General features: G+C 47.8%; 4 protein-coding genes across 7 annotated transcripts; all 4 read left to right on the top strand.

The window, feature by feature from the left end:
- The first annotated feature begins 22,017 nt into the window (after positions 1-22,017).
- On the top strand, positions 22,018-66,204 carry SYT17 (synaptotagmin 17). Of its 2 annotated transcripts, none has more exons than XM_040973921.1 (8): positions 22,018-22,034; positions 25,639-25,656; positions 26,292-26,440; positions 32,529-32,677; positions 34,479-35,098; positions 49,365-49,485; positions 51,089-51,244; positions 65,983-66,204. In XM_040973921.1, exons 1-8 carry the CDS (start codon positions 22,020-22,022, stop codon positions 66,177-66,179), a joined length of 1,425 nt encoding a protein of 474 aa, XP_040829855.1. In that variant the 5' UTR covers positions 22,018-22,019; the 3' UTR covers positions 66,180-66,204. The 2 variants fall into 2 exon arrangements, with proteins under 2 accessions (XP_040829855.1, XP_040829856.1); XM_040973922.1 differs by lacking the exon at positions 22,018-22,034 and adding an exon at positions 25,259-25,489.
- Positions 66,205-128,302: 62,098 nt separating this feature from the next.
- SMG1 (SMG1 nonsense mediated mRNA decay associated PI3K related kinase) lies at positions 128,303-213,396 on the top strand. 2 transcript variants are annotated; one of them, XM_040973273.1, is made up of 64 exons: positions 128,692-128,766; positions 142,550-142,607; positions 146,850-147,013; positions 147,470-147,625; positions 149,085-149,221; positions 150,696-150,754; positions 151,629-151,842; positions 153,532-153,657; positions 154,571-154,643; positions 155,356-155,453; positions 156,048-156,221; positions 157,810-158,034; positions 159,066-159,167; positions 159,672-159,941; positions 161,202-161,332; positions 161,498-161,659; positions 162,075-162,193; positions 162,751-162,838; positions 162,926-163,027; positions 163,429-163,569; positions 164,086-164,285; positions 164,580-164,776; positions 164,962-165,126; positions 166,244-166,398; positions 166,712-166,854; positions 167,002-167,203; positions 169,461-169,570; positions 170,203-170,350; positions 170,951-171,110; positions 172,150-172,270; positions 176,218-176,466; positions 176,792-177,076; positions 178,595-178,739; positions 178,850-178,988; positions 180,031-180,261; positions 180,357-180,534; positions 181,012-181,173; positions 181,698-181,915; positions 182,265-182,419; positions 184,888-185,110; positions 187,563-187,809; positions 188,117-188,346; positions 190,121-190,369; positions 190,741-190,879; positions 190,973-191,082; positions 191,194-191,412; positions 191,883-192,073; positions 192,612-192,784; positions 192,930-193,209; positions 193,615-193,887; positions 194,071-194,305; positions 194,504-194,730; positions 197,111-197,261; positions 197,377-197,566; positions 197,723-198,192; positions 199,876-200,013; positions 202,380-202,532; positions 204,142-204,321; positions 204,929-205,156; positions 206,019-206,230; positions 206,381-206,487; positions 207,917-208,096; positions 208,179-208,285; positions 208,995-213,396. In XM_040973273.1, exons 2-64 carry the CDS (start codon positions 142,594-142,596, stop codon positions 209,070-209,072), a joined length of 10,908 nt encoding a protein of 3,635 aa, XP_040829207.1. In that variant the 5' UTR covers positions 128,692-128,766; positions 142,550-142,593; the 3' UTR covers positions 209,073-213,396. The 2 variants fall into 2 exon arrangements, with proteins under 2 accessions (XP_040829206.1, XP_040829207.1); XM_040973272.1 differs by lacking the exon at positions 142,550-142,607 and having other exon boundaries at positions 128,303-128,766.
- Positions 213,397-216,355: 2,959 nt separating this feature from the next.
- On the top strand, positions 216,356-224,892 carry ARL6IP1 (ADP ribosylation factor like GTPase 6 interacting protein 1). The gene is made up of 6 exons (XM_040973271.1): positions 216,356-216,473; positions 217,967-218,100; positions 218,456-218,575; positions 222,285-222,402; positions 222,993-223,077; positions 223,426-224,892. The coding sequence occupies exons 1-6, from the start codon at positions 216,438-216,440 to the stop codon at positions 223,542-223,544; spliced, it is 612 nt and encodes a 203-aa protein (XP_040829205.1). The 5' UTR covers positions 216,356-216,437; the 3' UTR covers positions 223,545-224,892.
- A 3,454-nt stretch (positions 224,893-228,346) lies between these two features.
- RPS15A (ribosomal protein S15a) lies at positions 228,347-231,965 on the top strand. 2 transcript variants are annotated; one of them, XM_040973267.1, is made up of 5 exons: positions 228,347-228,370; positions 229,196-229,333; positions 229,447-229,526; positions 231,249-231,334; positions 231,838-231,965. In XM_040973267.1, exons 2-5 carry the CDS (start codon positions 229,201-229,203, stop codon positions 231,929-231,931), a joined length of 393 nt encoding a protein of 130 aa, XP_040829201.1. In that variant the 5' UTR covers positions 228,347-228,370; positions 229,196-229,200; the 3' UTR covers positions 231,932-231,965. The 2 variants fall into 2 exon arrangements, with proteins under 2 accessions (XP_040829201.1, XP_040829202.1); XM_040973268.1 differs by lacking the exon at positions 228,347-228,370 and adding an exon at positions 228,403-228,433.
- The last annotated feature ends 14,565 nt before the right edge of the window (positions 231,966-246,530 follow it).

Genomic DNA, 246,530 nt, shown 5'->3' with positions numbered 1-246,530 from the left:
ACACCGGCCTCATGGCGCTTCTGGGAGCTCTTGGCGGAGTGCCCGTGGCCTTTGCAGCGTCTGTGTACAGCTGTCAGCTGGGGAGTGGGAGCTTGTGTGGCAGGGACAGACGGGTGAAGGGGCAATGGTGGCAGAGGGGAACAGAATCTCTGCGTGGGGCTCCTTGGGTGCGCAGCACTGGGGGGCGGGCTCGGGATTAGCTCCCTCCCCCCCCCCCGCAGTTCCTCTTTTCTGCGATTCCAGCAAAACGGGAACCCTAGTCATCCTGAAACCAAGCAAAGAAAAGCCTCTCTTTAGAGGAAAAATGCCCTCACTCTTCTTGGCTTCCGACCAAAGACAATGCATTAGGGAAATTCAAAAAGTTCATGAAATGCAGAACTAAAAGAGAAGTGTGTTTTTGTGGGAAAAAAAAAAGAAATGAATGCATTGACTTCTTTTACTAATACTATGTATTTTAGTTTAAAAAATTTTTCTAATTGCTAACTATTTGATGCGGAGGGGGAGGTTCCCATCTGGATTACTCTCCAAATGGTCCACATGACCAGGTGTCCCACAGGGGTAGCAGGGGCCTAGCACCTAAGTGGTCTCCCCAGGGCATCAGCAGCAGGAAGCTGAAGCAGCAGTGGGGTGGAACCCAGGCACTCCGACCTGGGACGCAAGCATAGCCAGCAGCGTTCACCACTAACCCTAACAGCTTCCCCTAAGATGCATTTTCCAAAGACCCCCTGCAATGCGTGAGTCCAGGTTTTTTGTTCTTTTTTTTTTTCCTACACCAAAACGGACATTTTAAAATTCTACTTTCAGTGGACTTCTGCAGTAGCTTGTCCATCAGATGCACACTCTCTGCAGGCCTACCTGGCAGTCTTGCCCACCTTGGATCACCACCTCCTCCCTCTGCTCTGTCTTCAGTGGACACTTAGATCAAAGTCCGTGGACACACCTCCTGGTGGAGCAAGAACATGGACCTGGGAGTCCCGCTGCCTGCCAGGCTCGGGCCAAAAGCTTTTAAGAACTTTATCCCTTTGGAGATTTTTATCTTAGTGGTTTATTGAATCATTGGTCTCCTCGGATTAGGAACTATGCCTCTGATGGGTGATGGTGGAATCTTATCAAAATGAAACCCTTAAAACAGTCCAACCATGGAGACAAATGGTGAGGGGAAGGCTTCAGGATCTTGCCTGGCAAGAAATTGCAGCTGAAAACACTGCTGTGTATTTTATGCAGAAAACGGACAAGGATTTTATTTTTCAAAAAAGAGTTATTGGGCTCGGTGTGATGGCCTAGCAGCTAAAGTCCTTGCCTTGAATGCACCGGGATCCCATATGGGCACCAGTTCTAATCCCAGCGACCCTGCTTCCCACCCAACTTCCTGCTTGTAGCCTGGAAAAGTGGTCAAGGACAGCCCAAAGCCTTGGGGCCCTGCACCTGCGTGGGAGACCCAGAAGTTCCTAGTTCCTGGCTTCGGATTGGCTCAGCTCTGGTTGTTGCGGTCACTTGGGAAATGAATCATCGGACAGAAGATCTTCCTCTCTGTCTCTCCTCCTCTCTGTATATCTGTCTTTCCAATAAAAATAAATAAATCTTTTTTTTTAGAAAAAAAAATGTATTTGGAAAGTAGAAAGTCATAGATACAGAGAAATCTTCCATTCGCTGGCTTTTTTCCTCAGTGCTGATGACAGCCAGGGCTGGACCAGGCCAGGCATCCCCATCCAGGTCTCCCCTGTGGGGGCAGGGTTCCAAGGATCTGATCCATCACCTACTGATTTGCAGGGAGCTCATTAACAGGAAGCAAAGCCGGAACTGGAACCTAGGAGCTCTGGTGTGGCTGTGGGCCTCCCAAGCAGCATCTTCCCTGCTGTGCCAGACGCAGGCTGAGACAGAGGCCGGTTTCTAGGACCCAGGAGATCAAAGGGAGCTGCCTGCAGCCTGCGAGGCTAGGGAAGGCTTGCCTGGTGCCAGGAAGCCCAGGCTCCAGTCCTCAGAGCTCAGAGCTGGGGGTCATCCTACAGAGCACTCCCTGGAGCTCTGTGCCAGATGCTGGCCCGTGAGTGCAGTCCTAAGGGGCGGTGCTCCCACCAGCCCCATTTCCCAGACAGGGAAACTGAGGTTCAGCCAAGAAAGCCCAAATGTCCCAAGGCCATTCAGCCAAGAACTGCTACCAGGAATCTGAGCATTTGAGTCCACATCTGCTGGTTTCCAGAGAACTCGGGTCACTCACACATTCCTGGCCCTCCTGCACCCAGCCAAGAGGTGAGTCATGCAGGAAGTGGCCGCCCGGATCCCAGAGCGCAAACTCGGAATGAGACCAGCACAAAGATGTTTACCAACGGCCTGGAAATGCCACCCGATCCCACCAACAATCCATCTTAAAAAAAACCTGCTGGAATCTTTTATTCGTTCATCTTTTTAAAAAAGATTTATTTTGTTTTTATTGGAAAGGCAGATATACAGAGGAGAGGCAGAGAGGAAGATCATCTGTCCAATGATTCACTCCCAAGTGGCCACAATGGTTGGACCTGAGCTGATCCGAAGCCAGGAGCCAGGAGCTTCTCCTGGGTCTCCCACACAGGTGCAGGGTCCCAAGACTTCGGCCTGTTTTAGACTGCCTTTCCAGGCCACAAGCAGGGAGCTAGATGGGAAGTGGGGCCACTGGCATACAGCCCAGCACTCATATGGGATCCTGGTGCATTCAAGGCAAGGGCTTTAGCTACTAGGTTACCACGCTGGCAACACTCCCCCACTTTTTAAAATTTAATTTATTTTTAAAGCATCCCTCCTCTACTTTCCTATTCTTTCCCCACAACACACACTCCCGGAAGTCTCACTTCATCCTTTGTTCAGCAGACAGGAAAGCATGAGCAGTGGCCCGGCAGTAGCTCTACTGAGCATGGCTTCCCTGAACACTTGGTCTACTGAGCATGGCTTCCCTGAACACTTGGTCCAGATGAAAATGACCAGGAGCCACCAGCGCCCCCTGGATGCAGCCACGGCTTCCCATCTCCCCAGAATAGGAAGAGCAGGGCCTGGCGTGGCCGTGTTAGTGTTTGCTGGGATGAGCTTGTGTCTTGCCTGGACCAAACAGCTCCACGCCTCGCTGTGTCAACACTCACCCAGACACGTGTGTCACTTGTTGGCACAGTAACGCATGCCCTTGAACTCATGCACACACCTTCATCCCCAACATCTGCCCAGTGCTTAGCTCCTGTGTAGTCAGCTCACACCATGGCCCAGGGGCCCCAGATGGCAGAAACAAGAGCTGGGAGCTTCCTCTGGGGTCCTCAGACATGGGGCATCCTTCTGCTGCTTTCCCAGCTACAATAGCAGGAAGCTGGATGGGAAGTGGAGCAGCGGGATGCTGGCAGTGCAGACAGTGGCTTAACTTCGCGCACCACAATGCACTCAGCAACTCGTGGTAAGAGATGGTTGAGTCGGTAGGGGCTGGAGGAAGGGAATCACGTTTGTGTCTTGTTAACTCTGTTGTCTCAGAGGCCCAGAGTCTCAGCGGAACTCTAGGCAGGAACAGGGAGGTGGCTGGCTAGTGGGACGCTGAGAAAGGCAGGTGGCACTGTGCACACGCGCATTCCAAACCCCACCCCTTCCAACAAAGTCTGCAGGCTCCGCACACCCAGTGCACCCCTTGCACCTGAGCTTTCCTTCCCAGCAACGCCCTGCACACCACGACCTAGTGGAGACACTGTGATGCTTCCGTGTTTCTCTAAAAAGGGAGATGAAAGGAGACCTGCCTTTTTTGAATATTCAATTAGGCTCTCCCCTGTGTGTGCGTCACTGCCTGCCCTATAAAAGGATGACAACTTTACTGGGGACAGCAGCCTTTCCTTCGAGGTGAAGAGAAGTTTCTCGGCGTATGCATGATCCCCTTCAATAAAAGTGGCTTTCCTGTTTGCTCACACACATCTCCTTCTTGGATTCTTTCCTCCCGTGGAAACCAAGAATTTGGAAGACACCCTGCCAGGGATAGTAGCCCCACAACCCACCGATAGGATGCGGCTCTGTGGTACTGGATGGAAGTGCTGGAGGTGTCCGATTTTGTTGTTACTTTTTTGAAACCAAGGCGCTGGTGGGAGAGCAGGTGTTCTCCAGCTAGCTGACGCAGGCAGATGCTAGAGTTCAGGATGTAAGGAGGGGCATTCACTTCCCTGCAATGGCCATGATTCCTTACAGCTATTTTCAATGCAAGGGGTTCACTTATCCTGGGAACCCCTTAGTCCTAGATAAATGGATTGTTGGTTTCCCTGCTTCAACCCTTCTTGCAAGAAACCTAAATCCATAGATAATAGTTAAAGAAAGAAAAATGTGTTTGCAACTATGGCAGCTCCAAGAACAAGCCTGGGAGCAATGCCCACCGCAGTTACTGGACCGCAGCATCCCTTCATGTTACTGTTTGGATGCGATGGTCTGGGAGGCAGCAAGGGCATCCTGAGCTGTCCAAGCCCTGCAGGTGACAAAAAGACAAAGTGCAAGCCAAAGAACTCTGAGTCAGGAGAGAGAACCAGCTGAAGGAAGGCTCGCCAGAGAAAGGACGGACAAGGGAGGCTGCCTGTCAGGGCGACACCCGGCTGCCTTCAGCTGGGGCAAAGATGGGACAGCCAGAAGATGCAAACCTTCAGAGAGGGGTCAGTTTCTTCCTGTGTGAAAATGGGAGTGATCCTAGGACCTCCCTCTTGAATAGCTGTGTGGACTCCCCAGAGGCGAGCCCTGGAGGTGTCTGGAGCAGATTAAAATGGAGACCAGTTAATATTACAGGTGGTATAATTGAAGACTTGTTACGAGCACGGCCCAGTGCTGCGTTCCCTGGTGGCTCTAGGTTGTTGGGTCAGTTAGTGTTATTGTTTCCATGTGCAGGTCCGATCAGCCTGCAGATAAAGGAGTTGCACGCAGTTCCAGGCTCCTGGCCTTGCTAGATCATGTTTGGAGAGCCAGGCCCGGGAGCCGGTGACCCAGAGAAATCAGAAAGTGCCTCTGGGCTATAGAAGGGCATGTGCCAGTCTGGGATTGACGCCTTCACCATGAAAGCAGCCTTCCTGGTAGCTGGAGATCACAAGAGTTAGGCACACGGACTGTAAACAGCTCAAGCAGTGCAGAGGAGTATGAGAAAGAAAGCTCTGTGGGCACCGTTAGAAGCCCAAGGCTCAGGCTCCTTTAACCAGTAGGAGTGGGAGAGAGGGGCTGGGCCTTCAGGATAAACACAGCAGTTCCTGTGAAGTCATCCCTCTGCCCCGAGGCTGTGGCACTGGGGACAATGGCAGGATGCTGACTTCTGATTTAGCAAGCTGACATCAGCCTGGTGGCAGAGGGCTCTGCGTGGAGCTGGGACTTACTGTTGATGAAGGTGTTCCACGGCCAGAGCCAGCCCAGGTGTAGCTGATAATGACATGGATGGAACATTAACGAAACCAGACCTTATTCAAAGGTGAATTAACTCATGAAATCCTTGTGACCATTCTAGGAGTCCGTCTCCATTATAGCCTTAGTCTGGGAGAGGAAGCCGGCTCAGGGAAGTCAAGTTACTTGTTCAAGGTCACACAGGTGTAAACAGCAGAGCCAGGACTGGAACCAGAGTGACTTGGAGCTAGAACTGTGTGTGCTTTGACGCAAGGCTGTTGTAATGCCCCCAAACAACCTCACCGGGATGCTGTGTTTAGAATCCTCTTGTTGGATCTGGTACAGTAGCCTTGCATGTGCAAGGATCTCATATGGTCGCCGGTTTGTATCCTGGCTGCTCCACTTCCCATCCAGCTCCCTGCTTGTGGCCTGGGAAAGCAGTAGAGGATGGCTCAAAGCCTTGGGACCCTGCACCCGCGTGGGAGACCCAGGAGAAGCTCCCGGCTTCTGTCTTTGGATCAGCTCAGTTCTGGCCATGTATAAACCAGCAGATGGAAGATTTCTCTGTTTCTCCTCTGCAAATCTGACTCTGCAATAAAGATAATAAATAAATAAATAAATAAATACATAAATACATAAATACCGCAATGTAATTTCAATGTTAATTTCCTTCATTCCCTTTATGGTTAACTTTGGACTGGAGTACAGAAATAGCTCTTGTCATCTTGGCTTCTGCCCCAGATTCACCTCGCGTGCATGGGGACACAAGATCTGCAAAGATAAACAGGAAATCCCTTCTGGTCTGGGAGAGTGGAGTGGGCCTCTTCTTCCAAGGAGCTGAGGCTCAAGAAAGCTAAGTGTCATGGTGGATGGGTCCAGGAGGCCCGGAGCTGAGCTCACCCTGCCTGCCCACAGCCCCATCTGGGAACGGACACAATTATGTTCTCTCCTAAATGCTTCCTGCAAATAGACTCCACTCTGAAATTCAGCTCTGACAACTTGGCACCTTTTATCTTTGACATTCAATTCCAGGTGATGCTGTATCTTTAAATGGTACTCCACAACACCAATGTGTAGCTTTTACTTTTGCCTCTTTAGTAAAAATGGCTGGATGAACAATTTCTTTTTAAGTTAGTGCTAAATGTCACTGGAACAAGCAGTTAAGAGTCAGACTCAGGAGAAGCACATTTAGCATTGGCTGAGAGAGTGGGAAAATAACAGAGAACCTGGCTTTTCTCCCGATGGGGCCACCACCCCTCATCTTGTCCCTCCAGTCCTGTGGTCCTCTGCGTGTCCTGTCCCACCTAGAAGTGGAGCACCTGCCTGGCTCCTTCGTTCTCTCACTGTAACAGATGGAATCGTCTTCTCCCCCACAATTCTCCTTGTGTGGAAGTCTTAACCTGGGGGGTTTCAGAATGTGACCGTTTTTGAAGATGGAGCCTTGTTACAGGTGGGCTGTAATCTAATCCGACTAAAATTCCCATGAGAAGAGAGCAGCTGTCCTTAAGCCAGGAACAGGGGCCACGTAAAGAAGCCTCCTGTGACAGCTGGTCCCTAGACTTCGGGCTTCCAGAACCATGAGAAACGCACCTCTGTGGCTGAAGCCGCCCACCCACATCCCCTCCCCTCAGGCCACGATATTTTGATACGCAGCTGGAGCACACTGGCGCCCTCAAGCGTTCATGCGCATTTTTTTGCACAACTAACCTCCTGCTAGTCTTTGCTGAACTCTGCTGGTTCATTACTCACGCACCTTCCCCACAATGGCTGGGGCTGGACCAGATCAAAGCGGCAAAAGGATGGATGATGACACTTTTCTGATGTGCATCCAGAGAGGCAGCAGTGATGACTCAAGCAGCTGGTTCACCTCTGTGGCTCCTGGCTTCAAACTGGCCCAGGTATTGCCTTTAGAGAGTGGACCACCACTTGTGAAATCTCTGCTTTCTACCTTTCAAATATATATATATATATATTTAAAAGATTTATTTATTCATGTTTAAAGAGTTACAGAGGAGAGACAGAGAGAGATCTTCTACTTGCTAGTTTCCTTCCCAGGTGGCTCCCACGGCCAGGGCTGAGCCCGACAACCACAGCCAAGTTTCAGGCCCTGCGTAGTAGCCTAGTGGCTAAAGTCCTGACCTTGCACCTGCTGGGATGCTGTATGGGTGCTGGTTCGTATCCTGGTTGCTCCACTTTCCATCTAGCTTCCTGCTTGTGGTCTGGAAAAACAGTAGAGGATAGCCCAAAGCCTTGGTACCCTGCACTCACGTGGGAGACCTGGAAGAGTCTCCTGGTTCCTAGCTTTGGATCAGCTCGGCTCTGGCTGTTGTGGTCGCATGGGGAGTGAACCAGCAGATAGAAGATCTTCACCTCTGTCTCTCCTTCTCTCTGTAAATCTGAGTTTCCGATAAAAATAAATAAATCTACAAAAATATATTTGCAGTCTTTTTGGTTGCAAAACATAAAACATCCTATCAACACTCCAGAACACTCTGTAACTTAATTTCACCAAGAGCCAGGGCCACCTCCATGGTGACATTCAATGTGTCCCCTCTTCTGCATCAGGGACCCTGAAGGACACTGTACTGTGTACCTGATCTGAGCTGGCCATGACCTTTTCGTCCGTATCTGTCTGGTCCCCAGAGGGAGGGGCCCTGTGATTGCATTTCCCCAGCCTGGAGTTTAGCTCCACAGCCAACCTTCTGTCATTCGTCTGTCTTGTGGGTATTATTTCTTCTAAGAATCTAATTAGGATCTTTTCAAAGAGTTCAGCCTGGGAGCAAGGGAATTAGATATGACTCAGAGAGTGTGCTGCCCAAAGCCGAGAGAAAAAGCGAGCTGAACACCCACTGATGTATTCAGGGATTTATTCCTGACAAGGGGCCTTTTTGGTGCCAGCTTCTGCTGCGAGCTGAGACAAGTGGATAGAAATGAAAGCCCTTTCTGACTCCCCACCGAACCCTCCTCCCTGAGGAATTTAGCACACACCACAGAGCAGTGCCACTTTCAGGGAAGCAAGGAAATGCATGGCACACGAGGCCATGTGCCCACCAAGTCCTCATCTTTCTTCTGAGTTTGGGGTGCTGGTTTGGGGGAGGGTAGAAGACTGTATTTCACAGCTGCCCAGAGGCTGGGAGAGGCTGTATAACCAGTTCTAATCAATGGGCTAGAGCTGTAGTGGCCCTTTTGCTTAGAGAGGGTACCATCTTGAGCCAGCTTTTCCCTGCTTTCGGGACTAAGAATGCGGAGGCTGCGGTGTTTGATATCTCAGACCGAGTGGCCACATGGAGCAGAAACGTCACTGTCACTCAGCCACCTTCATCTAGATTGCACGCGAGTGGGAAACTCACCCTTGTTCTCCACCGCTGCAGAGACTCGACGATCATCCAGTGTAACAGCCTCGCCCGACTAACATGAAATCAGCTTGAGCCTCTAATCTGAATGGCCCAAATGGTCTCTGGCGACATGAAGAGTGCCCACCGCCCTGCAGGGATGGGGTGGGTGGCAGGCTGAGAGCTCCAGGGGCAAGGCAACATCGAGACGGCAGGAATTACCCAGCTTCTGTGAAGCACTCCTGGGGCATTGAACTGAAATTGCTTCTTTTTTAAAAAGAGGTTTATGTATTTTATTCATTTATTTGAAAGAGCAACAGAAAGATGAGAGAGAGAGAGGAGGAGATGAAGAAGAAGAAAGAGACGAAGAGAATGTAATCACTGCCTCACTCCCCAGATGTCCACAACATCCAGGCCTGGACCAAGAAACCAGGAGCCAAGAACTGTGTCTGAGTCTCCCACGTGAGTGGCAAGGACTCCAGCCCTTGAGCCGTCACCTGCTGCTTCCAAGGTCCATGAGCTGAATCAGCGACATAGCGGCCAGAATTTGAACCAGCTCTCTGATATGGCTTCTGGGGGGTTGCAAATGGCAGCTTCACCCACTGCACCATGATGCCCATGCGAGCATGAATTTTAGGAGCCAGTGTTGTTCCTAGATTGGAGTGTGTGTGTGGGGGTGGGGGGAGAAGACAAGCTATGCCCAGGCTCAACTTGGCAGCTTGTTTTTTAGACCTTCCCTTCCTGCTCCACCCGACGCCCACAGCCCCCCAGGGAGCCCCACACAAAGAACAGCAGCTTGGCTGGAATCAAAACACTTCTCTATTAATAGCTGAACTTTAGCCTGAAAATCACCAAGATCAAAACTCCTCTTTAAAAGTTAAATCAGAGCACGTAGTGTAAATGCCAGACTAAAGCACACTACTCAACCCAGGTCAGCAGTATGGGATGTGCAAGAGCTGGGGGTCCTTAGATCAGGCCAAGGAGGTAGGGGTTGAGCAGAACGGCAGCTTCTGCTGCACAGTGACCCCTCCTGCCCATGACACTGGGCCCACAGCATGTCTAGAGTGCTGAGGGAACTGCTGAGCCCCTTCGCCAAGGAGAGACACTACTAGGTGGCAGGGCAGAGAGTGGCCAGGCATGCCATCTGGGGAGTCCTCCTTGCCCATAAAAACGAATACACGAATGACCACTCAGGCACCAGTGGTGATCAACCAAGTTCTATACTCTGATGTGGATCTATTCCTGCCTGGCCCAAATTCAGAATAAATATGCCAAGAAGTAGGGGAGGGCCCAGTGCGATAGCCCACTGCCTAAATCCTTGTCTTGCATGTGCCAGGATCCCATATGGGCACCAGTTTGTAGCCTGGCTGTTCCACTTTCCATCCAACTCCCTGCTTGTGGCCTGGAAAAGCAGCAGAGGATGGCCCAAAGCCTTGGAGAAACCAAGAAAATCTCCTGGCTTCAGATCGGCTCAGCTCCACTTGGGGAATGAACCAGCAGATGGAAGATCTTTCTCTCTGTCTTTCCTTCTCTCTGTATTTCTGCCTTTCCAATAAAAACAAGTAAATTGAAGAAGAAGAAGAGGAAGAGGAGGAGGACAAGGGGAAATAAGTCATTTGTAGATAACTTTGGTCAATTCAGGGATAACGCTATGTTCACATTACAGATTAAGAACCCAATATTAAGAGCTAAAGTGATTTTCCTAAAGTCACAGATAATTAGCGGTCAAATCACATTTGAGCTGATTCCGGAGCTTGAGCTTTTAGCTATAATGGAATATTGACGTGCAAGACGTGAGAACACGCAAGTCCTCAAAGAGGTGAGGACCGCCCTTTGCAAAGCTATGCTAATAGTTTCTAAATCAATTCAGTTGAACGGTACTTGAAATGTGTATACATTTTTCACTTGAAGCAGTGTGAGTCTTTTTTTTTTTTTTTAAGATATAGCACTGTATGATCATTTATTCTGGACAATTAAAGCATAAAGAGCATCAGGTTGTGCAACGGTACTTTAAAAAAACTCCTGGAGAATGGTGTATTATGAAAAATGTATTGGGGTTGGCCCGGTGGTATAGCAGTTAAAGCCATTGCCTGCAATGCCAGCGTCGTGTATGGGTGCTGGTTTGAGTCCTAGCTGTTCCACTTCCGATCTGGCTCCCTGCTAATGGCCTGGGAAATACAGAGGAGCATGCTCCAGTACTTGGGTCCTTGTTACCCATGCGGGAGACACAGAAGCGCTCCAGGCTCCTGGCTTCAGCCCAGCCTAACCCTGGCCATCGCGTCTAAGTAGGGGCAAACCAGACGCAGAAGATCTCTCTCGCTTTATCTCTCTTTGTAACCCTGACGTTCAAATAGATAAGTAACTGTTCAAAGCAAAACCTCTTCATGGTGCCCAAACTTCTCTGCACCAAAATAAATGTATCTTTCAATTCCATTTTTTCCACAGTTTAAAGTGCCCTGGGATAATTCTAAGAGCCTCTGTGTCTATAGTAGCCTGTGTGTATAGCGCCCCCTAGAGTTGTACAGGACACAAGCAGCTCTGCCACGGATCCCTAACAACACCAAGTTGAAGCTGCATGCACCTCAGTTCTCTCAGGCGCAAATAGAGCTAATGGTCTTCAGATGAGTCGGGGGTCCCTGTGAAAACTTACTTTGCTTTATAAGGTGCAGGAAAGGCGATGGTTCTGAAATATTCCCCCTTAATATTTATAGTCTTGGGCCAGGCGCGATAGCCTAGTGGCTAACATCCTTGCCTTGAATGCACCAGGATCTCTAACACTGGTTCATATCCTGGCTGCTCCACTTCCCTTCCAGCTTCCTCCTTATGGCCTGGGAAAGCAGTGGGGGATGTCCCAAAGTCTTGGGATCCTGCACCCGCGTGGGAGACCTGGAAGAAGCTCCTGGCTCCTGGCTTCTGATCGGCTCAGCTCTGGCCATTGTGGCCATTTGAGGAATGAACTAGCAGATGGAAGATCTTTCTCTCTGTCTCTCCTTTTCTCTGTAAAAATCTGTCTTCCTTCCCAATATAAAAATAAATCAATCTTTTTTAAAATGACGTCGGTTTGGCAGCTTTGTTTCTCCCCGCGGCATCATCTAGATCTGGACAGAATTTGACCATTGCCAAAGTCGCGCGGATGCAGCTTGGCTAATCTCTCCTGTGTGCAGTCCGCGGGGCTCCGTGGGGCTGGCCGTGGAAGCAAGAAGCAGCACACGGGGTGAGTTGGCTACCCTCTGTCACATGTGTCATCAGCAGCTTGCTCATCAGCTGTCTCACCTTGGACCACTCCCTGAGTGGCTTTGCCTCTGTTTTTCTCTGGAGAAGTGGGGCCAGGTGCTCTTGTGGCTCTGCAGGCTCATACCCCAGCCTTACAGTGTTGTGACATGACAGGCTCAGATGTGTGTCAAGTTGGAAAACAGGGCCTTGTCCAACAGGAGGGACTCGAGACACAGAGATAGTCACTAGCCAAGCCCCGGTATTCGCAAGTACTCTTGTTTAGAGCGAAGAAGGGTAGGGGGCTGACTTAAGAAGGAAGCTGAGGGGGACAGGGCTTGGGTGCACTGGTTAACACGTGGCTTGGGACGGCTGCATCCCTGGGTCAAGGCCCGGTTCCACCGCTTCGGATCCAGCTTCCTGTTCACATGCATGTTGGGAGGCTGCCAGGGATGGTTCGAGTCCTTGGGTCCTTGTCACTTACAGGGGAGACCTGAACTGAGTTCTAGGCTCTTGGCTTTGGTCTGGCCCAGCCCTAACTGTTGGTGGCACTTGGGGAAGCAAACAAGTTGATGGAAAATCTCTCTGTCTTTCAAATAATAACACAAAGATAGACAGTAATTAATAATACTAATAGATAATAGCAAATAAAGACAAGCAAACTTTAAAAAAATAAAGGGATCTGGATGCAACCACGTAGATGTTTCCCACAAGCACCTGTTAAGCTGTCCTTTATGACCTTGGTTGCCCTGGTCACAGAACATCTTAACCCACGATTATTCTGCGTGAGAGAATAATAGATGCTCCCTGGAATTCCTGTCTTCTCATCAGCTTACTTCTTTTGTGGGAACTGGCTTTCTCTTGTTCCATATGTTTCTGGTGGGGCTGCCAATCATGGCGCGCTGCCTCCAGCCACATGTGGGCATGTGATCCAGGCCGTGCCAATCATACTGCTCCCTCTCCTCCCCCACAGCTTTGATGAATCCAGCGTGAGGTTGGCGGAGGGGCCACCGAAGGTGAGGCTACCTCCAGCCTCTTTTGATTGCATTGAAATGAAAATTGCAGGGCACCCATTGACTAATCACACTGTTCCACTTTGCGCCCTTCCCCTGTGGTCACCAGGCAAGATTTGGCTGTTGCTGTTCTTGCTCCCCTCGGGTATGTGGCATTTGTCAAACGCTCTGATGGACAGCTATCCCTGGAGCTGGTGCACTTGATTCAACGACAAGGTCAGGCGACAAAAAACCCTTTGGAAAGGTCAGAACACCACGGTGCCTTTTATTGCTTCTCTCTGCAGAAATGCAGCCAATTTACTGTGTTAATCACCTCATGTGTAAACTTTATCTGATTTGGCACGCAGGTGCACGCTTTCATTAGTTTGTGCTAGGAACGTGTGTAAGAGGTGGGGAAGCGTAATTCTCAGAGAGAATTCCTCGGTGTTTCCCGAACATGCTCCAGTCCTGGCCAGCCCCCAAGGGGTTTATCCGTTCCTGCACTGGTGGGCACCGGGATGTTCTCTGCCTTGACAGTGACTGCTCATGGGTAAGTCTGAGCACAGCAATGGCTCTTCAGGTGTTGCTAAATCCTTCTTCCCCGTAAAGGAGATGGCTCCTGGAATGGCACCCCAGCCCTGTGAACCTGACTCGAGAACATCAAAGAAACACTTAAAACTCACCACCTCTAAGCAGGCCACATGGCTTTGGGTATCTCAGGCTCTGTATGAATTGCCCCACATTTCCCTTAACACAGGGAGGAACAAGACCCAAGTAAGGCCCATGGCCCCTTCCTGGGGCAGGCTTCTATGGGTGGCTGGAAAAAGCTTTCCTTGTTGGGGTTGTCGCACTGAGAAAATGTAAAGGTCGCACCCGCTAGCGGCACGGGTCCACGTGTATGGGGGGAGGCTGTGAGAGGAATTCATTCATTCACTCATTCAGCACTACCATAGCGTATCATCGATGGGCTGTGCACTGTCACAGGCAGCAGGGATAAGCTTGTGGAAGAAGCAGACAGCCTGCCCCACTTCCCTGTTCTTAGAACTTACTACTACTAGTTGGGGAGACAGACCACGAGACATGACACATACAAGATACAGTCTACAGTGCCATGTATCACAGAGACAGATTAAGCAAGGCAGGGAAGTAAGGATTTTCCCAGGATTCAAGAAGCATCTACTGAGTTCCTCCTAAGTGTAAAAGACAGGGGGACACTAGACAATGACAAAAACTGAAGTTGACAGCGAAGCTACGCTGGGCATGGTTTAAAAGGAAAGTGGGAACAGTTTAAAAGGGCTTTGCTGATTGGACACAGGGCACAAGCGAATATACATGTGGTGCATCTCAAAAGAATATTTCTGTTAACGGCAGGCCATGTGTATACAAGGGTGGTGTTGTAAGATTCTACCACCTGCCAACGTCGCCACAGACACTGTAGTCTGTGTAAATTACACCTTGATACTCTGTACAACGGAAGCAGCCAACACCGTGTTTCTTAGGGTGCAACCCTGCGTGAAGCGACATGTGGCTGTGTCTACACACATTGGTGAGGACTTCACGGCTTCTGACTTGAGCAACTTGAAGAGAGAAAGTAGTTTGAGAGGCAGGCTTAGCGGATATAGGAGGGCAGGCTGGGCATTTAGTTTCAGAATGCAAAATTTGTTAATGCTCCTTGCACAGGGCCAGGAAGACGTGACTGTTGTCGGCCCTGCAGGCTGTGCAATTGGTCTCACCCACACAATGCTGCCAGTACCTCATGAAGGCATCCATAGAAAACGCGTGTTCCCAAACAAGCGGATTTACTGAAACAGATGGGCCACCAATTTGGCCGACGGTAGCAAATCCCCTCCTGAAATGGCAGAAAAATGAAACTGCCTCCCACACAGGGTGTCCTGGCCTGGCAGTGGGGGTGCAGGGTAGATTTCTGTGGGTAAACTAAAGAGAAAACAGGGCAGGGGGAGAGAGAGCGAGCAGTAGGGTTTGAGGGCCTGAATCCAGCCCTGAGTTGCAGGCACAGCAGTTCCTGCTGTAGACTCAACCAGGGCAGCCAGGTGAGCAACCATGACTCCCCTTTGCATTTCCTGCTACATGGAAGTCTCTAGAAGGCAGACAGATGGTCAAGGGAGAGAGAGGGCCAGAGAACTTGTCATGCATGTCTGATGCATCCCGCCAAGCATCACAGGCTCTGGTAACCACCACAGTGGAGCTGATGACTGGGGGAAGAGAAAGGACTCAGCAGTGTGCCACCCAGCAGACATGATGCCAGGAGCTTCCAATTCCAACCAGCTGGCATACGCATGCCCACTCACTGACGGAGAGACCCTGGCTCACCAGGCTGGCCAGGCTGGCCGGTGGCTAAGCCCCTGTTGGGGCCAGGTCTCTGGGACTCACACTTCTGCTGAACCACACCTGATGCAGACAGGGTCTCTCCATCATCTGGTCCTTCCCTTATTTCTCATGGGAGGTGAGCTGATCTCTCAGGTGTGTGCACCTGTTCTAAGTCCCTGACAAGCAGCCATTGCAGCGTCACCTGGGACTTGTTGGAAATGCAGAGTAGTCTACGGCCATACCACCCTGAACGCGCCTGATCTCAGAAATGCAGAGCGGCAGATTCTTCTAACCTGGAAGTTTGCACAGAACAAGCTCTCCAGGTGAGGAAGACACCATCAAGGGGGATCATTCCACTTCAGTCAGCCTCGGAAAGATCTGGAAGCTTGGCTGAGGGACACCTGGGGTCTGAGTTCGCCGTGTGAGATGGGTCCTCAGTTTGTTTTTCTGGCGCAGTCAGCCAGGACCTGTGTTCTGAAAGACACTGGACTCCAGTGCCCCAGCTGCCAGGGATCAGGGGCTGAGGAAGACAAAATTTCTTTCTTTCTTTCTAGAAGTGGTTCACAACACCAGGTGCTCCTTTCCACCTCCAGGAAACACGGGGCCTCTCCCCTCGTAAATCCTGGGAAGGCAGGTTTCACGATGCTGTTGTCACTTGAAAGCACGCCAGAGCTGTCGTGTTTATTCCTACCCCAGTGCCCTTCAACTACTGCGGCTCAGTCTGATCTCCAGGCCTCCTGGCTGCGGCCAAGAGAGGGAACAGGTGGCCACTAGCTTTCTGCTAATAACCCCTCATATGTTTGCAGCCCGTTATTAAATCGCCCTCAGATTTTCCTTCTTGGAGACTAAATAATTAGCTACCCTTTTCTGAATCATGGGGTGGAAAGGATTTGGCTGACTGTAGCTACCAACCTCAGCTGGGAGCAGATGGAGTGGAAATGCTTGAACCAGTGTGGGGGCCTCAGGGAGCATGGGGGGTAGGGACTCAGGTCGGGGTTGGGGGAAGCTTTTAAAAGCCCAGCCTGTCTGACTCCTTCAGTTAAGCAAGCCCCTCGGGTGCAATGCCAGCAGATGGCAGGCAGCTTGAAGAGAAGTCAGGTAGCATGCAGGGACCAGCTGGAGGTCAAGCTGCGCCTACCCCCACCTCACGCAGCCTCCACCCCGACGCCTTATAGCTGATGGAGCGTTGTTCACGGGGTGGTCCAGCTTGGGGGTGCACATCCTCCTGGGTAGGAAGCACATGAATGGTCCCCAGGAGGTGTCCTAGCATGCTAAGGTCCAGGCCACCTGCATCAGCATCTTCCAGGACACTGGATAGGAACGGAGACCCCCAAACCCTGCTTGTATCCCTTTTAACCCAAGTCTGTTTCTCGGTCTCAGCCATGAACTACAACGGGAAAGGATTCAGGGTAAACAGGGCACCTGGTACACTTACTGGTAATAATAGCAATCTGTTTGTGTGATGTGTATATATCAATATATCTATAGAAGACTTGATTATTTACTTGAAAGGCAGAATGACAGAGAGGAAGAGTCGGAGACATCTCCCAGGTACTGGCTTACTGCCTCAGTGGCTGCAACGGCCAGTTCTGGGGCAGCTGAAGCTGGGAGCCATGCCAGTTGGAGCTCCCCCGTGGGTGTCAGGGGCCCGCACCCTGGGGCTTTGTCTTGCTGCTTTCTCAGCTGCATTAACAGGAGGCTGAATCAGAAGTGGAGTAGCTGAAATGCGAACCAGCACTATGCTGTGGGATGCTGGTGGTCTAACCTGTTATGTCACAATACTGCCCTCTGTATATATATAAAGTGGGGCATGTGGTTGGCCTTGCTTCAGACGCCTGCATCCTTTTATCAGACAGCGTGGCATGGATTCCCGGCTCTGGCTCTGAATTCCAGCCTGCTGCTAAGGCGGACACGGGAGACAGCAGGAGACGGTTCCAGGAGATGGGTCTCTGCCACCCATGTGGGAGACTTGGATTGAATCCCTGGCTCTTTAGTTTGACCCGACCCTGGCCCTTGCAGGTATTTAACAATAGGAACTCAGCTTTTGTCTTGTGCCTCTCTGTCTCTTGAGTAAAATTTTAAAAGTAGTAATAGCACTTGTCATGCACCTGTTTGGCATCAGGCATGATGTTGTGGTTGTGTTGAAGCCCCGTCATTCCAGAACAGTGACTGTCAGACTCCCATTCACTGAGGAGGAAATGGGGACCATGTTGCTGAGATTTGGTTGTGGTTCCAAACAGTCCCTGAGGGGTGAAGTGTTGCAAGCACAGTCCCCACAGCAGAGATGTTGGCAGGTGGTGGAACCTTTAAGAGGACTAGCAGGAGGTCCTTCTAACCCCTTGCCTCACTCTGGCTTCTTGACTTGCCCTGCGGTCCCTCCCTCTTTCCTGCAGCCCCTCTGTTGTGATGCCATCTGTCAGGAGGGCCTTGCCAGAATCCACCCAGGGCAGGCGCTGCACCCTTGAGCCTCCAGAACTAGAAACCCCATAAACCTCTTTTCTTGACAAAGTACCCGGCCTTGGGTATTTCACTATAGTATCAGAAGACAGACAATGTCACGTCCATTTTGCAGTCTAGAAAAACTGAGGCTTGCAGAAGTCAAGTAAGGTTATCCCATCCAGGTTGCATAGTTATGATGCGGGCAGGGTAGGGCTGCAAGGCTAGCTGTGCCCCTGACAAGGGTCCTACTCCCACACGGGGTGACTTGGTCATGTCATCCCTGATTTTTAGACTCGGTCATTACTGGTGGCTACCCTTCTGAGTTCACATGAGCTGTTTAATTAGCCCAGAGACTTCTTACTTTCCTTGGCATTCAGAACCACTGCCCACGGTTCCAGGGATAGCTGATGGGCTCTGAGTAGCATCTTCAGGAAGCTGTATAATTAAAGCTGACTTGGGAGACAAGTGCCAGTAGCCAGAAAAGCAGAAATAGAAAGTCACCTGCCCACAACCCGTGTTGTCCCTGTGGTGGCGGGCAGCCACTTGTGCATCATGGCACTGTTTAATTATAATTGGTGATCTGAGAGCCGGGATTTGGACCACCCCCTACCTACCCTGTTAAAGAAGGACACTGTTATTACATGCACGCATCTTCCACCCGGGACTGGGCATTCCGGAGAGGGAAGAGAAAGGGCCCATTGTTTTTAGAAGCTGGAGATGGACGATGATAGAGCAGGTGGTTGAAGCCTCGTGCCCTGACTCTGAATGTCCATGTGAGCAAAGCTGACTCCCAGAACCGTCTCATCCGCCTGGTGGCAGAGCCGGGTGCGTGACCCACCACATCTGTCGTGGGCCTGCTCTTGTCTCCCAGCCCCCTTTTCCTCAGAGCCCCAGTGCCCCCCGCCTTCCCCATGACCCGATGGCATCATAGCTCACATGTCTGCCTATCTCTGGTTGCTTGGTCCTGGCAGACCAGAACAGAGTGCTGGGTCCCCTGGACATGGCAGGCTTGTGTGTGTGTGACCTTAACAGGACCCACAGTTTTCTGTAAGATTTAATATTGTTTATATAAAATATATACAAATACATCAAGTTTCTCTGACCCTCATGCTAGGTACCCCCAAAGGCTCCTGGGTCTCTCTGTCACTGCCTGGGTCACATGTGACACCATACATATGCGTGCCTCCTGGATGTGAGGCTTCTGTACCGAGTTCTCTGGAGGCACTGGCTGCTGTGTCCCAACTGGCATAGCAGAGTAGTCGCTGGGTGAGGCCACGCACTGAGACAGACTGGGAGAGGATCCCAGAGCCCAGCGTCCTTGGAACCCGGCCTCCGAGAGACCTTGGACATTGTTCACTGATTTCCCATTCTCTCTTCATCCGACGGTGGTACGACTGAGACGCTTTTAAATATGTGCTTATTGATTTGAAAGGCACAGACACAGAGACAGATGAATCTCCTATCTGCCAGCTCACTCCCCACATGCCCCGTACCAGACAAGGCGAGGCAAGGCTGAAGTCAGGAACCCAAAACTCACTCAGGAGGCAGGGACCCACTACTTGAAACATTACCTGCTGCTTCCCAGGGTGTGTAGGGTGTGTGGGGTGTGAAGTGGGACGCAGGCATCCTCCTTGGTGTCTGCCGTGACAAGCTGGGCTCTTACGGGTGGGCAGGTCTGTCCTTTCATCTTGGCTCTGTCCCTCTCCGCCTGTGTGTATTGAGTGAACCCATTTGTCTCTGAACTTCTGCTACCACATCTGTCCAACTGGGGCGGGGGGAGGGGAGGACCGGTAAACAGGAGGGAAAGTGCAGGGCTCAGCCCGCAGTCAGAGCCACCTGACTGTAGAGTGGGAATGGTCACGGTGGCTGTCAATTCCACCCAGGGACTCCACTCAGCAAACACTTCTCAGGCACTCGGGTGGTAGGTGCTTCACACGCAATTAGAACATTTGATAATTGTTCTTCCCATCGAAGATAACCTCCCTCGGAGAAAGGCTGCTTTGACTTCCTCAGACAATTTCAGGTCTTATCAAGATGCCAAGCCCTCAGGGTTTACCCACCTTCCACCAGGATCAGGAATTACGCAGCAGCCTGGGAAGGGCTAAAGTTTAGCTGTCTGGCTTGGGACCCTGACCACTTTGGGGCCGTGTACACCTGGTCTGTTTCACTCCACTAGCTTATGTTTCACTTATCTCTTTAAAGAAAGGGAGAAAGATCCTATCTCATGCTGCTAGTAAATTTAAGTACTGAATGTATGCAAAGGACTGGAAAGAAAAAGGAGAGTAATGACTAGGGCACTCCATAAAGCTCATGGACAGGGGCCTGATACATTAGCCTAGTGGCTAAAGTCCTCACCCTGCACACACTGGATCCCATATGGGCGCTGGTTCTGATCTCAGCTTTTCTGTTTCCCATCCAGCTCCCTGCTTATAGCATGGGAAAGCAGTTGAGGATGGCTCAAAGCTTTGGGACTCTGTACCCGCGTGGGAAACCTGGTAGAAGCCCCTGGCTTCGGATTGGTGCAGTTGTAGCCGTTGTGGCCACTTGGGGAGTGAATGATCGAAAGGAAGATCTTCCTGTCTCTCCTCCTCTCTGTATATCTGACTTTGCAATAAAAAAAAAAATACATCTTTAGAAAAAATGCTCATGGACAATGGAACAAAACGTGGTTTTTTCATGATGTGTATTTTCACAAATGCCATTTTCCAGAAACTTTTGCAAAAAGATACTCCCCAAGGAGTACCCATCCCACGAGATCTCCTCTGGAAAACCCACTTGCCACCCCTTCTCATCAGGGCCTGGGCAAGAATGCATTGTCTCTCTGCAGTGCCAGCTGGGGATGGTGGCATCACACCCTCTCCTGAGGCAGTGAGAACTTAAAAGCTTCAGACACCTCTCCATGGCACCTGCTTCTCTCTGGCAGATACGCCATGCCCAGGACAGTCCATGGTCTATGAGGGTGGAATGAAATAAAAGTGGTCAGGACGAGCTGGGCATGTAACTGCTGCCTTAGAAAAGCTTTCCTCGCTGGGTGCTACGAATTACACACATCTGTCCCATGGTTACACACCATCTATTTGCCTACAGCTATGACACCTCACATACACCCCATCAAACAGTCCAGGGCATAAGCATATAAGCAGGGCCGAGCTTTTTTTTTTTCCTGATGAAAAGACAAGACAGGTTCTGGGAGGTTAAAAATGTAAAACTCCGATAAGCTGGTGACCAGCGGGGCGTTTGCAAAACAACCAGCGGAGGGCAATGTTCTCCCTCAAATCCCTCCGTGGCGAGCCAGTCCCAGCTCTTCGGCCTTGGGCAGGCAAGCCTTGTTCGTGGGAGGTCCCTGAGGATGCCTTTGGGTGCTGCTGGGCGTTTCCAGCCACGCGGGCAGTAGGGAGGGTGCGTGCTGGACACGCCCCAGGCCACAGGACTGCTGGTGGGCAGTACGAGCTGCCTGCGGGTAGAATTGCGCACGAGGTACAGCTAAGACGCTGGGTGGCGCTGCCGGGCCGCCCCGCGCAGGACCTGTTGCGTCCTGGGCGCAACTCCGGCAGGTGCAGGGGTGACACGCGCTCCGGCTCTGGGAGCGCTACCCCTGCAGCCCTGGCCGCAGAGCCCCTCTCTTGGGGCGCCCTATGCCCGCCTTAATTTGGGACTCGAGTTCTCAGTTTCAGCGCGGTTGTCCGCAACCCTTCTAGGCCCGACGGGTGGGGCAAGACTAAAGTTTTCCCAAACCCGGTTTGGGGAGAGGGCTGGATTGCCAGGGGGACCCTCCCAGCCCCAGGCTCCAGGACGGGTGACTGTACTTCCCCGCCGGCTTTGCATCCCTGCTTTACTACTCCCCTGTGCTCTGCTTTCTGGAGGCGCTAGTCCCCGCGCCCGGCCAGATGGGCTGACCCGTGCACCGTCCCCTCCCACCCCGGTCCCCAGCCCCGTTCCCTCCCCCGCCTCCCGCGCGCCAGGGCCCCTGCATCTCCGGCCCAGCCTGCGCCGGGGTCTCTGCAGTCCCCGCGGCCGCCCGGGGCTCACCGTTCACGCGCCCCCTCCTCTTCCCAGCCTCGTGAACACCCCGGGGCGGGGTTGTGGGGAGCCCGGGCCGGTGAGGGAGGCCACGGCGGGCACCCTGGGCGCTTTACATCTCGGAGCTGGGGAGGCAGCCCCGACTCCGGGAGCCGGAACGCAGGGAAAGGCAAGGACGGGGCGGCCGGCAGAGGGGCGGGCGCCGCTCATCAGCCACTCCAGTCACGTCTGGGGCCACCCGGCTGGCTCTTAATTCCTTTCCCCCCCTTTGCCTTCTTCCCCCTCCCACGTTGGCGAGGGCAAAGTGGCTGTGGCGGCGCCATGCCCGGGCTGGAGTGAGTGCGCGAGGGCGAAAATGGCGTACATCCAGGTAGGGCTGAGGCTGGGGGGCCAGGTCCGGGCTGTGGGCGGGGGATTTTGAGGGGGGAGTGTGGAGTGCCGCGCCCCCTCCGGCTGCTTGTGCGCGTGAGGGAGGGCACCCGACAGGGATTCCACAAACTTGCCAGGAGAAACCGAGTGTCGGGCGCAGGCAACCTGTGCAGCTGCGGCGGTGCGCCCCGGGAGGAAAAGCTGGGGACCCCCCCTTCACCCTCGGACCCCGGGCTAGTGGGCCCTAGGCGCATTGGGCGCCCTTGCCTCCTGGGGAAAGACTGGGGGTGGGGAGGACTTTTCTCCCCCACTCTGCCCCCTCCCCCCTGGCACCCCTCCCCCCTGGCACCCCTCCCCAGGGGAGGGGCCGCAGGGAGGGCGGCCCGGGGCGCGCCAGCTGCCGTTGCCTTGGTGACGGCTCCGGCTAATTGGCCGGCGCGGAGCGAGCTTGAGGCAGCTGTTCCGGCCAGGAGGGACAAGGACGTTGTCTCTCCCTGGCCTTGGGTGCTGAGGGCGGGGGTTGCGGGGGGAACCCATGGAGGCTGGAGGCGCCCTGGGTGAGGCAGAGGGCAAGCCGGCGGCCACTTCAGCCCATTGCCTCGGGGCATCTGGATGCTACTGGCCCTGTCACCTTGAGGAAACTGCCCCAGAATCCTGGAGTTAAAATCGTTTGGAGCAGCTGGTTATTTGGGGGAAGGGGGAGAGGTGGTTGCTGTATGCGGAGGGAAGTGGCGGCAGGTCAGCGCCAAGGTCACGGGAGCCGCTGGTGTCTGGGGCTGACTCCTTCCAGCCGGACAGGGAAGGCCCGCCAGCGCCCACGTCCAGGATTCCTTGGTGGCACCCCACCCTCTTTGTACCCTGGGCCTAGCACATTCCCTGCTTTTATTTTGTGGGTTGGCCGCCTGTGGACCTGGGTCTTTGTCACCTGATGGAGCCTGCAGTTCCTCCCTTGGCTTGAGTTCCACGGAGTGAAGGTCACCCTGGGCTGACCACGCACTGTGGGCTACGTGTTGTTGAGAGGCCTTTCAGCAGTCACTCAACACACAGGCAGGTGCCTCTTACCTGGCGCCCTGCTGAAGGCAGTGGAGTAGAAGGGCAGCATGAGCAGGGCATCGGGAGTTCTGAGTGACCACCTGCAACACAGAGAACTTGAACTTACTTGTCCAAGGGTGTGCGGCCAATGGGATCTCCAAGGCAGATACCTGAGGTCTCCTAGAAGTTCTGTCAAGTTCTACACAGTGAATACCCCTTTCTCCCAAGCCCATGTGGCCTCTGTCCCAACGAGTCCCTTCTAACTTTAAACAAGAAAGCGACCATGAAGGGCCAGTCAATGAAAGGATAGCTGCTGGTGCCTTATTTGTAGAGAACCATTTGAATGTTTAAAAATCAATCTCTCTTTTTGCACCAACCAACCAAGAATCTCTTTCTTTCATTCAACTACCAAAAAAAAAAAAATGTGCCAGTCATTCTTAGTTTGAGGGCTGCACGTACGGCGTACGAGATAGGCTGAGTTGTTTGTCCCGCTTGCTCTCTGGTTCACGTGAGTTCTGCTCAGCTGGTGTCAAACACGGGAACCCATGGGACCCAGGGGGAGGCAGGGCTTGGGGAACCCCAGGGCTTTGGTGTCTGTCCTCTTTTCCGTCCATATCCTCTGGGGTCTCTTTGTTCCCCAACACTTACCTTAAACCTGGGTATTTGGAAAGCTGGTAGGTAGTTGCTCGTGGGTGCTTGTGGTGGCGTTATCCATGTTCTTTGTGGCTTGGTCACGTTCGCACCCAGGACACACCTCCCCGAGCCAAGCTAGTGGGTACTGGTGGCAGTGGGCGTGCTCTTGCAGAGCCAAGCACATTCTTGTGGACGTGTCTGGGAGGGCTTAGCTTTGCGTTGCTTTGTGTGCAACTCTGCCTGCTAGGACGACACTGTGTGCCTGGCAGGTCCCCCCTTGTTCTCTTGGGGGCACAGGGAGGGCGTGTTTGGTCTTGTGTTGTTGGCTTCCAGCCTGATAGCACCTGTTTGGGTAGGGAGCCAATCTTCCCATAAAAAGTAACCGAGACTCTGAGAGGCTGCTGACTTGTCTCGGTCACGTCGATGACGGCTGGGATGGCTTCTCTGCGCTCAGGACTGCTACTTGTCTTGTACCTCGTTCAGGTCTTGTTTTGTGCATGGCTGGAGTTTTGCTTTTGCACAGAGTTGATGATCAGTGCCGTCAACGATTTGAAAGTTTTCATGTGCATCACCCTGTACCATATTGACATAATCATTTTCTAGAAGCAGATAATGAGGGGGGGTGCACTGTGGCATGGCACGTTAAACTTCCCTCTGCAGTGCTGACATCCCATGTGGGCACTGGTTCAAGTTCTGGCTGCTCCACTTCAGATTCAGCTCCCTGCTGATGCACCTGGGAAAGCAGCAGAGGATGGCCCAAGTACTTGGGCCTCTGTCACCCATGTGAGAGACCTAGAAGCTCCTGGCTTTGACCTGACCGAGACCCAGCAGTTGCAGCCAACTGGGGAGCAAACCAGCTGAAGGAAGATCTCTCTCTCTCTGTGTCACTCCTTCTCTCTCGCTAATTCTGCCTTTCAGATCAATAAATCAATCTTTCAAAAATCCTATTAAAAAGAAACTTTGTTGTATTACCATAATAGGAAACCAGGGTCACATGAGAGAAGCAGAAGGCAGCTGGAAAAATAAACACATTATTAAATTCTAGCTGGATGTGGTTTTCTCCCAGGCTCCGAGCTGGGGTCTGCTTTCTTTGTTTCAAAGGCTGGAAGCAAGGTTAGGAATCAGCGAGTGTTCAGAAAGACCTTAACACGCAAGGGGACCCAGTTAAAGCTTTCTCCCTCTTGAAAGAGAACTGAAACAGCCAGAAATTTTGTCTCTCCTGGTTCCAAGCTCTGAGTTTTAGTGGCACCTGACCAGGTGCTATCCTGGGACACTCAGTGAGGAGGATGAGAGGGGACCAGTGCCTCGGGGACCTATGAGAAGGAGATGGGGAAGGGGGGTGGGGCCAGGAGGAGAGGGGAGGTCCTCCCTTCCTCACTCAAGTTCTAGATCCTGGCTTTCTTTCTGCTTTCCCCCACCTGTGGGTGGACTTGTGAAACTCCCCATCGGCAGTCACCATTGGAGCACAGGCAGGCAGTGGGAAAGTAGGGTTTCTGGGACTGTGGGGGATCCAGGGGACGTGGGGTCCCCGAGCCTGTGTGTGATGCTGCGTCCCCCAGGGTCCTGTCGGACTGGCCCCAGGGCTATTTCCATCTAGGAAGGTTTGCTTTCCTCAAGTGTGACTGCATCGGCTAGCATGACTGTCTGTCTCCCCCACTCTGATTCACTACAGCATACGGTGCAAATTGCATCGAGATGCTCAAGTTTACTCGGTGCTGGTTAGCCGGGGAGCTACCAGCAGCCCTGGAAATAGCAACACCTTGTTAGCAAGTCAGCTCCCTTCCCAGGATGGTAAGTGGAAAAGATGCAGGGTGCTTTTTTTTTTTTCCTTCCTGTTGTGAGTTGCTGGAATATTGCTAAACTGGTCTTGTTTCTCTCTTTTTGTAATCCCTTCGCCCCGGAACGTCCCTTGGCCTCGTCGTGCATCTGTAAAAGGGCAGTTGGAACCATTAAACGAGGTGGGTTCCTTGAGAAGGCTGTTCCGGTCGGGTTTTTAATTAAGCCATGTTGGTCTCTGATCTGGTGGTGGTGGTGGTGGGCGGTGGTCTTCCATGGGAGCTGTGAAGCTGTGGAGCTAGATACTGGGGTCCCCTTGTTTCTACTGAATGGAGGCGCCCCCTCCCCTGGAAAGGATACCTGTTGACAACTTGGGGTATCCTCACCACTCCTACTTGTCTGATTGTCTCTGCCTTTATGTCAGGGAGATTACCTTTTTAAAAACTGTTTTCTTTGCTTTCAAGAAGATAAAGTTAATATTCATTGTGCTTGGAGAACATATTGTCTAGCCCTCCTGTTGTTGTCTAAACCACCCACGTGGCTAGAGAGAGGCTCGCATAAACTGTAAATTACCTGCAAATATTTTTGCTGGCTATGAAGGACTCCTGCAACTTGGTGTTTGCCATCTTGGTGCCTGCAGTGGCTAAACAGAAATGAAAAACATTTTATTCTGAGTGTTCGGCCGTGGAGGCACAACTCCTGCATGTCTCTCCCTCTCTCTCTTTTAAATTCTCTCCGCTCAGACTGCTTTGTAATTGGGGCTGTTGTCTTCTGCCCGGTCCCCTCCACCCCCCACCCCGCCCCGCCATGGCCTCAGGGTTTTCTTTCCAGAATCTCCAGTCTGCTGCTGTGCAGGTGGACTTGCCGGCACTGCTGCCAGAAGTGCTACGAGTCCAGCTGCTGCCAGTCGAACGAGGATGAAGTGGAGATTCTGGGACCTTTTCCTGCACAGACCCCGCCCTGGCTGTAAGTCAAACCAGCTCACCAGCCAGCTCCACGCCTCTCGGGGCTGTGTGCTTCCTGAATCCGGGGATCACTAGTGGTGGTAGTGGGGCCCACGGCAGGATTGAGGGGAGAGGTGGGGCAGGGATGAAGGCCAGGAAGATGCTGTAGGCACCTTTGCTACGGACGGAGCTGTGTTCTGTGGTCCTTGTTTCGCCTGGCAAGCCGGTGAGACCAGCTGGTGGAGTAGCTTTCAGTTCAGTTCGTTTCCTATTGAGCCTTTGGAGACTGTGAGCTGTGCAATGCCTGGCTAGGGGTACCTCTAATCAATGCTCATGTCATTCCAGTTAGAAAAAGAAATCTTTGCCCATCAGTTGTGCAAGGGATGTCCTAACACCCAGCCCGATGCCTGCACCTGTTCTAGATGCTCAGTCAATATTTGTGCCTGGAGGAGTGGCTGGCGTGAACAAACAAGGGCCGTTTTGCTGGTCTGCACAAGAACTCGATCTCGGCGGGAGCAGGCGCGCTCCCCCACCCCGCAGCTCCATCCTGTCCTCCAATGCTGTTTATGTTCTTCTCTCTGGCATCTTTCATTTTATTTCCAATTTGCTCTCCTCGCGCGCCCGCATACAATATCTCCATCTGCCAGTCGCTCAGATATTTTGGGAACACAGTTTTGAAGCTTCTAAGCCATGTGTCTGGTCCATCTCTCGGTGGCTGGGAAAAGGATGTGGGCAATCCACAGGGCCTGAGCCAGGAAGGGCCTGGAAAAAAAATGTTGGGTCCAATTGCTCTTGATATTGTGAGATTGGCTGGAGCGAGGGAGGGCCCTGGGCCGGCTCAGCGCAATCCTTGGGTTGTGTGGTTCCGGCAGCCTCTGGAGCCAGGGCTTTCCCTTCCAGTTGGAGGGCATACCTCTGTCTTCTCGTCTGCTCTTCGCAGAAGCAAGCTTTGGGTCTGTTCATAGCCAAGAGAATCAGGGTCAGGCTGTGTGAGTGCAAATCCTATTTCTGTCTGCTATCATTGACAAGGACTGTGACCATGAGCACGTTGTTTGATCTCTGGCCCTCACTTTTCCATCTGTAAAATGGGGTGATAGAAAGGATGGTATTTATCTCATAGGGTTGTCATTGAAGGGATCGAATGTATGTGGAAAAAGCATGAAGAATCCTCAAAGTTGATGGTCAAATGTGTATTGTGCCCAAAGTGTCTGTATTTCAAAAAATTTGGACCAAAATTATCTTTCAATTTCATTTTTCATAAATGTAAATGTACATATATATCAAGTGGTACTTGAAAGGCAGAAAGACATGGAGACAAATCTTTTACCTGCCTGTTCATTTCCCTGTCCCGTACCATCCCAAATGCCAACAAAAGCCAGGACTGGGTCAGTCTAAAGCCAGGAGCCTAGAACTCAGTCCTGTTCTCTCGGGTGGGCGGCAGGGACCCCAGTACTGGACCTGTCCCCTGTTGCCTCCTAGGGTGTGCATTTTCAGGAAGCCAGAATCAAGAGTGGAGCCAGAACTTGAACTCAAGCACTCTGCTATGTGAGGTGGGCATTCCAAACGCCCACCTCTTCACAAGAGTTGCAAGTACAGTGGGCCTTAGGCGTGTGCGGAGGACTAAGCTCAGGTTCCCTGTGGATACCCAAGTCTCTTCTATACCACAATGCTGAATCCCGCATCCCCCACGCACTTCCTCCTGCACATAATAAGTCACTTTTCCTTATTACTTAAAAATACTTCCTGCAATGCAGATGCTAGGTAAACAGCCACTTTGCTGTTTTGTCTAGGAAATAATGACAAGGAAAGTCTGTACTGTATGTGCCTGCTTTTCCTTCAAGCATTTTTGCCACGTGGTTGGTTCAGTTCACAGGTGCGAAGGGCCGACTGTGCAGAAGCGTGCTGGGCCATGGTCAGCGATCATGAGCGATGCCGTGCCCTCTGTGAAATGGGTTTAGGGAAAGGATTTCAAGAATTGTCACAAGAACTGACGAGGTGTATGCATAAGGCACTTAGCACGGTCGGAAGAGCTTTGTGCAAAGGCTTTATCTGAGAGTGATAGAGGTTCGCTCGGTGGACGAAGGACCATGGGAGGCCACCCCCTTGATGATTCTCAGCCGAAGCTTGAATTCTGTAGGTGCGTGGGGATTGGGGCTAGTCGGTAATATCAACTCATGAATCAAGAGCTTATCACTGGAGAGGGGGCTGGTGATGGGAGAGATGTGGGTTTGCTTTGTTGCCATGAACAGAGCTAGGTTTCTTGAGCGCATGGCCAGGAAACACGGGTCAGATAGCTGACCATGCACTAGGTTAAGCAGTAGCTTACAATGCCAGCCTCCTGGTGTCAGAGTACCCACTCTGGTCCTGGCTGACCTGCTTCCAGTCCAGCTCCCTTGCTAATGCACTGCGGAGGGCAGCCGATGGCCCAGGTACCAGGTTCCTGCCATGCACCTGGGAGACCAGGATGGAGTTCCTGGTTTCTGGCTTAGCCCTGGTTCAGCCCTGGCTGCTGTGGTTATTTGGGGAGGGAAGCAGTGAATGAAAGAGCTCTCTTTTTTTCCTGTCATTCTACCTTTCAAATACATACATACATACATACATACATCTTTTTAAAGAGAGCTAATTACCGTTTTTCTATACCTCCTTTGGCAGGTTGGCTCAGCCCCTCTGCTGTCTTTAAGATCATGCTGGCAAGCATGCCAGTTCCCTGAGGGCAGGACTTTTTGTGTGTCTTGTTCACTGTGACAAACAGCTGTCAATCAACTGACCAGCCTATGGGCAGAGACTGGATGCTCTAAGTGGTGATGGTGGAATTGCAGTTTCATTGCTGTTTGTTTTGGAGAGCAGAGCAGGTGCCAGTGGTATGCACCAGACCAGCCAGGGTCCTATCTCCTGGGCAGGCTTTAAGTCTTGTCTGGGAAGGAAGGCAAGTTCATTGTGCCTGGCATTGTAGGGTCTGGCATCAGCCTTGCTATGAGAGATGACAAGGATGATGACTTCAGGCATAGTTGGATATAGGGGTTCCAGTGAAATCTTTGCCTCTGCTCTCTCTTTTGTATTGACCTTATTTTTGCTGTTTCCATATGGTAGCACTAAACTCCCATCCCATCAGATTCATCGCAAAACAACCCCAGTGCCTGTGCTGGTAGCATGCTTTATTCATAAGATGAGGCAGTGAGTTGGCTCTGGAGCTTGCTGGCTCCTGTAGTAGACGGTTGGAGTGTTGGAACCCAATAGGGGGGAGAGGGCCCAAGAGGTATGACAACACAGGTGGACAGGCCAGTGAAAAACCCTCAGGGGTGTCTCAGAGCAAATGCTAGCATGAGGCCTGGGATTTTTCTCTGATAGCAGCGGAGACGTGTGCTGGATGCTGAGAAAGCCCAGGTTGGGTACCCGAGGCTGAGTGCTATGGCCGCTTGGCTGCTATTCCCACACCGCAGGCGAGGACCTTGTACTTTGTGCTGGCTGCTAATCTTTTGTGCAATGAAGGGACTCTCAGAAATCCAGGAGCTGGGACCTCCAAGAGGAAGTGGCCTAGAGCTTTCTCAGCAGGACCACAGGACTCCGAGTGGCGTCATTTGCGTGGTGGTCATGTTGAATCCCACCAGCCAGGTTGTGCACTGTACAACCCAAGTAGCTGTGTGTGACCTTTGTGTTTTCTGTGATGATCCAGGTCTCTCCGGGACCCTGGGAAGTTGGTTGCACTCCCTCTTGGCATTTAAGATTAAAAAAAAAGAAAAGAAAAGAAATGGTAAGAGGAAGCTGCCAAGCAGAGGCACATCAAGTGCATCAGAAAGCAAAGTTACAGCTTATGTTTCCCCCAGATTGGTTTACCAAGTGGGCAGCTGCGTGTTATCAAACAGACAGGCAGTAAAAATGTCACGGGCTCTGCAGCTTGGCTCCTGCTGTGCCAGCTAGGCCACGGCCCCGGGACTTGCCTCTGTGCACTGGCATGTGGCAGGTGTCTGGGCATGTACGTATGTACTCTGCGTTGTCCCCCAGGTATCACCTCTACTCCTGTCCTCTGGGTCCTGGCTTGCCATGGGGTGGGTCAGGGTCATGGCACCACCAGACTGGTTTCTTCTGGGGACAATGCCAGAAAGACCCTTAAAGAAATAAAATAAGACTTTGCTCTGTCCAACAAGCATTGTGTTGAATACCTACTGGTCAAACGGCATGCTGCTTGCTCTCTAGGATTGGGCTTGACAGTCACTAGAGGGGGCAGATAGATGACCCCGTCCTTCCCTGGGGCTGCCACTGACTGTCTGGGTGTGGACTAGGAGTGGCTAACAGCAGTGAACCCCTGGGGTGTGGCAAGGCACACAGCATGGAGCCGCGCCAGGCGGTTGCTCAACCCAGGGTACCTTTGATCCCAGCAAGTGCAGATGCTGCCACTGTGAAGTGTGTGCTGAGGAGGAAGAAAGGACAGGGCCTGCCCCCAGAGGACTGTGATGCCAAATAGATCAGTTAAGAACCAGGGAAATGGTGGTCCTGGGAGAAAGCAAGAACAAAGCTGGGGCACTTTAAAGTAAAGGACGGCACCTGGGTGGGGGATGGGGGCAGGTGGGTGGGTCCCAGGGAGTCAGCCTGCGGTGGTCCTGCCTCCCTTGGAGATGGGGTAGTGTTGGATTCCAGGAGAGGGGAGACAGGGATTGATTCAGTGTGCTGTCCATGTTGGTGGCTGTCAGTTCTCCTGCCCATCATGTTTCATCAGCCACCTTCTTCCGCCAGCAGACCAGGAGCAGGAAACTGGCCAAGATTCTGCCTTCCACCCTCCAACCCCCACCCTGCTGCTCTCCCCAGCACCGAGCAGCAAATCCCATCTTGTCCTGGCCATGGCACTGTGTGCTTGCCAGAGCATCCGCTCAGCATCCTTTGATACTCAGAATGTGCCTGCAGACCGACTACTCTGTGGATTCCACATCTTTCAAGACAGAGCCTCCCTGCAGCCTTCAATGCCAAGCTGAGGGCTATGGTTTGGGTCTGGGCAGTGCAATGTGCAAGCCTCGAGGGCGATGGGCAACGAGCTGTGCGGCGGTGACCTCTTGGCCACTTGCTGGTTTCTGCTCTTCCCTCCAGCCAGCACCCTTCCCTAGCTTTGTGAGCCCTGGAGGATCTTAAAGCCGCCTCCATCATAACCATCTTTGAGATCTAGAGCCTGCCCCAAGCAGGGCAGAATGTTCCTGAATGTTCACCTGTTCAGAGCACTGTGTAAGGTGTACAAATCCTTAGCGTTTCTCGTTCTCAATGGGAGTGCACCGAGTCGTGGCCGCCACTGATTCAACTCGGAACCTCAGCTGTAGCCCTGCCACTCAGAGAAACTTTGAGTGACAGTTGTTACAGGATGTTGTTGAAAGATGCGCAGTCTTTTTGAGACACGGTGATGACCGAGCTGGCAGGGCACTGTCACCAAAAGCCACTTGCCAAAGCTTAAATGTGCGTAAGCAATCACTTGGTCCAGTTTTCAGACTGAAGATGGGCTAGTCTCCCTCTTCACATACTTAATGTGGCGCCCCCACGTGGCAGTAGCCTAACATTACACAGCCTTCCTTCCCCCAGTGGCTTTGAAACAGCAAATCCTTGACAGATGGGTGAACATTCATGCATGATCCTGCGTGTTATTTCATGTTTTGTACAAAATGAAACATCCTGGAGAGTTCAAGGACTCCTACGCTATTCCTTTACTTTTAAAGGTTTATTTTTATTTATTTGAAAGGCAGAGTGCTGCTGGTTCACTCTCCGTATGGCTATAAGGAAGCCTAGTCAGGCAGAACCAGGAGGCAGGAGCTGCATCTGGAACTCCCATGAGGGTGGCAGGGACTCAAAGACTTGGGCTATCTTCCACTGTTTTCCCAGATGCATTTGCCAGGAGCTGGATTGGAAGTGGAGCAGCCAGGACTTGAACTGGCTGGTGTTCATATGGGAAGCCAGCATCATGGGTGCCCTGAAGTGCCGGCCTCCACGCTGTTTTAGAGCGACATTGTTGGAAGTTGCCCGATGCGGGTCTGACAACAGGTGTCATGCGGGTTTCCCCCTCCTAGGCAGAAAGAACCCCATCCGTGGGTTCCCTTCGACAGCCACTGAGGGCTCCCCTCCTCCTCCTCCCACAGGGTGGCCAGCCGGAGCAGTGACAAGGATGGTGACTCTGTCCACACAGCCAGTGAAGTCCCGCTCGCCTCACGGACCAGCTCCCCGGATGGGAGGCGCTCATCCTCAGACACATCCAAGTCCACGTACAGCCTGACCCGCAGGATCTCAAGTAAGCCTGTCTGCCGGGGCCACCAGGGGAACTTGGAGGGGGAGAGTGGGGAAGGACAGGCTATTGCTGGGGAGGAGGTAGTGTGGCAGAGCCATCGGTAGTCAGGGTGGCAAAGGAGTCTTTGGCTAACATCATTGGTCCCCAGCGCCACCCTCGAGCGTCGTTCAAAAAGTTTATGGAAAATGGAATTTGGTGTTTATTCTGGTTCTGGCTTATTTGCGGTCCATGTTTTGGCCTCGTTCACAGTTCCATGACCTTTCTGAAGCCCTCCTTAATCTGTCACTTCCACTTCTGAAAAGAGGACATTGCCTTGTGGTCCAGCAGGGTGTGCTGACCCAGGGCCCTGGTGGGTGGTGTCAGAAGTTGACTAGTTGCTTTGATGCATGGACAAATGGCAGCTGATGCTCTGGGGAGTGATACTAGGGCAGGGTGGAGTCGGGGGGATTGTGGCTAACTGGAAAGCTGATGCCCCAAGACAAGAATGGGTGGCTGGTACTCAGTCTAGCCCTGGGAGCCCAAGATTGCCCAGGCTTTCCCAAGGGGAATCGACAAGCTGGGTGTTTATATGAAATCCCCTTGCTTGTACACCTAAACCAAAGGCAATTATGGGTCAAATTTGAGTGGAAAGGAGAAGGAGCTTTCCCAACCTCCTTTCACTCCACCGAAGGACCTGTCCTGTCTCACTCAGTTGATGTCTGTGAGGTTCACTTAACAAGGGGAGAAAGCTTAGCATTCACACGACTATGTAGATGGAAATGATTAGTGTCTAACACTTCCTGGGATAAGAGACAGATAAGAGACAGGAAGTAGCAAAAATAGTATCCAGAGATCAATGAGTGCAAAAGAAGGTGTTGCCAACTTGTACGGACCTCAGTCTCTCTACCTGAAAAGTGAGGTGGCACAGTGCTCCCCAGTACTACGGCCATCAGCCCCTCAGAGCTGGGGAGCACTGGGGGAACCAGAGGTAGTTCACACCCAGGGGACTGCAAGAGTGAGCCACACCCTGGGCTTGGAAGACAGTGTAGGGGAGAAAAGAGAATTCAGGGTGTCTTGCTGAAATGTGCTTCTGTTGGTTACTAGCTATGATGCTCATCCTTTGGATCGGCAGCGAGCCTTCCAAAAGTTCCTGGAAAATGCAGCTCAAAGAGGAATTTCTTTTCATGCAAAACATTTAGCAAGCCATACATCGCTGGGTCAGAGCTCGCCCATCCCAGGAATCATTTGAAACTCTCTTGTCGTTCCCAGATCTGGGGATTGCACAGGTGAAATGACTTAGCATGTGCAGGATGGGAGCATGGGACCTGGCTCCTGGCCACTGTGGTATTGGGAATGGTGATGCCCGTGCCACCGTGCCACCTCTCACAAGATAAATTCTTCCTGGGAGTGCAGGCAGCCCCTTGGTAGCCCACAAGTTGTGCAGCCTCAGATGCAATCAGCTAGATGCAGGTGGAAGATGCTTCTGTAAGATTGCATCAGAGTTGCCCACATGCACTAAATGGGACAACTGTAGACATGGCCTTTCCCCGGCAGTAGGCACTGTGAGGGACCTAGAGGTGATGGAAAATCTCCAATGTGCCTGAGTTATCCAGAAATGCTACCCTGTTTGCTACCAGCCACGGGAGTATCGTGTATTGGTGGTGGGTTTGACATTCTTGAGTGGTCCCTGTGAATATCGAGGGGCAAGGGCATTTCAAAGCATGGCATGGCCCAGAGTCTTGTGAGACAGAGCTTCGCCTGTTCCCCACCCCTGGCGCCCAGGCCCACTTCCTCCAATTCATTGTTATCTGTGGCCATTGCTTAGGTCTGGAGACAAGACGGCCCAGCTCCCCGCTCATCGATATCAAACCCATTGAGTTTGGCGTGCTCAGCGCCAAGAAGGAGCCCATTCAACCCTCGGTGCTCAGACGGACCTATGTGCCCGACGACTACTTCCGTAAGTTCGAGCCCCGGCTGTATTCGCTGGACTCGAGCAGCGATGACATGGACTCGCTGACGGACGAGGAGATCTTATCCAAGTACCAGCTGGGCATGCTGCACTTCAGCACTCAGTATGACCTGCTGCACAACCACCTCACCGTGCGGGTGATCGAGGCCCGGGACTTGCCGCCCCCCATCTCCCACGATGGCTCACGCCAGGACATGGCACACTCCAACCCATACGTCAAGATCTGTCTGCTGCCCGATCAGAAGAACTCCAAACAGACCGGGGTCAAGCGCAAGACGCAGAGGCCCGTGTTTGAAGAGCGCTACACCTTCGAGATCCCCTTCCTAGAAGCCCAGAGGAGGACCCTGCTGCTCACGGTGGTGGATTTTGATAAGTTCTCGCGCCACTGTGTCATTGGCAAGGTGTCCGTGCCCTTGTGCGAAGTGGACCTGGTGAAGGGCGGGCACTGGTGGAAGGCTCTGATCCCTAGCTCCCAGGTAAGGGCTGAACTCCCAGAGTCTCCTCAAGAGCTTAAGGAGGGGCGGGGTGGAAAGAGTGATAAAAAAAAAAAAATCAACCGACATGATTATTTAGACGTTCGCTTATTTTTGAAACCACGTGGGGGCGTTTCACGGGTTTTGAATTTGAAAATAATTTCTGGCCTGCAAGAAGTCACACACACACACACACACACACACACAATATGGCAGAGATCCCTGTGTTGGCTGGTGGTAATACCTCACAGGACCAGAGGACACGAGCCATCCCTGGGATGCTGCAAGGTGTGATCACACATTACACAGGTATAACATTGGCCCTCCCTCGTAGGCAGGTTGTTTGTCTGTGCTGCTGGGTGATTTGACTGGGAGAATGACCGTCTTGATATAAAACTCAGTCATTTTTGGCTTTTGGATATTGATGTGATGGGTTAAAAAAAAAAAGAACGAAAATGATGCGGGCTAGAGAACAGGATGGTGTGTGGATGTTTTGCAAGCAGCTCGTTCCATTGGCTTCCTTCCCCTGTCCAGCCCAGGGAAATGTGGCTGCGTAGAAAACCACCCACGGACCAGCCTGCGTCTCCGGTAGCTGTCGGGCATTCCTGCGTGTTAGAGGAGAAGCGTGCATGCGCTGCGGGAGGAGGGGTGCGGAGAGCGCGAGTAGCCAGGCGCAGGTCTCTGTGGGCCATCTGCGCTGGGGATGAGAGTCAGGCGAGATGAAGGCAGGGTGATTTCTCAGAGCTGTGCATCCCCCTCCAGGGACTGGGGCAATCCAGCATCACTTTCGGGGGTACAGGTTTTTAAACATTACTGTCCCGCTGTCAGGGAGCAGCAACGGGATGAGGGGAGAGCGGTCTGCCTAAGGTCAGGAGACATATCCCTGCCCTGGTTTGCACTCCTCCGAAGAAGACTCTGAGATGAGAGAGTCCTTGATGAGGCAGGCAGCAGAACAGGCAGCCCCCAAATGTCATTGAACTGACCGTGTCCTTCTGCAGGGTGGGCAGGGGCAGACCCACCACCTACTGGGGAAGCAGGGAGCCCTCGCAAAGCTGCACCACACAGGGCTGGGAGCACTGGGACGTTTACACCCCAACTCCTTGTGGCCATTCATTGATTGAGGGCTGTCGGGAGTTGCCAGGGGTAATTTCCAGAACTTCCTGCCTATTCCACCAGCATCCACACGTGCAAAATAATGCAGCAGCTGGCAGCCGATGGACGTCAAGCTACTGTGTGTGCTGGGGTGATGAGGGTGAGGAGGTGGCAGACACGGCGCCCCTGAGATCCCCCTGGCACCCTGGGCAAGTCCTCATGCTAGGCCCTCTTCCTGCCACACCCTCAGAGTATGCTGGGTGCTTTCTGTGTGTTGTCCTGGGTATTTGATGGCGTAGGGTTTTATCCTGCTTCAACCATCTAGAAACTTCCAGTTTAAATAAGTGGACCCACTGGACAAAACCAATCTCATCTTGCCAAACTCCCTGCCTTCCCCTGTGTGGAAGGTGCTGGATACACCCAGGCATCCACACACCGCACCTGCTCTGCGTCCCTGCCCAAGGTCTGTTCCCACACAGCTGGCTAACCACGGCAATCTCACCCTCCCTCCTTGCCTTCCCGCATGATCCCAGGGGATGGCTTGGTGTGCGCGTGCACACACAGAAGTGGGAGATGGAACAATGTAGAGAGGGGGTGGGAGGTGGGGGGTAGGAACAAAATAAGACACCCCCCCCCATTCAGCTAAGAGTTGCCCTCCCATGGGGAGCCCTTGGGGTATCATGTGGAGAAAGTGGCCTTGGACCTACCTTCTCACCACTTCTTCATTCCATGGCTTTCCCTGAATGTAAAAGACCCCAAAGGAGCTTATGGAAAAGCGTCCATTTGGAGGTGACAGTTCAGGACCAGGTGACGCCATAAGGCACCTCTGTATGGAGGAGAGACCCACAGAGGGAGAAATGGAGGAAGGAAGGGAATGGGAGGGAGAGAGAATGAGAGCGAGCAAGCAAGTGAGAGAGAGAACAGTAGAGAACCCAAGTCACACTCCAGCTCCACGCTCTGGTGGGAGCCACCCTCTATGGGCCACCCGCAGTAACCTAAGCACCTGCCAACAGATGCCATCATTAGATCGAGTCTCCGGCCCTCACCCCTCATCCATGAGCAGGAAGATTTCAGTTTCTGCAGCTGGCTGGAGTCTGGGGGAGGCAAGTCCTACTCAATCCACACCTCAGGCTAACTGTGGGGATGAGAGGAGGCGCTCTGCTTCCGCACAGGCCTTGGGTGCCACCATCATCAGGGCGCTGTGGTTGGGTGGTAACATCTGAATAGCATTGGCCAGGACCAGAGAAAGCCTGTGCTGGGCTGCTTCAAGGATGAAGGAGGACTCCCAGGGGAGAGGCTACATGTGAGTAGGGACTTCTTGCCTGCCTGGAGGTGGTGCCGTCTGGAGGCCCAGCAGCTGGCCTTCTGGAGGTGAGCTCATCTCTCCCACTCTGATGTCCCAGGTGGTGGCAGGCTCATCCCCAGCAGGAGGTTCTGGCTTCTCCTCAAGCCTGTGACCTACAGGCACTTCCTGAGTCCCAGTGGACTTCTGAGCACCCAAAGGATGCACACCATTGAAATCTTTCTGCCAGGTGGACCCTGGGGGTCGTTCACGTGGGTGGTCCTGTCTGTTCCTCTGGGGCCTCTCACCTTGTCATCTCTGCAGGTTAGGGTCTGGTTCTTCTTGGTGGCTGTGCTCCTGGGCCTCACTCCTCATGCACACGGGTCTTTCCTTACAAGGGCTCATGATCGTTTACACAGGAGACGCTTGGGTACATCTGTCAGATACTTGTTCTGTCTCTTCATCCCTCTTTATTACTCTTTGTTTTTCTGGAATTTCTGTTATGTGCCCAGGTTTTCTGTGCAGATGAATCAGCTAGCTGACTGTCATGCCATTCTGTCTCGAGGCACAGACAGGACATTGGGGTGAGGGAAGAGACAAGGAGTGGAAAGTCTGGGGACCAGATAGCCAAGTAGCTGCTTTGTCTGCCATTCTCTGTGTGGACAAGGAGAGGCTGATCCTGCAGAAAGACTCTCACCAGGAAAGACAGGCCTGGGTGGGAGACAGCATCAGGTGCGGCCATTCACATAGAAGCTAGTGTCTTGCCTTCAACAATTGGCTTAGCCAGTTGAGGCCGAAGGGGAGCTGTGGAAGTGTGAAGACAGAGCTCTGCAGTGTCTGGGCTTTGGCCTGCCCCCCAGGTGAACAGAGTTGCTCCTGAGGTCTGTTTCTGCCTTCTGTGTCTTGGAGAACCCATGTGGAAGATGAGCAGGTGGCTTTGCAGGGCCAGCGTATGAGCATTCTCCAGCAGCATGTCCCATCTGTCCTGCGCCTTTGAACATGGCATCTTTGATCTTGGCATTCAGGAAACTGGCAGCTAATGGAGCTATGATGACATTTTTTTTGTCTTTTTGAAAAGATTTGGCTGGAAGATAATGAAAATAATGGCATAGAAATACAAAATGGGAGAAGTGATTGACATGGGCAGGAAATGATACTGCTTGCTGTGAGATGTTATGCCCATGCAAGTGGATGAGGGTCATTTAGAGGCCTGTGTGTGTGGGCCATATTCGTTTTGTAAAGTTTGGTCTTAACTGTAAAAACACACATGGAATTTACCACCTTGTCTTTTAAAAAATATATTTATTTTTATTGAAAAGGCAGATTTACAGATAGACGCAGAGACAGAGAAAGATCTATCTGCACCCCAAGTGGCCTCAGTGGTCAAGGCTGAGCTGATCTGAAGCCAGGAGCGTCTTCTGGGTCTCCCATGTGGGTGCGGGGTCCCAACACTTTGAGCCAGCGTCTGTTGCTTTCCCAGACCAGAAGCAGTGCCAGCACTTGTAGGCAGAGGATTAGCCATTGAACCATCGTGTTGTCCCCTGCCTTGATCATTTTTAAGCATGAAGTTTAGTTAGTTCATTTGTATTGTTTGGTGTATTCATCACCACCATCCACTTAAACTGTGTCCCCATTAAACAGTTAATTCCTCATTCCCCCTTCTCCTATCCTCTGGCAACCCCAACTCTACTCGCTGTCTGTATGCTTGGAGGTGGAATCCTACAGGGCTTGTTTGACTGGCTACTTTCGCTTAGCATCCCGTCCTTAGGGCTCATTCCTGCTGTAGGGTAAGTCAGAATCTCTTTCCTTTTTAAGGCTGAATCCTATCTCACTGAGTGTATGACGTATTTTTGTGTGTTTCCATCAGCAGACCCTTGAAATGGTTCCATCTATTTTGCAATTGTGAACCATGTATTATGAACATTGTCTCTTGAATCAAATTTTTTGAGTCGTAAAAATATCAGGGATGGAAGCAGTTTGTTTTCTCTGGAGATCACATGACTTTGGAAAGGAAGGTCAAGCTGGTGGCCAGATCCGAAGCCCCCTGTTCTGCCGGAGACTCACAGAACTTGGGAAGGATGTGTGCAGCCGTGTGTTTCATGATGCACCTGTTGAAGGGTTCAGCTGAGCTTTGGTCTGAACGATGTTGCCCCTCCAAATCAGTGGGTCGAAGTCCTCACCCCCAACGGGTGCTGCTAAGTATGAGGCCTTTTAGAATTCAGTCTAGAGGGCAGAGTCTCCTCTCCACATGTGGGAGTTAGTAACCTTGTTCTAGAAACCCTGAGAGCTGCCTTGAATGTTCCGCCAGATGGAAGCGAAGTGAGTAGGTGCCTCCTACGAGTATTCCAGCAGACACTGAATCTGCAGATGCCTTGATTTTGAACTTCTCAAAGTTCAGAGCTGTGAGACATACATGTTTGGTGTTTATAAGCCACATAGTTAGGGCAGTCTGCTTGGGAATATGCGGAAACAGTGCTATCGTCTGCAGCTTCAGTTTGAAACGCTTTCAGGGCAGCTAGAGTGAGGGCTGGATCAGGGTAAGGCAGCATTTTAGGAAGGGTTCTGGGATTATTGTTAATCCTATATTGCAGAAGTTGGGAGACATAACTGAAGGTGTTCACTGCCCAGCTTTTCTGTAGTTGGAAATGATCAGAAGAGAACCCCAGGGAAGCAAAGGCAGAGGAAGCATGGTGCCATTGCTGTGGTCTTAAGGACAAGAGAGGCGGTGATGGGTTAGGCTGTGGAGGTGCCGAGTGGCCAGCTCTGGGGCCCAGTTAGAAGACACAGTCTTTGGGACTGAGGACCATTGAAATCCAAGGGACTTCCGCAATCCTGGTCATTCTCATTAACAAGCATCTCAGTCACCCCGGAGCCCCCAGAGGGGAGACCCCAGGCCCCATCCTTACAAATTCTTGGGCGGAGGTGCCAGAACTTGCACTTGACCTTGGGTGCTAAAATTCTAAGACAGGCGAGTGCTGAGCCTCATTCTGAGAAACCTCTGGTGACGGGCGGGAGTGGGGAGGCTTGATGCTTCGAGCTGGGCAGACTTGGGTCTGAAATGAGCTCTGTGGTGCACTAGCTGGCTGGGTGACAAGTTAACGCAAGTTATGCCCCATGCACAGGTCCCACTGGGAATGTGTCTTCTGGAACCCTTCTGGAAGGAAGTTGCTCACACTGGAGTGTTTATTATTATTATTATTTACTTTTATTGCAAAGGCAGATCAGATTTACAAAGAGAAAGAGAGACAGAGGAAGATCTTCCATCTGCTGGTTCGCTCCCCAGATGGCTGCAATGGCCAGAGCTGAGCCAATCCGAAACCAGGAACCAGGAGCTTCTTCAGGGTCTTCCAGGCAGGTGCAGGGTCCCAAGGGTTTGGGCTGTCCTCAGCTGCTTTCCCAGGCCATAAACAGGGAGTTGGATAGAAAGAAAGAGGGGGGAAGAGGGGTAGTGGAAAATGGAGAAAGAGTGAACAAGGGATAAAGAGAGGATAGACACGTGATAGAGAAGGCGGGCAGGGGTGGGGAGAAGGAAAGAAAGACAGAAAGGGAGAGAGAGCGAGATGACCAGCATATGGAAGATGGAGATGGAGGAATGGGGGGAAAGGAGAAGAGGACATCATGCTGGGCTGATTAGCCTCTGTTCTTGTTTGGTCCTGCTGTTGGTAGCACTTAGGAGTGACTCAGTAGATTTTTTAATTAAATAAACACCCTTGTGTATAGAGCGTTAGCGTTAGTTTGAATGAGGCTGAACCTGACCATTTAGCAGCTATGTGAACTGGAGTCCAAATCCCTGCCTGTCCACCAGGAGTAACACTCACTGCCAGGGAACTGGCGGGGCTGGGATGTGAAGGCAGTGCTGGGTGCCTCTTACACAGCACTTGCTATGGGCCACATTCAGCCTGGGACTTTATTGTACTGAGTACAAACACTTTGTCCCCTTATGTATAGGAGGGAACTGAGGCTAAGTAACCTGCCTTCCCTTCTCCCAGCCACTTCCTTGGAAGCGCCCTGGGGTGCCCCTGCTGCTGCCTCTTCTACTTGGGAGAGAACTCATTCTATAATTCCACTTGCCATTGGTCCTACCTTGGGATTCGGGATAGTTGGAGGCAAAGCTACTTGTCTATAGAGCTTTCTTAATTAATTAATTAGATTGAAAAAGTTACAGCGAAGGAGAGAGAAATATATCTTCCAATGGCTGATTCACTCTCCAAATGACTGCAGTGGCCTGGGGCTGGGCCAGACAGAAATCAAAGGCCAGGAGGTTTTTCTAGGTTTCTCACATTGGTGACAAGGGTTCAGGGACTTGGGCCATCTTTTGCTGCTTTCTCAAGTGCATTAGCAGGAAACTAGATTGAAAGTGGAGCAGTCGGGTCTTGAACCAGCACCCCTAGTGCCAGCACTGCAAGTGGAGGCTTCACTGGTTATGTTGTGGTGCCGGCTACCGGCCATGCTTCCATGACAGGTTTCATTTTGTAGTTTAAGCCGACAACATGGCACATACTAGAGCTATCACTAGATTTGAGGGGAAATGCTGAGAATGTTACAATTACAGGTGGGTTTTCTCTTAAGAAACCTGTTCTAACTTTAAATGTTGGTGAAGCTAGATGGGAAGTGGAACTGTTGGGATTAGAACCAGTATCTGTATGGGATCCTGGTGCATGCAAAGCAAGGACTTTAACATCTATGCTATCATGCCAGGCCTGATTTTTTTTTTTATTGGAAAGCAGATTTACAGAGAAGGAGAGGCAGACAGCTCTTCTATCCACTGACTCACTCCTCATGGTCACAATGATCAGAGCTGAGCTGATCCAAAGCCAGGAGCCAGGAGTTTCTTCTAGGTCTCCCACATGGGCGCAGGAATCCCAAGGACTTGAGCCGTCTTCTGATGCTTTCCCAGACCCTAAGCAGGGAGCTGGATGAGAAGTGGAGTGGCTGTGGAACAAACTGGCACCCATCTGGGATGCTAGTGCGACACGTGGAGGATTAGCCTGTTGAACCACTGCTGCGGTGCCCTAGCTTCTCTTTTTATAAGCCTCAAGTTTTATACTAGATCACATCTGCTCTTGTACCGCAGCCCTGTCTGAGCACCTTTGTTCAGAGGAGATGCTGTCAAGTTGGAGGTCTTCCCCCAAATGGCAGGTGCGCTCTCTGTGATAGCTGAGCCCCCTTCCTGAGATGAGCTGTGTGTTGACAGGGTGCTTGGATGTCTGCCTGGCAGCCAAGAAGCAAGGCTCATGGAAGCAGCAGGAGAGAGAGAGTTAAGCTTGCGCTTCCACGGCTCTGGACTCTGGGAGGTGCTCTGACCTTTTCAGGTCTGGGTGAGATGTGTGAGCCGCCGGGTGAGGCCCTGGGATGCACTTGACCTCTTGGGGAACAGCTCAGCCTCCTCTTCCCAGGAACAATTTGTTCAGGCAGGGATCAGATGTAGGAGGAGAGGATGAGTCATGTCTGCATTCACAGGTTTCCTTCAGGACTTGCTGGCTCGGGCCTCATGGATGTTTAGGGCTGCGACCCCTTTGTTAGGGGAGAGGGAGGCTGTCCTACGTCTTGGCACCTTGCAGGAGGTTGGAGAGCACCTTTGGCCGCTGCCCTCTCGATGCCAGGAAAATCTTCCTCCCCCTTCAGCTGTGACAACCCAGACTATCTCCAGATACTGCCACACGTCTCTGGAGGCGTGGAGGGGGGGACAAAATTACTGCAAGTACAAGGTATCGGCGTTCCCCAGCCACCCATGAATTTTATGAACCTCCTGGGACAGGGGCACATTGAAGAGTTACTGGATGAGGTGGTGCTGCCCACTATGCCCACATTCCAAATGTTGTACCTTATAGCTTTTTTTTTTTAAAGATTTATTTTTATTATTTTTTATTGGAAAGGCGGATATACAGAGAGGAGAGACAGAGAGGAAGATCTTCCGTCCGATGATTCACTCCCCAAGTGAGCCGCAACGGGCCGATACTATGCCGATCCGAAGCCAGGAGCCTCTTCTGGGTCTCCCACGCGGGTGCAGGGTCCCAAAGCTTTGGGCCGTCCTCAACTGCTTTCCCAGGCCACAGGCAGGGAGCTGGAAGGGAAGCGGGGCTGCTGGGATTAGAACCGGCGCCCATATGGGATCCCGGGCGTGCAAGGCGAGGACTTAACCACTTGCGCCACCGCGCCGGGCCCAGCTTTTTTTTTTTTTAACGATTTATTTGTTTTTATTGGAAAGGCAGATTTACAGAGAGAAGGAGAGATGGAGATTCTCCATCTGCTGGTTCACCCCCTCCCCAAATGGCTGCAACAGCCAGAACTGAATCGATCTGAAGCCAGGAGCCTCCTTTGGACTTCCCACATGCGTGCAGGATCCCAAGGACTTGGGCCGTCTTGCACTGATCTCCCAGGCCCCAAGCAGGGAACTGGGAGCATGAACCGGTGCCCATATATGGTCCCAGCACTTGCAGGGAGAGGATTAGCCAATTGAGCCATCACTCTGTGCCACACTTACAGCTTCTAAAGTTAGCATCAGAGGGGTGGGGACCCAGCACGATGGCTCAATTGCCAAATCCTCACCTTGTAAACACTGGGATCCCATATGGGCACCAGTTTGTATCCCAGCTGCTACACTTCCCATCCATCTCCCTGCTGATGGCCTGGGAAAACAGCAAAGGATGGCCCAAAGCCATGGGACTTTGCACCCATGAGGGAGATCTGGAAGAGGCTCCTGGCTTTGGATTTGCTCAGCTCCAGCCATTGCAGCCATTTAGGCATTGAACCAGCAGACTGAAGATCTTTCTGTCTCTTCTCTCCATGAATCTGATCTACTTTTCCAATAAAAAAAATCTTTAAAGTTAGCACCAGGGACATATACTTGGTGTGGTGGTGGAGGCACCCACCTCTCCTATGAAGTACATGGGTTCAATTCCCAGCTCCTGCTCCTGTGTTCAGCTTCCTGGTAAAATACACCTTGGAAGGTGGCAGGCGGTGGCTCAAGGTGTTGGCTTCCCTGCCATTCATGTGGGAGACTTGGATTGCATTTGTAGCTTCCAGTTCTGGCCCCAGCCCAGCTCAGCTCCTGCCATTGTGAGCATTTGGGAAGTAAACCAGTGTATGGGTGCTTTCTCTGTTTCCAAAAGCAGTAAGTTAATGAATTTATTTAGCATCAGATGCTTCTAGAGATAAAGGACTGGAAAGATAACCAATTCCTTGGACCCTCTGGTGTCTGAGTGAAGGTCCATTCCCAGGTGCTGTGCCTGCTGGGGCAGAGACCCTAAGGGTAGAGGGGATTCTCCAAAACTGGGTCAAGGTGAGTTGCTGAGACCCCCAACCAAACCCTGAAAACATGGTGTCTCTCACCCTACGTCATTAAAGAGAGTATCCAACTTGAGCTGAAGATCCCAGCATTTGTTGAAATTTCTCAACAGTTACTTCAGTGTCCTTGCTGAAATGTCAAGTTCTTGCCAAAAATAGATTGCTCTCCTTTATTGAAGTGGAGGTGGAGAGGAGGGCTCACCAGCTTCTAGGGGGCCTGGAGCGTGCACCTGTGGGACCTGCGAGGGAAGCCAACATTTTCTCTCTCCACGTTAACAACTTCCAGAAGCGAGGAGGGCAGCCGAGTGTGGGTAGTGTCATTGGCAAGCAGAATCCTCACCAAGTTCATTTTAAAATCTGAATCATCCACCTTCTTTGACTATTATTAAAAACCAATACCTTGGGACTTTATTATGAGGTGGAGAATTTCAAAGTCGAGAGCCTCCATCGGGGCTACAGTGAAAGGTTCCGTCCACATGGAGTACCCCTCCTTGCGGCGTTTGCCAGACAAAATCTTACTAATCTGTGAAAGTTGACTCTGAGGCTGCTTTCTCCATGTAGCCTTCTCTGGCTTCATCTCTCCTAAGAATGGGAGAGTCTTGGTTTCAGTTCACATGGCTCCTTAGTCCCTAGACCTTTGAGTTCTTAAATTGGGGTGCAACTTACATCACATAAAGTTAATCAATGTAAAGCATACCATTCAGAGGTATTTATTGCACCCACAATGGCGTGCCACCATCACCTCTATTTAATTCCCAAAGGTTTCCATTACCCAAAGGGAACTCTGTGTCACTCTGCAATGCTCCCTCCTCCCAGATCCCGGCAACCACAAATTTACTTTTGACCTCTATTCTGTATGTCTCGTAAGTGTAATTATATACTCTATGATCTGCTGTGTCTAGTTTCTTTCATGTATCATGAGTTTTTATAATTTTTGTTGATATGTTTGAGAAACAGAGTTTTCATCCATGGTCATCCCAAATGACGATGATGATGGCTGCGGTTGGGCTGAGGCCAAAGCCGGGAGCTGAGAACTCAATCCAGATTTCCAACAGTGATGATAAGGACTCAAGTCTTCAGGCTTTCGCCTGCTGCCTTGCATGGTCCACGTTAACAGGATGCTAGAGTCGGGAGCCGGAGCTGGGATTCAGACATGGGATTTAGATGTCTTAACCACTAGACCAAATGCCGTCCCTAACTTAGCGTGTTTCGTAGGTTTCTTTGTGTTGTAGTTTCTTTCCTTCACCAATCTCGTTCTGTTGTATAGATAGACCATATTGTTTAACCTTTGTATGGACTGCCATGCTGTTTACTGCTTTGGCTGGACCATTTGGCATTCCCACCAGCAGTGAGTGTGTAAAGATTTTGATTTTCTCTCTTCCTCTCCAAGCACTTATTATTTTCTCTCCATGTGTGTATATTTTATTTTTGTTACTGTCATTCTAGTAGATGCACAGCTCTTGAAATTTTGAATTTTTTTTTTTTTGGTGTCTTCTGTCCCCTTAAAGACTGAATCTCCTGGTGTCTTTAATTGTGTCTTCTTTCCAGCTACGTGGTATAAGAACACATGGGGGCACTGAATTTAAATCCTCTGTGGGAGTCATGATCTTCAGCCATTCACATGCTGTCTTTAAACCTTAGTTCACTCCTCTGGAGTGGGTGAAGGGATGAATCCCTTGCTTGGCACTGGGCCTGGCCTAGGGTGATCTCTCAGCCTAGGTTTGCTTTGAGGGTCGTAATGTCCCCTGTACCTAGGATCCAACAAGAACCCATATCTGTTTTAGCACCTAACTCATCAATATTGCTCAATTAGCCCTCTTTATTTTCTGCCATTTGTTCCCTGACTCCAGACTTGCAAATTGATCACCCTTCAGATGAGGCAGAGAGAGTGGCCGGATCAATGGGCAGGCCTTGCTGGAAAAATACAACAGGGGCGCCGTAGGGCTGGGGTGGGCGGGCAGTGAGCATGGCAAGCTTCCAGCCTACAAAGGGGGAGCAGGAAGAAAAGAGCTTCAGCTTTTTAAAGATGAAAATCGCTCTGCCTGCTCAGACATGCTGCAGGGGGCAGGAATAGTGGCTCTGCTTTGTCCACTCTTGAGGGCTACAGGAAGGACATGGAGACCCCATGGGGGTTAAGGGCCCAGGATATACGTTTATTTTCTATAAATTGATTTAATTTTATTTAATAATTTATTGATTTTTATTGGAAAGGCTGATTTATAAAGAGAAGGAAAGATCCTTCATCTACTGGTTTACTCCCCAAATGTCCACAATGGCTGGAGCTGAGCTGATCCAAAGCCAGGAGCCAGGAGCATCTTCCAGGTCTCCCATGCAGGTGTGAGCTTGAAAGTATTGGTCTTCTGCTGCTTTCCCAGACCACAAGCTGGAGGGGTGGATGGAACTGTAGCAGTCTGAACTTGAACCTATGTGGAATACTGGTGTTGTAGGCAGAGACTTAGCTTGCTTTTCCCCAACTTGCCTGTGTTTTATGATGCTAATGAGAGACTGGGTTGGGGCAGACTCTCCCAGGGGCACCCACTGAGCAGCTTCCTTTGATTCCCATGGATGTGTCTAGAAACTCTTGCTGCTCTCAAGCCAGGCTGGCCTTGCCTCTGGTGTTTGCTCACCTCCGGCTGGTTCCTCCCTGCTCGCTCTCTTCCTTGAACTGGCTGCTCCCTCTGCCTGCTCTATCTCATCCCCCATTTCCCAGAATTTATCCTTCCCTCCATTCAGGATCCCCTCAGACACCCACCACCATCTCGGAGCGTCCTTGCCTGCCCTAGGGCTGTCCTCCACTGGTCACCATTTTCACCCTGCCTAATACATCTTGTCCTCCTCTTTAATGTGTGTTTTAAGTGTCAGACACAGTCATCCCCAAGCACCCTCAAGGGGTTGGTCCAGGGAATGTTCCCCCAACTGCACCCTACCTCCATCAAGGACACCAAAATCAAGGATCTCTAGTCCTTTAAATGGGCTGGTATTTGCATAGACTACATACATATTCTTCTGTAGACTTTGTTTTTTCTTTCTAGAACAGGATTAGGTGTGGAAATGAATATGCCAGTGGTTCTCTGTCTGAGACAGACCAGTCTGGGAGCTCCAGTTCTGATTATTTCTAGAAAAGCCTGGGTGAATCGTTTCACTGCTCATAAGCCCATTTCCAGTGCCAACGGGAGTGATAAGCAGAATCACGTTTCTTGCGAGTAAACTCTGTCTTGTTTACTGTCCTCTGAACATGAAGTGGGGCCTCGAGCGCTCTGGGGAATGACAGAGGCAACCTTGACTATTGTCTCACTTAGAAGAAGCATTTCCACATGGGCAGGACCTTCTGTAGACTTTAATGTAATGTACACTACTCTGTAATGGCCATGTAAGTTGTTGTTGCACTGTATTGTTTAGGGAGGGACCAGACGCCAGTCTGTGTACAGTGCAGTTTTTAAACAGCTTTGCATGTGATGCTTTGAGTCCATGGACGTAGAACATGAGGCGAGGAGGGGCTGACTCTAGGCTCAGTGTAAACTATTTTTAGGAGATTTATTTATTTACTTGAAAGTAGTAGTGAAGAAAGAGATTTTCCCACTTGCTGATTCACTACCCAAATGGCCACGGTAGCTAGGCCATGTGGAAGACAGGAGCCAGGAGCCCCATCTGAATCTCCCATGTAGGTGCCAAGGACCCAGATCATTAGCCGCTGCCTTTTCCCAGGCACGTGAACAGGGAGCTGAATTGCAAGTGGAGCAGGTGGGACTCCCACTACATTACCATCATGATTAGAGCTTTTAAAAATATATATTGCCAGCTAATCATTTTATAAATAAATAGGTGAAAAGTCATTGGGCAGGCTGGCAGGAATTCTTACAGCTAAGTGATGAACCTAGGGGAGATGTTATGATGGAATGTATGTTTGAACATGGCTGAGATTTTCTGTAATGATTATTTAAAAGAAGCTGAGGGCAGCTGCTGCTGCTTTCTGTGACATGGTAGTGCCCAGGCGTGCACTGTGCTGATATGACTTGTCTACAAGTGTGGCCGTGTGGACATCAAGGGCATGGGGTCAGGACTCTTCAACAAGTGACAGCACTGTGTCAGGCACTGCCACAAGTAGGCTTGTGTTGTGGCTACATGTTAAGAACTTTTTTTTTTTTTCCACCTAGAGACTGACTTGGTAGGGTCTTGGGTCAGAGTTCCTGCCATCAGCCTTGTTGGGTCTGATTGCCAGTTCTGCTTCTTCCCCAATGTGTGGCTCTGGGCAAGTTATTTAAAGCACTCTGAGCTTAGTTTTCTCTTCTACTAAACTGTGCGGATGCTAATACTCTACAGCGTCAATAGATAGATTGAATTAGCTAATCACTTATCAGGTACTTAGTATAGAGCATGGCATGGTATATTTAGTTTTGATTTTTTAGTGCTTTTGCTAGACACTGTAAAATCAGAAATTTCCAATAATCATTGGAGACAAAGACTAAGAGAAATAAGAGAGACACCCACCATCAGGTGATCCACACACCAGCAATTCAGGTGGAAGCGACGGGAATTGATTTCCTGTAGAGGGGTACAGATGCAACAAAAGGGAACGCACATCTTCCTGACACTCTCCTCTGCCCACAGAATGAGGTGGAGCTGGGGGAGCTGCTGCTCTCGCTGAATTACCTCCCCAGTGCCGGGAGACTGAATGTGGACGTCATCCGAGCCAAGCAGCTTCTTCAGACAGATGTGAGCCAAGGTTCAGGTACGACACAGGTCTTTCCTTCCTCCACAGCTTTAAAGGGGCAGGTGGGTTTGGTCAGGAGACTCAATTATCCTTTTCTGAAACCTGGGTGCCACAGAAGATTCTCTGTGGAACTCAGCCTCTGGAATCAGGATGCTGGTTTAAGAGGGAAAATAAAATATCAGATGATTCTTAGGGTGCAGCAGGAACACTCTTTAAATGGGAGGAGGAGGGTTGACTGAGTCTGGATGAGCTACTGAAAATCTAGGACCTTCTGTATAACATCCCTACTAACCTGGATAAGGTTATTGCCTTTCCAAACACTGTGCCTGCAATACAGACTCTGTGCTCTAGGTGGCAGTAGTGTACAGAGACCATGATTCCTCCTCCACGATGTAGGCGGACCACCCACACGCCCCGAGGTTTTCGCAGCTCATTTTGTGTGTGCTGTGAATCTTTATAAATCCTAGCCCTGAAATGACTGTTGTAGTTAGTGTCTGCTGTGTGGAAAAACCAATTCCAACATGACTTTTAATGAAGCAGAACAGATTCCATCCCATATGGATGCAGCTTCTCGGGTGACAGCGGAGGATATTATTGTGATCTGTGCTCCCTGGATCTCCTCAGCTCAGTGGTGGAAATAACTGCCTTTTCTAAGTGCAGTAACAAAAATAAATTACTTTTCTGTAACATGACAGCTGAAGCTAGAAGATATCTCACATTGTCCAAAGCCACATTATAAAAACAGGGGTATCAAGGGGAGCCAGTGGAAGGACTGTATCAAAGTCGTATCAATAGGACAGTCAGTTTGATAAAAACGATTAAGGCTTCTGATGTCAAATCCCAGTTTCACGGTTTGCAAATGGAAATTACTTCACCTCTGTATGCCTCAGTCGGCCTTGATTTCTCCATCTCTGAAGTTGGATACAATAATAATATTCGTCTCATGGGGTTGTTTAAACAGATACTACATAATGTACATGAATCCCATTGTCAGATGACCCAAGAGTGCTGGTGTGGCTGTGCCATCCCTGCTCTCCCGTGCTTGGCTGCTCACTCAGCTACCTGCTGATGTGGCCATGGGTCTCTACCGGCAGAAAACCAGGACAGACCCTGAGTCTGCTACTTCATCCACTAAACAGATCTTAAGCAAATCATCCCTCACACCGAGTCTTCAGTTCTCTCATATGTAGGATGAACATGATGCCTGAAATAATTATTACACGGCTGAAGGAAGAGAGGAGGGAGTGAACGGATGAGCAGACAGAAGGGAAAATGATGCATGAGTCACAGATGGATAGATGGGAGGATGAAGAAATAAAAGGCAGGTGGATGTGTGGACTGACGGAGAGATGGATCAGTGGACCAATGGATGGATTCATGGGTGGAAAAGATGAATGGGTGATTGGGATGAATGGAGCAAAAATAATGAAAGGATTGGTAGTGACCTCGAAGATGGGTGTTTGGATATTTAGGTCAGTGGACGGATGGAGAGACAGAAATAGGAAAAGTTGAATAGGGTAGATGATGGAGGAACAGATTAATGAGTAGATACATGGAAATTGAACAAATGAAGTGGGTCTGATGATCTCTTACAGTCTATGCTGCTTTTTCCAATTTCCAGACCCCTTTGTGAAAATCCAGCTGGTGCACGGACTCAAACTTGTGAAAACCAAGAAGACATCCTTCTTAAGAGGCACCATCGATCCCTTCTACAATGAATCCTTCAGCTTCAAAGTGCCCCAGGAAGAACTGGAAAATGCCAGCCTCGTGTTTACAGGTGGGTGGCAGACCCGACCCAGAGGAGCCCTGGCTGAGCCATGTCTTAGAGACCAGTCTTCGCGAAGAGCGTTATGTCCAGTGTTCAACCACTGGAATTGCATCCATTTGCCATCTGTTGAGTTTGGGTGTATTGTAACAAACGTGGACTCTGGAGCCAGGTTTCCTGGCGCTGCTGTGTCATGAGTGGGGCTGTTGGCAAGTTCACAACTCCTTGGAGCCTCAGTTTGCCCCTCTGTAAAGTATGGAGAATGATACTGCGTGTGTTCTGGGTGTGTTGGGAAGAGCAGGCCGTTTAGGACTTTGGAGTGGTACCTGGTGCCTACTCAGTACTCGCTCTGTCAGGTTTGGTGATGATGATGATGATGACCCAAATTGTTTGCAGTTTAATGAAGCAGCATTTGAGAAGGCAGGGCCACCTAGCTCAGGAGGAAGGATGTTGAAAAGCTCTCCAGAGCAGGTAGAACTTACATAGAGGATTCAGGTATCACTGTCTAGTAGAATTTAATCCATTTTCCCAGGAAGTCATTGAACCTGCTATTTATAAGGTATATTAGTTATCTGTTGCTGCCTAACCCATTACCTCAATATTTAAGAATGCTGCAGAACCCTCCCCAGAAACATTTGCACCTAGTTTCAGAGGGCTTTTTGAACCCCTATATCCTCTGTAGTCACCCCATGAGACTGACACCTCAGACTGACACCCTCACGCACCTCTCAGCTGAGCTCCAGCGCTTTGGGTAGACATCACCAGCTAGGGATGCTGGCACCTGCTCCCATAGAGAAGGTCTGGGATCCTCAGCTTAGGAACTCACGCAAGGTCAAAACCCATTGGAAATATCCCTCCTGGAGAAGGAACCCTAACCATCCACTTCGGTTAGCGAGCTGGAACCCTGGCTGTATTTTAGAACCCCCTAGGGACCTTAAATGCCTCCCATGGCCACAAGCCACACCCAAGGCACTCATCCGCCTGGATGCTCCAGGCATCTCCTGCCATTCCCACCCCCTTAGCAGAGGTTTTGCTTTCTGTGGCTTCACTGGTTCCCAGTCACCTGTAGTCTAAAAATAGTAAATGGAAAATTCCAGTAACAGGAACCACATGACTTGTGTTATACATTATATTGTCATAAATGTGTATTAAGAGATATTATTAAACACTTGCTCTGCCTAACTTATCGATTAAGCTTTATCATAGGCAGGTGAGTAGAGAAAAAAAACATATCTAGGACTTAGTACCTTCTGTGGTTTTAGGCATCCTCTGGGGGTCTTGAAATGTATGCCCATAGCAAGGGGGGCATGCCACTGTGCATATACAGGGCGATTTGTTTATGTTAAGGTGCAGTGACTGCCGCTGGACCAGGCAGAATCCACAACCCCATCAGTCTCCCACATGGGTGTCAGGGATCTAATACTTGGGCCATGACCTGCTGTGCCATGATGCCAGCCCCAGTACATGCATACTCTTTTCTTTTAAAAAAAGGATTTATTTACTTTTATTTGAAGGGCAGATTTACAGAGAGAGAGAGAGAGATCTTTGTCCTCTGGTTCACTCCCCAAATGGCCACAACAGCCAGAGCTGAGCCGATCTGAAGCCAGGAGTCAGGAGCTTGTTCCTGATCTCCCCGTGGGTGCAGGGTCCCAAGGCTTTGGGCTGTCCTCTTCTGCTTTCCAAGGCCACAAGCAGAGAGCTGAGTCAGGAGTGGAACAGCCAGGACACGATGATGACAGCGCTAGCAGGTGGAGGATTAGTCTGCGGAGCCAGAGTACAAGTCCCTGTCTATGTATATTCTTAAAGCTGGTCAGAGGGTTCTGGTGCTCAGTCAAGATACAGAACCAGAAATGCACACTGAGCCACTGTGTGCAGTCGGAGCCACGGTCCTCCTGATTGCGGCCTGTGAGGTTCTAACGTGCTTTGTTTGTCAGCAGAAGGAGAGCGCTGTCACCTCCGGGCTGAGGCTGTGTAACCAGCCCATTAGCATGTTTCCAAACACTCCGTATCAACAGTGGGATGGAGCTGCAGCTTCAGCGTTTGCTGAGAAGCTCCAAAAACCCATAATTAGCCGGTGGGCGGGGCCTTCTGCCACCGCTCCCTTCCTGTGTGGGAGGAGGAGTCTCCTGCAGTTTGCAGTCAGGTGATTTCTGCGGCTGAAGTTTACCCAAGATGAAAGGTGGGAGCTTGCCAATCGGCTCCCACGATGGCAAGGCACTGTCCAGAAGCATTCTGGGAAATGCAGGAAGGTTTTACTGAATCAGGGTCAGGCAGAGCTGGCCGCCGAGGTGACTGGGCTGACCCTGGAAGCAGGGAAAAGTCGGAAAGGAAGGCAGGAAGGAAATGCAGCTTGGTGGCGATCAGTGTGTTTTGATGCATCCAATGGCCTCTTCGTGTAAAAAGCAGGGGCTTCTGGCACATTCTATAGCATAAATCAGCCTTGAAGACATCATGCCAAGTGCCAGAAAAGGGTAAGTCGTGTATTGGTGTGGGGACTCCAGGGAGTCAAGACGGGAGAGCCAGGCAGGTGGTATTTGGCACGGTGGTTAGGGTGTCTCGGGAGGTGACGGTGGATGACTTGATTTGCTGGATCTCTGCTACCCATAAGGGGACCTGGACTGAGCTGCTGGTTTCGGGACATTTTAAAAAAAAAGCTAAAAGAATGCAACAGGAGCTCCCCAGGACCTAAGCCTGGCAGGCACAGGAGCCTGGCACTGAATGGGGTTCCTGGTTGTTTACTTGTGGTGTTATCTTGGCACCTTCTTCATTTTTGCCTCAGTTTCCTCATCTGTAACCTGGGCACAATGGTACTTGTTCCAGGAAGTTGTGTCTGAGCCCACATGGTTGGCATTCTGCACAATATGCTTTATGGCTTAGGGCCATGCTGCTTCAGTATCAGCTGTTAGCTGTTCGGAAGACACCAGGTTCCTGCAGTCTGCTGTCTCCGTGAGGTTTCTCTGAAGGAAGGAGGGATCATCTTCCGGTCCCCAGCTCTCCCAGGGCTCACTTCCGTGAAACCTGTCATGTCAGAAGTTTCCAGGCCTCCTTCACCACACCTCCAGGTCCTCTGAGAGGCATCAGGCATTCTTCCTTCCTATGGCCCACTTCGTGAAGGAGCAGTGCCTGGTGGGAGGAGGGGTCAGGTGGCAGGGTGGGAGGGAAGTAGGCTCCAGGTCCCTGCAGGAGTTGCTGACAGGTGTCAGTCGCTGCTGGGTGAATTTGCTCGAGTGCCTGCCTAGTCCCTGACACTGTGTTGGATGCTAAGGACCTATGAGACCTGTGTTCTCATACAGCTGAGTTCTAGTGAGAGCACAGCTGGCAGTCATGTGTGCCACGCCAGGAACTGCTGAGTTAGGGATGGGTTTAGGGTGTCTGGGGAGGTGACTCATGAAAGATGAAGGGTACCATGCAGCTGGGAGGGGTGCAGGAAGAGGAGAGAGATCAGACAGGGCTCTACCCCAGGAGAGAAGCTGAGGCCACCTTTGTATTTCAACCTGGGAGCTAATGGGTGGCATGGTGGACCATACCCCACTGGCATGGGCATTGGCTTTACAGGGGCCTGTTGGTAGTAACCAGAGCCAGGCAGCCACAGAAGCCTGAAGAAGGGGACCCAAGCCAGGGCCGATGTTCTAACCTTTTCAGCCAACCCATGGCATCTCTAGGGGTGTATTTGTCCAATTTTCATTACTATAACAAAATGCCTGAGATAGGCTACTTGGTAAAGAAAGGTGGCTCATTTGGGTTCATGGTTCTGGAGGTCAAGGTTTAGGGGCTTCGTGTGACCATGGCTTTCTCACCCAGGGGATACAGAGCATCCCCAGGGAGATAAGCAGTGTGTGTATGTGTGTATGAGCATGCGTGGCTTCCCCTAATACATCTGTGAAATCCTGATCATCCCCAAGTCCTCACAGCCAGTCTCCGCCCTCTCATTACCACCCTATGTGGATTCAGTTGCAACACACAATTCCTAAGGGGCAGTCATTGCATGTCCAGGCCCAACGACTGTGGCATCTGCAACTCCCACGTGCATAGGAGTCTTCCAGGAATTTGTTAAAATGCAGATTCCACCACAGGAGGCTGGTGAGGGGAGCCTGATGGGGCAGCAGGTGCAAGCAGCACTGAACAGGTGCGTTGAAGTTGAGTGACAGCCGTGTCACATGTGTGAGTTACAAGGAATCAAATTCTCCAGTACTCCCTGCTCCAACCATGTCTGCATGTTGGTATTATCTGAAGGATTTTTTTGTTTTTAATCTTGATGCCAGACCACCCAGCCTGGAGTAACTGAACCAGCCCCAGCATTGACTTTTAGGGTTTGCCAGAGGGACGGTTGTCATTTTTCAAAGCTCCTCAGGTAGCTTCTGGAGCGGGCTGGGCTGGTCAGCCTTTGCCTATGCTGTCTGCTTGGAGGCTGCCCAGGCCCGCCGTGAGAGCGAGTTCCCAGGCACCTGCTCTGTTGTCTGTAATTGCCAGGCTTTCTGCAGCTGTAGCGTCAAATTGGTTCATCAAATGTGCAGGGAAGATGAGATGGCGAGGGGGGAGATGCCGTGGGAGGGCGGGGCCAGGGGATTTGGAGGACAGTCACCTCAGCCCTCTTGCCTAAAAAGACCCTGAGGAGCTTGGGGGCTAGTGGGGAAGGTGAGGATTTCCCACAGGGAAAAGGGGTGAGGAGGCCATTCCAAGAGCAAGTGATGCTGGGATACGAGGAAGAGGAGGGTGAAGTGGGGAAGAGGAGGGCAGAGTGGGGTTAGGGGTGGAAGGTGGACAGGCCTGACCATGTAGGAGCACACCCTTGGGTTTGCATCTGGGCGCCCATCATTCACCAGCTGCGTAACCTCAAGCAAATGCCCACCCCCACCGCAGGCCACCCCACAGGGCTTCCTCTCACGTGAGATGTATCCAGTCATCCCCGTCATGCGCACTGAAGACCCGCCAGCACGCGGAGCTTTCCAGCCCAGAAGTGACCACTTGAAAAACTCATGTCGGCCACCTTGGTCCTCGCAGGGTGTGTGTGAGGGGTTGAATGCTTGAACATTGATGGCTCTGCTCGGCTGTCTCATCAGCGTCTCTCTCCTCATCACCATCACCCCCAGAGCCGCCAGCCAGCGCGGGTGTCGGGGAGCCAGGACCTGACAGCAGGAGAGTTGGGTCAGAGCCAGAGCTGGCAGTGGGCACTCGGCTCCAGTCCCAGAACCAGCCCCAAGCAGAGTGCAGCAGCAGCAGCAGCACAGGCAGACCAGAACCCACGACCCAGAGTGGAGGAGGGTAGCCCTGGCAGCCAGAACGGAGCTTGTCCGCCAGCTACACCTAGTATGCCAACGAGGGCGTGGAGACCCCAAGAGCAGGCTATGCCCCTCCCTGCATCCTGACCCATAGGGTCACCTCTGAGGGGCAGGCTCTGCAAAAGCTTTGGAACATGGGCTGACACTGGCCTAATAACACACAAACCAGAGCTTGCACTCTGAGCCTTACCTGCTCAGTTGCCTGCCAAGACGGAACGCTCAGCAGCTTCAGGAACTCCCCACAGATCCAGAGTGTCACGGTGTTGTGTGGGCGTGCCTCGCTGGGCCATGCCTGATGTGGATCACATTTCCCATATCCTGAGAGTCTGTGGCAACTTTGCATCAGCCGTTCAGGTTATCCTAGACATATTTAGCAATAAAATATTTCTGTTTTTAAAGATTAATTTATTTTTGGGCCTGGCATGATGGCTTAGTGACTAAATCCTTGCCTTGCACACGCCGGGATCCTGTATGGGCACTGGTTCCTGTCCCAGCTGCTCCACTTCCCATCCAGCTCCCTGCTTGTGGCCTGGGAAAGCAGTCGAGGATGGCCCAAAGCCTTGGGACCCTGTGCCCATGTGGGAGACCTGGAAGAAGCTCCTGGCCTTAGAGTGGTTCAACTCTGGCCAGTGTGGGGCATTTGGGGGGTGAACCAGCAGAAAGAAGATCTTTCTATGTCTCTCCTTCTCTCTGTAAATCTGCCTTTCCAATAAAAGTAAATAAATATTTTTTTAAAAAGAGAGAGATTTATTTATTTTTATTGGAAAGGCAGATAAGATTTACAAAGAGAAGGAGAGACAGAGAAAAAGATCTTCCATCCACTTGTTCACACCCCAAATGACCTCAGTGGCTGGGGCTGAGCCGATCCAAAGCCAGGAGCCCAGGACTTCTTCCTGTATCCCACATGAGCTTAGGATCCCAAGTACTTGGACCATCCTGCACTGCTTTCCCAGGCCAAAAATCAGGGAGCTGGATGGGAAGTGGAGCAGGTGGACACAAACCGGTGCCCACATGGGATGCTGCGCTTGAAGGTGGCCTGACATCGGGTTAAATAATTTTATTCAATCATTAAATCATTGCTGCAGACCTGATAAAATATTTTTAGTGAAGGTATGTTCATTGTTCTTATAAACATGCTATGGTACATGTCAGACACAGTGGTGTAGTATAAGTATTTTGTTCTTTTAGTGATTAATTTGAGAGAAAGTGTGAGAGAGAGAGAGAAAGCTCTGTCCACTGGTTCACTCCCCGGTGTTTACAGTGGCGGGGGGTAAGGCGGGGCGGTGATGGGCAGGAGTAAAGCTCGGAACTCAGCATCAATCCAGGGTCCCCTGGATGGCAAGGACCCCACTGTAGGAGCTTTTACTTGCTGCCTTCCAGGATACATATTAGTAGGGAGCTGGAGCCAGGCAGCGTCATACGGGATGCAGGCACCTCCAACCAGTATTTGAACTGCCAGCCCAGATGCCAAGCCAGAACACAGCCTCTCTACCTCTGCCTCTGTGTCTGTCGTTATCTCTATCTCTGAGATAAATTCAGGGACACCCTAGCCCAGTGCCCAAGAGGTGGTCCACAGCCACGGTGCTGACAGTGATGAGGTACTGGGGCTCCAGCTGTGATCTGGGTGTCCCTACACTCCGTCAGGCTCAGAGATGTGTGGGGCCAGGGTTCTGTGACAGCTGGGGACCCAGGTGAGCATCCATCATTTCCTGGGGAAGCAGCTAAATGAGGAGCAGGAGCGTCTGTTCCCTCCCATTGGCAAAAACCAGGATTTTTTTTTTCTTTTAATTTGCAGTGTTTATCACACCCACATTCTAAGTCATCCAGCTTCCCTTCCAGAACCGTCTGCCTTGGCAAACTAAATTAGCAACTGAAAGAGTTGGGCTGCTACAGCACAGAACAAATTTCTTTTTCCTTTTTTTTTTTTTTTGAACAGCAGATATCCACTTTCCCCTGACTCATGCATAGCACCTCAATTTTGACGGGGGCTGGGAATGATCTCCTTTTACCTCTGTGGACCTCAGCCTTGCCAGCTGTAGAATGGGTCAGTGATGGTGTGATGGGGACTGCCTTAGAGCCGTGGTGGTAGTGGCAGGAGATGTGTAGGGTTGTCACACTGGGCATATGTGTGTGGCCTTCAGTGGAGCCCAGAACTGAGCTCAGCATCCTGCCATGTTCAGAGCAACCCCCTCCTGAGATGGGAGGCCTGAGTGGGGGGTGGAGCCGTGGCTCAACAGGCTAATCCTCTGCCTGCTCTCTGTAACGCCAGCATCCCATGTGGGCTCCAGTTCTAGTCCTGGCTGCTTCGCTTCCAATCCAACCCCTTGCTTATATCCTGGGAGAACAGCATAGGACGGCCCAAAGCCTTGAGAGCCTGCACCCATGTAGGAGACACAGAAGAAGTTCCTGGCTCCTGGCTTTGGATTGGATTAGCTCTGGCTGTTGCAGCCTTTTGGGGAGCAAATCAGCAGATGGGAAATCTTTATCCCTGCTTTATCCCTGTCTCTCCTCTGTGCAAAGCTGGCTTTTCAATAAAAATAAGTAAATCTTAAAAAATTTATAAAAGAGGGCCAAGAGTGCCAAGAGGCCCTGCTCTGGGTGGGGGGGGGTGCGGGGGGAGCGGGGAGTGATGTAAAGATTTAACCAGTTCGTTCATGGGACCTACCTAGCCATTGGCCAGACACACAGCAGGTGCTTAAGCAAGCAGTGGCACTGCCCAGGCTCCCTGAGAGCAGGGTCGGGGGTGCCTCTCCCCAACCTGAGTCACCATGGTGGTTGGCATCTCATAAGTAGACTGGACAGAGCAGGTGGCTGTGTGTGTGTGTGCAGCTGTCTGAAGAAGGTAAACTGCCCACAGAAGGTGATTTCTCTGGGAGATGTCTGTCTGCAGACCATGGAAGATGCACTGGGGTTAGGGAGAGCTCCTGGCCTAGCCAGCCTTGGGGCATGCTGCTGCAGAAGGCACCTATAGATTTCACGATCACCTTCCCCTTCAATTATAAACAACCTGAAAAGTTGAAGCAAAAAGTTTAAAACTTTTTGTGTTTCCTTTGACCCATTACTCAGAACACAGAGGTTTTTACGTCTTTGGCTTTTTAGTGAATCAATTTGCGTTAGAGACAAAGAGAGATGTGCAGACACACAGGACAAGATCTGTTGGCTGAATGCCCGCCCAGCAAGTGCTGCGCTGGGGAGAAGCAAGGAGCAGGGCCACAGCGCAGGATTCCCGGCAAGATGGCAAGAACCCGGTTCCTTGGAGCCATCACTACTGCAAGGGACTGGAGCTATCACATCAGCAAGGGGCTGGAGTTGGATCTAGAGCTGGGAATCGAACATTGCTGCTTGGGATGCGGACCTCGTAACAGGCTTCCTGATTGCCATGCCAAGTGCCTGCCCTGACACTGAGCTTTCTGAGCTAGGAGTCATGATGATAAAAATAAACAGTCTCACAGCTCTGTGAGTATAAAGGGTGTCTGCCCCTTCACCAGTGTCTGCTGGGATCCTTGTGTGTGTGGCAGTCAGCATCCGTCCATCCGTTTAAGGTACAACAGATGGGGACACCAGATGACCAGGTTTATTGGAATTGTGTCTAAATCCATGAAGAGAAAATAGGCTGCCAGGGACAGCCACAGAGTCCTCTTCATGGATTTTGTGCCTAACTCTAGGGTGTCTACTTTGATGTTTAGATGCTTTTTTGCATATTCTGGATTATAGGGGTTTGGAGGAAGCTGCTTTCGGATGAGAGCATTGTAGCCCCTATCTGAGGGTGCTGCAAGAACGTCTATGGAAATGTGTAGCATGGAAAATCCAGGCAGGGGTTTCAACAGGTTTTATATCGTAACTTTTAATGTTATTTTTCTCGGAACTTTCTGGAATACCCTCACATGTGATCCAGGATATATTACTAACTACATTCAGAAGTGTTCCTATGATAAGTAGGGATGTGTGGAGAGGTGTTTTACAATGGAACTTTTAGTTGTGTTAGAGAAAGAACTTAAGGATCTGGTTATAAAGCTTAACTTCCTTCCTGTACTGCGAGTTTTCATCACCAGCTAGCTATGTGTCTTGGTTTCTTTACCTATTAAATGAAAGGGTCAGGGACATTCAGTCCCATCTCCAATCCCCTTTCTCAATTCTGCATGGCTACACTGAATTCTCTCTCCTCTCTCCAACAGGGATGACAGGTCTTGATATTCTCCCAAGCAGCTTTGGTAACAGCAGTCATTCGTGTTAGTCAGCTTTGGCTTTTTATCATTTAAGTTTTGGCTTTTTTTTTTTTTTGAAAGAGTGGAAAGATTGCCATGACTTCCCTCCAAGTGATTAGCAGGTGCCAAAAGCTGATGCCTGCCAGTGAGCTCAGATGGCCACAGCAGCAAGATGCTGAATCACTCCCAATCCCCCATCTTGCCACAGCCAGATGATTCACCAGCCAAGTTACTTTGCAAACTGGAAAAGGAGCGTAGGCTATCAGGCTTCCTTTGCATTTTCTTCCCTTCTGGCAGTTTCGATGTGGATTCTCTAATAGCGACTAATTTTGCCTTGTATTCTTTCCAAAGTCATCTGTACTTGTTATGAGAGGGTTCAGACTATCCAGATTATGCAACGAGAGAGAGAGAGAGAGAGGGAGAGAGAGAGAGAGAGAGACTTTTGAACAGTTTGGTTGAGCATTCCTTTCAACCCAGAGATGGCATGCACGGGGACCATTTCTTACCATGTGCTTTTGTTTCCTAACAATAAGTGTTAGAGGTTTCTCTGTCCACAGGAGTAGATCTGTTTTGCGTTTAACAGTGACCTGGACGTCTACAGTGTTATTGCATCAGAATGATGTGGGGGTAGGCATTTGACCTGTTGGTTAAGATGGCATTTGGGACACCCATGTCCACCACTGGAGTGCCCAGCACCCCTTCTGATTCAGGTTTCCAATAAGGAGACTGCAGAGGATGGCTCAGGGCATTGAGTCCCTGCCACCTCTGTGGGAGATGGATTGAGCTCAGTGCGCTTAGCATTGGCCCAACCCAGACCTGGCTGGTTTGCTGGCATTTGGGGAGTGAAACAGTAGATGGGTGCTTACTCATACTGTCTCTTGCTGCCTTTGAACTAAATTTAATTTTTAAAAAAATCATGATTTACCAGATTGAAAGCTGAGGCCTAAATAAGGTAAAATATACTCTCTGTTTCAATGCCTCCAGTCAATAACTTAATTTTTTAAAAGCAATTCTCGTCTTTTCATGTTTTGGTTGAAAGGCAGAGAGAGGCACAGAGAGTTTTTACATCTGCTGATTCAGTTTTTGTAGCAGATGCCTGCAATAACTAGAGCTGGACCAGACTAAAGCCAGGAGCCTGGAATTCCATGCAGCTCTCCCATGTGGGTGGCCCAGACCCGACTACCTGAGTCACCAGCTGCTCTTTGGCAGCCTGCACACCAGCAGGAAGCTGGTCAGAAACAGGTAGGTAGGACTTGAAGCAGGTGGCACTGCAAGGGATGTGAGCATCCCAACCTGCACCAGACACCTGCTTCCAGAAGCTGTTTAATTGGTCCTGTGCAGTCTTAGTGCCAGTGCCTCCTAAGGGGATGACTTGGATACAGTCTGAGTACTAGGAAGGTGTCCTCTGGCAGCACCGGCAGTCGGAGAGTGGGAAATGGGATGAGAGCAGCTAGGCACATCAGGCAAGGACGTGCTGGTGAGTGCACATCTGCCGTGTGGAGGTCCTCAGAGCCATGCTCAGCCTCGTGTTTCACCAGGAGGACTCCCAGGATGCAGGAAGGCGAGCAACAGTCACAATTACAGTTGGTGATTGTACCAGCAGGTAGACTGAAGTGGGACCTAGCCAAGTGAGAGGCTGTGGCCCGCAACCTTTATAGATTGCATACTATTGCATATTATTCTCTGATGGGTTGGTGGTCAGAGCTGAGTCACTGGATAAAGATGGACAGTGAGGATGGAGCCTTCAGAAATAGGATTAGCACCCCCTGGAAGAGAGGCTGCGAGGGCAGCCCCTCCTTCCCATCTGGGAGGGCGTGCAGAGGCTGGGAAGTCCAAGGCATGGGCAAGCCAGGTCCTGGTGGGAACCCACCCCTCGTGAACAGTTTCTTCTCATTGGCTCCTCGGGAGGCCAGGGCACTGATTGGTATTCACCTGCTGAAGGCCCCACCTGCCAATACCATCCATTTGGGGGGTGAGAATTTCAGTTTAGGATTTTGGTATGAGGGTTGTATTCAGACCCCATACTAATCTCAGGAGATCCTGAGGCCCTCCTGGCCTCCAATAGCCTCTGTCTCCCCTACAGCAAAGTGGGTGATTCCTGAGCTAAGTCATTGCTTTTAAGAATAAAAAAATTGAAAATGCCAGAAAAGCACAAATGACTCCATGGGATATGTAGCTAGAGCTGTTTGGTGCCAGCCCAGCCCCTCAACTCACCTTGGAGGCCCCACACAGCTTCTGTGGAGGGTTTCTACCTCAAGCACCTGCAGCTGTCTACCTGGCTGACGCCAAATGGTCCAGACCATTGATGGGATTGATGGTGCGCCCCTTGGGTCACTCAAGCCCAGCCTGACCACACGGCTCATGGCCTGTAGTTACATAAACTGGGACACTCAGAAGACCTTGCACCACCACAGCAACGTTTATTTCAAGAGTATCGGGACAACAAAAATGGGTCTGTGTTCCAATCAAACTTTGTTTACCAAAAGCAGACAATAAGCCAGGTTTGGCTGGATGCTCTGGTTTGCTATGCCCTGCTATCAAAAAGTGTCTTCATATTGTGACTTTGTGTAGTTATATGAGATAAGTTCCTAGAGGCTGATTTGCTAGGCCACATACTGACTCCTTTTTGTTTTGAAAAGCTACTATGAACCATTCCAAAAGTAGAACCAACTTGCTCTTCCACTGAAAGTACATGAGAGTGCTTGAGATGTATTTTTAAAAATGTTTTTGCTTTTTGATTGACAAGCTGCAATTGTACACAATTATGGAGTACAAAGGGATGTTTCTATCATCCCCTTTCTCAAGGAACCTATGCCAATTTGGGAATGATGTTTCTGCATTGTCATTTTTTAAAAAAAATTTTAAACTTAACTTTCATTTTATTTAAAAGGCAGAGAGAGATCTTCCATCTGCTGGTTCTCTCCTCAGATGATCAGGACTACGCCAGTCAGGGCCAGGAGCTTGGAACTCAGTCCATGTCTCCCACGTGGGTAGCAAGGACCCAAACACTTGAGCCATTATCTACTGTCTTGCAGGGTGCACACTAGCAGGAAGCCGGATCAGAAGCAGAATAGCCAGGACTCAAACTAAGCACCTCAACACCCCAAACAATAAGATATTCAGCACACCGTCTTCACTGCTGTTCTTGAACTTTGTAGAGACAAAGGAAGTTAGAGTCGTTTTCTCCTAAGAAAGAAGCCCTAATAAGACCTGAAATGGTTGTGTAATAGAATCTTGTTTTAGATGGAAAGTCTATAGAGAATGGGAGTAGTAACTTATTGTTTGGAGAAAGCAGACCTCCCATTTTCCACTCTATACAGAAAAAGCATTCTGAGTGTTACCTATTAAAACACACATGACACACGGGCACACACACACTTTTTCTCCAAATGCATCAGAGATCATAAGCAATTTACTAAAGATCCCATTCCTAATATAACCTTTTTCTTGTAAGATGTTTTCATGTCAGCGAGGCCCACTGTACCAAAAGTACAAAAAATATACATGGTCCAATTTTTCTCTGTCACACTGGCAAGCACCAGACACTCTGGGTAGAACTGATGGAGTATTTTACTTACCTTGCTTTGCACTTGATCTTCTCGTTTTCTAGGCAGGGCCGGGTAGGATTTTGTTTTGTGACCACCTCCCTCCCGTTTTTAGCATTTGGGATTCTTGATGTGAGCCCCACAGGGAAGAACAGAGTTTTGTTAGTATTCCAGTTCTGCTTTAGACTGCATATTTTAGCTGGTTTATTTGATCATCAGCATCCCTCCCGGGGTCCAGCCTGCCTTTGCTCCACTCATGCTGAGTGAATCTGTGATATTTCCCCTTCTGTAGCCCTTCATTATAACACAGACACCGTCTGCTTCCACATTAGTGAGATGGCACGCTTGGACTACCCACACACAGATCAAAAATTAAGCAGAACTTGGCCAGGAAGATAAATCAAGCTAACCATCTCATTAGGCTTGAAAGACACAAGTTAAGCTTGCGTCGGAATTGACACAGAAGCCTTTCAAGGAGGCGTGCAGCACCTCAAGGGGGTGGGAGAAGGTGCCATAGTCGTTTCTTCCAGCAAACTCGCCCCCGCTGTGTCCCACAGAGGAAACAGAAGGTCTCTTTTATAAATGCTCAACAATCAGGAACACAGGCTCAAAATGCAGCATAGGGGTGGGCATTGGGTCTAGCAGTGAAGACACCAGTTAGGATGCCCTTATCCCACGTCGAGTGTAGGAGTCTGACTCCCCGCCTTTGCTCCCAATGCCAGCTTCCTCCTAAGGCAGTAAGTGACGGCCAGTAAGCTGGGTCGCTGCCACTTACATAGGAGACACAGAGTAGGTTTCCAGTTCTCTTGCGTCAGGTCTGCAAGCATTCTGGGGATAAATTAGTGCATGGGTTCATTTTCCATCCTCAATCTCTCTCAATAACAGTTTTTTTTTTAAGAAGTGCCATGTTTATCTAAGCACTTACTACATGCTAGGCACAGCTTGTTAAGCTTTAGCCACATGATTTTTCACTGAAACCTTACATGAACTTGTGAAATATACCAAGGTTCCTGTTAGCTCCTAGAGAAGCTGTGGCTCAGAAAAATGATCTCATTCACTGTGAAGTCATTGAACACCCAAATGACAGAGCCAGGATTTATCCAAGGGTGGCTGGCCCCATGCTTAGGCTTCTGGTATCATCCGGATGAACTGGCCTTCCAGGAGCCGTTCATTTGGCCATTAGATGGATCCACTTTTGAGTTAGCACAGGTGGGGACAAAGAGCAGCTAGGGATACTGCTTAATAACCTCCTAGGCACAGATTGGCCTCTGACTGCAAAGGATTATCCCATCCTAACATCAGCAGTGGCATAATTGAGATCTCCATTTTACTGCTTCACTAAATTAGATGGACTGCTCACTTACTAAAGTCATCGATCATTGCAACTTTGTAGGCAGCGTGGTGAAGCAATGGGACCTAAGTTTCAAGTTTCTGTTGCAACTTGCTGCAGTTCTCTAACAGAAGGAACAGCCAATGCCAAGAGGAAGCGGTGGGACTGTGGCTGCCAGGGGCAGGGGCAGCCAGAATCCTGGCATGGCTACTGGGGAGAAGCTCGTGGGAGATGAGCTGAGGTCATTGGGGACATTGTCAGCAAAGGAAGAGACAGTAGCTTCTACACAGTGGGCTCTCGTGCTGCTGAGGAGTATCTAGACTTAACCACTGCTTTCCTGTCCCTGCCCCTCTCTCGGCTCCCTCCCCGCCTCACCCTCACCTCTCCACAGTGTTCGGTCACAACATGAAGAGCAGCAACGACTTCATCGGAAGGATCGTCATTGGCCAGTACTCCTCAGGCCCCTCCGAGTCCAACCACTGGCGGCGGATGCTCAACACCCACCGCACGGCCGTGGAGCAGTGGCACAGTCTGCGGTCCCGGGCCGAGTGTGACCGCGTGTCTCCAGCCTCCTTGGAGGTGACCTGATGTGACCCGCAGGGCTTTCACGTGTGAGGAAAAAGGGGGAAAAAAAAAAAAAGAAAGAAGAAGAAAAAAATTCACATCCTCTTACATCTACACCTGCCAACTCTCACACTCACGCTGGAACTCTTCTCAGAAGTGAGAGGATGCCAACTGTAGTTCATAAAATGACCACCTTCAGTGAGCAAGGCCTGAGAACTTTCCAGAAGCCCCATCCCTCTATCGTGAGCTGATGGAGGCTCTGCCATGGGACTTATTGGCAGTGCCTCTCGTGTTGCTCCCTGCCCCCCCCCCGACACCTTTTACACTTTGAACCCTCGGGCTGGCGAAGAGGTCTCCCAAAGGGTGCCAAGCTCCATCGAGACTCAATGTGTGGAGTTTGGCCAGTGTGTAGGAGTCTTTCTTCCCCACTCCCAAAACACACACCCCCTGGGAAGCTTCTGTAACTTGAGGCTCCTCAGACTCACTCCCTCTTTCCAAAGGTGTAAGTATCTTTGTCTTCTCCTTAGTAGATGTGATGAATAGATTAGCCTGTCTGGAGAAACCAGTGGCAACAAAAACTATTCCAGTGTAAGCAACCTCCCTCCACTTGGTTTAACTGTCCTGTGTTAGCTTATTCCAGGGACTCGTGTGTGTGTGTGTGTGTGTGTGTGTGTGTGTGTGTGTGTGTGTGCTCATGTGTTTACCCTCACAGGGGAACACACTTGTGTGTTGCCTGTGTGTCTTGGAGAGCCAGGGGATGGGCCAGGACCTGCACCCTGAACCCTGCCTCCACTTCTGTCTGCCTCTCCCACCTGGTAAACCTTCCCCCAGTGTCCTCCTGTCAAAGACCGCCCCCTTGGGAAGTGGTCATGTGTGTATACATCACGAAAGTTGGGTGTGCTAGAGCAAAAGTAACTCTTTTTGATCAAGTCATGGTGAGTGTGACCCATAGAGGACCTGGATTTCAATGGCAGAACGTGCCGTCCACGGGCACCTCCTTCCTGAATTGTACTTTCAGGGTGTGTGTACCGCTGTCATGTCTCATATGCTAAGGAATTAGTGTAGTTACTCTCCCCCCCGCCCCACCTGCTGCTGCTGTATCTTTCCCCACAGTGTATTGTCTGGCATAAGGGAGGGGGGCTATTTAAGGAAATTAAAGGTTATTTATTTGTGCCATGCATTCAAGACTATCTTTTTCTTCAGGACCCTGGGAGGCAGAGAATGAGAGGCTATGCCAGCTACCCCTACTAGGAATTAGCCAACCCAACTGCTCAAAGCAGTGATGTTTGTTATGTTTGTGTGTCTTGTTGATCAAGAATTTAGACCAGGTCCAGTGGGAAGGCTCATCTCTGTTCCAACTGGGACCTCAAATGGACAAATGGAAAGTAGGGGGTGGAATCCTATGGAAGGTTCTTCCCCCATGCATGGTGGTGGGTGCTGGCTGACAGCTGGGAGCTGGAGCTCTCTCCGGGTAGCTAGCATGGGCCTCCTCACAGCATGGCGACAGGGTTCCACGGACATCATCCAGGAGCAAGAGGGAGACAGGTGCCATATCCTGTGTATGCTCTGGCCTCAGAAATTCTGTAGCATCTCTTGTGGTATAAACCTTGGACAGAGTATCCACAAACTCCTGCTCAGAGAAAGGGAAGGGAACACAGGAAATGTAAGGGAAGGAGAGCTGTTATAGGAAACGCTTGTGAGATGGGTGCTGTGTAGCACAGCCACCTCTTGGAAACAGAGCCTGCTGCAGCGTGTATAGTCAGGCACTAGCCTTGCTGGACATATGTACTAATCTTAAGGCTGCTAGGAGGACTCCTCCAAAGAGATGAGGGCTCTTCACTTACAAGTGAGAAGATGAATACAAACTAGTTTCAACAGCAAAAAAAAAAAAAAAAAAAAAAAAATTGTGGCTTCAGGCAGGGTTGGATCCAATGGTTTGCGTGAGGCCCCTGGGTCGCTCTTTGTCACTCTCCCATCTGGATAGGAATTGCTCTATTCAGAGAGCATCAGTGGATCAGTAACCCATCAGCTCAACTCTTGAGGACCGGCTTCAATCACCACTTCCTGGTGATTTCCAAGATTGAACGAACAGCTCCTTTCTATCTTGCCCGTCACAAGAAGCTTGTGTTTTTATTTAGCTCTTCTAGTAGCAGCTTCTACCTATTGGGGACTTGCTGCATGCTGTGCTAAGCCAAATGCATGCACCTGATACCGATATTGCAGTCTGTCCTCACCACAGCCATGTCGCAGAGGAAAGTCAAACTCCCAGGCCTCAAGGGGGCATGTTTCTGGCACACTGAGCCTGGCCAGAGGAGGCTTGAGTATTTGCTGTGTCTCTCTGACTCAAGCAGTAAACTTCAGCCAATGATCCCAGTCTGATTCTTCGCTGTGAAGTTGTCCAATTGTTCAGGGTAAGACTCATTACTTATTTAGCTTCTTATTGGCCATGTTGTGCTCAGGACTTAAAAGCTCCATGCTGTGGTAGTTTTGTTACTGCTGGTCACCTTAGGTACTGCACAGAAGAACCTCAGGGTCCCTCTAGAACCTCCCGTGAGGGAGTGGAGGTGACCTGAGGGTCAAAAGGGCAAGAAGCAGGATTGGATGAGGCTGGGTTCTCAGGAGAGAAGAAGTTCTCTAGAGAAGAACTGCCTTACTGTGGCTGAAGAGAAGAGGATAAAAGCGCAAGTGAACAAACAGCATGAGGGAAGACAGGTGGATGAGAAAGTCATGACTCGAGATGGGGTAGTGGGATGGTCAATGCCATAATTCAAATCTTAGCCACACCACTCCAGAAGGTGTGCCCTGCATGCCCTGCACCAGCCAGCCAACTCCTCTGCACCCCAGAGTCCCTCAAAAGCAGACCCTGAGGCAAGGCCTTGGGCACAGATGGTTGGTTTGGGAGATGAGCCCAGAAACACAAATGGATGAAAAATTCAGGGAGAGAGGAAAAAGGGAGATGGTGCTAATTAGCACAGCGGGCAAGATGGGATGATGCTGGGAATCCGTTTAGAACACACTTGAGAATTACCACTGTTCAGGGTGGGAGAGGGAAGTCGGGGGAAGGATAGGGAGAGGGGTGTGTAAGTGCTAACCAGAGTTGCCGCTGGAGGTACTAAATCAACACCTCAGGACTGCTATGTGGACAGAGCAGAGAAATGTCGGGTGAGAGAAAGAGATGCAGGTGTTTGATAAGGTGAACTGTGCGTGCTCAGCCCGGGGCTTGCTGAGCTGCAGGGAGCGCAGCAGGACAAGGAGTAGGAAGTGGGGCCGCCCCACCATCTTCCATTCTCACTGATAATAGCAAGAGACAGAGAAGAGAAGCTTCTCTGATAGCAAGAGAAGCTGGTCCCAGCTTCCTGATAATGTAGACTTCGGGAGGCAGAGGTGATGGCTCGAGCACTGAGATTCCTGCCTCCCAAGTAGAGCTGGATAGAGCCCTTGCTCCTGACCGTGGTCCTGACTCAGCCCAGACCACTGTGGATAAGTGGGGAATGAGCCAGAAGATGGGAGTATACACACACACACACCGACTCTGTCTCTCAAATAAGATGCTTAAAAGATTTAAAATAAGGCCCAGCACGATAGCCTGGTGGCTAATCCTCACATCACATGTTCCGGGATCCCATATGGGCACCAGTTCATGTCCCAGCTGTTCCACTTCCTATCCAGCTCCCTGATTGTGGCCTAGGAAGGCAGTGAAGGATAGCCCTGTGCCCATGTGGGAGACCTGGAGGAGGCTCCTGGCTCCTGGCTTTGGATTGGCTCAGCTCCAGTTGTTACAGCTACTTGGGGAGTGAACCAGAGGGTGGAAGATCTTTATATATATACATATATATATCTTTATATATATATATATATCTTTATATATATATATATATCTGCCTTTCCAATAAAATAAATAAATCTTTTAAAAAATGTTTAAAATGCAAAGGGCCATCAATCCTTCCTATACCTTGACTCCTGACTCCCGGCTTCCAGAACTGAGACAGTTAACTCCTGATGTGATCAACCACAGAGTGAAGGTATTTGACAAGTGGCTATACCTGCACTGAGCACAGCTGGACTTGGCTTCTTGTCACTTTTCCCCCACTATTCACCTGCTGTTGGAGTTGTCTAAGGCATTGCACATTGTCTGGAGATGACTGAAAGTATGCAGGAGGGTGTGCGTAAGTTCTGTGCACATACCACACCCTAAGTAAAGGACTGTGGGTTCCACAAGGGGCCTGGCACCCACCCCCAACAGGTGTAACTCCAAGCCAGTATGGCTAACAGCACTGCGAACTGTCCCATCCACCAGCATTCCTGCAGGCCAGATGTGACGCTGAACTGGAGGATGCCTGCTGTCTTCATCAAACTCCTGGCACAGCCCGGGGGGTGCTGCTGTCACCAGGCACACAGCAGGGACACGTCAGCATCATCTGCATCTCCACCACCAGAGTTTGTTGGGAGGATGAAGGGAGGTCTGCGTTTCCATGGAAACCAGGACTCAAGGTGCCCTGTCGTGAACTACCCACTTGTTTTAATTGGCACCTCCTCCTCCTCAAGTAGGAGAAGAGACATACAGGCCACCAGGTACACTCCTCTGTTGGGTGTGTAAAAACGCAAACGTTAAAGGTAGGCCGGGAGCACAGCAGCTAGAGTTTCTAACAGAAAACAGCTTCAGTTCTGTTTTCCTGAGGCCACCCTGAGTCCTCCTGTGGTGTAGATGAAAAGACATTGTCCCCAAAGTGCCCCAGGACTCCAGCCCGTTCCCTAGAACTCGACTGATGCTCCAGACCACTACCCGGCCCTACCCAGCTGTTTTGGGTACTGATGGTTCTGCTCCAGAAGGCTCTAAGAAACATTCCTGGCTGAGTGGCCCGTCTTCCACCCCTAAGGAGATGGCTGCCCCTCCATTTTCAAGTTTATTTGAAAGCCACAGAAGCAGAGTCCCATTCTCACTGGCTCACTCACTAAATGCCAGTAACAGCTGAGGCTGGGTCAAGCTGATCAATCCAGGTGTCCCGGGCAGGCGGCAGAGGATCCCTCCACACACACATACTGTTTGAGCCATCACTGGCTGCGTCCTCATGTCTGCCTTGGAAGGAAGCCTGGCATCAAACCAACATACTCCATGAAGGACCTGAGAATCTTGGCCACAATCATAGCCGTTAGGTTAAATGCCTGCCCCTAGATGCCTTTTTCTTCTATGTTCAAAAATACTTAAAAACAACTCTGGGATGATTAGTAGGTAAAAACTTAAAAAATTACACTTGGAGAAAAAGACAGGAAGACAATGTCGTTCTGGGGTATCTGTGAAACAGAGGTGGGAACGTGGGAAAAATGCTCGGCACACGCCTGGCACTGCGGGAATTGAATCTGGCATCTGGGCCCCTTGTCAGCTAAAACATCTAGGGAAGAGTGACAGGGACGGAGTGTGGCAGCTTGGATCTGGGAGCAGATAAGGAAAATCCTGGGCCTAATAATAATAGTACACTTGGTTTTCTAAGATGTTGACATTGTAAGACACTAAATGAAGGGCATCCAGGGATTCGCCATGCTATCTTTGCAGCTTTTCTATAAATCTATTCTAGACATTTTTTTAAGCAAAGGAAAAGACAAAAGAAGCGTATCATCTGTGAACTGGAGACAGGAAATTTTCCCCAGATAATGTCCACAAATGCCTGATGAAATGGTCCAGACCTCCTTTTAAAGGAGAGCTGAGTAGCAGAGAAAAAATGGGCGACGGGGGCGGGGGTGGTGGTGGTGGTGATGTTGAAATAGAGCAGGGGACGTCCCCTGCTGAGCCCTGGGCTGGGGAGGTAGCCACAGCTCGGGCTTTCACACCTACGCAGAGGCAGAAGGCAGCAAAACTCTCCTAACAGGGAGATTGTCCAAAGCTGAAGACGTTTATCTGGGACTGGCATAGCCCTGGGAAGACACACGCCTAAATTAAATCATGTGTGCATTAGACATGAAGGCAAGGGGAAGTTTTTATAGGCAAAATGAATCCTTGGCTATAATTGTTCGTAGCAGGATGATGATTAAGCAGATATGCTTGGGCAGGATTTTCTGTGCACGATTGCCCTGCCCTCTGTGTGAGACTATGGTTCTGGAAGATTCTTCATGATAGTTCCCGTTAACATGCCTGTGAATGTAAGACACCTCACTCCCCCACCGCCTTTGTATTCCCTGGATCTGTTTAAGCTTTTTGGGGCTGAACACGAGGGATTCTGTTTTGGTTCTGACAGCTTTCAGCAAGGTGAAATCTGAAAACGCAAGCAGGACTCTGTTTTGAAGTAGAGACTTGACAGGAGTTCCACCTTCATGAGAGGGAGATTGCAGGCAAAGGGCCTGTTGTCAGAGATGATGGGCCAAGTGCAGGAGCGAGATACTGAACTCCCTTTCTACAGCATCCTTTGGTGAAATCTGTGGAAACTCAACCTTACTGGGATTTTAAGCCATGAGCTTCTAATAGTAGTACAGTTTAATTCATTAAACCAGAAAAGGGCCCAAACTCAGATGTGTGGGCTACAGTTTAAGTTTTGTTAAGGAAAAGGTAAATGAGCAGGTGTTTGGCATAGTGGCTAAGACGCCAATTGGGACACTCACATCCATAGTTGAGTGTGTAAGTTCTTGTGCTTCCAACTTCTGTTAATGCACACCTTAGGAGGTAACAGGTGATGGCTCAAGTCGTTTTTTCCGCATCACCTACATGGCAGACCTGGGTTGAGCTCCCAGCATCATTCAACTAGTACATGAGTGCGCTTATGAGCTCGCTCACTCTCTTCCTTTGATTTCCTCTCTTTCTCTGCCTCTCAACTCAAATCAGCAGATAAGTAAAAATTTCACAAAACAAAATTAAATTGCATTATAGGAGGTTTGTTTTTTAAAAAGAAAATACAAATAAGCTACAAATGTGGGTATATGCTTGAATGTTTTTTGCTGGTGGGATGTGGGATCATTTTATATTTTGGGATTCCGTCCTCCATCCAGGTAGGGTAACTAACTCAACCTGGACACTTGGGGTCATATTGCTCTTTGCTATAGATGTCTAACACCTTCCCTGGCCTCTACCCACTGGGTGCCAGTAGCACCCACCTGTGGCTGTGACAACTGCAATGTCTCAGTGTCTCCTGGGGTTGAAATTACCACCTACTGCCCAAGGACAAACAGCCATTCCATTCTTCAGAAAGTTGAAGGATGCCTGGACTGTGGGACTTATAGATTTACCACTGGGATAGTCCTGGATAAGGGAGGGGTGGGCCATTCCACTTCTGTGCCTAATATAAATATTTAGGAAACCAAGTCATGTTGGGGTGGATGGGATTGGGAAAGTGAGTTAACCCCAGCACATGCTGTCTGTCTTGTAAACTCCTCCTCATCCGCTCCTGGGTAAACTTGGAGAAGTTCTTACCCATCAATGTCATCAGTTACAAAGAGGAAAGAAGGTGAGAATGACTTGTTATTTTCCATCCTTGCCAAGGGGGAGGTGATTACTCTCAACATGGACCCAAGGGAGGGATTCAGTTGTGTCTTGGTGTAGTGACAGTGGCAGAAAGTCCCCACCAAGAAGTCCCCACTCAAAGAAGTCCTGCAGGCTCCTCAGTCAACACCATTTCAAGGCAAAGTCCTTCTAGATCATGCTCTCCACTCAGCAGAGGAGACTGAGACCCAGAGAAGGACATGGACAGGCCAAGGTTACTCTGTCTTGCTCACCCTCTCCCCGTCCCACCCTGCCTGCCCATTCTATTCCCTAAGCAGAGCTGTTCTACAGAACAGGCTAAAGAGAGCAAACTCTACATCAGCTAGCTCCAATTTGGATCTTGACATGTGTTAGAAGACATTTGGCTAGGATTGACTCAAAGGGTTGAACTATACCAAGATGAACTGACACAGCTGTTGTGTCCAGTGGCTCTAACCAGCTCTGAAAAGTGCGGCTTTGAAACTGCCTACCTTGCATAGCTCTCTTGATGGGAGCAATTGTGTCTTTTTTTGCCCTCTAGCCATACACACACACGCGTGCACGCACATACACACACACACACACATGCATACTTTTCTGGCTTTGCATATCAGTATATTCACTAGGTCCCTGAAGCCCATCAGACAGGGTCCTGAAACCTGGGCAAATCACTGGTAATCTTATTACTGGGGTACAATCCCATAAATGCCAAGCATCCAATGACTGTAATTGACCCATTGAATTGGCCTAGAAACCCTATGGAGGCAGTGTTGTAGAGGCCGCTGGCCATTCTCACAGCTGTTGATGTGCTGGAATGACATGTCACATGGACTTGGAGAATAAAGACTTCGGAGCTGGGAGGCCTTGGTCCTAATGTGTCTCACCATTGATTTGCAGGATGATTTGGGTGAACCCTTCACATTCAAATCTGTTTCCCTACATGACCTTGGCACATCATGATGCTCAGCAAGTATGGTCGGTCCACCATTTCATGGTTCCCAGAGCACAGCCAACCAACCTCTGCATTGGCCTTGAAGGTCAAGGTTCCGCACCACTGGGGACCACCCGGGAGCCCCAATGATTGGCTAATTTGGTACTCAAGCTGGGAGGGAGCGTGCCAGTATCTCCAGGCAGACCGAGCACAGATCTGGGGGTGGAACCCACACTTGGCAACCCCATGTTAAACGCATTCACCCCTGCCTGCCCTCCCGAATGGGCCCGCCAGCTGAGGCAAGGACGGTTCTCCATGTGCTAACCTCTCCCGGTACATCAGCTGTGTCGTGGCTTCCCAAAAAAGCATCTCTTAGGCAGCTTTCTGAGGGGCTGAGACTTGACAGAATTTCATTGTCTGAAACACAGATTTTTTTTTTTTTTTTACTGTGTTCCTTTTCAGAATTCACCACAGATCCTGATCAGCCGTAGTTCAACAGGGCCAAAGATATAAATAGTAGTGACTAGCTAGCCGACGCGCACGTGGGCGCACGTGGAGAGCTTGCACTCTCCACAGAGAGCTCAGAAATGCAAATCGAAATGAGATCCCCTTCCTCGCTTTAGAAAATCTGCCAAAATTGCCATGCAAGTGACAAGACTCTGAGCCAGCCGAGGGCAGAAGGAGATGAGCGTGCTCAGATGTGACCGTGGGAGTCTAAATGGCTTTCGGGAGACAATTTAGCAAATTGTATCAAAGCCTTTAAAAAAAAATCTGTCTTCAGAAAATCATCAGAAATGCCAAAAAAGCTTTGTGCACAGAGCCACTCATCTCAGAATTAGTGTAATGCTTTTTTTTTAAAAGTAATCTAATTATCCAGAAATAAGGAGATGACTAAATAAACTCTGGGAGAGCCACTCAGGAGCCTATTCAAGGGATAATTAAAAAAAAAAAGTTTACAAGAATACATAATAACAAGGGGGGGAGGCATACACTCATTTGGGAGATCAGAACAGTATGGGGAGCTCAATATAAAAACACAGATTTTTAAAGCCATCACACACATGTGACAACATGAGGAAAGGGTGCCACAAATGCAGACAGTTTCCAGAGGGTCCCAGATGAGCATATATGACTTTTGCTGTTTTGTGAAATGCAGGCACGTGAGTATGTGTTTGAATCTCAAGCACAGAATTACATTTATCACAATAGGATGTATTTTATTTTCATGCTTTAAAGTACTAGGGGATTTCAAAATGTCTGTGGGAAATGGAATAAAATAAAAATTACATAATTTTTATCTGGAAAGGCAGAATTACAGACAGAAAGAATAACACTCAAAGACACAGAGAGAGCTTCCATCTGCTAGTTTACTCCCTAAATGACTACAATAGTCAGAGCTGAGCCAATCCAAAACTGGGAGCCTGGAGCTTCTTCTGGGTCTCCCACATGGGTGCAGGGGTCCAAGGCCTTGAGCCGTCCTCCGCTGCTTTCCCAGGCCATAGAAGAGAGCTGGATGGGAAGTGGAGTAGCCAAGACTTGAAGTGGTACCAATATGGGATGCCGGAGCTGTAGATGGAGGATTAGCCTACTATGCCATGGAGCTGTCTCCTAAAAACTAAATGTATACGGGGGCAAAATATTTTGGAAATCCAAGCACAGCTTTTTCATAATATATCTTTTCATGGACTTTCTGAAGATCCCTGGAAAACACGTGGGTTCCCAATTCTTTTACAGCCAAACACAAGTTTTTTTTAAATTCATTTTCAAACCACTTTTCGACATACCTGTATATGTGAGAGAGATTTACGATTCTTCTACTTTCAGCTCCTCTAAGATTTTCCATCCTTCGCCCAAGTTGCAGCTGAATTGAATTGAGTTCATTTGATCTCTGTCTCTCATTGCGTACAGCAGCACCTTGGGCCTTTTTGTTTCCCAGTTGTTTTGATCAGATATGGGGGAAATGCAGCCAAATATTCAGACTTGTCCAAACAGGTGCCATTGAACAAAAGCAATGATAAAATCACTGGGCTGCTGCTCTACCAGATGACTGTTCAAAATGCATGAGCAGTTGAGATAGAAGCACCAAAATTGTGTGTGACAGCAAGGCATTTGGGGCCATCACTGCCTACCCAGATGGATATGTCCAAGGCCAAAACCTATTGGAGTAAAGAATATTTTGTCCCCAGAAATCCCATCGTTCTCATTTCAGATAGAACATGGGCTTCCATGCGCCAACATTGCACAGAGCCTGGAGACAGCATGGGAGAGGATGAGGCCAAAAGAAAGGAAATAAGTCAGCCTGGAGGATCTTTCCCAACCCAGGAACTCTAGACTGCAGATGAGCAAGGATTAACTAAAGAACATTCATGAAAGTTCTCCTGGGAACGTTGGCCCTGGATCAGGATCTTGAAAGACTGGGAAGGAAGAGAATGAGGACAGTCAATGTTCCAGATGAAGAAAACCACTGGAGGTATTACAGATACCGACAGGAGCCATTGGAGTCAGGCAGTTCTGGGTTCGAGTCCGGCTCGGCTGCTTTGTAGATGCCTGATCTTGACCAAGTGAGACAGCATCCTCAGCTGGGACATGGAAATAATCATACTGACCTTTCAAAAGTGGTGGGAGGCGATGGGTCTAAAGTTCTTGAACTTCCATAATGTCAACTGGTACCATTTCCACTCATCGTAAGTCTAGGTCCCTCGGGGAGATCTGTTTTTCTTAGAATTCCAATGCCAGGCCATCTCTCTGAGGGCACACAAGCTTGCTTCACCCCCTTCCTTTTCCTTCTCATCCCCGGTAGTATCTGTTAAACAATTCTGCACTCAACTTTCTGAAGCATTACGTTGCAAGGGATTTAAGTGCTGCCAACCTGGACTAGATCAACAATGTCATCCAGAAACACACAAATGAAGTGAGAAAATATATGTGCTTTGATTGGCTACCAGTGCCTGGAGCAAAAGGAAATATTTGAAAGTTTTGGACAAGGTGTCATCTTTTGGAGAGCACTCATTTGGAAGACACTATTGGCAGCCAATACTACCTCTGCCTCGAAATGAGTTATTGCTCGCATGCTAAGTCTTCTAGGGCTTATTATTCTTGTTTGATAATAGCTTCTGTGACCGTATTAAAGCTCATCTTTCAGTGGTATGTAGAAGCCCATAACAGGAGTCACTTGTCCAGTGGGATCTGTCCTTTTGTGATTGAAGGATTTGATGAAGTGAACCTGCCCTTGTCCTGTGCTTTTCATATCCCATCCCTGTTCTTCCAAGCTCTGCAAATGACCTCTCCAGGGTCAGTGCAATCAGAGCACTGAGGGGAGACATTACCCTGGTCTCCCTCAGGGTTGTCAACACAGCAGCTGTAGGTTTGGTGGCAACAGGCAGCACCAACCCAGAGAGGAAGGACAGAGATGGACTCACCAACGGCCCTCACTGGTGTGCTGGTTCGAGGCCTAGCTGCTCTGCCTTGGATAAATAGCTCCCTGCTAACACACTTATGAGATTGACTGAAGATGGTTTAAATCCTTGGGCCCCTTCCAGCCACGTGGGAGGCTGCAGTGGAATCCCTGGCTTCTGGCCTTCATCTGGCTCCACCCCAGCTGTTTTTGTGATTTGGGACGTGAACTGATGGATCAGATATCTCTGTCGCTACCTTTTTTTCTGACACTCTGCCTTTCCAATAAATGAAATAAATCTTTAAAAATAAAATTAAAACTAGGGCCAGGCACGATAGCCTAATGGCTAAAGTTCCTCAATTTGAATGTGCCAGGATCCCATATGGGTGCCAGTTCTAATCCCAGTGGCCCTGCTTCCCATCCAGCTCCCAGCCTTCCCTGACCTGGGAAGGCAGTGGAGGATGGCACAAAGCCTTGGGACCCTGCACCCATGTGGGAGACCCGGAAGTGCTTGGACCACTGTCATCCGCATGGGGGACCAGATGGAGTTTCGTGCTCCTGACTTCAGCCTGGTCCAACTCTGGCCATTACAGCGATCTGGGGAGTGGGCAGATGGAAGACACCTCTCCCCACACCACCCCACCCCGCCTTATCCTTCCTTCTCCTACTGTTCATCACTCTCCCTTTCAAATAAATCTTTTACAAAATCAATCAGCCTTGGAAGAGAGGAAGGCTAGACAGCAACCTTGTCAAACATCATCAAGAAAGGGCTACCGGTGTAGACATGAGACCTGCTGCAGCCACCACTTGCTCCAGCAGGTGACGGGGTCGCTGTTATTGTGGTTCTCTGCTTCCTCCTCCCACCACCCCCACAGCACTGAGACCATGGAATGGTAACATCTTTGTGTGCAAGACCCCATCTCTGAGCATGCGTGGCTCCAGCCTTGCCCTCCAAGTCAGCCACATGACCATGCCCCAAACCAAGAGATAGGCACAAACACTCCTCCCACCCTGAGGCCGTAGCATGGGTGTGATGTGGGCAGCGGTGAAGAATCAAGGCCAATCAGTTATTCAAGGTATCACAGTTATGGTTAAAAAGAAAAAAGGCAAAGATATGGGGCTTCTGAGACAGCTGTTGTGCCACGTGAAGTCAAGGGCAGAGCTCGGATGGAGACATCAACTCCCAGGAGAGCTCCAGGCACACTTGCTCCTCTCCCAGGGGGGTCTTCAGTGGGGGAGGATCCCCCTGGGTGACACATCGTCTGTGAGACGCACCTACATCATCTACTGGGCAACTGCCCCCCATCAGAAGCCACCGCTGAGTCACAGACGAAACTCAGCCAGGCCCCTCTGCGCCACCCACAGCGGGGGATGCTAAGTGAGAAGTCAGGGATCTTCTCTTTCCGCTTGCTGGCTGACAGCCAGAGGGACTGGGCCTTGATAAGGGACTGGGAGGCTGGCACACCAGAACAGGACCACTTCTTCTGTCCCACTCTGCTTCAAGGGGCTGGAAAAGATGAGGAGGTGGGGGCCCGGCGCAGTAGTCTTAGTAGCTAAAGTCCTCACCTTGCATGCCTGGGTGTTATGGCCACCTGGGGAGTGAACCAGTGGCCAGAAAATCTTTCTCTATGTATATCTACCTTTCCAATAAAAACAAATAAATAAATGAAATTTAAAAAATAAAAAAAAAAAAATAAGATGAGGAGAAGGTGGGAGAAAGGAAACCATTTCCCTGCCCTCCCTGCCCCACCCACTCTGCATCCCTAGATGCGGCAGTGGCCTGGCCTCTGCTGATAACAAAAGATGAAACACATAAATCAGCTCAGATCTGGACATTGAGACAGGCCTGGCCTGCCCCTTTAGTGAGTGAAGTCACCAGCAGGCTGTAGAATTACCCTACCCCCACAGCGACACCACAGGACAGCACAAGGGGACAGACACGGTCGAAGGAGCCCCATTTATCACTCACTGGGCTGAGATAGCTCTCTACATCCAATGCTTGGGAAAATCATGGGCAGTTCTGCGCAGGGAGGGGTGAGGCTTTGTTAAAACGCAGCATGCAGAGTCAGAAAGATGGGATTGAATGGTAGACCCCAGCAGCCCTGGTTATGTAACTTCAAGAAAAGCCTCTGAAAACCTGTTCCTTTCCTCCCTATGATGGGTGAAAGCCACCGCACCACAAAGGTTCCATGACACAGCTCAGTCTGTGGGCGCTTGCGTTCTTGTTTACTCACCGGGACTCCGTGCTGGAAGAGCAGGTTGCACTTGGTGAATGTAAGAGGATTTTGGGGGAGCAGCTTCTAAGTCCAGACCCAGCAAACCTTCTCTGTGCAGAAAGGGCAGACAGGCAGACCATCTCTGGGGCTTCCTGCCCTGGACAGCCTCTGTTGCACTGCTCAAGGCTGTGATTGCGGGGTGAGAGCGGCTGCAACCAATGCAGATGTGGTCAGGTGTCCCACACAGCTGGATATAAATGCCTGAATTTGAATTATCATGTGGCACAAAATAGGCTTCTTTCAACTTTTTTTTTTCCAACCATATAAGATGGGTCCTCAACTCTCAAGTCATACAGTACCAGGAGGTGGTCCCAATGTCACCTCACGGTCTTGGTTTGCCAACTTCTGATCTTGCTGGGTGGCACCAACAGGACAGAGAAGGCAAGAAGGCAGGAGAGAAGCATCCCATGGGAATAACTTGTAGGGTTGCTGAGTTCCAGGTGCAGTTCTGCACCTAAGTCACAGTGGTGCATCACCACTGAAGCCCTCTGAAACTCAGTTTATCCATCTGACAAATGGGTCTTGTAGCCATGGTGTTCTTTCAGGATTTTTGCAGGTAATAGATGAAACTATGGCAGTGTAGATGTAAGACAAAGCAGGTAACTAAGCTGGGCACGTGACCTTGCAGTTAAGGGGCTAGTGAAGATCCCGGGGTCCCACAGCCTCAGGCTCCTGACTGCAGCTTCTGTACACCCTGGGAGCTGCAAGTGCCCATGGGTGTCTGAAGGCCTTCACATCTGCTGCCAAAACGCTCCCAAAACGTTAATGTCAATCCACATCCTCACCTCTGTGAAGTTGACAAAAGTAACTTTCGCTGCTGGTTCTGCTTTGAATGGCTCTTTCCTTGGTTGTTTCCAAGGATGAGGTTTGGTTTCCGCAGCATTCTTGATCATCTTCTTGAACTGGCTGCAGGGCAGGGCAGGGGAGGGGGAGGGCGGGCAGAGTGCCAAGCTTTCCGCTTATTCTGAGGCAAGGGGAATGGCAACCTCCCACAGCCAAGGCATCCTTTAATAAACCCCTTTCCCCAGCAGCCAGGCACACCTGATGGTGAACTTCCCCTTTGCAGGAACCCACACATTGCTCCACACCCCCTCTGGAGTCACTGTTGTTTGCACAATGAGCACAAACCCCAGCCTGTCACAACTGAGGCCTCTGGGGAGCATTCATCTGCATTAATGACACTGCAGATCACCAGGGGGTGAGCCCCCAGCTGTGCTAGGACTGTGGGCACCTGCAAGAGATGGGGAAGGCCCTGAGGGAGCCCTCAAAACCTCCTCCTCCGCTCTGCCCTCTTGCACGGGGAGGAGGGGGGGAGCAGGGATGGTCTTGGCAGCTGGCACCTCCTGGGTAAGCCCCGCTGTGATTCATCCATAACCAGCTCCATTAACTCGTCACCCGTCACCCATGCAGGCCTCCCATGGCCAGCCCATGTTCCCCACCCTCTCTCCTGTGAAAGAGCATCACGGGAACACTAGGCTAGAAGGGCAGAACACTAGGAAGGCAGAGCATCTTGATAAAGCACTTGATGGGGTGGAGGGGAAACCAAGAGAGGCAAGGCGGTCCTCGGTCAAGGTGAACTCAGTGTTGGGCGTTGGGCAGTGAAGACGCGACTTGGGGTGTCTATCCCATATCATGCCCCCTGGGCTGGAGTCTTAGCCTGGCTCCCAGTCCAGCCCCCTCCGGAAGCGGGACTCCAGGAGGCAGCAGCTAAGGACAATTTTTACATGCTTCAAGGGCGATTGATTAAAAAAAAAACACTATATTGTGATTCATAAAAACAATATGCAACTCAAGGGTCCACGTCACATAAACTCAGTCTCGTTGCGTGGAACCCAGCCCCACTGGGTCATTTAGGTTGTCTGTGGTTGCTCTCGCACCATGAAGGTAGAATTGAATGGGAGTGACAATGTGCACAGGACCCACAAAGCCCGAAGAGGCTCGTCCTTCACAGCCATGGATGTGCCTCAGCTGCCGGCACACACATCACACAGCTAGCTAACTCTAACCCAGTCAGTGATAAAGACAGAAGGGTACCACAGTCTGCCATGGCGTGTAAATTCCCTGTACCAGTCAGTCTTAGGACCCGGCATAGTAGCATAGCAACCTAATCCTCTGGATGCAGAACTAGTGTCTCATAGAAGTGCCAGCTTGTATCCCAGCTGCTCCATTTCGATGCAGCTCTCTACTTCTTTGCTCATGGCCTGGGAAAGCAAGGGACGACGGCCCAAGTCCTTGGGTCACTGTAATTGCTTGGGAAACCTGGGGGAAGCTCCTGGCTTTGGATCGGCTCAGCTCTAGCCATTGTAGCCACTGGGGAATGAATCAACGGATGGAAGATCTTCCTCTCTGTCTCTCCTCATCTTTGTATATCTAATTTTCCAATAAAAATAAATGAATCTTTAATTTTTTTAAGATAACAATTTAGAAACCGCTTTAATTTCTGCCAAAGGAGAACCTACTTTCGCTATTTTGCTGTTTGTGTTTTATATGCCCTTTCTGTCCTCACTGCCTGCATTAGTGCCTTCCTTTGTGTTTAGTTGATTATTTGAATTCCTTTTCTCTTCTTTCTGTGCACATATGTATATACCTTAGCTATTTTCTGGCGGTAACCATGGGGATTACTTTTAACATCCTAATGTTTTAACACTCCAGTCTGAATTTATCTCAGCTTAGCTTCAGCGACATACCAAAGCTCTATTTCTACAAGCTCTGTTCCCAACCCCATTCGTTATTGATGTTAAAAATCGCGCTTTTTAGCCAGTGCGATGGTACAGTAGACTAATCCTCCATCTGCAGTGTCGTGATGCAGTATGGGTGCCAGTGCAAGTTCTGGGTGCTCTGCTTCCAATCCAGCTCCTGGCTCTTGGCTTCAGATCGGCTCAGCTCTGGCCATTATAGACACTGGAGAGTGAACCAGCAGATAGAAGATCTTTATCTCTCCCATTAGCTCTTTATCTAAGTCTTTCAAATAACTAATAGATCTTTTTTTGAAAATGTGCTTTTAGGGCCTGGCTTGATGGTTCAGTGGCTAAATCCTTGCCTTGCAAGTACCAGGATCCCATATAGGTGCTGGTTCATGTCCCAGCTGCTCCAGTTCCCTTCAACCTCCCTGCTTATGGCCTGGGAGAGCAGTAGAGGATAGACTAAAGTCTTGGACCCCTGCACCCATGTGGGAGACCCAGAAAAAGCTCCTGGCTCCTGGCGTCAGATCGGCCCAGCTCTAGCCATTGCAGCTGCGTGGGGAGTGAACCAGTGGATGGAAGATCTTTATCTCTGTCTCGCCTTTTCTTCTGTAAGTCTGCCTTCCCAATAAAAATAAAATTTTAAAGAGAAAATGTGCTTTTACAGATTGTGCATCTAAAAACATTAACTAATAATTTCTCATGCATTAATCTCTTAAGTAAGACAGAAAGCAAAATGTGGACTTGCCAACTGAAGCTGCGGTGATACCAGCTTATCGATTTGCCTTGGCTGACGTCTGTGTTTCCTCCTGCCACTTGGCGTGACTGACCCGGGCCCTTCCACTTGAAGCTGCAGCAAGGAACTATCATGAATGAGCTCCCAGCTTCTCCTCCCCTGGGAGGGTCTCCTCCCTTCATTCCTGCAGGATCATTTTCACAGGTGTTACATTCTCATCTTTGAGTTTTGACTACAATGTATTTTGATGGGATCAACCAGACATGGCTGCTGCAGACCCTGCAGATTTAAAGCTTCTACCAGATCAATCTCTGTCCCATCCCTCTAGGGTAGCCAGTCTCCATGGCCACAACACTGACTTTCCTTGGGATTTCTCAGCTGTGCTCAAGGTCACCCATGACCACCCAGGAAGAACCTAAACCCACCGCACGGTGCCTCTACGGAGCAAACTTCTCACAAAGCCTGGAGCCGGGAAGTGAAGCCCAAGCCTAGGACACAGGAATAACAAGACAAGGAAATGTTTGGTTCCTGTCTGGGCCCAGAAGACATTCCAAACCACATCCCTTGACAAAGGCCACAGGAATCACCATCCTGCCCATGCTGGTCCCTCCCATCCAATGATGTGAGTTTCTGCCTCCTGGATCCAGCCTGGTCCTCACAGCTGAGCAGGTTGGACCCTGCACCAGCTCCACTCCGTGAAAGCAGCCTCATTCACATCACAAACTGTGTAGCTATAAATGCAGACCTGTGCCTTGCCAAGATGTTCCCGTCAACGACAGGCCACAGGTATGTTTGCATAGCAATGAAACTACCCCACAATGCATTTCTCAGGTTGCATCATCCTTAAGTGATGGCAGGCCATAATGGCCCTAGTTCTTGTGATGTCCAGCAGGTGGCAGTAAAAGGTATCATAAATATAAATATATAAATAAAGACATCAGGGATGGGTGTTTGGCACATCTATTAAGATGCTACTTGGGAGCCTGCACCATAGCCTAGTGGCTGAAGTCCTAGCCTTGCACGCGCCAGGGTCCCATAAGGATGCCAGTTCAGGTCCTGGTTACTCCACTTCTCATCCAGCTCCCTGCTTATGGGCCTAGGGAAGCAGTAGGGGACTGCCCAAAGCCTTGAGACCCTGCACCTTTGTGGAAGACCCAGAAGAGGCTCTGAGCTCCTGGCTTCGGATCAGCTCAGCTCCAGCCATTGTGGCCACTTGGGGAGTGAACCAGTGGACGGAATATCTTTTTGTATATCTGACTTTCCAATAAAAATAAATAAATCTTTTTTAAAGAGAGAGAGAGAGAGACTATTTGGGAGTCTGCATCCCATTTCAGGGTGCTCCGCTCCTGAAGCACCCATTTTACCACCACAAGGTAATGCCTCCAGCACATGTGGGAGACCTACATTGGTTCAGTCCAGCCCACTCCTGGTCATGGTGGGCATTTGGGAAGCGAATCAGTGGGTGTGAGATTCATGCAATATCACCTTGTATTCTGCCCCCCAAAGAATTCTATGTTAGAAGAGGCTGAAACACTACAATTCCCAGGCTCCCCTCCAGAGACAGTTCAGGCCACTGGGACGCAAGTAGAACTTATGGACCAAAGATTCTGCCAAGCTACCTGCAAGAAGGCGACTCAGAGGAGAGCCATGCTTTCGTTCACGTCTTTCTTCGGCACCCAGTCACATCTCCACGACATACACATGTGACAGAAACCTGCGGGGCTCTTGGAACTCAGCGATGGGGATGGCCTGCTGGGGGCGGCAGAGAAGCAAGTCAGGGGAGGCTCACTCCCTGATGATGTCGTGGAATGAGCTGCCACACTAAGGGTGACTTGCAAAGGAGTAGCACATTGTCATGAGGCTGAAGGCATTGTGATTCGCAGTCTTGCTGGCAGCAGTCAAACCTTCTTGCTAGGCAACACAGTATCTGATGAAGTCTCTGTTCTCGTTGTACAATCAGAGAGCCTGGAACCGCTTGAAAAATGTCCTCTGAAACAGCTTTGTTTGGGCAACAAGCCCTACAGGACATGAAAGCACTCACTCCCACCCTGCGGCCCTTAGTCCATCAGCCTTAGCCTGTGAGTCTTTCCCATACAACTCGTCACTTCAGCGAATTCCGTGACATTGACTCAGCCCCGTTTGTCTTGCCTTCCAGCACCTCAAGTGGTCTCTTTATACACCAAAACAATCTCCTGAATACAGAGCAGGGGCGCATTTCTGAAATGTTCAGCTCTTACCCTGCGGAGGATGGAATGAAGAACGGGGGTGCTCTGCCCTGGCTGATGGGCTCACAGCACGGGCTGGCTATACCCGGATTCCTTTGTGCTTCCATGGAGCAGTGAGGGGGAGGCTGTGGTTAATGATCCAGATGTATTTATGTTCACACCGAGTTATACCTGCAGTTTCCTGCAACCTGGGACACTCGGGGAATGGGTTTGGGACACAGCTGAGCACATTCAGAGGCTCAGGGGAGCCTCCCGCTGCGTGCTTGAACATTAAGGTGTCTGGTTTCTCATTCCCAAACCTGCCTTGCATGCAAAGGATGACATTTAAACTGGCTGCCACGCAACAGTTGGAAATGCTTCGCCTGCTGGAACTGACAGCATTCAAAATCAAGGAATGGCTAGGCCCAGTGACTGGGTGAGCTCATGTTCTGGCTGCTGGGAACCTGGGGCTCTTACACCTGCCATGCACACCTAAGCTAGACACTCTTGCTCTAGACAAGCCGTCAAAACGCTGCTGAGTCCTGAGCCGCCTGGCCTTGGCCTCCCCGCCTCCCGGGAGCTGATTTTCACAGTCTAACCCTAACCACTTCCCTCGTGGAGTTCTCATACTCTGGGTGGCAACAAGGACACTTCAAGAAGTTCCCGGAAAATAGAATTAAAACATAATTTTGGGGCGCAGCATGATGGCTCAATAGCTAAATTCTCACCTTGCAAGTGCCAGGATCCCATATGGGCACCAGTTCATGTGCTAGCAATGCCACTTCCCCTCCCTGGCACACAGTAGGATGATGGGGCCGGTCCAGGAATCTCCTCCTTCCCGCTCCAGGTTCCACAGGTGGTTACAATGCAGGCTCTGTGTAAGGCTTGCCTTCCTTGCAGCTTGTACTGCAGCCCTGACATGAGTGCCCTGCAGGCAGCCTGGCTCCTACTTGCCAGATTGAAAAACATTTGCAGAGTAAGCTGAAAATCTTCGCTGGGGTTGTGGGTGGACATTCAGCCTAGTGGTCAAGACTCTACTCCCCATGTTAGCAGTGCCTGAGTTCAAATCCCAGCTTCAGCTTCGTTCCAATGGCATCCTAGGGGCATAGGTGGTAGCTCAAGTTTTCGATTCTCTGTCCCCACATGGGAGACCCAGTTGCGTTTCTGCCCCCTTGTTTTGGCCCCAGCCCAGCCACAGCCATTGCAGGCATTTACAGGGAATGCATCAGCTCTCTCTCTCTCTCTGTCTCTCTCTCTCTCTCTCGTGTGTGTGTGTGTGTGTGTAAGGATCACCAGCAGTAGCAGTTTAGGAAGACACAAAGGGAATTATAGGCTGCTGTTTATTGGATCTTAAATGTCATGCTTGGGAGGCTGTGTTTAGCTTGATAGAAAATAGGGGCCTTTGTGTTTCAAACCGCCCCTTTGCAGTAAATGGCTGTGTGTTGGATCTATCTAGAACCTAGAATTTTCCTAAAAGCATTTAACACATAAATACAGGAACAAACGACTTGCCCTGCTACGATCAGACTGAAATGACACGAGTTCAGCAGCATGCATACGTCAACCAGGGACCAGAGAAAATGTTTATTCCCTTATCCTTTACAAAGGAAGCGTCTCAGGCCCTGCCTCAGGGTGGTACACCTTGGAGTGTAGTTAAGTGATTACTCTAGAGCTCTGGGCCATCCTCCACTGCTTTCCTAAGGCACATCAGCAGGGAGCTGGGTTGGAAATCGAGCAGCTGGGACTCAAACCGGTGCCCATATGGGATGCTGGTGCCGCAGGCGATAGCTTTACCCACTGCACCAAGACACCAGCCCCTGCTTTGGATTTCTTGACGCTTCTGTCTCTGAGAGTGGGTCCAGATCTCAATGGTTCATAGGATTAAGTCAGGCCCCTTTTATCTCCCTTTTGCCTCATTTAAAAGTAGACTGATTGCACCTGTAATTTCATCTGAGTGCCTCCCACCTTCACCAGGTAACCCAGCCTCTGCCACGGAGCTCATCCTGATTCAGTTCCCTTGGCACTCCAGGCGAGGGCGCTATTCAAGGTGAACATTAGGGGTCTCACCACAATGGATGGTGCCTTTGCTGTGCTGCAGGCGCCCTGCAAGCCGCTTTCTGTGTGCTTGTTAGAGCCCCAGGACAACCCCACTGGGAGAGGGGCCCCTGCCACCCCCCAGGGAACCCCCAGGAGAGATGACCAGGCCAAGGTCCCAAGCCTTCAGATGACTACAGTGGCACAGCTGGCAGCAGATAGCAGCCACAACCCCTCCATCCACTTCTCTCTCTGTGTCCTTCCTCTCCTCTCAGATGCCATCTCTGCCTTCACACCTGCTGAAGAGCTCAGGTACAGTCAGCCCTGCGTACACATGAGCTCAGCATCTATGTGTTCAACCACTTGTGGACAGGGCACTCTGCAGAAGGGCCCAGCATGACCGCACCCATGCTTAATGCATACAGATCTTTTTCTTGTCCAAGCAATAGCGTTTACATTGTGTCAGGTGTTAGCAGCAGCCTAGAGATTGCACATGAAGGTTACCCATGGGTTACCGTGCCATTCTAGGTAAAGGCCTTGAACATCTGCAGATTTGGGTACCTGGGCTGGGGAGTGGAGGTGGGTGGGGTCCTGGTGCCGATGCCCCGAGCTTGCTGAGTGAAGCTGTGTGTGCGGCTATGCGAGTGTCCAGAGCGCCTTCTCCCCCTCTCTCTGTCACCGCCCCTGTGTGTGTCTCCTCTTCCCTCCCATCTCAAACACTCACAATTCCTCCCACTGCCTGCAGGCCTGCCTCCCCCAAGCTTCCCAGCCTTTCGTCAATAGTTAGAGGAGCTGGGGGAAGGCAAAGGGGCATAGGAAGCCTGACCATATTCGCTGCTCCAGGTTCCTGGATTCACGCTGTCCCAGGGACTGGACCCGGCATGCATCATCTCACTCACCCTCATAGCAACCCCAGGGGCAGTTCTGATGCCATTGACTGAGCTCAGAGAGGGTAACTTACTTCCTCAGGGACACACAGCCAGACCAGAATGGGATGCCCACGAACATTAGCCCCACCAATGGCTGGCCTTCCCCCGGCCCTGTTCAGAGCCCTCGGCTCCCCTGGCATTACAGTGAGCAGCCGAGGCAGCATGAGACCACAGCTTGCCGAGAAGGGGAGCCAGCAGGCAGCAGAAGGCCCTTGCCAGCCTTACCTCCCAGCCCCCAGCTCTTGCCACCTGCTCTGTATTCACAACAGCGTCCATCTCACCAGCTCGCCTGGGCAGCTCGTCCCACGGGGCTGGCTGCCTCTGAGTCACCATACACCAGCTGATGGGGTTAAATGAATTTCCCAGCATCTTTGGGAAGGAGTTGGGTTCTGTCTCCCAAGTGAAGGATTAAGCAGGTGGGGGCAGCAAGCCTGCAGGACCAGTGTTCTCCGCTCGGCCTGCCGGGTAAAAAGGCTGCAGCTTGGACAGGGTCCAGGTTACAGCCTGCACTGGATTGAGGGAAGGGACTGTGGGGGCCAAACCACAAGAATAGTGCCAACATGTCCCTGGGGATGCAGCCACACAGAAAAAGCTGCCACTGCTTCAAACATAGTTTTTACGTTTTGTTTTGTTTTTAATCAAGGATCCAAATAATCTCATCTTCATGAACAGTCTGCAAGAGGAATGCTATTTGCATTGTCATTTTTATAGATGAAGAAAATAAGGCACAAAATTCCAGGTCACGGCCTAACAGGTGACAGGGCCAGGATTTTAACCCCGTCTACCAGGTTCACCATGATGACACATCGTTGGCCTAGCTGGGTGGCTGCTGAACTGTCGAGCTGGTGTAGAAGGCATGTGTGTGTGTGTGTGTGTGTGTGTGTGTGTGTGTGTGTGTGTGCCCCCACCATGCATCTGAGCTGTGTCATTGTTCAGATTTGGTCCTTGACCTTAGACACCTCCTGTCGAGGGGACACTCATGATTCCCACGTGGAAATGCAGGCTGAAGACTCCAGTGCACACTGATGGTGCAGAGTGAACTTGACCATCACGGGAGCCGATGGCTGCACATCCACCGCGTGTCCACTTCACCTGCACTCCAGCCACGGGACTCCTTTGAACCAGGTCCTGTTACAGCAAAACAAGTAGTACTAAACCAGATTTCATGAATGCCACCCCCATACACACACACACACACACACACACACACTCCTCCCTCCCCCGCTGCCTAGAAAACACAGGACCCTCTTGCATGCCATCAGATACCTCCACTCCAGGGGTAGGCGCTGCTCAGGCCCAGCTGACTGGGACATTTCCACTAAGACTGCCTTCTATTGGTTCAGGTAGCCCAGGCCTAAGCCTAAGCTAACCCCCCCAATGAGCCATGAGCAGCAGAATCGTGTCTCAAGCGGTCTGGCTGGTAAGCTTGGGAATCTTACTCATCAGCTAGATGGTGAGTAGGGAAACTTAGAAACCTGTTTGCCAATGGGAAAGCAGCTTAAGGATGGATCCAAGTCAGAGAGAAAAGCAATGCCAGAGGATCAGAGAGGCAGAGCTGGAATCCCCACCGGAGCACAGCTCTGGAGTCCCGCCGGAGCTGGCCTTCGCCGGAGCTGGCCTTTCCTGCTCAGCCTGGCATGTGCTGGTTTCCAGTTCTAGGAAATCCGAGGAATCCTAATGAATAGTACTGGGGAGAATGTGGAGAAAGGGGAACCCCACCCCATCTCTACCTGCTGGGTTAATGGGAATGCAAAAAAGGACAGCCACAATGGAAAAGTCTGGTGATTCTTCAGTAAATTAAATGTAGAATTACTCTAATTCCTCCTACCTCAAGACTAAAGCAGGCACTTAGGAACGAATGCTCAAGGGTCACTCCAATGGCTCAAGTGGCTGATCCTCCACCTACAAGCGCCAGCATCCCAAATGCGCCAGTGCGTGTCCCGGCTGCTCCATTTCCCATCCAGCTCCCTGCTTATGGCCTGAGAAAGCAGCAGAGGATGGTCCAAAGCCATGGACCCCTGCACTCACATGGGATACCTAGAAGAGACTCTGGGCTCCTGGCTTCAGGTGGGCTCAGCTACGGCTGTTGCAGCAGCCATTTGCAGAATGAAGCAGCAGAATGGGAATCTTTCTCTCCTCTCTGTAAATGTACTTTTCTAATAAATTTAAATAAATCTTTAAAAAGCAAGGTGGTGACAACCCAAATGTCCATCACATGATGAACGGGTACATAACATGAGGGCTATCCAGGCAAGGGGACATGATTCCGCTATGAAAAGCAGAGATGAACCCAGACAGCTGAGTGGTACGTGGTTCTTCCCTCTATAAAAGTGCCCAAAATGAGCCCATCCAGGAGACAGAAGCAGATTGTGGTTGCCACGGCTGGTAGCGGGGTAAAATTTTTTTAAAAAAGATTTACTACTCAATGGGTACAGGTTCCCATATGGAGAGGTGGAGTGTTCTGGAACTAGACAAGAAGGAAGGTGACACTGCAGTGGCCTCAAAGTGTCTTCTTGGTAGGACACTGACGGTCCCTCAAGCCTGGGGCACCCAGGGCAGAACAGGCGGATGTCAGGTGTGCCCACCAATGCCACCTGCCATTCCCAGGCCTTCCGTGGAGAGCACATACAGCTTGCAAGTGATTCGTCAGGGACATTGAGCACCCGTGGAAAGTTGGACCGTGGAGTCCTCATAGGAGTCTCTTGACCTTTGCTGAAACTGTTTTTGCGAAGAACCGTGTCTGTGATGGCCGAAGACTTCGGTTGATTTTTAGTTTCAGAGCCAATTGCAGAATGTCTTCCTTGCACTTGGCAAGATCCAAACCCCAGCTGACTCCTTCTGCTCTTCATCTGCTTCTGGGTCACATCCTCTGTGAGTGATTGGCATCAGTGAGTTCAGTAAACCCCCGCCTTCCCCCCGAGGGGCGGGGAGCCTGACTCAGAAGTAGGCAGCAGCGACTGCACTTACGGGATCCTGTGGCAGGTGCAGCGAGGTGCCAGGGTCTCCTCGGAACATCTGTGTGGGTCACATCACTGTGGATCTCCTTCTCAGCATTTCTGAGAACAGCAGAGGTCTCCCCAGAAGCAGCAAGGCCATATTCCAAGTGGAACCTAACAGTTAAGGTAAGTCTTTGGTACAACGGGTAAGACCCACACCCCATTTCCCAATGTCTTGGCTCCAGTCCCAGCTTCCAGGCTCTCCAGTACAGAATGTGGCATCCTAAGCAGTACCCTAATGGCTGTGCCACCATACACCCTCCGCCCGCACACCCTGGAGGTCAGCTTTAGTGCATGATTGCTGAAGACATAAAATAAACATTTTATGTGGTAGTTTTGATTGGACATGGACATTGTCCGAATCACATTAACACTCGTCGTGAGCTCAGCCGGAGCCGGGTACTGCCACTCCTCACCCAACGCTCACTGTTGCCCAAACAACTCGATGAAAATAATTTCTTCAAGCATCTTAGGGGACAAATGGAGGCACCTGACACCGTCTCTGCCTTCATCAGCGTGCAGTCTCCCACTGTTTACACAGGGTATTAAGTTGAGTACTGATTACATCCTGTGCTTTTGAAGGGCTTGGACCAACACCTAAAGATGCTGCCCAAGCTGCCTGATTTATTAGGCTGCCCACTTACCAGGCCCAGATCCATCCAAAGGGAAAGGCAATTTGCATAATCCAGCCGAGCCGCCAACTGACAGATGAAAGAGCTCCAGCCCCCAAGCAGAGGATCCTGGCTCAGAACTTAAAACATTCCCACAAGACAAAAATTGGCGCTGTAGGGAGAGCCGTGGTTGACAGCGGCTTGACGCCCCTCCCACCCGCGGTCTGCGCTATGCATGTAGTAACATATGTGCATTCACTTCCTAACAACAGTGTTATTGCAGTGCATCTGCTGTCGCCTAACTCGTTCTTTTTCTCCGAGAGAGAGATGAAGGGAGAGCTGCCACTCTCCAGTTTACTCCCAAGATGCCCGTGAGAGACAGTATGCCAATGTTGGACTGACTCCCCTGCTCCCAGCCTCAGTCTGGCCCAGGCCTGACTGTTGCAGCCACGCAGGAACTAAACCAGTAGATGAAAGAAGTAAATAAAAACTCACAACCAGGGCCCAGCGCAATAGCCTAGTGGCCAAAGTCCTCACCTTAAACACGCTGGGATCCCATATGGTCGCCGGTTCTGATCCTGGCAGCCCTGCTTCCCATCCAGCTCCCTGCTTGTGGCCTGGGAAAGCAGTCGAGGACGGCCCAAAGCCTTGAGACCCTGCACCTGCATGGGAGACCTGGAAGAGGCTCCTGGCTCTTGGCTTCAGATTGGCTCAGCTCCAGCCATTGCAGCCACTAGGGGAGGGAACCACTGAACAGAAGATCATCCTCTCTGTCTCTCCTCTCTGTATATCTGTCTTTTCAATAAAAACAAATAAATCTTTTTAATAAAAACTCACGAACTGCTTGAGTTCAAATGAGGGAACAGCGGGAATGCAGGGGGAACCAGTGACGGTCCCCCGATGTGTCTTCTACTTCGGGGCAGTTACGCAGTAGGATAACTTCCTGCAGGTGGCATGACTGGACCAAACGAGTGCCTGCCACCGGTCACATGTACTCAAACGGAGCAAGTAAGGAAATGGATAGTCATGGTGGAAGAGGGATTTTAACTAAGGCAGTGGAGCAGGCGAGAGTGGCCTGTGCGGCATGCGAGAATTCAGTTCGGAGTCTGGTTTAGCACACCGCCCCTTCAGAAGGTTCCATGTACCGGTAGTTCTTCTCCCGGGAACACGCACACGCCAGCACACGGACACACTCCCCCTTGCTCCTCTGTCCAGAGAGCCGAGAAGCATGCACACCGGCTCCTAGAAGCAGCTGCTCAGATCAGCAGAACTCCTGGGAGGGAGAGAGGGCCGGTTCCAGCACAGCGCTGGGAAGTAAGACGGTGCGGGAGCATCGTCCAGGGCCTGACAACGCAAAGCACAAAACCCACCGTGACGGGATGTGTCATTTATGTCAGAGGGATCCAGGAACCCCCAAAAGAGACCCAGCGGCCACAATGAGAACCAAAGAAAACAACATTAGATTATAATCTAAAATAAAGCAAGGCACTCTGGGTCCATGCTGATAGAAATAAATGATTTAATAAATAGAATGAAGCGGAATGGAATGCAACAAAATGAAATAGAAGACCAGAGCAGGACTGAAGCTTCCTCTTGCGGGAGAATTGCAAGCGCTGTAAGCGCACAGATAACTTGTCGCCAAGGAGGAGAGCATCTAAGGCCTACTCCACTCCTCACTGCGGACTGCGACGGGGGGTGGGGCTGGGGGGCAGCCAGCTGGGGCGCCTGCAGCTGGTGCCCGAGAGCCCTGCGTGTGAGTCCTGCGCAGGCCCCAAGGGGCGACCATATCCTCTATGTGCACCCATTTCTTCACCCTTTACACTGAGGAGAGCCAGTTCTCGCAGATGGGCCCATGGACCTGGGCCAGGTGACCCAGGCCCCGCCAGACCCCACAGGGAGGGTGGCATTGTCACGCAGCGGGTTAAGACAGCATCTGTAACACCAGCATCCCCATGTGAGCACTGGTCGGAGTCCCGGCTGCTCCGTTTCTGATCCCGCTCCCTGGAAAGGCAGCAGACATCCCAAATGCTTGGGCCCCTAAAATCCACAGGGGGGACCCTGCCGGAGTTCTGGGCCCCATGGACCTGGGCCGTTGGTTGCTGCCTCCCAGGATCTGCATTAGCAGGAAGCTGCACGAGGAAGCAGATGTGGGACTTGAACCCAGCATCTTTGCAAGGGATGTGGGTATTCCTGGGCATCCCAAGCGGTGTCAGGTGTCTTAACTGGCAGGTCAAATGCCTGACCCTTAATAGGGTTTTCACAATTCTGTAACTATTCAATGAGTCTTTGCTGTTGTTCAAAGAGAGAGAGAGAAGGATAAAGAAAAAGAAACAGGGTTCTACAAAGCACACCCCAATCATAGTATGAACTTTAGAGAATGCGTGAGCACAGGTTCCTTTTGCCTGTGGACTAGCCTCTTGCGCCACCTGCTGGCTAACCATGGGAACCTCACGCTCATCTTTCCACTTTTCTTTACATGTTTGTATCCTAACCCCATTAGCATCGTATAAAGTTGCTTCTTTAAGAACATCCTTGGTCCACTTGTCCATTACTAATTCAGAAAAAAATCGGTTGTTTATCCCTAGTGGTTTTTTGGGGGGAGGGGAGGGAGAAGGTTGGACATAATCTTATGCCTTTAAGGCTCGTGATCTTGTAGGGGAATCATACTCTCACCCACATGCAATCGGGTGGAATTACAAGGGAAATAAATTCAACAGCTTGATGTGTAGCAACTTCCCTAATGGAAAAACTTACCCCAAACGCCACTCCCAGAGAGGTGTGGAAACCAGGCATCTGCCAAGACCACGGGAGGACAGCCAAGCATGGACAACACAGATTGGTTGGGGAAAGGCTAGGTGATAGGGAACTTTGAAAGCTGAATTGCACTTTAAATAAAGTCTAAAAACTACGGGTGGGAATCATCAGGGTAGCTATTGTAAATTGCCCCTTTTTAGGCTGTGGTGGACTGCCCCTATAAAAACCCCTATGAATGTGCTGTTTGGGGCCACACTCCGGTAAGGGGTGTTGGTTCCTGCCGGCCAGCTGGCCTGTCAGTCTGCCACCTGCCTGTTCTCAAGCAAGAACCCAAGCTCGGACATACCAAGCTTGAATAAACAATCCTTGTGCATTTGAATCGACTTCAGAACTCCTGGTGATTTCTGATGATTAAAAAAATCCAGGCACAGGAGACGTACCTATCCCTGCCACAGACAGGACGATGGGCACGGTGGGTTCAGCCCAGTGGGCACGGTGGGTTTGCTTTTCTGAGCATCTGCATGTGGAGATGGTGAACATGGCAGGTGGGTCTGGGGCCGAGTGGGCCTGGGTCTGGTGGTCCTTGGGGAAGCTGCTGGACATTTGCACATGGTGTTGCAGACAAAGCTCCCAAAGACGCGTCCTGAGCTCACTTGGTATCAGGGTCCTATGTTCCCGTTGCATTCTTGGGAACAAGCTGGTGTGGCAGGTTGCAAAATGTGCTGGTCACTGTTCGGGCTGTTTTGAGCCCTTACTATGTATGATCCATGCTGCTCAGGGCTGGGGACCTTGGTGGAAGGGACTATACCTTCAAAGAGCCAATTCCCCCCGCCCTTCTTTTTACTTTCCTCTCTTTTCCAAGTAAAACTCAGTTTTGAGGGGCAGGCATCGTGATGCAGTGGTTCAGCTGCTGCTTGGGACTCGTGCCTCCCAAATTGGAGGTCATTTTGAACGGTTGCCCTGCTTGGAATTCAGTGCCCTGCTCATGCATCCGAGGAGTGTCAGAACCAAGGCCTAAGTTCCCACCATCTGCGTGAAAAACCTCGTTGGAGCTCCTGAATCCTGGTTTGGCTCAGTGCAGCACTGACTATGGCAGGCATTCGGAGGGAGTGAACCATATTCTCTGTCTCTCCTCTCTGTGGGTCTGATCTGCCTTCCCAACAAGAACAACAACAAAATGACGGACATACGACTGTTTCCGAAGAACTATACTAAAGTAATAAATAGGGAACTCGGTGTGTGGGGGGCGGGGGAAGAAAATTGGGGAGGGGGCAAGGGAAATGCCAGGGCCTATGGAACTGCATCATAAAATGATAATAATAATTTTAAAAAGTTTTTAAAAATGCAGATCCTGAGACTCTGTGTCCAGCGATGTCACACAGTAGATCTGGCTGGGTCTCGGCTCTCCCCCTCTTCCTCCTCCTCCTGGGGATTTGGAAGTAGGTGATTCCCAGACCCGCGGCGACAAACCTGGTCCTACAAGATGAAACCCACGTTCCCTGGAATGATTGACAAGACCTGGTCCCTTCCTCTTTCTGATTCACTCCATGCATTGCCTCACCACACTGACTTAGGAACCACCAGGGGCTGCCACCTCTGGCGTGTGCCCTCTGTGAAGCTGTGGGTCATGGTTTGGGTGTCCCTCAGGGGCCCCTGCATTGCAGCCTTGGTCCCCACAATCTTATGCTAATAAAGCTGGGGGCGGGGGTTGGTTTGTTTATGGTCGTAGAGGTGGGCCCGGTGGGAGAGCTTCTCGCCATGGGGGGCGTGGCTCAGAAGGCAGGTGCTTGGTGAGAGTTCAAGTTGGGTTCAACAGCACCTCAAGGCCACCCCTACATGGCAACTCTGACACCTGAGTCACGTGGCCCCCCAGAGATGCCCCCCTGCTTTCTCTCCAGTTGGATCACATCCGTATTTGTGTTCCCAGATGGCCCCATTCCACTGCTGAGGTCGTCGGCGTGACACTGCAGATGGTTACTTCCTAATGGGTTCATCTGCCCAAGTACACCGCAGGCAACACGGCTTGCGGGTCATGATTTAATCAGTCTGCACCCACAGCTCCCAGCCAAAATATATATATATATATTTTTTTATTGGAAAGGCAGATTTACAGAGAGGAAAAGAGGCAGAGAAAACGATCTTTCATCCACTGGTGCACTCTGCAAGTGGTCGCAATGACTGGAGCTGAGTTGACCTGAAGCCAGGAGCCAGCAGCCTCTTACAGATCTCCCACGCAGGTGCAGGGTCCCAAGGCTTTGGGTCATCTTCCACTGTTTTCCCAGGCAATGAGCTGGATGGGAAGTAGAGTAGCTGGGACATGAAACGATACCCATATGGGATCCCAGCGCCTGTAGGTAGAGGATTAGCCAATTGAACCATCATGTTAGCCCATAGTAAATGCTTATGAAAGGCCCTAGGCTGTCCCCAGTGGCTCACCTCATCACCAGGAAAACACATTCAACATGTGAAGATGGGGGTTAGCATGCTCACCAGTCAAGGCCTGACTAACAAACTGGTGACCCACTGGGAAGTAAATTGGCCACTGCAGGAGGTGAGGTGAGAGGCTCAGGCACAGCCCTCCCACACACTCTACAGTGTCTTGTGATCTAAGTAGAGTCCCCCGAAGTGGCAGAGTGCCCGCTGGACTCTCCCGCGGGATCTTCCACACGGGACGGCAGAGAGCCAGCCAAGGTGGCCCAGCCCACTCAGGCTGTGGGGCGGTCCCCAGGGCACGGCGCCCAAAGGTTCACGGGGTCCCCGCTGGGTGTTCACACTCCTTCTCCCCGTAAGTAAGCCACTTAATTGCGTTTTAATTTCTTCCAAATTGCATAAGCAATTAAAGAGAAATTACTCCCTTTGTCCTTGAGGTTTTTTTTTTTGCAATAGATTTCTGGTGATTAAAACGTCCTTGCTTGGAAAGCAGTTGAGTGCCGGAGGCCTCGTCCCTAGAGCTCGCGCTGTGGGCGGGATCCATGGCCTCTGCTTAGTTTTGATGAAATGTGGCTTCACCAACGTCATTCGGCTGCTGACCTGGGCCCAGGGAAGCGGGCTCTCCGTGGCTGCCTGGGTCTCTCAGAATGCCTCCACCCTCCGCCCCAACACACACACCTTGTTCCTTCTCCGTGTCTGCCATCCTTGCCTCCCGCTCCGGGTCACCTAGGTGCACCCGGATCTGCAATGACCTTTCTGTTCCGAAGAATGAATGGCACCTGCCCTTGCTTCAATCCTCAGGTTGGCATGGAAAACAGTATGAAAGCCTCCTCTATTCAGCGTCAGCAAGTGACAGGAGACGAATGGATAAACAAAATGCCGCAGATCCCTACGTGGCGGGCTGCTGTGCAGCTGGCCGAAAGAATTGGAGCAGGTCGCCTGTGCCAACAGGACCAAGCGCTGAGAGCAGGGTTGTGCTCTGAGTGGCTGACAGGGGGACATGGAGAGGGGTTGCGTCGTAGGAACGGGGCTGGGGGAGAGGTGTCTCCTTTTGGGGGTGATCTTTAGGACCGGCCATGAAGACACCTGCCCGCAGCCCTGAGGCATCTGGGTTCTACACCTGCCTCCCCTCCTGACTCCAGCTACCCACTGACGCAGACGCTAGGGGGCAGCAGATGACGGCTCCAGGAATGGGATTCTTGTCTCCAGGATGAAAGACGGGTGACTGGGGGGCCTGACTGGGCTTCCAGCCCTTCCAGGCATTTGGGGGGTGACCCTGTCTAAGGAACTCGCCTCTCTGCCTCCCCAAAAGAGGAAGGAAGGAAGGAAGGAAGGAAGGAAGGAAGGAAGGAAGGAAGGAAGGAAGGAAGGAAGGAAGGAAGGAAGGAAAGAAGGAAGGAAGGAAGGATAGATCATGATTTACAGAGAGAAGGAGAGACAGAGGGAAAGAACTTCCATTCACTGGTTCACTCCCCCAAGTGGCCGCAATAGCCAGAGCTGAGCCAATCCAAAACCAGGGGCCAGGGGCCTCTTCTGGGTCCCCCATGCGGGTGCAGGGTGCCAAGGCTTTGGGCTGTCCTCCACTTCTTTCCCAGGCCACAAGTAGGGAGCTGGATGGGAAGTGGAGCAGCCAGGACACAAGCCGGCGCTCATATGGGTTCTTGGCACATACAAGATGAGAATTTAGCCACTAGGCTATTGCACTGGGCCCAGGAGCCTAACTCTTATGGAGCTTATGCCCTATGGGAATGCATTGAGAAGGGGAAAAAAATAGAGGAGTCACATGATTTATCAGTCAAATTGTTGTACTGAGCATGGAAAAAATATACTGGCAAAAACAATCCTAACCCTAACCCTAGCTAACTCCCCATGTGGTCAGTTCTGGTGGCCTCAACAGGTGCCCAGGGCCTGAGCCAGACCCCGGCCATAAGCATGGAGCTAGATATGAAGAACAGCCGGGATATGAACCAGCAGCCATATGGATGCCGGGTGCAAGGCAAAGGATTAGCCTGTTGACCCACTGCACCCTGACAGGCTTATTCTTACCCTCGTGTACTGGGAAAAATTGGGATTACGGGGCCAGAGAAAACCCTCAGCTGTGAGCATGTCACTGCTGGGTGGTGGAGCTGGGATTTGAACCTGTACCCTCCACGGGCCCTGCTTGCAGCTGGAAGCTTGACTCCTTGAGAGCAGTTGGCAAGAGCTTAGAAAGCACCACAGTGGCTTCGCTGGAAGCCCTCGCCAAAGTGCAGGCTGCGTATACTGGGGAACCGAAGATCGGCCAACACGAGTGTGTTAGGAGATAGAATAAAAGCTCTTGTTGTTCCCAATCCTGCTGGTTGAGATAAGAAGGGACACTCGGTTTGGGACACTGTTTTGTGTCTGTGTCAGGGGGCCAGAGAGTGGGCTTCTGAGAAAAGGAGCTGAGAATCTTGGGTGTATGGAAGGGTCTGGGGTCTGCAGAGGATACCCCCATCAAAATAAGAGTCGCCTGGAATCCGTTGGAGACAGCAGGCCGGTTGCCAGGGGCCGGGCTGCCAGGGACTGGGGAAGGATTGCTTCACCGGCCCTCAGTTTGGGTTGGTGGTGATGAAATGTTTTTGGACCGATAGAGGTGAGGGTTGCACAACACTGACGAAGTCCTAGTCAAGTATACACTTGGAAATGGTGAACTTGGCTACATATATTTACCAATGAAAAAATAATCAATGAGTTAACAGGTAAGCTACGCCGCCATGGCTCCACCTTCAACTCTTGGCCTTGCTCTCCTCCCCACCCCCAACATTTTTCTAGAATCTTCTTTGAAACTACAGGGTGACATTGTAAACCTTTATTTGTTTTCACTTGAGTCCTTGGTCATCCTCAGCTCAAATGGAGAACCAGAGAGAAACCCAAGCTCGGGCTCCACAGGCGAGGGCACCGCAGGGACCATCACCATTGAGCCGATCCAAGGGGAATGGCGCCTCCTCCACTCTGGCCACCAGGGCTGCCATCTGGAAAACATGCATTTAGGATGGCCAGACATGTCTTTCATATAATATCGGAAATACAGCCTTTGTTACTGACAACATGTTCATTTCAAAACAAAAGATAAAGTAGAGCTCAAACAAAAACAAAAATATTTGTTTGTTTACATGGGAGAGCCTGAAGAACCTCCTGGCTTCGGACTGGCTCAGCAGATGGAAGATTTTTTTTTTAATCTCCTCTCTCTAAAGCTCTGTTCGAAGGCCACAAGCAGGGAGCTGGAAGGGAAGTGGAGCAGCCAGGATGGGAACCAATGCCCATATGGGATCCTGGGGTATGCAAGGCGAGGATTTAGCCACTAAGCTATGGTGTCTGACGTGTTATGTTATTTTAATAAGGGGACCAGTGCCGTGGCATAGCAAGTAAAGCAGAGGTGGCCCAATGACTTGGGACTCACATGGAAGACCCGGAAGAAGCTCCTGGCTCTTGGCTTCAGATCGGCTCTGCTCTGAGCATTGTGGTCATTTGGAGTGAACCAGCAAACAAAAGAGTTTTCTTTCTGTGTCTCTGTTTCTCTCTGTAAATCTGTCTTTCCCATAAAAAAAAAAAAAATCTAAACATCAAAAATGGCAACTATTTGTTGCAGCTTCAACACTGGCCCCAGAATTCATTGCTACTATTTCCTCTGCAACCGGGAGGCAGGTGGGAGGGAAAAAGGAGGCATAAGGGAGGAGCGTTGGCAAAGAGCTTTGCTTCAAGGGCTGGCACGCCCACCGGTGAGTGCCAGAGCCTTCCTGTGCAAAACACAGCTCAGGGGCAGGCTTGTGGGGCTGCCCCCAGGGGGGCTCCCAGAACCCAGTGTTTAGCACCACTCTGCGTGGCCTTCTTGCTAAAGTCCTCCTAGGGAAAGCAAATACAGGAACACAGGAGCTCTGCACTTCAGGGCTGCAGGGGGGTGAGAACCGCAGAGCAGCCCACAGAGGCTGGGGAGGAGCCAGCCTTGAACCTGCCATGCCAGTTTCCAGTTGCTAGGTTTCTTCCAATAACTGTTGTCCTGTCTCCTTGAGAAAAGACGAGTCCTCAATCCTTTTTTTTTTTTTAAGATTTATTTTATTTTTATTGGAAATGCAGATGTACCAACCTGGAGCCTCCTCTAGGTCTCCCACACGGGTGCAGGGTCCCAAGGCTTTGGGCCGTCCTCCACTGCTTTCCCAGGCCACAAGCAGGGAGCTGGATGGGAAGTGGAGCTGCCAGGATTAGAACCAGCACCCATATGGGATCCCGGCGCGTTCAAGGACCCGTGTCTTTTCTTTTAACTTATTTGTGGACTTTTTTGAGGCTTCTTTGCATATGAACTTCTTGCTAGCACATGTGTACCAGCATCTGCTTATTATTTCTCCACAACAACTTGACAACTTCAGACTTCCTATTAAGACTGGGGGAAAAAAATTCCTATTTGGCTAAGCTACAAAGGTACATGGGAAAGTCAGTCCCCAGTGTAGGTTGGTCGCCTGCAGTGTAATTTCTGCTTTGCTCACGGCCTCCTGGATGCAGGACGCTCTTTTCCCCAAGCCTCTCCTTTGGACTTGGCCCTGAGACTTGCACTGGTTCATGGGCTATTGTGAAATGTGAGCAAATCCTTAGAGTGTGCTCGGTGGTTGGGTCTGCCCTTTTGCGCCCCTGCCGCTTCAGAATCCCTATAGCTCACAAAACCTGCTGCTCTTAGAACAGAAGTGGGAAGCAGAATGTGAACAAGCCCGTGGCCTGGCACAAAGCTCAGCTTAGAGCTGTAACCCCACAAGAGTGAAAAAAAGAAAAAGAAAGAAAAAGAAAAGTGCTTCCTGTGCATCTGAGATTCATGGATTATTTGTTCTTCAACAATCACAAGTAACATGTTAGTTGCTCCCAAAGACTTTCTTCATAAATATGAACCAGGCTGGGGAGAGCACCCGGGGCAGTGAGAGAGAGCCTGGCTAACTGCTTCCAGTTCCGGCTTTCTGTGACGTGCACCATGGAGGCAGCGGGTGACGGCTCAGGCCCCAACTCTCTGCCTCCCGTGTTGGGGACTCCAACTGCATTCCAGGCTCCTGGCTTTGGACTGACCCCATCCCAGCTGTTGGGGGCATTTGGAAAGTGAGCTAATGTGTGGAAGCTCTTTCTCTCTCTCTCCCTCTCTCTTTCTCACTGTTTTTCAAATAAATAAAAATAAGTTTTTTTTTGGGGGGGGGGGGAAGAAATATAAACAGGGTAAAACATGAAGACTATCCGTGAAGTACTCCGTGAGTCTCCGTGGCATTCCTCAATTCTGGAAAAGCAAGGACTCGCTTCCGGTGGCAGCCGGACTTCAGCCATGGTTTCTGGTCCTCCAGTGAGTTTTTGCCCTGGGATTCGAACCTTCCCATTGTGTCTATTTTTCTGAGACAACATCATTCCAGATTCCCAGAAACAAATTAAAACAAGCCCAATGCAACGCAGACTATGAAGTTAAAACTCAAAGAAGTGGGATTTCTGGCACGTAAACAGAAAGATTTTTGGGAAAATGCCAAATGCTGACTTCATTGGTTCCTAAGACGCAATAGCTGAAGTCGGCCTGTGAACAAGTTCTTTTGTTTATTTAACTATTTTGTGCATGCCTTTAGGTGTGTATGGAGGTTACGCTCTAAGGCGTCTTGAGTGTAAATAGTCTCTTGCTGCTAGTAAATGATCAAGGCAAACTACAGAGTCTGTTTCCATGGCAAGAAGCATTGGCCTGATAACACTGCCCACTTATAATGTCTGTGTGTTACACTGGATGATGGTGGGGCCAGGATGCACTGCAGAAGCGTGACCTTGGGCACGTGTGCAAGAGCCCAGGGAATACACTCATGTAGGTATAAGCTGAGCTGATCCCACAACAGCAGGCCTTGGGGGTCACCTTGCCACTCAGTCTGGCTCCCCAGAGTCAGCAGCACGGCCCTCCCTGCGAGCTAGCTGGAAGCTCTGCTGAGGGAAACACAAGGGTGGTTCCTCAAAAAGCTAGGTGTAGACTCACCCCTGTGATCCCGCCGTTACAGCTCTAGGTACATACTCAGAAGAAGTGAAAGTGGGAACTCCAGCTGATCCCACACACCCGTGTTCATCACAGCATTCATGGCCAGAGCCACAAAGGGAGGCAGTGTGCTGTGCAGGCTGTCTGCGAAGTAACCAACAGATGAAGACAAATAGCAATGTGCAATAGATCTCTCCAGCTTTCCCAAAGGAAGGAGGTTCTACGGCTCATATGGTGGTGCAGGTGATGCCAGCATGCCTTAACAGAGTCCCACAGTGAGCCTAATGACTCACCTTCCAATCCACCTTCCTACTGGTGTGGCCTGGAAGGCAGCAGAAGGTGGAGTGCCCGGCTCCTGACTTCCAGACTTCCACCTGCTCAGACCTAACTGCTGCTTGGGGAGTGAACTAGTAGGCGGAAGATCTCTCCCTCTTGCTCTGTGTGTGTGTGTGTGTGTGTGTGTGTGTGTGCACGTGCGTGCTTCCATCCTCTCTGTCACTCTGCTACTACATGGACTAACCTTGAGGACATTATGCCAACTGAAATAGCCCAGACACAGAAGGACAAGTCCTGCATGATTCCATGTCTGTGACGTGTCAAGAATAGTCGAATTAATAGGAATAGAAAGTGGAACGGTAATTACCAGAAATGAGGAGGAAGACTGGGAGCCTGGGAGGGTGTGGATTTTTGTTTGATGGGCACGGAGTTTCAGCTTGAGAACAGGGCTAAATTCCAGAGGGGCGCGGTACCAATGGTCGCACAAAACAGTCAATGCCTTAGAACTGTCCATTTACAAAATGGTGACAATGGCTTTATTTTGCTTTAGCATGTGTTGCCATAATAATATATATATATATATATTTATGTATATATGGGGATAAAAAGGCATACTGAACGAAAATATCAGACACTCCTCAATAGAAGAACATTCCACAAAATGTTCCTTAAAGGGGTTTAAAATCATGGTAGAAGAAAGAAAATTTGGCATGGTGGGTGTTGTTAAAAGTTTATCAGCTCCAGGGAGAGGGAAAAACACAAACAGAATTTGCCGATTTCTGTGGAATAAACACCTCCATGGTTTATGTCAGTGAGTGCCCAACTGGAAGAAATGCATGTAATTGGTGTCTGTGGGTTGCTATGGGCCACTTGCAGTCTAGGGGTGGTTTGGGATAAGGAACCTATGGGGAGGTTTGTTTGGAATGCAAACGAGTCCACCAGGTAACCAGCTCACCTCTGCTCCATTGGCCCTGTTGAGCGTTGGATTCCACCTCTGCCAATGAAGTGATCGGTAATCGGTTCTGGGGTGGGCCTGTGGGACGGCTTTAAGCCAATCAGGTTCTGCTCTGAGGACTTTGCTGCCAGGTGGAGGAGCAGGTGCGTGGCAGTCTGGAACTAGTGGAGGCCCATCTCCCTATGGCATCATGAAGCTAATTTGCAAAATTAGACAGGTTGAGAGATGGAGACAGGGTCCTCACAGCATGTATTTGAGACCCTGGAGCCAGCCATGCCAGTTACTCCCTTTCTGTTTTAGTGATTTGGGTTGGTCCCCCAGGCTGTCTTTTCTCACTCATTACAGCCTCCTTTCCATCACGCCTCAGTTTATGCCACTTGTGTTGGCACACATTTCTGAACTCTATCTGCATGAACTTGTACCTACACTTACTTGTGATGGCAAGAATTTCTCTGCTTGCTTATTCTTTTCTCCTTTAAAAAAAGAAATGTCCATTTCCCCTGCTTGGGGAGTCACGGCTTTGGAAACGCTTCCTTATTTGGTCTCCTTATTTGCTGCAAATAAATGACTCCGTGTGACACCTGCCTGTAGTGCATTTCTGAGAACTCTCCAGGAGGCAGGCCCACAGCGTTCAAGGGACAAAGTGCCCTCCTTATGGGAGACACCAGGAGGGCCACACTACCCACCAGGTATCCTTACCTCAACTCAGATTGTTGCCTGGAGCTGGTGTTGCTGGGCGTGATGGCAACTCGCTGCTTGCTATGTCAGCATCCTCTTTCGGAGGACCGATTTGTGTCCCAGCCTCTTGACTTTGACCCAGCTCTCTGCCAATGCACCTGGGAGGGCAACAGAAGGTGGCCTGAGTGCTTGAGCCTCTGCTACCATTTGTGGGAATTCATTGATAGATGAACAAAAGAACACTTAAAAAAAAAAAGAAAGAAACAAAAAGTAACCTGGATCTAATCAAGTTTCCAGAACTCACTTCCAGTGCTCACGAAAGAGTTAACAGGAAACCACCAAACACACAAGACGACATGATTCCCTTTTTCTTTTTCTTTATAACATTTATGTATTTTTATTGGAAAGACAGATTTACAGAGAGAAGGGAAAACAGAAAGAAAGACCAAAGCCAGGAGCCAGGAGTTTCTTCCAGGTCTCCATGTGGAGGCAACAGTAGGGAACACCCTGCCACAGTGCAAGACGTTAGCAATGGGGGAATCTAGAGGGCGGGAGGTGAACATGGGAAATTCCTGCCCTTTCTGCTCGATTTCTCTGTAAATCTTTTGTTTCTGCAGAATTGCTCTTGAAAATGTCCATGAAAAGACACAGGGGGCAGGTTTCTGGATTAGGGCTAAGAGGCTCCTTGGGCTGCCTGTGTGCCATATTGAAATGTCACGTTTCAAATCCACACTCCTCCACTTCCAATCCAGTTTCCTGCTAGTGCATACCCTGGGAGGCACCAGAGGGTGGGTCAAGTGCTTGAGTGCCTGTGGGAGACCCAGATGGAGTTGCAGGCTTCCGGACTTGGCCTGACCTGCACTCACTCATGGTTTCTTCCTCTCTGTCATCTTGCCTTTCAAATAAATAAGTAAATAAATCATTTTCCAAAAGCTCATGGAAGATTCTAGAAATGTTGACTGAACAGGCAATGCAAAAAGGACTAAACAAGGAGAGGAATGTGGAGGACTCCTAGAAAACTCTCCTGATTCCGGAAGGACATTGTGGTGCTTCCCTCCATCGACAAAATCCTTGCCAAACGTTGGGAGCCCCGTTTTGGTTCCTGGCCCTAGAGTCTGTTGATGAACCCCGCCCTGGAAACAGCTCCTGTTTTCGGGCAAGCATCGATTCACTCAACACGTATTTACATTTTCCTGCCTGCCAAGTGCAGACAGTGTGTTTGGTTCTGAAAAGACAAAAGCTAAGAAATTCTTGCCCTCGAAAGAGGTACAGGAATGGGGAGGGCTGACCAGGATAGATCATTCTCAATCCCAGGACCATGGGGCTCAGGGGTGGGAGTGTGGGCACTGGTGGCTCAAAGCCATTGTTTGTTTTCACCTCACCCGAAAGGCTTGCCAGGGCTTGAAGAGGGAGGGAACTGGAGGAGCATGCTGCAGGAGCAGGGGCGGACCTGGCCGAGGACGGCTGGAAGTGTGGGCAGGGACCAGGGCCTCGCTTAAGCTTCTCTTAAAGAAAAGTATTTTACTTATTTGAGAGGCAGGATTATGGAGAGAGAAAGAGACAGAGAGAAATCTTTCATCTGCTGTTTTATTCTGCAACTGGCCACAATGGCCAGGGACGTAGAACGCTATGTAAGTCTCCTGCATGGATGGCAGGGGCTCAAGTTCTTGGGCTGTCTTCCGCTGCTTTCCCAGGCTCGTGCGCAGGGAGCTGAATCGGAGGCAGTGCAGCTTGGACTTGAACTAGTGCTCACATGGAATTCCAGTGCTGCAAGGGGGAGCCTGACGTGCTGCACCACAACACCAGCCCTAAGCTTCTTTCTTTGGAAAAAAAAAATACACATACATATATGAAAAAGATGTATTTTATTTATTTGAAAGAGCGATAGAAAGAGACACGGAAAGACAGAATTCTTGCATCTCCTGGCTCACCCCCCAAGTGACCACAACAACCAAGTCTGGGCCAACCTAAAGCCAGGATTCAGGAGCTCCCCTAGTCTGCCACAGCAGGCATGGGTGAGTAAGAAACAGAGCACAGAAAGCTGGGACTCGAACCAGCTTTCCATGATGGGATGCTGATATTGCAGATGGCTGATTGACCCACCAGGTCACAATACTGACCACGTAAGCCTCTTAAGCTTTTATTCTGTCCCAGGTGACCAGCAGGCAGCTAGGTAGGGTTGTCTCCTGAATACAAACAGGTTAGTTGGGGGAATAAATAATCTTCTGGATGCTTTAAAGAAAGCCAGAGTGAAAGCGGTTGGCACCATGCCAAGGTCACTGTGGCTGAAGCCTGCCCGGGGAAAGGTCACTTTCCACTGGTCATAGGTTGGCAAGCGGAAATGGGAGGAGACAGGCGAGATCCAGGCTCCAGCCCCCCAGGAAATGAGGGCCTGGGAAACGAGGTGAAGAACTTTGAGAAGAGGTCCAGCAAATCGGGGACACTGATGTCCCCAGGCCTGTGAGTGTCCACCCAGAGATGGTGAGTTGGCTACTGTGTGGGCAGATCCAGAGTTCTAGTGACAGGGCCGAGCTGGCCCTGCGTGTGCTGTGGCCTAGAGTGTTCACCTGCCAGGGCACAGAAGCACTGCACGGGCCACTCCTCGGCAGTGTACCTTCTCACTGTCAGATTCCTGGCTGGGGGATGGAAGCTCTGAAAATAAAGGAAAACCGAACAGATGACAGCACCCAGAAGCTGGGGTACTCAGGGCTGGCTGCTTAGTCCATTTTCCATTGCTGTAACAAAATATCCACGACCGGACTATTTACCGGAAAAGAGACGAAGTTAGGCTCACAGCGTGGGAGGCAGGTGGCCACATCTGGGGAGGGCCTCGTGCTGCTTTGTAACATGGCAGGAGCCGGAGAGTGTGCATGTACAGAAAGGGGGTTGGTACAGGGGGCTAAGCCACCACTTGGGACCCCTGCATCTCACACCACAGTGCCCAGTTAGCCCATGTTTCCCATCCAACTTTCTGTTAACCCATCTGGTAGGCAGCAGATGATGGTCAAAGTGCTTAGACCCTTGCCAATCAAAGGCGAGACAGGGATGAAGCACCTGACTCCTGGCTTCAGTCTGGCCCAGGCTCTTTCTCCCTTTTTCTCTGTCTCCTAGATAGACAGGCTTGTTGGACAGATAATAGATAGATAGATAGATAGATAGATAGATAGATAGATAGACAGATAGATAGATCTTTAATGGCCCACAGTAGGCCAGGCAGACCCTGGCTGCTCCCACCTCTTGCTCCCAGGCAGGTCCTCAGGCTAGGGTATTGCACACACTTGGGTAAAAGAGGACAGATTTTAAACCACTCTCAGTCTCAAAGTGAATTTTTTAACTCATATATCTGCTGAGAATCTGCTGATATAAACGCTGTCACAAAGATCTGGAATCTTTGTACCTGCTCACTCTTCCATTTACTCTTAGACACACACAACAAAGCAGGGAAACCCTCGTGACCACTTGCCGGTGTGGTAGGTGGAACTGGGCCTGACGGAGCTGTACAGGAAGGAGCAGGATGGAAGCTGGAGGATTGAAGCAGGCATCGGCCTGAGCAGCAGAGAACATTCCGTCGCTGACACGGGACGGCCAAGGAAAGGCTGCACAGCAAGCCGTGCCCACGTGGTGACCACCACGCAGCGTCTGGCCATGAGGAGCAGCAGTCAGAAGGAGCACAGGATGTGGAGCAGAGGAGAATGAGGAGGAACTAAAGTCTCTGGTGTCTCTCTCAGCCCATGCAACCATGACGCCCTGGGGTGGTAGCGGCTGCTGTGTTCTTTATAGTCCAAACCATGACCACCCTACCCAACTGTTTTTGCTGTCATCCCTGCTGCAATGGTTCATTTGTTTAAATGTTTTTATTTATTTACTAGGCACACACACACACACACACAGAGTGTGTACGTGCTCCCATCACTGGCTCCCTCCCCAAATGCAGCCAAGGCTGGGGCTGAGCTGGGGCTGCAGCCAGGAGTCTGAAACTCAATCCAGACCTCTCCTCCAACAGAACCAAGATGGGGGACAAAGGCACCTTAGCTTTCCCTGCTGGATGGCCCAAGGTGAGATTTCCACTGCTCTGTTCTCAGATCTGTGCTAGGGCGGGTACCACTGCCTTCCCTTCCCTGCATCTCCAACGTGGACCATCTCAGTCTCCACACTCCCACAGGCCATTTCCTTATCATCCCTCCACTCCCAAATTAAAATGCATTTGTTAAACAAATATCCATATGGCATTAGGGTTCTGTGGAGGGAAAAAAGTCAGTAGGCTAAGTCTATATGCAAATCATAGAGATGATTGGAGATGATTGGCTCCCAGCATGATGGCAGCTGAATAGCTCTCCAGTAGGTCATCCTAGGTTGACTTTAGGATGGCTGGTAGCCTGGCTCAGCCAACCTTGAGATCAACGCCAAGTCTTAATACAGGCAAGGGGATCCCTGCAGGTAAGTCCTGGAACTCGACAGCCAGCCACAGCGCCCATGGCATGAGTCAGACGCAGCATGTCCTGACTCTTGGAACCAAAGACCAGTTCAGCACCTCCTGCTATAGCTCTGCCCACAACGCCCATCAACGGATGACACCTGCCCATACCCAGGCCCCTCGGAACCTCGTGCTATTCTTGGTTGGAAACACCCTGACAGACACACTCAAAAGAAAACGTCTCTAGATTTCTAGGGATTCCTCCATCCAGCCGAGCTGACAGCTAAACGGAACCATCGCAGGAAAACACTGTGATGCCCTCACTCTTGATCGGTTCTCCTTTCGCTCCCCAGATGAGGCCAGGGGCTTTCCTGCCCCAGGGACTTTTCACTTCTGGCTGAAATGGCTCCCTAACCCTTGTCTTGTTCCCTTCTCTTTGTCCACTGGAGCCCAGGTAAGGTTTTCCCTGCATTGCCATTACAGATGCTCCCTGACTTTTCTCTCGCGTACACACACTTTGGGGTTGATCCTGCTGTACTGCTGGGTCGGGTGGGCATTTTCCTGAGTGATTAGGATGCCTGTTAAAGGGTCCAGCATTGTGGCTCAATGAGTTAAGCTGTCACCTGTAACACCTGCATTCCCTATGACTCCAAGAATGCCGGTTAAGGCCTCCACATCGCATAGCAGAGTGCCTGCAGTCAGAAACTGGCCCTGGCTTCTAACTCCAGCCTCCTGCCCATGTATACCCTCAGCAAGTCAACATTCCATAGAATAGCACAGGTTCGAGTCCCAGCTGCTCCATTTCTGAGCCAGCTCCCTGCTAAGGCACCTGAGAAAGCAGCAAAAGATGGCACATGTATTTGGGCCCCACCATTCCTCTAGGAGACTTACATGGGACTCTGAACTCCTGGCTTTGACCTGACTGTTGCAACTATTTGTGGAGTAAAGTAAGAAGTAAAAAGCCACCGGGCTGGCCCCATGGCTCAACTGGCTAATCCTCCACCTCCAAGCTCCACATTCCATATGGGTGCTGGTTCGTGTCCTGGTGGCCCCACTTCCCATCCTGACCCGGAAAAGCAGCAAAAAATGGCTCAATGTCTTGGGACCCTGCACCCACACGGGAGACCCGGAAGAAGCTTCTGGCTTCTGGCTTTGGATTGACTCAGCTCTGGCCATTGCTCCCATCCACTCCCACTTGAGGAGTGAACCAGTGGATGGAAGATCTTTCTCTGTCTTTCCTTTCTGTAAACCTGCCTTTACAATAACAATATTTTTACTAAACAAGTAGAATATCTCTTCCTCTGTATGTCTCTGTACTCCTCATCTCAAATAAATGAAAGAAAGCCTTCCGCCCCCCCACCCCCATGCACACCCAGGGACGAAGCAGGTGAGGTAGCCGTTAGGCCAGTAGTTGGTTTCCTGTCATCCCACCTAAGAAACCTGAACTGTGCTCCAAGCTCTGGCCGGGACCACAGCCACCATGGGCACTAGAGAGTGAACGAGTGCATGGGCGATGTCTCTCCTCTCTCCTTTCAATGACTTTCTTCTGCATTTACTCCCAGCAGCTCCACTTCCCATCCAGCTCCCTGCCTGTGGCCTGGGAAAGCAGTCAAGGATGGCCCAAAGCCTTGGGACCCTGAACCCATGAGGAGTTCTGGATGAAGCTCCTGGCTTCAAATCAGCTAAGCTCTGGCCATTGCGGCTGCTTGGGGAGTGAATCAATGGACTGAAGATCCTCTCTGCCTCTCCTCCTCTCTGTATATCTGACTTTGCAATCAAAATACATAAATCTTAAAAAAAAAAAAGGATGAACTAAAACATGGCTTTGTTTTACTATGTAATTTGTAGTCCACATGTAACAAAACACAGAAGCAGTAGGTTTCCTGCCAACAGGCAAAAATCAGCCTTGTCTGCCTGGGTTCCCCTGTAGGTCTGGAAAAGTCATTTAGAAACAATTGCAGAAGCATTGTTTGTGGTGTAATTAAATAGCCAGCCCAGCTCTCATCAGGAGTTTTAATGGCCACCATTAGACCTCCAGAAACTTCCTGTGACTTAATGGTCCCAGTTTCCAAGGCTTAATGGCCCATGCATGCCTCAGCCCTGCAGGTTTCTTGAATATTAGCATCATTTTCTCTGTGGGAATGCTTTATAAGAACAGAGATTTTTCTTATATAAAAATATATTTTTGCAAATATGCCGGGATGCTATTCCAGACAGTGATCCCAGATCTTTCTAGCACAGTACATGAACTAATAAACGGAGAATTAGCGAATGCCTTGTCCACAGTAGGTGCTTAATAAATGACAGTGCCTTCCCGTGTCTCTAGTATTATTCTAAAGATTAAATGAGCTACGTGGGGCCAGCTTCGGGCTCAGCAAGTAAAATACCACGCCTTCTATCGGAGTGCATGCGTTTGAATTTCTCTGCTTCCCCTTGCATGGGAGACCTGGCTTGGGTTTCTGGCTCCCAGTTTGGGCCCAGCCTAGTCACAGTCATGGTGTACATTTGGGGCAGTGAAACAGTGAAGCGAAGAACTTTCTGTCTAGCTCTCCTTTTCTCAAATACAAAAATAAAGAACACATGAATGTGCCCCCTAACTCACCACTGGCTATGAAAATTATGCCCCTGAGGGCCGGTGTTGTGGCATAGTATGTTTTCCCTTTTTTAAGATCTATTTATTTTTTATTGGAAACTCAGATATACATAGAGGAGGAGAGACAGAGAGGAAGATTTTTCATCCGATGATTTACTCCTTAAGTGACCACAATGGCTGGTGCTGCGCCGATCAGAAGCCAGGAGCCAGGACCCTCCTCCAGATCTCCCATGTAGGCACAGGGTCCCAAGGCTTTGGGTCATCCTCAGCTGCTTTCTCAGGCCACAAGCAGGGAGCTGGTTGGGAAGTGGAGCTACCAGGATTAGAACCAGTGCCCATATGGGATCCTGGCATGTTCAGGGAGAGGACTTTAGCCTCTAGGCCACGGCACCGGACCCGTGGCATAGCATGTTAAGGCTCTGCCTGCGATGCTGGCATCCCCAATGGACTCTGGTTCAAGTCCTGGCTGCTCTACTTTTGATTCACCTCATGCACCTGAGAAAAACATTGGAAGATGGCCCAAGTACTTGGGCTCCAGCTGGGATACCTGGAAGAAGCTCCCGGCTTGTGTCTTCAGCCTGCTCAGGCCCAGACATTGCATCCATTTAGGGAGTAGACCTGGGGATGGGAGCTCTCTCTCAGGGGAGGACTGCTTGCCTTGTCCCCAGCATCCCCCAGGAAGTGGGTCCTTGAGCGTGTCCCCCAGAGCGGCTGAGTCAGCAGCATCTTGCAAGCAATGCACATGTTCAGGCCCCACCCACATCTCCAGATCAGAAACTCAGGAGGGGGGGACCCAGCCATCCGTTTTTTTTTTTTTTTTTAACCAACTTTCCAGGTGACCTTGAGTGCGCTAAATTCTGACAGCTGCTGCTCTAGGGGAAGGCACTATTTCTCCACTGTCCTTCACTGGAGGCACTCCCTGAAGATTTATTTATTTGTTTGGAAGGCAGAGTTAGAGAGAGAGAGAGAGAGAGAGAGAGAGAGAGAGAGATTTCCCTCCATTGACTATCTCCCCAAATGGCTGCCAGGGCCAGAGCTAGGTTAGTCCAGAGCGAGGAGCCAGGGGCTTCATCCTGTGTGGGTGCCGGGGCTCACGGACTCTCCTCCGCTGCCTTCCCAGGCACTGGAACAGTCTCCCTGAAACACACTAGTGCTCAGGCACCTACCACACTTAAGAAGTTCAAGTCTGTGAGAAGGCTGGATCGGCCACAGGATTCTGAGAACTTTCCCAGGTGAGTTTGGAAACCAGACTCTTCCCCCTTGGGCTTGTGGCTCACGTGGAGCCTGCATCACTGCCCTACCCGGGGGTGGCAGAGGGCACGTGGTGGATATATAGACCCCTGCCCCAGCACAAGTGACTCAGACTCTGCACTTGAACTAAGATCCGCAAATCACGTTCTCAAGTACGTCACCCCGTGAGAAGCCCTGGCCCAGGGTACAGAAACCCATCTCACGTGCGTGCCTGGAACCCTCTGACCTTCAAATCAATGATTTACTGAAGGCAGCCCAGCGGGTGTGACGTTTGCCCTTGTGCATCAACGACCTGGCAGGAGGAAGGGACAGTAATTAAATGCACAAGCACCGCCAGGGGGCCCTAGAGAGACAGGAGGGGACGGAGTGCTGTAATTAACACTGGAACAGTTCTGTCGCCATGTTATTAATCACTCTGCTGTTACTCCTGGGAGGCCTTCTGGTAAACCAGCTATTTCTTACTCTCGCCACACACACCCTCCTCCTCCATTTTTTTTTTTTTTCCACTTTACTCATTTCTCAACATTTTACCAGAACGCTGTTGAGTAATTTAGAAAGTGAAAGTACGGCTGACTCAGAATTGAAACTTTAGCCTGGACTTAGTATTTCCTGAAACAAGTGGAAAGGGCACAGAGTGGGAATGGACCAGCCTTGGAGCCAAAGGCAGCAAGGCCTGACGGACTGCGAAGGTTTTTTTAATCGATTGGGGACCAAAAGAGGAAATGACTTTTTTTTTTTTTCTTTTAATGTGAGAGACAAATGTGAGAGAAATAAACACAGAGAAAGCAAGACAGAGAAGCTGCCACCTGCTGGTTTACGCCCCAGATGTCCGCAAGGGGCTTGAGTGGAAGCCAGGAGCTGGGGATTCAATCCAAATGTCCCGTGTGGGTGGCAGGAATCTGCTTGAAAACGATGACTTGAGCCATTGCCAGTGCCTCCCCGGGTCTGCACTGGCAGAAAACTGGAGTTAGGAGCTGGAGTCGGCAGCACGCGGACGCTTAGATGTTGGGAATAAAGGCTTCCTAATTACTAGGCTAAACACCCTCTCTGCCCATAGGATTTTAAAACTTGGATTGTTTCGTGTTAGTGCTATCCCTTAAGTAGTATTTTTCCTTGGCTTGAACGCGGTACTGGAGCAGGGTGGGCCGGGGCGGTCAGCATTGTGCTGTAATGACTTAGGTGCCTCTTGCAATATCAGCAGCCCACGTGAGCGTGCTAACGTGAGTCCCAGCTGCTCTGTTTCTGATCCAGCCTCCAGCTGATGTGCCTGGGAAGGCAGCACATGGTGGCCAAAGCACCTGGGTCTCTGCCATCCATGTAGAAGACCTGGATGAAGTTCCTGGCTCCCAGCTCTGGTCTAGACTTGTGCTGGCTTTTGTAACCTTTTGTGGGCATGAGGCAACAGATGAAAGATCTCTCTTCCTCTTTTTCTAATGCTTTGTCATTTAAATAAGTCTTCAAAAGAGAGGGAGAGAACAAGAGAGTGAGATGGTTCTGCAGAGTCTGTAAAACCCATGCTGGTTTCAATATGTGTACATCTGTACATCTTGCAGAGTGTGGAAAGAGGTTAAGGCTTGGGGCAAGGACAGCTGGATTCTGCAAAGGAAATCACTTTGCCATGCTGGGTCTTAGTTTTCCTGCTTGTAAAGTAAGTTACTTTGGGGCAGGTGTTCTGATGCTTGGCATTTTCATCTGCGAAATGGGGATCACAGTGCCTCCCCATGCAGCCCACCCAGTCCTCCTGTGCTGAGTCACTGCTCTAGTCCTGCCGGGTGCCGCACGGATACATCACTGGACCAGGGTTCCGAGTCTAGGATGTGCCAAGTCACCATGCGGGCAGATTCTGTGGCCAAGGAGCGCCCACTGGCTGGCTTACAGTTGGGCTCTTTTTGTGTAAGTCAGCAGCCTGGGGCCTCATCTGAAAGAACATCCACCCCATTCTTGAGTACTCTGCCTTCAAGATCTTCTCATGTCCTAAAACCACCACCTGACAGCTAAGATTTCAGCAGAGAGGTTGGTGTTTGGCACGGCCGTTAAGACTACCAACGCCACTGTTCAGAAGTGCATGGGTTCAAATTTCAGTACTGCATCCCACTGCAGCTGCCTGCGAAGGCACACCCTGGCAGGCAGCAGGTGCCGGCTCACACACCTGGGACCCTGCCTCCCATGTAGGAGACCTGAATTGAGCTCTGGGCTCCTGGCTTTGGGCTGGCCCAGCCTGACTGTTGCAGGCATTTGGGGAACAAACCAGTGGATGGGAAGATCTTCCTCTTTGTTCTTCTCTCTGTAAAAATCTGACTTTCAAATAAAAACAAATAAATCATTAAAAAAAAAGGAATGATTTTTAAATAACATTTGCCACCCAGAGTCTGAGGAATGGGTGATGATTAGAAATAGGAATAGTTGGGTCTTGCATGATAGTGTAGGGGTTAAGGTCCTCGCCTTGAATGCGCCAGGATCCCATATGGAGGCGCCCAAAGCCTTAGGACCCTGCACCCGTGTGGGAGACCCAGAGGAGGCTCCTGGCTTCAGATTGGCTCAGCTCCAGCCGTTGCAGCCGCTTGGGGAGTGACTCATCGGACAGAAGATCTTCCTCTCCGTCTCTCCTTTCTGTATATCCGCCTTTCCAATAAAAAATAAATAGATAACTCTTTAAAAAAAATAGGTATAGTTAATATTCCTGACACATGGCTGTTTTTATTTCAACAGAAAGGGAAATTTCATTCTTGAGCTGGTGAAGCCAGGCCAGGTTTTTGTCGGAGCTCTTCCATCCCGGGCGTCTGTTGGGAGCCGATGCTCCCCATGGCCTGGAGATTGGCCGATTCCTCTTCCACAACCTTATTATTTTCATATTCCTGTTTCCTTTCCCTGAGGTGATGTAATACTCAGCCATCTGCTTCCTTTTTATCGAAAAGCCATGGCAAGTCCTTTTTTCTGAGGATACTCTTCCAGGGCCCAGCAGGAGGGTCCCTGGAGGGGCAGCATGCCTGGGGACGGTGCTAATACTGTGCCAAGTGGTGTGACCTTCAGATCATTTTAAGACACAACCCTGCAGAACAAAGCCTTCCCTAGCCTCCTCGGTGAGGGACAGAGCAATCCTTTTAGTCAAGAACCAGGGCACTTTGAAATGTTTATGGCAAATAAAATTTTAAAAAATTAGCTGACTGTTGCAAACATTTTTAAAATTCATATATAATTTTTTTTTCAGAAAGCATTTTCCATTTGCTTTTTAAAGTCAACAAATGAATGCCTTTTTAAAAAAAGATCTATTTGTTGGAAAGGCAGAATAATATAAAGAGAGCTTTTCCATCTGCTGGTTCACTCCTGAAATGGCTACCACAGGCAGGGCTGAGCTAGGCTGAAGCCAGGAGCCTGGAATGTTCTCCAGGCCTCCATGTGGGTGGCAGAAACTCAAGTCTTGGACTGTTTTCACTGCTTTTCCAGGGGCATTAGCAGGGAGCTGGATTGCAAGCAGAGCAGCCCAGACCCAAAGCAGCCAAAGTTTTGAGAGAAATCTTGTGCACAGCAATCCACAAAAGAGATCACACGATCCTTTTTGGCAAGAAACTGAAGTGAAATATGTCTTCCTTGCTGGGTGGTCTCTGGACTCCTTATTATGGAGTTCAGCTATGAAACCTGCATTTGCTTTTGAGGAAAAAAAGGCTACTTGCCCAAATCAGGTTGACTGTTAAAATAAATCATAAGGACAACACAGGGATAAGACAAAGCATGTTGCTTTATGTCTCCCATTAGCTTGCTCAAGCCATGTCCTTCTGAAGTCTGAGAAATGGGAACAAGAGCCACCCAGAGCCTGTGTGTAGCTCAGTGGCTAAAATGATTGGAGTCTGGGCCCAGCACAGCAGCCTAGTGGCTAAATCCTTGTCTTGCATGGTCCAGGATCCCATATGGACTCCAGGTTGTGTCCCAGATGCTCTGCTTCCCATCCAGCCTGCCCTACTTGTGGCCTGGGAGAGCAGTCGAGGATAGCCTAAAGCTTTAGGGTCCTGCACCTGCCTAGGAGACCGGAAGAAGCTCCTGGCCTCAGATCAGCTTAGCTCTGGCTGTTGCGACCACTTGGGGAGTGAACCAGTGGATGGAAGATCTTTCTCTCTATCTCTCCTCTCTGTAAAAATCTGACTTTACAATGAAAAGAAATAGATCTTTAAAGTGCTTGGAGTTTGGTGCTGGCGTTGGGGCAAAGCAGGAAACACCAGCAGCCCACAAGAGCACTGGTTCGAGTCCCAGCTACACCCACCTCTTGCCCCTGAGCCTGGGAAAGCAAACGAAGATGGCTCGGGTGCTCAGGTCCCTGCCACCCATCCGTGGAAGACCAGATGGAGTTTCTGGCTTCTGACTTTGGCTTTTCTCAGCCACGGCCATTTTAGTCATTTCTCTCTGTAACTCTGCCTTTCCAATGGATAAATAGGAAGACAGCACGCTGCTGCATCAGCAAATCCTCCGCCCCAGGGAACTGGCATCCCAGTGGGCATCTGTTCATGTCCCAGCTGCTACACTTCCAAGCAGGTCTCTGTTTACGGCCTGGGAAAGCTGTGAAGGACGACTCAAGTCGGTGGCACCTGCACCCAGCGGGAGACCTGGAATAAACTCCTTAGCTCCCAGCTCCAGGTAGGCTCGTTTCTGGCCATGAAGGCCATTTGGGGAGTGAACCAGCAGCTGGAAGAGCTTCTCTTTCTGCCTCCCTTTCTCTCTGTGCAAAATCTTCATTTCAAATAAAAAAAAATAGATAAATAATCCTTTAAATAAATAGAAGAATAAATCCTAAACAGTTCCACAGATTGTAAAATATTCTGGTGCCAAGTCAAGCATATCTTCTAATTTCATTTTCCCACAATGTTTTCTAAAAAGATTTATTTATTTGTTGGAAAGGCAGATGTACAGAGAGGAGGAGAGACAGAGAAGAAAATCTTCCATCTGATAATTCACTCCCCAAGTGACCACAATGTCCAGAGCTGAGCTGATCCAAAGCCAGGAGCCAGGAGCCAGGAGCCTCCTTTGGGCCTCCCACGCGGGTGCAGGGTCCCAAGGCTTTGGGCTGTCCTTGACTGCTTTCCCAGGCCACAAGCAGGGAGTTGGTTGGGAAGTGGAGCTGCTGGGATCAGAACCGGCGCCCATATGGGAGCCCGGCGCATTCAAGGTGAGGACTTTAACCATTACGCTATCGCACTGGGCCCATCCGACAATTTAAAAATTATCTTTCTATGTAAATTCTTAGTACTATATCTGAAAGGTAGTCTGAACCCACTAAATGTTAACCACTGTTATTGTAAATGATGCTGTGATCATCATCATCATCACCATCCTCAGAATCAGGTGACTTTGAAGCAGAGCCAACACAGCACTCTGTTACTCGCAGGCCTTAACTCCCCACACCTACCACCCAGTGGTACCCATGCTCTTCAGTCCAGTCTTGGGGGACCCTGACCAGAGGCAAGCTATGCAAACACCTGGGGCTGGAGCTCATGCAGGGTATTGCCATTAGAAGCCACAGATGAAAATAGGAACTGCCACTGGGCCTGGCGGGTGAGATTCTGGTAGGAGCGCTCGAGTCCCACACCGGACACCCTGGGCTCCATGCCCAGGTCACCTCTGACTGCAGCGTCTAGCTGAGGCGAACCTGCACAGGAGCGGTAAGTGACTGGGTGTGCATCACCCACATGGAGGACCGGAACTGGGTTCTCGGGTAAACCAATCGACGACAGCCCTTGCTTGCTCACATTTGTGTGTGTGTGTGTGTGTGTCTCTCTCTCAAATAAAAACAAAGCCAAGGGCCCTGTGCCGAGGCCTAACGGCTAAAATCCTCGCTTTGAATGCACCACGATCCTGTATGGGCGCAGGTTCAAATCCCAGCAGCTCCACTTTACAACCAGATCCCTGCTTGTGGCCTGGGAAAGCAGTCAAGGACGGCCCAAAGCCTTGGGACCCTGCACCCGCGTGGGAGACCTGGAGGAGGGTATTGGCTTGTGGCTTCAGATTGGCTCAGCTCTGGACGTTGCAGCCACTTGGGGAGTGAATTATCAGATGGAAGATTTTCTTCTCTGTCTCTCCTCCTCTCCGTATATCTGACTTTGTAATAAAGATAAATAAATCTTAAAACAAAACAAAAAACCCCAAAGCCCAGAAACCTTGTGAGGAAGCAGCTACTTGTTAAGAGCTCCTGCTAAGAGGCAGGAGAGAAGGCTAATGCTTTGCACTTAGCATGCCAGGTCAAAGGATTCTTCAGCTTAACGTCCAGTTCTTCAGTAACACCTTTAGTGGGCCCAGGAGAGAGATGTGGGCAGAGCTTTTTTTTAGAATAGTGAGGGAGTGTGGTAGAGCAGGCAAACCCGATGAGACCAGAAGCCCACAGGGGCAATGGTTCCAGTCCCGGCTGTTCTTCCAACCCAGCCTGGCATTTCCCTGCTAGCATACCTGGGAAAGCAGCAGAAGACGGTCCAAGTGTGCAGACCCCTGCACCAATGTGGGAAGAAGCTCAGGACCCCTAGGCTGTTGTAGCCATTTGCAGAGAGAACCAGCGGATACAATATTTTCTCATTGTCTCTCCTCCTCTTTTTGTAACTGTCTTTTAGATTTAAAAATATAAAAGTGGGGGGGGGCGGGCTGCGGCAAACAGGGCTGGTGCTATGGCATAGTAGAATAAGCTTCTACCTATTGTGCTGGCACCCCATATGGGCTAGCCCAACTACCTGGGTTCCTGCACCCACATGGGAGATCCAGAGGAAGCTCTTGGCTCCTGGCATTGCAGTGGCTCGGTGCCGGCTGGTACAGACATCCAGGGAGTGAAACAGTGAATGGAAGGTTTTCCTCTGTGTCTCTCCTTCTGTCTGTAACTCTGCCTTTCAAGAACAAACAAGCAAAAAAGACAAAAATGAGGTTTTCTTTCTAAAAAGATGTTTTCCTGTTTTTTTTTTAAGATTAAAAAAAATTATTAGAGTGTCAGATATACAGAGACGAGGAGAGACAGAGAGGAAGATCTTCCATCTGATGATTCACTCCCCAAGCGGCCACAACATCCAGAGCTGAGCTGATCTGAAGCCAGAAGCCAGGAGCCTCTACGGGTCTCCAACGTGGGTGCAGGTTCCCAAGATTTGGGGCTATCTTCTACTGCTTTCCCAGGCCACAAGCAGGGAGCTGAATGGGAAGTTGGGTTGCTGGGATTGGAACTGGCGCCCATATGGGATCCTGGCACGTTCAAGGTGAGGACTTTTGCTGCTAGGCTCCCATACTGGACCCAAAAAATTACTTTTTAAAAATCGATACAGAGATCTTCCTCTCTGTCTCTCCTCCTCTCTGTATATCTGACTTTGTAATAAAAAAAGAAATAAATAGATCTTAAAAATAAAAGTTGATACAGTGTTGAAGGATACCAGTATGAAAAACAGAGGGCTGTGACCAGATAGTGGAGTTTGATTGGTATGGCTTCTATTTCCTTTCTGTAGATCCGTGGTACTGGTTTAAGTACAGGAACACCTGGCCTTAGTGTCACAGGGCCGTCCTTGGCACAAGGGCAGAGGAATGATGCTTTCTCAGCGAGGTAAGTTACAGATAGCTTGGGACCAGCAGCAGCATCCGCTTATTTTCTTGTCGGGAGTGGGCACAGGGCAGCGGGCAGCTGTGCCCCGATTCGGAGAATCTTGGTCTCCGCCTCCCGCTGAGGCAGCCGGAGTGGAGATTTCAAATGTGTCAGGAGGTTTCTCAGCCAAATTCCTCCTGCAGCCACTTGAAAACCCGCTATAAAAATAGCCCTGACAGAATGAGCCTGACCTGGGACAGACTTCCTAGCTGGAAGCAGGAACGAGAAGGCTATTCTTTCTTTTTTTTTTTTTTTTTTCAATTCTCGCTTTAAAAAGAAAAAAACTTGCTCTTCATGGTTCTAGGATGTGGACGTGCTTTTAAGATTGTGTGTGTGTGTGTTTAATCACTGTTGGAGTTGAGTTTGTGTTTCACAGTTCTTAATTGTCATTGTTGAATTGGGGTTAGTCCCGAGCTAGGTACTAGATTGCAATGAAACAGGAGAGAGAAAGCTACTCTTTGCGTATCCGTCTAGGAAAGCCACAAGATCTCTAGCAAAATCCCTGTGCCAAGAGAACTTTGCAGGCTTGAGCGAATGGTAATGCAGGGGTCCTGGAAGAGCCAGGTGGCTCACAAGCTTCGAGTGTGCTGCAAAAGAGCTAAAGACCTGTGGTAAGTTGTAAGCTTCTCTTTCTACAGCGAAGTATTCCAACACAAGGGGCAGGAAGGATTACACAAGATGATTTACCTATTGAACGGGTGATGACCTAACGCACTCTGTTCTATTTTTGCACAGCCCCTGCAGGTTGGTGCGTGGACTGCTAAGGGGACACAGTTTGAAAACCAAGACTTCTTCTTGTCGGTATATGCTCAGCACTCCATGTGTAATCTCATGAGACAATCATGTCCAAGATCTGAGGCTTTTGATGACTGTGGGTTAGGGACCAAATGTTCCTTCTGTCCTTGCCTGTGACATTCCCTGCCCGATCCTGCTTGCCACCAGCGTGGGCAGGCTTGCTTCACCCCTACAGGCATCAAAGTCCCAAATTGTAAAATGCCTCATCAGAACCTGCCCTGTGTGTGTGTGGTTTCGGAGGATTCCATGAAGTCAGCCACCCTGACCATTTGGCCCAGGGCTCAGCGTTAGTCCATGCCCCACACACAGTAGCCAGCTTGGCTCGCTATTATTAGTAATTAGATTCAACCCCTCGGCCAAAGAGTGCCCAGTGGGCCCCGGCGGCTCACTGCCACGCTGCGAGAGCACGCTCCACACATATTTGTCCAATGCTTATGCTGAGTTTTTTTTTTTTTTAATTCTGCTTTACAACTGCCGTTTCAGTATTTTAATTAGGGTATTAGGAAAGAATATCACTCATGACCCCACTTATGATATTAGGATTTTGATATTAGGAAAGGAAATAAATTTTCTTCCTTTTAAAATGAACTTGCTTTTCATTTTCGAAAACACACATATGTATATATTTCTTTACATGGAATACAGAGTGACAGTGAGTGAATGAATGGAAGAGAAAGACAAACAGAGACGGAAAAAGAGAGAAAGAAATATCTTCTTTTTACTGTTTCGTTCCCCAGGTGCCTACACCAGCCAAGCCCAGGCACTCCACCCAGGCCTCAGGCTGGCTCAGGCCCGAGCACTCAGCCTTCAGCTGCTGCCTCCCAGGGTGGCATTTGCAGGAAACTGGATCAGAGCTGAAGCCCAGGTGACTTAACCAGCTGGGCCACAGCCCCACCATTCTAGTTCCTTTTAAAACTAAGCTGAAGTCACAGCACAAGCTCACTTTTAAATCTCCTGCTGGTTTTTTTGTTGTCATCATTTTAATTTTTGTTTTGGTTTGATTTGGTTTAACATGTTCTCTTAATGCTTTTCCTGACTTCATTAAATTCTTCATAAATATGATGTTCAGGGGCCTGGTGTGGTAGCCTACTGGCTAAAGCCCTCGCCCTGCATGCACCCTGGATCCCACGTGGGTGCTGGTTCAAGTCCTGGCAGCTCCAATTCCCATGCAATTCTGCTTGTGATCTGGGAAAGCAACAGAGGACGGTCCAAAGCCTGGGACCCTGCACCTGCGTGGGAGACCCGGAAGAAGCTCCTGGCTCCTAGCTTTAGATCAGCTCAGCTCTGGCTATTGTGGCCACTTGAGGAGTGGACCAGCTGATGGAAGAGCTTTCTGTTTCTCCTTCTCTTTGTAATTCTGACTTTCCAACAAAAGTAAAGAAATCTTCATATATGATGTCCAATGGTTACAGGAAATTCCACTTATTTCCTAATTGGTTTCCTATTACATTAGGATGTTTTTCACTTCTTCTTCTTCTTTTTTTGCTAGTAATAGCTCAAATTGAGATGACTACTTTTGTGTTCTTTTTGATCCATATTCTAGATGTTTCCCATTTCATCCTTCCCATTTTCTGAGTGCTTGCTATGGGTCAGGTGCTACGCTGTGTGCTGCGAAAAAAGGGGGTAGGGCTGGGACAGGTGCCATCTTGGCACTAAGTTCGTATCCTAAGGCTCAGGCAGATGATAAATGTGCAGAGAAACCCAATACTAGAGCGTCATGAGGATTACTCCCCAGGAAAGAAATAGGATGTGTCACAGAGAAAGGGCACTAGGCAGCTTTTTCTGGGAAAGGAAGTCAGAGCACACCTCTCCGAAAGCCTGAGATGGAAAACAGAGCAGGGGTCTGGGAGAGGCCGAAGGCCCCACATTTAAGGAGGAACTCACTTGCAAGCTTGTGTAAGTGCAGGGATGGTGTGTGCTTCCTTAAAACACACCCATAGAGTGGGTACTTCCTTAAATTCTGCACCCTGGGCATGTCTGTCATCACACACTACTCCCAGCCATGATGGGATAAAAGGAAAGCCATTTCAGACAGAGGGAACAGCAGGTGCACAACATCAAGACCAGAAGACGACAGGTGCAGCAGTCCCAAAATCATTCCTGTGTCTGGAATTGGACAGAGAATTACCAAGGCATCTGAGAGGTAGAACTGTGAAAAGAAATGAGAAACATGATTTTAGAAGTTTGCAGGGTTGTTCAGATTTGAGATGTATTTTAAAAGTATCAAAGTGGTAGAGGGCCTGGCGTGGTAGCCTAGTGGCTGAAGTCCTCACCTTGAATGCGCAGGGATCCCATATGAGTGTCGATTTGTATTCTGGTGGTCCCACTTTCCCTCCAGCTTCCTGTTTGTGGCCTGGGAAAGCAGTCGAAGTTGACCCAAAGCCTTGGGCCCCTGCACCTGCATAGGAGACCCGGAAGAGGCTCCAGGCTCCTGGTTCCTGGCTTCAGATCAGCTCAGCTCTGGATGTTGTGACCGCTTGGGGAGTGAATCATCAGACTAAAGATCTTCCTCTCTGTCTTGCCTCTTCTCTGTATATCTTACTTTCCAATAAAAATAAAAGAAATCTTAAAAAAAAAAAGTAGTAGAGAAGAGTGGACCTCCAATTTTCTCTCAGCAGTTTCGCACGTTCTCTGGAATCCACACAACGCTGGGCAGTTGGGAGAACATGGGTCACTTCTTAGTGCTTAGGGAGTCTGACGCGACATTTCTCAACCTTGGTTGTACATTAAACCACCCTGGGGAGATCTCAAAAATGCTGATGCCAGGGCCTATGCCGCAGGGCCCAAGATCAGCCTGGGAAGAGTGGATCTTGTTCAGAGAAAACCAATGCAGACAGCTCCTGTTCTGAATATGAGGGACATGGGCAGTGCGGGAGAAACCGGATTTTACAGTCTCTTGTGAACTCCTAGTAACGATGAGTCTGTATTCCATTCTAAGAACAGGAAGCCATTGATGGGTTTAAGTAGGATAGTGGCATGATCTGATTTTTATTTTAAGAAAATCGCTTTGGCTGTGATGTGTCAGATTTCCTTAGGAGGGAGTCCCAGAAGTGGAATTACTGGAGGAGAGGGGATTAATGATTCGAAGTCTTTGAATATACACTGTGAAATTGCTTTCCAGGAAGGCTCTGCCAGATAATCCTGTCCCCACCTTCTGCATCCTCACATTACCCCTTTGACAACACTGAAGGTTTCTGACGGTTATTTCTATGAGAGAAATACCAGACCCACACACAGAGAGAAACAAGAAGTTGAGCAACTGAACACAACCTCTGCCAGCTTCCTTTATTTCTTTGCCTTTTCTTTTTGGTCACTATCCAAATGGCCAAGTGTTTCAGAAAAACCTTTTGGTCTGGGGCCCAGTGCTGTGCTGCAGCAGGAAAAGCTGCTCCTTCTGACACCAGCATCGCATATTGGGGGTCAAATCCTAGCTCCTCCATTTCCTCTCCAGCTTCCTACGAGAGACCAGGAAGAAGCTCATGGCTAATGCACCTGCGAAGACAGCAGGTGATGGTCCAAGGGCTTGAATCCTCGCGATCCTTGTTGGAGACCTGGTTGGAATTCCCAGTTAGTGGCTTCCGGCTGGTCCAACACCAGCTGTGGTGGCCACCTGGGGACTGAACCAACTGGTGGCAGATTTCTCTCCTTCTCTTTGTTGCTGAGACTCTGCCTTTCGAATAGACATGTAGATAAGTACATCTTTTTGGATCTAGTTTTCAGTTGCAGAGATGGCTCGTTGCGTGACAGGCATTGAGCAAAGGCTCACGTAACGCTCCTGTTAAACCTCTTAGCATCTCTAACAACCGTGCTATCACCTCCACTTTGCTGTGAACGTCAGGAGTTTGCCAGGCTCCCTCTACTTACAAGTGCAGCAGGTGGCATTGGAACCCAAGCACCTTCCTGCAATTACTCTGCTTTTGCTTTGTTTTAATCTTTGGAAAGATTAAAGGACTCCTGGCATTTTCTCAGGGATCTAAAGTTCAAGTACTCTTGCTGCTAATCATTTTGGATTCTGAATAAATAACTGACATGAATTGGTTGCTGCAGCATTATCACAATGTTTTCTTTCTTTCTTTCTTTTTTCTTTTTTTCTAATAGTGACCAGGGCAAGCACTGTGCCTCAACAGGTTAATTCTCCACCCTGTGGTGCCAGCATTCTAGATGGGTATCAATTCATGTCTCGGCTGCTCTACTTCCAATCCAGACCCCTGCTTGGGGCCTGGGAAAAGAGCAGAAGGATGGTCCGGTCTTTGGGACCCTGCACCCAAGTGGGAGACCCAGAACAAGCTCCTGGCTCCTGGCTTTGGATCGGCCAGCTCCAGCCGTTGCAGCCACTTGGGGAGTGAACCAGCAGACGGTTCATCTCTGTGCGTCTCTTCCTGCTCTGTCACTCTGCCTTCCAAACACATCAGCTTTTCTTTCTTTTTTAAAGATTTATTTTATTGGAGAGGCAGATATACAGAGAGGAGGAGAGACAGAGATGAAGATTTTCTATCCTCTGATTCACTCCCCAAGTGGCCACAATGGCTAGAGCTGCACCGATCCGAAGCCAGGAGCCAGGAACTTCTTTTAGGTCTCCCACATGGGTGCAGGATCCCAAGGCTTTGGACCATCCTCGACTGCTTTCCCAGGCCACAAGCAGGGAGCTGGATGGGAAGTGGTGCCCATATGGCATCCCGGGTGAGTGTGAGGTTAGGACTTTGGCCACTAGGCTACTGTACCAGGCCCATCTTTTTTCAAAAGTTATCCCTCTGTGAGGCCAAACTGAATGAGGGAGTCCTAAACCTTGGACTCATTCAAAAGGAACTTTTTTTTTTCTTTAGAAGAGACTAGAAAAGAGGAAGTAAGGGAAGTCCCCTATCAAAGCCCTGCCTCCACCCTCCCCTTGTTGAGAGGAAGGTGAGCAGATGGTGAGGGTCTGTGTTCAGGTGTCCCGGAGTCCTCCTCACCCAATCAGTCCACCTTGCGTTATTGAATGTGTGCCCTAGCTGTGTCTCGCTCACTCACATAGCACCATCGTTTCAGAGGGATTTGCCTTCCTTCTGGATGCGGGGCTCCGCTGAAGTTCTGACTTCTCATCTTTGAGAACTGGTGCTATGCTTCCTTGCCGAGGGCTTGTGGGGCACCGGCAGGCATCCAGGGTTGAGGTGGTATGCGTGTGTGCGGAGATGGCCTTCCGGTAACACTTTTTAATCACGCAACGATGTATAAAGATGTGTTATAAGATCCTTTGTGCAGGGGCTGAGGGTTGTGGTATAATAGGTGAAGCTGTTGCTCGCTTTACCTACTAGTTTGAATCCTGGCTGCTTCACTTAGAACCCAGTTTTTCCACCTGGAAAAGCAGCAGAGGATGGCCCAAGGACCTTTGTATCCGCAAGAGAGACCAGGAAGAGGCTCCTGGCTGCTAACTTTGGCCTGGCCCAGCCCCAGCCTTTTGGGGAGTGAACCAGCAGATGGAAAATTCCTCTCTTCTGAGCCCTCTTTGTAACTTTGACTTCAAATAAATACATCTTTCATTTATTTATTTTTTTAAAGATCCTTTGTGCAAAGAAACTTGCACTCTTGTTTGATCTGGTGCACACTGGGCCCCGGATGCTTCAGTGAATTCTGCCTGCGGAATACTCAGCTTTGCAACCCCACTTCCTCCATCTTTCTGCTTCTTTCTGCCGGCGAGGGTGAGCGGAGTCCCATCACAGCTCAGGTTGTTGCAGACAGCTGTGGCTCCCGGTGGCTCCTGTCTTCCTCCACCTCTCACGGAGGAAGACGCACTCAAGGTGTCAGCACGTTTGGATGAGCCTGTTTGAGGTGGATGTCCACCCTCTCCCTTCCCTCAACCATCCGCACAGATCGTGGGAAGATGGGCGCACGTGAACTCCAACGGGGACGCCAGCGTGCGCGCCCACCGCAGCCTCTCTCACTGCAGGTCCTCGATGGGACCCATGACTGTGTGCACCTGCCGGCCTGGCCCTGGGTGGAGGGAGTGGTGGTGGGGCCGGGGGGCAGGGGTCAGGGGTGTCCTCCGTGCCCGGGAGGGCGCGTAGCGGGGCGTGGTGGTGGACACGCCCCCTGTCCCATGATCCCCGGGCGGCGGCGGCGCCTGGACTCTGGCGGCCAGCCCGGGCTGTCCCCGAAGCCCCGCCCCCGCCGCCAAGCCCCGCCCCTCGCCCCAGCATGCCGTGCGGCAGCGGCGGCGCGGCGGGCGGAGCCGGGAGGCGGGGAAGCCGTGGCCGTGTGAGCGTGAGGAGCCGCCACCACCGCCTGCGCCTCCCTTGTCGTCGTCGTCGTCGCCGTCCTCGTCCTCCTGGGCCCGGGCGGCCCTGGAAGAGACGTCGCCTCCCCTTCCTCCGCCTCCTCGTCGTGCGCTGCGGGCTCAGGCGGAACCCGGAACGGCCGTCCTCCTCCTCCTCCTCCTCCTCCTCCGCGGCTTCCTCCTCTGCCCCGGGCCGGAGCCGAGTGGCGGCGGCCGGTTCGGGCGGCGACTCGCGCTTCTTCGGGCGGCGGCGCTTGGCCATGTCGTGTCGGGGAAGGGAATGAGCCGCAGAGCCCCGGGGTCTCGGCTGAACAGCAGCGGCAGCGGCAGCGGCGGCGGCGTTGGCGGCGGCGTCGGCACCAAGTACCCGCGGAGCTGGAATGACTGGCAAGCCAGGTGGGGTCCCCTGCGCCCTCCGGGGCTGCGCCTTGGGGGCCGCCCGAGGCCTAGGGCTGCCGGGCAGGGGAAGGCGCGGCCTAGGCCCTCCACCCACCTCCCCTCCCGGGGCACCGGGCGCGGCTTCCTGGGTCCCCTCCCGTCCTGCTGGGTGTGGGGGGAGAGGAGGAGGAGGGCAGCTGGGAGGCGAGGCCCGAGTGCCTCCCAGGTCCCTGCATTGCTGGCACTGGCCTAGGAGAGTGAGGAAGAGGCCTGGTGGAGGATGGTGGTGGGGACATACCAGCGACCCCCCCCCCCCCCCCCACTTCTCCAGCACCCCCAGGTTGGGATTTGAATCGGGGATCCCGAACAGTCCAAGGACTCTCTCAGCATGGTTCCCAATCACTTGCTGGGTCCATCATCACCCTCTGGGTCCCCACGTGAAAAAGACCGCCTCGGCTTGGGTTCCTTCGGTGACTCCCACGTGTTCATCTTTAAAAAAATAAATAAATAAATCGCCGTAACTCCCACCGAGGCGGCGCGTTCTGACTTGAGGCGGGGTGTTCGGAAGGCCTGCGATGCAATCAGGGTGTGGACCCATCTCTGGGCCTTGGGCAGTGGAGTCCTCGCCAACGCGGGCGGGGGGACCAGGTGCGCTCCAGCACCCTTGGGAGGAAGGAGGAGTAGACGTTTCCTCTTAGGCAGGAGTTGATTTTAAACCGTTTAGGGGCCTGCCTTTGTGATTGTATCAGGGAGCAGGTGTATCTAGGGCCTGCTTGATCTTAGCTGTGTTGTTGCAGGAGGATGTGTAGTATTTACAGACCCCGTGGAGGTCATCCCAGTGCGAACTTCTGAAATGTGTGGAGACATGTTAGGGTTACTCGAATTCATGGAGCCTTCCTGATACTTTGGAGTACATTTGAGTTAGAATTGTCCTGAAACTGGTCAGATAAGTGTACGAACAGACTGGTCTTCTGGCTTCGTGATAGGTGTGGTTCCTGCAGTGTTTGAAAGTGAGGAATTTGGTAAGATGTTTAGAACGTTATATGGCTCATGAGTGGTACATCTCTTCTTTGAAAATACCTTTCTAAATATTGTGTCTGTTGATAGCTGAGGTTGGTAACTAGGTGACTTTCTAAAAGTTAATGCTTAAGTCTAGAATTCAGATGTTAAATAGTTTTTAAAAATTGAAATTTGTTGGAAACCTAGATTTGACTTGGCCTGTACTGTTTAATGGTTTGTGAGTGTTACAAATCACTTAGCTCGCTTAGGTATTTTTGCTTGTGGTTGGCATGCTTAATTGTTGTCCACTTTGATGGAAATGGGAGGAATTTTTATTTTGTGGCATCTAGTGTTTTAGGTGTTAATGAACTTTCTGTAAGCTCTTTGGATTTCCCATTATTTCTCAGCGTTGTGATATGTGTGTGTGCATGTGTGATGATTTAGTAATTCAAGAACTAGTGTGTTTCCTTTTGGGAAAGAATCAGGCAGAGCTGTGATTCTAACTAGGTAGGGGAGCAGAGTCAGAGCCAAGTGCTGGGGACACCTGACCAAGCGGAAGAGCTGCTGTGGTTATGGAATCTGTATGTGTGTGGGTCATTAATGCTACTGATTGTATTTTTTCAAGGGCTTTCTTCCTTGGCAGTGGTGGGAGGGGGAAGATAGGGAGAGACAGACAGCTGGTAAGGGGGAGAGGATGGAAGTTATCTTTGAAGCTGCTCTGTAACAAAGTTTCAGAATTTAATGTGGAGGAGATGATGCCATGACATGACAGGGTACTTGGTTACATGGAGTAACAGTTTGTTTGGATTTTGGAGGAATTGGATTTTTCTCCAATAATTGAGGGCCTGGAGAAGCGTGGACATACCCATAGCATGACTTGATTTATTTTACGAGGTTGTCGCAGTTGATTTCTTAGAATAGCCAATAAAAAAAAAAACCCTTAGATGTTTTCTGAGTCATAAATTTCAGAAGCCAGATTTGAGATGTGTTTTCTTCCCTCCTTCTCTGCAGAAAGATGATGGACTGGTACCTGACAGATTGGAGCTTCATCTTTGTGCTTGTTTCAATGGGGCGTATTCATTTTTCCAAACATTGCCAAAAGCAGGCAAACTTTATGGTTCATCTGAATCATTTTGACTAAAACAATTCTTTGCCTTTACTGAATGGGGGGAAGTTGCATTTTTAAAATTTAGGCTTTTAGAAGTATTTAGAAAGAAATTCAGTTTTAGTGTTCGTTGGTTCCTGTGAAAGCTGACTGTTGAGTTGGTGGTGGCCACACATGACGCTTCACACATAGTGAGAGGAAGTGTGTGTTCCAGGTGGCTGAGTGGGTTAGCATGCTAGCATATCAGGTGGCAGTGGAGCTAACTCCTTTGCTAGAAAATGTTTTTGTCTAAAAAACTTTTATTTTTGTTGTATTTGAAAGACAAACGGAGAGGGAAATCATCTGCCAGCCCCAGATGCTCATGTTGTCTAGGACTGGACCAGGCCACAATCCAGAGCCCCATCCAGGTCTCCCACGCGGGGGTGCTGGAATCCTGGTACTTGAGCCAGCACCTGCTGCCCCCCAGGGCCACATTAGTGGGGAGCCAGGTGCAAATGTAGACAGCACTTGAACCAGGAATTCATTATGCTTTTTGGAATATTTTTTTAAAAAGAGGTTATTTATTTGAATCATTTAGAGGGAGAGAGCGATCTTTCGTTTGTGGGTTCACTCATCAAATGGCTGTAGAGGCTAGGGATGTGCCAGGTTAAAGCCAGGCGCTTTATCTGGGTATTCCATGTTATTGGCAGAGGCCCAGACATTTGGGCCATTCTCCACAGTTTTCCCAGGCTTTTACCAGGGAGCTGGAATCCTAAGTGGAGCAGCTGAAGACATGAACCAGTGGCCATATTGGATGCCGGTTTGAGGCTTGAGGCAGTCCAAGATGCCAGTGGGATGCAGGTTAAGGGCTGTGCTGGGAACATAGCTGCGTGCTGTTATACAGTCCTGCCTGTTCACTCTGCTCTCAGTGTTGAAGAATGGTTGGGAAAATGAGGGATGTTAGCTCACTAGACTAACTGATACACGTGGACTGCTCAAATGTAAAAGTTGAGAAAGTTTTTTTTTTTAAAGATTTATTTTATTTTTTATTGGAAAGCCAGATACACAGAGAGGGGGAGAGACAGAGAGAAAGATCTTCCATCTGATGATTCACTCCCCAAGTGACTGCGGCGGCTGGAGCTGAGCTAATCCAAAGTCAGGAGCCAGGAGCTCTTCTGGGTCTCCCATGTGGGTGCAGGGTCCCAAGGCTTTGGGCCGTCCTTGACTGCTTTCCCAGGCCACAAGCAGGGAGCTGGATGAGAAGTGGTGCAGCTCAAACGGGCACCCACATGGGATCCTGGCACATGCAAGGCACGAAGACTTTAGCCAGTAGGCTACCATGTCAAGCCCCAAATTATTGTTGGTAAAACGAAAACACAAAACTTAGCTTAGGGATGGAAGATTTTGAGGACGAGACAGATGAGGTGGGAAGCTGGATTGGAGCCACACTGTGGGTCTTGAACCACAGTTGAGCTGTGTTTGTAATGACTTGGTTGTGGCAGTTTTACCATCAGAGAAGAAATCTAGTTGCTTCTTGAAGGCACATATGTGTGTAGGCCCAGTATGAGGCAGTTGGAAATAGTCTAGGCAAGAAACTGTTCAAGACATAAGTGCTGTTTTCTGCTTATAATTCATGACTTTAGTTGAGGTCAGAATATTCATCCCGGTGTGAGAGTTTCTGTACGGGTAAGTCGCTCTCTTGTTACCTGGTGCCGATTGAGGATGATGGTGAAAGTGATAGTTTGGATGTTCTCACATGGATTTGTTCTGTGATACTTATAGGAAATGTCATCCGTACGTGGTTGCTGGTGTCTTTTGGGAACATTTATTTTCACTGCCTAGCATTCAGAAGGACATGTTCTTAATTTCCTTTCTTTCCCTGTCCTGGTCAGCTAGACTAGATCCACTAGTCTGTCCATCGTGGGTTCACACGGGCTTGTGTGGAGGCTTCTCCAATTGTTAGTATTTTTGTTGCCTTGACTCTAGGTTTTCCCAGGGCTCATTGAAGTTTTTGAGCTACAAAAGTATACCTGTCCTTGTGTGAACATCTACCAGAAAAGATGACAGAAAATTTGTAGTTTAGTTCAAGCTAACTGCATTTTCCTCTTCAAATGTGGAGCATACCTATTTGAGTTTGTACACAGAGTGTTTGTCCTTACAGTACTCTTCCCTTGATTTACTTTATTGAGTGTACCTTTCTAAATTTACTCCTTTTTGGACTCCATTGTGGTCCTTCATAGCAGTAACATTTGTGTCTTCGGTTGCATGTATTTTAGCAAAAGCATGCACTTGTAAAACTGTGACCCTAGTGAAGATCAAGGTGCAAGTGCAGGATTGGACTGCCCTTTCCTGCCCATGAACAGGAGGTAGCATCTGGGTTGATCTTGCTTTCAAATCTTTTGTAGAAAGGAAACCTTTGAATATTCTTATGATTTATTACCAATTTTTAGCTATTAATGATAACTTTATCGTCTTCAGTGTATTTTTATTCTTTGCTCTGACCCTTGCTGACTGACTTGGGGTGCCTGAAGGTCTCTGTGTGAATGGTTTTTGGTGCCCTCTCTGCTGTGAGCCCAGCTATCAGAGGAGCCTCCCCACCTGTCTAGGGTTATTGCAGTGAGCCACAGCTTCTGGGGCTGCCTCTGCCCTCTTGGTACCTGCCGTGGCTCAGTCTCTGTGTCAGGCTCTCCCTCGTGTTCAAATCTGAATGCTCTTCTGCTCTATGATTTCTTTGCTTTCTATATTTTGCAACATCTACAGCGAAAGTTAACAGATACTTTTGTCAGTTATCATATTGATTCAGTTATCTTTTTCCCCAGCTAGTTTAGGTCCTTGAAAGCTGAGACCAAGTCACTTTGTGCCCTCTGTCTTACCGAGTCAGTCGTCCTGAAGGTCCGTTCTTGCCTTGAGTCCTTTATAGGTGCTGCCCTTGGAGCTTAGTGGGGCTGGAGCGCTCCCAGAGTGCTTGCCCTGCTCTTGCCACACTGCGCCTCAGTGGGGTTCCCTCACCTTGCAGTTTCTTCCTAGTACTGCTATTAGGAATGTCACACATAGCTTCCTCATAAAGTGTGACCTTCATATGCACAAAGATCTAGTATAATTGTTTTGCTGTTATGTCTTCTTCCTAACTAGAATATACACTCTATTTGAGTGGCCTTTCTTAAGAACAGTGTCCCTACCCAGAGGTTGGTTCCAAGATCACGAAATTTGTGAGTGCTAAAGTTCTTTGTATAAAATGGTATAGTGTGGGTATAACCTATATACTTTCCTTTTGCCTTAAATCATCTCTGTGTTCCAATTCCTCTGTAAATTAAATGTAAATGCTATGCACATAGTTGTTTGTTGTTTAGATAATGACTCCCCCCACCCTGGTCTGTACTGCTTGAGTCTAGGTTGTGGGCTCATTGATTAAAAAGGCTGGCTTTGGACCTGCTGCGGTGGTTCTGTGGCTAAATCCTCGCCTTGCAGAGACCAGGATCCCATGTGGATACTGGTTCATGTTCACTTCCCATCCAGCTCCCTGCTTGCCTGGGAAGCAGTAGAGGTTGGCCCTAAGCCTTGGACTCTGCACCTACATGGGAGACCTGGAAGAAGCTCTGGCTTCTGGCTTCGGATCGGCTCAGCTTGTTGCAGCTACTTGGAGTGAGCCAGAGGACAGAAGATATTTGTCTCTCCCCTCTCTGTGTGTGTGTGTGTGTGTGTATAAAGGCTGGCTTTACGTGGGAATGGTATTCTCCAAGCTTGTTCCTAATTTAAAGTTAACTGTAGCATTTTCAACACTGCCACTGTAGGAGACATTTTGATGGGAACTGTTACTGTTTTTTATTAAAGGTTTCTGTTTATTTGAAAGGCAGAGGGAAGGAGAGACAAAGATTTTCTATCCACTGGTTCACTCCCCAAATGGCTGCAAAGACTGGAGCTGAGCTGAGCTGAAGCCAGGAGACAAGAGACCCTTCAGAGTCTCCATGCGGTTGAAGGATCCCAGGCTTGGACCATTCTCTACTGCTCCCCAGACCTCTAGCAGGGAGCTTGATGGGAGGTGGAGCAGCCAGTACAAGAACCCCTGTGGGATGCTGTACTTGCTGGTGAGGATTAGCTAATTGAGCCATGCACTGCCTCTCCCCTGCCCCCCTCAACTGTTCTTTGTATAACAGCTCTGTCAGCTTCAACACGCTGATCAGCAGGTTCCAAGGGACAGTGGTTAGGTGTTTTACACAAGAAAGAATATAGTGAAATTTCCTAGGTTTTATCTGTCTTGAAAAATAGCTTGCCTAAAATATTTAAAGTTGTTTTGTCTGTTGTATTTATGTAAACATTATTTAAACAATTTAATCACTGACGTGTCTGGCATTCCAGTAGATTGCCTGGAGAAACAGTTTTTGCCAGTTTTATGTATACCTGCTAACTGGGGAATGAAACCTAAAGTTTTTGGAATCCACAGATTTCTACATATAGCTGAGGCCTTCTTATTACCCTTTCAAAAGAAGAAAAATTGGTTTTTGTTGGAAATTATTCTAAAACCTTGTATGCATTTAGAAGCCTTTTTCAGAGAACTTTTTGGATTCAGAATTTAGATTGTGTGGTTTTTTTTTGTCATAGAACTTTCTAATTTATATTCTAAATTTATAAAAAGAGGTACTGCTTTTTTAAAAATAGTTACTTCATTGTTTCTGAAAGCAAGGGCCATAGAGAAATCTTTGGAGGTTTACTCTGAACCTGTGGGAGGCTCAGCCAGAGCTATGGGACTCGCACAGCGTCTCACATGGGAGCCAGGCCCAGCTGCTTTCTGAGGTCTCTGGGCAGGAAGCTGGAGTTGGAGTTGAGCTGGGACTGGAATCCGATACTCCATTATTGGAAGTAAACCATGACTAACTCTAACGCCTCTGGAAGGCTGTGTGCGCGTGTTCACTGCTTGATCGCTTCCCAAGTGGTTTCAGTGGCTGGAGCTGAGCCAATCAGAAGCCAGGAGCCTGGAGCCTGGATGCAGGGTCCCAAGGCTTTGGGCCATCCTTGACTGCTTTCCCAGGCTACAAGCAGGGAGCTGGATGGGAAGTGGGGCTGCCGAGATTAGAACCGGCGCCCATATTGGATCCCTGAGCATTCAAGGTGATGAGTTTAACCATTAGGCCACTGCTCCGGGCCCTCAGAATGCTCTTTTAAATTTTGGCTGCCCCATTTCTGATTCCAGGCTCTGTGTAAGGGAAGACAGCTGGTGACGGCCCAAGTGGTTAGCCCCTTGCTGCCTTTCTGTGAATTCCTAGTTTTAGTCATTTGGGAAGTGAACCAGTGGGTGGAAGATCGCTCTTTGTCTTCTTTGCCTTTGTTTCAGGTCTCCCATGTGGGTGCAGGGTTCCAAGGCTTTGGGGCATCTTCTGTTGCTTTCCCGGGCCATGAGCAGGGAGTTGGATGGGAAGTGGAGCAGCTATGATATCTTCTGGCACCCATTTGGGATGCCAGGGCTTGCAGGTGGAGATTAGTTAACAGTGCCACAGTTGGCCCTAAACGCTTGCTCTCTTTTATATATATCAATCTCCTTGACTCTCAATAATACATAAATTTTTTTTTTTTAAGATTTCTGGGTTTCACATTGTTCTGTGATAAGTTGGCACTTCATTGGCTTAGATGGAGTGATGGCTGGCATACCCCGAGGCACATGGAGAATTTGGCAGTTTGTCAGAGCTGGTAGAAGACATGTGGTAGCATAGCAGAGGAAGGAGGGCAGAGCACGTTGGTCAGCTACCCCAGGCAAGTGTTGACAGCAGAGATCTGGGTGAGTGGAGACTCTAAGGTGCTTTGTCAGCCAGTGCTTCGGTGAGCTCGACAGCATGTCAGAACTATGGAAGCCACTTGAGCAGAACCCTCGGAGCATGCTGCACGTCGGGGATGGCTGCTCCCCACCTCCTGGTGCTGGGACTGTTGGGAGGCAGCCTTATCACTCTGCTTCCCCCAGATGTAGGAAGAAGGAAAAGAAACTTTGGAAATAGAAGCTTCACCACTTTGCTCTAGTCCTTGTCCCTTCCCACCCTAGTCAGCTCTGTGAACAGCATACAGTATCATCTGTATGTAAAAGAATTGTTCTGTGGTATAGTAAATCTCTGCCTACGTGTTATTGTATACCTTCATTAAGGCTAGAATCCTACCTCCACTTATGAGTGAGGAATTTTGGTGTAGATATTCATCTTTAGTTTTTCCTTTCATTTCTGTTTCACACTTTAAGAACTTGGTATGGGTTGAAATTAGAAACCAGCAAAAGAGGGCCTAGCATGGTAGCCTAGTGGCTAAAGTGGTTGCCTTTCATGCCCCGAAAGCAATCCTGAAGTTTTTTTTTTTCCCCAAGATTTGTTTATTCATTTTGTTGGAAAGGAAGATTTACAGAGAAGGAGAGACAAAGATCTTCCATCTACTGATTCATTCTCCAACTGGCCACAGCAGCCGGAGTTGAACTGACCTGAACCCAGGAAACAAGAGTTTCTTCCAGGTCTCCTATGCTGGTGCAGGGCCCCCAGGCTTTGGGCTGCCTTGTGCTGCTTCCCAGGCCACGAGCAGGGAGCTGGATGGGAAGTGGGGCTGTCGGGACGTGAACTGGTGCCCACATGGGATGTCATGCTCGCAGGCGGAGGGAATGTTAGGTTGCTGAGCCACGGTGCCTGCCCCAGCCCTGTGATGTTGTATTATTTTAAATGGTAATACTGCAAATTTACTCAATGAATGAACGATGTCTTTTCAGGAACTTCCTCCTATCTAGAAATATTGTATTTTTTTTCCTTGTAAACAAATGGTAAAAGCTACATATTTTAAGCTACTTAAACCAATCTGATTGAAAAAAATGTATGTACTATAAAATGTGACACAAGAAAAAGATGATGTCTGTGGCTATCTTTTAAGGCGACTGTTTCATAGTTTTCTTAAACTGGAGGCTAAATAGAAACGCCTCGGCCCTTGGCTGCCGCCGAGCACAGTGCGCACCCCGTTTCTTGACCTGTGGCTACTGCTTATTACCAGGTTTCAGTAGCTATCCAAAATTGCCTTTACTTAGAATAGGAAGAATAGTGTGATTATTTAAGAAGTATCTTCCTTTCCCAAGTAGCTTGTGTACCAGAGCTTTGAGATTTATCTGAGAGGCCTTGTGTTCTTTTTCAGCAGGAGCAAATGGTTATTTCAAGATCACCTCCAAAAAAAGGCATCCTAATGCTTGAGATGGCGGGTGTACCGTGTCTTACCTCTGCTTACAGTAGCCTGCTTCTTTAGCCCTTAAGTGTTTCTTGGTGATTCTAAGCCTATTTCCTGCCTCAGGGCGCCTAAGGGGATGTGTCCCACAGGAGTTAATTGGTGATGTTGAAAGGAATCTTGGCCTGTTTTTAACAAATATGCTTGCTGTGTTACTCTGGTTGTGTTGGTAAAATTAGAAATAGAGCTAAAGTGTTTCAGATTCCTCTCTAAGTTGTGTTTATCTCTTTGGGAAAATTGGGATCACGTATATGATCTGAAAGTGCCTTCTGAATATTTCTGATAATATCTTTGTCTCGTTGAGGTGCGTAAGGGGTTTGAGGTAGCTGGCGTGCTAGAATATTGATTGCTCCTTTGGTGCCACAGCCTTGACTGTGTAACATAGACTATCCCACACTGAGGCAGTAAGGCCTAACTTGCTTAGAGTTTTCTGGGAAAGTATGTATGTCCTAATTAAGTAATAATTGCTTTTCTTTGTTACATGCTGTATTTTTAAGAGATCAGTGTGCTTCTTAGGATATAAAATTTTTTAAAGATTTGTTTGCAGGAAAGAAGCAGGAAAGGATTTTCCGTCTTCTGGTTTGCTGTCCGGTTGCGCTTGGGTCAGGCCACAGCCAGGAGGCCAAGACAGTGCAGATCTTGCTTCTGATGGGCGCAGCACTGACTGTTGCAGTCACTTGGGGAGTGAACCATCGGACGGAAGATCTTCCTCTCTGTCTCTCTTTCTCTCTGTATATCTGACTTTGTAAAAAATATAAATAAATATTTTTTTTTTTTAAAAAAGATAGTATAACTATTACTACCACTATGACCAAACTGCCACCCTAGCTTACCATTTGGAATCCTGAGCTATTATTAGTGCCTTTGTAGAAAGTAATCAAGAAATGTTAATTTTAATAGAACAGAAATGGAAGGTGTAAGTTGAATCTTACGATATAGTTAGTGTTGGGTTAGATTAGGAGACTGATTATAGAAGCTGGAGAAAGACTCCAGTGATAATGCACCAATTAGCAGTTTGATACGATATCTAGGGAATTGGTTATGGTAGTACGTGAAACTGGCAGGCTCATAAGCATTTCCAATAGTGTTAGACCCAAGACTTGCTGTTAGGTTCTGTGGCATACATACTGTACGGACGCCTGGCCTGCATCAGGGGAGCCAGAAACTTCCCAAGGAAAGCTAGGGTTGCTTGCGGCAGAGACACTGCTGTTCCAGGCAGGCCTGAACAGGAGGAGGTGATGCCTTGTAGGCACAGAAAGGCTAGAACGAATGGGACACACAGAGCAGAAGGGTTATTGCAAGAGACGTAACTGGAAAGGGAGGCAAGGTGTGGTGTGCTGGATGATGTGGGCAATGTAGTGACCTGGCTCGCTCAGTGGAGATGGGAAGGAGATATCTGACCAAAAGGCCTTTGGTAGAGAACAACTTATGAAGTGGTAAAGTTCATTTAAAAGATAAGTAAATCACACACACTTGGCCCATAATTTTTTATTTAAAAATTTTGTTTTTCATTTGAGGGGTGAACATATACACTCAAGTAGAGAGGAAGGGAAACGGAGGTCTTCCATCTGTTGAGTCACTTCTCAAATGCTAGGAGCTGGGTCTGTGCCAGGCCAAACCCAGGAGCGTGCACTCAGCTGGCTCTCCTGTAGGGCCTGATGCGTGCTGGAACCATTACCTCCCCAAATGTGCAGTAACTGCAATGGAGAGTTGTAGCTAGGACTCAAATTTAGGCACTTGGACATAGGATGCATGTTTCCCAAGTAGTGGGTTACCCCTAAGTAATTTTTTTTTTAATTGGAAAGGCAGATAAACTGAGAGGAGGAGCGACAGGAAGATCTTCCCTCCACTGATTCACTTCCCAAGTGGCCACAATGACTGGAACTGAGCTGATATGAAGCCAGGAGCCTGGAGCTTCTTCCAGGTCTCCCATGTGTGTGCAGAGTCCCAAGGTTTTGGGCTGTCCTCGACTGCTTTCCCAGGCCACAAGCAGGGAGCTTAGGAAGTGGGGCTGCTGGGATTAGAACTGGTGCCCATATGGGATCCCAGGGTGTGCAAGGCAAGGACCTTTGCCGCTAGGCCACTGCGCTGGTCCCCCCAAAACGTAGCTTCTAACTCCTCTCCCTGGTGATGGTGCCAGCCCTGGAAGCTCGCTGCAGCTCTCGTGCCCAGTTCCTGGTGTTTGCTCCAGAGTTGACGCTCCACGTGGCTGTCCTTAGTCTCTGGCCCCTCTGCAGGCTGAGCTGATTGGTGTGACCCCAGGAACTCAAGTGAAAAAGAACATCCTGGGAGTGGACATGGGATGCTGCAGATGAAGCTTTCTCATGGGACACCTATGTCCTGTATTGGAGTGCTGGTTCTCGTTCTGGCCATTCCATCCTTCCAGCGCATAGTGCCAAGAAGCATTGGATAATAGCCCAAGTGCTTGGTGTTATTGCCACCCAAGTGGGAGGCCTAGATAGTGTTCCTGGCTCTTGACATTGGTGTGTAATAGCCCTGGCACTTGTGGGCATTGGGTAGGATGAAGTAGTGTGTGGAAGATACATCTGTAAGTGCCAGTCTGACTTTCAGATCAATCAGTTGATCATTTAAAATTGGGGACATATTGTGAATGAATATGATTTTTTTTTTTTTTTATGATTTACTTTTTCTTACTGGAAAGAAATGAAATTTGTAGTGAGGGGGAGAGCCACAGAGAAGGATCTTACCTGTGGTTCACCCCTCAAATATCCATAGTGGCTGGAGCTGAGCCTATATGAAGCCAGGAGCCGGGAGCTTCCTCCGGGTCTCCCACGCAGGTGCGGGTTCCCAAGGCTTTGGTACATCCTGGACTACTTTCTCATGGTGTGTGCAGGGAGCTGGGAGGGAAGTAGAGCAGATAGGACTCAAATCAGTGGCCGTATGGGCTCCTGGTGCTTGCAAGGTGAGGGTTTAGCCATTGAGCCATCACACTGGATTTGGATAGACATGATATATTTTTAAAAAGATTTATTCGTTTTTATTGGAAAGGCAGATATACAGAGAGAGGAGGAGACAGAGGAAGATCTTCCATCGGATGGTTCACTCCCCAAGTGGCGACAACATGGCTGCAGGGTCTCAAGGCTTTGGGCCATCCTCTACTGTTTTCCTAGGCCATAGGCAGGGAGCTGGGTGGGAAATGGGGAAGTGGGGCTTCTGGGACTTGAACCAGTCCCCATATGGGATTTCAGCGCAAGGCAAGTACTCTAGCAGGCCATCACGCTGGCCCTAGGCATGAGACTGCAGGCGTTGTACGAGTACTTCCCAGAACTGGTGAAAAGCAGGCCTCTTCTTGGGTAAAGTAAAAGTCTACAGTTCTAGCTAATACTTTCTTATTTCATAAGTCAGCAGTAGTAGTTTAGTTGACTTGGCTTATCAAAATTAATTAGAACCCATAAATGAATAATTATCTCTGAGGAAGGCTCATCAAATATGATATTAATATTTCAGTATTACACAACTAAGCTGCTTGAATCTATTTCTGATATGGGATGGTTCAGTTTTCTTCTATTCAATTTGAAATTAAATTTTCCCAAGAGAAGAAGTTTATGTAAAAAATTCCTTTGATTCCCAAGTAAAGTTTAACTTTCTCCTAATAAAATGGTACACACAGAGTCCAGGAGTCTTTGCCATCCTTTGTGAAAACATGACTGAGTCCAAGTGAGTAAGAGACCAAAGGGGTCATCTTGAGTTACTTGGTAGGGTGGGTAGTTCCTGTTGTTACCTGTTAGTGTAAAATCCAGTGCCCTGCATGTGTTGTGTGACAGTTGGCTGTCTTTGAGGGCTGCTGTCTTCCTGCCTCATTGGCTGTAGTGCAGATCTCATTTCCTGATTTATATCTATTACAAATTAGAGCTCCCCACGAGGGCAGAATCTCTTAATAAGCTTGAGTTACAAAAACCCTTTGCGGCAGTGTGATGCTTATTCTGTTAGCACCACTAGGTGTGCTGTTTGCATCAAGTCATGTTGGAGTGCTTTACAGCAGAGCTTCCTGGTACTGTAGTCCTGACGTCACAGTTTTCAGAGCAGGCTGTGCGGTGTGCTCTCTGCCCCACCCTCACTCCTGGTTGCTCATGCTGATGCTTCCTGGACCACAGGACTGCCTTCACATGACAGATCGTTCATGGAAGGTCTTAGGAGCTGGGACATTCGTGATGAATGGTCTGCTGGATTGGTTACATCTTCTGTCGAGGATAGGTAAATAAGCAGTAATATTTGCATGTGATTTGTATGGTATTGTGAGCATTTAAATTCTCTTATGTAGTAAGTTTTTTTCTCTGTTTGCCACCTTAAGCCTTTTTATCTTCTAAGGCACAAAGTGGCTTCCTATCTCAATTTTTACTTAGAACATGAACCCTAAGGGGGTCTAGTTCAACTACAAGAACCTAACCCACGAATGATATTTGCTTCATGTTTGAACAACAAATGCTTTAACCCACTGTCTTCACTAATATTGTAACTACTGTCTTACAGATTGACTTGATGCAAAACATCACAAAGGCTCCATATTATACAGTATGCGATTTTTGAGGTATGAGCTTTAGAAACTTACCTCTCCTGTGGCATGTACAACAGGCTTTAACTTCAGTTCGATCCTTTTGGGGAAATAGATGCACTTCTTTTTCTTTCTTTGATTTTCCAGCATTAGAGGGGCTGTCGTGATATTTTTGGATCCTGGCTGGGATTCTTCGCCTTAACAGATATTCTCTTTTTCTACTAAGAACACTTATTCTGGCAGATGATAGCTTTTTCAGCCTTTCTAACTAGCTTAACATTTATGACTGTCTTTTGGGATTCAAACCTGCATTTTCTATTTTGTGCCTTTGATTGCTTCATCCTAAGTGTTCATTTCTGTTCTTTAATAATGTTTCTGTTATTGGACTGGGATGATCTTGTTGTTTAATAAAACTGTTTAATTCTAACTTTTTGGATTCCTAGCATTTAATATTACAAAAAAAATTTCCTTTAAATTCTGAACTATTTTGTGCTTTTGGGTTCAGAATGCTTACAAACTTAATTCTAGTTGGAAAATATTTGATCAATTGATATCAGAAGTGGCAACTAGGGAGTTTTTAGGCAGTTCTGGGATTATGGTAATAGTAATTATTCAGTTCTTAAGCAAAGAACTTAAAATAAGTTGTTTATTGAATGTTAAGAACTTGTTTCAGTTATATTCATGTGTTGATGATCTGTTTGAGTATTAACTTCTTCAGATTATAAACCTTGTGTTTATGTTTAGGTGTTTATTTTATGTTTAGGTCATCTTTTTTTTTTTTTTAAGATATTTTTATTAGAAACTCAGATATACAGAGAGGAGGAGAGACAGAAAGGAAGATCTTCCATCTGAGGATTCACTCCCAAAGAGGCACAATGGCTGGAGTTTCTTCCAGGTCTCCCACAGTGGGACAGGGTCCCAAGGCTTGGAGCCATCCAGGAATTGCTTTCCTAGGCCACAAGTGGGGAACTGGATGGGAAGTGGGGCTGTGGGGATTAGAACTGGCGGCCATCCCTACGTGTGCAAGGTGAGGACTTTAGCCCACTAGGTTCCCATGCTGGGTCCTGGGTCATCATTTTAATGTGCCTTGCAATCTAAGTATATAAGAACTCATTATCTTATTTAAGTCTCACAATAGTCTTACATGCTAGATGGATATTATTCCCATTTTGTATAAAAAGACAATTAGTATTTGGAGATTAAGTGTTGCATGCAGAGGTGCAAGAACCTTTTCATTCCTGGAACTGGGATTTGAGCCCAGATCCTTTTGTAATTTGTATTCTGTGCTGCCTTAACTACTGTGTTGCCAGAAATTAATAGACTTTTTTTTTAAAGATTTATTTATTTTTATTACAAAGATACACAGAGAGGAAGATCTTCCGTCCAATGATTCACTCACCAAGTGACCACAATGGCCGGTGCTGCGCTGATCTGAAACCAGGAACCAGGAATTTCCTCCTGGTCTCCCACGCGGGTGCAGGGTCCCAAGGTTTTAGGCCGTCCTCGACTGCTTTTCCAGCCCACAAGCAGGGATCTGGATGGGAAGTGGAGCTGCCGGGATTAAAACCGGCGCCCATATGGGATCCCAGCGCGTTCAAGGCGAGGACTTTAACTGCTAGGCCACACCGCCGGGCCCAGAAATTGATAGACATTTAGCTCTTAATAGTGAGGACAGTAAATGTGATATGTAAATATAATAAAGACATGCTTAGACAGTTGTAACTTAAGTTATGTTTTAGCATTAGTCATGTGTTGATGTGCTTTTGTTTATCAGCAGTGACTCTTCACCAAGTTGTATTAGGTGCCATATGTACTGACAAATTCCAAAGTGTCAGAAAAGTTCGTAACTGTTTTATTTTTAGTCCCCTTTCAGAAAGTAATAACATATTGTAGTTTATTATAGGTGACATTTCATGTGCTATTTTGATCTCTCTCTTTTTAAAGGTATATTTTTATTTCAAAGGCTCAGTTACAGAGTAACCACTTGGTTATTCCCCAAATGGCCACAATGGCTGGAGCTGGGCCATCCGAAGCAGGAGCTGCTTCTAGGTCTCCCATTGCAGTGCAGAGGCCTACGACCTCTACTGCTCTCAGGCCATTTGCAGGGAGTTGGAATTGGAGCAGCTGGAATTCAAGCTTTCACCCATATTGGATGGCAGTGCTGCACGCGGAGGCCTAAGGAATGCTGCTACATCATGATGCTGGCTCTTGAAGTATCTGTCTGTCTGTCTATCTATCTATCTGGATTAATTTGTTAATTTTGACAATTGCTGTTAAAAAAGGAGGGACACAGGAGTGCCATGCAGTGGTTCAATTAGTTAACCCTCTTTCTTTAAGTGCCAGGATCCCATATGGTCACCGGTTCATGTCCCTGCAGCTCCACTTCCCATCCAGCTCCCTACTTGTGGCCTGGGAGAGCAGTTGAGGACAGCCCAACTTGGGACCCTGCATCCGCGTGGGAGACCTGAAAGAAGCTCCTGGCTCCTTGCTGCAGATTGGCTCAGCTCTGGCCATTTGGGGAGTGATTCAGTGGATGGGACATTTTTCTCTCTGTCTCTCCTCTCTGCAGAGAGAATCTTTGGGCTCAGGGGAAAGTGAGACAGAGAGATTTCCTAACCTCCCATTTACTCCCAGATGGCTGCAATGACCAGTGCTTGGCTAGGCTTGAGCCAGGAGTTTATTCCAGGTCTCCCACAGGGAAGACAGGAGTCCAAACACTTGAGCCACCTTCTTCTGCTTTTCCTAGGTCATTACTAGGGAACAGGATTGGAAGTGAAGTGGGAATGGCATGAATTGGCACCTATTTGGACGCCAGTGTTGAAGGTGATAGCTTTACATGTTACGGCAGAATACAAACCCCTGGAGTGCTATTTTTAGATACCTGGGAATATCTGAGTTTAATGATAGTTTTTTCGGCCTACTGAGTATTTATATTGTTTATACACTTAGTATTGTTAAAATATATTCACACCCTTGTTGAAATTCTTTTGATTTGTTTTCCATGTTAGAAGTCCTTACCTGTGTTTATGAACAGTGAATTCTGAATATTGGAAGAAAATATTCCATTATGGAGCCTTAATTGTTTTAATGTGCTGTATAGATTATGGGATTATTATTAAGTCTCAAGTGATTTAGAGATGGTCTAGTTAGGAATTCAAATTTAATCGGACCTGTTTGCATTCTATATGTTACATTTACAGTGGTTGCCGAGGACAGACCAAGGTGTCCAGCTGATGGAGTGTGTGCAGAGTTTCATGTTTAATACTTTTGTAGGTACTAGCAAAGAAAGGATAATGAGGTCTAAATAGATGTCCCATCAAAATGAAATATAAACATATACACCTGTATGTACACATCTAATGCACATCAACTTATCATTTGTGCACATGGAAGAGGGGCACAAAGATGAACAAATAGGCACGCTTCTGCACTTAGAATGTTCTAGGATTCTCCAAATAATTTTAATTTCAGAATGTGTTTTTAGTAAGTGCCATAGGAAAGTCTGTGGTTGACGGTTGAAAGAGTAAGACTCCTGGGAAATGTTGCAGCTTCTCTGTTTTACTGATGAAAAAAACCAAGGTGCAGTCCAGACAGGAGCTAACCTGGAAAGTGTGTTAGTTTTATCCTGGGCTGCATCACTTGTTTGTTAGTATCAGGTATTTACATTTTAAATAGATTGTGGACTACCTTGCTTCTGTTTTCTTGAAACTTTGTTTCCTTATGTTTTGTAATTGTAATTGATACTCTTTACAATTAAGGGATTAAGCAGTATGGTGAAATAACTGCACTTCTTAGCTATAGTGTTCTTTCCCTGAGCTTGCTTTCAGGTCTCATTCTCTTTTTTTCCCACCAGATAATTAAGAATTTAGTTCAAAGTTTGGAGCCTGTTGCCTTGAGTCTGTCCTTTAACACGATCGGTTAACACACTGTCCCACCTAATGTGCTGCCAGTGGTTTTAGTATGTGGGAAGAGTGATATTTTCTGACTGATACACCCTCTTCCTTGGGAAAGAATTTAGGAAGAGTTACTGTTTTTGTTGAATCATAGGAGGAAAGAAAATCCTCCAACAGAGTGCCCAACTTTTCCTGGGATGATCAGCTTGGTGTTACTAAAACCAGTGAAGAGCCTGGGCAGTCTAGCCTCAGCTGCGTAATCCTGGCATTTATTCTTACTCTGATAGTGGTTAAATGGAAGAGAAAGGCTTGTTTAAAAAATTATGATAATGTGCATTAAAATGCTTGCTTCAAGTTCTAATCTTACACTTTTTTGTCTTTTCAGAACTGACAGTGCATCAGCCGATCCAGATAGTTTAAAATATTCTTCGTCCAGAGATAGGGGGGGTTCTTCCTCATATGGACTGCAATCTTCAAATTCAGCTGTGGTGTCCCGGCAACGGCATGATGATACCAGAGTTCATGCTGACATACAGAACGATGACAAGGGTGAGCGCAGTGCTTTGGCATGAGTGATGCATGTGTTGACTCTCACCCTTCCCTTGCTCTAATATTCTCTCATAGTAATAACATTGATATAAATAATAAGCTATTATTTCTGAAAAGTTGTAATTTGTCTACTTTTTAAAAGGATTCAAGTTCTTGATACATGTAATAAATGCAGTTTCCTTTCCAGACAAAGTGTGGTGTTTTCATGAGGTTGAAGTCTTTCCCAATTTATCTCTTCTAATAAGTTTTTAATGTTTTAGTTTCTCTGCTTGTCTTCCAATGAAACAGTTAAACTGAAATAAAAATGATTTCATGATAGGTTGCAGCACGGGCAGAAGGTAGGAGACAGGAGGCGAAGCAAGGGCTAGTTGAGCTGTGGATTTTAGATCCTGAACCTTGGGGTTCTGACAGAGTGAAACAATCTGGTTACAATGTTCTGAACATTGCTGTTTTCAGGTGGCTACAGTGTCAATGGAGGATCTGGGGAAAATACTTATGGTCGGAAGTCGTTGGGGCAAGAGCTGAGAGTTAACAATGTGACCAGCCCTGAGTTCACCAGTGTCCAGCATGGCAGTCGTGCATTAGCCACCAAAGACATGAGGAAATCCCAGGGTAAGGCTGGGAACAGCTGGGAGCAGTCCCTGAGGCCTGGGCGGGGCCTGCTGCTGAGGCCTGTCACCATGCGCTCATTAGCTGAGTGTGAGTTGCCAGGCCTGTGGAGGTGGTGGTGATTTACCATATTCACCATATTAAATGCTTTAATACTTTTTAAAAGAAAGCAAGTTCTTAAAAAAAAAAAAAAGATAAGACTGAATGAGCTCTAGAAGGGTTTCCCCAGTGATGATGCTACTGAACGTGGTAGGCACTTACTGTAGCAAGTCGGTCACTCTTGGGTTGGTGGAGGACACGAATGTATACAAAGCAGGCCCTTTTCTGCAGTTAGTGTAAGGCCACATTCTGCCTTCTAACCCAACTTGAAATCCTAGGATTAGAGGCAAAGATAATTTTTTCCTTAAAGGGAAATTTGATTAGACCGGTCAAGTGGAAATGGAGATGTTTTGTGTGTGTATGCTTTGTTGGATATAATTGGCCTTTGACCCTTTTGTTTCTGACCGTTCTCTCTCTCCGTGCGTGTGTGTTACGTTTTCCTACTGAACATCTTTGTCTTTTCAGCCTTTGGTAGGGGGCACATACGTTAAAAGCATGGTTTCCTTTGAGTAAGTTTTCAGGGGTTAAATGAGTAAGTTAAAGACTGCACAGCTTCTTGGTAGAGTTTAAATCCTAGATTTAATGCAAATCCTGGAGAGTGACTGTGGAGCTCATTTAGTCCAGTTCTGCTTCCTTACCAGCTCAGTTACCATGTGGTGCTAGTGGCAGGATTGTAAACAGAGCCTGGATTCCCAGTTGCCAACCTGCTGACATTTTCTATATACTAAGATACTTTGTGAACTAGGAATTTATATTTTAAAAATCCCATCCTTTTTCTTCAATTATTTTATTTTTTCTTCATTTCGTTACGCCTTAGAAATGAAATGATGTGTATATTTTAAATTAGTTAATGAATTTGTTTGAAAGGCAGAGTTAGAGGGGTAGAGACAGAGATCATCTGTCTGCTGGTTCACTTCCCAAGTGGCTACAGCAGTTGGACCTGTCCAAAGCCATGAACCGTTTCTAGGTCTCACACGTGGTTGCAGGGATCCAAGCACTTGGGCCACCCTCTGCTGCTTTGCTGGGCGCATTAGCAGGGAGCTGGGTTGGAAATGGAGTGACTAGGACTTGAACCGCCACCTTTATGGGGTATGGGCCTGCTGAGAGTAGAGCTAAGCCCTTGGGTCTCAGCTGGTGCTCTGGAATGAGGTGTTCAGTGTGCTTAGCATTCATTTATTATTCCCTTTGGCATTTTTTTCTTTTTAATATTAGCTGTAAATATGGAAAAACAAAGAGAGACAGAACACGCATTCCTTGAGGTTTTTATCCTCTCTTGGACTATGGCTGCTTTATGTAATTTGAATGTGTTTGGACTGTTAAGTTTGTTTATACTCAATGGGCAACAACATGTTTATGTGCACAGAGCGAGCGATGTCTTACTCTGATGAGTCTCGACTGTCCAATCTTCTTCGGAGGATCACCCGGGAAGATGACAGAGACCGGAGACTGGCTACTGTAAAGCAGTTGAAAGAATTCATCCAGCAACCAGAAAATAAGCTGGTCAGTACAGTGTATTTCAAAATGTTGATTATGTCTTGATTCCATAATGAAACAATGCTGTGTGGAATAGTGTACAAAAAGAGTTACTTTTGAGACAGAAAAATGGAATTTCTTATTCTGTTGTATTATAATGACCTAGAACGTAATGTCCTGAATATTTTATCTACCTCTGTCCATTGCTGGGTCCAAGTTGGTATCATCTCCAGTGAGGTGCTCTTTATTTTAAATGTTTACTTTCATCAACTTGAAAGGCAGAGAGAGAGAGATTGAGAGAGATCCATCTGTTGCCTCACTGCCTCAAGTGCCTGCAGTAGCTAAGGTTGGGCCAGGCAGAAACCTGGGGGTGGCAGCTGGCTCCAGCCAGTTCTTCCTACTGGGTGGCAGGGTTCCAAGTGCCACTGTCTGAGCCACTGTCTGTTGCCTCTCAATTGTGTATTAGCAGGAAGAGCTGCGTCATGAGGAGCAGTGAGCTGGGACTCAGACTGACAAGGCAGTGGGGGCGTGGGTATCCCAGGTAGTAGTGGCTATAACCCATGTGTGCCACAATGCCTGTGTCATTTTTAACACGTTGAAGCCTGTGGATAATTCTGTTGCCTCTAGTTTTTAGTCCTGTATTCCTGGGGTTGAGGGTACATGTTTTGGTTGTTCTGGTGTAGTGGTTTAGTAAATGGAAAGCCCTCAAACAGTACAGAAGCAGTTATACATTTTTCTTCATTATTTAATAAGAACTTTATATGGAGCTATAGAAAAGCTCAAACCAAGATTTTCCCTCTCAGTATTTTAACTAAGGTTTGAACATAGAGCAAGTTCAGACAATTTTACGGTAGGTACCAGCATGGTGACAGAGCAAGCTAATCCGCCTGCAAGCCACCAGCATCTCATAAGGGAGTTGGTTCATGTCCCAGCTGCTCTACTTTGAATCCAGCTCTCCATTATGGCTTGAGACAGCAGTGAACAGCCTGAGGCCTCTGGTCCCTGCATCCACAGAGGAGGTCGGGAAGAAGCTCCTGGCTTCCAGGCACAACTCAGCTCTGGCCATTGTGGCCGTTTGGGGAGTGAACTGGTGAATGAAGGACTTCTCTCTGTGTCATTCTCTCTCAAAATCTGCCTTTCAGATTAAAAAATAAATCCTGAAAAAAATTACAGTAAACTTAAATCCACCATCCAAATTTTATTACTATTATCAAATTGCATGATTATATAACTTCACCTTTCTTTTCGTTCATTGATCCATTTTTCACATTTCATGAGTTGACAGTCTTCATTTAATGCTTTTATGTTTCCCATGGATGAATTTCTGGATTGTTGTGAGAAGAAGTTTAGGACATTCCTGATTTATACTAGTTGGTTGCTGAGAATAATAAGTTAATATGCTATGCAATTAAAATTTAGAGGAAAAAACTAATAACAAAAAAGGATATAGTATTGTTAACAATGTAAAAGGAGTTTTAATAAATGTGATTTTTTTTTTAAGGTGCTAGTTAAACAGTTGGATAATATCTTGGCTGCTGTACATGATGTACTTAATGAAAGGTAAGTAATTTAATTTAAAAGTATTTTTTAGAAATTGTTTAGAAATAGAAAGGAGATAATTTCATTGGGTTTGTTAATGAACATTGGACATGTCACCTGGTCTTGTCACTCTTTTCTGTATTTATATGTTAATTAACATTGAAATCTAGTGGAATCTACTTGAAAAGGAATACTTTTTTTTTCTTTGACACTCTCAAGTATTGATTTGTAGAATGCCATAAATTCTTGATGTAGGCTTCAGTTAGTGATTAATTTTTATATACATGAAAGCTTTGAAACTAGTCAACAGAAGTAAAAGGCAGCTTCTTGGGAGTGAAGAAGACCTACTGGTTTTCACTATGGGTTTGTGGAACAGTAACACTTGTTGTCCAAGAATTGTGATGGAAGACATCTGAAACTCGTCTTGGCAGGCACAGATTGGTCTTTTGATGGGTGTATTCCATCTGGTTACTTGCTATGCTAAAGTCAGTGCAGTTATCCTTACAAGTTATTAAATTTAACAGTCCTAACATAGATTATCATAGAGAAGGTAATTACTTACAGTATTATGTATATATTTTGCTATATTCACCTAAATTATTTAATATAGTTTGAGATGAAACTTGAAGCCTGAATTTTAGTGTTTTGGGGCCTTTATTTTTGATAATGAGTAATTTATAGAAGAACATCTATTGTTTGACAGACTGGTTAGTGTCTGAAAAACACTTTTGGGTTTTGTATAATAAAGTGTCTGAGTTGATTTCTGTAGTTTCAGCAGAAATTTTTAAAAGTCATTGAAGATGGTCTTGTAAGATGTGTTATTCCTGTCATCCTTGGAAGCTTAAGCTTACACTTTGTGTGTGTGTGTGTGTTGTTTGTGTTGAAATAAACACAGTAGCAAATTGCTGCAGGAGTTGAGACAGGAGGGCGCCTGCTGTCTCGGCCTCCTTTGTGCTTCTCTGAGCTATGAGGCCGAGAAGATCTTCAAATGGATTTTTAGCAAATTTAGCTCATCTACAAAAGATGAAGTTAAACTCCTCTACTTATGTGCCACCTACAAAGCACTGGAGACTGTAGGAGAAAAGAAAGCCTTTTCATCTGTAATGCAGGTAAGAACAAGGGGTGGGAATTGATAATGTACTTGAGAAGCAAATTGCCCTTGCAATGTTGTTGGACGAGCTTGAAAAAATCAAACCGAATAAGGGTTATCTATGGATAGTAAATATAGTGTAAATACATTTCCTCTTTGTCACTTTGAATAAAGGATACACATTACAGATAGATTTTAAATAACATGTTTGAAGGTATGGGAGGATCTCTGTTTTATAAGCTCTCCTTGCAAGTTGCACACTGATCTGAAGATTTGAAAGTGGGAATTCTACCAGCAGCTATATAATAGAACACTTCACATTTTTTGAGGGACACAGCAATTAGGCATCACAACTCTTTTTCTTTTTCATAATGTGTCAAAAATTCTTAATCCAAGTTGTGTAAAATGACTGCCTGTAAATGAATGACGGTTCTGTTTAGTTTTATTTCACCTTTATGTCCGAATCTATTAAAAGGTCATTCCTTAGTTTTAAATAAGATTTTAAGTACATTTTTAAAGTATGTTTTCGTTCAGATATTTTTTGAAATTTTATTTGTATTAGAAAGGCAGAGTTACAAAGTGGGAAAGAGGCAGAGGGACAGAGGTGCTCCTCCATTTGCTGGTTCACTCCCCACGTGGCTGGACTGGGCCCAGTTTGCAAACAGCAACCTGAAGGTTATGAGGAAATTTTTTAGAAAGTATGAGAAAATGTCTATAACTAAACAGTGTGTGATTGAATTTGGCTTACTGTATATACCTTTTTTCCTTTTTTAAAAAGATTTGTTTTTATTGGAAAGTTTGATATACAGAGAGGAAGATATTCTGGAATAAATTCTGTCCAGTGATTCACTCCCCAAGTGGCCTCAACTGCTGGAGCTGAGCCGATTCGAAACCAGGAGTCCAGAGCCTTTTCCAGCTCCCTGATTATGGCCTGGGAAAGCGGCAGAGGATGGTCCCAGGTTCTTGGGTTCCTGCACCTTTGTTTTGTGGGAGATCTGGAATTGACTCCTGGCTTCAGATCAGCTCAGCTCTGGCCTTTGGGGCAATTTGGGGAATGAACCAGTAGGTGAAAGATCTTTGTGTCTGTTCTTTTCTCTGTAAATCTTTCTTTCCAGTAAGAATAACTACAATTCTTAAAACAAAACAAAAAAACAACTGTGAGTGTAATATGTACATGATACTATGAGATCTTCTTACTGTCTTGTTGTTAGCTATAAAGAAGAGCTTTTCCTTTTTGCAGAAAAGTCATTTTTAACTGTTGCAATATATTGTGCCAGTGATATACCATACGTTTAGTAATATATAGTGGTAATATGAACCTGTGTTTTCATCTAGTTGAAGCAAACTGTACAAAGTTTGTTCTGAAGGATGTCATGTAAAATTTGTTCTTTTATTTGAATTGGAAACTGATATGTGCAGAAGATGTGTGTCTTACAAGCACTGTGCTTGCTAAGTATCTTTAGTAATAGCTGATGTTAAAGGTAGTTCCTAGAACTAATATAAGCAAATCAGGACTGATGTTAACTCATGTTAGAGCAAGTTATGATACGCCTAAACCTTAGTGGAATGAGGAGTTGAAAAAAAATTTTGAAGTAACTTTTACGTATTTTTCTTCATTATCATAATCAATTTTAGATAGTACTGAATAGTGAACCAAATTTTCTTTGTATTTTATTGAATGCTCATAGTTGTAACTTTTATTTTCAAGCTTGTAATGACCAGCCTGCAGTCCATTCTTGAAAATGTGGATACACCAGAATTACTTTGCAAATGTGTTAAATGCATTCTTTTGGTGGCCCGATGTTACCCTCATATTTTCAGCACAAATTTTAGGGTGAGTTCCTCAGTCATTTTTTTAGATAATGGGGTGAGGCAAAGGTAGGGGTGTGTGTTTGTTTGTGTGTATGTGTGTGTTTTAATAAAAAAAAAAACCATCTTTGTGATGACATCAACACTCTAAGATTTTTTTTTTTTTAAAAAGCCCTTTACATTTTTAAAGATGGTATATTTTTTTGCAAAGTGGAGGGAGAGACAGAGAGCTGCCATTTGCTAGCTTCCTCCCCAAATTCCCGGAATAGCCAAGACTGGGCTAGGCTCAAGTTAGGAACCAGGAACTTGAACTTAGTCTCATAACAGGGTGATACTCAAGCTATCACCAGCTGCCTACCGGGGATGGGAGTGTGGGATGGGAGTGGGATGGGAGTGGGATGGTGTGTGAGGGTAGGGGGTTTAGCAGGAACAAGTTGCATTGGAAGCTGAAGTGGAATTCCATCTCTGGCACTCTGATATGAGATGTGGGTGTCTCAAGTGGTGAAGTAACCTGCTGAGCCAGAATGCCTGCTCCACTTTTAAGATATTTAAAAGAGTCTTTCATCATTGTCATAGGTGCAGATCCTTTATTCTTCTGTATCTTTCCTCTTTCATTCTAAAATTTCTAGAAATTTAGAAATTTAGAGCTGAGCTGATATGGAATCAGGAGCTTCTTCTGGGTCTTCAATGCGGGTTCAGGGTCCCAAGGTTTTGGGCCATCCCCCACTGCTTTCCCAGGCCACAGCAGGGAGCTGGAAGGGAAGTGGAATAGCTGGGATATGAACTGGCAGCCATATGGGATCCAGGAGTGTGCAAGATTTAGACATAAAGTTACCGTGCTGGGCCCAAATCTTTTTACTTTTGAATGGTCCACAGGTGGAATAACAGTAATACCTTAACATGATTGACTCCATTTTCTTCTTTGTTTTTCTTTGAAGGATACTGTTGATATATTGGTTGGATGGCATATAGATCATACTCAGAAACCTTCGCTTACCCAGCAGGTGTCTGGTAAGTCTGGTGCCCCAAGACTAGCTGTTAGTACTATTTCTTTAATAGTACAAGAAAGCTGTCTAATTCAGGGTGACATTTTGGTTATCATAAATGAGTATTACTTGTTTGCCAAATGTATCCTTTTAAAGGAAAATTCTGTAACAGGCAGTAGTGTTGTAATGTGGATGGTGACATTTTGTTTTTATGATTATTAAAGAATAACTTGGAGAATTGTCATACATGATAGGGTTTTGGGTTTTTGTTTTGTTTTTTAGTTCTTTGTGAATAGCACAGTACATTTGCACATTTCTACTTGTTTTAATTGCTGTAATATAGTTCTGAAAATTGGATATGCTGGTGAGAGTAGCTCTGTTTGTCTCCATTGGGGAAATGAGTACACATCTTTGATAGTTAGATCTAGTTCTGGATTAGAAAGCCAGCCTGATGTTCAATTGTGGCATTTTAGTTGAAGTCATATGTAGTGACAGCCTGAATTGTAAATGAGTCAGAACCTGGGATTTAAAATTTCTGTAGAATGCTAATTTCTGCAACATCTCAGAGGCTTAGTTTAATAATGATTCGCGTGTTTAAAGTTAGTAGTCATTTTATGCTTTTAATCTTAAGGGCAGCCTTGTAAAAAACGGATACCTTTGAAACAAAGTGCTTGGGTCAACTTATATTTGATTAAATTGATTTGTTTCACTTTTCCAAAATGTCTCGTGACTCTAAGGGTGGTTGCAGAGTTTGGAGCCATTTTGGGTAGCTGATCTGGCGTTCTCCACCACTCTGCTTGGTCAGTTTCTTGAAGACATGGAGGCATATGCTGAGGTGAGTGTTACTGAAAGCTGTTATTTCTTTAAATCTCCGTTAAGCAGGAAAGCTGAAGCGTTAGACATATTGTAAAATAATGCAGAGGTGATTTGACACTTAAAAGCAGAGATTGAAGGAGTACTGCAGTTTTTTCATCATTGCAGTATTTTATTGTTTTATTTTCAAATGTTTGTAGATTAAGATCATCAGAAAGGCTAAAAGGAAAATGTCTTGAGAGTCAGGGACCCTCTATTAGAGCCAATTGTGTCCCATTGCATGCATTAGTAGGAGGCTGGAATTGGGTGTGGAGTGGGAGCGGTACCCAGGCGCGGTGACGTGAGACGGGAGCCCACGACGTAGGATCCTAGCTGCTGCACCAGATGCCTGCTCCTGCGCTCGTTTGCTTGGTTATTTAGCGCATAGTAAATGTATACATCAACAGCATAGTTCGCTATATGTAGTAATAATGTAGTGATTAGCTTTCCCGTCTTTATGTTTGGAACCTTTCAGCTCTTCTGAGTTTTCCTTCTGAAATATATAATAGTTTGTTGGCATTTTTTTTTTAAAGAGCAATGTGCTGTTTAAATAAGAATGCTATGAATTCCTATCTAGGACCTCAGCCATGTGGCCTCTGGAGAATCAGTGGATGAAGATGTTCCTCCTCCATCAGTGTCATTACCAAAGCTGGCAGCTCTTCTCCGGGTGTTTAGTACCGTGGTGAGGAGCATTGGGGAGCGCTTCAGCCCAATTCGGGGTCCTCCAATTACTGAGGCGTATGTAACAGATGTAAGTGTCCTTAGGTGTTTCAGATGTGGTTCAAGAATAAAGATATTTTGTGGTTTAAATGCTCTACTTACTTGTGAGTTATGTTAGTTAGCCTCTCACTTATTTAGCATGCATATGTATGCATCTGGCTGCTTGAACAGCTAGCAGAGTAGGGAACCCTGCCAGGGTCCAGCCTCTCCTTTCATCCCGCAGCCCCAGGCACGAGAGGTCTCGGCGATTGAAATGAGTGTGAACTTTTCTCTGTATCAATCCATTTGTTTTATTTTTTAAAATTATTTTTTAAATTGTGTAGTTAAAAATATATACACTTTTGCTGGCAAATTGTTGTCTCCTTTTGGTTTTTCAACATTAAAAACAACAGCATAGATAAAGGCCCCCTAATGTAATGTTCTGTGAGTGTGACAGAACACAAATCCCATGTGAAATTTGTGTATCTTTATAAATTTTCATAATGTGGCAAAGGATATAAAGATATTTTATTTAAAACATAACTTAATCTGAGGTGACTTGTAAGAGCTAGTTAAATGGCCCTGCACTTTATTATCCTGAATATTCATGGTGCTGGACTCAGTCTAGTGTGTAGTTCTGCGTGACACACATGGATCTTAGACCTCGAGCCTTGGGCTACAGCCATGGAAGAGTTAATCTGAGTGATAAAGCACTGTTAGGAAAATTCCCATTGAATTGAACACATTGCCAAAATAGGATATGAAATGTGTAATTCTTACTGTATTTGCACAAAAATTAGAGATGGTTAAAAGCAGCCTATTTGTATTTTAAATCTGATCAAAATGGTTTAATATCTTTATATTTTTACTGTTTAAAATGGAAGTTTATTGAAGATTGTTGAAGTTGAAACAGCCTAGATCTTAAACATAAAGTTATTTTTTGGAATTGTTGCACATTAAAATTATTTTGTGAAGCTCTTTTGCCTTTGTAATTGATTTTAAAAATCAGCGTATAAGTTAAAATCCCGTGTGAAGTGGTTGTTGAATAATACAAAAATACTTTTCAGCAATAGTTTAGATGCATAAATATTGTAGTTCACTGGAATTTTTTAAATGTTGGGAAGGGTGAGTTTTCTTTTATGAGATCTCATTTGATAAGCATGAGAAAACTTTCAGAAGAGATGATCAGGACGTGTAATCCAGTAAGCTTCAGGAGACTTGAATATTTAGGTTTGAAGACTCATTTGCAGAAGCCCAAGAGCTGGTGAAGTAGTCAGGGTTGGCAGGTCATTCCCATGCTGCTAACGCCCTTACTGTCCTTGGTTCCGATGTATTCTGTGATTGTGGAGATTCTGAGCTTCAGCCATTGAGTGGCCCTGGGGAGAGAGGAAGTGTGGATAAGGGAGGTAGAGAAGGCAGATTCCGTGACCCATCTCAGTAGTACTTTGGGATGTTTTGTTGGTCATTTTTGGCCTGTACTAAGGGTTCCCTCAGTGCTGCTCAGCCTGTCAGCACTGCAATGTTAAGACTGCTGAGAAGGCAGTCAATTTTCAGTTGAAACTGCATTAAATAGAAAATGTGATCATTCTGTGGAAGCATGTGAATTTTTTTAAAAAGCTCCTTGTTTTCCCCATTTGCAGGTTCTGTACAGAGTAATGAGATGTGTGACGGCTGCAAACCAAGTGTTTTTTTCTGAGGCTGTGTTGACAGCTGCTAATGAGTGTGTTGGTGTTTTGCTCGGCAGCTTGGATCCTAGCATGACTATACATTGTGACATGGTCATTACATATGGATTAGACCAGCTGGAGAACTGCCAGACTTGTGGTACCGATTATGTCATCTCAGTCTTGAATTTACTCACATTGGTATGTGGATTGTTCTTTTTGTTGCTTTCTAATGCTTTGATTCATCCAAGGGCCTCACATGTAAGATATGTAGAAGAAAGAAGGAGTTTTGCCTTTTTTTCGAGGGCGTGCATTAATCACTTTTAGTATCTGTTTGCTTTTAGTGTTTGAGTATAGCATTACCTGTTTTTCAACAGAACTTTCACCTAAGATACATTTTTTTTTTTTGCTGCTGATAAATATTCAACAGAAGGTTCTTTATAATTATCTTGGAAGACCCTGTTTTGTCCTCCCCCCGCCCCTTTTATTATGGACATTATGAAGAACATAAAAAGAAGAGTAATGAATCCTGGGATCCTTCATGCTGAACTCTAACTGGAAGCACAGGGTTCCCTCTGGTTTTGCTAACTCTGCCTCCTCCTTGCAGCCTCTCATCCTCAGCTGGATGAATTGAAGCAAATTCTGCTTTCTGAGAGTTTCTGCCAAATTTACATCTCCTTTGCCAGTGCAATAAAATGCTCATGTGCAAGTATAAGGAACATGGATCCCATTTAGGTGTCTAAACATATCACAATGCTGAGGTCTTAAGACACAGATTAGATATATTTTTTTCTAAATTAATTCAATTGAAACAGCTTTTAGCTTTACAGAAAATGAGTTCCCGTACCTGCTTCTCTCCCTCCTTCCCAGCACGTTACCTGGTCCGCGGGTGACAAGATGATGCAATATTGTGAGCTCAACTGACTGCTCTCTTTATAGTTCACGGAGTATTGTATATTCTGTGGGTTTTGATGACCGATTAATCAAGTGTGTCTGCCATTACTGTATCTCATAGGATACTCTGATTTCCCTAAAAACCATTTGTTTTCAGTGCTTACCTTACTGCATAGTCCCCTGGCAATCCCTGAGCTCTATTGTCTTCAGAGTTTTGCCTTTCTGGACTCGTGCTGTTGCAGTCTGGTTGTAGGTGGCCTTCTTTTTACTCAGCAATAGGCATTTAATGTCCCTCCTGTTTGTGGGGGACTTGATCAGCTCATTTTTTTTTCTTTTAGATTGTGGAACAGATAAATACAAAACTGCCATCATCATTTGTAGAAAAACTCTTTGTGCCATCATCTAAACTACTATTTTTGCGTTATCATAAAGAAAAAGAGGTAAGCAATATATTTTTAATGACTTGAATTTTCTTAAAGGAACAACAGGTTTTTGATTTTTGTTTTTTAAATAAAGGTACTCTGACCTACTGTATATGTTGTAAATAAAATTTACAAGCTTATTAAGCACCCAATAAAATCTACTATATTCACTAGGTGAATGTTGAAATATCAGTCTTCAACTTACATTTACATATGTCTCCAAGGCATAGCTGTAAAGCAGGACAGGAGAGAATGTGAGAGCGCTGTGCAAGTCTGAAGCCAGGAGCCTGGAACTCTCTCTGCATCTCTCACATGGGTGGCAGGGATCTAAGGACTCGGGTATCTTTCGTTGATTTCTCAGACACATTATCAGGGAGGTAGATAGGAAATTGAGTAGCTGGGACTCAAATTGGTGCACATATGGGATGGCAGCCTAAGTGCTGTGCAACAGCATTGGACCCTGCTCTCAAGGTTTTAAAAAAGGCTGGCTTTCCAAACTTCTGAATTTGCTTTTTTCCTCAGGTTGTTGCTGTAGCCCATGCTGTCTATCAAGCAGTGCTGAGCTTGAAGAATATTCCTGTTCTGGAGACTGCCTACAAGTTAATCTTGGGAGAAATGACTTGTGCCCTGAATAACCTGCTACACAGTCTGCAGCTTCCTGATGCCTGCTCTGAAATAAAACATGAAGCTTTTAAGAATCATGTATTCAATGTAGACAATGCAAAATTTGTAGTTATATTTGACCTTAGTGCTCTGACTACAATTGGAAATGCCAAGAACTCGCTAATTGGGGTAAGCTGTTTCTTACTGCACGTTGGTGTGTTACATTTATTGTCATGTCAGTGTGTCTGCAGAATTACTGTGTCAGTGATGGAGATTGTATAGCAAGCAGGGATAAACACTGTCATTATATCTAGTCTTTCTGTTTTTGTTTGGTCAGAGCTCTTAAATTTTTTTTTTCTCTAGGGAGTATCTTTTAGAAATTTTTATTTACTTTAGTATTTTAAAAAATTGTCAACATTCTTCACAGTTCAAATATGTAAGGTACTTACGCTGTTTCTTCTTTTCTTTCTTCGCTGGTACCTATCTTCTTCCCACCAAAGTTTGTGTTTATATGTGGTTTTAGATTTTGACTGGCTACTTCTTGTAAGAACATTCATACATTGTTTTAAGAAAAGAACAAAGGGGTTTGTTGTTGTTGTTGGGAGGGGGTATAGAAATGACTGCTAGAAATATTGCTCTTTTATTGGACCTTACAAGATTGGGAAACAATTTTAATAGAATGTGTGAGAGAGGAGGGTAAAGTAACGTTTGATGTTTGTTTCTTGGCCTTCAATAGTGCTTGACTCGCTTACCTGTGTTAGGCTCCTTTGCTTGTTGACTGCTTGAAAGCTGAAGTAAACTTTCCTTCCTTATATACTAAAATTTGGTGTTGATGAATTTACATTCCATAAAGATTTAAGAAATTTTATGCTCTAGACTCTAGAAGTAGGATGGGATGGAGATAGGACAGTGATGTGGAAGGGCGTGTGTTTGCAGTAGGAAAGATGGACAAAGCTGGCAGGGTGTGCCTTTTTGTTGTTGTTGCTCACTGGACACAGTATCCTGACATTTGCAGTAGATAGGAAAATTAGGAAATGCCATCCAGTATACTGACAAGTACGAAAATGTCAGGCCAGCGAATAGCAAGCCATGGCCCAGGAGTCACAGTTTTGATATACTCACAGGATTATCAGATTATTACCACCCTGGCAGCTAAATTTGTGCACAGAGTGTTAATGGAACACAGCTACTGTATTCCTTCGTTTTGTTTGAGGTTGTTTTCTCATTGTAGTTGCAGGGTGGAAGACTTGCCTTATTAACTAGAAGTGCTGTATGTCTCACAAGCTTAAGATAATTACCGTCTGTCATTAGAAAAAGTTTGCCAAAGACCCCAGGTTTGAGTGTTTAGTGTTAGATCATTTCCAAATTTAAGTATGTAATTTTAAATTTGAAGAAGTCTGAATACTTATTTTATTTCTACTCTTGTAATTTTCTTTTGTACATCATCAGATGTGGGCGCTGTCTCCAACTGTCTTTGCGCTTCTGAGTAAGAATCTGATGATTGTGCATGGTGACCTAGCTGTTCACTTCCCTGCCATTCAGTATGCTGTGCTCTACACATTGTATTCTCACTGTACCAGGTACTGTATTGTACACATTCTTTTGGAGGGGGAGAAAATGAAAACATTTTATTTTTTAAAGAGGAAGGGAGAGGAGAAAGAGCTCTTTACAGTGTAGGTTTTTGAGTGTGTGAGCTGGTTTTGGGCTGCTCCCTAGCGAAGTTTGACCCACCCTTTCTCTTTCAGGCATGATCACTTTATATCTAGTAGTCTTAGTTCTTCATCTCCTTCCTTGTTTGATGGAGCTGTGATTAGTACTGTAACTACAGCTACAAAGAAACATTTCTCCATTATATTAAATCTTTTGGGGATCTTGCTTAAGAAGGACAACCTTAACCAGGACACAAGGTAACCAAAACGATTTTGTTATGTTAAGTGATCCTGTATTTATTGATTTGCCTTTTGAGTGTAACAAAAAGGAATGTGGATTAGGGGTGAAATATAACAATTCTTTATTGTAAATACTAGTTGGGTTTTATTATTTATGTAGCTGTTCTTGTTCTTTCCCAAAAAAGTTGAATGCAAAATCCCACCCTTTGATGTTTCATAACACAGTGTGTCTATAGAGATCTTAAATATTTTGTTAGTTTGTTACTAGTGTTTTTTTTTGAAAGGTATGCAAATTTCAATGTTTGCTTCTTATTGCTTGAGATGTTAACAAAACCAAAATAAATCAATATAAGATTAGATTTTTTTTCTGTTTCTTTTTATTTTATTTTTTTTTAAATTTTGCGTATAAAGTCAACTCCATTCTGTGTTTCAGGAAACTGTTAATGACTTGGGCTTTGGAAGTGGCTGTTCTAATGAAGAAGTCTGAAACATATGCACCATTATTCTCTCTTCCATCTTTTCATAAATTTTGCAAAGGCCTTTTAGCCAACAGTAAGACTGTTTTTTTGTTTTGTTTTTTAAATTAGGAAGCCACAGAGACATGAACAGCTCTTAATCACTGGTCCACTTCTGAAATGCTCACAATAGTTGGGCTGGGCCTGGGCCACACACAGAACTGTCGAAGTCTCTCACTTGGGTGGTAGGGACCTGGCCTAACCTCTTGAGCCATTCCACTGCCTTCGGGGGTGTGAACTGGTAGGAAGGGAGAATCATCAGATGGGTCTGCTATTCAGACCCAGGCACTCGGATATGGGGTATAGGTGTTCCATCAGTCATCCTAACTGCTGAACCCTTTCCTATTTTTAAAATTTTGTTTATCAGCCTTTGAGAAGGAATCTTTGGCAGTGGGAGGGAAATAGTCACTTGAGCTCTTCTATTGGCTGAAGACGCGTAATCCTTAAATGTTTCTGCCAATGAGGACTCCAGGCAGGAATAGGCAGAGTAATGCAGAGTAAATGCTCACCGTTGAATCAGTGGTTGGGTTCAGAAAGTTAGGACAAAGTGTCCTCTATTTTGGCGCGCTGAGAGTAAATGTCTTGTGTTCCCAGCTCTTGTTGAAGACGTGAATATCTGTCTGCAAGCCTGCAGCAGTCTGCACGCTCTGTCCTCGTCCTTACCAGATGACCTGTTGCAGAGGTGGGTGCTGTGACTCCTCTTTTGACTCTAGAGCCAATGATGTTAAAATGCTGCCACACTTGGTGTGTTTCTTTCATTTCCTCTTAGGTGTGTGGATGTCTGCCGAGTCCAGCTTGTCCACAGTGGAACTCGTATTCGACAAGCATTTGGAAAACTGCTGAAGTCAATTCCTTTAGATATTGTTCTGAGGTATGACCTCGCTTGGGGGCATTATAGTTTTACAGTCTGATAGTCGTGTACCTTGGGGGAAGGATAAATGACCTGTTCAGTGCATTCATTTCATGTCGTCTTTGATACTTCTTAGCGACTGAACAAGTGTTAAAAGATCAAATTTGCAGATGTAGGCTAATACTTTTACACTTTGAATAATTCATATGTGTCAGAAGTGTGTTTCTTAGTCGTTCAAATGCTTGGAAACTGAACTGCAATCTTTTTATTCTTACTGTTTTTCATTACATTTCAGAGCTTTGCCTAAGAGTAGGAAGTTGTAATTCTTTCCAATTTAGTTAGCAAGGAAATGATTCATTTACGGGGTTTGCTCATCTCTTAACTAATTCTTTTGCATAACAAAGACTGTTTTCTATCTACAGCAATAATAATCACACAGAAATTCAAGAAATTTCTTTAGCATTGAGAAGTCACATGAGTAAAGCGCCAAGTAATACATTCCACCCACAGGATTTCTCAGATGTCATTAGTTTTATTTTGTATGGGAACTCTCACAGAACAGGGTAAGATTTTCTTTTTACTTTTTTCCCTTTATTATACCTAGTGGAAGTAATTTTAAAGACTCCATTGAACTTCCCTCAAGGTTTGAGGAGAAAACAGGTGTCCAGGGTAGTAGAATAAGAAACTAAGTTCTCCAGTGAGTTATTCTAGTATTCATTAGCAGAGCTTCCTTTGAAGCTAACGTACACGAGTGGGCTTTGCGAGTGAGCAGAGGTGGTTCCCGGGTAAGTGATGTGGTGTTAGCCTTCCTGGGCTGGCGACCTGGCCTGCCGGCCTCTGGAGGTGCTTAGCTGCAGTGCGTGAGCTCAGTGCAGCCAGCGGGTGTCACAAGCCATTTACACCAGTGATCCATTCACGTGCGTTCCATCCTGTAACAGAATGAAAAATGAGATTTTATCTGTTACAGGATAGAAAAAGTATAGTCTGTCCTGCTTCTCCATTCCCTCTGTGTTTTGTTCCTTTTTGATTGTTAAATGAAATTGTCACTATGTGTTAAATATGAAACTACTTTTCCCCAGGAAGGACAACTGGTTAGAAAGATTGTTCTATAGCTGCCAGAGACTTGATAAGCGTGACCAGTCCACCATCCCCCGCAATCTCCTGAAGACAGATGCTGTCCTCTGGCAGTGGGCTATCTGGGAAGCAGCCCAGTTCACTGTCCTCTCCAAGTTGAGAACCCCACTGGGCAGGGCTCAGGACACCTTCCAGACCATCGAAGGTAACCAGCTTTTGCTGCTTTTTTCCAACCTGGTCATGCAGATAACCCTCAAAGCTTTACTAACTCCAAAATAATGTTAAAGCAGATTGTTAAAGCAGATTTTTAATGTTAATGCTTTATTGGGAAGCTTTCATTGAGCAGTGATATTTGCAACCTGGTCATCTGTTTTTATATTTAAAAACTTAAGAGTATTTGTGTGGAAGAAACACTGCCATTTTAGGATTGTTTTTAATTAATGGATATTTGGGATATTTGATAAACATAAGCTTTAATTGAAAATGTCTTTGTTTTCAGGTATCATTAGAAGTCTTGCAGCTCACACCTTAAACCCCGATCAAGATGTTAGTCAGTGGACAACTGCAGACAATGATGAAGGGCACAGCAGTAACCAGCTTAGGCTTGTTCTCCTTCTGCAGTATCTGGAAAACCTGGAGAAATTAATGTATAACGCGTATGAGGGCTGTGCTAATGCACTGACATCACCCCCGAAGGTTGGTGTCCGCAGGGTCGTGTTGATGGTGCAGTAGTTACATGGTGAAGCCTGACAGTAGGTGCAGGCCCAAAGTTACTGTGGATGTGCATGTGTGTGTTTGCTTGACATGTGTTGGACACATCTGTACTGTAATTTGAAACAGTCATAAGTCTCTTTTTTTGTTTTGCCCCCTCCCTCCTAAAGGTCATTAGGACTTTCTTCTATACCAATCGCCAAACTTGCCAAGACTGGCTGACTCGGATCCGACTCTCCATCATGAGGGTCGGATTGTTGGCAGGCCAGCCAGCAGTGACCGTAAGGCATGGCTTTGACTTGCTCACTGAAATGAAGACCAACAGTGTGTCTCAGGTAAATCTGTTCACCAGAAGCATTTACATCTAATTTCTTAGATTTGATGTATGGATAAGTTTGTTTGTAAAACTTCAGTATTTTTAAAAAAGCAATAATTATCAAAGTCTTGCGTCTATGGTTTCTAATATTTTATGGGAGTATGTATATCAACTTTTATTTCAAATTTTTGCCCTGACAGAGGAAAAAATTTAAGTGAGAGCAAGATTTCTTTAAAAGTGAGGGAGTGAAGATGCACTTCTAAGAGTGTGGGCAAACCCCCTATGGAGATAGCCATCATGAGTGAGCCAGAGAGTTGCCTTGGAGGAGGGGAGAGGGCAGGAAGCCAGAGGGCAAGACTGAGAAAGGCCAAAGGCTAACAAAGCAGAAGTCGAAACGGGCACTGCCCTGTGGTAGGCTCCCCTGTATGGGATGGAGTTGGTGCCTTGGTTGCATATACAAGTAAGGTGGAGTCAGTGGGATTTGATATGTGTGAGGTTTTCTGGGAGTTCCATGGCACTTCTACACTTCGACATGGAGTTTAACTTCCTCATGGCTATAATGTCATTTCCTTCTTCCTGGTCCGAGAGAGAGAGAGAGAAAATATGAAAATCAAGTGTATGATAGGAAAGAGGGCATCCTGTATTGTAAGAAGTGATTAAAATTAAATTATTAAAAAAATCTTCCAATTCACCTGTCTCTTCCTAACCTTCCTGCCTAGTTCTAACACTTTGCATAGAATATACTGAAAATGCTTGTTTCTTATACGTGAGGGTTGGAACTTGAAAGGTAATTTCAAGACATTTGTCTGTAGGAAAAATAAGTTTTATAATGTATGGGAAAATGCTGGAGTAATTTCTGGCTTATAAAATGTGTTCATGATAAATGAGTAGATCAAAAACACAGCAAAGAGTTGGCTAATTGAGTTAATGCCAACAGGTAATACTAACAAAAAAAAAACTTAATCCTTTGTTAATTGATGTTTAAGAATTCCAAGCTTAGTAATGTGAAAGTGGTGATTAAATACGTGTGGCTTTAAATAGGCTTACAACTGTGACTAGTAGGTATACATTTAATAAGGATATGAGATTTAGTTATACCAACTTCTGTGATTACTTTTTCTAAATATTGCTTCCAGGGGAATGACTTAGAAGTGACCATCATGATGGTGGTAGAAGCACTGTGTGAACTGCATTGCCCTGAAGCTATACAAGGAATTGCTGTCTGGTCATCTTCTGTCATTGGGAAGAATCTTCTCTGGATTAACTCAGTGGCGCAGCAGGCTGAAGGCAGGTGAGTTGAGGGCACCTTCCAGGTTGGAAATTGCCAGTCTGTTCAGTAGAGCTGTACTCAAGCTCATGTACTCTGAAGTGGGATGTGGGAGGCCTAAGCAGTATTTGCAGTACCTTAGCCCCTGCAGCCCCTCATCCCCTGGCCATGTCCCTTTGAATTAGTTTTCATGAGCTATGAGGAAGAGATCTGATTTGTCCCTGTTTCATTCTCATTTCTTATAGGGTAGTGAACTCACTGTCTTAGCTTATTGCATATGGTGGGCTTTTACTGTTACTGTGTTTTTAAAATGAGGCTGCTTTAATTTACATTTCAGATTTGAAAAGGCCTCGGTAGAGTACCAGGAGCATCTATGTGCTATGACAGGGGTTGATTGTTGCATCTCCAGCTTTGACAAGTCTGTTCTCACGTTGGCCAATGCTGGGCGCAACAGTGCCAGCCCTAAGCACGCTCAGAATGGTAAGCACTCAGTGATTGGGTCAAGCAGCCGAAGTCTGAGTCCGTTCTTTTGTATTGATGACCTTACTGTGGGCCTTTCTCTGCTCTTTGGAATGTTGGTAATTGCTTCAACTCTTATTATTATTTTCTTGTTTATTTTTTGCTTAGGTGATTCAAGAAAAACTGTGCTGTCCAAACCAGCTGACTCTTCCCCAGAGGTTATAAATTATTTAGGAAATAAAGCATGTGAGTGTTACATTTCAATTGCGGATTGGGCTGCTGTGCAGGAGTGGCAGAACGCGATCCATGATCTGAAGAAGAGCACCAGCAGTACTTCTCTTAATCTCAAGGCTGACTTCAACTATATAAAGTAAGGATTTCTTTTGTCACTTATAGATTATGATGCTTACTACAGCTGAAATAATCTTATTTATTTTATGCATATATAAAGTGTATATGGCGGAAAGATACTAAAATTTGTGATATCTACTAATGCAGGATGGTTTTGTATCCATTCTGAATAAATGCAGTACAAAGCCAATGGAGGAGAAGGCATTCATGCAGGGGAGGACAGAGTCCTAGCAGCCACGTGATACCGCGTCTCAGAACTTACTGTTCTGAAACCAGATAAGAGTGGTTTTGAAGGGGCCTCCGCTGTGGTATAGTGGGTAAAGCAGCAGTCGGTGCGCCAACACTGTGCTGGTTGGAGGCTGTTTCACGTCTGATGCAGTCCCCACAGATCTGCCTGGGAACGCAGTGAAGAACGGCCAATTCCTTGCACCGTGTCGGAGACCCAGAAGCTCCTGGCTTTGGACTGGCGCAGCTCTGGCCTATGTAGCCATTTAGGTAGGGGTGAGCCAGTAAATGGAAGATCCATCTTTGTTTCTCCCTCTGTTTGTAACTGCATTTCAAATGAATGAGTAAATCTTCAAAGAAACCCAAACCAAACTATTGAATTTCGAGCTCAGAGATTTTGAAATTGTTAGTGTTGATGATTGACTCCCCAAGTGACTGCAAGGGCCAATGCTGTGTCGATCTGAAGCCAGGAGCCAGGAACCTCCTCCGGGTCTCCCACACAGGTGCAGGGTCCCAAGGCTTTGAGCCGTCCTTGACTGCTTTCCTTGGCCACAAGCAGGGAGCTGGATGGGAAGTGGGATTGCCGGGATTAGAACCGGCGTCCATATGGGATCCCGGCGCTTTCAAGGCGAGGACTTTAGCCGCTAGGCCACGCCGCCGGGCCTTGTGTTCACTTTTCATATTGGTCTACTAGTCAGCAGACCAGAGGAGGGTCTAAGAGTAGTGAGTGTACAGGCCAGAGAGGTGCAATCAGAATTTGTTTTAGCGTTTTTGTGAAGGGATAGGAGACAGGGACTATTGACGAAAACACAGAATGTTCAGGAAGGATGTCATTTACAGGTAGCATATGCTGCAGGGACTAGCCAGTCTCGGTAGGTACTCCAGGGGCTACAGAGGAGGAGTGAGTGTGCTGTAAATGTAGAAGCCTGGTTAAATTACACTGTGTGGAGACATTTGTAAGTGAAAAGATAGTGGTAAATTATCCACTCAGTTTTTTTGAAGTCAGGAAAGGGAAGCTGTGCTATAGAAAAATATTATCTGCTTATCTAAATATTGGGGAAACCTAAGTGTTTCAGGCCATTAGAAGCTGTTGCTGGAAGGACCTCCCCTTTGCTGTGCCTTAAGGAAGGCAGTGAAGGAGGGTACAGCTAGAGCCTATGAGGTGTGTAGAGGATAGTAAAGCCATTGCGACCTTCTGGGAGGCTGTAGTGGAATGTGCAGAGTTCACAGAACATGGGGTGTGCATGAGGAACCTGCCACTGGACTGGAGCCTTGGCCCCTCCCGGCAGAGAGAAAGCTTGTGTAACTCACTGGACTTGAGCAGGTTCCTTGTGCTGAGTCATCATGGCTCATCTGAGCAGCTGGTGATTGCATTGACTCAGGTGTGTAGAAGTACAGAGTAAGTAGGTGCTCCGTTACAGGGAAAGTGACCGTGTGAAGGACACGTGCACGTAGAGGAAACGCTGGAGTGCTGCTGTCCGCTTGCCTGGAGAACAGCTGCTGCGGAGACGGGGGCAGGAGGAGGGGTCTGAAAGCTGCAGTTATGAGTGTGAGGATAGGGCCTCGTTCTGGCATTGAGACTCATCATCTGTCAGAGTGAGGTGGGAAGGAGATCTCTGAAGCAGGAAATATGCTCCGTGCAGCAGAGTGGCAAAGAGGAGGGCTGAGATACAAGGTGGTGATGGGGTCTCCTGGGGTCTCGGGTGAGGAGTGAGCTGGGCAGCTGAGAGGCGTTGAAGATGTGCTCCAAAGGTGTGCAGTCGGTGAGCTGGGCTCACTGAGGGGAGCGTGCTGCAGCACACGATGGGCAAGTTGAGTGTGGGTGCATGAGCTCCGCTGAGCTCCCCCAGCTGGGACTTTTCTACTTTTCCCATTAAGCTCTAGGTAAGGTGGCAGTCACTTCTTCAGAATAAACGTAAACATGGTGTCCTGCCCCGGCACGAATTTCTTCGGAATGCTGTATGGTTGTGCTGTTTGTCTAAAAGTTGTTCTGTGTTTGGTTCTGCAGGCTGGATAAGTTGTAGTATAAACTGACCACGTTTTAATTACAGATCACTGAGCAGTTTTGAATCTGGAGAATTTATGGAATGTACTGAACAGCTAGAGTTGTTACCAGGAGAAAATATCAATCTGCTTGCTGGAGGAACAAAAGAGAAAATAGGTATTTAAGGAAATATAAAATTTACTCTTAAGGGTAACTTGCTCCCAAGTTCTTTTGTGTGCTTTATTGAAAAATCAAAATTTTTGTACAGTTGGGGGTGGAGTCTCTTGTGGAACAGTAAGTAACTTGAGGACTGTTCCATGTACATTTGTTTTGACATTGAGAAATGGTTAGCTAAATTGAAGTACACGAAAAAGGACTGTATTACTGCTTTGAGATTTATCTCAACATTTTGTCTGAAAAAGTACAAATTAATACTTAAAACGTTTTCATCTTAATATAGATAATTAAGTTCTTTATCACAATACTTTGTAGAACATGTTACGGTTAGTATTGTAAGTATTCTGTTAACATCGATGTGGTGGAATCAGTGATATTTGCTGATGTAGTTCTAGATTTACTACTCAAAGTAGCAGATTGACTTGCTAATTTTTGCTTTTAATTGATTTTTAAAATCAAGTGGATTTTGTAAGTCAGGCATAATTTTATGTAGTTTCTATGTAGCTATCAGCAATGCTTAATGATAGTGTTCAGCTGCCTGAACTTTCAATATGAAAGGAGGTATTTACTAGTAAAAGCTTTTATACATTAAAAACAAATTGACTTAATGAAATTTGTTTGAACATATGTAGATATGAAGAAACTGCTTCCCAACATGCTAAGTCCAGACCCAAGGGAACTTCAGAAATCCATTGAGGTTCAGCTCTTGAGAAGTTCTGTGTGTTTGGCAACGGCTTTAAACCATGTGGAGCAAGATCAGAAGTGGCAGTCTGTAACTGAGTGAGTACAGTGCTGAGGGTGCACGTCAGCCTCTCTGATTCGTACATGCTGGCAGGCACCCTGGCCAAGACGGCGCCTAGATCTACAGAGGAGAGTTGATGGAAAGATCTTCCATGCACTGCTTCACTCCCCAGATGGCTGCAACAGCTGGAGCTGAGCCAGTCAGGATCCCCCTCCAGGTCTCCTGTGCAGTGTATGAGAATGGCGCAGCTGGGACATAAGCCAGTGCTCGCATGGGGTACTCATGCTTGACTGTGGAGGATTAGCCAGCTGAGCCATCGCAGTGGCCTCCACTTCCTAGATCTTTAAATCCTTGTCCTGGTAGCTTCATCTTAGTCATAGAAGTCATACTGTATGTAGATGAGAATGCCAGCATATACTGAAGCTGAAACTAATCAAATTGTAAAAATTCCAAAAAGTGATTTCTTCCTTTGCTCATTATTTGTTCGTGCAGAGCAGCCTGCTTCCTCATACTCTGCCCGACTTTGGATGCAAGTATAGGTCTCAGCTGCTGCTTGGTTTCTTCCCCCCTTCTCTGCTTGCTCTGGTTACGGGTTACAGAGATCTCACCACGAGTTGACAGTAAATATTTTGTTTCAGGAATGTGGTGAAGTACTTGAAGCAGACATCTCGCCTAGCTGTTGGACCCCTGAGACTTTCTACCTTAACAGTTTCTCAGTCCTTGCCAGTTCTGAGTACTTTACAACTGTACTGCTCATCTGCTTTGGAGAACACAGTTTCAAACAGACTTTCAACAGAGGTGTGTATGTGTGTATTCTTTATCAACAAGTTTAAGATTTATTTGAATTTCATTGGAAAGTCAGATATACAGCGAGGGGAAGAGACAGATAGGAAGATCTTCGGTCTACTGATTTACCCCCAAGCAGCTGCAGTGGCTGGAGCTGAGCCGATCCGAAGCCAGGAGCTTCCTCCAGGTCTCTTATATGGCTGCAGGGTCCCAAGGCTTTGGGCCGTCCTATACTGCTTTCCCAGGCCACAAGCAGGGAGCTGGATGGGATGCGGGGCTTCCAGGATTAGAACTGGTGTCCATATGGGATCCTGGATGTGCAAGGCGAGGATTTTAGGTGCGAGACTACCACACCAGACCCTTCAACGTCTTGTTTGTAGTGGTAACAGGCATTACTACAGGACTTGTGTTTTGAATGTTTTAGAGCAGCAGTTGTACTTAGATGAGCTGTTAAAAACAGATACTTGAAATTCTGGTTTAATTATGCATGGCAAATGAAAGGACCTAAGGTATATTCCTCTAGCTCAAGTATGACTAATTTTTTTTCTTTTCTTTTTGGGGGCATAGTTGGAGGGGTGTGTCAGCATGTTTTACATAGGAAACTCTGTACATTTTATCATAAAATGTATTTATTTATTTATGAAAAAGAGTGACTGAGAAGGGACAATATCAATAGAAAAATTTGTCTCTGTGGGCTGGTTCCCTCCTGAACAAACACACTGCAGTGTCTGTGGGCATCTCAAGGGGTGACGTAGCCCGCAGTGACAGTGCCCACGCATATGCTTATTTTTTAGAAAATGCACTGACCTATTTGGTAGGATTATTGAGAAATTGTGGTAAGAGGTGAGTTTTCAAAGTGTAGTTTCTTCTAGTGTGTACTTGCCAGGTCCACTTGGAGTGTGTGGTAGAAAGGTATAGCTTAGTAAGACTGGGGTAGATTTGAACTAGCTGCTCTCTGTTGGCATCTTAGAACCGGTGTGTCTGCAAACACAAAAAAGACACATTTTCTACATTAAGTATTCAGTTAAGTAACCTTTGTTTACTCTGACAGGATTGCCTCATTCCACTCTTCAGCGAAGCTTTGCGTTCCTGTAAACAGCATGATGTGAGACCTTGGATGCAGGCATTAAGATACACCATGTACCAGAGTCAGTTGTTGGAGAAAATTAAAGGTATATAGTTTTTAAAACATAATCAGCTTTATCAAGATAAAAGGATGCATTTGAAGAATACAGTTTGCTGAATATTGGTGCATTGTCACCTGTGTAACTGCTGGTACAATCAAGATGCAGAGTGCTCAGCTGACCCCAGCGGGTTCCCTGCTGCCTTTTTAGTTCTTGCCATTTGCCCTTGTCGCGGGCATTTGCTGATTGGCGCTAGGTTAGACTTCATGTCTACCTTCTCTTGCTTGGCAAGATAATGTAGATATGCATGTATTTCAGGGTTGGTGTTGTGGTGCATCAGGTTGAGCCACTATCTGCAGTGTTGATACCCCGTATGACCATGTGTTGATGTCCTAGCTGCTCTGCTCTTGAGCCAGCACCCTTCTAAAGCTCCTGGGAATATGCTGGCAGATGACGCAAGTACTTAGACCCTTACGGCTCCTGATCCAGACCCGGCAATGTGAGCCATTTGGGGAGTGAACCAGTGGATGGCAGTTGTCTCTCTCCTTCTCCCACTCCCTTGCCCATCCTACACTTCTTCCTCCCTTTGTGAATGCCTTTTAAACAAATTAAGAAAAAGTTCGTGTAAAAATAGAATTAGAAGATGTTTAGTTAAAAAATGAAACAAAGCAGAAAGCTGCATTTGAAGTGGGATTGTCCCAGCGGTCTGATACGAGACGGTGGCCTGACCGGCCGTGCTGCTGCCTTTGCCCCAGTTGCATTGTCTGCGTCAGTTAATGCAGTCCTTTTTGTTGTGCTGTGATACTCTTTTAGAACGCCCTAGCACAGCTCGTTTCTTCATTCTTTGGTGGGTGTTTTTCAAGGTTGACTATTAATTGTAAAGCTTCTGCAAACATTTTTACGTACAGGTTTTTGGAATCAAATTGTTGGGTCATCTGAAAGAACTTTCAGATGGGCAGTTTCTTATAAAACAGTTGTACAGATTATATTCCTTTTGGTATTTTTGAAAAGTTCCATTTGTTCTGCACGCTTGGTACTGTCAGTCTGCATTTGCATCATTGGCAAGATGAGTGTTGTTTCTTGGAGCATTTTGTTTTCATTTTCCTGATGACTCATGGTGTGTTGAACATCCTTTCAGTTGCAGAGTGACCGTGAAAATGTCTTTATATCTTTCACCCGTTATAATGAAGTCATAATGTGAATGTTAAATTTTAAATGCTCGTAATGAATAACTGGGGAATTACTAGTGGTGTAAATAGTTACATGCATTTCAGTTTTAAAAAACATTTGCTATGTATTGATTTGAGAGACAGGTATAAAGAGCATGCACTTCTGCCTGCTAGTTCACTGCCCAGCACAACTCTTCCTTCACAGGTGGGCAGGCAGGGTTGGAGCTGGGAACTGGAACTCAGCCAAGTCTGGCAGGAAAACAGATATTTGAGTCGTTATTAGGGGCTGAGCTAGAGCTGGGCATTTTGTAAAAGATCTATTTATTTTTATATGAAAGGCAGATTTACAGAGGAAGAGAAGGAGGAAAGGAGATGGTAGAGAGAATGGGCGAGAAAGAGAGAAATGTCCCATTTGCTGGTTCGCTCCCCAAATGGCCTTAGTGCCGAAGCTGAGCCTGTCACCTGTCAGAAGCTGGAAGCCAGGAGTGTATTCCACGTTGAGTGCAATGGCTCAAGTTCTTCTGCTTTCCTAGTCCATAAGCAGGGAGCTGGATGTGATGTCGAGAATCTGGGACTAGAACCAGTGCTCATAAGGGATGCTGGTGTCATTACAGGCAGAGGATTAGAGTGTTGGCCCACTGCGTTGATCCCTGGATCTGGGTATTTGACCCCACTATTCTGATGTGAGAACCATTAGGCTAAATGTCCACTTGTGTCACTTTTGAGATAAAGAAAAAACGATATATTGTGTTTATATATAGAGATGCTACCAATTTACTTTATTCCTCCAATCTGGATAAGTTTTCGGATTTCTGATGGACTATAGAAAGCATGCTAACTGAAATTTATGAGTGAATCTGAATATAGATGTGAAGTAAGCTCACTGGTGGGATACATGTTTATTGTACAGTAGGGTGATTTCTGGCAACTGACTCAACTGTCTTATTCATGCTGGCTAGATGTTGCTTTGGATCATTGGCCCACACTGAAAATTGAGGGCCTCAGGCGAAATTGTTAAGCTTCTGAATTGATTTCATTTTCAGTTTTAGGGAGATTTTACCTCTTTCATGAGATTCTTTCAAGGATTGTGTGAGATAAGACATAGAGAGCTTCTCCCAGCATGGTGTGTAGTGTGTACCCATCCTTTCCCTAGCCAGTAGCTTTTCAGATTGCAGAGAAGCTAGCAACCCAACAGTTACATTTGGAGGCTGAACTGTGGGTGAGGGGGTGGGGGGGTGTGGGGGTGTTCATTTTAATTTTTATTCCATAATTGTTGATTAAGTGTGCTTTATGTCTCACTGTGATTAACATTGAACTATAGTGGGGAAAACATGGATGATGCTAAAAGAACACGAAAGGGAGCAGTTAATGTAGTTCTAGGAATCAGCCAATAGTGTAGAGAGGAAGTGACATTTTTGCTGAGACTGGTGGCAAGTAGAAAGGGGGGAGAAGAGATTGTTGGGTTAGTAAAAACTGAAAGTAGGAACAAATATCATAAAGGATTTTTAGATGTTTTGTTCAGCCATGGGAAAGTAGGAAGAAAGGGGGTTGCATGAAATTGAGATGGAGCAGAATGCAAGGGAGCAGTGCATTATACATTATAAGCCAGATGCATTTGTTTGGGCTTTCTCAGATGACAATGGGAAGCAATCAGAAGGTTTTAAGAAAGTTAAATGCTTAGATTTACTTTTGTGTTACATAGTGGAGAATAGGGGTCAGTGCAGTGATACAACAGGCTGATCTTCCTTCTGTAATGCCAGGATCCCATGTGGGCACCAGTTTTAGTCCTGGCTGCTTCACTTCCTGTCCAGCTCCCTGCTTGTGGCCTGCGAAGGCAGTCAAGGACAGCTCAAGTCCTTGACCCTTATAACCCATGTGAGACCTGGAAGAGGTTTGTTCCTGGCTCCTCAGCAGCTCGAGCAGCAGATGGAAGTTCTCTCTGTCTCTCCTCTCTGGAAAGTCTGCCTTTCAGAAAAAACAAGTAAATCTTTAAAAAAGAAAAAATGGAGAATGGGTTAGAGGAGGGTAAGAAGAGGTAGAAGGAGCTGGTGAGGCTTACGTTCCTGCTAAGGGAGTTTGCTAGTGGTGGTCGTAGGGACAGAAAAAGCAAATGGAAATTGAGGATGGAAGAAAGGCCCAAGATAATTGCCATAGATTCATTTAGGCATCCATGTTGATGGTATGCCTACAACAGAAGAAAGCAAGAGGCTTGGAAAGTGGTGGAGCTTAAATTGCAGTGGTAAGGTGAAAATGCCCTTCCTATGAGGTGACCAGTTGGTTGCTGGGACTTGGATGTCAGGTCTGCACAAGAGTTAAAGGTTCAAGATTCACCAACATTTCTTGGGAATTGAAATGACAGGGACAGGTGATATTGTCCCCAGAATAGAGTGTGTTGAGTGAAGAAAAGTAGCATCTAGGCAGGCCAAGCCTGAGGAACAGCAGTTACAGTAGAGGAGGAGGCTGGGAAGGATTCTCCAGTAGGGTAGAGGAACGCCAAGAGACAATAGGGTGGTAGGGTGGGTGGGGATGGTCCTTACAGAAGGAAGAAGGTGAGTCAGCCTCGCCCTTTGCGCTAGACGCCTCACAAAAGATTGAGAAACTAGCAAGTTAATTCCTCACTGTGAATGCCTTTTACTCTTTTCTCTTTCATTGTGTATGTTGATTCAACAAACCGTTACTCTTAGTATATGCCACGCATTATACTGACTGCTAAAGATTTGTTTTGGGAGGCGATAAAGGAGAATAGTTAGAATTTCTTTGGTTGTGTTTCTGTGCGGTCTGGGGATAGATAAATCGGATACTAATGAAATGTTTTCTTCTCTCCAGAGCAAACAGTCCCGGTTAGAAGCCATCTCATGGAATTAGGTCTAACAGCAGCAAAATTTGCCAGAAAACGGGGGAATGTGTCACTTGCAACAAGACTGCTGGCACAGTGCAGTGAAGTTCAGCTGGGGAAGACCACTACTGCACAGGATTTAGTGCAGCATTTTAAAAAACTGTCCACTCAGGGCCAGATGGACGAGAAATGGGGGCCTGAACTTGATATTGAAAAAACCAAATTGCTGTATACTGCAGGTTAGTAAGATGAATAACAAATAATACACAAATATAGTAAAAGTCATGTAGTTGAATGTTTTGCATATGTACAATACATTAATAGGAAAGTTGCTTCTTTTCAGCTACTGTAGACTGTTTGCATCCTGAGTAAGATTGTGTATGCTTGCCTTTGTAACTCAGAGCTGAAGGAAATTCCCAGGCTCGCTACATTGTGTTGAAGAAATTTGCAGGAATCGGTGATGGTTGCTGAATTCATATGATTTTGAGAGTTTGTTGCTGTTCCCTAAAATAGTGGGTCAGTCATCTGCTTTTGAGGATGCTGAGGGCTGACTCTGTTCTACAGGCCAGTCAACACACGCAATGGAGATGCTGAGTTCATGCGCCATCTCTTTCTGCAAGTCTGCCAAAGCCGAATATGCGGTTGCAAAGTCAATCCTGACCCTGGCAAAGTGGATCCAGGCAGAGTGGAAGGAGATCTCCGGACAGCTAAAGCAGGTGTACCGAGCCCAGCAACAGCAGCAATTCTCAGGCCTCTCAACCTTGTCTAAAAACCTACTCACTCTCATAGAACTGCCTTCTGGAAACACCATGGAAGAAGAATATCCTCGGATTGAGAGCGAATCCACAGGTGGGTTGCCATTAGCTTTCAAGTGTTAGTTGCACAAATTCCACTTCTATTTTATTGTTTTAAAAAGTTTGTGTTTATTTATTTGAGAGGCAGAGAAGAAGAGAAACACTTCCACAATCAGTGATTCTCTCTGCGTAAGGCAGGGTGAATTATCAGAAAAATAGGATAGTAGCTTCCCTCTGTGTGAATGCCTGTTGTATTAGACACCATTGCCCCGTTTTACACTCTGGGAAATAATTAGCCTCTTTGCTAAGATGTGAGAAGTTCCTTGTGTTCTGAAGCTTAGGGCCTAATTGCATGTGTCAGTCTTCATACATAATTATGTATTTTCATAAGGTCTTTATTCACAAGGGGTGTATAGGAACCTTCATCTTGGCAAATACATTAATGCATAGTCCATTTTCTTTATACCTCCTAAATGAATTTTTAGTTTTGCTTCATGAGCTTATGTTTGAGTGAGATGGTATACTTTGCATGAAGCCATTGTATTTTCAAAAATACTTAAAATTAGTCCAGTCCAGTAAGGAAATTGCCAGTCAGATCAACACTGTTGATATCCTACAACATATCTGACACCCGAACTACTTACCAGATTGTCAGAAATATGTGTGTGTGTGTGTGTCTGTCTCTAACTCTGGTTTTCAAGTAAATTTTTCAAAGATGGACACAGTATTACAGTGTGTTAGCTACCTTTTATTTTTATGGCACACTGGGATCCCATACAAATGTTGGCTTGAATTCCAACTACTGCATATCCTGTCTAGCTCCTTGCTAATGTACTAAGCATCAGAAGATGATCTAAGTCCTTGGAACTCTGTGCTCTTGAAGGAGACTGAATGTAGTTCCAGCTCCTGGTTTTGGCTTGGCTCAGGTCCAGCTCCAGCCTTTACAACCATTTGGGGTGTGACCCAGCTGTTGGAAGGTTTGTCTGTTTTTATCTGTTTTTCTTTCTAATGCTGCTATTCAAATAAATAAAGTCAATCCTTTTTAAAAAAATCTGTGCTTCATAGGTGATAATGTAAGCTTGCTTAGCCCCGCCCCCCCTTTTTAAAAGATTCATTTATTTTTATTTGAAAGTTGGATATAAAGAAAGGAAGATCTTCTGTCTGCTGATTCACTCCCCATGTGGCCATAATGGCTGGAGCTGAGCTGATCTGAAGCCAGGATCCAGAAGCTTCTTTGGGTTTCCCATGCTGTTCCCAATCCCAAGGCTTTGGACTGTCCTCAACTGCTTTCCCAGGCTGCAGGCAGGGAGCTGGATGGGAAGTGAGGCCGCTGGGGTCCACATGGGGTCCCAGCACGTACAAGGCAGGGATTTTAGGCAGTAGGCTACTGCTCTGGGCCTATATTAGCCTTTGAAAAAAAGCAGAATCGGATTTCTGCCTTATCAGATTTTATGAAATAATATTGTAGAATTTAAAGATTGCTTGCTTACTAATAATGGTAATAGGATTGCTATTAAAATTTTAAAGATCTGACATTGTTGACATGTTTTGTGTTTTTTTCTGCATCATGCAGTACATATTGGAGTTGGAGAGCCTGACTTCATTTTGGGGCAGCTGTATCACCTGTCTTCAGTACAGGCACCCGAAGTAGCTAAATCGTGGGCAGCACTGGCTAGTTGGGCTTATCGGTGGGGCAGAAAGGTGGTTGACAATGCCAGGTGTGTATGTTTTAATATGTAATTCATACATTACAAGCTGTATATATATATATCTGCTGGTATATAATGCTTTGGTAGCTAAACTCCTGATGACTTATGTATTTTTATAGTCAGGGAGAAGGTGTTCGACTGTTGCCTAGAGAAAAATCTGAAGTTCAAAATCTGCTACCAGACACTGTAACAGAAGAAGAGAAGGAGAGAATATATGGCATTCTTGGACAGGCTGTGTGTCGGCCAGCAGGGATTCAGGCAAGATCACCATTCTGACCCATTGGGTTGTGAGGAAGTTGGTTGTGCATACTGCATCCGTTGTTTAATGAGATCAAGATAAAAGGGTTAAGAGTATTTTTCTAATAGGTATTAGTTTTACAAAAGTTTCACTTCTGTTTGACTTCTGGAGTTATCAGTTCATTTTATGAGGGGCCTGTTCAGGGAGGAGAGGTTCATTTTGTGTAAATTAAATCCCTCTTTTAGTTGCTGTTCTGACAGGAAGTGTGCAGGAACATGAACGAAATATCCAGACATTCTGTGTGGGTCCTGTGCATGTGTGTGTGTATACTTCCTGGGCTTAAGAGACCTGCCAGTTCTGGATTGCTGGGACTACTGAGTGCTGGTTCTTCAAAGGCATGACTAGGACTTGCCTGTCTGAATTTATTTATTTATATTTATTTTTTTTGGAAAGGCAAATTTACAAAGAGGAGGGAAAGATTTTCTATTTACTAGTTTGCTCACCAAATGGCTACAGTAGCTGGAGCTGAGCTGACCGGAAGCCAGGAACCAGGAACTTCTCAGTCTCCCACACAGGTGCATGGTCCCAAGACTTTATACTGTCCTCCACTGTTTTCCCAGCCCATAAGCAGGGAGCTGGATGGGAAGTGGAGCAGCTGGGACATGAACCCACGCCCATATGAGATCTGGCACTTGTGAGGGGAGGATTTGCCAGTTAACCCACTGTACCAGCCCAGCCAGTATAAATTCTTGCAGTAAGCACCAGCATCTGTTATGTGCCAAAGCCGATGTTAGGTATCTGTGCAGCACTACACAGAAGTTCTCTTACATGTTTTATGTCCATTGAGTCCCAGATTTTTGAACAGTGCTTAATTTTCTGCAGGCAAAATATTTTATAAATTGCAGAGTACAGAGAACAAAAATGTCTCACATTACTTAATATGAGGAAAGCATAATAGAACTGATTTTTCTATGTATGAAACTAAAATGGTACAATTTTAGTCTTTCATAGAAGAGAATAAAAAACTTTAGCTTCGTTAAAACTTTTACTGTTTTTCTTCAGGATGAAGATATAACACTTCAGATAACTGAAAATGAGGACAACGAGGAAGATGACATGGTTGATGTCATTTGGCGTCAGTTAATCTCGAGCTGCCCTTGGCTTTCAGAGCTTGATGAAAATGCAACTGAAGGAGTTATTAAAGTGTGGAGAAAGGTTGTTGACAGAATCTTCAGCCTGTACAAACTATCTTGCAGTGCATATTTCACTTTTCTGAAGCTCAATGCTGGCCAGGTAGGTAGCACAGTGTTCTAGGAGAAAAATATATGAAATTTCCTTGCAAGGAATGTTTCAGATTTTTAAAAATATGACAACTTGTCCACCTGGAGGTTCCTTTGGACGAGGATGACCCGAGACTGCACTTGAGTCACAGAGCGGAGCAGAGCACGGACGATGTGATCGTGATGGCCACCCTGCGACTGCTCAGGCTGCTGGTGAAGCACGCGGGGGAGCTGCGGCAGTACCTGGAACACGGCTTGGAAACGACACCCACGGCTCCGTGGAGAGGTCAGGGCCTAAATGAAGCTTGAGTAAAATTGCTCCTTTGTGGCTTTCAAAACTAGAAGTTCCTTTATGTTCATTATTTGTGAAAACATGGCTTCGTTAGTTTGTAAGGTGCCCTTGGCTTTGTGCTAACTCCAGTGAGACCTTCGCCTCCCACCTCACAGGAAGGGGAGAATGCATGGCAGCAGCTTTTTGGATACAATGTGAATTTTGGGGAGGTGAAAGTACATTTTAAAAGCCTTTGTGAGAAAATAAGCTGCCTTATCTATAAGGCATTCGTAGAAAACGCTTTTTTCTAGAACAGGTTTGATTTACCAGTTTTAATTAAGGAATTGTTGTGTATGACTCTTCACTACCATAGGAAGAAATTTGAAATCCTTCCACCTTGTATAGGCGCTGATGCTCGTCAGTGTTTTTCCTTTACATGTACTGTGCTGGTTTTTAATAACTTTAAAACATCTTTCTTTTCTTCATCTAAAGGAATTATTCCACAGCTCTTCTCACGCTTAAACCATCCGGAAGTGTATGTACGCCAAAGCATTTGCAACCTTCTTTGCCGTGTGGCTCAAGATTCCCCACATCTCATACTGTATCCTGCAATAGTGGGTACCATATCACTCAGTAGTGAATCCCAGGCTTCAGGTACGGAATATTAAAAGAGCCTCACTTTGTAGCGTGAATTATTTTGTTGGTTTTTGTTAGATCAGTTTTTTGTTTTTTGTTGCAGAGTCAGTGTAATTTATGGTTTGTTCGATTTGAATGATTACCATTTTTTGAGGGAAAAATTACTAAATATTTGTCTCATGGAAATATGCTTTGCATATTACCTTCAGTTTCTGTGCTAACTCACCAAGACTTAGAAAGATGGTATGACTCCCAGGTTAGCTTAGCTGAAGCTAGCAGATAATAATTAAACTGTGTCTGGACTCAGGTAGGCGCCCAAGTTATTTGATAGACTCTTTTGTTATCTTTCATTAGCATTTAATAATCTTCAGCGCTCAGCTTGGGGAAGATGAGAATATCTGCAATCCTTAGTCTACTTACCATGCAGAATGTAGCTTGTTCTAAGTGCATGCCTAGTGTCATGGCTATAATTTGTTTTTCTTAACTCAACATCTATACGTGGGAGAAGTACTCAGTTTCACTATTCTCCCATTTCATTGCAGGGAATAAATTTTCTTCTGCAATCCCTACCTTACTTGGCAACATTCAAGGGGAAGAATTGCTGGCCTCTGAATGTGAAGGAGGAAGTCCTCCTGCGTCTCAGGAGAGCAATAAGGATGAGCCTAAAAGTGGACTGAATGAGGACCAGGCCATGATGCAGGATTGCTACAGCAAAATTGTTGATAAACTGTCCTCCGCAAACCCAACTATGGTGTTACAGGTATAACGAAACCAAACTAACACATCGTACAACAGTTGGTGTTGAAACTCGTCCTTAAAGGTCTGAAAACAAAACTTACAGACTGTCAGGGAAATCGTATCTGAAAGATGAAAGATTTTAGCATTATCTTCTAGAGCTTTAGATTAACTTTTTAGTAAAATGGGTTTTATTGTTGTCTATGGTGGATAGAGCCGTTCATCAGTGTTCCTGAATTGGACCTTGATGAGGAAAACACAAATCTAAACCTTGCCCCTGTAGCAGCCAGCATGGGAAGCCTTGCGCCTGTGGCGCCCAGTGTGGGATGCCCTGTGTGCACTTGTGAGTGAGCTGTGCTTGTCTGTGGCTGCAGGTGCAGATGCTTGTGGCTGAGCTGCGCAGGGTCACCGTTCTCTGGGATGAGCTCTGGCTGGGAGTCTTGCTGCAGCAGCATATGTATGTCCTGAGACGAATTCAGCAACTCGAGGATGAGGTGAAGAGGGTCCAGAGCAACAACACCTTGCGCAAGTATGTCTGTCTACACTCTCCTCAGGAAATGCAGCTGCTTCCGTCTTAAAGTGAATTTGTAGATGCAGTTGTTATCTCACTGTGTTTAGGCACACAGTGGCATTAAGTGCCTTTGCAGTGTTGTGTGCCCATTGCACAGCAAGAGATAAGCAATAGAATAATAAGGTAGATGATATAGTGATAACACAGGAGTTTATAAGTGTTTTCAAGAATGTGGTTCAGGGCCAGTGCTGTGGCATAGGAATGCCAGCTCTGTTTGAATCTTTGCTCTCATATGTATTGATTAGGTATTTTTTATATAATTTGATGCATTTGTATATTGAGGAACCAACAATCTGTTTCCCACAGTTACTGCATCATTTTGTGTGCATAATGTTCTGTTTTTCCCTGCCCCTTACCAGTACTTCATTGTCCGGAGCCTGGAATACATCCGAGTGGGATGCAGACACTTTTCTGGTTTTTTTTGTTTGTTTGTTTGTTTTGTTTTTTGTTTCTCTCTCTCTCTCTCTCCTTTCTTTCTTTCTTTTTAGAGGTCTGTTTACATTTGGGAGGTAGAATAATAGAGGGGAACGGAGAGACTGTCTCCCCATTGGCTCACTCCTGGGACGACTAGGGCAGAAGCCAGGAGTTGGAAGCTCTGTCAGTATCTTCTGCATATGTGACAGGGGACCAAGTAGTTGGGCTGCTTTCCCAAGAGCATCAACAGGGAGCTGGGTTGGGAATGGAGCAGCTGGGACTTGAACCAGCAGTGTGATGTGGGATCCTCCTTGCAGGTATCTTAATTACTGTGTCAGATGCCTGCTTCCGAATATCTTCTTTTGTGGGTATTGGTCACTTAACGTATATACTGTGGAAAAGTTTAAATATAAGTTCTTTAAATTGGGTTGGTTAATATAGGGATTCTATATATTCTGGATACTACTTTCAGATACTTGCAAATATTTTATTAGACTATGTGTGGGTTCTTTTCTTTCTCTTGGCAATATTTTTATGCACACAAGTGTATTGATTTTTTTAATATATATATATATTTTTTAAAGATTTATTTTTATTATTTTTCATTGGAAAGGCGGATATACAGAAAGGAGAGACAGAGAGGAAGATCTTCCATCCGATGATTCACTCCCCAAGTGAGCGCAACGGGTCGATACTATGCCAATCCGAAGCCAGGAGCCTCTTCCGGGTCTCCCACGCGGGTGCAGGTTCCCAAAGCTTTGGGCCGTCCTCGACTGCTTTCCCAGGCCACAGGCAGGGAGCTGGAAGGGAAGCGGGGCTGCCGGGATTAGAACCGGCGCCCATATGGGATCCCGGGTGTGCAAGGCGAGGACCTTTAACCACTTGCGCCACCGCGCCAGGCCCTTAATATATTTTTTTAAAGATTTATTTTTATTGAAAAGGCGGATATACAGAGAGGAGAAGAGATAGAGAGGAAGATCTTCCATCTGATGGTTTACTCCCCAAGTGAGCGCAACAGTTGGAGCTGAGCCGATCCGAAGCCAGGAGCCAGGAGCTTCTTCCGGGTCTCCCACACTAGTGGAGTAGTCCTTGACTACTGTCCCAGGCCACAAGCAGGGAGCTGGATGGGAAGCAGGGCCACCAGGATTAGAACTGGCAACCATATGGGATCCTGGTGCATGCAAGGCAAGGACTTCAATCACTATGCTATTGCGCCAGGCCTAAGTGTATTAATTTCATTGCTTATCTATTCTTTAATACGTATGGTTTTGTTACATAATCTGGTCATAAAACTTTTCTTGAAAAACTTTATCCGGGCCTGGCGCAGAAGCCTAGCTGCTAAACTCCTTGTCTCACATGCAGTGGGATCCCATATGGGCGCCAGTTCTAATCCCGGGAGCCCCGCTTCCTATCCAGCTCGCTGCTTGTGGCCTGGGAAAGTAGTTGAGGAGGGCCCAAGTCTTGAGACCCTCACTCGTGTGGGACACCCCAAGGGGGCTCCTGGCTTTGGATAGGTGTAGCTCCAGCTGTTGCTGCTGCTTGAGGAGTGAATTAGTGGACAGGAGATCTTCCTCTCTGTCTCCTCCTCTCTGTATATCTGGCTTTCTAATAAAAATAACTAGAAGCCTTCCTTTAAAAAAATTATGTATATAAGATTTTAGAACTTTACAGTTTTAGCTCTTAAGCTTGTGTCTTTGATCCTTTTTGAATTGGTTTTGCATGTGATATATGGTCAGGGTCCAGTTGTGGCTTTGTTTTGTTTTTTGTTTTCTTTTGTTTTTTGCTTTTTCACGTGGATAATCCAGTTATTTGCCTGTTGATTGAAATAAAGCTTTTATGTGTGTTCTGGCTTTCAAATTGCTGTTAGTTGCTTTGGCAACATTTAGGTTTATGCTTTGGTAGTGTTAGATTTTTTCTTTGATACTACCTGGTTGCTACATTTAACTTGTTTTGTGTTTACAAACAATTTTAGTGTATAACTAGTTTCTGATTAAAAATGTTTTCCTGCTCAGAGAAGAGAAAATTGCGATCATGCGGGAGAAGCACACGGCCCTGATGAAGCCCATCGTGTTTGCTCTGGAGCACGTGAGGAGCATCACGGCGGCTCCCGCAGAGACGCCTCATGAGAAGTGGTTCCAGGATAACTACGGCGAAGCGATTGACAATGCGCTGGAGAAGCTCAAGACGCCGGTGAACCCTGCCAAGCCGGGCAGCAGCTGGATTCCATTTAAAGAGGTACACAGTGCTCGGGGGTGCCCTGCCAGGGGACACAGCACACTTTGAAACGCCCGTGCCAATAAGGAGAGTTCCTTGCTCAAAACCTCCGAGAAGGTGTTAGTAAACCAGTAAGGCAGCTGTGATCAGTGCTTATAAGAGAGGCAGAAAAATAAGAGATTTGTTTTGAGAATTGGTACCTGCTCTTTGACGGGTGACAGGTGCCCATCAGTGAAGAGTAAGTTGTGGGAAATCAGCCCAGGAAACTTAAGCTTTGAGCTAACATTTTTTTTCCTGCTGTATTCTCTTGAAATAGAAATCTGTGTCTATCTCGCTTCTCTACAGAGAAGCTTTTAGTGTTTCTAATTAAGAATATTCAGGTGTAACAACATTCATTTTGATGAGTCAGGTTTTTGAGAATTCTTGCTTTTATGTGTTGATTCTTAGTCATTGCATGCTTTATTTGGTCTTCATCTTTCATTTCAGCGACACAGTGGAGTTGGGGCGGGAATCTTTACTACTGTGTCTTTTTCTTGGTTTTGTTTTTTCTCTCTGTTGCTGCTGATTGTGTCACTGATGTGTTACAACTTCTGTAGCCAAGAACTGCCAATTGCAAATTGCTAAATTCACAGAGCATAGCACAAGTAAAGATCATGGAAGATAGTTCCTTATGTGTGACCTAAGATTTGTGACTTAGCAGAAACCTCAGTTTTTTCCTGTGCTAAGACCAGGATCCCTACTTTTTTTTATCTCCCTCCTCAGTAAAACAAGAAACCCAGGGGAAGGGGCAAGAGGAGGTTTTATTGTGTGTGTCTGTGTGTGTATAATAAATCACTAACACTTTATCATGATTCTGTACTTTAAAACAGTTTATGTATTGGAAAGACAAAGTCACAAAAAGGGAGAGAAATCTTCCATCTGCTGTTTCATTCCCCAGATATTTCCCAAAAACCAAGGCCTGGATCAGATCCAAGTTATGAGTCAGGAAGTTGTCCCTGTATCACATGGCGAGGTGCTGGGGTCGGGAGAAGGACCTGAGCTGTGGTCTGCTCACTTCCAAGGTGCACGTTCGTAGGAAGCTCGGCTTGGAAGTGGGGCCAGACTCTTGTCCTTGGCAGTCACCCCGTGGGGCAACTGAAACTGCTGTGCTGTGGCACGCATGTCTGTGTCCCTCTTCCTGTTAGTTGTTGTGCAACTAACAGTGTAAAAATAAAACTAGTTAGAGAAATAGCATTATGGACACTCTGTACCCCACTAATTCCATCCTCTCCAGAACTATTGTTCTCAATTTGGAAGCAATTATTCTACTTTAAAAAAAAAGTTGTCTATCAATGCACTTCTGAGTGAAAGTGTCTGTTTTTAAGCTGTATGTGAATGAGAAAATGTGTACATGTTTTTCCTATTTTCATGTTCTAGATAATTATTTTTTTAAGGATTCATCTGCATTGTATTTGTAGGCAAACCACTATGTGAAAGTACTACATTTTGTTCTTGCCGGGAGTGAATACTTGGGTTATTTAACATTTGCTCTTTTCTTTTTTTATGAACAAAGATTGTTTTACCTTTCTTAAAGAACATAAAGTTCATTGATGCAGGTGCAGATAATTCAGTAAGCTGCAGGCAGGAGCGGAGCTGTACGTAGAATGTACGTAGAATGTTGACCAGAAGAGATTGTGTTGTCTTTTCCTGCTAAAAGTGCTCAGAGAGCTAAACTGTGATTCTGTTAAAAATACTCTTCGTGAAGTGGTTAAAGTGCTAGTTGGGAGACCCTTATCCCTTACCAGAGCATCTGAGTTCAAGTCCTGGCTCCACTGCCAGGCTCATGGTTGATGGCTGCCTCTCTGTCTCCAACCTTATTGGAAGGCTAGATAAAGGTCCCAGCTTGTGACTGTGGCATGACCTGGCATTTTTTAAAAATTCCTAAAATGTTCTCTCTGCTTTTTTTCCCCCCTTGGTTTTTTTTTTTTTTTTTTTTTTCTTTTTGGTATTACTGCTTTAAGTGTCTTAGAGAGCCACCTAACTTCTTCAATATGGTAAGACTAGGTTGAGCCTCAGTTTTTCTGGTAATTTAATGTTAATAACTTTGCCAGTGGCTTTTTATGGGTGTATCAACTTGCCAATTGATTGCTGCTGATGTTTTGCTATATTGCAAAGGCTGAGCAGAATATTTTGGCATTATTCAGGCATACATGTTGCAGCCATGCAAAATGAATTTGTAAAAAAGCCCCAAGTTCTGAGCACAGCAGCAGTTTCCTTCTGTTTCTCAGAGTTTCATTACCTCTTTGAACAGAGGAAGAGGTTGGACAGGTTGTTACAGTGTGGAAGTTGCTAGAGCGCATTACCATGCCAGTGTTGAGCTGGTGGTAGGGGATGTAGGGAGCCTCAGATATCTGGGGTTTTCAATTCACTTTTATGCCACAGTGAATGCCCTGTTCATAATGAACACTTTGTATTTTCACTCGTCCGTATATAGATAATGCTGAGCTTGCAACAGAGAGCACAGAAGCGTGCAAGTTACATCCTGCGTCTTGAAGAGATCAGTCCATGGTTGGCTGCCATGGCCAACACTGAAATTGCCCTTCCGGGGGAAGTCTCAGCAAGGGACACTGTCACAATCCACAGTGTGGGTGGAACCATCACAATTTTACCAACTAAGACCAAGCCCAAGAAGCTCCTCTTTCTAGGATCTGATGGGAAGAGCTATCCTTATCTTTTCAAAGGTAAGGTTTGAAGCTTCATTTGGGGGAAGGAAATGCTTGTTTCAGATGCTTTTCTGTATATCAAGTCCTGGGTGGTGACGGATCATCTGTAGAGAGAGTTGTCTTTTTCCTCCCTTCCCTTGTGTATGAACCAGCAGAACAGCTGAGTAACAGCTGCTAATGCCAGTGCCTTGGCTAGTCTGTCCACGTGCTTTGCTGTGCAATTGTTAGTTGGAAAGAAAGACTCTCAGTAGCATGCTCTTGGTCTGTTGTGGTGGCCTACTCTGGCTGTTTCTATTTTAAAAAAAAAATTTTTTTTTTAATATAGGACTGGAGGATTTACATCTGGATGAGAGAATAATGCAGTTCTTATCTATTGTGAATACCATGTTTGCTACTATTAATCGCCAAGAAACACCTCGTTTCCATGCTCGACACTATTCTGTAACACCGCTAGGAACACGATCAGGCCTGATTCAGTGGGTGGATGGAGCCACGCCCTTATTTGGTCTTTACAAGCGATGGCAACAGCGAGAAGCTGCCTTACAAGCACAAAAGGTTTCCTAACATTTAAATGTTTTCTTCTGTGTGAATGTTCTAAGTACTGTGTATCAGTCAGCCCGTTCTCTGCTTGTGAAGTAGTGCTAGGCTTATTAGGACATTTTTGCGTGACAGATTTGTTTTTTTGAAAGGCACTGAGTCAGGGTGAGAAAGAAAGGAAGAGGGGGAGACACACACACACAATACCTTGCACCCACGGGTTCATTCCCCAGATGGCTGCAGCAGCCTAATCTGAGCCACACCAAAGGAGCCCAAGCACCTGGGCCATCTTCCGTGGCTTTCCCTGGGACATTAGAAGGAAGCACGGTTGAGCCCATCAGCTGGGGTTTACTGGCACCCCCATAGGAGATGTTAATTGGTGTCACAAGTGGCAGCTAAGCCTGCTTGTGTCACAACAGCAGCCCCCAAAATAAAATTTTAAGATAGACACAGTAGTGTGGGGTAAATCTAATTCTAAACTGCTGGGGAGAGTTTATTGTTGATCCTTAGTAGTTTAACACTGCACATCTTAATGTTTTTATTGGCCTTGTGAGAATGTTTTCTGTTGCATTTTGGTGAGAAAAGGGAGGACAAACTTGAATCTAGAGTTAGTATCTATGACATCCTATTTTGTACCTGTGAAGTTTATACTTTGATTTAAACTTGGAGTTTAATGAATAATTCATTTTAGCCAAGTATTAGAATCAGCACTGTGTGCTAAGGATATTACTATAAACTGTACATAATAATCTCAACCTCAGGATTTCATATTTGGCTAAACACTTCTGCTTAGAGTAAAACATGAATTTGAGAGGAATAAGGTTTTAAAAGTAGACAGCTGCTATATACAGGGAGACAGGTAGAGCTCTCCCACCCACTGGTTCACTCTTCAAATGCCCATAATGGCCAGACCAGAGCTTGAAACTTGGGAACTCAATCTGGATCTTTCATCTGTATAGTAGAGACTGAACTGAGCCGCCACATGTTGCCTTCCCAGGGGTGCAGTGGCAGGAAGCTGGGATAGGCTGCCGAGTTAGGACTCTGACGGCTGGGGGGTGGTGTCCCCAGACTGCTGCGTCAGACAACTGCCTCAGAAGAATTATTAAAGGGCAGATTATTGATAGGCTTAGGGAAAGGGGGTCTATTAATTTTTGAATTTTTGTTAATTTTAGATGAATTGAGGTTTGTGTGTAAGTGAATTATGAATTACGTTTAAACTGAGCTTTAGGGAAGATCCTGACTTGAGTGTTGCATTTTGAACCTCAGGAATATTTATTGGCTGATTACTTTAATGAAGCGCAGTGGTGCCAACTTAAAAGGAAGACACACAGAATATATTAAACATTCAAAATCCAGGGATGGGTGTGATGGCAAAACAGGTTAGGTCACTGCCTGCAGAGCTGGCATCCCGGGTGGGCACTGGTTGAGTACCGGTTTTTCCACTTCTCCTTCCATGCTGGTGCTCCTGGGAAAGTGGTAAGAAATAGTTCTTGGTCTCCTGGTACCCGCGTGGAGGACCCAGAAGAAGCTCCTGGCTTCAGGCTGGCCCAGCTCTGGTCTTTGTAGCCATTAGGGGAAGGAAGAAGTGTGTGAACTCTGTCCTCTCCCTTCTCTCTCCTTTAACTTTTCAAATAAATGAACAAATTCTAAAAGAAATAGTTATACATAAGAATGAGCTATTTTGCATTTAGTTTGGTTTGTTGATAATGCTGTTGAAAAATCAGTTACTAATTTACGTTCAAAAAAAACTTAGAAATAAAATTGATTTTTTTTTTCAAAATTATTTTTAAAGGCCCAAGATTCCTACCAAACTCCTCAAAATCCTGGAATTGTACCTCGTCCTAGTGAACTTTATTACAGTAAAATTGGTCCTGCCTTGAAAGCCGTCGGACTTAGCCTGGATGTGTCTCGTCGAGATTGGCCTCTTCATGTGATGAAAGCAGTACTAGAAGAGTTAATGGAAGCCACACCCCCAAATCTTCTTGCCAAAGAGCTTTGGTCATCCTGCACAACACCTGACGAGTGGTGGAGAGTTACACAGGTATGGAATTTGTTTTGGGCGATAATCACTGTGAGAGTTTGTCTTACTTGCTGCCTTCCTGTCTGTCTGGTTTGTCCTTTTCCTCCTTGTCCGTCCAGACTTGGTTGTTTGAGACGTGTATTTGAGTTGTCTGTTACAGTGGAAGGCAGGGCTGTGATTGTGTCTGAGGACAAGATGGAGGTGGCTGTGGATCAGATTCAAAGGTTTAGGAAGAAGAAGCAGTGTGTAGCCCCTGGGTGAGCACCCATGGGAAACTCTAGGGATAGAGTGATAGGACTGCCAAGTCTCGTAAATTTTAGGACATCAAGTCTGAATTGGAGGGGATGTTGTTAATGGTGCATAACTTGTTCTCTTCACCACTTCTTCTGTAGTCTTATGCGAGATCTACTGCCGTCATGTCTATGGTTGGATATATCATTGGCCTTGGAGACAGACACTTGGATAACGTCCTCATAGATATGACGACTGGAGAAGTTGTTCACATAGATTACAATGTTTGCTTTGAGAAAGGTAAAGAAAAAAAGTGAACTTGTATATTTATAAGGATCAATTTTTTTTTTTGGTGAAAGGGGAAAAAAAAAATAACACTTTACCTTTCCTAAGGTAAAAGCCTCAGAGTTCCTGAGAAAGTCCCTTTCCGAATGACACAGAACATTGCAACAGCACTGGGTGTAACTGGAGTCGAAGGTGTTTTTCGGCTTTCCTGTGAGCAGGTACGCCTTTCTACGTCTTAGTCTATCTGTAAATGAACAAAAATGTGTAACAGAAGTCACACTGGAAGAAGGAAATCTGTGATGACTTACTCAAAATTCTTGTGATAATAGGTGCTACACATTATGCGCCGGGGCCGAGAGACGCTGCTGACCTTGCTGGAAGCGTTTGTGTATGACCCGCTGGTGGACTGGACAGCCGGAGGCGAGGCCGGGTTTGCGGGTGCGGTGTACGGCGGCGGCGGCCAGCAGGCCGAGAGCAAGCAGAGCAAGAGGGAGATGGAGCGGGAGGTCACGCGCAGCCTCTTCTCCTCCCGAGTGGCCGAGATCAAGGTGAAAGAACTAGTCCTCTGTGTTGTTGTGCAAAATGTGATGAAACAGTGGAATATGGCAGTTGGATATCTTTGTTGTTGGGCTATACTCATAGACAAAGACAATGGTAAAAACTCACATTTAGGAGAGTGTTTTTAACTTCAGGATATTGACATGTGTTTGCCAGTGGTGGTTAGGTATTCACTTGGACTCATGTCTGGTAGCCTGTAATGCTGACCGTGTGTGTGGTGTGGTAGTAAACATGGGATGTGTTAGAATTGAATCAGCTGCTTTATGGCTGTGTGAACTTAAGCACAGTAGTTAACCTTTCTCACATGTGGCTCATGCTCTTACCCCTTCCTGGTTTTGTTTAGATTTAAATAGGACAATATGTGCCATGTGTCCCCTCTAACGTGGTTCTTCTGACAGACATCATTGTGTCTCACGGGTCAGCTTCTAAGGAACTTCCTATCCATGATGTTGTTTCACAGGTAAACTGGTTTAAGAATAGAGATGAGATGGTGGTTGTGCTTCCCAAGCTGGACAGCAGCTTAGATGAATACCTAAGCTTGCAAGAACAACTGACAGAAGTGGAGAAGCTGCAGGGCAAACTGCTGGAGGAAATCGAGTTTCTAGAAGGAGCTGAAGGAGTGGATCATCCTTCGCACACTCTGCAACACAGGTGATAGCACTGGTGGATCCTTTGCATACTTAAGATGCTATAAATGTCCACTTGAATTACTGTGGCAGCTCGTGCAAAAGTGTTAAGAATAATTCACTTAAATTTATATTGAAGTTAAATGTGTGACTGATTTATTATAGAAGATAGGATGTGGGCCTTAGATCACTGAGCTTGGATTTGTTTTTCTCACTGAGTCTTATTCAAATTGCTGAGCTTTAAAAATCGTTGAATAGGATGATCTGACTGACTGATGTTACCTAGGCAGGTGCTCAGGAAAATCTAGTGGGACATGCGTGTGCCAAGTATCCTCTGAGGCTCTCAGACTGCAGTCCAGCCTTTCAGGAGCTCAAAACTGGAGAGAAGTGATAAGGTTTCCACTGAAAATGGCAGAATTACAGCCAATGAAAACAAGAAAGATTTAATGGCATTTGAGCAGGGCTGTTGGTCCTAGTATGAACAAGTCCATCTAAGCCACTAAAGTATGTGAAAGAAAGAAAAGTAAATGAGCTTTGGATTTTTGTTTGTTCTCCTGGATTAGGTATTCTGAACATACTCAGCTACAGACTCAGCAGAGAGCAGTTCAGGAAGCGATCCAGGTGAAGCTGAATGAGTTTGAACAGTGGATAACACAGTATCAAGCTGCGTTCAGCAATTTAGAAGCAACCCAGCTGGCAAGTTTGCTTCAGGAGATAAGCACACAAATGGATCTTGGTATGGCTTGGCTTATTTAGATTCATTTGTGAGTGTGTGTGCTGTGCCGCTGTGTATCTGTGTGTGGCGTTCTTGTTCTCCCGTTCAGCAGTTGCTGTTGACTTAAGATGGCCTCATTGTGATTCCTACTGTCTTTCATCCAAAGGTCCCCCAAGCTATGTGCCTGCGACAGCCTTTCTTCAGAACGCTGGCCAGGCCCACTTGATTAGCCAGTGTGAGCAGCTGGAGGGCGAGGTCAGTGCTCTTCTGCAGCAGAGGCGCTCTGTGCTCCGGGGCTGTCTGGAGCAGCTGCATCACTACGCAACTGTGGCCCTGCAGTATCCCAAGGCCATATTTCAGAAACACCGGGTTGAACAGTGGAAAGCCTGGATGGAAGAGCTCATCTGCAACACCACGGTGGAGCGCTGTCAGGAACTCTACCGGAAGTAAGCTGAGAGTTCTCCCTGTTCCACTGGGTGGAAGCCAAGTTGTGTCTGACTTGTAAATTACATTTATGTGTTACTTTTCTAAAGGGAATGTTGATAGGTTTGATTTGGGTGGAATCACCTTTGTCTGGGTTTAAGGTTTAAGCTCATATTTCCTCTCTTAAGTGCAGTGTTTCCCCATCTAGGTGAAATACATCCCAGTGTCAGGGTCAGGGTTAGCTTAAGGAGAGCTAAGAAGCTGTTGATCCCATCACTTGCCGACAAGTCATGTTGGGAAACTATCTCTGAGGTGCTTCGCTGTTACCCGCAACATGTGTGAGCACCAAAATGCAGTTTCTCTTGGGGTTTTGTAAAGCTTGAACTTCACTTACAAGTTGTGGTGCACACAAATCTCTTTTGTTATAGATATGAAATTCAGTATGCTCCCCAGCCGCCTGCGACAGTTTGTCAGTTCATCACAGCCACTGAAATGACACTGCAGCGGTATGCAGCGGACATAAACAGCAGACTTATCAGACAGGTGGAACGCTTGAAGCAAGAAGCTGTTACGGTGTCAGTGTGTGAAGATCAGTTGAAAGAAATTGAACGTTGCATTAAAGTTTTCCTTCATGAGAATGGGGAGGAAGGATCCTTGAGTCTAGCAAGTGTTATTATTTCTGCCCTTTGTACCCTAACCAGGTTAGTTGGGTAACGCATGGGTTGTTTCGTTGGGTTAGACCATTGATGTTTATTGAGCCTTCATCTGTCTTAAATTGTCCTTAGTCTTGCCTAGAATTATAGCTGCTTATTTTTCCAGATTTTTCAAATATCCTCACTGTCTGAGTGTTCTCAGTTTCACTGGCATGATGCTGTCTCCTATAGGCGTAACCTAATGATGGAAGGTGCAGCTTCGAGTGCTGGAGAGCAGCTGGTTGACCTGACTTCTCGAGATGGAGCCTGGTTCCTGGAGGAACTCTGCAGCATGAGTGGGAACGTCACCTGCTTGGTCCAGTTACTGAAGCAGTGCCACTTGGTGCCCCAGGACTTGGACATCCCAGACCCCGTCGAAGCCTCTGAAGCTGTTCACTTGGCCAATGGTGTATACACTTCACTTCAGGTGAGCACTGTCAGTTCCTGTTGTAGATAGGCAGTCCTCTCTGCAGTCCAGAACAGCAGTGTGGCAGCCTCTCTGTAACAGTGCCTAAAGTATCACTGTGGGGTGTGTAGCAGTAGTGTGTGAGTTTGTTACCAATTTATGGCACTGATTCTTTAAATTAAAAACTCGGCAATAAAATATGTTTCTCACACATTATAGGAATTGAATTCAAATTTCCGGCAAATCATATTTCCAGAAGCACTGAGGTGCTTGATGAAAGGGGAGTACACGTTGGAAAGCATGCTTCAGGAGCTGGACAGTCTCATTGAGCAGACAACGGATGGCGTCTCCCTGCAGACGCTCGTTGAATCTCTTCAGGCCTATTTGAGAAATGCAGCTATGGGACTTGAGGAAGAAACACATGCTCAGTACATTGATGTCGCCAGGTAAGTACCACTGTGCCCCATTTCCTGTGACAGATGGGCAAAAAATGGGCAGACAGGTGATGACCCCATCTCCTTCACTGTGTATGATAATTATCTATTCTTGGTCAATCTTGTTCAAATGCTATTATTTAGTTTTATTTGTTTGTGTTGAGAGAATGATCTGCCATTTAATGATTCACTCCACAAGTACTTAAAATGATATCAGGCGGGGGGCTGGGTATTTAATTTGTATTTCTAGTTATTTTAAAGCAAGGTTTTCGTTGCATTCTTGAGTATTACAGAAAGTCTGTTTTTCCAAAAATGACAGTAATTTTTAATGTTATTTGCATTCAGAATCCTATTCTCATGTTTTTGTTATTTTATTCATGTAATAAGAAAAACTGCCATAGATGCATAAATAAATATCAACTTGAAGATTATTTAAGAAACTTCTTTTATCACTTTCATTATCTTAAAAGTTAGATGCTTAGGGCCCTGCACGGTTGCCTAGTAGGTAAAGTCCTTGCCTTGTAGGCACTGTATGAGTGCCAGCTCTAATCACAGCAGCCCCGCTTCCCATCCAGCTCCCTGCTTGTGGCCTGGGAAAGCAGTATAGGATGGGCCAAAGCCTTGGGACCCTGCACCCGTGTGGGAGACCTGGAAGAAGCTCCTGGCTTCAGATTCACTGAGCTCCACTGTTGTGGGCTCTATGAGAGTGAACCAGTGGATTGAAAAATCTTACTCTCTGTATATCTGACTTTGCAATAAAAATAAATTAATCTTTAAAAAAGTTAGATGCTTAGCTTAAATTGACTTGTTCATATATAATTTTATCTTCTCACAATGTCTTTTGTAGACGCCCCTTATTGTACACAGGTGTGTTTATTGTGTGTGTTGGGTGACTTGCTTCATTCCTGGCTCTGGGACAGCCTGTCTGTCTGGTTTTAGAGAACTGTGTTTACTTCAGCAGCACATATACTAAAATGTTTTAGAGAAACGTTTCTTGGCAAGAAAAGTTTTTAAGCCATATAGCACGGTGGGCCAGGGTAAAGCTGGGGGCTTCATCTTGGTCTCCTCCAAGGGTAGATGGGGCCCAAGGACTTGAACCTCTTCCGTGGCTTTTTCCAGACCATTAGCAAGGAGCAGGATTGGAAGTGGAGCAGATGGAACTCAGACCAGTATGGTGCCACTGCAGCTTCACTCATGAAGCTACAATTCCTGCCCCATATTTTTGCTTTTTATATAAAAATGTTTAGAAATAGTGCCTGGAGTATTGCTTTGCTTGGTTACTAGGAATCCTACAACCCACATAGAGCTACCTGGGTTTGAACTCTGGCTCCTGGCCGTAGCTTCTTGCTGATGCAAACCCTACGAGATGTCTGTGGTGGCTCTAGCAAGTGAGTCTTTGCCACATGTGTGGAAGACCTGAATTAAGTTTCCTGGTTGTTACAATCGACTTTTGAGGGAGACAACCAATGTGGGGAGCTCTTTTCCAGTCCAGTATCTAAATTTCACAAAAAGGAAAGCAGGAAAACGAAGAACTACTGCCTGGGTATATAAATAATTTTAAGTTAATGGTAATATGAGGCTGGACTTATGAATATCCTGCATTCAGATATGTATTTTTCAATAAGCAACATGCAAAAAAATAAGTACTTCACATTACTGTCTCTCATGGACTTTACAGTGTGGCTGTGATGTGAACAGAGTGACAGCTTGCTAGTTCCAGCAGCTTTAAGACTGTGCAATTCTGGGAGAATCAAGATGGCAGAATAGGGGGATGTATAGTAACTATAATGGGGACTATCAAATTCAGATGTGAAGATACAATGCACTATGCATTTCTACTTCCAGACCAAAGATGGACTCCCAAAGGAACTGTTTATTATGTCTTAACGATAGGAAGCTGGACTCTGCCAATGTCCATGCCCACAATGATGGACATATAACTGTCTATGAAGAACTATACTATAGTAATAATATAGGGGAACTTGGTGAGGGAGGAGCGGTTTGAGGAGGGAGTAAGGGAAATCCCAGTTCCTACGGAACTGTATCATAAAATAATAATAATAATAGTAATAATAATAAACTGAAAAAAAATTGTGCCATTCTGAGTATGTTTCATGGTGGTGCTTGCAGTTAAAAATAAGGATAATGTTTTTCAGTTATTAAAATTTGTTTTCATTACTTCAAGCTTAATATGAAGTTTAGTCATGGACAATTATTGATTCATTGGAACTGTTGGAATTTATATAGATTTATGCATACCGTTTTAGATGTGAAATAGCATTTTCTCACAGCATTCTTTCTAGACTTCCCATTCCTGTCAGGTGGTATTCTGTCCTGTGTTCTCCCAGGCGCATTGCCAGTGAGCCTTTCACACCCTTTTCTTTCCCCCTAGAATACTGCATGCCCAGTATGGGGAATTAATCCAACCCAGGAATGGTTCTGTTGATGAAACGCCGAAAATGTCAGCAGGCCAGATGCTTTTGGTGGCATTTGATGGCATGTTTGCCCAAGTGGAGACTGCTTTTGGCTTACTGGTTGAAAAGGTAAATATTAACTTGGTTTTATGAATAATGTCAAGTGCCATAAGGTAAAATAATTGTGTAGTGTGTGAAGAATGGAGAAATGAACTTCAGGTTTCTTTTCTTTTCTTCTATATAGTTAAACAAGATGGAAATTCCTGTAGCTTGGCGAAAGATTGACATTATAAGGGAAGCCAGGAGTACCCAAGTCAATTTTTTTGATGATGATAACCACCGACAAGTGCTAGAAGAAATTTTCTTTCTAAAAAGACTGCAGACAATTAAGGAGTTCTTTAAGCTCTGTGGTACCTTTTCGAAAACGTTGTCAGGTAACAATTTATTTAAAGGTGTTAGGGATAGTTGTGTGGTACTTTGGCAAAGGGCTGGGTGCAGTAGGCTTAATTGTATTCATGAAGACTAAGTGTTGTAAGCATTACCGCCATTTCTTGCATAAAATACTTGAAGAAAACATTTTTCTTCTTTAGGATCAAGTTCATTGGATGATCAGAATACTGTAAATGGACCTGTACAGATGGTCAATGTGAAAGCCCTTTTTAGAAATTCATGTTTCAGTGAAGACCAGCTGGCCAAGCCTATCAAAGCATTCACAGCTGACTTTGTGAGGCAGCTCTTGATAGGGCTGCCCAACCAAGCCCTTGGACTCACACTGTGCAGTTTTATCAGCGCTCTGGGTGTGGACATCATTGCCCAAGTAGAAGCAAAGGATTTTGGTGCTGAAAGCAAAGTGTCTGTGGATGATCTGTGCAAGAAGGCGGTGGAGCACAATATCCAGATTGGGAAATTCTCTCAGTTGGTCATGAACAGGGCCACTGTGCTGGCCAGTTCCTATGATACTGCCTGGAAGAAGCATGACTTGGTGCGCAGGCTGGAAACCAGCATTTCTTCCTGTAAGACAAGTCTACAGCGGGTTCAGCTGCATATTGCCATGTTTCAGGTAAGCGTTTTTCTTCGGAGTATGTTTTTGTAGGTATAGGGAGATTGAGGAACTGAAAAAATTGAATCAGTCTGAGAGAAGCTCCCCACACTGTGTGAATCCAGAGTAAGCCCACCTTTCAGTTCCTCCTTGTTTCCTTTTGTGTAAGCTGTCATTTTGTGTTTACAGTTTGTGTTCTTTGAATGGTTCCATCATAGCTGCATGGCAGTATAATTTGTAAATTTGTCTTCAATGGTTGAATTTATTCCCTGTGTAGTTAGGCTTCCTGTATCGTTGAACCCAGGTAAGGTTATTTCTAAAGTCATTTTTTGTTTGGTGCTTTAATAAGGAAGAACAGAATTGGGTGTAATTTCTAGAAGTTGTTTTCTTCTCAATTATTTGTTGTCTATAGGACAGTGTGTAAACCTTTAAATGAGTTAAATTTGGAATCCAAATATATGTAGATACATAGATGTAGGTATCAGTATGCTTACCTGCCCCAGTTGTAAATGAACTTGTCTGTGGGCGCAGCGCTGCTGTGAAGGGATGAGAACTTGAAGGGTGGGTGTAGCATCTGTGTAAGACATGAGGCAAGTGTGAATTCCAGCTGCTTTCTTTCCTCCTTTTTCAGATATAGGCTTTAATATTTTAGTAGGAGTACGTTCAAACATTGTAAGATACGGAATCATTGGGAAATGTATTTTCTAGAATCTCTTCCTTCTCTCTTTGCAGTGTTGTTTTGTAAGGAAATAAATTTATTCAACATAGTAAGATTGCCTTTATTATATATTAGTCCTATTTACAGCACATTTGGAGAATATGGGAGGTGTATTTTGTTTAAAAAAATGTGTAATTCAGTCAGACTTTATACATATACATTTGGGGTATTAATTTCCATGAAAAATGGTAATCAGTTCTCTTTTACCTAAACACATTTTAAGCTCTGCACAAAATATTAACTTTTACCTCAAATGTTGCATGATACTTGAAGAGAAAAACAATTTTTTTGGTGCTGCAAGCAAAGTGTCTGTCAATGATCTTTGAGAAAGCAATGGGACAGAATATCCAGATTGGGATCACTTATTTATTTATTTGAAAAACAATTGTAGAGAGAGGGAAAGAGAACTTCCGTCTGCTAATTCACTCCCTAAATAAGGCTGCCATGTTGGGGCCTGGCCAGGCTGTCTGCCAGTGCCCATTTGGGAGGCTTTCATTGCAGGCAGCAGCTTAACCCAGCATGCCGTAATGCCAGTCCTGCAAGGCACTTCCGAGGTCACAGCATACAGGCTGGCTTGCTCTTACCAGGTGCCTAACCATTGCTATTACTTCAGAGTTCTACATTTGGGGAAATTATTTATTTTGTGGCTGCTGTTGTTTCTTCCCCATGTAGCCTCAGCACTGGATAAGCCACTGCTGCCCACCCTGTTACCCTCCCTAGTTTCCTCCAGGGCTGCTCTTTCCTCGTAATCTTACACTGATAAACATTTTCAGAATATTGGTGAGTTCAGACATTACTAGTTGCTTGCTACTTCTGGAACTTGTCATGTGAGCGTGATTCTTTTCTGGTGATTCTTGTATTACTCCTCCCTGCCCAGTCTCCTGCCATGCACTGCAGTGAGGTTTTTCTCTTTTTCATTCAGCTCTAACTTGTACTTTCTTTCCCTTATTTAGCTGATTTGGTTTAATTTTCTTGTCTTTAAACAGTGGCAACATGAAGATCTGCTCATCAACAGACCTCAGGCCATGTCAGTCACCCCTCCCCCTCGATCTGCTATTTTAACCAGCATGAAGAAGAAAAGACATACATTGAGCCAGATTGAAACTTCCATTGCAACAGTCCAGGTGTGTTTTATCAGCTCTTGTGCCCAGAATATTTTATGCAAGTATCTTAGACTTGGATTATTTTGCTGTGGTGTTTGATGTATATGCTTTATCCTTAGATTCTAAACCAAAGAAGCATATTCCTCTGGGTATTTCTAGTTTTAATTTATATTTCTCTTACTCTTCAAATTAACTGAATCTTATAGCAGCTAGGTGTTGAACCAGGAGTAGTTCAGATTTTTGCTTAATTTGATGGTTACTGTTCCTTAGCACATTGAGGGAACTTTGATTGACAAAACTTCAAGAGTATTGGTTTGTTTTCTGAAATGTATGTATGCAAATATGTATGGTTATTATTCCTATAAAAGATACTCAAGCACATCTAGCACTGCATGTAAAATGCTATTCTGTGATGCCAAGTGCAGCAGGAGGGGCAAGCATTGTGGCAAAGTGGATTATGCTTCCACTGCTTCCCATATTGGAATGCCCGGTTTGTGTCCAGCTACTCCATACTTCCAGTCTGGTTTCCAGCTAGCGTCAGTGAGGGGTAGCGCTCGGTGGCTGCATTATTTTGTGTTTCTGCCACCTACCTGGGAGACTAGAATGGAGTTCCCGGCCCCTGCCTTCAGTTTGGCTTATCAGGGAATGTGAGGGCACTTGGGGAATAAGCCAGACAAAAATCTCTGTCTCTGTCACTCTGATTTTCAAATAAAGTTTCTTTAAAAATGAAAGTGCCAGACCATTTTTCTTAATTATTAGTATTGACAATATTTATTTGAAAGGTGAAGTGACAGGTAGGGAGAACAAGTGAAACTGATGCTTCATCTGCAGATGCACTCTTCAGTTGACTGCAACAGCTTGGAGTAAGCCAAGCCAAAGCCAGAAACCAAGAACCCCATCCTGGTCTCCTGCATGGATTGTAGGGGCCCGGGGATGTGGGCTGTCACCAGCACTTCGGGCTTGGTCAGAACCTCAGGCTGGCATTGTAGAGCAGTGGGTTAAGCTGCTACAGCCTGTGACGACAGCATCCCATGTCTGCACCTGTTCACATATTGGCTATTACACTTCCTACTAGTGTGCCTGGGAACGCAGTAGATGGCCCAGGTACTTGGGCCCTTGCTCTGGAGGTAGGCAAGCTTCTGGCTTTGGCCTAGTTTAGCCCCACCCTTGCAGCCTTTTGGAGAGTGAACAAGTGGGTGGAAGAACTTTCTTTCTGTCTCTCCCTCTTTGTGTAACTCTACTTTTTAAATAAAAAATATTTTTAAAGGTTTAGTTACTTACTTGAAAGTCAAAAAGCAGGAGAGGTCCCAAGATGGGCTGATCTATTCCCCAGAGGAACACAGTGGCCAGGGCTGGCCCAGGCTGAAGCCAGGGCCTTTTCCTGAGTCTCCCAGGTTGGTGGTAGAGATCCAAACACTTGGACAAACTTGCTTTTCCCAGGCGGTTATCAGAGTTGGATAAGAAGTGGAGCACTTGGACATAAACTAGTGCCGGTATGGGATGCCAACATTTCAAACAATAGCTTTATTTGCCTTACCACAGCACTGCCCTAGTAAATGCCTTAAAAAAAAAAAAGGAAAAAAAAAAAAAAAGGAATTGAGCAGAGCAAAGCAGCACTTTGACAGAGGCTGTTGGTATTGCATTCAGTGGCTTAGCCTGTTGCCCCTTAGCACTGATCATTGTTGACAAGGTTTTTAGGGTGAATATTTAAAGCTAAATGTTTCTGCTAGATATTTAATCTTTTCTCACCCCTAGTCCTATTCAAGATTATGTATAGTTCCATAGTGTATATTCTCTGTGTTTGGACCTTTTTTGTTTTTATAAATTAATGTTATAATGGGAAGAAATAACAATGAAGATATTTCTTTACAAATCCAAATTAATAGTGGTGTAATGTTAACTGTAGTGAGTTACTTCTGTAGTATTTGAACATTTGTAATGAAACATCTTTGAGGATCGTGCTTTAAAGATTGAATGACCTTTCTCTACAGTTCTAATAAATGGGTTCTCAACTTGATCGAATGAACTCTTGACCTTCTCTCAGATTTCAAAGGTCTGTGCAAGGAAAAAGAAAGAGAGGATGTTAATGGTGCATAGCACATGCAACTCGGCAGGAATTTCGTGTTTCCGGTTTTTCTTCCTGATCATTTTATTTTAAAGTGAAAATGAAACTTTATGGCAGCAAGCTGAAAGTTCTCATTTCTAGATGTGTGTGACCTCAAATATTCAAAATGAAATCAGGAGTAATTCTAAGAAGTAACTTGGAGATGTACTGTAGATGACATATGTCACAACCCACATGATTTGACTCTCTCTTGCATTATATAAAATGCTTTAGAAAGCAGAAAATGTCGAGACATTGACCGAGATTGTTCTGTCTTTTCTAGGAGAAACTAGCAGCACTAGAATCCAGTATTGAGCAGCGACTCAAATGGGCGGGGGGTGCCAACCCTGCCCTGGCACCTGTGCTACAAGATTTTGAAGCAACAATAGCTGAGCGAAGGAATCTTGTCCTCAAAGAAAGCCAGAGAGCAAGCCAGGTATTATGACTTGTGTTGCATTGCAGGATGACAGAGCTGAGTGGAGGTGATGGGCAAGGTTTCAAGGGAGAGCCTGCAAGCTCACTCTCCAGGTCGCAGCACTGGTGGAGGGCCTGGTAGGGCTTCTGGGTGTCCTTCAGGTTGAACTCATGGCCTATTATTTCCCTAGGCCCTTGTTGCCTCCCAGTGAAGTTTTAAGTACTTGGAGGATTCAGCCTCTGATGTAAAGGAAACATGAGGGCCTGGTGGGATAGCCTAGCAGTTGAGGTCCTTGCATTGAACGAGCGGGGATGCCATATTGGTTCTAGTCCCGGTTACCCCGCCTCCCATCCAGCTCCCTGCCTGTGGCCTGGGAAAGCAGTTGAGGACAGCCCGAAGATTTGGAACCCTGCACCTGCACAGGAGACCCAGAAGAGGCTTCTTGGTCCTGGCTTCCGATTGGCTTAGCTCCAGCCATTGCGGTCACCTGGGGATGAATCATCAAATGGAAGATCTTCCTCTATGTCTCTCTTCTTCTCTGTATATCTTCCTTTCCAATTAAAAAAAAAAAAAAAAGAAAGGAAACATGAGTTTAATTTCTTAGGTGCAGTATAAGTTATCTAAACATTGGGAAAGTATGAGCTTGTACTCTTCCAGAGCTTGTGAATTACATTGTTGTGACTGAGAAAAAAAATCCTCCCCCTTTGATAAAGGCAAAATTTAGACTAATAAAACGATACCCATACTTAATATACAAGGACACACAGTTCTTGTCCACCAGAATCCTGTCTGTCTTCAGTTGTCCTCTACGTTCTTCCCCATCTGATGTTTAATGGCAGTCTCAAATAGCTTGTTTCATTGTTTTCTGTGAATATTTAAGTATGTGCTTGATTAAAATCAGAATTTTTTTTTAAAGAGTTGAGAGGGAGGAAATAAGTGATGGGAGGGGTGTCTTTCATCTACTTGTCACTGCCCAAGTGGCTGAAATGGTTGGGGCTGGGCCAGCCCTAAAATCGGAGCTTCCTCTGGGTCTCCCACACGAGCACAGGGCCCACACACTTGGGCCGTCTTCTGTTGCTTTCCCTGGTGCATTAGCAGGGAGCTTTATTGAACTGGAGTCGCTGGAACTCCAACTGATGCCCAAGTGAGATGCTGGCACTTTGCCACAACTCCAGCCCTCCAAGATAAGAACTTTTTAAAGACCGTAGCTGCAGTAATGTTAGTCACACCTTTTATGATTAAAATTGCCAGATACCAAATTTGTCTTCTGTAATCTTGCTTACACAGCTAGGCAAGAGTACAAGCAAATGGGGAACATTGTGGTACAGAGGTTTCCTAAACCCTGAACGCTACTATATAAATTAGAGCTGAAAAGAGTTGTATTATGAGGTAGATTTTCTTGGGTAAGCAGGCTTAGAGTATATACATTTACCTGCTCGTTCTTGAGTGCAATTGCCCATCTCACATCAGAACAGCTACAACAGAGTTGATAAAAAGGAATCCATTCTGTGGGTTAAGAGCCAAAACAGTTTCAGGTCTGATTCTGTCAATAAGTAGATAGTTGGTTTTCTGGGTTTTTTTTTCCCCCCTTTTTTGTATCATTGATTGGTTCCTATTTCTGTCTTTGCAGGTCACCTTTCTTTGCAGCAATATCATTCATTTTGAAAGCTTACGCACAAGAACTGCAGAAGCCTTAAACCTGGATGCTGCATTATTTGAACTAATCAAACGGTGTCAGCAAATGTGTTCATTTGCATCACAGTTTAACAGTTCAGTGTCTGAGTTAGAGCTTCGTTTATTACAGAGAGTGGTGAGTTTAGCTGGAAACAGATTTGTTGATTAAAAAAATAGTGTTACATGGGGGCTCCATTTAATTCAGTCATTCGGTTTAAACTTGTTGCTATGGTAGCTAAGATGTTATGAAGGATGCAGTGATGGTTAAGTCTTGCTCCTATCCCTCGAGGAATCATATTATTTTAATGATGTATAATGAGTGGAGGAGTAAAAGGATTCTCAGACACAGCCCAAGGGCGGTGACAGTGTGGAGGGAGGGAGGGAGAGAGGCTCGAGAGGTCTGGTAGGGAGTGCTGCAAAGGCGAGTGAGCAGGCTGGAAATGCTGGCGTCATACACTGGGTGTCCAAATCTCTGCTTTCATTTCAGAGAGAGTTTAGGGATCAGTATGTGAATGGTCTGATTCTCAGGTCTTAAACTTGAAGCATTTACACTCTGGATGATTATGTAGAAAGTTGAAAATCTTCATCTGTATTTCATAGATTGGTTGAATGTGTTAAGTGCTATAGGGTGGGTGTTAATTCAAGTCTTCTACAGTTCTGTCACCCTGAGTTACTAATACCTTTGATGATGATGATGAAAAAAGTCTTAAATTATTCTGACTCTTAGTGTTTATTCTATTTAGGACACCAGTGTTGAACATCCTATTGGCAGCTCCGAATGGCTTTTGTCAGCACACAAACAGTTGACCCAGGATATGTCTACCCAGAGGGCAATTCAGACAGAGAAAGAGCAGCAGATAGAAACAGTCTGTGAGACAATTCAGAACTTGGTTGATAATATAAAGACAGTGCTCACTGGTCACAATCGGCAGCTGGGAGACGTGAAGCATCTCCTGAAAGCGATGGCTAAGGTAAGGCCATACCACCAGCACACACTGCCCTCCTCCTTTTTTCTTTTCTTTTTTAAGATTGATTTATTTTTTATTGGAAAGCCAGATATACAGAGAGGAGGAGAGACAGAAAGATGTTCCGTCCGATGGCTCACTCCCCAAGTGGCCACAACTGTTGGAGCTGAGCCAATCTGAAGCCAGGAGCTTCTTCCGGTTCTCCTATGCGGGTGCAGGGTCCCAAAGTTTTGGGCATCCTCGACTGCTTTCCCAGGTTACAAGCAGGGAGCTGGATGGGAAGCAGGGCTTCCGGGATTGGAACTGGTGCCCATATGGGATCCCGGCGTGTTCAAGCCGAGGACCTTAACTGCTATGCTTTCACGCCAGACCCTGCTCCTCTCTTTTATAAGAGTGATTTTATTTAGGGAAATAGAGTGACATTTTGTAAACATTCTGAAGTCACAACTTCTAGTTTGATGTTTATGTTTTCATCAATAATTGTTTAATGTAGGTGGCAGTATTCTGATTTTTGTATACAGAGAACTGAATGAGGAATGGGTCCAATCACTATCTTGTAACTTGCAATAGAACTAATGTGGACCCAATCTGAAGTTATAGATGGAGCCTCTCTTGCTTGTCTGTGTCCCTGAACCTATTGCCAGCATTCCACACATTCTAGTTAATTTATAAGGAAACAGTATTCAGCTAAGTGAAAAATAATCATTACAGAATAGTCATTTTAGAATTTATTTCTATTTTTGAGGTTTTATTTGGTGCTGGGAATAGAGTTCCTGAGGAAAGAGGTTGAACTGTAATAGACCGAATGTTCTACTGTAGGAAATGCTGATCGATTGCTAAGAGAAAATAATGTGTGCGTTGATTTCAGGATGAAGAAGCTGCTCTGGCAGATGGTGAAGATGTTCCCTATGAGAACAGCGTTAGACAGTTTTTGGGTGAATATAAATCATGGCAAGACAACATCCAGACAGTTCTGTTTACGTTAGTCCAGGCTATGGGTCAGGTTCGAAGTCAAGAACATGTTGAAATGCTCCAGGAGATCACTCCCACCCTGAGAGAACTGAAAACACAGAGTCAGAGGTAAGAACGCCTTCTGACCAAAGCTTACAAATCAAGCGTAGCAACATCTGTTAGGATGAATTCACCTCTCTTGACTTCATTTTTCCAGTTTTGTTAATGTCTAAATATTTAGAGCATTTAATAAATACCTCTTTTTATTTTGTATTTCAGTATCTATAATAATTTAGTGAGTTTTGCATCACCATTAGTCACCGATGCAACAAATGAATGTTCAAGTCCAACATCGTCTGCTACGTACCAGCCTTCTTTTGCTGCAGGTAGGAGAAAAAGACTCGACCTAGTGGTCATCTTCACATGCTGATACTTAAGTCTGATGTAGTCTTACTGTTGCTCTTAACTAAGCTTTAGAGAGCTTTCTTAAGGCTCTCACGGGTTCAGCAGACTCTGGCTCTTCTTAAAATATTCAGGTGAGAATACCTTTAATTTTATTTTTTATGTTTACGTAGTAGACAAGAATGTAGGCTCATGAGGACCGCTGAGTAGGTTAGGGAGGTTTGAGGTATGGGGGAAGGTGAGTGGGACAAATGCTTCCAGTTTTCCTCTTCTTCCCTTAATATATACTCTTAAAAAGTTTATTTTATGATCTTAAAATATGCCTGTTAAAGAAATGCTTAGAAAAATGTATGGTTCTATTCCAGCTAGAGGCAGTTTACATTGTATGTTTGTTGATGTATTTCTTTGCATGTTTGCATGTATATAAAATTAGAATCTTTTCTTTGCATGCAATCTTTATTGCATTTTCCTACTTAGAAGTAAATTAATAATTTCTCTGTGTTCAGCTATTTTTTTGTGTGTGTTTCCTTGAAAGTGTTAGAGAGAGCCACAGAGATCTTCCACCTGCTGATTCACTCCCCAAATAGCTGCAAGGGCCAAGGCTGAGCCATGATGAAGCCAGAAGCTTTATCCACATCTCCTACATGGGTAGCAGAGCCTTTACCCACTTCTGCGTAATTCCAGCCACTTCATGGCCAAATGTAATACGCCATTCTAGATGCAATTTATAATCTTCCATTGCTGGACAGTTAATATGTTGATAGTTTTTTATAGGACGCATGTAGCCTGTTTAGCTGCCCCTTGTGATACTAACATCTCATTTGAGCACTGGTGCGAGTTCTGGCTGTTCCATTTTGATGTAGCTCCCTGCTAATGGCCTGGAAAAAGCAGTGGAAAAGGGCCCAAGTGTTTGTGTCCTTGCCACTCACGTGGGAGACCTGAATGAAGCTCTTGACCTCAGTTGCCCAGCCTTAGCTGTTGCCACCTTTGGGAAACTGAACAAGCAGATGGAGGCTCTGCATCTCTTCTTCTCTTTGTAATTCTGATTTTCAAAATCAATAAATCTTACTAAGTAGAACTCCCATCTATTGATTCAGTCCCTAAGAATCTTACAAAAGCCAAGACTGGGCATAGGCTTCGGCCAAAGCCAGACATTGGTGACTTTATCTAGAACTCCCACCAGGATGGCAGAAGCCAAGTGCATCCTTGGCACCATCACTGCTGCCTCCTTCCTAAAGTCTGCGTTGGCAAGGAGATGGAGTCAAGGGCAGAGCCAGGCACTGATCCAGGCACTGACCCAGGCGGGCCATGTTGGCAGTTTGCTATCTCATTTGGTAATTCATCTCCTGCTGTCTTTGTTCCCTCTTCCATTTTGTTTACACATAAATTGAAAGACCAATTCTTTGTTTGTAGCAGTCCGGAGCAACACTGGCCAGAAGACTCAGCCTGAAGTGATGTCCCAGAATGCCCGAAAGCTGATTCAGAAAAACCTTGCTACATCAGCAGATACTCCACCAAGTGCTGTTCCAGGAACTGGGAAGAGTGTGGCTTGTAGTCCTAAAAAGGCTGTCAGAGACCCTAAAACCGGGAAAGGTAATTTTTTTTAGAATGGAGAAATTATAAATTTTATACTGAATTGTGGTGTTAACTTACATATGTTTTTGTTTTCTCATAGCTGTGCAGGAAAGAAACTCCTATGCAGTGAGTGTGTGGAAGAGGGTGAAAGCCAAGCTCGAGGGCCGGGATGTTGATCCCAACAGGAGGATGTCAGTTGCTGAACAGGTAATTTTGAGTGGAAGAGCGTAGGTTTAAAGATCTCTCTCGCCGATTTGCATGGTGGTTCACCAAGAGAGGCTATCTGAAGATTGTACATGAAATGAGGACAAGAGATGTTGGAGGCAGGAATTGTGTTTGTTAAATGTCCTTGACTCTTAGTGGCTGTTTGCTCGACCTTGTTACCCAAATTTCCTCCTTGGTGTTACCAATATCATACGTAGAGATTTGAGGATGATTTCTTTTTCCCTGGAAAAGACTAAGTAATTGATCTCTAATGCATCCTCTGGACATAGAGATGCTTCTTCCATCAGCAGCCATAGATCCTTTTGGAGCATCCCCTGTGCTGCAGGATGTGCACAGGTTCCTTGTTTGTGCCCCACCCAAGCACATACCTGTGATTTCCATTGGCACATGTGAGCTCAGTGGGGCCCTGTCTTCAGGATCTGTGAAGCTCAGTGGAGTTGTTACTTACATACCAGACACATGGACATAAAGCCCAACTGAGCTGGGCTTTAGTTCACTCCTCTTCACCAGGGCGGCTCTACAGCCTTTGGGTAATTACCTTGGGTGAACACAAATCTACTCTTAAACAGATCATATAACTTACATATGAACCCTAATCTTTGAGGGTTTAAAAAATGCATTGCATTTTATTTTTCCTTTTTATTCATTTTTTGCTGTCTCTTCCTTTGGCTTTACTCTCCTATGTTTACAGGTTGACTATGTCATTAAGGAAGCAACTAATCTAGATAACTTGGCTCAGCTGTATGAAGGTTGGACAGCCTGGGTGTGAGTGGCAAGACAGTAGATGAGTCTGGTTAAGCGAGGTCAGACATCACCGGAATCCACTCAGCGTCAGGCATCCAAAGCCACACCACAGTCGGTGGTGATGCAACTGGGGGCTTACTCTGAGGAAACCTGGGAAATCTCGGTGCACTAGGAAGTGAATCCTGCAGGACAGCTGCACTCAGGGATACGCCCAACACCAGGGCCTGCACACCCAGGGTCACGGGTGGAAGAAAGAAAGCTCACCGCCTGAACACGGAGATTGTCTTTGAGCCACACAGCAGCTGCAGACGTGTCAGGGGGTTAGCTGCGGAGGGAAAGCGGCTTGCCGCGGAGCACAGAGTGATTTGGAACTCCATTCCGCCTGACCCTGTGTGCACAGTGCAGGCACAGCAGCCCTGCTCGGGAGCAGAACCCTGGGGCCAGGGAGAAACCACAGCCGAGGAAGACCTGATGCATTCAGATTCTCGTGGCACGCCTGTTGCTTGGCAACAGTACTGGTTGGGGTGACCAGTAAGTAGAAAAAGGCTATGCGATACGGATTTCAGAAATGGACTGAAAATGGAGAGCTATATAAAAGATACACTACATTGGAAGAACTGACTTCTGAAATGAAGGGAAAAAACACTCCACTGTCCCCTCACCCCTGCCTTCTGCCCGTTCTCCTGCTACCTAATCCAGGATAGATTAGCCGTCTTTCAAATCCAGCTTTATTTCAGTCCTCATGTTTCATGTACTTCCATCTTGATGCTGGTTAATTTACCTTTGGAGCGATAAAACAAGTTTCTCCAAGACCACTGGTAACATGGAAAGCTCAAGGATTTTTTTAAAGATCTGATGATCACATACAAAAATATAATTTTGGTCATTTAAGTCATTTCTGTGATTCTATCATGTGCAGTTTCCAGAATTGTCACTGTGCATTCAGAAGTAATGAATCTAGCAGACATTTGATTTAGCATACACTCCTCTTTGCTTATAGTGTGCACTTTTTGGAGGTCATTCAAATTTCCCTCTTCTGTGATTGCTGTAGTTTCTTTCATAGAAAGTAGCTAATCAGATATAACCTTTTATCTTTTTAAAAACCAGGATAGAGCGTCTATTAGAGGTTTACCTTGATAGTGACAGAGTAAAGTGATGTTCTGGTGGAGGTAGAGTGAAAGCTTTTTAAATTCAGTTTTCTTACTTCATACTTTTATTTTACAAAGTGTAAATTAGAAGTTCTTTAGTTTGCCTGGCATTTTAGGACATGTATGTGAAAATTCAGCCACAGTGAGAACCATCAACATCTTTTTGTTAAATTACTGGTCTGTGAGTACTTTACTTTTTGCACAGTTAAATAGGTTGCTGTTCAGTCAGACAGAGTGAATTCATGATCAAGGTTCCCTTAAATTTAGCACTGCATTTCAGTACTGACTATATATGCGAAATTGTTTATCGGAAATTAAAATCCATGCTAGAAATAGGATTCTTAAAATCACGTAGCAACACAAAAGAGAACACAAAATCTTGATCGCTTGAGTCCATTTTCCCTGCATTTTAGAAATTAGGATAGTGGTAACCTTGTAGTTGTCAGTCTTCACCGAGCAACTCGAAAGGTATTAAGGAAAACTTTCACATAGCTCTGGGCCTTTCTGTGTTCTGATTGCCATATTGTTCCATAATCTTGACATGCCCACGAGAGAATGCATTTCGGCATCAGTGCTTTCTGGATACTTGAACGAGTATTGCTAGAAGGGCAGTATTTTTAAGTATCCACGTGTCTAATAGCAAGTCAAGGAACCTAGCACATCAAATTCCATTTTCCTCGTTTATTTTGAACCTTTCTTTCACAACCACAACAACCTAGCTGGAATAATAATGCCATATTGTATTTCGCATGCTGCTTTACTTCCTAGAGGCTGTGGGAGCTGTTCCTAACTTGATTACCTCTGCTCTCTTGAGATTAAACAGTCTTTTCAGCAACATTCTTTATTGTCACAAGAAGAAACTTCATCACAGTGAGAAAGACGACTTGGTCCTAGATAGTGCTCAGAAATCACTTCCCTCTTTGGTAGAAGGGAAACTCAGCAGGTGAATCCTTACGACCTGTGAGTTTGACGCTTTGGAGGTACCTGGCATCTTACCCAAAAAGAAAACCAAAACAGCTTTATTTCAAAGCCATGTGCCTCTGGTGTCTAATCCGCCTTTTTTATGAATTGGTCCCACGGAGATTAGTGTGGCTTCCAGAGGCGCATTTGGTTCTTGTGGGGCGGGGATGGAGGAGCCGATGGCCTCTGAGCTGGCGGTTGGCTGCACTCGGCTCAAGGTGCTCGGTTCTGCCGGCGCACGTACGCAGCCTGGCCATGCTGAACTTTGATGAGAGCCCTCATCAGATGCAGGAGACGGGGCCAGCTAGTGGGGATGATCTTGTCAGGATGTTAGAGTGCTCTAGTTTGGAAGTCACACATTTTTGGTGACAGAATACCTGTGGAAAACCAGGGACTATCTGTCTGCCTCTTCTCTCCCCTTCCTTCTCTCTCTTTGCTCCTCTTCCCCTCTCCCCCAACCTTCCCCTCTCCTTCCCACTCTTAGTTTGAGGGTACAGAATTATCTACACACAACCTCTTCTATTCAAAGTACCCTTGCAAATTGAAGTTCAAATGTTTTCTTGTTTTTGTTAAGGTTGCCTGATTTTTTAATTGATTTTTCTACAAAGCTGTAGAGACTTGATAGTTTGTAGAGCTATTTGTCTTCTGTTTCTGTGTCTTATGATTTCTCATTCTTATTGGTTATGAGAGCTGGTTGATTATTAGGGTTCTTTCATGTTCGATGCTTGTTTGATACGTGAGGTTTCTTTGCGTTGATCAGGCTGTTTGTTCCCCTAGATTGCTTTTGTAGATCCCAGACCCCTGGTGCAGGGTGAGGGTTGAGAATTCAATGAATAACTTCCATCACTTCAACCCTAAGCCTTGCGCCCTTCTTATCTAAGCTTAGTAAGTGATTATCTTAGTATTGTCTAATGTTTGGTGTTATTTGCATTGTTTTCTGTCCTTGTTTTTTTAAATTGTGGTTGTTCTGATGTGTGAAACTTAAGGAAAGAGCCATTTAAAAACATGCCGAGCAGGGCAATGCAAGTACAGCCAAATACTAAAGTTGATGTGCAATCTTGGGTTCTTTTTCACCTGGGGTATTATAGGCGGTACTTTACATCAAAAAGTCTTCCTGGCCTATTTTCCTCCACATTTTTGTAGTTACTTTTGGAGGGGGTGGGGCTTACTTGTTTTGGCAATACTCAAATCAGAGGAGCTGGTTCTTCTTCTATCCCAAGTCTTTTCATACTGAAGCACCTACGACTGACCTGTTACTTCTTTTCATGTACCTCACATGTCCGTGAAGGTGTGACTCGCACACTTATACATCTTTGCTCTACATAAAATTAGAGTACAAAAAAGCCAACGTCTGTTCTGTAGTTTTTTGAGCTTGTAAAGTGCCAGTAATTTAGAACTAGGGTTTCCTCCACACACACATCCTCCACTTTCCCCACTCCCAAGTCAAGGAAGTTTGTGGGTAGCATAGAAACATGCTCCTGTGAGGAAGAAACAGCAGCGTCAGGGGCGGGAAAGGGGAAGTATCCTGCGTGTTGCACTTTGGCTGCTTGAGGCCTGGCTGAGGGCATCATGCTGCTTCCTTACAAGGGACAGACGGGGAGTGAGGAAGGCCTGACAGGCTCAAGGGTTCATTGCAGAACACACCACCGGCGGTCCCTTGCTTTCTGTGGCTGGGCTTTTTAGGAAAAGGCTGTTGTGCTAATCTAACGTACTGGGTAAGCTCAGTTCTTGAAGGCGATTAACTTGGAATTGCATGCTCTGAAATGCAGACTTTTAGAGTTTTTTTTTTTTAAACAGGGTGATTCCTACCCCCCCCCCAAAAAAAAAAAACCAGTTGATTTCAGTTCTTGTTTAAAGTTTACTGTATCATTTATTTTTCTGGTTTAAATTTTCCTTTTATTTTCATCTGTAATGTCAGTGACAACAACATCATATTCCACTTCAGTTTTTACCCCTTTATAAGAGCAAGTTGAGTTTGAACTGAATCTTTCTTGTCCTGGTAACATTGTATAAATAGTGGCTTCTCTGTACAAAAGGTGGTAATGCCTCCTGATGGATTTAATTTTGTGATTGTATTTAAAAAGTTGAATAAACCACACCAGCTTCCTGAAAATGTTCATGATTCATCTTTTGGAGAAAAAAAAAAACACATGCCTACTTTGTGCTATTTGCATTCACATGACAAGGATTGTATGAAATACCTGTTTTCAAGAAAATAAAACATAAAGGTTCAGTCTCAAAGGCGTTTGATTTGCTCTGAATTTATTGCCTAGCACGCATTTTGCAAAGTTCAGTTGTGGAACATGGGTGGGCCTCCCTAACCACCACCACCCCATTTTCTTAAAGCACTAGTAGCTCTTGATAAGTGATTCTTAGTGAATTATTTTTAATGTTGATGAAACAGTGGAAGTTCTTAACAATATGGCCCAATTCTGAGAGCTCAAGTTTAGCAGTTTTTAAAAACCAAAACACCCTGAACACATTGTTGACAGATGTGCCTTCCCTGGTGTGAAAATAGGGAAAATGAAAGAGAGCTTGTTTCTATCTTTTACATTGCATTTGCTGTGGCTAGATGTGTGAGCATGACTTCTTAATTGCTTAGTCCTCTGGCATATCCCAAAACGTCCCTCCGTGTCCACAGTCCAGGGCAGGGCCACTGGCAGCCCCACTTCCCTTCCAGCTCCCTGCCTGTGGCCTGAGAAAGCAGTCAAGGACGGCCCAAAGCTTTGGGACCCTGTACCCGCGTGGGAGACCCGGAAGAGGCTCCTGGCTTCGGATCAGCATAGCATCGGCCCGTTGCGCTCACTTGGGAGTGAATCATCGGACGGAAGATCTTCCTCTCTGTCTCTCCTTTTTGTATATCTGCCTTTCCAATAAAAATTAAAATCTCAAAAAAGTCTGCCCTCTCCCCACCCCCGTTTTTTTAAGTTGTGCATGGCATGGGAAACTTGATTGAAAGCTGGAAGCATTCTGTGGAATAGCAAGCGTAACAAAAGGCAGGGTGGGAGTTGTGACAGTGCGAGGTGTTGGTTTGAGTCCTGTTTTCGACTTCTGATCCAGCTGTCTGCCAGTGCACCTAGGAGATGCAGTGAAAGGTGGATGGCCTAAGTGTTTAGGCCCCTGCCACCCATGAGAAACTGGAATGAAGCTTTTGGGCTATACCCTAGCTCAGTATTGGCCGTTGAAGCCATTTGTAGAATGAATCGATGGGTGTAAGTTTTTTTGCTCCTTCAAAATAAATCTCAAAAAGACATCCATTCTCTTTCCCACGCAGACACACGGACACACACAGAGCCTGATAACTGCCTGGCCTTTTTATTTTCAAACAATTTCTTTTTATTGGAAAGGCAAATAAGACAGAGAGGAGGACAGATCATCCGCTGGTTTAATGGCTGGAGCTGAGCCAGCCCAAAGCCAGGAGCCACAAGCTTCTTACCGGTCTTCCACATGGGTACAGTGGTCGTCTGGGTCATTCTCTGCTGCTTTCCTAGGCCACAGCGGGGAGCTGGATGGGGAAGTAGAAGAGCTGGGACATGAATCGGCACATATATGGGATCCCGGCGCTTGCAAGCTGAGGATTTAGCCAACTGAGTCAATGGGCTAGGTCCTTGGCCACTCTTCAAGCTGGGAGCTGCTGAACTTATAGCAAGATTGTGCAACACATTCACCTCTCCTGGGGTCGCTGGTTGCTTGGCATCTTAATCCTGAAGAGAGCCTGCCCCACAAGGTGTGCATGGGTTCAGCTTCGGCTCCAGTTTCACATTCCAGCGTGTTGCTCATGTTCCTTGTGGGGGGCAGCTCGAGGAGTTGGATCTTATGAGAGCTGGATTGAGTTCTTGGTTTCTGCAAAGCACTTTCCCAGCGCCGTTTGGGGAATGAACCAATGGGTCTATTGTTTCTCTGGCACAGCAACCAGCTGCCAAAATCCATGGTAAAGATTTACTCATTTTTATTGGAAAACATTTTACAGAGAAATGGACAGATCTTCCATCTGCTGTTTAACTCCCCAAATGGCTGCAACGGAGCGGAGCTGAGCTGAGCTGAAGCCAGGAGCCTTTTCTGGGTCTTCCGTGTGGGTTCAGGGTCCCAAGATTTTGGGCCATCCTTCACTGCTTTCCCAGGCCATAATCAGGGAACTGGTGGGAAGTGGAGCAGAGGGGACATGAACTGGTGCCCACGTGGGATCCAGGCGCTTGCAGGGGGTAGGACTAGCCAATGGGGCTATTGTACCAGATAAATCCATGGCAAATTAGACACTTTCGTTAAAGACACAAAGCTCTTAGTTCAGTTTTTTTTGTTAAGGGCTTTTCTTTATGGCATCCCTGAACTTTTTTTCTTTTTTTGCATTCCTGAGCTCTGAAGAACCTGATTCTTCTTTACGGAATGCTTTTAAAATAAAACCAACTTTAAAAGGAGCAAAAGCTAGCATGGGGACAACATGGGGCATGATTTAGAAGTGAAAAGTCCGGGATAGAAATGATGGACAACAGTCCAGCTCCCGAGTTGTCCACGGGTGGCTGGCCATGACCGCAGATAGAAGGAAGGTGCTGTTGTTGGGAGTTCATTCAGGAGGCCCACGAAGGGTAGATGCATCGCTTAGACAGGCAGGTGCATTAAAAACGCTACATGGACTCCACGGCCACTCAAAGGCAAAATCCGCAACAACAGCTCTTTTCACGTGTCCCCAAAACCTCACGAGGCTGGCACGAGTCCCAGATCCGGGTTAAACTGCTTAGAGGCCAGGTCAGGGAAGGCAGGGGGAGGCTGGACGGGCGGACACAGTCCCATCCGCCCCGCCCCCAGCCACTGTCTCCTACCACCACCCATCGCCGCCCCTTAGCACGAGTCTAGGACTACTCGGTTTCCCAAGGGCCCCCTTGGGTGCTGTGGGACCCAGGACAGGACGGCCCGAGGACCTTGACGGCGGCCCCTCCGCGCCGTGCAGCCGCCGCCTCCTGCAGCGACCGTTGAACGGCTTCCCCGAGCCCTGGGCGGGGCGTCCGCACACCTCCTGGGCGCTGATTGGCTACCCCGAGGCCCCGCCCCTTGGGCTCCGGCGCGGCCTCTTTCTCCTTTGACCTGGATTTCAAGTCATGCGCTGGGCTGTGGTTGGCCAGGCTTCCGTGAAGCCTGCGCTTGATTCAGCCAATGAGAAGCGAGCATCGCGGGTGTTCTCGGGAAACGGGGCCGGTCTATATAAGCGAGCTGCGGGGCGTTCCCTCGCGCTGTGTTCGCTGAGAGAAGAGTTTTCTTTGGGCTCGCTGAGACCACCTTGGCGGACGATGGCCGAGGGAGATAACCGCAGTACCAACCTGCTGGTAAGGCCCGGAGGCCTGGCCCCTAGGGACCGAACGGGGCCGGCTTGCGGGCGGGCGTGGGCTCACCGGGGGCGGTTGCCGCGGCCTCGCCTGTGTGCGCCGCCGCCTCGGGCCGGTTCCCTCTCGGCCGGGGGGTTGGAGGAGGCCGGCTTCTGGCTGGGGTGTGCTGACACCCTGCGGCACCTGGTCAGGGTGCGCGGCGGGGCGAGGAGGGCGCGTGACTCTTCGCAGCGAGTTGGGGTGCGAGGAGGAAGTGCAGGGGGAAGGGGGCTGCCGCTCGCTTTCCGGGCCCTGGCCCCGACCGGATCCGGCTCCCCACCCTCCCCTCTTTGGTCTTAGTCCGGTTGTGCCCTCGTTCTTGGCCTCCGCCCCCCCTAAACTTGGACAAGGGTTGGAGGGTCAAAGGGCCGGAGTCGAGGGTTTGTGCAGCAGCTGGTACAACCCAACGACGCCAAGGGAGGCTGCGAGCTCTCCGCGGGGCCCAGGGAGTGGGGTCCAGCTGGAAGGACCGTGGGAGGCCCGGGAGGTCGCCGCACTGGGGGCGGGGGCTGGCTTGGGGCTTCCATGAGGTTTTTAACCGCACCGTGCAGGTAAACCCGAGAGGGGTTTCCAAGATCCCGGATGCTGACTTTGAAGGGCAGCTTTGTGCACGTTTTTTGCTTTGCACTGTTCGTTGTTGTTGTTGAGCTGTGCACAGCCTGCCTTCTTCAACACTGGCTCACCCACTCGTGCAGTTGGCGCAGTGAGCGCCCGGCGGGCTGCCTCAGGTGCGCCTGGAGGTCCCCTGCACACGACTGCCCATGTCCACGCGGAGCTTTGCGTGTCTCCTTCCAGTATTTTCTCCCTTTTCCAGCATGAGCTCGGGGGCCTTCGTGACCCTGGCTCGTCCAGGAGGCCTGTCCAGAGGTGGCCGAGTACAAGGGAGGTTTCCATTCGACCCAGAATGCCTCCCAAGTGAAGTGAAACGCTGAAAAGCCGCACGTAGAATTTGGAGAGTTGTTTTCCATAGTGATGCAATGAGTCCCAGCATCTAAGTGATTTTCTCAGCCACAGGGCTATTTCAGAAAGTGAAACTGGCCTTCCTAATGGGCTAGGATTAAGGGTTTAAATCGATGAAATGACCAGAACAACAGATCAATCCCAACCACCTGACGTGAACAGACGAAAAGTGATCTGATTTTTATTAACACTCTGAGTGCTGCCTACTGACTCCGGCTTTGGGAAGGTTAGCTAACCATTTGGGGCCTGCTTTCCTTTACTGTCAAATTAATCTAATTATCCTTAAGCTGCCAAAATCTGTTAGGGTTATGTCCCATCACGTAGGTGAAGCGCAGCCCAATGCTTGGACTCTTTAAAAGGATTGGCTTCCCCTAAAGGCCCCACTGGCTTCCATCTTTGGTGCCACCATTTGAGAGTTCTTCAGAATGACGTTAAGATGCTGGTGGAGATAAGCGGTGTGGTCCTGGCTCAGTTTCTCCTTTGATCCTGCACAGGCTGCGGAGACTGCGAGCCTGGAGGAGCAGCTGCAGGGATGGGGAGAAGTGACTCTGCTGGTGGATAAAGTACTCCGCTGGGAGAGGGCGTGGTTCCCCCCTGCCGTCGTGGGCGTGGTCTCCCTGGTGTTCCTGTAAGTGACCTGGGGGAAGGCTGTTGTAGAACAATCCAGAGAGAATCCCTGTCTCACCAGCAGTGCTTGTAGTGCTTTTGTAAGCCTAACGGTGACACTTGGGCCTTTTGGCTCAGGACCATTCCAGGCTTCAGAGGTCCCAAGGGTCTCCAGAAAGCGTTCTGTATACTGACGTGTGTATCAGCCACTGCAGCTGGGGTGTCGTCATGTTCAGAAGCCTCTGGAAACTGCTTGTAGAAAACTAGGAAGAAAACACCAAACAGCATCTTTGAGACCCCTGGACTGAGTGGCCAGTGAGAGCAGGCATCTCCAGCGGGGAGTAAAAATTCCTTCCTGAATTTTCTGTTTTAAACAGGATCATCTACTATCTGGATCCATCCGTTCTGTCCGGTGTTTCCTGTTTCGTCATGTTTCTGTGCTTGGCTGACTACCTGGTTCCCATCCTAGCACCTAGGATTTTTGGCTCCAATAAATGGTAGGTGACGTGGGATTTGGCAGTTGAAATTCTGAGAAGGTGCCAGGCCTGGTGGCTGCAGACTGTGTTGATGAGCACAGACCTGTGTCTGACCCTGGGCCTGCCAGGGCGTGGGTTCCCTGCGTCAGTAGGAAGGGGCCAGCCTGGTGTGGCTTGTTCTGATGGCAATCAGGAGTTTCCAGGTAGTGAGTTTTTCTTTTTCCCCTCTTACGGTCACCCATGCAATTTAAGCTTATATTTATTGTAGGAGGGGTTTTTAAAGGTAAAGTTGCAATGAGAATTAAAGAAATGTCAATGAGCTTTCTATACAAGCTGGATGTTTACATTTCTGTGATACTTGAGATGATACAGTATTTCACAAACTGCTTTCAAATAAATTTAGTAACAAGAGGTAGGCTTTAGTGTTCCTTCAGTGAGGATGGGTGTCTGTTGTGTGGGAGCACTCTTGTCAGTGCTGAGACACTGAACATCTGAGAGTGTAGCAGCCAAAAGATTCCTCCACTAAATTGCCTTTGTGACGTGGGGAACTAATACAACAAATTGCCCAAAACATTTAAGTTAGAACTTAAACTACTAGACTATTTTCTGTTGATTACGGGCCCTTCCCACAGTTCTCTCCATAGCTCAGATGCTGCATTTGCCTAAACTAACTTGATAATGTTAGAACGAATCGCCCAGAGATTTCCGAATCCTGGACCAAAATCAGAAGGCCTGCTGATGGATCTGGATGAAGGTTTTGTGAAGCTGGCTGATTTTGTGATCACGCAAGGATAAAAAATTACATTTCCAAATATTTACCACCCTTGGGTAAATGATGACAGTGGTAACAACAATAGCACAAATGCAAATGCTAAATTCTCATTTGTATGCTAAACATTTTAAACCTGCCACTTTACCCAAATGTTAACTCTATAGATTCTATGGAAACGAGGGGGAAAATATACAACCAGTGCCTGAGGCTGTGGTGCTGAGCTGTGGCGGCAGCACCCCCTAGTTCACCAGCTGTGTGCCCAGAGCTCAGCGCAGGCTCAGCGCAGGCCCAGCGCAGGCCCAGCTGTGCACTGTACACAAGTGGGACGTTGGAGTTCAGCGATGCTTTTGTCCAGTTCCTTCAAGTTCGAGTTCCTGACATGGACTCATGGGACTAAGAAGTCTTTTACTCCCTCTGGATTGTTGAGTTTCTCACCTTTGATCCAGACAACAGGCCACACTGGATCCTGCAGAGGATTCCCCCCCCCCGCCCCACTCCTCGGGCTCCCTGGCTGCTGTCGGCCCTGGGTGTCGTTCTGGTGTGATTAGTATGCTTCAGCATCTTGGCTGCTGGGCTATAAGGCTGCTCATCCCTGTTACAAGTTTTTAAGTACATATTCACATATTTGGGCAAAGTTTGAGTAGATTATAGAATACTTAAGCATGGCTTAATGTGGGAAACCTGGAAAAAGCTCCTGGCTCCTGGCTTGGACTGGCCTGGGTCCAGCCATTGCAGCCATTTGGGGAATGGACGGACCAGTGGAGTTCTTTGTTTCTTCTATCTTTCAAATAAAAATAAAAAGAAAGAAATCATGGATATGAGGAGAGTTAACTTATGGCTAATGAAGCACATTTGCTTAACGATGTTTCTCTGTATCATGTGCCCTTTGAGTTGCTCTTCATTTGCTGTGTTGGGTTAAATGCTTCTGGGGTATTTTTTGGCAGGGGGCTGGGGGGAGGTAAGTTTGTGACCATGCAGTGTAACAAATACACCAAGGGGATTCAACCACTGACCTTGACTTCATTAACCAAATAACATTTTAATCTTACTCTTAGAAAAAAAGGTTTTGGAAATAAGCACTGGTGGTTTCATGGTTGGTAATCAGCATGTAACTCAGTTATTGATAGAGCGGATTGTATTTTTTTATGGAGACGAAAGAACCCTGTGTTGCATAGATGCCGCCTGGCCTTGACTGTGGTAACAGAAAGGGTCTCCTTGTTGACGGCAAGTTGAGGCTCAGCAGAAAGCCTGCTGCGTGCTCACACAGTGTGCCTGGAGGAGGAGGACGGGAGCACATCCCCTACACGGACAAAGGCAAACAGCCCCCCAAAATAATGTTACAAAAGGCTTCCTGGATCTTTTTGAATTTTTACTATGGTATGGTTTGTTGATTGTGTTTGCCTCTGCTGGGAGGGAATACATGTGTAAAGACTTTGAGCTGCTCATTGGTGTCAGGGGATGAGCCCAGCTGGGGCCTTGGGCTTTGAGCGCTGGTAGTTGGCGTCTTTGTGAGGGGTGCTGGAGCACAGCTGCTGGCTGCACGCTGGCGGGATAGGCTGTAACACAGGATTCCTTAGAAACTGAAAACTGGAAGAGATAAGTGGATTTATGTTTGGGCCTGTCCACAGGATTGACAGTCTTGTTCTGCTATTGGCCAGTAAGTCTGCATGGCTTAGAGCTTCAGATTACTGTTGTTTTGTTTATTATATTTAATTTTTATCAGTTTTGATGATGTTTCCATAGTTAAGGATGCATGCTCATGTGAAGCACTGATTAGGGTGGGGAGGATGGAGGAATGGAGTAAAGTGGGTAAGACAACTGTTTTCAGTCTTGCTTCGTTCATGTGTTTGGGAAAAATGGGGAGAGGACGCTCCCACTATTCCAGCCACATCACTGCCCTGGGATGGGGGACATCCACCAGTGTCCCAAGGTCCCCAATGTAGACCATATTGAGGGCACTGCTAAACATTTCCTAGTTCTGAAATGTTGCTCCAATGATGAGGAAATGGTACTAAGTCTCCATTAGCTGACATAATCAACCTTGGATACTTGCTGTCAAAGCTTGGCTGGGAAAGCTGTCCAGTTTGTTCTGCACTCCATGGCAATAGGTGTCCTCCACAGTGAACTGGGTGTCATGTCCCCCAAGCTCATCTGAGCATGCTGTCCACTGCACCAGCTTCAACAACTGAGGAGACCCAGTCCTGTCAGACCACTCCAGTGTCAGACCACGGATCCTATAATTTTCCTCATAGATGGAGATGGTTTTATATATATATAAAACCATATATATATAACCATTTTTTTATTGGAAAGGCAGATATACAGAGAGGAGGAGAGACAGGAAGATCTTCCATCTGCTGGTTTACTTCTCAAGTGGCCGCAATGGCTGAAACTGAGTCAGTCAGAAGCCAGGAGCTTCTTCCTGGTCTCCCACTTGGGTGCAGAATCCCAAGGCTTTGGGCCATCCTCTACTGCTTTCCCAGGCCACAAGCAGGGAGCTGGATGGGAAGTGGGACTACTGGGATTAGAACTGGCACCCATATAGAATCCTGGTACATGCAAGGCAAAGACTTAGCCACTAGGCTACCAAGCTGGGCTCATAGATGGAGTTTTGAGTCCAGTGGTCCAGACCCTGTCTGCTGACGTGCCATGTCTGCACTCTACATATAGTTAACACAAATTTGGCATTAACCAGACCTAGTATGCCTGCCAGCTATTAGCGGCCTTTCTCCCAGCAGGTTATCACTTGCCCAGGTACAGTTGGCCTAGACAGCTGCCTGCAGCTGGGGTCAGAGTGCAGAGATGTGCACACTGCCTGAGTGGTGTCTTAACGGGACGGTAACTTGTCAGCAGAGTAAGGTAGCAGTGAATTTTGTTTTGACTGTCTTTGGGAAATAGCTCTTTAGATTTCAGGCTGCTGCCCAGATGTGCTCAGGTCAGGAGCCTCTGTTTCCCCAGGACCACCGAGCAACAGCAGAGATTCCATGAGATCTGCAGCAACGCAGTGAAGACGCGACGCCGTGCCGTGGGCTGGTGGAGGCGCCTCTTCACGCTCAAGGAGGAGAAGCCCAAAATGGTACTTTGATTTCTGAAGACTGAAACCATTTTGGCTGCATTATAATGTAATGACAGCCTTTCTGTTTTAGTATTTAGTTTGCTACCAGTAATTATCCTTTGATTCAGTTTGTAAGTATATGCATAAATATTTGTCTCAGATTGGATCATTAATGTTGCAAGTTATATTTTGTATTTAACTTTGATTTTTTGTACAGCAAAAATTTTGTTTTTTTTCTCCTCAGAGCCCCACAGTTAGATAGCATCTGTTCTCTTATTTTGTCTCAACTTCTTATGAAGTTATTATGGAAATTAATTAACTGAGAAAGTAGTAATAGCTTGTTGTATTTAACCTGTATAGGATCATAGGAAAATATCTCCAAATCCTGTGAATTGGGTCTAACTGAATTTTCTGTGGATTTTACAGAATAGATTTTTAAATGTAAATATTTTTAAAGAGAAGTGGTAAAAAGCTTAGTTAATTCCCAACTGAAGCAAAGCATCCGTGAGATTGAGAACTAAGCACACAGACCCTCCTGACGCACGGTGGCGTGGTGGCTGCCATCCCGCAGCTGAAGGCGTGCTCATGCTTTCTTGTTGTTTCTCTGTTAGTACTTCATGACCATGATCGTTTCTCTTGCTGCCGTGGCTTGGGTGGGACAGCAAGTCCACAACCTGCTTCTCACCTACCTGATAGGTAAGTCTTGAAGGGAGAACGACAGGCCCCTCCTGTGTCTTACTGTATCTTAGTGTCCCTGACAAGCTGAAGGCACAGGGCCTGGAGCCCTGGGAGTGCAGGATGACCAGGCCCCAGGTCTGTGGGAAGACCCCATAGTAAGCAAGGTGCAAAGGAACACGCCAGATGTAAAGGCCTGAGGGGGGTGGGTTCAGTAGCAGAGGTTTCTGGACATGGGTTGCAATGAAAGTCATAGATTTCATCCTGCCTTCTCCCATTAGAATGTCCAATAATTTGGGAGGCTACATTATTTAAAATCCAGTAGTACCCTTAAGGAAGCTAATGCTGACTGCTTGATTTTGTTTGAAGTGACTTTCTTACTGTTGCTTCCTGGACTGAACCAACACGGGATCATTTCGAAGTACATTGGAATGGCCAAGAGGGAGATAAACAAGCTTCTCAAACAAAAGGAAAAGAAAAACGAATAGTGCACCTGCTTTGCTCCCGTGATGAATGGAGTATGCATTGTCCCCAGAAACCACTTCTCCTTTGCTCTCTGGATGCTAAAATGTTACTGAAGTCAATGTTTGCTCTCCTTCACTCTGCCCTTAGTTAGTGAGAATTCAGACATGCCAAGTCGGGCTGCGTGCGTAGTTCTGCTTGTCAGCTGGAGTTGGGTGCATCCTCAGCAGTTGGCCTTACACTGCTCTTAGTGAATGTGATTTGCTTTCATTTTTTTCTCAACCAGCATTCATTTTCACTTTTAGACAGCCTCCTCAAAAACAACTGAGTGATGAACCTTCCCCTTAGTGCAGTGTGCAGTAATGTTGCAAACTGTTGGAGCTGATTTCTGCTTTAGCTCACACAGGTTAGTCTGCTGTTAACCTGCTTAAAGCACTGTCCGACTTCATGATGACAGAGACCAAGTTCACCACTTCTGATGAAAAGACCAATTAAGAGTCATTCCTCATTGTTTCTTTGCCCTAGGAGGGGATTTCCCAGGAAATACAGTGAAAATTCCATGCTTAGGAGGTGCAGGTTTTTCCTGTGTGCAAAACCTAGCAGTCTAGGGCAGCACTGACCTTTTCTCACAGTTGTAATGGGCAGGTTGACACTTGTCTGCTTGCGCTTGGACTTCAAGCCAGAAGACCTCCCAAATGATGAGATTCAGGATGTGTGGCATACTTGCAATTCCAGTTTGTAGCTGACTTGTCAAGTACACAGCAGGTTAAGACTCCCGTGTCTGTCTGACCATGAACTCCAAGATCAGCCTGAGATGGACAAATATCTTTCTATGTTGTCTTAACCTACTAATTTCTGAGGCCAGAGTAAGTCTCAAAGCAGAAGCCTCAAAATCCTCATGCAAACCTGGCCCTAGGCCGGTCCCCATAGGTCTGGCATAGGAGGATCCTGCTTGTGTCAAAACTTTTTTTCCCTAGGTATTAGAAAAGGCAAGGGCAGTTGGTGAGCAGTGACAATTGGCCTCTAGTCTACACAGGTAGAACTTTTAAAGTCTCCTCTAATCATTCTGTCTTTCTTGGTAGCTAGAAGTTTATAGTTGATATCAGTAGGAATAAACCTCTACGGGCCAAAAAATGTGAACTATTTGGGAACAAGTCTTGAACTGATTAACTAGCTGTAATATAGTTATGTGAATTTATTGCACTGATGCTGTAAAAGCCTCGCTTCGTGGTCGGTCTGTCCTTATATAGGTGTTGTTTCAGTACTGCTGTGAACAGTGGCTCCTGTTGTGGCACGTGTTTTTTAATGTTTCATATGAGAACTACCTGAATTTTCTGTGTTTTCTCCATGTAAATAAACCTGTCTTCCTATGCAGATTTTTTGTGTGAATATGCATTCTACCAGTTAACTACTTTTGTAGTTTTAATCCCATATTATTTCTTCTAGTTTGCTTTGTGTAAAAAGAAAAAAAAAAAGCTGGAATCTCTCCCTGTGTGTCCTCTCATTGTAACTCTGGCCGTCTGGGCAAGGAGCTCTTCTCTGTGATCATGGCGCCTCCAAGGTGCAGAACAACGGGGCACAAAGGTTTCAGTTTGTTCAGCACACATCCAGGCACCCTGACAGATGGTAAAGGAAATACCTGAGTAAGAGGAGCAGGGGAGGACCTGGGTACCTCCAAAGCCCAGGGCCTGCCCGGATGGGCTTGGTCAGGAGCCACTGGGTGACTAGGCTGTACTTTGAATGCTTGAACATGAGAACTCAGAATGAGTTGCTGTCTTGTCTGGTGGGTCAGCTGAGAGCAAATTCCACAGCAAATTAAATGCTAAGCCCTTCTGCCTGCCAGTGACAGGTATCAACCAAGTTCACTGCAGGTGTCCTGCCATCCCAGTGAGGCTAGACCAGGCTCCCTCTGACTCTGCTGAGGCTAGAGCAGGCTCCCATGCTGGTGTGTGTCCCCCCATCCTGGTGAGGCTAGAGCAGACTCCCTTGCTGGTGTGTGTTCCCCCCCATCCTGGTGAGGCTAGACCAGGCTCCCCTACTGGTGTGTGTCCCCCGACTCTGGTGAGGCTAGAGCAAGCTCCCCTGCTGGTGTGTGTCCCCGACCCTGGCGGGGTTAGACCGGCTCCCCTGGCCAGCTTCCTGAGCCAGTTCCACCTTTCCATCCCTCGCCTACTCCAGCCACAGCGTGCAGTGGAGGAGTGGTACCCACAGGGAGAGTTCTCTGGAGGTGACTTCATGCCCGTAGTTCACCTTTCATAGGTTAGCATTTGTTTTAACTTTGACAGTGATTGATCCTGTTTAGAAAACCCTCAGAGGCTCACTGGCTCGCGACAACAATCAGACGCCTTGGTACAGCAGTTTAGGTTCTATCTGGGACACCTGCATTGCACACCACTGGATTTACCCAGAGTCCTGGGTCCACTTCGGATTCTACTTGGCTACTAACGTGAGACGCAGCCGGTGATAGCTAACCCAGCTGGGTCCCTGCCACCTACTGGAGAAACCTGGATTGAATTCCTACTTGCCCAGGCCTTAGCTCGTGGGCCAAATGCTAAATACTGCCTAAATGGGAGTGAACCAGAGAATGGCAGCTCTGCCTTTCAAATCAAAGTTTACAAACAGCTGTTAAGTTCATGCTTGAGAAGTCCAGCCTTGTGAGCCAAAACATACCTGTTGTCCTGCTTCGTCTTCAGAAGGCCACCCTGTTGCCCAACCAGCCAAGTTCTTGGGCCCCTGACCACCCATGTGGAGCTTTGGGCACACAGCTCTGGCCAGGCTGCAGTCCTAGCTGTGAGGCCCATGGCGTGAGCCAGCAGATGGAGGATGTTCCTGTCATTCTGCTTGTTAAATAAATGTTTAAAAGTGACACTGTTTGAGGTGGTCAGTGTGTAGAAATGTAGCTGGGCTGAGGGGAACAGCCAGAGGGTAGAATGTGGGTGGGTGGGTGGGTGGCTGGAGGGGACTAAGGGTGGCTCTGGAGTGGTGCATGCTGGGAATGCAAACCAGAGGGGAGGGGTGTGGGATGAGGGCAGGTGCGCATACTGGGAGGGCCTGGTGAGGGATTCAGAAGCTCTGGGGGCACAACTTGCCTGGGGTTTTCACATATTCAGCCTGCCAGTAGGAAGACACGGGTGGGTAGACAGGAAGGAAGGGCAGAGGCGGTGAGATAAGGAAGTTACGAAAATGCCCCAGTTAGGTAACTAGCCCAGAGGACAACAGTTCCAAATAGGTTAGGCCAGGATTCACTTCTCCAAGGGAGAGACCCCTGGACCCTCTATGTAGCTACAACCCCACACTTTATCCACTGCCCAAACGGGGCATCTTCTCTGTGGCAGCCACGCCAACCCTTGGCCACTGTTATAGGCCTCTGAGTTAGCCTTTACAAGGCCATTACTGCCATGATGAGGCTCAGATTAAACCTGTGGGATGTTCACAGGGGACAGATGGGTCCTTGTCTGGATGCAGGAGAGGTAAAAGTCACTGGCTCAGAATCCCAAGGGATTACTTCAAATCTCCCAAGCTGTGTTATTTCAGAAGAAGCTGTGTGTGGGAGCGATCTGGAACCCCAACGAGTAAGTTCCTAGAAAAACCACAGGGGTTGGCATTGTGCAGAGCATAAGGCCACTGTGTGCAATGCTAACATTGCAAATGGGCGGCGGTTCAAGTCCTGGCTGCTCCCTGCTAACTAATAGTTCAGGGAAGCAGTGGACAATGGGTTGGTCCTTGGGCCCCTGCCGCCCACGTGGGAAACCTGGCTATTGTGGCCATGTGGGGAGTAATCCAGCTGCTGGCAGATTTTTTTCCCCCTGGTTTATGTGTCTGCCTTTGAAGTAATAATAGTAGTAACAACAACAACAGCCCACGTTAAGCCCTGTGTGTAGGGCCTGGTGTGATGGCCTAGCAGCTGAAGTCCTCGCCTTGAACACGCTGGGATCCCATATGGGCGCTGGTTCTAATCCCTCAGCGCCACTTCCCATCCAGCTCCCTGCTTGTGGCCTGGGAAAGCAGTCAAGGACGGCCCAAAGCCTAGGGACCTTGCAGCTGTGTGGGAGACTTGAAAGAGGCTTCTGGCTCCTGGCTTTGGATTGGCTCAGCTCCAGCTGTTGCGGCCACATGGGGAGTGAATCATCGGACTTACGATCTTCCTCTTTGTCTCTCTTCCTCTCTGTAGACCTCACTTTATAATAGAAATAAATGTATTTAAAAAGACCTATGTGTATATGTAGTTGTCACTTTTCTATAAAGCAGCAAATATGGGCCCAGCATGGTAGACTAGTGGCTAAAGTCCTTGCCTTGCATATGCTGGGATCCCATATTGATGCCAGTTCGTATCCCGGCAGCTCCACTTCCCTTCTCGCTCCCTGCTTGTGGCCTGGGGAAGCAGTCGAGGACGGGCCAAAGTCTCGGGACCCTGCACATGTGTGGGAGTCCTGGAAAGGGCTCCTGGCTCCTGAATTCAGATCAGCTCAGCTCTGGCCACTGTGGCCATTGGGGAGTAAATCAGCAGATGGAAGATCTTTCTGTCTCTCCTTTTCTCTGTAAATCTGCCTTTCCGCCGATAAAAATAAATCTTAAAAAAAAAAATATATACCCAGCACCTGTCGTCAGCTGGCCTTCAGTTGCTGCAGACCGCCGAACTTCCGATTGACGCTCACGTGGGTACCCTCCCCTGGCGTCACCCGGAAGAGCTTCATTTCATCAACTCTAAACTGCCCGCCCCTTCGCAGGCTCCGCCCCTTCGCGCTCTGTGGCTTCCCGCGGCGAGGCTTTAAAGTCTCGCGATAGCCCGCCTATTTCCCATAACTCCGTTCCGTCGCCCCTCCCGTCCTCTTTCCGCCATCTTTCCGTGCCGGTGAGTGTCCTGCGAGCGCTCCGGCCTCATCCGCCGGCCATCGGCGCCATCCTGCCGTCGCAGGCTCCGATTCGGTGTCCTGCGACGATGCCGCGCCCGCGGTGTCCCGGAGCCGCTGCTCTTCCTGAGCACCGTGGCTGGCACACGGCGGGGGCGCCCCCTCCGCGGGCGCCCCACGCTCGCCGGGGAAGCCCGGCCCTTAGGCTGGAGGCCGCCGCGCTGGGCGAGGGCCGAGGCTCGGCTGAGGTAGCGCCCTCGGTCCCTCCGGCCGGGCACGTCCTCGTGGGCTGAGGCTGAGAGTGCGGGGCGGGAGGGAGCGCGGCTCGGGGCTGCAGGGTCGGGGTCCTGTCGAGTGTGGTGTGGCACGTCGGGGGATCGGGGTCCTGGTGTGGCGAGCCGCTCGGGGTGAGGGTCGGGTCCTGGTGTGTGTGTGTGTGAGCACGGCTCGGGGTGGATCCGGGGGTCCTGGGTGTGTGTGAGCGAGCACGGCTCGGGGTGGATCCGGGGGTCCTGGGGGTGTGTGTCCCCGTGTCCCGCCAACCTCCCACCCGGTGCTCCGTGTCGTGCGAGCGCGGCTCGGGGGTCCTGGGGGTCCTGGGTGTGTGTGTGTGTGAGAGAGAGGGAGAGAGCGAGCGAGCGAACACGCACGGCCCCGGGGCTGCGGGGTTCTGGGTGTGTGATCTCGGCTTGGGGGTCCTAGGGGTCCTGGGTGTGTGATCTCGGCTCGGGGGTCCTGGGGGTCCTGGGTGTGTGAGCTCGGCTCGGGGGTCCTGGGTGTGTCCTCGTGTCCCGCCAACCCCCGGCCCGGTGCCCCGTGTCGTGCAGCCGCCATGGTGCGCATGAACGTCCTGGCCGATGCCCTCAAGAGCATCAACAATGCCGAGAAGCGCGGCAAGCGGCAGGTGCTGATCCGGCCGTGCTCCAAGGTCATCGTCCGTTTCCTCACCGTCATGATGAAGCACGGTGAGTGGGGGGCTTTGGGGGTGGGGTGTGCGCTCTGGGGCTGTGTCCCCCAGCATCCCCTGAGCTGAGCGCGGTCGCCCCCCGGCTCACGTGTCACCTGCTGTGTCCCACAGGCTACATTGGCGAGTTTGAAATCATTGATGATCACAGAGCTGGGAAGATCGTCGTGAACCTCACGGGCAGGTTAAACAAGGTGAGGGCTGCTGGCGGCTGCTCCCCTGGCGTGCTGGGCGGTGGGCAGCTCCGCGGTGGCAGTTCTGGGTAAATGGGCTTCCCTGCAGCCTGGTCTGAGGCCTGAGCCGTCCGTCTGGGTTTGTGACCGTCTGGCGAGCGGGGAGGCCCGCAGGGTTACTGGCCACAGCTGGGACAGGTGCTCATGGCTTTAGCTGCCAGGCTGGAATGAGAGGGCTGTTGCCTGTTGTATAAACGTGTGTCGCTAGGTACTGAACTTGGATGGTTACAGATGAGTAAGTGAGACTGTCTGAGGCCTTTCTTGGCTCGTGACACGACCTGGAAGTGGGGTCTGGCCAAGGCGACTCCTCACTCCCTCTCGGTGTGTGCTTGTTCTGGCTCCCTCCTGTCTGTGGAAGTTTGTGCCGAAGGCTTGGTGCTGGTAGAAGAGCTGGCAGCACTCCAGCATGTAGCTCAGTGCCTTGGGCCGCTAGAGGGGCAGACCTCTGGCTCACAGGGAAGGTGGCCCTGCCGGAGCTGCGGAAGCACGGGGGAGCTGCGAGGGCAGCGGGTGGATGCCTTTAAATCCTGGCCCTGACCAGCTGGAGAGCGCCTTGGGTTGAGAGGGGCTGTGTGGCCGCTGGCTGCAGTGATGCCCGGGGATCTTCAGCCCCCTTCTGTGGGCTCGTCCTGGGGTAGGATGATCCTGCGTGGGCACCGGGGCAGGCGTCCCACTGAGGGAGTGAGAGCTGCCTGAACCGCTGGCCCTCAGCTTACAGTGAAGCATCTTGGAGACCTGGATGATTGTGCAGCTGCTGACTGCCCTGGGGTGCTGGTGGGTGCTGATCAGGGGCATTTCTTGTGACTGCATAGGAGTTCTCTGCCACCAGAGTGTCCGAGCGTGAGGTGGAAGTTGACCTGGCACTGTGCTGCATGTCTCTGCTGCCGTAGCGCTCTTGGTGGCCTGTTGCTTCTGAGGTGGCTAGTGCTGGGTCCCACGGTCAACGGCAAGGGGACATGACTTGATGGGAAAATGAGCCTGGCGTTGTGCAGCACCATGCATGAGGCGAGTACAGCAGTGCGCCTTAGATTTAAGGAGTTCGTTCCTTAGACAGTCTGATAGTTTGCATTTTTGCCAAATGATTCAAGACCCTACCGAACATGGGCTGTGACCTGACATTGCCAGGCCTAGCTCTGTTGTCGCTGTCCCACAGCGATGGACTTGGTGCACGGAGCCAATAATAACACGCATGGACCCTGACGGATGGTCAAAGCTGACGTTTATTAGGGGCACCAGACTTTATACACTGAGGGTTATGTGGGTTAGAGAGGAGGTATTGAGCTTAGCAACAAAACCCATCAACTGTTCCCGTGCTCTTGTTTGGAACTCCTTTTGCCTTGTATATTCCACCAAGTGTTCTCACACACATACTGTCCATTCAACTGTTCTCACGCAAATGATATCCAATCAGGTATATAAGAGGTAGTCATTCAGATGTTCTCACGCAAATATTATCCAATCAACTGTAATCCTGTGCTCGCTGACCTTCTAGGGTCACAATGTCCTACAGCATGTCTGCTTTTTCTCCTGGGCAAGTGGTTGGCCTCGTGGGCAGCTGTGGTGTGGGTTGGATATTTTTTTAAATGATGCTTTTGATAAGGATTGTGACCACCTTAAACGTTGGGCTCAGTGGTTCGTACAGTGATTATAGCCCCATGACGTGCCTTTCCTGTTGTGTTACAGTGTGGAGTGATCAGCCCCAGATTTGACGTGCAGCTGAAAGATCTAGAAAAGTGGCAGAACAACCTGCTGCCATCCCGCCAGTTTGGGTGAGTTGGTTTCCTCACTTGAGAAAAGTTTGTGTTGGGGATTGATATGGCGGGAGCGAGTCCCTGTAGGCTTCAGGTCTGAGGGGGAGGAGGAACTCAGAGAGCGAGTCCACTTTTCTGTCTTCACACGCATTTGATTCATACTGTGTGAGTTTGTGTGATTCTGGACTGGCCAGGAGCATTGCCACGGCCTAGGGCTTTGGAGAAGCTCAGCTTAAATGCTTCTTGTTCAGTTCCTCCTTGTGCTGTTTTGGAGCTGAGCTCTTGGAGTTCTGTTGCCTTCATCGTCGGGTTTGCCTGTGGAGACCAGATGCTGGGTGGTAGAGTCCAGGAGCAGAAGCCCTGCTGCTCAGGATGAACGTGGGAGAGTCTACACTTGGTGCAGAGTCCTAGTGTCAGCGTGGGACCATGGGTGTGTCACTGTGTGGGTAGCTGGGGGTCCTGTGTGGGCACCAGCAGTTGGCATCATTAGGCTCACCAGGACTTATGTTTCCACCCCATAGTTTCATCGTCCTGACAACCTCAGCTGGCATCATGGACCACGAAGAAGCAAGACGAAAACACACAGGAGGAAAAATCCTGGGATTCTTTTTCTAGGGATGTAACAGATAAAAATAAAAGCTAAATGGACTCTGGTGCTTCCATGGATTGTGTTGAACCTGTGCAGCGGCATGGCGAGTGGCAGTGTGCGGCCCTCGTGGGCTCTGGGCATGATGACATGGTTGATGGGGGGGAAGGATCAAGGTTTAGGGAAAGTTGCTTGAATTCATTGCTTCCAAATTTGCTATTTCCTCTTGTTCCTGGGGCAAGGGGAGAAACGGAGGAAAACCGTTCGTGACTTGGCACACGTCCCAGTCCCCAGGCTGAGGAACAGCCACTTCATACCAACGCAGAGTCGCAGTGTGTGCATGTTCCGAGGGTTTGGACAGTTCTGAAAGGCTGCCAATTTCACTGATCAAGGATGATGTCGCGCCCCCCCCCTCCCCCCAATGTCCACCGGCTCCATTCGCTGAGATTTTTTGCTGTTGTTGTTTTGGGCAGTTGTCCAGTTGTGTTGTGAGTTACCCCACTGGGGTTTCTGCTGTTAAATTACAGAAATGACAAACTCTCAAATGCCAGGTGTTGTACTGGTTCTTTTAAGGGGGTGGGTCAGCAGCTGTAGGGGCCTGACCTCAGAGCTGGCGTTACTTACCTTCTGCATGTCCCGGCCTGGCATGTACCCCAGGGCGTCTCGGGAGCTCATCCTGGAGGTGAGCAGGCCTCCCTGGGGCCCTGGGATGCAGGGCAGAGAGGAGGAGGCAGGCAGAGCCCAGGACGTCTGCCCACCCCATTCTGGCCATCTTCTGGCTCAAGGAAAACCTTGGTATCTGAGGGTTTCAGTTTCCTTGCTTTTTTCCCCTGAAACAAAATGTGGTGGTGATTGTGTGTGAAGAATCTACTGAATTCAAATTTCTTTTTTGGCTCCCGACTGAGAGGGAATTTGCATTGCTCAATTTCTAGCTTTTTTTTTCCCTGAAGAAAAAAAGACCAGTGAGGTCTTTGGCAGGATGAAATCCAGATTCTGAGTCTTGGGTACCTCCCACACCTTCTGCGGCCACCGTCCTGTTGACAGGGAAGCTGCCCTCCTGCGGGGCTTAGGGGTTCCTGAGAGCCCAAGAGGCCTTGTCTGTGCAAGCCAGAGGTCCACCGCCAGATCCAGGCATGGTCCCAAGCCACACGGGGAGCTGGTGTGGGCCCCAGGATCTCTGAGGACAAGATGTGAAGGGATGGGACAGTGTAGGGGGCCCTGGGCGCTCTGTGCAGATGGATGAGGGAAAAAACCCGTCCCCGCCCTTGGTTGCTTTTGAAGTGCAGCTTCACCCAGGCTCGCTGAGGGAACCCTTCAGAGTGGCCAGGGTTAGTTTCAACTCATTTTCTTTCTGAATTGTCCTGTTTGTTCCATCAGACCATAGGCTTCTTGAGGGCAGGTCAGCCAGTTATCTCATTTTTCTCCCCTATCCATCCATCCGTCTGTCCAACCACCCTTTGCAAGGGCAGGCAACATTCAGGCTGGTCAGGGCACTGGAAGGCACCCTGTGACACACCCAAGCAGAAGGAATCGGGATGTGGAGATGAACACAGCCATTCAGACCCTTTGTCTTGGAGAATTGGAGTCTGAGACCCAGCGGGAAATATTAGAGGTTGGGACCAGGGCCAATGCCGACACACAGGAAGCCTGAAGTCCGCAGCAGCTGTAGTGAGCAGGAACCAGGACTTGACAGCAACCATGAATTAGCAGAAACTTGAGTCTGCAGTAGCTGTGAGTCAGCCGTGCTGGGGGCTGAGGGCAGGGAGAGCAGGGAAGCTGGTCACCAGTGTGGCAGGGCCCCAGGCACAACCAGCAGGGTGTGCAGGGATGTGGAGAGTGGCTCATGGTCTCGGGAGTTTCAGGGGTACTGTCGGGTGTCCTGGAGCCAGGCTACCTCCTGAGAGGCCCGGCTGGGGAGACCTTGGTCTCCTCAAAACCTGAGGGTGTTTTCCTCACCCCTTGCAAGGACCCAACGATGCATCCACCACATGGAAACTCCTTGCCTGGGAAAGGAGGGCACCTGTTGGTTTGGCTGCTCAGCATCCTCTCCTGGATCTGACACCTGCCAGGCAGGGTGCGCTTCCAGGGCAGCCTCAGAGCTACGTGGGCTGGCTGTCTTACAGGAAGCAGCCTTCGCCGGAGCTCTCTGCCTGCTGGGGACTGCAAGGCTGCCTTGCCTGGCTATTGCTTTGTTCTAGAAGTTTCCCAATAGTCTTCCTGCCTCCCTTTCTCTTACTTCCATAATGACCCTCACAAGACCCAAACTCACGAGGGCTGTGGTAAAGTGAGGCACCCTAGCATCTGAGGAGACTCCAAAGGGTTTGTGGAAAAGAAGATGCACAGGTTATTTGGGTGCCCCGAACTCTGGAATCCCTGCATACAAAGGATCTTCCAAAAGCCCATGCAAAATGCAGAAAAAAGGCATGCATTTCGATTTTTTGCAGCCAAGCTATCTTTTTTTTTTAAGTTTTTATTTTTTATTGGAAAGTCAGATATACAGAAAGGAGGAGAGACAGAGAGGAAGATCTTCTGTCTCCTTTGATTCACTCCTCAAGTGAGCGCAATGGCCAGTACTGCGCTGATCCGAAGCCAGGACCCAGGAGCTTCTCTGGGTCTCCCACACAGCAGGTGCAGGGTCCCAAGGCTTTGGGCCGTCCTCGACTGCTTTCCCAGGCCACAAGTAGGGAGCTGGATGGGAAGTGGAGCTGTTGGGATTAGAACCAGAGCCCATATGGGATCCTGGGGTGTTCAAGGCGAGGACTTTAGCTGCTAGGCCACGGCACCTGCCCCCTCAAGCTATCTTTTTTTTTTTTTTAAAGATTTTATTTTTATTATTTTTTTATTGGAAAGGCGGATATACAGAGAGGAGAGACAGAGAGGAAGATCTTCCCTCCGATGATTCACTCCCCAAGTGAGCGCAACGGCCAGTGCTATGCCGATCTGAAGCCAGGAGTCTCTTCCGGGTCTCCCATGCGGGTGCAGGGTCCCAAAGCTTTGGGCCATCCTTGACTGCTTTCCCAGGCCACAGGCAGGGAGCTGGATGGGAAGCGGGGCTGCCGGGATTAGAACCGGCGCCCATATGGGATCCCGGGCGTGCAAGCTGAGGACCTTAACCACTGTGCCACCGCGCTGGACCCCAAGCTATCGTTTTTTTAAAGATTTATTTTGTTTATTTGAAGGGCAGAGTTACGGACAGAGTCTTCGGTCTGCTTGTTCTTTCCTTAAATGGCTATAACACTAGTTCTCCCATGTGGATGCAGAGGCCCAATCATCGTGCCATCTCCTGCTGCTTTTTCAGGCCATTGGCAGGGAGCTGGGTTGGAAGTGGAGCCTCTGGAACTGGTACCCACGTGGGATGCCGATACCCTAGCAGGCAACTCTACCTGCTGTGCCACGGTGCCGGTCCTGAGTTGATCGGCTTTTAACTTGTTTACCCTTCAAGATCTTAAAATCCTGTCTTAGCTGTTGAGAATGTTAGCGCGTGATTTAAGGGGATCTTCTGCCTTGTGTCACAGTCTGCAGAAAAGGGAAGCCTTTGGTTCCAGGCTTCCAGAGGGCCAGGATGGGAGGGGTGCGGCTCCAGACACAGGCTGCCTCTCCTGCTTTGTCGCACGCGCAGGCAGCTGGCCGCATCTCTGGTCTCTGCGTGTCTGAACAAGTCCAATGTTTCCATGCCCTGAGGGAGGATGCTGGGCCAGAAGAACCCTGCCAACCCGGCTTCGCCAGTTTGAGATGGAGGCCTCTCTGCAGTACCCCAGAACTCCCTGCAGGTGGCAGCAAAGGACCGCCAATGTCTGCCAGTCCTGGTCCTGGTGTAATCAGGCCTCCTGGACTATTTGGGGGTTATCAGCTTTATGAGAGAGGAGGTGACCGGGAGGCAGGAGGGAGGCAACTGGGGGTGTCGCCAGCCTTGAGTGCAAGGAGCTGGCTGGAGGAGTTCATCTCCCTTCCACTGAGCATCTATCCAGTAAACATCGTGCAGATGCACCCATGCATGTATGTGTGTCATACGCACAGGCCCATACTGGTACGACCTTATTCTGAGTGTCAAGGTTGCAACTGTGTCTCAAGTCCATGGTGAAGAGCAGGCATTTGGCATAGTGATTGGGATGCCCGCATCACGTATTGGAGTTCCTGGGTTTGAGTCCCGACTCTGCTCCTGCTAACACGCATGCTGAGAGACTCTCCTATTGCGCGGCTCGAAGATCTGGGTCCTGGCCACCCCACGGGAGACCTGGATGGGCCCTGCCTTGGCCTTTGGAAGGTGAAGCAGCATATATGAAATTTCCGCTTCTATATCTCTCTGCCTGTTTTGCATGCATTACTTGTATTATTATTCTCGAATCCCGCCTGTCTTCATACGAACTGAACGCGCTCTGAAGACCTGGTGACTCTGTGGTAGCAAAACTCCCCTGATCCGGTGCTAAAAACAGCACACCACCTCATTAAAAAAAGTATTTATTTTTATTGGAAAGTCAGATATACAGAGAGGAGGAGAGACAGAGAGGAAGATCTTCCTTCCGTTGATTCACTCCCCAAGTGGCTGCAATGGCCAGAGCTGAGCCAAGCCATAGCCAGGAACCAGGAGCCTCTTCCAGGTCTCCCACGCAGGTACAGGGTCCCAAGGCTTTGGGCTGTCCTCGACTGCCTTCCCAGGCCACAAGCAGGGAGCTGGATGGGAAGTGGGGCTGCTGGGATTAAAACCAGCACCCCTATAGGATTCTAGCATGTGCAAGGCGAGAACTTGAGCCATTAGGCTACCGCCCTGGGCCCACGCCACCCCATGTTTATGGGCGCAGTCTGGGGGCCCTCCAACGTGGTAGAACTGATTCGCAGTGCACAGTCTGTGTGCCAGGGAGTCACCACTGCCATGCGGGAACCGGGAGCTGCAGCCGTGGTCAGCTGCGAGAACTGCTTTCTGGTGGCTGGTCACTTGGCGGTGACAGCCCACAGACCTGGCGGCTGGAAAGGCTTAGTGCCATTAGGGGGCAGCATGGGACAGCGCAAGGGGCAGCGGGCGGGCTGTGTCCCCAGCCTGGAAGTGCTGAGCGTGATGTCCCGTCCAGGGCCTGAGCTTGAGCTGGGGTCACCCTGGGGTCTCCGGAGCACCACGGCCCCTGCTCCACAGGGTCACAGGGGCCGGTGGCCCCCTGCGTGGGAAAGGAGCACAGTGGACCCCGGCCCCACCAGGGCTGCACTGCCCGCTCTGCTGGCCACACAGTCACCGCCGCAGTGATGCTGAGTGTGGAAGATGCTCCCCAGCCTCTGCCGCCGACGGGACAGGCATGGGGATGTCTGAGGTCGCAGGTCCCCCAGATTCCAGGGTGGCTGGCGGCCAGCACTCCCCACCTGGATGTTAGCAGCCAGAGAGGGGTGTATGCGCCTCCGTTTCGTCATCTGTAAGCTCTCAGGGTGGCTGGGACGAGTAAAGATGATGGGCTAAATGCAGTTGAGTGAGAATTTTCTATGTTCTAGGAGGATGCCTCAGGTGCCAGGGACACTGAGCTAATTGTGAAAGACAAAATACACCCACCTTTGCGGAACTGCGAATGCGGATGGAGTCAGCAACCCCGAGATAGTGAGCAGGGAGGCGATTAAACAGGGTTTAGGACAATAACAAAGGTGATGAAGAAAATGAGGCAGGTGACATACCGCGGACCAGACGCCTGGGGTAGGCAGGAGATTAGGCAACGGGGGAATCCCGACACGGGAGTATGTGGTTGGTATTAGTGCAGGCTGTGTTCCAAGGGCTTGGTTTCCTAGGTTCAACTCGGGTTGGTTGTGGTGGTGGGGGTGACAACACCACAGCTGCTTCCGCTGCCGCCCGCTCTACTTGCGGCTGGCTGGAGGATGGACAAGGGGGACCGGCCAGGGGAACTGGGCTGGCCTAGCAGAGCTGGAGCCCAGAGAGAGCAGGCCTGATTAACGTAAGATAAAGTCCTCCCTCCACCATGTCTTGCAGGCAGAGCCAAGGAATCAATAGGTCTCGCAGACCAGGGGAGGGTGCTTGGCCCTGGCAGCCTGGGGCTTTGTAATTAAACCCGCAACTGCAAGGAGAGCTACCTGCTGAGCTCGGCAGCCTGTCTTTCTGTCCACCTGCCAGAAACTGAACTAATCTGTGTGCTTCCAGAAGTGCCCAGGGGTTGGAGGAGGGGGGATCTGGCTCCAGCTCCAGCTCCAGTTCTGGAGGCCTTTGGTGGGTCAACACCCCTGACAGGTGTGCTGGTCCGCGAGGCCCCCTCCCCACCAGCAGTAGGCTGACTGGCAGGAATCTGCACCAAGACCTCAGCCTGCCCTTCCTGCCACACTCTTTCCTTAAATCTGAAATCCAGCTTTTCAGGGTGGGTCCCCCCAGCAGCTAGGGGCGTGTCAGAAGCAGCCCCCCCCACCCCCCGCCCCATGACAACACCCCAAACTACTTTGAATCTGCCTGTGGACAAGGGCCCCAGGAGTTCATGTTCATGGCTGCTAAGCACTCCAAAGTGCCCGTGAGACTAAAGCAGCCGGTTGCTATAGATCAGAACTGAAAAGAGGTGTTTTTTTTTTTTTTAAATTATCTTTATTGGAAAGACAAATTTTTAGAGAGAAGGAATGACAGAAAGATGTTCCATCCACTAGTTCATTCCCCAAATGGCTGTAACAACTGGAGCTTCTCCTGGGTCTCCATTCAGGTGCAGGGTCCCAAGGCTTTAGACTGTCCTCCACTGCCTTCTCAGGCCACAAGCAGGGAGCTGGGTGGGAAGTGGAGCAGCTGGGACACGAACCGGTGTTCATAAAGGAGATTGGTGCTTGTAGGTAGAGGATTAGCCTGTTGAGCCATGGCACCAGCCCCTGAAAAGAACTTTTATAAAGTACTTAATCAGGCCAATTAGAAATGTGAATACTTACAAGATATTTGCTGACGTGAAAAAAGAGATTTAAAGTGAGGATACTTTCAGTTTTGGAAAAACTTTTGACTTTTAGTTGAGAGGGGATAGAGACAGATTCTCCATCTGCTGCTTCACTCCCCAGATGTCTACCGTGGCCAAAGCTCAGCCTGGCTGAAGCTAGGAGCCCGGTGCGAGAGCTGAGCCTCGCGCGGGCTGGCTGAGGCGCAAGCATTGGAGCCATCGCTTGCCGCCCTCCAGGGCCTGGCGTGACAGGCAGCTGGACTTGGACAAGCTCAGGCACTCGGACATGGGACGTGGCTGTCCACTGTGGTGTCTTACCCACCGTGCCCAATGCAGACCCCACTGTGTACACTGCATAGGGTCTCACCGCAAGGAAATGCTGTGTGTTTGAGCTGACGGGTAGGCTAATTATACCAATGTGGTTGAGTAACACACGTGTCCTGAAGCACCACCCCGTGCCCTAGAAATACACACTAGGACGCCCGTTTGGGGCAAGCCCTTGTCTTTCAGAGTTGTATATGGGAATAGGAGACGAACTGGTTCCAGCATGGCCCTGGCATCAGAAACCTGGTGGGGAGCGAGATGGAGCTGTGGACAGGGCCGGCTGACAGCTTGAGCCCCGAATCCAGGCTGTGGGGTTCAAGTCCCACCTCTGCCACTTGCAAGCTGAGTGACTCCGAGCCCCTCTCCTCCTTGTACGAGTTGGGGTTCCCATAGTAGCTTCCTGGTAGCCTGTTCTAAGGGTTGAGGGGATGGCCTCCAGAGACCACTTCCGCTACGGCTGGTGGTGCCAATCTCAGCCTGGGCACGGGCAAAGGCATTCACACAGACCTTTATGTGTCTGTATCTAAACAGAGGATCTAATATCTTTTATTAATTTTTTAAAAAGTATTTGTTTTTAATTGGAAAGACATATTTGTAGAGAGAAGGAGAGACAAAGATTTTTCATCCACTAGTTCATTCCTTAAGTGGCCACTATGGCCGGAGCTGAGCCAATCTGAAACCAAGAGCCCCTTTTGGGTCTCCCACACGGTGCAGGGTCCCAAGGCTTTGGGCCATTCTCTGCTGCTTTCCCAGGCCACAGGTAGGGAGATGGATGGGATGTGGGGCAGCCAGGGTACGAACCAGTGCTCCCACATAGGATGCTGATGTTGTCGGTGGTGGCTTACCCCCACTGCACCACAGACCGTGAAGAGCCAAAGCTATCCTGAAGAAGAAAAATTAAACTGGAGGAATCACAGTTCCAGACCTGAAAACATACATTAGGGCAATGTTCATCAAAACAGTCTGGTACTGGTACAGAAACAGAGAAGAAGATCAATGTAACAGAACAGAAAACCCTGGAAGGGAGCCCACAAATGTACAGCCAAGACATCTTTGACAAGAGAACTGAAAAGCATTCAGGGAAAAAAGCCTGGTCCCTTCCATAAATACTGTTGGGATCATTGGATAGCAGCCTGCGTGGGTAAGAAGCAAGACCTGCACCTGTCACCCTCAGTTTCTTCTTTCTGATGAGGGGCCCCTTGTTTGGAAAGAGCAGGAACTGCCCTGTGACCAGCTGACATCTGTAAAGCCGTCCCCACATCCCCACTTGCAGTCGCTGTTCACCCTTGGTTTCATTTAACCCACAGAAGCAGCCCCTGCTTGGCACTGCCTGCTTTGTAGGCGGTAGAAGGGAGTTCAGAGGATTGAAGTAAGCTGCGGCCACCTTGCTGGGTGTGCACGTGGACTGCCCCGTCCAGGGTGGCCATTGGCCACCTGGGCCTCGTGTGACGCAGGAGCGGATTTTGAGCATTTTGGAACTGCAGCCAGCTTAAACATGTGAAATGTTCTTCTGTGAAAACAACTTGACCGTTTAAGAGGGAACCACATTTTACTCTGTCGAAAATTGAATGTCCACACGGAAACTGTCGTAAAATATAGATGGGAGTTTGAAGGCTTAGCATGTTAAAAAACATGTAAAATAGTGATGTTTTATCAATGTCAAAACAGATAGATTAGGGTAAGTAAAGTGTATCATTAAAATCAACTTCACCTTTGAAAAGTGTTTAATAATTATTTGGTTTGACTGGAAAGGAGGGAGGGGGAGAGAGAGAGAGTGAGCGAGCGAGGGCCTATCTCCTGGCTCATTTCCTAAACGTCTACATTTGTAAGGCTTGGGTGAGCCTGAAAGAAGAAACTGGGTCACCCTGGACGCCCCCATGTTGGGGACCAAACTACTTGAGCTATCCCTGACTGCCTCCCTGGTGTAGTTTTAGTAGGAAGCTGGATTGGAGTGGAGGAGCCAGGATTCGAACTATGCACTCTGAGATGCTGGTCTACTCTGTGGTCTACTAACCACTGTGCCAAAAGACTCTCCTTGCATTCTCTTTTCACCTGATTCCATCAAGGGCAGCACCTCTCATTGCACTGTTTGTCTCCCCTTCTTCTTTGTTTAGTGAAGCGGGAGGACGCCTCCAGACATAGAACATTCAGCAAACTGAACCTAAAATTTAATTTTGGGGAAAGTTTTCATTGCATTTGTTTGTTTGTTTTTTTTCTCAATGGTTGCCTACAGTTTATGACAAATAATATTGGTTTTCCATTACAAAAATGTTATAAAGCCCCCATTTTTAATAAATACATGTAACTTTTTTTTTTCCCAGAAATGAATTGCTTTCAAAGAAGTCTTCCAAGTAAATAAGAATACAGGTGAACTAGACAAACAAGATTCAACTGTAATCGCTGACTCTAAGATTAACTTGAGAGAGAAGGGGTGGCGCTGGGGGTGGGCCAGGCTGAAATCAGGATGCTGGAACTCTACTTGGTTCTCCCACATGAGCAGCAGGGGCCCAAGCACTTGGGTCACCTTCTATTGCTCTCCTGGGCTCATTTGCAGGGAGCTGGGCTGCATGTAGAACAGGCAGGACTTGAACGGCATGCTTTGAAATGAGATGCTAACACTGCAGGCAGCAGCTTAACTTACTGCACTGTGACACTGGCCTCTGATGGCACACCGAACCAAACAGAAGGATCTGGTTAGTAGAATCTTGGTTTTGTGTACAACTCAGCTGTTGGGATTAGAACTGGTGCCCATATGGGATCCCTGAGTGTTCAAAGTGAGGACTATAGACGCTATGCCACCGTGCCAGGCCCGATTTTTTTTTAAATAAAGATTTATTTGGGGCCATCACAATGGCTCAACTAACTAATCCTCCTCCTGCAAGCACTGGCATCCCATATGGGCACTGATTTGTGTCCCCAGCTGTCCACTTCCCATCCGGCTCCCTGTTTGTGGCCTGGGAAAGCAGTGGAGGATGGTCCATGGCCTTGGGTCCCTGCACCTGCGTCGGAGACCTGGAAGAAGCTCCTGGATCCTGGCTTCGAATCAGTTCAGCTCTGTCCACCGCAGCCATGTGGAACCTGGAGCTTCTTCTGGATCTCCCAAGTGGGAGCAGGGGCCTGAGTATTGTGTCACCCTCGGTTACCTTTGTAGGCCCTTAAGTGTCAGTCCCAATTTTTTTTTTTTACTGTATGTTCTTGTTGTGCACATAGATTTGCAGAGCAGTGGTCGCTACTTCAACATGGACTTAAAACATAAACTTATTTTGGAATAATTATTGTGGAATAATTTCAAACTGTACCCAGCTTTTCCTGCCAGGCCTCTCTGAAAGGGAATGGAGTTCTCCAAGGACTTGGAAGTCTGGAATGCGAGAGGGATTTGGGATGGGTAGAAATGAGTGCAAGGGCTGGTGTTGTGACACAGTGGATACTTTCCGTGGCGAGGTCATCCCATATGGGCATCAGTTCATATTCCAGTTGCTCTGTTTCCAATGCTGTTCCCTATTAGTGGCCTGGGGAAGGTAACAGAATATGGCCCAGTGCTTGGGCCCCTGCCACCCACATGGGAGACGTGGAAGAAGCTCTCGGTTCTTGGCTTGGGCCTGTCGATCCCAGCTGTTGTTACCGTCTGGGGAGTGAGCCAGCAGATGGAAGATGTCCCTCTGTAACTCTGACTTCTGAACTCATCATCAATCAATAATAATAATAAAAAAAACCCCTAAGTGCAATAGGAGGGCCTTACCTGTGGGTCAAGGTCTGACACCCACAGAGGCGGGTTCATTTTCAGGGACAAGGCTCTCTGATGGTCACTTCTGGCCTTGCTTGCAGAGTGAGGCCCAGACCAACTTTGGCAGAGATTGGTGCCCGCTGCTCTTCCCAGGCAGGTGTTTTGCCATCACCGCAGGCCCTGCACTGGCTGGCCTGCCTCGTTCTGCCAGCTCCCGTGGAGCGATTTCATGCCTGCCTCTCTGGCTGCTATCAGGTAATGATTACAGGGCGATTTCATTCTTTCTGTAAAATGGTTATTCATTTATTTCCAGCATTTGAAAGGGAGAGTGAGGAGAGAGAGACGTGACCGTGGTATTCCAGGAACGCTTGGTGGCTCCTTGCTGGCTGGTACGGTTATGTGTTAGACGTATGGTCATGGATGTTTTTCTACTCTCTATGCGTTGCCTTTGATGGTGGGGCACAGGGGCTGATGTAATACCGAGGAGAGGGCAGCTGACGTGTGTCCTTTGCCCCCCTGTCCTGGAGCTCCCCGTGCTCACACTTGCTGTTTTCTGCTGTTACTGCTGATCCCCCACCCCAGGCCAGGTACCCCCAGGACCTGGGTTTCTCCAATTGTTCCGATGCCTCCTGATTTCCTGCTGTTACTGAATCCACACACAGAGGCAGGGTCCACATCTTAGTCTTTCACCAACTAACGGTGACCCGTTAGTGCATTATCAAATACCCCTTAGGCCAAGACCATTGGTGGATGGCAAATGTTTTTGTGTGTTTCACCACCATCTTTTGATTTTATGTGTGTGAGTGCTTAGCTGTGAGTTAGAGACTGACAGTATGAGTGGGTGAACAAGGCAAGCATGGGATTCCAACATCGCTTGCATCCCAAGCACTGTGCTAGCTACTGGGAACACACAATGCATCCATGGCTTGGCACCCAAGGAGCTCATAGTCCTGTAGGTAAAGACATGGAAGCAAGTAATGGAAGTGAAATATATTATTAATGCCAACTACCGTGCATACATCAGATGCATGCTATGCAGCTGCAGTGATGAACACCTTCATCTGCGTTATATCGTGCCGCCATAATAACCCTTGGGGGACAGGATTGCCATTGCCCTTCTTTCACCAACCTGGAAACTGAGATTCAGAATTGTTAGCTAGCTCATCCTATGTTAGAAAGGTGGCCAGTGGCAGGTGGTGTGTCAAGGATATTTACAAAGTGATAGGAGACGCAGGGCCAGCCCTGGGGTGGTGACCTTTTTGGGGTCCATCAGAAACTACCTCCGTCTACGTGACCTTCAGTGGAGGCTCCTGGGTTCCAGGCTGGGGGCATCTGTGGCTTGCTGCCACCCCTTCTACCTTTCTTTCTGACTGTACTTCCATCAAGGGTCCCTTCACGGGAAATAGCATTGTTTTCTGAGACAGGTGCCTAGAACATCAGTGATGTTGGCAGTGGGGGGGGGGGATAAGGCTTGAGAAACTGCCCACTTCTGTGCATAAGAGAGACGTTGGGCACGCTTCATGCTGAGGGCTTGGAGTGCCATCAAATGATATCCATTCATTCACATTATTGCTAGTTGAATGACACATGCCCATGGTTACTCCATTCTTGGGGCCAGGTCATTGATGCCAAGACTTCCCTTGGAGCTTTTGCTTTCTAATTTGTGTGGAGGAGGTGTGGGCCTTTGGAAGAGCAGTAAGTCACCGTTTGGGATGTCTGTCCGAGTGCCCAAGTGCCTGGCTTCTACTTCTGAATCCAGCTTCCTGCTCACATGTGCAGGTGGAGGTGGAAGGTGATGGCACCAGTGCTTGCGTCATTACCTACCCACATGGAAGAGCCAGATTACATGCAGGGCTCCCAGCTCCGGCTTGGCCCAGCCTGAGCTTTTGCAGCTGTCTGAGGAATAAAATTCTCTGCCTTTCAAATGTAAAACAAACAAACAAACAAGATATCAAGATAGATTGACACAGCAGACCAGAGACTTGTTAGATAATGAGTCATCAGCCCAGGAAACCCACTTCTTTCTCTCCTCCCCTGATCGTTCATGAGATGTGGGTGAGACCAGGAGGCTGACGATTGAAGTGCTAAATTCCCGACGTCCTGAGCTGCTGATCCAGCCACCCGGTGCCTCTAATTTTCCCACCTTGCTGAGGGTGACAGAATGCATACAGGCCTTTTCATCAGAGCCCATCAAGTGCCAGAGTTGTACAGCCGGGGGCGTCTAGCAGCATGATTAGGACTGGAGGGAGATGGTCCCTGGCACAGTTGCTGAGATGCCCCCACGGGTCTCTGTTGATTATTCTCAGCCAAGCTCTTCCGGTTCTCTGTGGGGAATGTCTCCCTAAGTAATGACAATCAGGTTAGAAGACAGCTGGAGAAATAAGGTTGACAATGGGTTTTCCCTTTAAGTTACTTCATATCAGCAAGAGGCCCACGATCTGTTTTTTTTTTTTTTAACAGCCTCACTTAGAGAGGGAGCAAAGAGCTCAGTCATCCTGTAGAAGAGGAAAATAGGCCATCTTTGCTCACAGAATGCACCTGTCCTAGATTAGAAAGATGCTCACGTCTTGGATGGGTTTTAGATTCTGGAGGGGCAACCTGTTCACATCACCTCCGGGTGCCCTGGGAGGTGATGAAGCCGAACAGGGGTTCTCCTGGCAGCCAGGTGCTCCGGGTCTGGTGCTCACACACCTGGCATCTCATCAGGGTATCTTCTCCCCAGAGAAATCCCACCTCCTGTGCAGCACAACCTCCTGCCCCGCCTTTTGCTCCAGCTGAGCCACCAGGCTGGTCCCTATACACAGGGTTCAAGATCAGCTGTGGAAGAACCTCCTGTCTTTAGGCTGGGCAGGTGGTGGGTTTGAGTTCAGTCACTTCAGTTTCTTCATCAGGGAAATGGAGCAGCACAGGAGCCCATCGTACGAGGGACCTCATTCTGTCTTGCATACTCATTTTCCGTAAGAGGAAAAATACCCACTTTCTCCCGTCCAGGGAAGCCATAGCTTTGGAAGGGATTCCTACAGTTTTCTTGTTTGCTGCAAAATAAAAAGTAGCTCTGCGAATCACTTCTTGAGTGGATTCCTTGAGGACACTCATGTAGAAACAGACCCACAGCTCAAGCATCAGTAACAAGTGTTGTGGTTATCCACCAGTCATCTGGTCAACCCTCGGATGTCAGTTGGCCTGTTTGATGTCCTGACTGAAGATTCTGATGTGTTCATCTCAGAAGGGACTTCTGTCTTCTAAGCCATTTTTCCTCAGGCTAGAACTCACCGGGGGTCTTGTGGAAACATAGATTCTGACTCAGAAAGTCTGTACTTCTTGTAGCCTCCCAGGACACTGCAGCCCATGCTGTTCAGGCAAGTCTACACGTTTGAGTCACCAGTCCAGGAAAAAATGGTATCATGCTACCTTTTCACTGATGCCAGAGCTCCCTGAACCCATTTACTGTAATACTAAGTCCCCTTGACCGTAGGCTTGGAATGGTAACATTGGCTCAAGGATCTGTGTGTGGCAGCTGTCCACCCACCAAGGGTTTTCAGCACGCCACTTTTTATGAATGTTACACATCACAAATGCAAGCTAGGATAGGTGAAGACTTAGATGCCTGTTTTTGTTGTTTGTTTTTGAATAAAAACTTGAGCACTGGCTCATTTTTTCTACCCTTCTGATTAGGACTGACTGACTCAT

Source organism: Ochotona curzoniae, unplaced genomic scaffold (genome assembly GCF_017591425.1).
Source record: "Ochotona curzoniae isolate NIBS_2020 unplaced genomic scaffold, NIBS_Ocur_1.0 contig_2321, whole genome shotgun sequence".
Taxonomy (NCBI): domain Eukaryota; kingdom Metazoa; phylum Chordata; class Mammalia; order Lagomorpha; family Ochotonidae; genus Ochotona; species Ochotona curzoniae.
Note: the sequence above shows the minus strand (reverse complement) of the source record. Positions and strands in the feature narration are given on the sequence as shown.

What these genes read in the sequence shown, in the direction of transcription:
- SYT17 (XM_040973921.1), top strand. An exon ending in GCACAGACCCCGCCCTGGCT is followed by an intron (nt 26,441 to 32,528) that starts GTAAGTCAAACC and finishes CTCCTCCCACAG; the next exon opens with GGTGGCCAGCCGGAGCAGTG. An exon ending in AGATGTGAGCCAAGGTTCAG is followed by an intron (nt 49,486 to 51,088) that starts GTACGACACAGG and finishes TCCAATTTCCAG; the next exon opens with ACCCCTTTGTGAAAATCCAG.
- SMG1 (XM_040973272.1), top strand. Translation starts at nt 128,651, where the DNA reads ATGAGCCGCAGAGCCCCGGGGTCTCGGCTGAACAGCAGCGGCAGCGGC. An exon ending in ACATGGAGGCATATGCTGAG is followed by an intron (nt 155,454 to 156,047) that starts GTGAGTGTTACT and finishes ATTCCTATCTAG; the next exon opens with GACCTCAGCCATGTGGCCTC. An exon ending in CTTCCATTGCAACAGTCCAG is followed by an intron (nt 200,014 to 202,379) that starts GTGTGTTTTATC and finishes TGTCTTTTCTAG; the next exon opens with GAGAAACTAGCAGCACTAGA.
- ARL6IP1 (XM_040973271.1), top strand. Translation starts at nt 216,438, where the DNA reads ATGGCCGAGGGAGATAACCGCAGTACCAACCTGCTG. An exon ending in GTGGTCTCCCTGGTGTTCCT is followed by an intron (nt 218,101 to 218,455) that starts GTAAGTGACCTG and finishes TGTTTTAAACAG; the next exon opens with GATCATCTACTATCTGGATC. An exon ending in GCTTCTCACCTACCTGATAG is followed by an intron (nt 223,078 to 223,425) that starts GTAAGTCTTGAA and finishes TTTTGTTTGAAG; the next exon opens with TGACTTTCTTACTGTTGCTT.
- RPS15A (XM_040973267.1), top strand. Translation starts at nt 229,201, where the DNA reads ATGGTGCGCATGAACGTCCTGGCCGATGCCCTCAAGAGCATCAACAAT. An exon ending in TCACGGGCAGGTTAAACAAG is followed by an intron (nt 229,527 to 231,248) that starts GTGAGGGCTGCT and finishes GTTGTGTTACAG; the next exon opens with TGTGGAGTGATCAGCCCCAG. An exon ending in CTGCCATCCCGCCAGTTTGG is followed by an intron (nt 231,335 to 231,837) that starts GTGAGTTGGTTT and finishes TCCACCCCATAG; the next exon opens with TTTCATCGTCCTGACAACCT.